General features: G+C 35.7%; 7 protein-coding genes and 1 long non-coding RNA gene across 8 annotated transcripts; 6 read left to right on the top strand and 2 right to left on the bottom strand.

Annotated features, from left to right (window-relative positions):
- The first annotated feature begins 9,571 nt into the window (after positions 1-9,571).
- Positions 9,572-12,043, top strand: LOC127834441 (uncharacterized). The gene is made up of 2 exons (XR_008027942.1): positions 9,572-9,768; positions 11,853-12,043. It is a non-coding gene; the product is annotated as an uncharacterized LOC127834441 (long non-coding RNA).
- A 365-nt stretch (positions 12,044-12,408) lies between these two features.
- Positions 12,409-19,060, top strand: LOC127834272 (uncharacterized). The gene is made up of 2 exons (XM_052359988.1): positions 12,409-15,451; positions 16,764-19,060. Exon 1 carries the CDS (start codon positions 13,418-13,420, stop codon positions 15,446-15,448), a length of 2,031 nt encoding a protein of 676 aa, XP_052215948.1. The 5' UTR covers positions 12,409-13,417; the 3' UTR covers positions 15,449-15,451; positions 16,764-19,060.
- Positions 19,061-43,956: 24,896 nt separating this feature from the next.
- Positions 43,957-52,050, top strand: LOC127834380 (DNA repair protein RAD51 homolog 4-like). Its single transcript, XM_052360181.1, has 8 exons — positions 43,957-44,332; positions 44,483-44,601; positions 46,188-46,269; positions 47,234-47,353; positions 50,506-50,701; positions 50,974-51,044; positions 51,428-51,580; positions 51,926-52,050. The coding sequence occupies exons 1-8, from the start codon at positions 44,036-44,038 to the stop codon at positions 51,977-51,979; spliced, it is 1,092 nt and encodes a 363-aa protein (XP_052216141.1). The 5' UTR covers positions 43,957-44,035; the 3' UTR covers positions 51,980-52,050.
- Positions 52,051-58,091: 6,041 nt separating this feature from the next.
- Positions 58,092-76,890, top strand: LOC127834368 (RUS family member 1-like). Its single transcript, XM_052360153.1, has 14 exons — positions 58,092-58,368; positions 59,898-59,975; positions 61,914-62,028; positions 64,885-64,930; positions 65,388-65,420; positions 65,777-65,882; positions 66,593-66,694; positions 67,889-67,959; positions 69,585-69,769; positions 71,283-71,340; positions 73,438-73,508; positions 74,678-74,781; positions 75,387-75,432; positions 76,415-76,890. The coding sequence occupies exons 1-14, from the start codon at positions 58,234-58,236 to the stop codon at positions 76,585-76,587; spliced, it is 1,323 nt and encodes a 440-aa protein (XP_052216113.1). The 5' UTR covers positions 58,092-58,233; the 3' UTR covers positions 76,588-76,890.
- Positions 76,891-77,021: 131 nt separating this feature from the next.
- Positions 77,022-132,877, bottom strand: LOC127880678 (kinase suppressor of Ras 2-like). Its single transcript, XM_052428049.1, has 21 exons — positions 132,559-132,877; positions 115,587-115,718; positions 114,117-114,267; positions 113,670-113,689; positions 111,208-111,455; positions 109,946-110,319; positions 107,487-107,535; positions 107,072-107,155; positions 104,522-104,619; positions 101,945-102,175; positions 100,663-100,732; positions 100,156-100,207; positions 94,072-94,161; positions 89,852-89,943; positions 89,395-89,485; positions 88,549-88,637; positions 88,110-88,206; positions 86,456-86,589; positions 84,985-85,122; positions 84,590-84,719; positions 77,022-83,561 (listed from the first exon to the last, which is right to left on the bottom strand). Exons 1-21 carry the CDS (start codon positions 132,709-132,711, stop codon positions 83,400-83,402), a joined length of 2,685 nt encoding a protein of 894 aa, XP_052284009.1. The 5' UTR covers positions 132,712-132,877; the 3' UTR covers positions 77,022-83,399.
- On the bottom strand, positions 117,273-131,417 carry LOC127834395 (uncharacterized). The gene is made up of 5 exons (XM_052360225.1): positions 130,733-131,417; positions 124,806-124,960; positions 123,238-123,447; positions 121,359-121,549; positions 117,273-121,047 (listed from the first exon to the last, which is right to left on the bottom strand). The coding sequence occupies exons 1-5, from the start codon at positions 130,896-130,898 to the stop codon at positions 121,038-121,040; spliced, it is 732 nt and encodes a 243-aa protein (XP_052216185.1). The 5' UTR covers positions 130,899-131,417; the 3' UTR covers positions 117,273-121,037.
- Position 132,878: 1 nt separating the features above from the next.
- LOC127834383 (replication factor C subunit 5-like) lies at positions 132,879-189,775 on the top strand. Its single transcript, XM_052360197.1, has 11 exons — positions 132,879-133,013; positions 149,864-149,928; positions 150,979-151,115; positions 154,234-154,313; positions 154,810-154,883; positions 177,775-177,934; positions 179,158-179,239; positions 182,134-182,263; positions 183,672-183,749; positions 187,899-187,953; positions 189,121-189,775. Exons 1-11 carry the CDS (start codon positions 132,973-132,975, stop codon positions 189,218-189,220), a joined length of 1,002 nt encoding a protein of 333 aa, XP_052216157.1. The 5' UTR covers positions 132,879-132,972; the 3' UTR covers positions 189,221-189,775.
- Positions 189,776-214,027: 24,252 nt separating this feature from the next.
- LOC127834384 (uncharacterized) lies at positions 214,028-216,697 on the top strand. Its single transcript, XM_052360198.1, has one exon. It carries the CDS (start codon positions 214,483-214,485, stop codon positions 215,470-215,472), a length of 990 nt encoding a protein of 329 aa, XP_052216158.1. The 5' UTR covers positions 214,028-214,482; the 3' UTR covers positions 215,473-216,697.
- The last annotated feature ends 71,661 nt before the right edge of the window (positions 216,698-288,358 follow it).

The raw sequence follows: 288,358 nt of genomic DNA, 5'->3' as shown, positions 1-288,358 counted from the left end.
AATCCAGCGACACTGCATTAAATACCATTCGCGTATATGTTCAAGTAAACGCAAAGCAAACATAAAATGAGAAAATGGGTACGCTTATCAGAAAAATAAAGATACCTTAACAGGACGCCAAATTACTGAAATGGTGAGACATAAATAACCTTCAACGAGCATTTAATTAATTACGTATGTGCATATAAAATGATTTTATTAACATGCATCAAACTCAAACTATTTTTTTCTGAATAAAAGCATATGCGTCGCTGTTATGTTGTCATTAATGATTCCCAGCTACCCATGTATATCATAAGAATTACTCTGTGACTAGGGGAATAACTACTAGTTTTGACATGACTTTATATTGTTTATTTTCCACCATTTAAATGTTAAAAGCAAGTGTTCATTTTGATTGTACAAATTACAATACCACATTATTCTATTGAAAATCAAGCGGTATAACACAAACATTTGCCCAGTCTTGGAGGCACATCAAATAATAAAAAACAGTCATCTGAACCAGGAGTATACATTGTTTATGTATTTACTAGTGTTGGCTAGAATCTTTATTGTAAGTTTTATTGCTGAAATAAAAGTTTTTGTTGTTGTTGAACAATATGCATTTTTTTCAAGTTGTCCTTATCGCTTATATCCTGAATGCGTTGATGTTCTTATTATCGTTTGCAAACATCAATTAGCGGTTCGTTACCTTATTTAATTCATCTCACTTTGAAGCGGGTAAGAAGTAGTTCAGTAATGCACATGTTTGAAGTCTCATTGGTCTCATTGTTCGATCGCCGGTTTATAAACATTTTATTCGCTCTTAAACACATATTCTCAACCCACTTGTACAAAAGCTGCATACTTGTACACGTATTGGATTGAATTCACAAAATGACTTTCGATATACACTCTTACTCATCAGATTCTGTGACCGGACTACTTTCACTCGTGACAAGCTTTATGTGTTCGAGTCGGTCTTTGTAAAGGCGAAACATGCTTTAACGAAAATTTCAAAAGCTGCTTGTAAAAATAGTGCGAGCTTACAAAGAAACATATTATATTTTGTTTAAAAACAGATAGTTTTTCGCCTTAGAGAATTGAAATAAAAACTAGGCAATTCATATAGAGAAATCAAAACCTATCACCCCGTTTCGCATTTCTTCTGGATTTGATTATCTGTTGAAAGTGAGACCAGTTCAGTGATCACAAGTAATTATATGGACACATCATTAGTGTACTGGAACATAACGCCTTACTTTGATTTTAACATATCTAACATAGCGCCAATTTACGATGTCGACAAATTCTATCCACCAATAGTTTTGTTCGATACGCATTTTCGACAGAGATCAATATTCATTAAAACAAACAATGATATGGCTTATGGACGATACACTGACTATGTCATGACTCTTCAAAACTCCTGGTTTTCAACGGTCGACCCTCAAGAATGTCGGTGCAGCAATAATGTTTACAAGAGTTCTTTTCTATTTCATCACACCTTTAGGTGTACCGATTTTAGACACTGTACCATGGGCTTGCGTGAGTATTCACTCTCTTGTCTTTTGCGTTATGAACGTATAAAGTTTGCAGATTAAAGCGACTTAGTGGTTTTAATCATTGTCTCTTATTTATACATTTAAGCAAAACATTTTCATTCCAGATTTTCTTCCGAAGGCCCGGACGGTGACCTCCTAACAGCATGTCCTGGTGCACCCTCTTCATAGATAGTGGTGCCTGGTAACGCTTCCAAACCAATGTGCTTTTGTCGTTTGATGGTCGCAAGGCGGGTTTCTTAAGGGCCAACACGTGCTGATGTAATGCCCCAAATCTAATCGTTGATCTTGTGCTCTATGCTCTTGTGCACCTCCTCGATGCATATCAGTCTTCGTATACATATATGTTCAAAAGCATGCATCCTGCGTTCTGTGTCCGCGTAAAACGCCCAGGTCTCGCAGCCGTACAATAGGGTGCAGCCTCCGAGGGAATTGTAAAGCCTGTACTTGGTGTGGAGCTGCTTACTCAAAATATGTTCAGTCTGGCCATAGCTGTGATCACCACAGGATTGCTCTTAGGTACTTGATCATCTCTTGATCATTTTTGTTCAAGCCTCTTGCCTTCCATAGTGACGCCTGCACTGGTATTATTCGTGATATTTACCGTGCTCTTCGACTTCTACGTGCTAACCTCCATCCCGTTTGATCCTGCTCTTTCATAGAGTATGTTTGCGAGATGTTGGAGCTGGTCAATGTCATCGGCGAATATCAAGTAAGAGAATGGTCTGCCTTCGATGGAGATGTGGTTGAGGTGTCTTTGGAGGGTTTCTTACAATCTTTTTTGTATCTTCTAAATTCAAATGTTAAACAGGATGGGCGAAAGCAGACGTTTCTGACGGAAGCCTCTTGACTTCTTGAAGAGGCCAACCAGCTGTCTGGCGTTTCCGTAGGGTTCTTGGATTACTTGCACCAGCGCTTCGCCGCCAATCTTGAAATCTCTCAGAACCTACCATAGGCCGTCATGTCAAACGCGGTCGAAAGTTTTCTTAAAGAACTAGTACACGAAGTTGTGGAAGAGCTCACGTTGTTGTTGCAGAAATTGTGCAATTATGACTGTGCGGTTGAAGATCTGTTCCAATGTGCTCCATCCAGCTCTAAAACCAGCCCGGTCTTCCGCTTTTAAATAAATTCCGATCAGATATGAATATTAACTAAATTCCTCAAGTCGTATTAACAAATGCATTTTGTTTTTACACACCTCGAATTTATGCTATTAGACAACACTGTCTGTGCTGCATCTTTTGTAATACCGGGTATGCTATTAGACAACACTGTCTGTGCTGCATCTTTTGTAATACCGGGTATGCAATTAGACAACACTGTCTGTGCTGCATCTTTTGTAATACCGGGTATGCTATTAGACAACACTGTCTGTGCTGCATCTTTTGTAATACCGGGTATGCTATTAGACAACACTGTCTGTGCTGCATCTTTTGTAATACCGGGTATGCTATTAGACAACACTGTCTGTGCTGCATCTTTTGTAATACCGGGTATGCTATTAGACAACACTGTCTGTGCTGCATCTTTTGTAATACCGGGTATGCTATTAGACAACACTGTCTGTGCTGCATCTTTTGTAATACCGGGTATGCTATTAGACAACACTGTCTGTGCTGCATCTTTTGTAATACCGGGTATGCAATTAGACAACACTGTCTGTGCTGCATCTTTTGTAATACCGGGTATGCAATTGATATGCAGAACTAGTCCAATCCGAGTGTGTGTTTTTATTTGCCGGTGTAAAACACTTATCAACCCAAACGTGGTCTAGACCAGTACAGGACGTCCGCCAAAAATGATTGATTCTGCATGAACAATGTGAGAAAGGTGAGATAAAAGACATAGCAGTAAAATCAGGTGTCTCCTTTTCCAGACAGTAATTTGCTTACCAGAGCATTGAAATATACATCTTAATTGTATTGCCATCAATTCCATTAAAGTGGAAACGTAAGGAACGGGAGAATGATCCAAATTGTCCTGGCCATACCTTTGAAATTCTTGATGGGATTATGTGCTAGATATAAAGTGCTTTGTAAAATGTTGTGCAATCTGCTGTCAGCCATTGAAGTATACTGAACAAAATAAAAAACGCACCACCAGTGTTTATTCATTTACGGACATTACATGGTAATTATAATGATTACTACAAAAGCTATAAACAATAACATTTTTAATATGGTTTAAAAACTTATCTACAGCACTGTGTACATATATTACACATTTTTGATAGTTTTTGGAATTACAATTTTGATTTCATGAACACTATCAATATTTGTTATATAGTGGCAAACTGAGTGAAAATATACGTCTGTTTCTTGGGAAAACACATAAACAACACAAATAGGACACCATTAGGTCAACAGTATCTAATAACATCGTTTACACAAAGTTAGCCTCTTTTTACGCATGCACATCCCGCTTCCCCTTGACATAATGAAGACGGGTTTCACATATTGGCCTGTCTGATCGATGGGATTTATGTGTATATTAAAACCGGTAATATGTGTTATGGTTAGATGAAATACACAACTGAATATTTCTCTCAAGCGTTGATACAACTATTGTATGGTCCATCACCCTGATTGAGCGATATTAGCATATCCACCCAAGGCGAGTTCAGTCGAGCGTGTAATAAACATCGCTGACGTTTAGCACAATAGTGTGTTCACCGATGGATAGAACTATCGTTTTTTAACAGTTTTACTTAGTACGCCGTTATTGTTATAATATTTTGGTGTTATTTATACTAAGACATATTTTTGCCGGAAATTATATCAGGACTTACATTTAAAAACGTACTGTTATAGTATTCGAACTAACCAGATGTTGAAAACACTTGAAGCGGTTGTCGTGTACTGGTCGAAGTGGATTGTACTGTGAAACTTTGTCAAGTGGATTATACGCGCCTATTGCATTAGCAAAGCGGGGCTTTCTACACGATGGTGCTTATCACTGAAGGTATGTACGAAGCGCGGGTGTTGTACATTGGTACCGCGCCTCCTATCGAAACGCTGAAAGGGACAGAAGCTTTGCAGGCTCCTCTTACCAAGCTATACCCATCAAATCTTGATGAAGTCCAGGGTATCGACGCCAATATCCGGGTACTCCCGACCGTCTTAGAGATAACCTATATGACCTCCGGTCAAACGATCCATTATCCCCTAGATAGATTAGCAATCTGCGCAGCCATGCGGGCAGTGAATATGATCGATGGAACCTCCGGCGCGGCGACGAGAAGTTTTATGCCCGTAGATCAACTGAACCATGATTCCATCCATCCTGCTATCTTCGCGGCCATAATCCGGCGAACCAAAGGACGCCAGATCGCAGAATGCCATGCATTTATTTGCAATTCAACAAATGATGCCCGGCAGCTGGTGACGGCGACTGCAAGTGCCAACCTGGCGTTAAGGAGGGCCAGGGGCCGAGCGACGCTCAACGATGACTACGACGACAACGGAGTGGCCGTCATTCGCACTTCTGTTGTGTCGGACTACAATGCAACTGGGATAGGAAATGGTGGTCATGAAACCTACGCACGAGTGAACAAAACGCATCATGTCACTTCTTCTGATCATCTTGATGCTCAGCACTATCAGATTCAGCAGACGACGGTACAATCGACCCCCTCTAAGACCATCTACATTACCTTCGATAAATCGAACCTAAGACCAGCGGGCGACGACACATTAGAAGTTGTTTCGAGTGCAAGAGAGCGTTCGGTGCCTATAATTGCTCCTCAGGATCCTCGCCCGTTGTTTGTTCAAACTCGCTTCGCAGGACCACCGCCAATGATATACGGAAGAACACTGCCACGGCCACCACCACATGCTTTCATTCGCCCACCACCTCGCGCAATGTTCGTGCGCCCAGTGCCCCAAAGAATTCCCGTATACACACGCCGTATTTTGTCGCCCCCTCCCATGGTTCGATACCCCGTACCACAGCCTGTGTATGTGCGTAACAGAGCCCGTTCTGCATCCCCCTTCCGATACGCTGCTTCTGAAATTCACCCGACGCCTCGCCAACAAACAGGCGCTTGGGTTGACCGAGCCGCGAGTGAGAGCGGACTGCACATGTCTCGCCGGGACCAGTTTGAAAGGTATGGTCCGCCTCCCCCCAACGCATTCCTCAACGAAAGAGCGTTCGCCCAGCGCTTGCACAACGATCGCCGTATAGCGCTGGAGCCGCACCATTACCCGACAGCATATGATTTCCAGGACATTCGGCTTTACGACAGGCCGACGACGAAATCGAACCCGCGCTATAGTAGCTCCGACAGCGACTCTGACCGCGGTATCAGCCGACAGAAGAAGAGGTCAGGTCGGCATTGAGACGAATGTGTTATAGTCAGCATTGGTGAGAATATTAGACATTTTTTTACATCTTTAGTGCTTCTAGATACGTATTCGAATATATTTGCGATGCGTATGGACATGCTATGATAAAATACGCTTGGAAGGGATAAACAAACACTTGTGTGACTTGTGAGTCTTGAGACTTGCTACCAATTATGACTTTTTAAGGAGTACATTAGCTTTGAGAAAAATACTTGTTCATGTTTTCATATATATTGTGTACTGATTGTCGCTGGATGTGATATTTACGTTCATTATGTGAACTCACTCTTGAGTGGATTTGTTTTGTTAAACGCTCTTTATATAAAAAATATACACCTTGGGATAGTGAATGATAGTATTAAAATCGGTACTTATCGATATAGCAAATGTGTTTCGTTTGAAATGAGTACTGTAGCTAGTTCAAGTTAGGTGTGAGGTAAAATATTACTGCAGCTGAATATGTAACAGTACGCTTGGTTGTGAGGCGAGCATATTTGCCAGATATAATCGTAAGATCAAGTCGTCTTGCTTCAACAAGTCATGTGAAAAACGCCCTGATGATAGTGCATTATTAATGTATAATGATTTACTGAAAAACACGGATGAATGAAATATAGTAATGTACAGTGTATACCGGTATATAGTAATGTACAGTGTATATATAGTAATGTACAGTGTATATATGGTTACGATTTCCATACTGAAAAACGTTTACGTGTATGATGTAAAATAACATACTATGTGAAATATAATAAAACATTATGTATAAGGTAATAAAGTCTGTACTGTATTCATCTTCGTAACATATCAGATAGTCATTTACAAAAGTATAATCGTTTTTGATTAAATATTCGAGTATACAAATAAAACAAAACTTTTTTAGTACATCGTGTATATTTATATGTGGATATATATTACTTTTTTTTGTATTAATTTCAATTTGAATGCCAGATTGGAAGCGTCTACACGCACATGGCATTTGATGGCAGGGGTTTTGTGAGATAAACGATGATATTATATTATTGCTTTAATATTTGTAAATCTTGAAACCTGTTGTTTGCCTGAACTGGGGAACATTGCCAAATACCCTTTATTGAAGAATTTAAAGTTTAGAGCGTACCAATTTTCTATTCTATAACTAAACTCGATGTAAAAACTATAATTACGCAGTTTAAAGTTAATTCTTTTTCATAATATCAAAACGTAATGCATGTATTTACCTGTGAATCATATGTTTATGTGCTGAATTGAGGAAATTTAAAATTAAGAGCGCAATCATTTTCTCTTCCATAAATGAAATCGATGTCAACACTTTAATTACTCAGTTTAAAGTTAATACTTTTTCATAATAGGAAAATATAATGCATGCACCTGTGAATCATATGTTTATGATTATGTTTATGTGTTCAACTTATTGCAATCAAACCGCATTTTCTTTTCAATGCATATGTTAATTTCAGAATTGTTTAATCATGTATACATATATTTTGTTATTTTCCGCTTATGAGAGCATTTAACTACATGCAATGGTATATAGGGAATGCTGGTGCATATTTAAATTACAACCGTTCTATGTATAAATAAAACTATTTGTACAACCAATATTTTAAGACTTTGTGTTATTTTGTGTGTGCCACACGAAGAAAGAACCAACAATAACTAAGTGTGTTGCATTAACTTTAACCTTTTTTAACGTTTTCTTACATTTTTTTTATATACAGTTATTTACTTAAATGCATTATGACTTTCGACCGACCTTACTTTATGTTGACGAGACAGTCTCGAGCAAACAGCGCCAATATGAGGTCCCTTGTTTATAGAGAAGATATAAACGTTGAACCGTCTTAAACATTTTGGTTACGCGAAAAAAAAAACACAAATCGCAGTTCGTGTAAAGATACCCGCTAAAGTTTAACAGCCACTACTTTGTACGAAACTGCAATTAATTCAAATTGTGGCCATGCGTAAAGAATGTGAATTCCTCCCAGCCATTGGTGTTTGGTTACTCATTATTGTATTTTTCTGAAAATGAAGGAGTGTAGAAAAAAGAAATGATTTTGACAGAGTCATGAAACCGTTAAAGTTATAGTTCGGTTTAATACAAACCCATTTCCTATAAACAGCTTGACGGATGTACACTGTCTGATTAAAAAGTAGAAAATGTTATCTGGCGCCACCCTTTACCGTGTCAATACAGCCAGCCGTTTATGCGCATTTTAGAACTTCGTTAGTGAGCCTCGCTCTAAAACAACGGGGCTTAAAGCATGTTCGTATAGTGTCGTCCCTGATTAGCCTGTGCAATCAACACAGACTAATCAGGGAAGAACATTTCCGACCTCTACTGGATTTCACATTAGAAGAGACTTCATTTAAACGAAAAATACAATACAAGCAGACACTTTACCAAACTGCTTTAAACCCCGTTTTCCCAGAGCGAGGTTCAAGACATGAACCGTCCGCGCTAAAGGTGCATCATATAAGGAGCCTGCTCCACTACCTTATTTAACCCATTTATGCCGAGTGGACTCTCCCATCCTTCTAAATTGGATCAATTTATTTCCAAAATCTAGTATACTTATTTCTATATTTAGAATATTTCTTACAGAAATTCCTTTAAGCAAACAGCGCAGACCCCGATAAGACGCCGCATCATGCGGCGTCTCATCCGGGTCTACGCTGTTTGCCAAGGCCTTTTTTCTAGACGCTAGGCATAATTGGGTTAAATGAGCCAACACATGTTATAATGGGTTGAAGTTTCGAATTACTAGAGCGTCCAGCTTTTTATGTTTACTGCTTTTTTCAATTGCAATGTACTTTGGGTTGGAGTACCCAGAGAAAACCCCGCATATTCTGTATGGTGGCCACCAAACTCAGCTTAATTGTATTCTAAATAAATTTTCACAGTGCAGCATTATTTAATGAAATTTGTATTATAAAAAAAATGCACGCAATGGTGTCCAAAATGTTGATAGAATCGCGATGATACACAATCCTTAAAATATCTACTTGCAACTAAGTTGAATATCCTCGTCTTACGGCTTCTGCAACTCTCTTAGTGCATTTCTTGGAAAGATATATATATCGCAAAATTATGATGTAGATATGCTTGTATATCATCGTAGCTATCTATTAAGAATATATGCTGTATAAGCTCTTGTTATATATTCCACCCATGTGGCTTCCGGTTTCAAAACAAAACGGCGAATGAATAATGCGTCAAGAGCACATGTATTCATGCAAGGAGCGCTTGGTTAATTACATTTCTAAGAATATTTAGCCAAGTTCACATATCCTTTATATAAAATTAAATTTTGATTGCAACAAAAGTGAGCTAAAGGAATCATAAGTCATTCTTTGAACGTTCCAAATCCTTCACAGACCAAAGCTTTTGGATGTCATTTGAAATCGATTTTCTTTGTGAACACCAAGTTTTAAAACCGATGTCAAAAATTGAAAATCAATGTCATTTGGCATTGAAATCGATTTAAATTTGCTTTTTGAATACGGGGCCTGGTATTCTCATTTTCGGCCAACCCGGTATTGTCGTATAATATTAGCCAACCCTTACAGTGTATATGTGCATTCTATGGGCTTAATACTATATTTTCCATACAATTTATCGTCCATCGATAACCAGCGAGTCAAATACTGTCACACAGGGTTCCGGCGTCTACAGGTTGCAAATAGGTGCGAAGATAAACGCGGTTCAGCTTTCTGAAAGAACAAGTGGATCCGATATGGGATACACCTGGACTTATATTCCACATGGAACTCATACGGACCCATCAAAGCCATCGTGTTCGAACAAAATTCAGGAAAGCAGGAATGTATACAGGGTGTCTTTTGATGTACGAGGATTGGATTCCCAGATTACAAACGAGGTACTTACTGGTCCCATAAAAATGATTTACTAAAAGTATTACCGGGTACTTCTCATAATGACTTCAAACAAGCTAGGTGTCTATTTTCAATAATGTGTGCATGTTTCGGCTCGTCTGAGCACGAAGTTTTCTTGGTAAGTTATTGTGGTCAACCTTTGTCCGCCGTGCGCTATGCGTCGTATTTTGTTTACTCGTTATCGCATTAGATGATTCATTTTTCATCCACTCTTAATAAAATGTGCTCAGAATGTTTATCTTTAAAATAGCTTGAACAAGTTCGAATCCGGATTACGTTCGCCCAAAACAAGAGCACCAGGTCAAACTATAGAACAAAAATGTTATTCATCTAGAGGCTACAAGAATGACTCAATCTTAATGAAACTTGTTCAGAACGTTATTATTGACAATATCTAAAAGCCCGGTCGAACAGCGCATAATAGCTTATTTACGTACACAAAGTTTTGAAAATCTGGTGGAAGTGGTCGTAATTGATAATGTCCGGTCAATGTTGGCTTGGATTTGCGCCGGGCGTGCTTTGTACCTGGTCTGGCCGTCGGCGGCGGTTTCGCCGCTGAAACAATGCCCAAGCACGGCTCACCACCTCTAGCCACGTGTAAGGTTAGAAATAGGTTCGCGCGCGTTTAAAAGTGAGAAAAGTGGGCTTAATTCATGTGCTGAAAGTGTCATCCCGGATTAGCACGTGCAGTCCGCACAGGCTAATCAGGGACGACACTATCCGCCTAAACTTGATTTTCGGTAAGGAGGGACTTCCTTGAAACTAAAAGTACCATACAAGCGGAAAGTGTCGTCGCTGATTAGCCTGTGCGGACTGCACAGGCTAATCTGGGACGACACTTTACGCACATGATGTAAGCCCGTTTTTCAGAACGCGGCTCTAATGATCGTGGCTACCCGGTTGAAAGACATGGGTTGCTCGTTTTCTTCATTTTCACTCGTACACAGCTATTAACAAAGCCAGCTAGTTTAAGTTGTAGTCTCACTTTATGGATAGGTATTCATTCTAAACACAGATGTTCCCGTAAAGGACTATCTCATCTGTATGCTTACGTGCATGGTTGTTGTTATCCCGGATTTTGTAAAAACGTTATTGCGCATTCACGAGACATTTGCAGAAAAGAATAGGGACACTATATTCTCAACTAGTACATATATCAAGGAATGGCAGAATAATTGAAAAACAAAATACTGAAATGTTCTCATGGTAGACCCGTTAACGTTATATTTAAACTTTCTGTTTATGAAAGTTCTGAATCTCACACTTTTTGATCAGTCGTATTTGTATACCAGTGAAACATTCTTGAACGTGTAAGGTCCTCGTATTCATAGCTAAAAAAACTTAAAAATCCATGCTATTCAAAAGCTTACTAGTTATATGGTATCATAAAAGAACATGTACAGCCGACTCCTCACGCTTTTATTAAAAAATGTTATCAATGTGTACATCTAAACAAAATTAATATATTTTGAGAAAAGCCAGAAAAACAAGATTTGTTTGTGAAACACTATGTCCCCATATATTTGACCTTTGGCTTTGAAGGATGACCTTGACCTTGAACTTTCACCACTCAAAATGTGCAGCTCCATGAGATACACATGCATGCCAAATATGAAGTTTGCTATCTTCAATATTGCAAAAGTTATGGCAAATGTTAAAGTTGGCGCAAACAAACAGAGCAACAAACCAAAAAACCAACATACAGGCAAAAAACAATATGTCCCCCACTATAGTGGTGGGGGACATAAAATGATAGTTTTGAGACAAATTTGATATTAGCTATTATTTTCTGTAGTCCAGAGTATTTGTAAACAAAAATTACAAATGTAAATCGTACAAAATGATGTGTAAAAACATATTTGTTTATTAATTACTAGTATTTTTTTTTCCTTTTCTCAATAATACAATTGTGTTTCATTTCTTTGTATTCTAGAAAAAATAAATTGTTCTTCAATATTATGTATTGAAAAAATCAAACTAGTAAATTTGTTATTTTAAAATTGTCTATCAAGTTTTTTTGCTTTCTTCACCTGCAAAAATGATCAAATGCTATGGTTTCTTATTTCAGTACGATCTTAACCATCATAACCCCCGATCTACCAGTACCACTGAGAAGAGTGTTGTTTTCAACTCAAACAACTGAATTGTAATCCGGATCTCCGCATCTTTGGAAAAAGTCTACCAATACGCCACTTTGCACAAAATGCTGATAAATTGTATGTACCAATCGCATGCTCAATACAATAAAAATGGTTGATACGGTGTGTTATTGATAAAATGATTTTAATTGGTTAAGCCGTGTGTGCGTACCCTAAGATTGGTTGGTTTTCTCCAAAAAAAACATCAGCATTCGGGAGTAATATGTTAAAGGCACGTAACTATATAATACAATATGATTTAAAACAGCTAGAGTACTTCCCCTTTGGCAAAGGAATGTCCAGTACCTGGCATTCAATCAGTAAAGTTATGCATTCATGTGACATACCAGTTAAAACAAGCTTTATTTGTAAATGAAACATATCGCAATATTAAATAGCGAAAGCGACCACACAATTTATGAATGAAATATATTTTACAGTGTGATTTTATAATCGCCTAGACCTCCATTTTGCGACATACAAAGTAATTCACTCACTATTAGTCGTATTGTTTATGACGTCGGACATTATTTATTCAAAAATACGAGAACAATGATGAATTGTCGCGTCTTTTTTAAGATAAATAAAATATACCAAAAGTGATATTTGAGGATTTCGCATATGGGGCAAAGAATGACATTAATGGGGCAAAACACAGGTAATATATGTCCCGTTAATGCCTGCGTCAGGTGCATTAATCAATAACGTCTGTAAACAATCGGAGATCGATAACAAATATACGAAGGCCGATGAGTAATCTTTGTGAAGGAAATAAACATTTGATCTTGTCAGAAATACGCTTGGTTGTGTGTTTTCGCAAAATTATCGGGATTTCAACGAAGTTTAAATACAATCTACAGAGCCTCACCCCGTCGACGGCCTCGGGCGTTGCGGTATAATGATAGTTATTTTTGAAATACAATACTCGAAACCGGTTTGAATACACCGCTGTTCGCTTCGTTGATCGGGATCTTGAAATACGGACTACTTACATATAAAGTTGCCATAATCGAAGCGTATACATACAGCTTAATTATGCACCTGATGTCGTCGATTAAATTTAAATAAAAGATACGGTTCAGTAAATTGGAGAAATACATTTCGTCTGAGGTGTTACATGAATGAAAGTATGTCATCAAAGTTACAAACGTTATTGAAAGTACCTCTATAAACTTTAGTCAGACACTCGCTTCAGCGATTGCGTGAAATTCGGCCGAGTGAAGTGTAGAATTTCGGAACGTCTTCAAAAATTCTATCGTCTGACACCGTTAATGTGATTGATATTGTTCTGGTCGGAGTATGTATGTTATTAAATGTAAACTAACGATATCGAAGGAGGATCTGTTAAATTGTTAATAAGAATTTCTTGACAGCCTGTTAGCAAGTGTTGGAAAATTGGAAAAATGAACAAAATGCAACGGAATAAAACTTCCTGATTCGTTAGTGTAATTGTTAACTCTGTGAACACGTGAATACACAAACAGTGCTTACTAAAATGGGGACTTTAAACGGCGCTACCCCGATGATAAAAGCCCGGGTGCTGTATATCGGAAGTGCGGTGCCAATTGAGACTACGGAAGGCCTAGAGGCGATCCAGACGCCGCTACGGAACCGGTATCCGGTGAACGACGACTCAACTCTTGAAGGTATAGACGCCATGTTGTCCATATCGAACAGCTGCCTTCAGCTTCAGTACCTGAGCGACTCCGGTGACATAGTCCAGTTTCCGATTGGTTCCCTTACCTTGTGCGCTGCGGTGCGCTGCGTATCGACGATGAACGGCTCGACCGGCGAGGCGCAGGCCCGGTTCGTGTCTCTTCTGGATCCCGCGGCCGGGGGGCAGAATGCGCACAGGCCGGCAATCTTCACTGCAATCACGAGACGCACACAGGGAAGGAAAGTGTTAGATTGCCATGGCTTCGTTTGCCAGAATCCCAGGGACGCTTTGAATCTGGTTAGGGTCGCTAGGATTGCTGGTATGAATTTCAAGAAGAATGGTTCCGTTATGGGTACAACTGGTTCAGTTATGGGTACGACGAGTCGAGTGGAGCCGGTAAGGACGAACGGTACCAATGGGTTGGTGGCTGTGAACGGTGGAACAAATGGAATCAATACAACCAATGTCGACTATTCGTTTGAAGAACGAACCACAGCGGCAAAGACTGATGGTCCAACCATACGCCTCCTACCAGGCGAGACTATCAGTCAAAAAGTGACGGCCGGACCAGAGTTCTTCGAGCCCGTACCAACGCAGGGCTACTTCTACAGTACAAACAATGTAGAGGTAAAGAAATACAATATTCTAAAAGAGGGAACAATAAATGCCAAATCGAATTCCCATTCTCCAAACTCTACACCGGGGCACACTGATGGCGCTCTCCCCACGTTTCCGGTGAATGGAACGGAACAAACTACATTTGCGAGCGAAATGCCTTCAAAGATAGTGCCACCACCGATTTACGTGCGCCTGCCGACTCGCCACATGGCGCCACCTATGGGGTTCCGGCCACCTATGTATTATATGCCTCCGCCCCATCAGTTTATAATGCGACCAAGGTTCTTTTCGCCACCGCCGCCTCGTTTTAGACCTTTCCCGTTTGGTATGCCCCCGGAAGGCCCACAACCTATGTACGGGCCGCCAATATTTGAACGTCGACCGAGGGCGGATTCGAGAGGAAGCAGCGGTTCAAAGTCGCGCTCTTCCTCTGGGTCACGTGGCTCACATCATTCACAAGAGTCTAGATCAAAAACTATCACCGGTCAAGTGAACGGTCAAGAGGAAACGGAGCCAAAACGAAATATTCCTAACGCCGATGATTCGACGGACGATTCTATACACGAGCGGCCATCCACACCTCCCACGGATTATAACCCGCGCCAGAAAGGCGAGAGAAAGAGCCGTCGTGATGAATACGAGGTCCGTTACGGAGTCGAAAGACCGCCGCCGTTTATGATGAGACCACCGCCTCCTAGTGCTTACATGGACCCATATGGCAGAGTTCCCTATGATTACCTCGCGTATCCACCGACTCATCCGCCACCCTTCGGGCCGTTTCCTATGACTATACCGCATGGTAGGTCGAGGTCATTACCCCCAGACGAACGTCGATCCAGATCGCGAAAGCGCAAGGGCAAGAAAAAGAACAAGAAGCATAAGAAGAACAAGCATAGGTATGAAAAAGAGCGAATGGCCTACACAGGCAGGGAACCTCCACGACGTCTGATTTACGGCGGATATTACCCCGCCCACAGCAACGTGTCACGTGACAGCTTCGCTGGGTACCAATCCGACATGCCAGCGAGACGCCAGCGTCCGGAGCTGAGCGGGTATGAGTTTTACCCACCACGTGACTTTAGGAGGGACGAAAACCAGTTTATGAACGAGCGAAATTTCTCGAAAAGCATAGCCCAGGAGACCGGTCGATCACGTGACTCTAAGAGCTATCCAACGGCGTACGAGCTGAACGAAGCGCTCGACAGGACGGCCCCTAAACGGGACGATGACGCGGACTTCAATCTGTATTGATCTGTAAGTAATAAAGTATATACATGTATACAGAAATTCGGATCAAATGTATGGCCTGCGCACCTTTATTTGTGTTTGGAATGGCTTTGATATGATCGCAAGTGACGTTTTCCTTAATCTTGTTACTGGTTGGGCATTGATCAGGTACGCTCAATTGGTCCTTGCTGGCTCAGGCACCACTTAATAGTACCCCGGATCTACGTAATAAAACCTCAATATACCCCGAGTACCGAAATAGAGGCACACGACAATACTCTGGGGTACTTTTTAGTGTATTATTCGTACACCGGTTACTTTATAGAAAAGATTTTGTACCCCGGGGGTGTTAATATATCTTTTTTGGTGGAAATAAATCCGGTGTAAGAAGTGTCAGTTATTATTTTATACATTATTTTAATGAAGTCATTAATCTTTTTTTAACGAGAACGGATTGTTTTATTATATGTTCTTTATAATAGTGTCATAATATTCTTCTCTAACCATTTCCTTCTCATTAAAATTCACCGGTGTGGTGTCTTTGTGGTTGTTTGCTTAATAATACATCACCTTTCGCGCAATAAAACAGATGTAGCATGTGTAATTTAATTCAGGAATGCCATAGCGCGCTGGTAAATGTATACCAGAAAATGAGCCATGCGCTGGCGAAAGTGGCTTGTATCATATGCGCAAATTATCGTCCGAAGTTAGCCTGCGCAGTCCGCCCAGGCTTATCAGGGTCGACCCAAATGTGATTTTACTCAGGAGAGACTACCTTGAAACGAAAAATACATTTAAAGCTGAAAGTGTCGTCCCTGAATAGCACGTCCCGACTGCACAGGCTCCTATCGGCCGAACATGACTTAAGTCCCATTTTCCCAAAAAGCAGCTGAAATATCTAAACTATTCGCTAAACTTGCTGCGTGTATCCATCATTCGTCATCATATTAAACGAAACCGGAACGGTTAAATGCGGCCCTACACAGTTGACAGATTTCTTGTTTTCACATACTTGTTATCCATAAGAAAAAAAAACACGATTATAATGTATAAGGGCTTAAGGTGAGATATGCATTTTGAATGCATTTTTCCGATTGTAAAAATAAAGAAAAAATGTTTAATTCATTTTGAAAGCTTGTTTGATAATAGAAACAAATGAACATGATGTCAATATTTATAATTGAACTATAAACGCAAGCAGCGTTGAGGCGATTTAATGGCTAAAAGTTGTTATAGCCTTATGAACTATACAATACCCTTAAGAATTTGAGATAACGGCATTGTGTTCCTTATGCAATGTCCATGTTCCTCCTATAAATTTGATTCATGTTTGTTTCAGAGAACCATACCGATCGCGATATAACTGCGTCTGGAAACCTAGCTGTACATCTAGTGCTACCTAGCAATTGCAAATTGGAGCTGCTATAATGACGTGGAGTACACGAACTGATGACGTCGTTGAACTTTTACCTGAGGCCATATTCAAACGTGTTTTGATCGTCTACATGTTCACATGTGCGTTAGTTGAACATTATCATCTCATATAGATCAAGTAACATTTCGTCACATTGATGACATGCAATTTGTGAGAAAATACGCGGGAAAACCAGGTTAATACACGCGCGTACAAAGCCGTGCTAGATCTAGATCAGCGTGCACTGGCTGCACAGTCCAATCAATTACCACGTAGTGTACTCTCGCGAACATTTTTTTTAAAGAACCTTTATCACAAATCAACTGCAAACATATTTTGGTATTTGTAAAATATAGGCTCAGTTTCCAGGCTGATGCATACTGCACTTTTCGTGAGTGCATTAAGCCCTTGTTTTCCACGACATGTCTCGTAAAAAATGACGTCATTTCACAGTAAAACTGAAAATTATTGATAATTTTTACTGTTATTGTTCACTGTTTGAAACAGTGAGTAAGCAGTTTTAATTCACTTATATTTCACTATAAAAACATGAAAGCCTGGTTTTATAAACATTACCATACAGCGTTTGTTTATAGGTTAATTATTTGCATAAAATATGTAGATATATACATAAAATGGTATATTATATCAGATTAATATTACACAAAACTATGTGTTACAATTCATGGAAACTTACCACATACTATTAACGTACTGTATGGACATTTAGTTGACCATGTCCAATTTAGCACCGTGCCACTTAACATGATGTGGAACTCGCTTTCGCAAATATAAATGTAGTTTCACTTTGATCTTGTATTGTTACATGGAAATATTTTTTAATGTATCTAGGAGGTAAGATATCGTTTGTGTATATGATTGTTCTATGTGAGCTTATCCATGAATAAAACATATATGTGATGCAGTACTCAATTTCCATCATGATCAGATTGTAAGATTATTATTTTTTTTAATGGATATGCATGTTCCTTTTTTCTACATAACTATACAAGCGGTGCGACTTTCTGGTATAAGCTTTATGGAGGGTTGGGTGCGAAACGTCTTTTAAACACATTTTGTTTGCTCACTGTCAAGTGTAAGTTTTGATTATAGGATTTTCATAAGTTGAATTTTATATGTGTGAAATGTCAATTGTACCAAAATGTCACATCTTGAAATCTTAGCCGTTTTTTGGCATGGTTGCGTTGCTAGAAACTGATATAGATATTGGCTTATAATAAATGCTAAATTAAGACGAGCGTTGAAATTGTGTAAGACTTGATGGACTTAAACCAACGTTTTACCGAATGGATTTGTTTGCGCACGTCGCTTAATTGATATAGTGCTCTATCTCCATTTTTTTTTCAAAAATGAATTTTTTTATATCGCAGTGTTCGTGAGAACGAGATCTTTAATATGACGTAATCGGGTGAATGCTGTACTGCACCATCTACGGGACTTAGAGCAAAATAGAATTCTCGCTCAGAATAGCCTATCAATTGCCAGAATTTACACCACGTGACTGAGTTTCATTTCAGAACTGTAATGGTCCATCTTCATGACGTTCAATAAATAAATGCCCAGATCCGTAACCGATAAAATGCTCTATGTCCCGATAGAACAGTTCAGCATTAACGATTTTTTAAATATATTTTACCAGAATGCTCTATCACCATACATAAAATTGCACATAACATTAACATATAATATACTAAAGTTAATATTTCTCCGTTTGCTGATAAACACTCCGGTATATTTATTTCCACATACGTGCATAAATAAGTGAGAAAATAAAGGTTAAACCTTGACATGCGTTTTTCTCCAAATAAATGAAAATGGTAGTTAGAGCACTATAGCAATCAAGCGACGAACAGTTCGTCTTATTTTACAGCATTGTGTAAAACCTTTATCGAAACACACAGGAGAAAAGCAATAAAAAATATAAATACCATGTAATAAGTTAGTACCAGCATATTAAGTGCGAATCAGTATGTATAATATATAATGTTCATACATCTCTGTTTGTTCATAAGTATTTTATAAAACTGTAGTTGCCAGTGAAATGTTATTTTTAAATTCCTAATACCTTATTTCGATAACATGTTCACAATGCTACATTTTGTTCGTGGTATTATTGGGAAAAGTTTATTAAATTATCGTTATTGTAATTATAGTATGTTTGTTATATACGGTATAAGATGTTTATAAAGTGTATATATATGTATATTTGTACTTCATTAATGAATGTATTGTCTACTTATATTCCTGGTCTGCCTTTATTTTGTTATTTCACCATCAGGCGGCGCGTGTGCGTTCATGAAATTTTGCATATAATGTAATTTACGGATAAATTAATAAAACCCGATTTTAACCCATTTATGCCTAGTAGACTCTCCCATCCTTCTAAATTGGATCATTTAATTTCCAAAATTAGGTATGTCTAGTATATTTATTTCTATATTTAGAATATTTCTTACAGACATTCCTTTAAGCAAACAGCGCATATTCTGATGAGACGCCGCATCAGGCGGCGTCTCATCGATCAGTGTCTACGCTGTTTGCAAAGTCCTTTTTTTCTAGACACTAGGTAAAGCTGGGTTAATAAAACCAGATTTGAACGGCAGTGAGATGTGAGCTACAAAATGCCACCTTTTATTTAACAGCCTTCGGAAAAAATCTCGAGTACATTAAATGAAAAGGCTGCTACGATTTGGTACATTTTATTTTATGAATTGCTCGCTTTTTATTATGATTATTATTTATTGTCCATATCTTTCAAATCTCTTATTTCCAGTACGGACTATCATGTGTCCGCGAGTTTAGTGCGCGTTTTTTTCCAAAAGGGGATGGGGCGCATAAAGTGGAGATCTGATAACGCATTGAAATGGAACTAGCTGGCGGTATGGTGTATCTGTCAATTAAATGCAAAACTTGTAATAATGTTCATGCTCAAGTTATTTTAATTACTTAAATTATTGTTAGCAACGTACGCTGACATATACTGGAATTACAATTTATTTGCATTTTGGTAAAGCGTCACCAAATGTTTGCTTACTTCTTTGAATAATAGTATGCAGTTACATTGAATGTCGTGTGTTGACTCGTGTTTTAGCTCACCTCAGAACGAAGTGGGGTCTTGCTTAGTCCGGCGTCCGCCGTTGTGAGTCGTGCGGTGTCAACTTAATCTCGTTACCAATGTAGATGCATCCATTTTCATCTTGTGTAACTTGGTCAGAATATTCATCTTGACAATATCTAGGCCGGGTTTGAATCTAGGTGGTGCATCGTGTTTAATAATTATAGACATAATTAACCATGGGCTTGTAAATCGGCCGAAACGCATCTAGTTTTAAGAAGCCTTAATGCTCTGCACCAACATCATCCTTTAATTCGTTTTTTGTTTCCATTCTCTTGATTTTTCCTTTGTTTCATAGCATATATTAATCACGCTATTTTTGAGACTACACCATTAAGTTGTAAATTACAACATTTTCTAAGAAAAAGAAAGGGGACTAATGAAGATAGCTGGTTGTGGTCATCGAGTTTTGACCAAAATGTACGCAAGCGTATTATGCTTGCATGCATTGGTCAATATTTTTAAATTATCCGGCAAATGCAAACATAAAAAATATACAATGGAAAAGTTGTGATTTCAAAATACAAAGGCGGTTTGACGTGGCATATACATGTGAACTATGGGATGGTATTGCTTGCATTTTAAGCCTTTAAAGTTTTCTGTTATTTCGTTCTATATATGTCTTAATTATCACGTACTGAACGGCAAAAAAATTCTTAAGATCCGCGACTTGACATTCGCTGTTCATTCAGGCGTTACCTTACCAAGTATATTGATAATTGTAACGGTCGTCCGGTCAAGGAATAGGGACACGATGGGGGAGAACTCGCGATCCTGTCGTGGAATGTAAATGGACTGTCCCAATGCAAGATTGACGATCCTTTATTTGTTGATATTTTGTTAAAGTATGATATTTGTTTTTTGTTTGAAACTTGGACCAATTCTTCAAGTAACATTTCTTTAAATGGGTATATCTCTCATAATTTTTATAGGAAATTCCAGAACAAGAACGCACGTAGATTTAGTGGTGGGGTAGCTTTATATTTTAAAGAATATTTAAAAGATGGTATTGAGATTATAAAAAATCACCATGATTCAATTATCTGGTTAAAATTAGACCAACATTTTTTGGTTTGAATGAAGATATTTATCTTTGCGGATGTTATGTTTGGTGTGAAAATTCACCTGCATACAATGTTATAAGTGTAGATTTTTTCGAATTACTCGAAAATGACATTTCTATATATGAAAATAAAGGACGCGTATTACTTTGTGGTGACTTTAATAGTAGGATTGGGTCCAAACCTGATTTTGTAATCCATGATGTTCTAAATAGTTTTATAGATGATATTGATTATGACCCAGATACGTACTCTGGTAGGGCCTCTGTTGATAGATCTCACAATAATCACGGTATTAAACTGCTTGATCTATGTAAATCCTCTAATTATCGTGTTGTCAATGGCAGAATAGGTAATACGAGTCAGTCTACATACTTTTCTCATAACGGTCTATCTACAATTGATTATTTGGTTTGCCATGAACGAAATTTCGCACTTATCAAAGAATTTGTAGTACACTTTTTTAATGAATTCAGTGACCACACACCGTTATCGTTTACATTGTATTGTAACAATAAAACGGTTGAACAATTGTCATACGCTGAAACGAAGTTTAAATGGAACGATTCATTGCGTAACCAATTTAGATCGGGTATTATTAGCAACTTACCTATGTTTAACACAATTGTAGAGGATTTAGATTGTACAAGCTGTGACTCTATAAATAGTGCGTTAAATAAATTCACTGATGTTATACGTAATGTTGCTGATCCTTTATTTTGCAAAGATTATGTAATAACCAATACATCAAAATTTGAACAGTGTAGCGCTGTAAGGCATGCTGATTGGTTCGATGTGGAATGTAAAATTGCACACGGTCACTATGTTTCCCTGTTAAAACAATTTAACTGTAATAAGTCGGAAGACAATAGACTTCAATTGTTGCAATGTAAAAAGGAGTACAAACAAATTATCAATAGAAAGAAAAAATGCTATTTGAGAAATAAGGCCAATGAGATAGAACGTTTAAAAAATCGTAGACCAAAAGAATTTTGGAAATACTTTAAATCAAATAATCAAACTAAAAATCACAATATCCCTTTGGAAGACTTTCAACATTTTTTCTCTGATATTAGTCATGGTTTGTTTGATTGTGTTAATGATGAGGCTGAACATTTTTGTAGTACTCATAATTTCAATTTGCCAAATTCACGTTTCCCCGAACTAGATCAGCCATTTACCGTTGATGAGATTAAATTGTCTGTAAAACGATTGAAACGCAAAAAAGCATATGGAAGTGACTATATTTTAAACGAATATTTGATTGAATGTATTGATATTTTAGCGTTGCATATATGTGATTTGTTTAATGCTGTGTTGAACTCTGGTCATTTCCCCGAGAAATGGACGGAAGGTATTATAATCCCTCTACATAAAAAAGGTGATAAATCTGATGTGAACAATTATAGAGGGATTACTCTTCTAAGTTGTTTATCTAAGCTATTTACCTCAGTTGTTAACAATAGATTAGAAACTTTTTGTAGTGACTTTAATATAATTTCGGACGCCCAATTCGGATTCAGAAAAGGGCGCTCAACTATTGACGCTATATACATTCTCATGTCCCTGGTTCAAAAATATATAAATGAAAATAAAAGACTTTATGTAATATACGTTGACATGATGAAATGTTTTGATTCTGATTACCGTAATGCATTATGGCTGAAAATATACAAGGCCGGCATAGAAGGTAAATTGCTTAGAATAATAAAAAGTATGTATGAAAATGTTAAATCATGTGTTAAGCATTGTTCATCATACTCAGACTATTTTAACTACGCTGTAGGATTACGGCAAGGTGAAGTTATGTCCCCTTTGTTGTTTTCCTTATTTGTAGAAGACTTAGAATTGTTTTTACAGAATGACGTCTCTTCCGGCCTAAGTATTGATGACATTGTATTGATTTTGTTACTTTTCGCAGATGATATGGCTATAATTGGTAAATCGCCCGCGGAAGTGCAGAAACACTTGGATCTTGTTTCAAATTATTGTAAATGCTGGGGAATAAAGGTTAATACCGATAAAACTAAAATAATGGTGTTTCGCAAACGGGGTAGATTATTGCCATCTGAAACATGGACATTTGAAGGTCAGCAAATAGAAGTAGTAAATGATTTTAATTATTTGGGAACTGTTTTTAATTGCACTGGAAATTTTAATTTAAATCAGGAATATCTATGTGGAAAAGCACTTAAAGCTATGAATATTTTATTTAACAAATGTAAAGAGTTTGACTTAAAACCAAAAACACAATTCCAGCTATTCGATGCCTTTGTTGGATCCATACTGAATTACGCATGTGAGATATGGGGTAAAGCAAAATCCATGGAATTGGAGAGGATACACTTAAAGTTTTGTAAAAGATTGTTAAACGTTAAGCAAACTGTATGTAATGCTGTAGTGTATGGCGAGTTAGGAAGATACCCACTATTTATCCATAGATATGTTAAAATGGTTAAATATTGGTTTAAACTTATTGAAACTGATAACATAATTTTAAAATCGATTTATATACAAGCATTAAATGATTGTCAAAATGGTCGTTCTAATTGGGTATCTAATGTTAAACTATTGTTAGACACTTACGGTTTTTCATACGTGTTTAATAATCCAAGCTCCGTCGATGTTAAAATAGTTATACCACAGTTTAAAACTGTTGTCATTGATACTTATAAACAAGGGTGGTTTCGATCCATTGAAAATAGCTCTGTTTTAGATATGTACCGTGTGTTTAAGTCAACATTTGTATACGAAAATTATTTAGATTTATTACCTAAATCACTAAGACACTATGTCGCAAAGCTTCGATCTTCCAGCCTACCACTGAGAATTCAAACTGGAAGATATGCTGGTCAAAATATACCACGAAATGAACGTTTTTGCCTTTGTTGTAACGAATTAGATATTGAAGATGAGTACCATTTTGTCTGTAAATGTCCATTATACGTTGATATTAGAAAAAACTATTTAAAGAAATGTTATTACAATAGGCCTTCTGTTTACAAATTCCACCAGTTGCTGAATACAACGAATAAATTTGAACTTATTAAGTTAGCCAAATTTGTAAAAGAAGCTCTGATTTTAAGAAATAATATTACTAATGCTGTTAATTAATTTATATAGCAATCCTCCATATATTACCTTGCCTTTTCGTAACCGTATACGATGCTGATTATGTTATTGTTACTACTATGTTTATCTCTGTTATTTTTCCTAAACGTATACGATGCTCCTTATGTTTATATTATTACTATGTTTATCTCTGTGACATAATTGTATGTGAAATATCTAGTGTTTAGACGATGTACACTGTGCAAGTCTGAATAAATATTTGTCTTGTCTTGTCTTGTCTTGATAATTATTGACTTTGCATTTAAACGGAATTATGTATACACCTCTCACGTAATTCAATCCGTTCTACGAAATCAATGCATGATTGATAGACTTTATGACTGGCACGCCGTATTTGGATGTTTATACGGAAGATCATTTGCAAATGTATTTAGTGAGCAGTTGAAAGCGGTAAGCCAACATATTTGCAGTTTACGGAAACTATTGCAATCGAATGATTCTGAGGAATACATACAAATAATATTATTTTCAAAATGCCGATCGTCAAATAATTTACATTAAATAATCTATAAGACAAGTGTTGTGTTTTGAAAACACAATACATTTTTACACTCACTGTTTTAAACAAGCTCATTTAAGACAAACTGAAAGTTTTTGAAGAGAAATAAGAGAAAAAAATGAATTTACTATAAAACAAATATATAAGTTACCTAAAACACACAATGAAGGTTTGCCTAATGTGAGGCGAATTTGTTTCATGTTTTACTTGAATTTGCTAAATTAACATTTTGTGAAAACACTTTAAATGTTAAAACTAAAATGGAAGATAACCTACATTAAAATATAATTGTTTATATATGTATGCATCACGCTATCAGATTGATGTATCCGTAGTACATATAAATATATGTACAATAGTCAGAACACATCATGTAAACATGTTGTGGAAACAAGATATACAGCACAGGTTGTAAGCAATGAAAAATACAACACAAACTGATTTTTAACAAAAAGTGGTCTTGGGTGAATGTTTATCCATTAATGCCTAGTGTCTAGAAAAAAAGGCATTGGCAAACAGCGTAGACCCAGATGAGACGCCGCATTATGCGGCGTCTCATCAGGGTCTGCGCTGTTTGCTTAGAGGAATTTCTGTAAGAAATATTCTAAATATAGAAATAAATATACTACACATCCCTAATTTTGGAAATAAATTGATCCAATTTAGAAGGATGGGAGAGTCCACTAGGCATAAATGGGTTTAACAAAACTAGCAACGTTTCAATACATAGGTTGTGTTCAAGGTCAAGACTTTACCCGCATGGAAGAGTAGGTTACAAAACACAATCATATTATTGTATACTACACTATATGGAGACCAAGATATGTTTACCCGCATGGAAGAGTAGTTTACAAAACACAATCGTATTATTGTATACTACACTATATGGAGACCAAGATATGTTTTCGTTTTCAATTGTGTCGTGTTCTGTGAAAACTGGGCATAATGCATGTGCGTAAAGTATCGTCCCAAATAAGCCTGTGCAGTCCGCACAGGCTAATCAGGGACGTCACTTTCTGCCTAAATTGGATTTTTGTTAAGTGGAAATTTCATTTTAACGAAGTTAGTCATAATGGCGGAAAGTGTCGTCCCTGATTAGCCTGTGCGGACTGCTAAGGCTAATCTAGGACGACACTTTATGCACAAGCATTATGCCCAGTTTTCTCAGAACGCGACTCAATTATATATATTGTAAATCGGCATACATGTATCAATGTTAAATGGTGACGACATTTGGACACGCTATACAACTTACGTTGTGCGGTGATAACACAAATACTGTGAACCCCCCCCCCCCTTTCTCTGAAAAAGGTCAGAGCAATTTTCAGTTCATAAGGTGCAAAAGAAAACAGCATTCATCACATTTGTATTTACACTCAAAGTACATTCTGGCTTTTAGATATATAATATATGTAAATACTTTCTAATAATAAAAGTCATGTATATAATGGAAAAAATAATCCTTGCATATCATTCAATGCTATTTTTAAACGTTAATTTGTAATAAACTCTTCCAGAATCACGAAGCGACTATGAATCTAGAATGACTATTTTGTGTTTCAATATACTGTTGCTAATTTTAACTCGGCCATTGTATTTAATGAATAGGTTTATGGCTTTATGGAAAAAACATTCGATGGCGGTTAATAACAAAATATTCCAAATTAAAAATTGTGTTATTAAATGAAGTTCACTAACCAATTCATAAGAAAGAAATGCTGATAGCACTATTTTAAAATGTAATGTATTGTTTTGCGGTCTTATCTGTAATTAGGGGGCATAGTTGAATTAATGTACCGCAGCCTTTCTGTCTGTCTGTCTGTCTGTCTGTCTGGCCTACCTGCCTGCCTGCCTGCCTGCCTGCTGTCTGTGTGTCTGTCTGTTTGTCTGTCTGTCTGTTTGTCTGTGTGTATGTCTGTCTGTCTGTCTGGCCTCCCTGCATGCCTGCCTGCCTGTCTGCCTGTCTGTCTGCCTGCCTGCCTGTCTGCCTGCCTGCTGTCTGTGTGTCTGTGTGTCTGTTTGTCTGTCTGTCTGTCTGTTTGCCTGTGTGTATGTCCGTCCGTCCGCACGTACGTCCGAACGTCTGTCTGTCTGTCCGCACGTCACCCCGTAGAAACAAATTTTGGGGAGTTCTTCAAATTTTTTCAACGTCAAACAATCTAATTGTGTAGTGCCGGTATTGTGCATTCGCTTATATCTTGTGATTGTGATCACAATAAGTTTAAAATTACACAATTACGGCACTTTTTCAACTAAGGCAGCCTGAAGCATTATTATTGTTAGCATTTAAGGTCTTAGACGTGTAATCAACTTTGTGTATTGTTGCTTCATATCGTAAAATATCGTTGCTCCGAACGTTTTCCAAGTATGGGCGCATAACTAAGAAACTTCGTTCAAATGATATAAGTTAGAGTCTAGTACACGAGGTCTCATGTTCCCATCCTTCGTGGCATAACGACAAAGGGTAATTTTAACAACAATTCTTCCAGGTTTCATTTAAAGATACGTTTTTATTCATCTTTTGTGTTGTTATCGTAATCATTTTTAGACTATTTCGAATAAAAAGTGTTGTTAGAGAATATTTGAAAAGACAATTGGGGAAAAAATCAATTGTATACAAACGTATATTTATTTCTCCAGTAAAAGTATTGTCTTTCTTCCGCAGACTATATCCTAGCATATGGAAAAGCGGAAATAGTGCTTTCCTATCCGTATACAGATGATAGAAACGTAGTGACGTCACGGGATGTGAACAGTGGCACAGTGTTTTCTCGGTTGCAATCAGTTCTCAGGTAATACTGGAATACTGGTTAATATTTCGACCTGCGTATATTTGCAGAGACAACTATGAATTATTTTTTTTTAATCAAGACATTTTTTTTCTAGCGATGAAAGACAAATATGTTCATGATTTGAAGTAATCAGAAAGGCCGAGTCATGATGGTAAATACACTATCTAACAAGATACGTTTAAAGTCCATGTAAAGTTGTGTCACCGCTTTCCGCTGATTTCATGGATTTATAGACAAATGGACAGCTGAACGTTAGAGTGATACGTTGGTATTTTAATGAAGTGCGTTAAGATCACCATCGCACGACATGTTCTAGCACAAAATGTACCAAAGATAGTAATCATTTCAGCCCCCGGGCATGCGCCGGTATTTACGCAAGTAAAGATAGCCTACTGTTGCAGTGAGATAGGCTGTTCAATCTGATCGAAGCATGCAACAGCTTGAAAGTTTATGACCTTAAGTGCAGTATCATACATATTATAACATATATAATAAAAACAAATCATATTAAACGATACAAATATGTCAATATTATAACCATTCTCTATTGTCATTAAATACATGTAAATAGTATCGACGTCCACATTAGCATCACGTCAGACATACTGTAATCCACGAGTACAAAGAGTTTACCTTTAGTGGTCACATCTACTCCATAGCAAGATAGAATGACAATATGTGATATACAAAACAGTGTAAACGTTTCGAATATACATGTAATAAAATACAAAAACTAAATCGTGATGTTCTTCAAGGTCCTACCCATGTTCACTTAATATGGACGCTTAATGGGTTACACGACGTTCTTTCTTAACATTAAATCGATATATAGCTAATACGTTGAAACTTTTCGAGAAATTATGGACATTCTCATGGTTAGATATGTAAGTCAACATGTATATGAGTCGCGGACAACGCAAGCCAATCTGGGACGGCACTTAACGTACTTGCATTAGACCTCGCTACGCAGGCTAATTTGGGACGACACTTAACGTACATCCATTAGACATCGATTAACAAGAGCGCGGATCATATTGGCCGTGCTCTGTGAAAAGGGGGTTTAATGGCTGTGCGTTAAGTGTTGTCCCAGATTAGCCTGTGCAGTCCGCAGAGGTTAATCAGGGACGACACTTTCCGCTTTTATGATATTTTCTGTTTAAAGAAAGTCTCTTCTTAGATAAAATCCAGTTTAGGCGGACAGTGTCGTCCCTGATAAGCCTGTGTGGATTGCACTGGCTAATCTGTGACGACACTTTACGCACATGCATTAAATCCCCTTTTCACAGAACACGGGTTATATGTATTTGAATCATCAACGATATGTCTCTTTAATAATATTTGGAGTAGAAAACACCCAATCGCTAAATATAGTTTGTTGATTCATTCGTGATTTAATGCCAAATGTTATACTCAAAGATTTTTATTGGCATTTTTCCTTAGTAGATTATAATTAAGTGAACTGAGTATTTAAAAGTCCCATTAAAATATAATAATCTAGTAGTAATGAAAAAAAAATTGTTGCTTTAAATCGTTCGAATGCAAATAACGTCTGCCTGAATGAGATCACAATTATAAAATCAGAAAACCATTATAAGGCGTCAGGTACTTAATATGAGAGCCTTATCATTACATGTTAGAATGGAGAGCCTTATCATTACATGTTAGAATGGAGAGCCTTATCATTACATGTTAGAATGGAGAGCCTTATCATTACATGTTAGAATGTGTTAGAGCCTTATCATTACATGTTAGAATGTGTTTGTAATGTTATTGAAATGTTGCTTAGTTTAAACCTATTTATTTTATGTTATAAATGTATATAAATGTTGCTTGATATGGTACATGCACAAACAATGTCTTCGACGCAAAATTTATGTGACAGTTATTAAACATTAAGCGTCAAATGTGACAACTAAATTAATTACTTCAACATAAGCTCGAAATAATTTAAAATGAAATGCCCGTAATTCTCAGCGGAAACATTTTTTTCAGGGATTTTTCATATTTCTGCATGTTAATTCACGTTGTTTATGTTTATCGATGCGCAGCTGAAATGGGTGCGAGTATTTAAACAAGGTTGTTCTGAAATTGTGACATTTAATAATGTAAACACGTGACATGACACTAGAATGAAATGTGCTGTTCATGACTATATATATATATATATATATATATATATATATATATATATATATATATATATATATATATAATCATAATACGATATGTTACAAGTGTTTATATTTAGATATACAACAAAGGTCCCTGTAAATTCGATGTAGATGTCGAATTGTCAATTTACAAATACATTTTGTAATATTATACCACGCTGAATTATCGTATATAGGGGTCACTCGGTCGGTCCATCTGTCTCTCCGTCGATTTGTCCGCTTAAAAAAATCAATACGTTTATAACTTGATAATGAGATCCACGTTCTTCTCGCCACCGCCGCCTCATTGCAAGCCTTTACCATTTAGAATGCCCATTGGAGGCCCGCAACCAGTACTGGCCGCTAATATTTAACCCATTTATGCCTAGTGGATTCTCCGATCCTTCTAAATTGGATCAATTTATTTCCAAAGTAAGGGATATCTAGTATATTTATTTCTATATTTAGAATATTTCTAAAAGAAATTATTTTAAGCAAACAGCGCAGACCCTGATGAGACGCCGCATCATTCGACGTCTCATCTGGGTCTACGCTGTTTGCCAAGGCATTTTTCTAGACGCTAGGCATAAATGGGTTAACGACGACCGAGGGCGAACTTGAAACGAAGCTTGAAGTCAAGGTCGCACTCCTCATGAGAGTCAAGAGCCTACTGTAACATCATTTGATCGAGTTTAGATCGAAAATTTACACAAGCCAAATAAACAGCGAGGCAGATACAAAGACGAACTGAAACTTCAACCAAAGGACGAGAGGAAGGTCCGTCGTGATAAATGCGAAGTCCGATGCGGGGATGAGAGGCAACCGCCGTGTAGTTCTTACATAATATACTCAAACATTTTACCTCCGGCGGAAATTACCCCTCCCAGAGCGACTCGTTAGGTGACAGCTACGCCTGTTGTAACAAGAGATGCCAGCAGGACACCAGCGTCCGGAACTTAAACGTTATCAGTTCCAGCCGCCTCGCGACTTAATATTGGCGAAACGCAGGTTATGAACGAGTGACATTTCTCGTAACGCATTTTGCTAGAGGCCGATCGATTACGTGACCCAAAGAGTTACTCCACGACGTTCTCAAAAGAACGGCCATTACACTTATTTGTTAGTATGTATACAGTCCGATCAATCTCCTACGCAGTGGTCTCCCTTATACTAGAAGAGACCGGGCGAATGCCCAAGGGAAGTAACTGCTGTGAGGAGTTTGAGTATGTATACAGTCCGATTCCCGGCCCGATTAACTAACATGTATCGGCTTTAGTCATGGAAAGCTTGAGCTACTGTTTACAGGAAAATGAAAATAAATGTACAACAAGAAGTAACGTACTGATTGTACTGGACAATAAGTAATTATACGTGGGAAACATATCATATTGACACACTATTAACTCATGGTTTTTCAAATTTTTATTTAATGCTTTCCGGTGGTTTATATAGAAATATCAGTGAATTAAAACTGATAATTTCACTGTTTCAAACAATGAAAATTATCAGTGAAAACTATTTATAATTTTCACTGTTTTACTGTGAAATGACGTAATTTTTTACGAAATGACATCATTATCCCAGCGAAATTCTTTAGTTAAACTCTTTAACAATGTATATAAACTGTGGAAAAAAAAGCATAACATAAAAAGAAAATTTGTTGGATTCGGTAGAATATCGAATTTAATGCACTCGTGATCATAGAAAATTTATATTTTCACTCATTGCTGCGCCACTCGTGAAAATATCATTTTCTATGATCACTCGTGAATAAAAATCGATACTCCACTGAATCCAACAAATATCCTCTATGTATTTGATGGGCATTGTTTTGTAAATTAAATAAGATTAAGAGTCATTCATCTGTAATTTAGAGAAACAAGATACATAGACAATCTTTTACTAAGGAATACGTTTAAAACTAGGTCCATACATTTGTCAATTTTGAAGGGAAATTCAGTTCATGAAGTGTCCGGTCACAGACGCGGTGTTTACAAAAATGTTCATATGATTATATCTGCCCACATAACCATGTCATTTAAAATTGGGTTTATTGGTATACATGTATTCATGTGTTTTGCCAAATGCATGAATGTATCTATTCGCTTGCTGTACTACTCATGGAATATCTAAAGTGTTTTTACTTGCTTATTAAAACATGTTTCGTATTAGGACTGTTAAAAGACGTATATTTAACAGAACTTTTATTTGTGATAAAAATTATTCATTCACCATAAGTTGCCTGGATACAAAATTACAAAATTCCAACCGTATAGCAAAATGAGCTGCTTATTTCAAAATAATGGATTGTTTTGTTGTTTTTTTTTTTGGGGGGGGGGGATATTTTGCTTACAGTATATCACCGTTCGTGCAATAAAACTGATGCAACTTAATGCTGAAATGTCACAAAGTTGATACCACAAACTGCTTCATGACTGTGTGTATCCATCTTACATTGCCGAGTCGAACCAGGGCCTTTAAAAGGTACTCGTTCAAATTTGAAAAGTAAAAAAAAAATAGGCGTATTCCACAGGGTGTATTCCACATAGGATAACTAAATTAAAGCAATGACACACATGCCAAGTTAAATAAAATATTTTATGGTCGGGGTATTTTACGGGTTGGCCGGGCAGACTAAAAAATACGTCAACAGGTGTATTCTTAAAATTCCTAAAATGTCAGTATAACCGTTAAAATTATACGTGGCGTATAAAACAAAATATCACTCCCTAATATTTGTTCAAAGGTCAGTATTCCAGTTCGATGGTTTGCATCGCATTACAAATCTTCATTGTCGACACCGTCGGCGTTTTATGGGAAGCATTCAATTATGTTTATCAAAGGTGTGTGTTTCATGAGTATCGTCTTGCTGTGTGGTGTCAATTACCCACGTTTTATTTGCTTACTGCAATGTTGAATGTTACCCACGTTTTATTTGCTTACTGCAATGTTAAATGTAATAACGAATACGGTGTGCGAACATGAACATTTGTGTAAAGTATACAACAAAAAACTAAACAAATATTTTATTCACTTTAGCATTTTACAGGTCATCGCGATGAATATGAAACATTCATGCATGCTTGAAAAAAACAAGTGATGTAAATTATACATAAATAACAAGAACAGAATCTTCATATGGTTGTATGTTTTGCTTTAGCTCAGATATGGGTATAATTGGACTTAAAGTAATTTAAAACTCAAATGTTACATTTATTTACAAACTAGACATGCATTCAAAAACCAAAAGACTAAAACATTTATGTTAAATAAGCATGTCGTAAATGAACATGTTTTTTGTTTTATCCCATCATCAGACGTGCATTGTCGAAATAAACCACTGTGGAATAAATTTACCTCTATTTCAGCAGTGCTTAAATAAAGCTGTCACGCGCGGCGAAGAATGTTCATATTACTCGGAATCAACTAAAAAGTAATCATTTTTAGTAAAATCGAATCAGATTCAACAAAACAAACAATTTGATACCAAGATGTAAATATTTTTAACACAAAGTGCAACTCAAAAAGCAAATAAACATTATTTACAAATATTAAGTGCGCGTAATCGTGACGTCATTATTAACACGTCATACGACACAATGCAAGTTGTTTCACGCTAAAGATGCAGTTGTTTAGTGTCTTTTTTTTCAATATTTCTTAAAAATCGGGGACGAAGAGGTATGATAAACAGAAAAACAGGTTAGTTACTGATCTTTTTGTAATGTATGAGGCTCGACACGATTTAAATTATGAAACAATGTTTGCTTAAAATATCTTTGGGATTTTCCGTCTAGTTCGATTTTCCTATTCTATTTTTAAAGAAATAATTTACGACTAAGAAAATTGATGGGATAAATCGAATACTAGGTCGGTGCCGAATAAAGCAAAGTTTATCTTGCTCGGCACGAAAATCTGAACCACTCGCCGAGGCTCGTGGTTCAGATTTTCTAAGCCTCGCAAAATAAACTTTGCTTTATTCGGCACCGACATAGTATTCTCTATTTACATATCTATAGTTTAAGCATTTTTTTCTTCAGAAACGCTGTATTCGTGGTTTTACTTTTATCAGTCAGCTTTAAAACACTTAAAATACACATCTAAATCTGTGTATAGATCATTCCAATCAGAATAAACATTTATTTATTGAATGCCTGAATAATTAAACATAAATATGCTGGTACAGAATAAATGAATGCAGTGAATGTTAATTAAAGATGGTATTATAACAATATAATAAGTTGTGATTTTTTAATCACACGGCACCACGAAAGTGCCAGTCATTGACTTTCAAATACTTAACATGAATAACTGTAATGCACGACATGTAGACAGGTCGTTGTTATGTTGCAGGCTTGGCTCGAGACTGCTATATTTTTTTTAAGGAATGTGGTGAATAAAGAGGTCCGTTTTCACAATGAAAAGCATATAACGGCGGCGATATTAAGTAACAGCCAATTGACTGAAAACGAATATTCATTTCAATGAACACGGCTTTTAAAATACTACTACTTTTGATTGCATACATGTCATTAAAACTATTTTGGCAGAGCCTTAATAAATTTAACATGTGTTTTACTAACACTTTAATGAGTATTTAAGTTTTATTGACCGTCATCTGTTGATTAGATTTTCGTAAATATTTAGCCTCGTTCTCAAAAAAAATCGGCTTAATGCATGTGCATAAATTTGTCTTCCCAGATTAGACTATGCAGTCCGAACGTTTGATAAGGGACAACTCTCTCCTCTTGCATGATTGTATTTTTTGTTTGTTTAAACGAAGTCTCTTAGAAGCGAAAATACAACTTAGGCGGAAAGTGTCGTCAGATCTTGGACGACACCTTACGTACATGCTTTAGGTCCAGTTTTTATGCTATAACGTCGCTAATTTAATTAGTGAAAATGTGATTTATGAAAGTCAATTAATGTACGAGTTCATCTTTTTCGAAAGAAATCAAGTTCCAAGTCTGCATCACGAACAGACCTACCAAACATATCGGTGACAAGGATGAATTAGGCGGTCTTCTGTAGAGCCTCCCGAGTGTTGTACAGCTTCTTCGGCAGGTTCAGATGTTTCTTAGGGACTTTTAGTCCTGGAGGATGTGTTCAGCTGTTTGGTCGGCTTCACCACGCCGGTTCATAGAAGACGACACGATATGAACACACCTGTGTGCAGGCGTAGCGACAGTATTCGGCGCCCAGGTACAATGTATAAATTGTGCGCCCCGCCGCCCCCCCCCCCCCCCCCTTACCCGTGAAAAATTGTAGTGCAGTATTCGTTGCTATCAAAAGAGCAAAGAAGTCGATACTCATTATTACATGTATATAAAAGCACTATCACCAAAGCAGGCAAATATTGACGACGCACGACTTACAAAAGGCGAGCACAAAAGCTCACCATGAGCACGGTGAGCTAAAAAGACACCAATTTGGAGAAAATTAAATGTAAATTCTACAACGACAAAAGAAACGATATTAACGGCAATTCTACATCAACAGCCAACTCATGCGCCAATTCCAAAAATGCATCATACTAAATACTAAATTGATTTTTCTTGTCATCATGTCCGCAAATTTGTCAATGATAGCATTACATTCTTTATTCTGTTTCCTTCTCTATACTGAGAAGTGCAAGATCGTGGCGACGATCTTGTGCCATCGATGCCATAGGGTACATGTATGAGAGAATGGGCATCAAATTGCTGAAGGAACGCTCGCAACTGGTTATTGCTACTGGATTTGCTAAAATAATTTGCAGAGCAATAGGCAATTTGCCAAATCGGGTAAGATATCACCATACGACACAATTAAAGAAATAAGTTCCAAAGGTGTCAATGGTGAGGCATCACCTCTCGGTGTAAGTAACAGTTTACATTCTCGAATCTCGTTGGACTGTTCTTCGCATGATATTTATTGTCATAGAAATTTGCCAAATCGAAGCAGTTTTTGCGAAGCGTATAAAAATCCTCGCCTTTAACAAGATTGTGAACATCCAGTAAAAATGCAGATGCTGCATCCTTGAAATTCGTGGTAGGATCCTGAAGAAGTTGTTTAAACCAACACATTCTTCTGAGAATGTCGTTCCAGAAATAGATTGACACGAGAAACTTGAATTCCAGAACATCAATGTCTCTGCATCATTTGACTGATTCGTATTTCAGTTTCTCAAGCAGTTCCACCGGTTCCCTTAATCCATCAAACCTTGCTTTAACATCTTCAAATCTCACTCTCTATTTGGTTTTAGATTCCCGCTTAACAGTGATCCTAATATCTTAGTTACACGAAATGCTTGAGAATTGTATGCTTATTTGTGGCTAGAATTTGTTAACTTAACATAAACAATGAAATTCGGCAATGCTTTTCGGATCAATTGAGCCTTCCTCACAACTATTCTACTTACGCGTGGGTACAACGAATTTCTCACAATCTTCAAAGAAAACTAAGAAAAAGATCCTCTATAAAAAGCAAGTCCTTCTCTGTTATTGCTTAGTCTCAGAATTGTTCATCCGTTCGCTCTATCGTACTAAACTGGTGTCTGGCACTAAACATTCTAGTCCAACACGAATACAATGAATCTTTTTCGGGCGCCCCCTTATGTTGGCGCCCGGGGCATATTGCCCTCCCTGCCCCACCCTCGCTACGCCTCTGCTGGCACATGTGGTGGTTTGTCTCTTGTGCCGTGGTCGAAATGGGTATATTTTTATTATCTCACGTTCTAGTCTGGACAGACAATCGTAGTTGTTCTGTTGCTGTGATACTAGTATTCTGGACAGGCGCTTGATGATGGTGTGTTCATTTTTTAGCGGACTATGTTCTCCATTTTATCATATCCACTTCCAACGTTGCCATTCAATCTGCTGCGTCATTTTCGTGTAGTTCGCAGTGAGAGGGATCCACTGAAGTGTAATCCTGCTTCAAAGACCTTAAATGCATCTGTAAGTCTTAGTCTACTGCTGCTGTTTTGCAGCAGGGATCAAAGGTTTGTTTAGGGCTTTCTTGCTCGTGTCGCTGTGCTTTGGTTTTGTAGATGGGGTAATGAGGTATAAATGCTAATGTTTCCCTGTGTATTTTCCTATTGTGGGGTGGGGGAAAATCGTCCGTGCGGATTAGGCACTGCTGGCAGCTGATCCTGATTCATCATCGCCGTTGCTTTGATTTTCAGCTCTTTTCAGTTTTCCTACTTCGAAGCTGTTAACTCTGCCGTGCATCGGATGGTCCTCTGAGAACCCCGTCCCATTGATCTGCTTTATGACTTTTCATTGTTGTAAAGTTGACATGCCCTTGATTTGTTTTATTTATTTCATTTGCGTGGATCTCACTGAATTTGTTGCGGCGGAAAGACGGGTCCATGTATAGGACTTGGGGCCGTTTTCCAGCTGCTCAATGTGCGCTTACTGTGTGTGTTACTGCGTCTTGAGAGTCTTTTTCTCCCCCCACCAATTCCCCACCACTTGCGTTGCTGCAAGCTTTCATATGATGTTGAGCTTCCTTCTGACTTCTGCGCTCTGTTTTTATTTGTGAGCGTTAGCTCACAAATAATGAAGAGGCAATTTTGCAAATCAGTATGGGCTTAACTACGCTAGGAACCGTAACCCGTGACTGCTTGTGTGGATAACTGCAGTTAAGTAAAAATAGCAGACGACGAATGCTAGGCTAGAAGCGTCTGCTCTAACCACCGCATCTGCTGTTTATAAATAGTTCCCACTGGTACACTACATAGAGTGTATTATTCAAAAGTATTTAACAGCTTGTAAGGCAACGTTGGCCAGTCTACTGTTAGTCACTCAAATCTGTACATATTGGCTGCTTTCAGGGAAAACGGGGCTTAATGCATGTCAAATAAGATTAGCCTGTATCAATGATTTGGAAAAAAAACAACATCACATCTCGACCTCGCTTTAAGACACACTCTTTATAAATTTGAATTGGTTGTGGTCATTTCAAACTTGCGATATAAAAAGCTATAACATAACTTTGAAAACTGAGTTGCGTCTAAGATTATACAACAGCGAACAAATTCAGTGCCTTCAGCGCTTTGATTATTTGTGAACGTTAGCTCACAAATAATGTTAAGGCAATTTTGCAAGATAGTCTGCGTTAAGAACGCTATGAACCGTAACCCGTGACTGCCTGTGTGGATAACTGCAGTAAAATTAAGCAGACGACGAATGCTAGAAGCGTGCTCTTACCACCGCATCTGCCTGTTTATAGTTCCCACTGGCACTGGTACACTACATAGTGTGTATGTATTCAAAAGTATTTAACAGCTTGTAAGACAACGTTGGCCAGTCTAGTGTTTATCATTGAAATCTGTACATATTGGCTGCTTTCAAGGAAAACGTGTCTTAATGCATGTCAAATAAAACATAAGCCTGTGGACACTGATTAGCTGTATCAATGATATGGAAAAAAACACAACACATCTCTACCTGTGCTTTAAGACACACTCTTTATAAATTTGAATGGGTTGTCGTCATTTCAAACTTGCGATATAAGAAGCTATAACATTATTTTGAGTATAAGAGTATACAACAGCGAACAAATTATGTGCCTTCAGCGCTTTGATTGTTACGTGGGATAGTAACACGGTGAGTTTCGTTCTTGGTTTTATCAGCTTAAAAGCCAAAACCATAATTCGAACTAATAATATCGTCATCATATTAAGTTGAACAGATGCCTCTTAAATACGTTTTTTTTTTATTCCGGTGTTTATTTAACAGGTAAATTAATGTATATTGATTTTTCCGAAACTCGCACAATGAGCTTCTTTGAACGAAATCTATGCGTGATTACGTTTATACTTAATAACTTCATGGTTTTCCCTATTTGCATGTTTACAGGGAAATTGTGTGCAAATTACACAGTTTTCCTCTATACACTTAAATCCGTGTGGGAGGCGATTTAGAACCCTCTTGAAACACTGTATTTATTTGATCGCACTAATTGAAAACATATTGAAACTCGTTTAAATAATTGAGCACATTGGAATAAAACTGTTCATTCGTTCGCGTAACTATATCTTGTCGCGCAGCTGATATTTTCCTCCTAGACTGGATTTTTGTTAACCTATTTATGCCTAGCGTCTAGAAAAAGGCCTTGGCAAACAGCGTAGACCCAGATGAGACGTTGCATGATGCGGCGTCTCATCAGGGTCTGCGCTGTTTGCTTAAAGGAATTTCTGTAAGAAATATTCTAAATATAGAAATAAATATATTAGACATCCCTAATTTTGAAAATAAATTGATCCAATTTAGAAGGATGGGGGAGAGTCCACTAGGCATAAATGGATTAAGAAGACTTACTTTGAACAAAACAATCAATACTGTAAGCGGACCGTGTCCCTGATCAGTCTGTATGGACTGCGCATGCTTATCTGGGACGATGTGTAAGCACATGCATTTAGCCCGGTTTCGAAGGGTGTGGTCTAATTGTAAATTGTGCAACAAAACGCATTTGGTATAATTAGGGACGCGTAAGTTTTATCGCTTCTGAAAATCCATTGAATGTTATGTATACACGCATGATTTGCATTTACCATACCGTACAATAGGTTCATATATATATGAGCCGCGTTCTGAGAAAACTGGCCTTGATGCATGTGCGTAAAGTGTCGTCCCATATTAGCCTGTGCGGACTGCACATGCTTATCTGGGATGACACTTTACGCACATGCATTAAGCCCAGTTTTCTCAGAACAAGACTCATATAAAACAACAACAAATGCGTTATATGCAATTTACTTTCCATTGAGACATGTTTTGCTGTCATGCATTGAACGGCAATTGTTCCGGTCGGTATATGCCAGTTTATTGACATTTTTATCAAATACTTATCATAATGCTTTTTAAGTATTAAACGTAATGCAAACGTACTTCATTATAAATTACATACTTGAGTTTTCATTATACCTATAGTAACCGCCATAAAAATCGGTTAGCTTCTGTTCTTTTTAAATTTCAACATCTCTAATCGGTTAGCAGCAAGGGGTGGTATGTGAGTTGAAAATGAGGCACAAGAGCATGTCAAATGTCAAGTCATAATATTAACGATGTCATTCAAAGCGTTCTTCAACTCTTGTTAAATGTTGCTAAACATGTTATGGATTTGCATTGAGCAGAATAATGCACAAGTATATTTATCCTAAAATAGAATGTAATATTCCTAAATTGTCATTTTCTAATTATTACAGACTATTCCAAAATCAAATATTTGTTAGTAAATAAATTTATTTAAAGTTTGACAGGTTTTCAAAGACAAAAAAAATCTCTAAAATAATTGTATTCGATATTGTATCAAGCTGACTGGCTATTTAATTAAACATAAAATTGTCTACTTCGAGTTTTCTTTTTAATAGCACATTTTAAATTGATATTTCAAAAATTTGGATTGTTTATTAATAATGCTGACATGGAGACTTTTGTCAAGATTGAAGATGCCTTTCCAACTTTTCCGGTGAGGGCCAATGCTCCATTTGGACATATTTTAGTACATGTAAACTTCATTAACATTAAAGGACCTATTATCATACTCATGACAAGTACTAACTGAACACTATTCTGATTGAATTTGTCACACGGGTAGTTATGTATCCGAAACATCGGTACAAACGAGCAAAAAGTGTGTGTTGCATTTATAGATGACGAAGTTTACCATTGTAATTTCGTGATGGCTAAGTCTGAAACAGGAGTCAAGCAAACGCTTGATATGGCCCCTCGACCGTTCATCTGTATTCACATGCAGGGGGCATGGTGTAGATGCATATCGGTCGCCTTTCTGGCAAAATTCTGCCTATCGGTTCATTCTTCGCTGCCTCTTTGTCATAAACAAAAACAATGGATTATCTGAATTCACTAAACAGGTTAGAAAATCCAAAATTTTCTACACCGTGGAGAAACTCGACATAAAATTTCGCTTCACGTCATTTACGTATCTCAATAGTGTTAAAATAGGCTATCGACTGCAGCGCGCTTTATAGGTAATTCAAAAACAAAATTTTTCAAAAAAAGTTATACTTAGTCCAATATAACAAAGGTGAAATAAAGTCGAAATGTAAATCAGCTGTCGTACACCAAAACACTCTATATACAAGTTTTCTGATCATATTGAATGTTTAACGGATTTGTGTAGGCGTCAGTTGTTGAGACTACATGCAAATCAAACTCAGTTTTATTGTGTTTTTTTCTCAACGATCCAGCGATATGTATGTATTAATTATTCGAAAAAACAACAACAAGGAAGTGTTGTTTTAATTAAATGATGCGTCTCTATACTTTATGACATCAATGTGTTCCTTTATTCCGTTAATGTGTGTTGTTATAAATAAGTATATAATTTGACGCCCAGTGTCATGTTCAAAGTTTTTTTACATGTTTTGTTAGTAAGTGATGAGTGCAGTGAACTCATTATCTATACGCCTCATTTGCATTTATTAAGCAATAAATAATGATAATTGATTGTTGTTGCCCGTTTAGTCGTCGGAATGCAATATGTTCACATAATTGTCAGCGCTCTTGATAGAATATATGACATTTTTCATAAATCTCAGTGGTGAAATTTAGGCAGTGTTGAATTTTTCACTTAAAATTGTCTTTACGTATTTTACAACTTGTTATTCAATGTAAATTATGTATTTGTTAAAGGGGCCTTTTCACAGATTTTGGCATTTTTTTAACTTATTCATTAAATGCTTTATATTGATAAATGTAAACATTGGATCGTAAAAGCTCCAGTAAAAAATCAAGAATAAAATTAAAAAAAGGAAAAGAACATTGCCCGGAGCAGGTTTCGAACCAGTGACCCCTGGTGTCCTGCCAGAGTCCTGAAGTAAAAACGCTTTAGCCTACTGAGCTATTCCGCCGAGTACACATATTTGACGTATTTTATACCTTATATAAGCAATCTTCGTAGTTTCACAGAATTTAACGACAAAAACAGAACTCTCCAAATTATTCAATCGTTTCGCGTTGCAACGCTTTATAATTTTTAGGTTTTAAAATCGTCAAAAGATGCATATAATGGCTATATTAGACCATGGTAAATGTTCAGTATTACTGTTTCCTCACAAATATCATAACTAAAACGAAAATTTGCGAATCTGAAACAACTTTTTTCAATTTTGTCAATTTACCAAAGCGTGAAAAGATCCCTTTAACGTTGATAACGCACTGAAATGGTGACAACTGATATCTCGAAAAAACATGAGGTAACAGAAGAATAAAAGATAGCTGAACGTTAATGAACTTATTGTTACAATTTATTAACAATTCCCATTGTAGGACATCACTTGTTGTATCGCATTTTGAAGAACTTGGTTTATTGAACGTTGAACAAAGATGCAAGCAACTTCGGCTTAACCACATCCATAAGATTTTCTACAATAAATGTCCAAGCTATATGAAAGACAATTTTGTCAAATGTACAGATGTCCATCAGTATGGGAATAGATCCCGATTTAATTTTTATGTACCTCAAGTTGATGGCTTTACTAGTTCTTCATTTTACTACAATGGTATTACGGATTGGAATGCATTACCCGATAATATAAAGTCCATCGAACCGAAATTTACTTTTAAGAAACTTGTTAAGACACATCTATTAAATGATATGAAGGTAGACGAGAATTCCATGTATTTTTACTTTTAGATTTGTTTTATTTTTATGTAATTCATTATTTTTATGTTTTTTATTCGTGTCAGTGTATTATCATATCAACTTTTGAAAGATTCACTTAATTCGTAGAAGAAATCATGTGTAGGATCATGTCGATTATATATTAAGAACTGAAAAAACAATATATTTATAGTCACGTATAAGATCTGTTCGACTAAATCCAGGGACCCCGTTGGAAATAAGCTTTTTCATGTTTACATGTCTAAGCTTTACGGGTTATCCTGTGTATACATCATGTCGTAATCTTATTTGGATCTGTGATAAATGGCACCATTCATGTAATGCATGTTTCTGAATATGATAATAATGCAATCTATACGTTACTTATTGCCTTGATTGCATTGAATTGTAAATTGCTTGACATGTATGCACAAATAAAACAAACAAACAAATACAGTGCAGTGATTAAGATATATCATATGATATAAAGTCATAATTATTATAAACTTGTTTTCCTTTCATATTAAAAACTCGTTACTTGAGGTTTTGAAGTCATTGCGACATATAATTTGATTTTAAATACATGTAGATATAGCATATAATTAATTCATTTTTTACTGCTGGCCTTGCGAGTCGACGCTTCCAAAATTAACACACACACACACACACACACATATATATATATATATATATATATATATATATATATATATATATATATATATATATGTATATAAGTGATATAAGTGTACGTTCCATTTAAAACAAATTCTAGTTAAATGATAAATGCATCCACTTTCAGACCAAGTCATTTACAATTGATTCGCGTCATGTGAAAACGGGTCTTGTGCCTTATAGGGATATTCCATTACGACCCGATTCTCCACGATTTGTCCTGATTTCCAAAATTTTTGAGGTCGGGGACATTCGTAGCTCAATCGGCGAAGGTCCTAACTCATTCGTAGCTAGTCGTGGGCCGGTCGTAAGTGATTCCTGCAACTCGTGAGCTCCCGAAAAATCGTGGCCAGATTTTAAACGTGTTTAAAATTTGGCCAGGACCTCCAAGACTCAATTTAATTGCAGCTGACTCGTAACAGCGTCGTGGTGCGTTCTTGGGCGTCGTAATGGAATCGTAGGTAATTCGTGACTAAATCGGGACATCGGTGATCACGTGATCTGTCTACGAATCAGCTACGACTTTGTCAAGACTCTCACGAGTTCACCCCGAGTGAGTGCGAGCCCGCAAATATTATTATATCAATATTGTGACTGTACTACGAACGATGCAGATCGGTCACGAGTCAGCTAGGACCTCACCGAACGCACCCATGAATTAGGCGCCAATATCAATTGATATTGATCTAAATCGATATGGCGACGATGCGATAGTGCGATAATACGATGACGATAGTGCGACAATACGATGGTGACAGTGTGCTATAGTACGGTGGCGAAAATGCAACAGTACGATGACGACAATGCGACAATACGATGGCGACACTGCGTTAGTACGATGGCGATTATTTACGATGACGACAGTACGATGACTATCGCATTGTCGCCGTCGTAATATCGCGTTGTCGCAATCGTACTATCGCATTGTCGCCATCATACTATCGCATTGTCGCCATCGTACTATCGCATTGTCGCCATCGTACTATCGCATTGTCGCCATCGTACTATCGCATTGTAGCCATAATACTATCGCACTATCGCATTGTCGCCCTCTGGATTTTAACGGTATTTCGTAATATATACGTATGTTCTTCAAATTATAGCACCTAGTATGCAAACAAACTTTTTTATTACGTATTTAATGTCATGTTTTCTCAGTTCTTCGTAGCTCGTCGCAAAATGCAGTTTGGGGCGAGGAATAATGTACAACAGTTAAGGAATGATATACAAAAGTTTGAAATATTTTTAAGTTCAGTTACTTCCCCTCTTTATCAATTCCCGCCAAATTTGACAGGTACGATGTCGATTTTGCAAATAGGATTATGTGCTTCTCTGGATGAAGTCAATTTAGATCGTTTGAAAACGAAGAACATTTACAAAACCACAGATTTTGTTAGCAAGGATCCAGAAGAAATAAGCCACTCAACCGGTGTTCCGTATAAGGTAAGACTTGTTACGATATAGTTGTATATTTTCGAATGTGTAATAGAAGTTGGGATAGTTCGATGACACACTCTTACTTATATTACGAGTAACTTTAACGTGGATGCTATATATTTTTATGTAAGATTCAACTCAGTGTGTACATTGCAGGACGCTGTTGCTATAAGGAAGTTTATATTAGCCCAGAAGTCTGCCTTACCTGTGAAAGGAAACATTTTCTACAAGAATGCTGTGGAATCTACAACGATCATATCTACTGGTTTGAATAGGTATTCTTTATAAATGAAATTAAAAAATACAGCATATGGATGAATTTTGACTTGTTCATTTATTTAACATTAAGCAAAACCTCATACCTAGTATACCTGCATCAAAGAATGTAAAGACTTTGGTTGTTCTTGTATAGCTCTAAAGTGAGTATCAGTTAATACCTGTACATAATTTGAATGAAAATTACTGATTAAATAAATGCTTATTGCGAGCTATTGTGTGCATTTTGTCTGGCCTCTGTCAAGTGATAACCAATCTGAATGAAACTTTGTCAGAATGTTTTATCTTGACAATGTTCAGGCCTTGTTTAAATGTAGTTTACATGTATAAAAAATTAGGTCACCAGGTCAAATCCTAGAGACACCTTGTTATTACTATTGGGACTACATTTATGACTCATTCATATTTCATAATGAAACTTTTTCAGAAAGTTCAAATGTGGGTCACGTGCGCTTTAAAATAGGTCACTAGTTTAATTGGTCAAATCTTAGTAAATCCTTGCATAAAACTTGTAACATGCACACACAAATTAGGTCACTGGGTCACATCTAAATCAATCCTTGTAAAAGCTTTAGTCGCCACATCAATTACTCAATCTCATATAATCTTGGTCAGAATATTTATTTTAACAATGTCTAGCACGAGTCAGAATCTAGTCGCAAAGTCAAACCTTAGAAAACCTGCTACCACTCTTAATGCCTAATTTATGACTAGATCATGATGAATCGCAGTCAAAATGATTTAACTGACAATGCCTATGCAGACTTCTAATCTAAGTTAACTGGGGGAAAGTCACCATAAGGCATTGTAAATCTTCGAAAATTTACCTTACAATCAGGTAAGTGCTTAATAGGAATCATGGCCCTCTTATTGGAGGTTTAGTTTCGTCATTTCTTACAATATTTGTCATAATGTGTTCACTTACTTATATCACAAGCTATGATCTAATTTCTTTGTAATGTCAGCAGTTTAATTGGCAGACAGAGGACAGTGGATCATAGGAATTAATGTGTAAGTAGGGCTTGATTGGTTATTGCCGGCATGTGTTGTACTTATACTTAAATGTACCCTGGTACACTTAAGTATACTTAAATGCACCCCAGTTACGGATAACATACTGAAACGTACCTGGGCTTCTAACTCTGAATTGGTTGATCTTATATTTATGCCATTATTCTGTATAATGGCATCTATAGTATTGAAACTGCAACTGAAAAAAGCCTGTTGAGACAGGTTTTGTTTAAAGAGCATTTTGTTTTGTATTCCTTTTTGGCTTTTACAAAATTGGATTTCTAGCAGGAATAAAACTCAGGTACAGTCTAAACTGGCCAGGTACGTGTTAGTATATGTGACCAATCGAGTGTAAGTAAGTCATTATCAGTTAGGTTATTTACCACAAGACGTGACTAAATGATTATTGTATTTCTAAAATAAAATTCATTTATTGTAAAATGTGATTGCGCTCCTTACTACTCTATCCAGTCTTGAAAGTTTAATAAGCACTCATTAATTTTTGCATTATTGTATGATAAAAGGATGTACATTCAGTGATACTAGATACTGTATTAAATTTTGTCTGTTTAAGTGTTGACAAGCTCCTTGATGGGGGTCTTTATACAGGAGAAGTTACTGAAATATGCGGAGGAATCGCAGCTGGTAAAACTCAGGTAAGCCAAGCAACAGAAAGACATTGTAATAGCAATATCTGTCATAATTTGTACACGTTTTAAGGTAGTTATGTGTACATATTATGCAACTAGCAACTAAGCATAGATTATCATTAATGTTCATGTATTTATGTTCATGTATAAATACTTCATAAATAAACATACCCTATATACACTGATAAATATTGTAGTGCTTCATTACATACAATATATATTATATTATATAATTAAGTTTATACAAAAAATAGATCTCAGACATGTATAAGGCATTAATACTGTAGTCTAAAAAAACTAGTTTAAAGTCTTTGTGGCGTCATGATGGGTGTATTCCATTCATTGTAACGGTCTAACATAAAAATGATTTTCATTGTCTAAAGTTTTTCCTCAGATTTTAAGTGCATGCATGTGTATTTTGAAATGTAATAGGTCCTTACTTGTCCAGCAGTATGGCAGGTTATCCATCACTCTTACCTTCTACACCCTTAAGACTCACAATATTGTGATATGTTATGAATTATGGCTGGACTTTTAAATTAATATGTTTTTATTTAAATAGATTAAATATCAGTGTGTTCATTTGCTTTGTATGTGTGTAGGACCAGAAGCGTTAAAGTAACGTTTAAAACAACATGTGAAATAAGCCTCTTTAAAACAACATGTGAAATAAGCCTCTTTAAAACAACATGTGAAATAAGCCTCTTGTAAACAACATGTGAAATAAGCCTCTTTAAAACAACATGTGAAATAAGCCTCTGTAAAACAACATGTGAAATAAGCCTCTTTAAAACAACATGTGAAATAAGCCTCTGTAAAACAACATGTGAAATAAGCCTCTTTAAAACAACATGTGAAATAAGCCTCTTTAAAAAAATGTGAATAAGCCTCTTTAAAAAAATGTGAATAAGCCTCTTTAAAAACAACGTGTGAAATAAGCCTATGTGCAAGTTAGGATGATATTTTCCAGCTCTGTTTAAACGTGAGTGCATCAGTTATCAAGCAGGACTGCCAGACTGCAGTATTCATAGACACTGGCACATCGTTCTCCGCCAGACGACTTGCACAAATGTTGCCATCTACAAGCAAGGTTAGTTTTCTCACCTATGCACTCTGGTGCAGCGTATAACAACAATTACGAAAACTGATAGCAATACGTTGGCAATGGTTACAAACATTCCTGTATTAATTTAGGCCTACCGTAAACGTGATTATTTGTCAGTCAAGAAATGTTATACTTAACTTAAACTACAGAGTTCTGGAGGATCAAATAAAGTGCATGAGTCTCTCTTGGAAACCAAAGCTTTATGCATGTGCGTTAAGTGTAGTCCCAGATTAGCTGTCCTCACTTGCTTATTATACACGACACTTTCTGCCGATATTTTTTTTATGTTTAAAGGAAAGTATCATCCCTCATTAGCCTGCTTGGATTGCACCTACTATTCTGGTATGGCACTTTACTCACATTCAGTATGCCCAGTTCTCCCCTACTATTCTGGTATGGCACTTAACTCACATTCAGTATGCCCAGTTCTCCCCTACTGTTCTGGAATGGCACTTTACTCACATTCAGTATGCCCAGTTCTCCCCTACTATTCTGGTATGGCACTTTACTCACATTCAGTATGCCCAGTTCTCACCTACTATTCTGGTATGGCACTTTACTCACATTCAGTATGCCCAGTTCTCACCTACTATTCTGGTATGGCACTTTACTCACATTCAGTATGCCCAGTTCTCCCCTACTATTCTGGTATGGCACTTTACTCACATTCAGTATGCCCAGTTCTCCCCTACTATTCTGGTATGGCACTATACTCACATTCAGTATGCCCAGTTCTCACCTACTATTCTGGTATGGCACTTTACTCACATTCAGTATGCCCAGTTCTCCCCTACTATTCTGGTATGGCACTTTACTCACATTCAGTATGCCCAGTTCTCACCTACTATTCTGGTATGGCACTTTACTCACATTCAGTATGCCCAGTTCTCCCCTACTATTCTGGTATGGCACTTTACTCACATTCAGTATGCCCAGTTCTCCCCTACTATTCTGGTATGGCACTATACTCACATTCAGTATGCCCAGTTCTCACCTACTATTCTGGTATGGCACTTTACTCACATTCAGTATGCCCAGTTCTCACCTACTATTCTGGTATGGCACTTTACTCACATTCAGTATGCCCAGTTCTCCCCTACTATTCTGGTATGGCACTTTACTCACATTCAGTATGCCCAGTTCTCACCTACTATTCTGGTATGGCACTATACTCACATTCAGTATGCCCAGTTCTCACCTACTATTCTGGTATGGCACTTTACTCACATTCAGTATGCCCAGTTCTCCCCTACTATTCTGGTATGGCACTTTACTCACATTCAGTATGCCCAGTTCTCACCTACTATTCTGGTATGGCACTTTACTCACATTCAGTATGCCCAGTTCTCCCCTACTATTCTGGTATGGCACTTTACTCACATTCAGTATGCCCAGTTCTCCCCTACTATTCTGGTATGGCACTTTACTCACATTCAGTATGCCCAGTTCTCCCCTACTATTCTGGTATGGCACTTTACTCACATTTAGTATGCCCAGTTCTCCCCTACTATTCTGGAATGGCACTTTACTCACATTCAGTATGCCCAGTTCTCCCCTACTATTCTGGTATGGCACTTTACTCACATTCAGTATGCCCAGTTCTCCCCTACTATTCTGGTATGGCACTTTACTCACATTCAGTATGCCCAGTTCTCCCCTACTATTCTGGTATGGCACTTTACTCACATTCAGTATGCCCAGTTCTCCCCTACTATTCTGGTATGGCACTTTACTCACATTCAGTATGCCCAGTTCTCCCCTACTATTCTGGTATGGCACTTTACTCACATTCAGTATGCCCAGTTCTCCCCTACTATTCTGGTATGGCACTTTACTCACATTCAGTATGCCCAGTTCTCACCTTCTATTCTGGTATGGCACTTTACTCACATTCAGTATGCCCAGTTCTCACCTACTATTCTGGTATGGCACTTTACTCACATTCAGTATGCCCAGTTCTCCCCTACTATTCTGGTATGGCACTTTACTCACATTCAGTATGCCCAGTTCTCCCCTACTATTCTGGTATGGCACTTTACTCACATTCAGTATGCCCAGTTCTCCCCTACTATTCTGGTATGGCACTTTACTCACATTCAGTATGCCCAGTTCTCCCCTACTATTCTGGTATGGCACTTTACTCACATTCAGTATGCCCAGTTCTCACCTACTATTCTGGTATGGCACTTTACTCACATTCAGTATGCCCAGTTCTCCCCTTCTATTCTGGAATGGCACTTTACTCACATTCAGTATGCCCAGTTCTCCCCTACTATTCTGGTATGGCACTTTACTCACATTCAGTATGCCCAGTTCTCCCCTACTATTCTGGTATGGCACTTTACTCACATTCAGTATGCCCAGTTCTCCCCTACTATTCTGGTATGGCACTTTACTCACATTCAGTATGCCCAGTTCTCCCCTACTATTCTGGTATGGCACTTTACTCACATTCAGTATGCCCAGTTCTCCCCTACTATTCTGGTATGGCACTTTACTCACATTCAGTATGCCCAGTTCTCCCCTACTATTCTGGTATGGCACTTTACTCACATTCAGTATGCCCAGTTCTCACCTTCTATTCTGGTATGGCACTTTACTCACATTCAGTATGCCCAGTTCTCACCTACTATTCTGGTATGGCACTTTACTCACATTCAGTATGCCCAGTTCTCCCCTACTATTCTGGTATGGCACTTTACTCACATTCAGTATGCCCAGTTCTCCCCTACTATTCTGGTATGGCACTTTACTCACATTCAGTATGCCCAGTTCTCCCCTACTATTCTGGTATGGCACTTTACTCACATTCAGTATGCCCAGTTCTCCCCTACTATTCTGGTATGGCACTTTACTCACATTCAGTATGCCCAGTTCTCACCTACTATTCTGGTATGGCACTTTACTCACATTCAGTATGCCCAGTTCTCCCCTTCTATTCTGGTATGGCACTTTACTCACATTCAGTATGCCCAGTTCTCCCCTACTATTCTGGTATGACACTTTACTCACATTAAGTATGCCCAGTTCTCCCCTACTATTCTGGTATGGCACTTTACTCACATTCAGTATGCCCAGTTCTCCCAGATTGAGACTTATATATAGTATATTCCAGTAATAAAGCTACATGCTTTCAGCTTGAAGAGACTCTGGCACGGATACATTTGTACACTGCATACGATATCTACGACGTCTTCAACATCCTGGAGTCAGTGCGCGTTCACCTGAAGACCCCCAGTGACAAAGATTTCTACTCCAGACTTCGACTTCTCGTGCTTGATAATGTTGCATCAGTAGTGTACCCATTCCTTGGCGGAGGAGCTTTTGCTGAAAGTATGATTTCTCTGTGCAAATTGTTGACTCTAAACAGGAACACGGTTTTATTGCTTGCTTTAATTTTTATGTTAAAAGTAAATTTGCAACAATCAGAGGTATTTTAATTGCATTTAAATAACTAATTGAGCATGTAAGTTTCTTATTGCAGAGAATAGCTTCAATAGATACATTCAAAATTACTTCTCTTATTCATAGTTGCAATTATTTCGTGAAACTCTGGGTGTAAAGCATTACAAAATCTTATGTTATAACATCTCTGCGTGTTGTAGATCAAGGCCTGCTTTGCTCACTGGGACACATGCTCAAATCGCTGGCCGTGGACTTTTCTATTGCAGTATTGGTGAGCTTTACTACGCATGCACATTCCTTAATTGCCTGTTTTAATGCACATGGTAATGTTTATGTATGCATATAATTATCTTTTGTCTCAGCAAGTTCTTTTCATCTCTTTTCATTTCAACTATTAAAATTTTTCGCTTCGGCTGGCATGGGAATTTTTATTATTGCTTAAGAAAAAGAAGACTGTGAAATAAATCAAGTTTACTATTTCTAATTGTGTAACAGGAATACTGCTTGTGTAAAAAGAATTCCAATAGATGCAGAGACTTACATATTAGTTTAACATTTATTTACATGGTGAAACCCAAGTACGCCAATATTAATTGTTTATGCCATGTTTATCGTTTTTGCCAATCAAGTTTCACAGTTTTGTTTTTATCTCAGATCACGAACAACACAGTAGGTGGCGAGAGAGGGATGCCGGCTGCCTCGCTGGGACGCTTCTGGTCATCTGTACATCATGTGCGTCTGCTGCTTGGTGACAAAGATGGAACTGAGGCGGAACGGACCGTTACTGTCTTGAAAAACTGCAGAGGAGTAATTAAATTTCTTTTTTAAAATGTTATTATTAATTAAGCTTTTTTTAGTTTAAACTTAATTATTGTTACGCGATTGCATAGAAAACCTCAGGCTTATTAAAACGCTCTCTAGCCCATTTCCTGGGAGTATAACAAGTACTTGATGTCTTTAGGGGGGAGGTTTAAAGGAACGCTCCCAGTGGGGTTTGAACCAGTGACATCCCATTTGCTAGGCAGACACCATATCCATTGAGCTATGGCAACCTTAACTGTGTTCATGTAGCAATGACTTAACTTGTCGCAGTCATATAGAACTGTATGTATGTTATATTTGCTTGATAATCAATTTGTGCTTTGGTTTCAGGAAACCAGATGCTCGATGGATGTCTGTATTTTGACCGATGGTCCATTGCAATGATAGGCGCTATGGTCATTTTTAGATTGTGTTGTTCATTATACAATGGTGAATAAATATTGTATTTAGTTGAACCGAGTATATATGCGCCTGTGTGTGTGTGTGTTGAGAGCGTAAGCTATGTCTTTCCACTGCAGTCAGTTTATTATTTTTATGCCCCCCTTCGAAAAAAAGGGGGTATATTGTTTTGCACATATCAGTCAGTCCGTCGGTCCGTTCGTCCACCAGATGGTTTCTGAATGATAACTCAAGAAAGCTTAGGCCTAGAATCATGAAACTTCATAGGTACATTGATCATGACTGGCAGATGACCCCTATTGATTTTCAGGTCACTAAGTCAAAGGTCAAGGTCACAGTGACTCGAAATAGTAAAATGGTTTCCGGATGATAACTTTAGAATGCTTAGGCCTAGGGTCATGAAACTTTATAGATACATTGATCATGACTGGCAGATGACCCCTATTGATTTTCAGGTCACTAGGTCAAAGGTCAAGGTCACAGTGACTCGAAATAGTAAAATGGTTTCCGGATGATAGCTCAACAATACTTATGCCTAGGATCATGAAACTTCATAGGTACATTGATCATGACTGGCAGATGACCCCTATTGATTTTCAGGTCACTATGTCAAAGGTCAAGGTCACAATGACTCGAAACAGTAAAATGGTTTCCGGATGATAACTTACAAATGCTTACGCCTAGGATCATGAAACTTCATAGGTACATTGATCATGACTGGCAGATGACCCCTATTGATTTTCAGGTCACTGGGTCAAAGGTCAAGGTGACAGTGACTCGAAACAGTAAAATGGTTTCAGGATGATAACTCAAGAATGCTTACGCCTAGGATCATGAAAATTCATAGGAAAATTGATCATGACTGGCAGATGACCTCTATTGATTTTCAGGTCACTATGTCAAAGGTCAAGGTCACAAAGACTCAAAATAGTAAAATGGTTTTCCGGATGATAACTCAAGAACGCTTATGCCTAGGATCATGAAACTTCATAGGTACATTGATCATGACTGGCAGATGACCCCTATTAATTTTCAGGTCACGATGTCAAAGGTCAAGGTCACAGTGACAAAAAACGTATTCACACAATGGCTGCCACTACAACTGACAGCCCTGGTTAAACTGGAATCTATTCCTTTGAAGTAGATATAGATCATGGCCCATACGCAGGCCAAGTACCCTGGGGCCCGGACCCCCCCCCCCCCCCCTACCAGCTAGCTGTCAAGTTAGGATTTTTTTAATATTGGGCCTACTGCAATTATTCTCTCATGTATTGGCCCACAGTACACTTTCACTCAATACAAAAGAGGATATGTATTGTCCTGATAAAGAAGGTGATTAGCGCTATTTTACTCACCATTGGAGATGTTTCCTAGGCGATATTTTCTTATCGCCTTGAATACACATCCCTTATCAGTCAATTGCTCTTTGCGATCCTTAATGCTTCATCTATCGATGATTAATGTAACACGTCTTTTGATTGGCCAAGGAAAGAGAAGCAGCGGATGGAAGCAAATGATACAGGAGATCGAATGTCTGAAAATTGTTGACGTTAATAATTTGGGAAAAAACAAGTAATGTTGGAAGCAATTAGCAAGGTTATATGGATAATTGGCATTAATATCAACTTGAAAGTTTCTTTGTTTAAGTCCAAGACCTATTATTTCGCAAAAGATCAATGGACCGGAACGAAAGTCATACTTCATCCGTAAGTCATGTAGGTAAACTCACACACCAAATATAAGGTCAATATCTAAAAGCGTTTCGAAAAAAGATTGGAAAATGAAATGCCGGACGGACGATGCCATATGCCAACCGTCCGGGGGCATAATAATTGGCTCAATTTCTGGAAGAGTTAAAAAAACCGTCACGAAAACGTTTTTATAAAGAAAAAATTAAGTGTGTTGGTGATGGGGAAAGTAAAACTTTGTAATAGATTATAAACATTTTATGTGGAATTTACTTTCAAACTTTAGAGGAGGTTTGAATTCAAAGAGAAAATAGTATAATGGTTATATGTCAGTCATACTTTGTTATACATTTCTTAAGAAAAATGTGCTTTCTTTCTTCATCAAACATCATACATTTCTGAAATTTAATGCTTTAAACATTGGTGTGAAGTTCACACAAATGTTTAAACCTTTAGACTTCAGAGAGGTGCTGATTAATCGTTTTATTCCATAAATTGATATTATAAAATAAGTTTTTAAGCATTAAAATTCACAATGAATAGTGCACAATTAAAAAATAAATGTGGTGGAGAGGTTGCCCCCCCCCCCCCCCCCTGTCAAAAATTCCTGTCTACGGCCCTGTAGAAACCCTATTTGTTTTATCGGATTATCTGTTAAAAAAGTTGGAAAACTACATGTGTAAAATTCTAATCAGAGTAATAAGTGGGAACGTTACTGTTTAAAGTGCAGATTGATCTTATCAATTTGGCCATATTCAACCGATTTTTATATTAGTTGACGAAAATGTCAGAGCAGTATTAAAATTCATAAACTGGCCTTCAAATAATACTTTTGAGGCAAAATAGGCATAGGGACGCCATCATTGGCTACGAGTGATTAAAAATACTAAGGATTGATAAAACTCGTGAACATCGCAACAATTAATGAATATTGTTTCCCGATCATTCTTGGATATAAGGCTCGATTGGTCATTGTCGGCTCGGGTACTACTTACATGTACCCCTTACATGTACCCGGGTACGGTAAATATACTTAAAAGTACCCGGGAATTTTAACGCCAAATCGGTCGTTGTCGGCTACTTTTTAATATTAATTATATCACATTTATATCAATTTTCTGTTAAATGGCCTATCTATTATCGAAACCCATACTCAAAAAGCATGTTGATGCATTTTTTAAAGAGAAGTTTGTTTAAGATAAACAATACCGTCTTAAATCGGATTTTAGGGGAAACAATACGGGTACAGCCTAATATCGACCGGGTACGTTTATATATATTTACCGTAACCGGGGTACATGTAAGTATACTTAAAAAGAGAATCCGGGGTACATGTGAGTAGTACCAGAGCCGACAATGACCAATCGAGCTATATTAAGCCTATAATGTATGATAAAAAAACGATTGTAAATATCACATATTAATACACAAAAACGAAATACCAAACTTGCCAAGCGAAAATTGAATAGACTTCAGTAATGAGGGGATATCACAGGACAGCCTACGTGCAAGAGTATTTAAAACACCCAAATTCACGCAATCAATGGCTCCAAGCAAGACTGACTCACAATAAACAAGCTACAAATACCGGGTTATGTGTTACAAAAAACCATATGACTCGGACAAATGTATTTTCTGTAAAAAAGAAAAAGGAACCAATCTTCCTTTTTAGAGTGGAAATGTTAAACAATTGTTTTCATATCACTTCACCTCTGCCATTAAAACAATTGATTACAATTTCACTGTTATATTAGGATCAGTTGGGAAACGATCAGAAAAGTATAATAGTTTATGTCTTAAATTAAAAAAGCTTTATTTATAATTGAACACGTACGATGGTAACACCTACAATTCGTGGTATTCCAAGGAGATGCATATTAGCCTCTGTAGTCATAAAAACAACATTTATCACACATTAAATAAGTTCGTGGAAGTTGGCGAAGTATCTTTGTAATACTAATCGACCTTAATAACGATACGTGTTGTTTGCATTATATCGCTATAGCTTTGACATGCATTTTTGCAGGGACCTATGCAAACAAATTCGTTTGTATAGGGCCCTGATTTTTTAACCATGCCTGCTTGAAATATTTTGTTTATGTATTCCAGCAATATGTGTTATGTAAATGTTTATTGCAAATTGGCAAATAAAGTATTACAAAATTCCCCAAACATCGCAATTTTAATTAATCTCGGTAATAATAACTTGATACTTGAAGGCAACAAATCGAGTCCTATATGAAGGACGCAATTCGTAAATATTTTTTTTTAATGTACCTTTGCACAGAACACACGTATAACACACACAATGTTTGTCATGAGGTGGAACCCGTTATGTTTGTTAATTTTTAAGTTAATGTTTGAATGATGTTACATTCTATAAAAGCTATATAGCGTGCACATATTGATCTTCTTTAAACGAACTCAAAAGTTTAGCGAGGAATGCAAACCTTTCACGAAAAGTGTCGTTACCGATCGGCGAACACTTGTTACTAAAATTGTAAGTTGGATGACTAAATGTGACCTTAACCTTTCACGTAGGGACACAGGTGTTTAAAGTACGTGACACGCTGTCTCCACATACGTACGTTATTTCAAAATTGACGAATAACTCAGTTACAAACGGCATAATATGTACTTGTTAAAAATTTATACCTTTGACCTATAACAACGGCATTGAAGCCAGGGTCACAAGTTTGTATGCGATATTCTGTCTCCACGTGCAGGTATTAGTGGTATAATATAACTTTACTTAAAATTGCACTATACGTGATAAACTTTGCAGTCCAGACATTTGAAGCTGTATATTATCCAAATTTTACATTCGACCAACACACGGGCGTTATTGTCTGGTAGAACGAGGACTAAGTCATGTTAAAATTACATGAACAATGCCTAAGGTAGATGCCCTTGCGAGAAACCTTGTTGCAGACCAGCAGTCGAATCTTTTTCTTCTGGATTTAAGCAAGGCTTTTGATAAAGTCAGCCATTCTTAACTCCTCTATAAACTTCATGAACATGGTATCAGAGGCTGTACCCTTGACTGAATCCGTTCTTTCTTAATAGGTCGAACTCAAGTTGTCGTTCTGGAGGGCGAGAAATCTGATGAACTTCCAGTGACATCTGGTGTGCCCCAAGGCTCTGTCCTGGGCCTTCTCTTATTTCTTCTGTATATAAACATCCTACCAGAACATGTAAGATCCGAAGTCCGTCTCTTCGGCGATGACATTGCTGTCTACCTCACGATCAACAACCTAAATGATTGCAATCAATGACAGCATGATCGTAATACCTTGGAACAATGGGGAACCACATGGGAAATGCGTTTTAACCCCAGTAAATGCCAAGTCCTTAACATAACTCGAAACAAACATAAAATCAAACACAATTATATATTACATGGCCATATCTCCTTGAAACCGTACCAAGTGCAAAATATTTAGAAGTAGACTTATCCGAAGACCTTTCTTTCACACTCATATTAACATAATATGTACAACAGCAAATAGAACAATTGGTTTCCGTAACATTCAAACTAAAACCAAAAGGAAAATAAATTGCCTATGAAACTCTTGTCATGCCTCAAATAGAATACGCGTCTCCAGTCTGGACGCCATACATTAAACAAAACATCAATAAAATCGAAATGGTTTAGAGAAGAGCAATCAGATGGATAAATAACAGCTATTCCACTTATGATAGTGTCTCAGGCATGCAACAGTCACTCGGTATAAGAACCCTAGAGAACAGACGGGCTGATGCTAAATTAGTATTATTCTACAAAATTTGCTATTCATTAGTAGCTGTCCCCGTCCCCACATATTTTGACCCAGGACATCGACTCGCCATAAACATCCGTTAGCTTATAGGCAGATTCATACAGTTGCTAACTATTATAAAAAAATTATTTTGCCATCACCACTGTCATACTATGGAACGACCTCCGATCAGAAATTGGCCTCCTGTCAACGCTTGAATCCTTCAAGCTGGCAGTGGGCCAAGTTTCATAATTAGTTGCAGCAGAGTGTGTTTTTAACCAGATTTTAACTCTTGTCAATACATAAACTAACTTTTTCAAACGTTGTTTCAGTCTTACTTTCTTCTTTTGACGTCTCACTGTCAATACTTTTATTGTACAATATTGTATAAATCTTGTTCTTGCACTGACATCGCGACAGTCCCAACAAGCTCAAACGGAAGATGGTACGTACTCACGAACGTACACTTGAACATTTAGACAACTATATCGAGCTTTCCGCAAATATATCAAGCTTCTCGTTTGCGGGTTTGACAAAAAAGAAGAGTTACCAAAACTTGCATACACTTGAAGGCACTGTATTACATTAAATTCAGTAATAACCGCTTATGCTTTTCTTTTTGTTTTTATAATCGTTGGGTTAAAAAGTTGACAGAATGGGGAGATAACTGCGGTAAAATTATTTTGTTTACACGTTGATTTACAATTTTAGTGATATTTTTTTCTGATGCAAAGACTGTCATCAGATTTTAGCAGCTGATTTATGCAAACTTGCTGAGGATTCATTTGTTACGATGGAAGAATCTTACGGGACATCATCTTTTAAAAGGAATTATGTTAAAAACTCCAGCGGCAACATTTGCCTTGCAAAAGGAAAATCCCACTCCACAAGAAATAGGAGTATCATATCTATCAGCCATTTCTTTAGGGTAAGTCGAGTCGAGAAGTTTTCCTATAAGTAAACTTCGTACGTTTTTACGATACATTCTCGCTTTTTTGGTTGTAGGCTGGACTTATCATAAAGCAACCTTAAAAACAAATTTTGAAGCCATGATAGAATGTAGAACGAAACATGTGTCTATGTGCCATATACCTGTAGGATACATGTAGGATGGTTTTCAGGCTTGTATGGAAGGACATTGTCCTTTTTTAGCTCTCGATCATCAGTTCAAGTTAAATGAAAGTGCATATCTTGGTTGTTAAAGTTTCAAGTGTCTCCTTTTGATGAAATAGAAGTATTAAAAAAAATCAACAGGGAAATTGTCAAGACCCTTCACCACCAATGTATGAATCATATCCCATCAAAGGCTTTTGTTTGCTAGTGTTTGTAGTTAAAGTTCTTTTAGTCTTGTCTGGTATGGCAGATCCCTTAAGATTTGAAGAAGTTTATTGCCCACATTTGGACCCGTTCAATGCTTTCAATATCCTTAAAGTCAGAGGTATCACTATGGGTGTCAAACTACCTTGTAAAGCAAATTCCAGGTGTGTCCTCACCAATGCAGTGTCAAGTCTCATGAAGGAGTAATTATCAAGATCTGATATCCAAAAGACCCTTTTATAAGTGATAGTAAACTGTTGGCTCGATTTATCTTCTTGTTTACAGATTGACTTTGAAACCTTCACCAGAGATGCGTTGTTGTAAAGAGTTTTGTTTCATCGGCGAATATCCATTTGTTTTCTTTTAGTAATAATCAACTCTATACAAAGTAGTTTGAATTTCCCAATAGTTTTGATGTCTTTTGTACACAAATGAGCTTTTGATTTTACAAAAGAACATTATTGTATATCAGGGAAAGAAATAAGTAGTTGCTTGGGGCCAGTAGATTTATGCCAGTTGAAATTAATGAAAAGAGTTGGTAGTCTGGCAATGAATATAGCCTTCAGAAAAGCCTATAACTGTTTCCCACAGTTTATCAGTTTGTTTGATTTTAAAGCACAACATTTCAGGCTGATAAAAGGGTATAAATTTGTTGAGCCATGTAAGCAATGTTATATTGTTTTTAGTCCAACTTGTTGACGCTCTCAAATATTAAGCTACTTTTTATATTGTTAATATTTGGAGCTCAAAGAATTTAGCCCATATAAAGAGTATCTATAAATTCTTTGCGCGTCTTATAAATAAGACTATATTGTTATAAACATGTATGTCTTATCTTTGTTTAAAGTAAGTTTAAGATAAGTATGACATATACTTCTTAGCTCCTTACTCAGTTTGGAAGGGCTTCTTAAGTACTAAAGAAACATACATGTCTGGGCAACCTGCCCTAGAATGGTGCTTTATATCCCTGTAAAGTGCTCTTTTTACTAAGATTTTCTGGTACCACTTTTTCAAAACTTGTAAAGTATTTTTTTTATCAACATTTTTTTTGGTTAAAAAAATATTACTACCACCATGTTTACTTGCTCTAATAGTGAAGCTATTTTGTCTTTTTTAAATAGATTGTTGTTGTTTTTTCAGACAGTATTTCTTCCTCAAGGTTATCCTGAGAGTGTGAGTGAAGATTATTTAACATACCAAATATGGGACACTGTACAGGTATCAACAATTGTATTTTATTATGCCCCTCTTCAAAGCAGAGGGGGTATATTGTTTTGCACATGTCGGTCCGTTGGTCGGTCCGTCCGTCAACCAGATGGTTTCCAGATGATAACTCAAGAACGCTTAGGCCTAGGATCATGAAACTTCATAGGTACATTGGTCATGACTGGCAGATGACCCCTATTGATTTTCAGGTCACTAGGTCAAAGGTCAAGGTCACAGTGACTTGAAACAGTAAAATGGTTTCCGGATGATAACTCAAGAATGCTTACGCCTAGGATCATGAAACTTCATAGGAACATTGATCATGACTGGCAGATGACCCCTATTGATTTTTAGGTCACTAGGTAAAAGGTCAAGGTCACAGTGACTCGAAACAGTAAAATGGTTTCCGGATGATAACTCAAGAATGCTTACGCCTAGGATCGTGAAACTTCATAGGTACATAATATACTACATTGATAATGACTGGCAGATGACCCCTATTGATTTTCAGATCACTAGGTTGAAGGTCAAGGTCACAGTGACTGGAAATAGTAAAATGGTTTCCGGATGATAACTCAAGAATGCTTACGCCTAGGATGATTAAACTTCATAGGTACATAGTCATTGATCATGACTGGCAGATGACTGCTATTAATTGTCAGGTCACTAGGTCAAAGGTCGAGTTCACAGTGACTCGAAACAGTAAAATGGTATCCTGATGATAACTCCAGGGCCCTCAATCTATTAAATCTGCCGCCGAAATTCGGCGGCAGTCCCCCACCTGAAAAGTATACTTTTTTTTCCCTTTTGGGGTGAAAAATTCCCCCTAAAAAAATATATATATTTTTTTTTTTAATAGAAAGATGTGTCTCATGATTATTATATCTCAATTCTATTTCAATTTCATCATTGCAAACATACTTAATTATGAAAAATGCAATGAATATATTGCAAACATGTACAAATGTAATAATGAGAGATTAAGTAAAAAAAAAAAACCCCAAAAAGGGAAACGCCGCGAAAATTCCCCCTCCTAAGGGCTGCGGACCCCTTCCCCCAAAGTAGTGTGAGAGCGCTGAACTCAAGAATAATAAGGCCTAGGATCATTAAAAACTTCATAGGTACATTGATCATGAATTGACTGGCAGATGACCCCTATTGATTTTCAGGTCACTAGGTCAAAGGTCAAGGTCACAGTGACAAAAAACGTATTCACACAATGGCTGCCACTACAACTGACAGCCCATATGAGGGGCATGCATATTTTACAGACAGCCCTTGTTATAATTATTATGTTTGGTGTAAATTTTGACTTTTATTAGTAGGGACACATGACTTGCCAAAAATTGAAAATACAGCTGACCATCATGAGTCACCTTGGAGTATTTAAAACCAATGATTTTCTATAATGGAAAGAGTAAGGAGCATACAGTTTGCATGGAAAGTAACTATTTACCCTTGTTATGATATCTGATATATACAAAACTATACTATGTGAGTGACTATATCTGCCAGAAAGCATGCAGGTTTTTATTAGTGTAGTCACTTACTCACTTTTATTGGACTTATATCGAGACCAATGATTCCTGCTACACTGTACAGTTCAGCTTCACATTACTTGTGCTAGTAGCTGTATGTACAGCACAACAATTATTAAACCTCCTCATATGCAGCGAATCAGATAAACCGGGGTTAATTGATTTGCTGTAAGTCCTATGGTACGCTGTTATCTGGCTTTATAGTTGTATTTTGGTAAGTTCATCTGTTGTATGACTGGGTCTATTTAAATTATATTTAAAAATAAATATTCATTATGTAGATCTATCTGAACACTTTGAGGAATTAAGAACATAAATATACAGTGACACAAAGAGTCATACATCTGGGAGTTGGAACATTGCAAGTAATTAATGCTATCGCATAAAAAAGTTTATATGTTCTTATTTATAGGCCTTTGCAAGCAGCATTACAGGTACTCTTGCAGCCCAGGCTGTGTTGAAAGGATATGGTGTCGGTGATGAATCTGCAACTGTCTTGGCTGCCACTCTCACCTGGTTACTGAAAGGTCTGTTTAAAGCAAAAAAAGTACCCTACAGGTATTTAAACTTGTTTTTAGCTCACCTGAGCACAACGTGCTCATGGTGAGCTTTTGTGATCGCTTTTTGTCCGTCGGGCATCGTGCGTTGTCCATCGTCAACATTTTGCCTTGTGAACACTCAAGAGGCCACATTTATTGTCTGATCTTCATGAAATTTGGTCAGAACATTTGTCCCATTGATACCTCGACTGAGTTCGAATCTGGGTCATGCTGGGTCAAAAACTATGTCACTAGGTCAAAAAAAAGTAAAACCTTGTGAACACTGTAGAAGTCACATTTGATGCCCAATCTTCATGTTACTTTGTCAAAATTTTTGTCTCTGTTGGTTGAGTTCAAAATTGGTTCCAGTCCGTTGAAAAACATGGCCACCAGGGGGCGGGGCAGTATTCCTTATATGGCTATAGACAAACCTTGTGAACACTCTAGAAGTCACAATTTTTGCCCAATCATCATGAAACTGGGTCAAAACATTGGTTTCATTGATATTCAGACAAGTTCGAAAATGGTCATGGTCTAGCTCGGTGAAAAAACATGGCTGCCGGGGGCGGGGCAGTTTTCCTTATATGGCTATAGTAAAACCTTGTTAACACTCTAGAGGCCACAATTATTGTCCAATCTTTATAAAATTTGGTCGGAAGATTGTTCTCAATGATATCTTGGATGAGTTCGAAAATGGTTACGTTTGCTTGAAAAACATGGCTGCCAAGGGTCGGGGCATTTTTCCTTATATGGCTATAGTTAAACCTTGTGAACACTCTAGAGGCCACATTTATTGTCCAATCGTCATGAAATGTGTCAGAAGATTGGTCTCAATGATATCTTGGATGAGTTCGAAAATGGTTACGTTTGCTTAAAAAAAAAATCTGCCAAGGGGCGGGGCGTTTTTCCTTATATGGCTAAATATGGCTATAGTAAAATCTTGTTAACACTGTAGAGGCAACATTTATTGTCCGATCTTCATGAAATTTGGTCACAAGATTCACCCCAATAATATCTTGAACGAGTTCAAAAATGATGCTGGTTGGTTGACAAACATGGCTGCCAGGGGGGCGGGCATTTTTCCTTATATGGCTATGGTAAAACCTTGTTAACACTCTAGAGGCCACATTCATTTTCCGATCTTCATGAAACTTGGTCAGAAAATTTGTCCTAGTGATATCTTGGATGAGTTCGAAAATGGTTTCGGTTGCTTAAAAAAACATGGCCACCAGGGGGCGGGGCATTTTTCCTAATATGGCTATATCATGCTTTATTAAAACCTTGTTAACACTCTAGAGGCCACATTTATTGTCTGATCATCATGAAACTTGGTCAGATGATTTGTCCCAATGATATCTTGGATTTGTTTGAAAATGGTTCCGGTTGGTGGAAAGACATGGCCGCCAAGGGGGCGTGTCATTTTTCCTTTTATAGCTATAGTTTAACCTTGTTAACACTCTAGAAGCCATATTTATTGTACGATCATCATGAAATTTGTCAGAAGATTTTTCCCAATGATACTTTGGACAAGTTCGAAAGTGGTTCCAGTTGCTTGAAAAACATGGCCACCAGTGGGCGGGGCATTTTTCCATATATGGACTTATTAATCTTCATGAAACTTTGTCAGTTTAAATGATATCTTGGATGTGTATGAAAATGGTTCTGGTCTGTTGAAAAACGTGGCTGCCAGGGTGTTCACTAGTCATGAAAGTTGGTAAGAACATATTGTTCTAATGACATCTTGGGCTGCACAAAACAGGTCAGTTCCTTTGAATCTCAGGTGAGTGACTTTGGGCCTTTCAGGCCCTCTTGTCTTAGGTTTATAAGGCTATTGCCTTGACCTCTTTCCATCCAAGCTTTTATTGGTTCTTCATTCGTGTTATACTTTCCATATGGTGTCACAAAATTTAATGAAAACAACAGTTCACATGAGTCGATTTTTTTGCTTTGCCAATGTTTTACGATTTTATTCATTTTTATGCCCCCCTTCGAAGAAGAGGGGGTATATTGTTTTGCACATGTCGGTCGGTCCGTCAGTCCGTCGGTCCATCCGTAGGTCGGTCCCTCCACCAAATGGTTTCCGGATGATAACTCAAAAATGCTTATGCCTAGGATCATGAATCTTCATAGGCACATTGATCATGCCTCGCAGATGACCCCTATTGATTTTCAGGTCACTAGGTCAAAGGTCAAAGTCACAGTGATTCGAACCAGTAAAATGGTTTCCGGATGATAACTCGAGTAGGCTTATGCCTAGGATCATGAAACTTCATAGGCACATTGATCATGACAGGTTGATGACCCCTATTGATTTTCAGGTCACTAGGTCAAAGGTCAAGGTCACGGTGACTCGACACAGTAAAATGGTTTCCGGATGATAACTCAAGAAAGCTTACGCCTAGGATCATGAAACTTCATAGGTACATTGATCATGACTCGCAGATGATCCCTATTGATTTTCAGGTCACTAGGTAAAAGGTCAAGGTCACAGTGTCAAAAAACGTATTCACACAATGGCTGCCACTACAACTGACAGCCCATATGGGGGGCATGCATGTTTTACAAACAGTCCTTGTAAATGATAATAAGTCTTTAATGATACTGTTTTTGTAGTATGTGTAGACCTTGGTTCTTAGTGTAATTTTGCTTCCTTATATATACAGTGTTCTTTTATGTTTAAAATCTGTTTGAAAAAGGATGAATAATTTTGTCAATTTCTGTGTAAGTCCCTTTAAATATATTATTCATAAATGTCTTTTGTGAAAAGCAAAACTTTGATTTTTTAGAAGCTGCAAATGTTTCTTTTCAGATTCATATGTCTTACTGCTTTGTCTTTGCTTTTAGATGGAACTGGTATGTTAGGACGTATCATGTTTGCCTGGTTTCAGGGGTGAGAGCATTACTTTGATTGTTAATTATTAAATGGAGCCACACCGTGCAAAACTTGGATACTTTCCGCCAAGACTGGATTTTTTGTAAAATCAACTTCCTTTACCCAAACTTTCATAAAAGATGAATTTGTCATCCCAGATTAGCCTGTGTGGACTGCAGGGCTCATGTGGGAGTACACTTTATGCACATACATGAAGACCAGTTTTCCGCGAGAATGGCTGAATTTTACTACCATAAACCAAAAGAACAATTAATTAAGACATCTAGTTATAACTGTGTAAACATTTTCACTCGAGTATGTGACAATATATGGGACATAATGAGTGGTGTTAATTATAACAAATTCACCATATTACATGTATATATCTGGTGTAAACCTTAATGTTGTGACTCAACTCTACTGATGAACTTGGTTCACTGCAAGTACCAGCCTATAATATGATGATAATTTTCAGGACTAATCTGGACTGTGATGCAAAACGGTGGAGGTAGGTTTTTCATTACTCATTTAATAAAAATTTACATAATTTGTTTAAAGTTTTTGATTCACTTTATTATCTTTATGCGCCATATGGCAGCAAAAAACTTACTGAGATTCCAGAGAGGTCAGATGATCAATCTCGATCTGTGTACCTTAAAAAATATTGCCACACACTTGCATGGAATCAATCTGCATTAATCATCTCTGTGAGCTCTGTAAGTGTTTAATTGCAGGTTTCATTTGCCACACTGCACAGAATTGCAGGAATATTTAAGTACCTTTTTTAATAAATCTAAAAATTTGAAATGTGCAGTAACACATGAAATATTTATATGTATTTATGAAATCATGTATTTCTTTCAGGTTATTTGCTGATATCATCAATGATATGGCAATATTTCTGGAAATTATGGCACCAAATTTTCCCATGGTGTTTACATTCATTTTATGTACATCTGGAGTACTAAAGGTAAGTTAATGTGGGTGTTTCAATTATTAAATTGACCAGTTCACAGGTTGTAGCACTGAAAAAATTCAATTTTTTTTGTCTCAGATTATAAATATAAAAGAACACTATACAGCAGGGATTCAAATAAGGCTAATGACGTTGACTTATACCAAAAATGTTGTCGTTTTCAGTCATGAGTACTCATTATTTGAAATTGAATAAATAATTGAGAATTATAAATGTGAAATGATTCAATATTTTGTAGTGTTTTGGTAATATTTGTTAAATTGTGCTACAACTCGTGGACTGGCTAGATACATGTAAGGTATTGATTGCACAGATCCATAAATCAGTCAGGATGGCTAAGTGGTTAAGGTAAAATGGCCTTTTAAACTTAAGAAGATTTGCTTGGTAGCTTAGGTTCTTTTTCTGTCTTTCTTGAAGTCTATTCCTGTTATTATACTCTTGCTGCTAAGTCCCAATGCTTAAATCTATCAATTTAATGCATTTATTGAAAAACATGACAAGTGCCTCTTCCATTAATATGTGTATTTGCAGATTGGTTTTGGCAGAGACTGGTTTCTGTACAACATTAAAATGCCTGGACATTTTTGAGTTGAGAAATTAGGAGATTCTTTGTAGAGATCATCTCAATGTATTAAATAATAATACACCTAATCCTTACACAAATTTCAATGCAGACCCTATTTTTGAAACCATATGTGTTGCAGTCGATAGTAGGTGTATCAGGGGGAGCAACCAGGGCAGCCTTGACCCAGCACCAGGCCAGGAGAAACAACATGGCAGATGTCTCCGCTAAAGATGGAAGTCAGGTAGGAGTTGGATATGTTTGGATGTTCATGATTATCTCAATGTACAAATGTGTTTTGTGGTGTTGGTGTATTCAGTGTTGCTGTACACATTTCAACGTTAACATTTGTGCAGTGCTCTCGTTAAATACATCTGCATAGGCTAATAAGAGACAACACATACACCTAAACTTGATTATTGCTGAGAAGAGACTTTCTTGAAACGAAAAATATCACAGCGGAAAATGTTGTTCCTGATTAGCACATGCATTAAACCCCTTTTTCCTAGAGCACGGTCTATTTATATTTTGTTTAAAAACTAAATAAAAATGGAAGTTTATGGGACTGCATCTTTTTCAGGTATAAGCTTGTCTCTAAAATTGATTCTTGTTTGCTTTTATGAAATATCTCCTAGTTGCATGTTTGTTCTGTATTGGCTGTCTGGCTGTCTGTCTGTTGAAAGTAGTGATCTCTTGTATCATTTTTATAACCAAAGTGGATTTATTGCTCTTCTTTATGTCTTCCATTTAGTGTCAACATGGTTCCACAAGAAAATAAATAAATGTTTTTTTTTATCCCTCACCATAGGCGGAGGGATATTGTTTTGGCGTTGTCCATCCGTCCATCTTTCCGTCCTTTTGTCCGTCTTTCAGGCACTTTTGTGTACGGAGCCATTTCTTGGAAGTGCTTTGGCGGATTTAATTGAAACTTGGTATGAGTATATATGTGGATAAGAAGATGATGCATGCCAAATGGCATTGTACACCATCTGTTAATATAGGAGTTATGACCCTTTGTATCTTGAAAAAATGTTTTTTTGTGTCCGGAGCCATATCTTGGAATTGCTTTGGCGGATTTCATTGAAACTTGATATGATAATGAGTTTATATATGAATAAAAGGATAATGCATGCCAAATGGCATTGTAAATGGACTTATGGCCCTTTGTATCTTGAAAAAATGCTTTTTTGTGTGTACGGAACCATATCTTGGAAGTGCTTTGATGGCTTTCATTAAAACTTGGTATTATTATATATATGGGTAAGAGAATGATGCACGTTGGCGTTGTCCATCCGTCCAGAAAACTTTTGTGTCCAGAAGTATATTGGCGGGGGATATCATTTCAACAAATTTGCTTGTTTGGATATAAATATGTATATGTTTGTTTAAAAGGACTAAATGAAACACTGCTATGGGCTTACAATGTTTTACATTTCAGGAGACACTTGTCAACTTGGCAGCACTGCTATGTAGTTTGCTCTTGGTGCCCATTGTAACTGGGAGACATATGTAAGTTGAGATTGCATTACGTAGTTCATTCACAGTGCCTATTGTAAAATGGGAGAAATGTGTTAGTGGAGATTACAGTATTTTTATTAGCAAGTTCATAAACATATGAGCAATGCTCTATGAATAGGGGTTTTAATGCATGTGTGTAAAGTGTCGTTCCAGATTAGCCTGTTCAGTCTGCACTGGCTAATCAAGGATGACACTTTATGTCTAAACTGGATTTTTGCTAAGAAGAGACTTTCTGTAGATGAAAAATACAATAATGGAAAGTGTTGTCCTTTATTAGCCTGTGGGGACTGCACAGGATAATCCTGGACAACACTTTAGGCACATGCATTTAACCCCCATTTCAAAGAGCACGGCTCATATATAGAGAATAATAGAATGAACCTGATAAGATCCTCCGACGAGCCAGATAACCATTCTCCATCCACGTCACCATTCTATTATTCTATTTATCCTGTCACATTTACAACATTCGTTGAAATGTTTCTAAAATATATAGTTTTCCAGTATTTAGTTTTTAAATATTTAATATGGGAAAAAACACGCCGCAGCAAAAACATTGTGACATCACGTCATGCAAAACGCTTAGGCTAGCTTCCGTCTTGTTAAAAAACACGGAAATCGAGTCAATCGTTATTAACTCAATACACAAAGACGAAAATTATGCTGTTAAAATAATAATTTTCAAACAATCAGTACTTTACGTGTATGTTGTAATTTTTTTAATTGAAAACAAGTTTATTTTATAAATAGAAAATAGTACAGGCGTGGGCATGTGCGGACAGCAACTGACGGATGTTCGAGGTTACGTGGTCATCTAGCCTAATATCTTTTGGGATATTAGGTTACCTGGTTATCGGGCTGAATTAAAGGCATGTGACAGGATAAATAAATTATCAGTTTACAGTCATACTCTCAGTTTCATGTAAGCTGGGACACATGTGCACTGGATTAGATGGCAAAATGTGACATGTACATATTAATGACAATATGAAGGTATTGCACAGGCTTTATTTCAGAGGGATTTTCACCGGTAGGGCAAAAGTGTGCTGCTTGCTTGAGTTTAAAGCCTTGCACCTAATAGTATTATTATTTTATGAAATTTATTAACATAATAAATCAAGCTTATATACAACAGTTTTTAGGTTAATATATGACATGAAATATTCCATCCTATGTCAGCTATAGTTTCCACCTTAGATGCAAATTAATCCCATGTGCTTATTGTCCCCTACCGGTGAAACCGGAGGGGACTTATAGTTTGCGCTCTGTGTGTCTGTCAGTCAGTCAGTCTGTCTGTCACACTTTTCTGGATCCTGCGATAACTTTAAAAGTTATTAATATTTTTTCATGAAACTTGAAACATGGATAGATAGCAATATGGAGATTATGCACATCAATTTTTTTTTTCCTACATCAAAAATTCTGTTGCTATGGCAACAAATATATAAAAAATAAAATAAATAAATTCTGACAATGGTGGAGTTTCACCGGTAGGGGACCATATTGCTTGACAATAGCCTTGTTTGAATTTGTAAAGTGCTTTGTCAAGAATATCAAAACCCAACTCATTTCATTTGAGATTAGATAAATAGTAGTTGCAAATGCTTGTGTTTCAGGTTAATATGGACACTGTACATTGTATTCACATGCCTTCACCTGTTTGCCAACTTCACAGCTGTAAAGGGAGTCATCATGGAGACGTTGAACCAGGCCAGGCTGCACATTCTACTGCAAGAGTATTTCTCGACTGGCATTGTTTTGCCTCCAAATGTGGTCAATAGGCGAGAGCCAGTGTTGTGGAGTAAGGCAAAGAGAATTATATTTAGACTTCTTGTAGTGCTTTGAGTATATTTATGCCCCCAGATCGAAAGATCGGGGGTTTATTGTTTTTGGCCTGTCTGTCATTGTATGTGTGTGTGTGTGCGTGTCCCAAAACTTTAACCTTCTTCATAACTTTTGCAATATTGAATGTAGCAACTTGATATTTGGCATATGTATCTCATGGAGTTGCACATTTTGAGTGGTGAAAGGTCAAGGTCATCCTTCAAGGTCAAAGGTAAAAAAAAATCAAAGCGGCGCATTAGTGGGCATTGTGTTTCTGACAAACACATCTCTTGTTTTTTTTTGATAATTACATACATGTATTTGTGTTGTCTCCCAATTTCAAAAAAATGCAGATACGTGCAAATATATCAGAATCTAAACATGTGCTTCTCTGATCTCATAAAGTGCGTTATGGTTATCAATGCAATTGTGCTACTTTAATGCTAACATGGAAAGGTGAAAACAAATATGGTAGTATTTTATTTTATTCGTGCAGAGCAAAAAAACAATTACAACACAATCTAAGTCATGGAGTGTAAAATCAATAAAAATATCCATTTAAGTGAAGAGCAATTTACTTCCAGTTTTAATTTTGCATCTTAATGAAAATAATCATTTTTTCAGAAAAACAAGAACATTTGTCCCCAAAAGCATAAATCCTACAGTATTCTACAGTATTATATCTCGTTTTTTACTTTTCCTATAGATGTATACATATGTGTCTTGTTTTGTGAAAGCTGGTCATAATGCATGTGCGTAAAGTGTCGTCCCAGATTAGCCTGTGCAGTCCGCATAGGCTAATCAGGGACGACACTTTCCGCCTAAAATTGATTTTCGGTATGGAGGGACTTCCTTGAAACTTAAAATTAACATTAAAGCGGAAAGTGTCGTCCCTGATTAGCCTGTGCGGACTGCACAGGCTTATCTGGGACGACACTTTACACACATGAATTAAGATCAGTTTTCTCAGAACAAGACACATATGATGTTTTACAGGCATGTCTGAGTTAGCCCATTGCTGGCAACAAGTCTACACAAATATGTCCAATATAAGGCATGTCTGATATCCACAGCACAAGTCTTATGGTCACTAAAATTAACTTTGAAAATAAAAGAACTTTGAAACACAACCAATCCCTATTGCCACATGCTAGGACTTAACAACACAGCCCGCATATAAGTGGCAAAACAAATAAACTGACATTCACAGAACATAACAATATTACCCTCACCAAATATGAACAACATTCATCTGACCACCCTAGACCATGAATGAAGTATTTCGCCAACAATCAACAAACAAACCAACATTCTGACAGATGCCGTGTCAGTTGTATGACACGAACTATGGGTATTCTGTTATCAAAACAATAAATGAAATCATACTCATAATCTTACATAAAAAATGATAGTAAATTTAATTTCAATAATTGTTTCTAGATAATGTGGAGTGTTACTAATGTTTTGTTTTTGATACATTTCTGTTGCAGGTACCAGACGAAAACTGAAGATTCATTTAGGTGTTTCGCTTGTTAAAATGTCCGCACAGTAAGTTAGAATGCATCCAATGTAGAACATTGTCCAGGAAGTTCAGATCACTTTATATACACCCGTTTACAAAAAAAAGGGACGTATAATAGTTTCACCTTGGCGGCGACAGCGTCCACAGCAGTGTCCGCTCTCTAATTCAAATAGTTTTCATCCGATCTTCACCAAACTTGGTCAGAAGTTTAATCTAGACAATATCTAGGTCTTGTTCGAATATGGGTTATACAGGGTCAAAAACTAGGTCACAGCGTCACTTAGTGCATTGCAAGCATTTAGCATGGTGTCGCTCTCTAATTGAAGTAGTTTTTATCCGATCTTCACCAAACTTGGTCAGAAGTTGTATCTGGAAAATATCTAGGTCAAGTTCGAATATGGGTCATGTCGGGTAAAAAACTAGGTCACGGGTCACTTAGTGCATTTCAAGCATTTAGCATGGTGTCCCCTCTGTAATAGAAGTAGTTTTCATCCAATAATCACCATACTTGGTCAGAAGTTGTATCTTGACAACATCTAGGTCAAGTTCAAATATGGGTCATGCAGGATCAAAATCTAGGTCACAGGGTCACTTAGTGCATTTCAAGCATTAAGCATGGTGTCCGCTCTCTAATTGAAGTAGTTTTCATCCGAACTTCACCAAATTTGGTCAGAAGTTGTGTCTAGACAATATCCAGGTCAAGTTCAAATATGGGTCATGCCGGGTCAAAAACTAGATCACGAGGTCACTTATTGCATTTCAAGCATTTAGCATGGTGTCCGCTCTCTAATTCAAGTAGTTTTCATCTGATCTTCACCAAATTTGGTCAGAAGTTGTGTTTAGATGATATATAGGTCAAGTTCAAATATGGGTCATGGTAATGTTATCAAGTTGTCCAAAACCTTCAAATGGGCGTATCTTGTGACAGTTTGGTACTCTTGATGTTATATATTGTACATGTTAAAACAATAATAATTATAATGACCTAGTTTCATGATAATTAACATTCTCAGTTGATGTATTCAAGTATAAATCTGGAATTTTAAACCAATTAAAATTGAATTTCAAATGCAGTCTGCGACAAAATTGTGAAGTACGGTACATGCATGAGCCATACAAATTCCAATCATACCATAAATTATTGCTCTTGTCATGGTCCTCATAGGCTATGAAAACCACAAGACTTCTGTGCTCAGAAGCGCAACTTATCAGTTGATTCATACTCAACTGTTGTTGCAAATGAAATGTCAGCCTGGCAGATCTAAGACATAGGAGCTAGGTGTACACAAATAATAAAATTTAAAGGTTTTTTGTAATTCCCTGCCAAAGGTGGAGGTATATAGAATTGGCGTTGGTCGTCCATTTGTCTGTCGGGGAGTTCGTTTGTCTGCCTGTCACAAAAGTAATTTTTGGTGGGGGATATCAATTCAAACATTTGCTTGTTTATATAGGAGTTTCTGTTAATGAGTGACATTTTTACAGTCAATTGTGTTTTTGAGAATTATTGAAGATTACAAGTGCAGCTGGTCAACTTTTGCCAATGCATGAAAACTGTTGAAATATCTGTATTTTATCATTACAAATTGTAGCATTGGCATTGCGGAGAAAATTAATACTTGTATGAAGTAATTTGTTGTGTCAACAAAAACTGGTTTTGATGTGTTTTTTTATTCCCCTACCTGTGAAACTGGAGTTGACTTATGGTTTGTGCTCTGTGTGTCTGTGAGTCTGTCACACTTTTCTGGAATTTGAAACTTAAAATGTAACATTTAATGAATTATTGTACTTGTTTTAAACAGTATTACTTTAGTTACTAATTATCACATGCTAGCAATAGAATACAAACTCACATAGTACTTTTGTCAAAATATGTCAAACAGGTTGATGTTGTTGTATTGCTGAACTGTAAGAATGCAATGTACAATTTGACAAATTGAGGTAAGGCACAAATCTGATGCTATGTCTCTTTACTGCCTGAAGAGCCACTGATATGCTGTACATTTCTGAAGAATCTAAGATATTGTTGCGTCTTCAAATTACAAATTATTATTTAAAGAAGTGTAAAAAATATTGTAATAAAACACAGTCATGAATATTACATGCGTGATGTTTGTTTATTGCAGATCATTCAATATGGAGGCTGTCATAGATATTCTGAAAGTGAAGAAATATGTTTTGTGGTTTGATAGAAAAGGTGAGATATTATTGGACTCTTGCCGAATATTTTTTGCTGTACACTTTAATATACCCCTGGAACCCATGATTGTAGAGGACTCACTGTCAGACTCCACATGATTGTAGAGGACTCACTGTCAGACTCCACATGATTGTAGAGGACTCACTGTCAGACTCCACATGATTGTAGAGGACTCACTGTCAGACTCCACATGATTGTAGAGGACTCACTGTCAGACTCCACATGATTGTAGAGGACTCACTGTCAGACTCCACATGCTGGAACCCAGGATTGTAGAGGACTCACTGTCAGACTCCACATGATTGTAGAGGACTCGCTGTCAGACTCCACATGATTGTAGCGGACTCACTGTCAGACTCCACATGCTGGAACCCAGGATTGTAGAGGACTCACTGTCAGACTCCACATGATTGTAGAGGACTCGCTGTCAGACTCCACATGCTGGAACCCAGGATTGTAGAGGACTCACTGTCAGACTCCACATGATAGTAGAGGACTCACTGTCAGACTCCACATGATTGTAGAGGACTCACTGTCAGACTCCACATGATTGTAGAGGACTCACTGTCAGACTCCACATGATTGTAGAGGACTCACTGTCAGACTCCACATGATTGTAGAGGACTCACTGTCAGACTCCACATGATTGTAGAGGACTCACTGTCAGACTCCACATGATTGTAGAGGACTCACTGTCAGACTCCACATGATTGTAGAGGACTCACTGTCAGACTCCACATGATTGTAGAGGACTCACTGTCAGACTCCACATGATTGTAGAGGACTCACTGTCAGACTCCACATGATTGTAGAGGACTCATTGTCAGACTCCACATGCTGGAACCCAGGATTGTAGAGGACTCACTGTCAGACTCCACATGTGTTAAGCCCTGATTTCCCAGAACGTGACTCATTTGTAGACTTTGACTATTTTTAATCCACCTCTATCAATCAATAACTTTTAGACCTTGACTATTTTGAAGTATTCAAGCTTTTCATAATTAAAATCTGTATTGTTGGGGGTCATTTAATATATGAAAAAAGAACTTGACCTTCAGATCAATTGGCAGATGCAACATCAATTACAACTCTGCAACCTGGTCATTCATTGTAAGTCGACATTTGCTTGTAAACAAGTACATGAGTTTGTGTTGCTTATGTTTCAGATTCTATAAACATATCTCTTTCGGTGACCTCTGACTTTATGGACCAGTTAAGGAGCTGCTATCATGCGGAGTTATTGAACTATATGGCAGAGGGAAAAACTGTGGTATGCCCACCTGCAAAACATTTGCTTATATGACCACCTGCATAAAATTGTCCTATATTACTACCTGCCAAATATTGGCAAATATGACCACATGAAAACCATTTGCTTTTATGACCACCTACCAAGCATTTGCTTAAATGCTGTTTTGGGGTTTACTTACGGTTTTAAATAGTTTTCTTATTAGCAAAGACACACTGAAAATGTTTTTATGCCCCCGGATTGAATGATCGGGGGTATATTGTTTTTTTCCTGTCTGTCTGTCGTTCTGTCCCAAAACTTTAATCTTGGTTTAAGTTTTGCTATAACTTTTGCAATATTGAAGATAGCAACTTGATATTTGGCATGCATGTCTATCTCATGGAGCTGCACATTTTGAGTGGTGAAAGGTCAAGGTCATCCTTCAAGGTCAAAGATATGGCTTCAAAGCGGCGCAATAGGGGGCATTGGGTTTCTGACAAACACATCTCTTGTTTTTTTATAAATCAATGTTCCGCTTATATGCTTGAAAGAATATATTTTGAATTGTTTATCAAAGAAGGAAATTTATATGCATTTATGTTTTCTAACTGATTACCATTATTGCATTGTTTTTATATACATTGTAGATGTTACCAAAGAATATTTATTATGGGAGTGATGCATCCTATCAAGGTAAACAGGATGAAAAATATTGAAGTTGATGGCCTCAGCCAACCATAGTTTTAATATACATGTTACTTCTGTACTTATTTATTGTGTAGATATATCTTAATAGCTACAGATTTGAATGGTTTGAAACTATTTATCTAAAGCATCCAAAGATTGGTGCTGCATAGCTTATCAAACATAAATTATTTTTTTGTTAGAATTTGTTGCCATTTTCAATACAATTATAATTCAGACTTATCTTTGGCTGTCAGTAGTTATCGTAGGTTAGCTTGTTTATCTATGGCAGTTTTAGTGTATATACAATTTACCTGTACTTGTGCCAGTTAGTTGCAAGTATCTGACAACGGTACTTCTTGAATCAGGTATAGTTTATAAATGATTTCATGACAAAACCTCACACAAATTCTTACCAGGTCAGAAATTAAACCTGTGATCCCCTCATTTGTAGCCCAGCTTCGTACCAACTGAGCTAAAGGACCTCGTTAGATATGATTATGATAGATAGGCAGACACGGATAATAGATATAGTAGGTTGAATCATTTGAATCAGGTATACAATGTAGGGCCATCAGGGACTTTGTGTTTTGTTACTTTTTCTTTTTTAAGTAATTTGAAATATACATGTTTGTGTTTTGAAATATACAACAGGGTTTTCAGAGAACACTTAAGGATAGAAATCAATAGTTTCCTCCACGTTGCATATTTGGATCTTCAGTTTGATTGGTCAGGGAATTGATAGAAATGTTATTATAATGGATTTTAGATCCTGTTAGTTCAGTTCCACTCCTCCCATTTATATTCTTATACATATAGACTCAAAGAAGTGATTTACAAAATTGTTCGTCGCTCAAGGAATTAGAATTAGACCTTTCTTTTTTATCTTTCCCCCCTCCCAAGAGTTAGCCCCACACTGACAGTTGCAACATTAACTTTCAATACTTTCTGTAGCAAATCCATGCAACAATGTATGTTTTTTGTCTTCTAGAAATTCTCACAGGTGAGGAAGGGTCGTGCAGTTTTGTTGAGGACACTTTTAGTCAGTTCATACAAGACCTACATTCTCACGGCTGGCAGACAGATGTGTGCCTTCTTGGATCCGACGAGTGGAGGACTAACATACATCCCCATACTGACACATTGCACACTAAGAACCTATGAGTGGTACACTTCTTCATCGCATAGAATTACTTTTATTGAATGCTGAATATTCTCGTTTTGATGAGAAAAGTCTTGGATCAGATGGTGTTTTGTCCACCTTGATGTTAGGCATGCAGTAGATCCAATGCACAGTTTGAACTGGTTTCCAACATGGGGCTTTGTGAACATTTTGTGTCATTATGTACATTATGTATGGATGTATCTAGTTTGAATATTCACTCACAATGTTAAAAATAAATTGGTGCAAAATATTGGTACTGTAAAATGGATGACTTTTGATGTAAATTACTCACAAGATGGACATTTGGGAGTTGAGTTCATTTGTTTTATGAGGATGAATTTTTCTTCAGTTTAAGACTAAAGGAACACATAGCCAAACATGTTTGATGGATTGTTTTCTTGGTACCAAAACTTCTTCAGCAGAACAAACACCATTTCCTTTGGAATTTTATTCTTTAAATAATATTATGTACATTATTTAAATATTGCACAAACAAATGTAGTAAAAGACTGAAAAATCAACAAACACATTCATAAACTCATACTAGCAGCTACCCATTAGCAAAGTATGGTATGAATACATTTACTTGTTTGGTTTTCTAGTTAAATGTTTGAGAAAAAAATCTAGGATACGTAATAAAAGCATTAATTTTATCCAACTTAATTTCTACACAGTTACTTCGATAAGTTATTTTAAAGAAAAAGTAGTGACAAGTTGTGATATCATTCCTCTGTATTTGCTTGTCAACTACTCTCCATCCTGTTCTCTTGTTATACCTACCTAATGTATTCTTACATCATTAAACATACATCTAAAAACAATATTAAGACAACTTTTGTTTGTAAATGTCTTTAGATTTTTACCATGTTCAACAGTATTTGAGTGATGTAACGGAAGTCGGTTTACCTAATCCCACTTCTACTGGGTCAGCTGATTAACCAATACTAAGTGCTCGTATGACATTAAGTGACAACTAGCCTACTTGATTCAGAGGTAGAGGTAGAATAGCCATAGAATTAATTTCATAACCAATTATCACAAAAATTATGTGGCTGGGCCGCTAACAAAGCCTGCAATCCATCCATAACCACTGCTCAACCAACCGAGCTTGCCGGCCCAGCCACTCGGCTCACTTGAGTTAAATAAGAGGATTGTTTTGCTATGAAAAGTTTGTGTCCTAAATATCACCAATATCATGACATTTGCGTGCTTCACAAACATTCGTTATTACAAAAACAATAATTTCTTTTTTTGTGTAACTTGATTACACAAAACAAATTCAGAAAGTATAAACAAAATGTTATTTTTGTATGAAACACAATTTTTAGAAAAAAACATGCTAACAATTTTTTTCCAACAATTCTTAAGGTTAAGTATTAAATATGGAGAATCGTATCTTGTCTTTTAGATAATTTATGCACAAAATTAAATATTTTCGTTTTTTAACCACTTCAAGAAAGACATTTAGATTGAATTTACCATGAACATGAAAATAGCATAACAGAATAACTTTAAATGCAGATTAATTTCTTAATTAAATAAACACAAACTTTTCACTTGGTATGGCACTTTATGAATTTTAAAGATTCAATTGTCAGGTTGAATTTTTTTTTTTATCAAAAAGAAATAAAATATACCTGTATATACTTTTAATCACTTTCTTTAAAATTCTAAAAAGTTTTTGAAACAATCCTAATTAATATGCACCTAAGATTGTAAAAGATAAAACATGTATATTAAACAATTCACACTTCACATAAAAAAGATAAACATACAATATAAATATTCTAGTCAACCACAAACATAAATAAAAGTTTATAAAACTTTGTATGCATAATGTACAGACAACAGATAAAACACAAAATTAACAAAATATACTCTCACAAAATGATATAAATCAAAACACATTCAAAACAATTTAATGTCCCACGGACAGAATTGATAACACATAAAAGCCACCATGGGCCAATATTCACAAGGCCCCAATAATCACTTCAGATCAGTTCACATTTTTATATTGTAATGTAAATGATTGTTTCCACAGCGAGTGGTTTCATTAACATGTATCACTTAAATAAACTGATATTGTTTTTAACTAACCAACACCTTAAATTGTCCAAAAACCACAGTCAACTTCACTGGTAAAAAATTGTGTTTTAAGTGTTCAAAATTGTAAACAAATATTAACTAAATATGTTCTTTTGATTTTAACTGACACATGGTTTCATTTGATTTCCCATCTAACAAGTGAGCCCTTTTTTGTATTGATTAAAATACTTGAAAGCATTCTGAATTAGAGTTGAGGAATATTAGGTCGAAAAGGATAAAATGATATGACAACATACTTTGTTGTATAGCTGGGAATGCTTTTAGGGGCTCCCAATTACCAATAAAGTAATAATGGCTGTCAAAATGTAACATAGTGAGATAGGTGGACTCAACATTTCATCACTGAAAGCCATTAGCTGACACCTGGTCTACAGCTTATTGCTACTCATTTATTTATTGCGGAGTAACATTGGTTCCAATGTTGACACAAACAAAAAATAATATGCTATATAAAAAGCAAAAATTATGTCCATATTACAATGCATTGAAGGTATTTTCATCTAGGATTGATTAAATAACATTTCTTGCGAATGATATCAGTATATGAATAATACAGAAAATTATGCCTAATATGCATTAATGGTTAGGTTTGAATTAGGCGGAGTTATTTAAGACAGTTTATACACAGATGAAATGAAGAAAAATACTATTTTAACACTCAAGGCCACAACAGACCATGCTGGCATTTGAATCACCATTTGAGTTTCAGCTTTCATTGCCATGGAATGACATAGTTTACATTCATGCAAAACTTTGACATGTTTTCCCTATTGACCAATTAAAAATGACATCAAATAGAATCGCTTTATTAATGAGGTCATCAAAAAAGTAAAATAGTCATATTGTCGGTCATCAAAAAGTAAAATAGTCATATTATTGTTTTAATTTCCATATCTAGTGGTTTGTATGGAAATAAAAATAGGCCACATTGTGTATAATTTTATCAAACTGATGTATTTCCAGGAAAATGAAAATAGCAAAAATAACCATTGTTTAATGAACAATATTTCACATATGGAGTCTCAGTTATGTTTGACATAATTGTGATACAATGTAAACAAATTTCTATAACCGCTTATTATTCCTGCTTACACAATTCTCGGATTACTGTAATAAAACAAGAAACCGTCGGAGACGGGTGATGCTCCCCAAAGGTTTTTTTTGTCACAATATTGCACTTTATATTCAGATAAAAGGAAGTCTAGTAGTTGGGGGGACACGAATTGTACTATATGTACAGTTTAAAGAAAATTTCAAAGAGCCATAACTCTGTGAAAAATCATCCGACCAGAACCGGCTGATTATATGCACATGTCCTCTTGGTAGTGAAGCTTCCCATAAAGTTTAATTGAATTCCGGTCATTAATTGCTGAGAAATAGCCCAGACAAATATTGTGCACAGACAGACGGACACACACACACGGACAGACGAAGCGGCGACTATATGCTCCCTCCAAAAATTTTGGGGGAGCATAAAAAAGGATAAGGCTAAACGAGCTCTTCAAAGTTATTTGCGACAAAATGGCGCATGGTTCTTAAGGTAAAATGAACAATTGCTGATGCGTATTAATCAACAAACATTCTTGTCTTTAGCATGTCTTTTTCTTAAATAATAAAGCAACAAATGTTGCTTATTTGAAGCACAATATTACATAAAATACAACTCATTTAATAACTAACCATTTTGTATGGAAATGCTATATTATCAAAATGGACAACATTGCAGTATAACAAGAGCTTGTCACAGTAGTGCCAAATCCCCGCCGAAATATGTTTGCTTGTATGACAACATTTGTTTCAGAGAGTAGAATAATATTTGTAAAAACAAATAAAGAGAAATTCATGAAGCTCCGGACAAAAATTTACTTTGAAATTAAAAAAAGGGATATAATTCAAACACTAAGGTAGATAGAGTTATGTTTCTTAGTCACAGCACTTCTCCTACTTGCAATCTGTTTAAGTTTCAAGTAAATCCCTTCAGTAGATTTAGAGTTATGCTCCGGACAAAAATTTACTTTAAAATTATATAAAAGGGGAGATAATTCAAAAACTAAGGTAGATAGAATTATGGTTCTTAGTCACTGCACTTTTCCTACTTGCCATCTGTTTATATTTCAAGTTTCAAGTAAATCCCTTCAGTAGATTTAGAGATATGCTCCGGACAATTTACTTTAAAATTATATAAAAGGGGAGATAATTCAAAAACTAAGGTAGATAGAGTTGTGGTTCTTGGTCACTGCACTTCTCCTAGTTGCCATCTGTTTATATTTCAAGTTTCAAGTAAATCCCTTTAGTATATTAAGAGTTATGCTCCGGACAAAAATTTACTTTAAAGTTATATAAAAGGGGAGATAATTCAAAAACTAAGGTAGATAGAGTTATGGTTCTTGGTCACTGCACTTCTCCTAGTTGCAATCTGTTTATATTCTAAGTTTAAAGTAAATCCATTGAATAGATTTGGAGTTATGCTCCGGACAAAGTTTCAGCCGGACGGACAGGACCAATTACTATATCCCCTCCGAATATTTTTCGGCTGGGATAATAATAGACATGGATTTGTTTTGACATTGTTTGAACCTCTCCTTTGAAAATGACACAGTTATAACATTCTTTATTTATGGTTTGTTGAATGAACAAAACCACCCTTGTTTAGTTAACGAATATGGCAATATTAAAGGGATCTTTTCACGTTTTGGTTCATTGACAAAATAAAATATTTGTTTCAGATTCTTAAATGTTTGTTTTAGTTATGATATTTGCGAGGAAATAATAATACTGAACATTTACCATGCTCTCAAATATCTATTACATGCATCTTTTGACGATTTTAAAAACCTGAAAATTATAAAAGGTCGCAATGAGAAACGATTTAATAATTTGGAAAGTTTTGTTGTTATCGTTAAATTGTGTGACACTAAGAGGATTGATTATATAAAGTATGAAATTCAACAATCATGGCATGAGCACGGATGGTCGAGTGGTCGAAGCATTAGACTTTTACTCCAGGGGTCAGACGTTCGAGCACAGGTGAGGATTTCTTTTTCTTTTTTAAATTTGATTCTTGTTTTTAACTAGAGCTTTTTAGATCTGATGTTTACTTTTATCAATATAAAGCATTTAATGACAAATTTCATGCCAAAATCTATGAAAAGGCCCCTTTAAAACCAAAGTGTGCTCAGTTGGCTAATTACTTTATTGAAATACTTATAGCCCTGAACTTAAGTATCAATTTCTAACACAAGAAGTGATGGCAATTCTTCACAAATATGTAAAGGGTCTATGTGACGTCAAATGAAGGAAGAACATGAATGTATATTTCATATGGAAGCAAAACGATTGCAACATTTTAACCCTTTGCATGCTGGGAAATTTGTCGTCTGCTAAAATGTCGTCTGCTAAATTTCTAAAATTAGCATTTTCTTCGATTTTTTTTCAAAGAATACTATCAGAATAGCAAACAGTTTGGATCCAGATGAGACGCCACGTTTTGTGGCGTCTCATCTGGATCCAAACTGTTTGCAAAGGCCTTCACAACTCGGTTCCCGCACTGTAAGGGTTAAAAGGAATGATACGCTTGCAGTTCTAGCTCATGAAATGTATTTCATATCTACCTGTATGTTGATTACAACTCATGATTATATAATAAAGCCTCTAAAGCCTTTCCTGTAAACAAGATCAATACAGCACTAAATTATATTGTAGCCCTACCAATATATGCTTTTATTTTATGGTTTCCTGTAGTTTATTGGGAATTAACAGTTTTCACAACCGGCAAACATTATTCCCATGCAACTATTTAATATTGGTTACCAAATACATAATGTTATCGGAACAGTTTAGGGACTCTACCTTTTGTTAAATGGAAATGCCACGAGGCTCATAACGTTAGTATTCTTGGACCATTCTCCACTAGAAATTCATTTAAATGTTAACATTTGGCGTAAAAAAACATAAAATTAAAAAACAAAAATTTGTAGGTTTCTGTAGATAATTGAGGTTTTGAATCCGATGAGTAATGTTCTGAGAAAACTGGGCGTAATGCATGTGCGTAAAGTGTCGTCCCAGATAAGCATGTGCAATCCGCTTAGACTAATCTGTGACGACACATTACGCACATGAATTTAGACCAATTTTCTCAGAACGCGACTCCACTGGTGATCATAGACAACAATTACCAGTACTTCAAATGAACTAATAGGTGTTAAGGTAAATTGCATTGTGCATATGAATTATTTGGAACGCACTTTTACAAAAAAGATACATATATCAAGATTTTAGACTTATATCAGCGTATTATATTATCATGGCAATCTAGTTGTGTAAGTCGTTCAACACTGTACACTTCTGAACAACAAGAGGTGATGAATAAATAAATAATAAAAAAAACAACCATTACTATATCATTGTGAATATTGCAAATCTAAAATCACAATTACGGGATCAACTGATCCTCTTCATGCAAAAACGGGTCTTATGCCACATGGCACCCTCATAGCTCCAAACCAGCCTGTGCATGTCCAGTCAGGTCTGGAGCTACCGGGTCACATTATTACCTATCCTCATAAGCAGACAGGGCAATTTAAGACCAGTCTGTGGTTATGCGAAATTCGCGCAATGAGGTGTTAATGCTCCCAACGTCTGGCATAATACCCATGTTGGCACAACATTGCTCAATACATTCAAATGCAACATCAGGCAGGTATCAGGAGGTAAGAAGCGAGTCTGCGCTACGCGAGAGAAGGTGTATGGGATGGGAAGGGCTTCTCGTGAAAGGTTTTCGTGGTAAACGTTCCATGATTTTGAGCAAGTTGCCAAAACTGGGTCTGTCTTCACATTTGTAGTTCCAACACAACAAGAGCATGTCCTGAAAAGATGAAAAGATGTGTTTGTACTTTCATATCAGTAAGGAAAGATATACTTTTATCACAAGCTATATCCTGCTTTCCGTGTTATATAACCATTGCGAATATTTTTATCTTACACGTGTGTAATATACTTTTTAAGCGTTTTGAGTGGCTTAGTTTTTGTTGATTGACCAAGGGCATTTTGTTATTTTGCTGAAATGACGTTGCAACGTCAAATGACGTCACGAAATGTAAACAACATACGGGATAAATCATTATGTTTGCGTAAATATTTATTTAATTTGCTTATTTAAAAGCATGTGATAAAAAAGATCTGACACTCATTGTCATATTATACTATATTTTATTAAACTCGTCCAAGAAATTCGTACGTAAGCTCGCCAAAGGCTCGCCTACTAACAAAATTCCTGAACTTGTTTAATAAAATATGGTATGATATGACAACTTGTGCCAGATCCTATATTTATTCCAATTTATATTTATAAAATTAAGTCTTTCTTTGTAGGTTTTTAACACGACTTGGGCTAATATGGTCACACTTTGTCCAATATCTATAGTCGTGTTTGTTGAGGTTGTCAACTTTTATCTTGTTTCTACTCTACATGAATTTGTAATCCAATTTTGTTGATTTCAAAATATTTATAATGAAAATTTCTAGGCAATTTTAGCATCTGGATGACGTGCGTCAAAAAACTAGGTAACCAGGTTAATTTAATTCATTATAAACTTGTATTAACAAACGCATAAATTGACTAACAAGACACAATCTGACAAAATAAGAAACCTTTAAAAACAATTAGCAAATAAAAAAGATTCTGTCATAAAGATTTGATTTTTAAAACAGCTTTAAAATTTAAAGATTTTAATGCACAGACAGGAAAGAATCAATGAGCAGACTTATCTTTTGTTTGTTTGTTTATTTGTTTTTCCCCATTTTCAATTATTTTTCATTCATTTGACAACAGACTGTTATTTCAACATGGTTTAAGTGCCACATTGGGCTTGATATATGATACTTTGCCCTAACCTTCACATCCTTGGATCCTCGTATAAGGCCAAATGAAGGTTTGATCCCATGACCGACCTGCCATATAATGCTCTCTGCGGGCTGATCCTCAAATGGCCAGTGACCATTCAGCAACTCATACCATACAGTTCTGAAAGACACACACAATGAGACAAGTTTTTAGAAAATAAGTGTCATTCTACATGCATAAAGCGTCATTGAAAAATACATGTTTATATGTTCAAGGTCTTTAAAATTAAGCATAAATGCATAGGTTTTCATTTCCCTGAAAAAAAACAGTGTCTTAATATATATATATTGTATTAGAGCATTGTATCAATACTATTTATATCATCATCACCAAGGAAGTAGATGCAGAAGAACAAAATAATCTACAACTACGTATCTCTCCATACCCAAATGCATAAACATCTGACATTGTACTGAAGGGCAAGTCATTGTTTGCGTAGGCTGCCCCAGCCTGCAGAGCCTTGATGATCTCTGGGGAGAGATAGCACAGCCAACCTGGAGGGATCTGCAGGCGATCTGCGTGCCTGAAAGGTAAATATTGGTCCATAGTCTGAGTTAGCAAGAGTCTAATGATAGTAGAACTTACACTAACAAGAGGGCAAAGATGGCCCTTGTTCGCTCAACTTTTTTACAAGGCCTTGTTCATTGCTTAGTTGAAAATTCAGTACTCTAGAGCATATTAGATTGGTTCTCTTCTGTTTACTTTTGCAGTGTGAGCATATGATTAATTCTGATTGAGAACTGTCTATTTGCATGGTTTTTTTTGCATGCAAACATTTGCAAGTAATGCTAATTCTACATGTGTTAACAAGGTTTTTGTAAGATTTGGACCTCCTGACTAAGATTTTGACCACACATGACCCAATGTAAAACTTTGCATAGATATCATCAAGAAAAGTATCCTGGTCAAGTATCATCATTATTGGACCAAAACTATGGCCTCTAGTGTGTTTACAAGGTATCATTGGGACAAATCTTATGACCAAGTTTCATGCAGATTGGACAAGAAATGTGCCCTCTAGAGTGTTTACAAGGTTTCTCTATAGCAAAATAAGGAAAACTGCCCCGACCACTGGCGACCATGTTTTTCAACGGACCGGAACCACTTTTGAACTCAACCAAGATATCATTAAGACAACCATTTTGACAAAGTTACATGAAGATTGGGAAAGAAATGTTACTTCTACAGTGTTTACAAGGTTTTTCTTTTTTTGGACCCAGTGACCTAGTTTTTGACCCAGCATGACCCAGTTTCGAACTGGATCGGGGTAGCATTGGGACAAATCTTCTGACTAAGTTTCATGAAGATCGGACAAGACATGTGGCCTCTATAGAGTGTTTACAAGGTTTCTCAATAGCCAAATAAGGAAAACTGCCCCGCCCACTGGCAGCCATGTTTTTCAACAGACCGGAACCACTTTTGAACTCAACCAAGATATCATTAAGACAAACATTTTGACAAAGTTACATGAAGATTGGGCATGAAATATGGCCTCTAGAGTGTTTACGAACAAATGTGGACAGAAGACAGACAAAGAACGATCACAAAAGCTCACCTGAGCAATCAGGTGAGCTAAAAAGGCACAAGGTGCTGCTAAAACAGTGCAGGGGGGGGGGGGTACTAATTTGATGAAACTTTTTGATCATTCAATAAGTTTCAAAGAGTGTTCGCAAAAAAGCCATAAGGTAAACGTTCCAATAAGAAAAATAAAATAAAAATTAAGCCCTAAATTTGGCATGCATGTTTTTGGGAAAACATTTATAATGAATAGTTTCAAGAGGAATATTTAGTAAATATCAACAACAACAGGTAGACAACAATTACTACCAGTAAACGTTAATTATCGTTCTATTTACCTGCTGGCATGGCACAACTTGGTAACATTGAACAGTCCAAAGTCCGTTATGACAACCTTATCTTTGTCAAAGAAGATGTTTTTGGTTTTCAAGTCCTTGTGCACAATGCCTTTTGCATGTAGATAGCCCATTCCCTAAAATAGACAACTGTTAATATGTATTTAATTGTAAATAGATCACATTTTTTTACAATGACATCTCATCTGTTTGTGAAAACAAAATGTCACCAAAATAAACGATGTAAAAAGCAGCTCAAGATAGACCATCAATGTACAATACAACTCAATATAGACCACCAATCTATAATACAGCTCAACAGAGACCACAAATGTACAATACAGGTCAAAAGAGACCATCAATGTACAATACAGCTCAAAAGAGACCATCAATGTACAATACAACTCAATATAGACCACCAATGTACAATACAGGTCAAAAGAGACCATCAATGTACAATACAGCTCAAAAGAGACCATCAATGTACAATACAACTCAATATAGACCACCAATGTACAATACAACTCAATATAGACCACCAATGTAAAATACAGCTCAATAAAGACCACCATGTACAATACAGCTCAATAGAGACCACCAATCTATAATACAGCTCAACAGAGACCACAAATGTACAATACAGGTCAAAAGAGACCATCAATGTACAATACAGCTAACTAGAGACCACCAATGTACAATACAGCTCAACAGAGACCACCAATGAACAATACAGCTAACTTTAGACCACCAATCTACAATACAGCTCAACAGAGACCACCAATGTACGATACAGCTCAATAGAGACCATCACTGTACATAACAGCTCAAAAGAGACCAACAATGTAAAATACAGCTCAATAAAGACCACCAATGTACAATACAGCTCAATAGAGACCACCAATGTAAAATACAGCTCAATAGAGACCACCAATCTACAATACAGCTCAATATAGACCACCAATGTACAATACAGCTCAATAGAGACCACCAATCTACAATACAGCTCAATAAAGACCACCAATGTACAATACAGCTCAATAGAGACCACCAATCTACAATACAGCTCAACAGAGACCACAAATGTACAATACAGGTCAAAAGACATCATCAATGTACAATACAGCTCAATTGAGACAACCATGTACAATACAGCTCAAAAAAGAACATCAATGTACAATACAGCTCAATACAGACCATAAATGTACAAAACAGCTCAAAAGAGACCATCATGGACAATACAGCTTTATACAGATCATCAATGTACAATTAAGCTCAAAAGAGACCATCAATGTAAAAAACAGCTTAACAGAGACCAAGAATGTACAATACAGCTCAATAGAGACCACCAATGTACAACACAGCTCAAAAGAGACCATCAATTTACAATACAGCTCAGTTAAGACCACAAATGTACAATACAGCTCAATACAGACCACCAATGTAGAATACAGCTCAAATGAGACCACCAATGTACAATACAGCTCAATATAGACCACCAATGTACAATGCAGCTCAATAGAGACCACCAATGAACAATACAGCTCAGTTAAGACCACAATAGAGACCACCAATGAACAATACAGCTCAATGTAGACCACCATGTACAATACAGCTCTAGTACAATAACCAATCCAGTGACAACTATGTTTATGCTCACCTGTGACACCTGCTGGGCTATGATGATGGCCTTGCTCATGTTGAACTTCTCCTTTCTTACATGCAGCAGGGTGAACAATGAGCTCCCTCGACACAAACTGCAATACAATATTGTGTATTAAAAATGTGTCATCAATAAACTGTATCACGTTAAAGGTCATAAAAGAGAAGTCATTCAACATCCTTGTATTTTAGCCCTAACTTAGCCCTATACATATGCCAACAAATATCCTACTACAATCTGTGTAAATGGAGAGTGACTGTAGACACTATTTCAAAACCAATCTTCACTCATCTGAAGCATCAAAATGAACCAGTATGAATCACTCACATTGTGCAAAGCAAATAACCAACATGTAGAAACAACCCTACAAGAACTGACAAAGGGTGATTTACATTGTAATGCTAGACTGTTGAATATGGTGATAGAAATCAATTACCTGGTGACAATTGCTAAATGTGGCGGTTTCATACAGGCCCCCATGAACAACACAAGGTTTTCATGCCGAGTCTTCCTCAGGTTTGCAACCTATTACAAGATAGTTAACAAACATATTTGTCAAATTTTGTTTGACAATATTCATAATTATAATCATTGATTTTCCAACAATAAGTCTTATCTTAATTATCTTGTATGCACTAATGCAACGTAACATAAATTAATTTTTAAAAATGTAATTTTATTTACAATGTAATGACATTTCACAAACCATACTTTGTGATCTTAAAGGCATTTATAAACAAGAGATGTGTTTGTCAGAAACACAATGCCCCCTATTGTGCCGCTTTGAAATAAAATTTCAATATATTACTTGTCAAGTTTAAAAACTATTTCCCTTTTAAAGCTTATTACTTCCCTTGGATTGTATTTTTTGACCTTGAAGGATGACCTTGACCTTTCACCACTCAAAATGTGCAGCTTCATGAGTAGACATGTATGCCAAATATCAAGTTGCTATCTTCAATATTCAAAAAGTTATGACCAAACTTTAACGAAGGTTAAAGTTTTGGTTAAAGTTCTGGGACGCACACATACAATGACAGACAGACAGACAGACAGACAGACAGGCCAAAATAATATACCCCCGATCTTTCGATCCAGGGGCATAAAAAACTGATACTTGTTCAACCGTAAAACATACTTATACATTATATAAGATGTACATCCTACCGGGTATTCTGTCATTTTCAAAGAACACACATAAGTAAGGTTCAGCCTACTTTTTACCTTGCCCCTTTTAGTGTTTTCTCCACCAGCAAATCAAAGCCCATGGTGGGTAACTCACCTCAACTTTGAAGGCAGATAACTGTGCAGCATTGTCCGTGTTTGGGTCCATATTCAACATTTTAATGGCTACATCACCATGCCATTGGCCCCTGGAGACAAAAAGTGTTAAAACTTACAAATAAATAAAGTCTAACAAGAATACCCACTTAAAAATATAAGCATACAAGAGTAAAAATCAACTGACAAATTTAAGACATGTGTACGCACTAACTGACAAATGTAAGATTACAAGTGTACAAGCTAACAAAAACATATCAGCTTTCAAGTGTACAAATAAACAAGAATAATGTAAAGCTTACAAATATTAACCATGACAAAAATTAGCTTACATGTGAAAGAATATACAAAAGTAAGTTATTAAGTGTACAAACTTACTATTTTATTTTTATTTTTCAATGCCCCATATCAATGTAATACTAGAGTTGTATAACCAATCAAATTTATGTACTACTTACTTGTATACTTTTCCAAATCTGCCTGTACCTATATAATCTTCTCTAATTAGTTCTTCAAATGGAATGTCCCATTCTTTTAATGCTACTGAAATCTGAAACACATAAAGAAAACAATACAATAAATAAACAGTATGAACTGGCATTGGCTAATATCCATATAAAAGAGGCATGTGTCAATAGGGAAAGGATGCCTCCAAATTCCACTCTTATATCAACACTCCCATTATGTCAAAAAACTGGTAAATTTAAGTCAAATTTGACATTTGATAATTGAGTGTGACCTTGACATTTGTTGTAATGAGACTGGGGATATCCCGTCACTCATAATCATCATGGAAGTCATTTCTGGTAAGTTATATTCATATCCATAAGTGTCTTGTTCTGAGAAAACTGGCCATAATGCATGTGCGCAAAGTGTCGTCCCAGATTAGCCTGTGCACAGGCTAATCTGGGACAACACTTTACGCACATGCATTTTGCCAAATTTTCACAGAACAAGACACATAATTAAATGACTATGTAACAGCCTGACAAGCTGCTTAAAAGCCTAATTTGACATATGCCCTTGATGTGTGACTCTGACATCTAATGTACAAAGACAGCTTTTACAAACCAAATGCCATCTCCTCATTGAAGTCATCAGTTGTGAGTAATTTTACAACTGTATGATGAATGTCAGAGTTACAGCTCAGACAAGCTATAGCCACGTTTGACTTGCACTGTATAGTGCAGGGGTTTTTTTTACTAAGAAAGTGACGCCAATATTCGGCGTCTTCCCCTACCAGAATGTTTCCCCTAAAAATACCATTTCCCCTCCAAAAATATAATTTTTCACCAAAATATAATATTTTACCCTCAAAGAAATGTTTTTTTTCTTTTGGGAAGTCGACACTTATCCAGTTTGTACCATGTACAACGATCTCGCTCTCTCTCTCTCTCTCTCTCTCTCCCGACGAACACTCAAATCTGGGAATCCCAGTGATTCTATATATAGCTCTTAAATTACGTAATGGAAACCGGGCAACTAATCGTATTAATCATGTGACTATTTTACTGGATTCCGGTCTTGCGCGAGAAGGGTGTTTCGTCAATTAATTACCGGAAACCAGTCGAATTTTCATCCGGGTTATGTGAAAGCCAAGATATAAACGTTAAAACAGAAAAAAGTCTCACAATTGGCGTTCATACACGAACAAAATAAAACGTTCGGACTCGGAAAATATTAATTGCGTTGACGCATTTTTTAAGAATGAATTATCAAAAACGGTTGAAACCCAGCAGGATTCGGAGGTACATGTAATCAACATCGATTAATACTGTCGGATTATTGTGAAAGTGAAAGTAGACAATCGGCAGCTGCCGCACCTTTCCCTTCCAATACTGTAGCAGATCGTCAACCCATTCATCATGAAAATGAAATCATAATATTGACATCGTTCCCCGGCCCCAGTTGAAAACATTTCCCATTATTAGATCTACACCTGCAACTTTATTTAGGACTTTGACTTTAATATCATACTTGTTCATGTGTTTAAGAACAAAAAGGTCAGAGACGTGCCTCTTTTTCTAAAAAAAACCCTGAAGTCTATAGGTGAGTTATAGACATTGAAATGAACAGTTTTTATTTTTTCCCCAAAAATGTCTCTTTCGCGCTCGATTTTCCCCTTTTACCCAGCGTCTTCCCCTTTTTCTAAAAAAAACCCCTGCGGCTGAGTGTGACCTTCAGCTTTGAGGTAAGGATAATACTGACCACTCAACTGGTTGTCTTATGATAATAGAAGTATGTGCCAGTTTATTTGGAAATGAAGCAATATATGGCAAAGTTAAGGACATTTTGCACAGATATTCAGACCAACAGTGTGACTCCTACATGTATAAGCCACCTTCTTCAAAGTTTGCATAAAATAAAACACTTTAAATGACCATAAAGTACTAGAATTAAAATTTAATCTAAGAAAAAACACGTTTTAAATACTAAATGCTACAACACCAACACCAGACTATTGCCAAGCAATATATGCCCCCTTCCGGTGAAACTCTATTTGTTGTCATAGCAACCAGAATTCTTGAATTAGGAACAAAATGAAATGGCGTGCATAATCTCCATATTGCCATCTATCCAGGTTTCAAGTTTCATGAAAAAATATGAAAAACTTTTAAAGATATCGCAGGAAACAGAAAAGTGAGACGAACAGACAGAGGGGTAGGGGACAATAAACATATTTCATTTTACGAGTGCTATGTGAAACTTGACACATTATAACAAGAGGGCAATGATGGCCCTGAATCGCTCACCTGACTAATCTTGCTACATCAACTTAAATTCTATCAGACCCATGTACAATCTCAAGAAAGATTTCATAAATTAAAACATTCTGACAAAATGTCATTAAGACGTGATGAAAACTGTGACCTCTTTCATCTACACAAGGTTTTACTATAATTGGCCCGGTAACCTAATTTTTGACCCCAGATGACCCATATACGATCCAAAATCAGATATTATCAAGATAAACATTCTGACCATACTTCATTAAGATCTGATGAAAACTATGACCACTATTATCTACACAAGGTTTTTCTATGTTTTGACCTAGTGACCTAGTTTTTGACCCCAGATGACCCAATAGAATCCCAACCCAGATTTCATCAAGATTAACATTCTGGCCAAATTTAATTAAGTTTGGATGAAAACTGTGACCTCTACTGTCTACAAAAGTTGTTTTTATGCATCCCCAAATTTTTGAGGGGAGCATATAGTCGCCGCTTCATCTATTGCGTGCGTGCGTCCGTCCGTGCACAATTTTTGTCCGGGCTATTTCTCAGCAACTAATGACCAGAATTCAATGAAACTTTATGGGAAGCTTTACTACCAAGAGGAGATGTGCATATTATCAGCGAGTTCTGGTCGGATGATTTTTAACAGAGTTATGGCCCTTTGAAATTTTCTATAAAAAATTTATTGCCCCCCAACTACTGTGCCCTCAAGACGTTTCCTTTTATCTGAATATATAGTGCAAAATTTTGACAAAAAAATCCTTTGGGGAGCATCACCCGTTTCCGACAGTTTCTTGTTTTAATTTGACCTAGTGTTTGACCTTAGATGACCCAAATTCAATCCCAACAAAGATTTTAACAATACAAACATTGTGACAATATTTCATTAAGATCTGATAAAAACTGTGACCTCTATTGTCTATACAAGGGTTTTCTATGATTTGACCTAGTAACCTAGTTTTTGACCCCAGATTACCCAATACAATCCCAACCCAGATTTTATCAAGATAGACATTCAGACTAAATTTCATAAAGATTGGATGAAAACTGTGACCTGTATTTTCTACACAAGGTTTTTCTTTTATTTGACCTAGTGACCTAGATTTTAACCCCAGATGACCTAAATACAATCCAAACCCAGATTTTATCAAGATAAACATTCTGACCAAATTTCATAAAGATTGGATGAAAACTGTGACCTCTATTGTCTTCACAAGGTTTTTCTAATATTTGACCAATTGAACTAGTTTTTGACCCCAGGTGACCCAAATACAATCCCAACCCAGATTTCATCAAGATAAACATTCTGATGAAATTTTATACAGATTGGATGAAAACTGTGACCTCTATTGACTACACAAGGTTTTTCTATTATTTGACCTAGTGACCTAGTTTTTGACCCCAGATGACCCAAATACAATCCCAACCCAGATTTCATCAAGATAAACATTCGGACCAAATTTCATTAAGATTGGATGAAAACTGTGACCTCTATTGTCTACACAAGGTTTATCTATGATTTGACCTAGTGACCTAGTTTTTGACCCCAGGTGACCAAAACACAATCCCAACCCAGATTTCATCAAGATAAACATTCTGACCAAATTTCATTAAGATTGGATAAAAACTGTGACCTCTATTGTCTACACAAGTTTTTCTATTATTTGACCTAGTGACCTAGTTTTTGACCCCAGATGACCCAAATACAATCCCAACCCAGATTTCATCAAGATGTGACCTCTACTGTCTACACAAACAAATTGTTGACGGACACACGTACGCACGCACGCACACATGCACAACGGACGCCAGACATCACAAGGTCACATAAGCTCACCATGTCACTTCTTGACAGGTGAGCTAAAAAGTTATTTCAATAATATTTCCAAATTTAGAATCCATTTGTTCACACAAATTTGAATGCTGTTAGAGAGGTGACTTACACTGCCCACCCTGCCCAGCATGTGACCTTCATCATCCTGGCTGTCCACCGAGTCCTCACGGTCAAGCAAGGTCACCTCGGACATCGTACTCTGAAATATACAGAGGTAGGGACAGTCATGAGTCAATATCAAATCCAGAGCTTTTAACACTTGTGTCAACTCCCCCTCAATACTCCATGTTGTAATATGTTAATAGTGCAATAATTATATTATAGCAATCAATATATTTATTTAACAAACACACAATCATCTTTAAACTAAATCTTCATAAAACAAGGGCTGTTTGTAAAACATGCCTGCCTCCCATATGGGCTGTCCGTTGTAGTGGCAGCCATTGTGTGAATACGATTTTTGTCACTGTGACCTTGACCTTTGACCTAGTGACCTGAAAATCAATAGGGGTCATCTGCGGGTCACAATCAATGTACCTATGAAGTGTCATGATCCTAGGCAAAAGCGTTCTTGAGTTATCATCCGAAAATCATCTTACTATTTCGGGTCACCGTGACCTTGACCTTTGACCTTGTGACCTCAAAATCAATAGGGGTCATCTGCAAGTCATGATCAATCTACCTATGAAGTTTCATGATCCTAGGTGTATGCGTTCTTGAGTTATCATCCGAAAACCATTTTATTATTTCGGGTCACCGTGACCTTTGACCTAGTGACTTCAAAATCAATAGGGGTCATCTGCAAGTCATTGTCAATCTACCCATGAAGTTTCATGATCCTAGGCGTATGCGTTCTTGAGTTATCATCCGGAAACCATTTTACTATTTCGGGTCACCGTGACCTTGACCTTTGACCTAGTGACCTCAAAATCAATAGGGGTCATCTGCAAGTCATGATCAATCTACCCATGAAGTTTCATGATCCTAGGCGTATGCGTTCTTGAGTTATCATTCAAAAACCATTTTACTATTTCTGGTCACCGTGACCTTGACCTTTGACCTAGTGACCTCAAAATCAATAGGGGTCATCTGCGAGTCATGATCAATGTTCCTATGAAGTTTCATGATCCTAGGCCCAAGCATTCTTGAGTTATCGTCTGACAACCACTTGTGGACGGACCGACAGACAGACCGACATGAGCAAAGCAATATACCCCCTCTTCTTCGAAGGGGGGCATAACAATCATTCTGCCATATTGGTTTCAACCAAATGTCCTGCATTACAATCGTCAACACATTAAAGTCATAAGCTTTACAGTTTTGAAAATATCCTTCCTTTTGATTTAGAGGAGACGAGTGCACAACATTAAAGTGCTGATGTAGGTAATAATTAAAAAATAAAACAAGGGCCATTATTCTGCCAAAATTATTTGCTGCCAGAATTCCCTCTCCAATAACAATCTTAAAATTAAAGCAAATTCAGCTGATACGGTTATGACATATCTACACATGTACCTTGCAATTTAAGAGTTGAGTGCACACAATTTTGGGGCTTAAATATTTGGAAGTGAAAATGCTGACAAAAGAGCCATATTTCTGCAACATTTTGTCCCTGGCAAAATTCCTTCCCTAACGATCCTCTACATATTCATTCAGGAACTTAAGTTTCAGCAAAATCCATCCACCATTTGGAGATGAGATATTAATGAAAGCTTCAGGACTGGGACATAAGTACGGAAAAGGGAAATTCTTAACCCAGACCATTTGGTAAAAGCATGAAATTCTCATTAAAAAGAACTTTTTTGTCAGAATAATCAAGAAAATTCATTACCAAACAATACCTGTACAGCAACCTCCCATTTGAAATTGGGCAAACATTTTTTTTTCTCAAAAGTCTTTCTAATTCAATTCACATATTGCAGAAAAATGTCTGATATTTGTTTATACTTCCTATCCTGTAAAAAGCTAATAATGGTCTACCTACAGTAAATGCACTGTTCTACTGCAGAAGTATTGATTGATGCCTTTAAAAATATAAACGTGATAATTGTGTATCACGCATACAGCTTAAACTCTCTAGAAATTGGCAACTACCATCTCAGAATTCACATCAAATACATTTCGATGTCAGGCCAACACCATTGATAAGCCTAGATAACAGCTTGGCGATTTTTAAGGCATAGGTTCAGTGATGCACTCACACACTATTATTCCGTGACATTTGTGTGATAATTAAAGACTTGTATTTTTAAAAGGTTCTATTGTTGTTTCAATACAAATATAATGGCAAATTAATAATAATCTTTGGTCAAAAGAGCTGTGTTCGTGAAACAATGCCCCCTACTGCGCCGCTTTGAAGCCATATATTTGACCTTTGACCTTGAAGTATGACATTGACCTTTCACCACTCAAAATGTGCAGCTCCACCAGATACACATGCATGCCAAACATCAAGTTGCTATCTTCAATATTGCAAGTTATGACCAAGGTTAAAGTTTTGGGACAGACCCACACATACAGACAGGCCAATAACAATATACCCACAATTATTTGATCCGGGAGCATACCAACTAGAGATACGGTATTTAAGTATGAAATTTTTAATATAAAAATATATCCCCCCCAAAAAAAAATTACAAGAGGTGTGTTCGTCAGAAACACAATGCCCCCTATTGCGGCGCTTTGATTTTTTTTTATATATATTTTTTTGACCTTTGACTTTGAAGGATGACCTTGACCTTCCACCACTCAAAATGTGCAGCTTCATGAGAATGCCGCTTTGATTTTTTTTTATTTACCTTTGACCTTGAAGGATGACCTTGACATTGAACTTCCACCACTCAAAATGTGCAGCTTCATGAGATACACATGCATGCCAAATATTAAGTTGCTATCTTTAATATTAATAAAAAAGTTATGGCCCACGTTTAAGTTTTCAGACGCCATATATTTGACATTTGACCTTGAAGGATGAATTTGACCTTCACCTTTCACCACTCAAAATGTTCAACTCCATGAGATACACATGCATGCCTAATATCAAGTTGCTATCTTCAATAGTGACAAAAGTTATGGCCAACATTAAAGTGTTTTTTTCAGACGGACGGACGGACAGACTGACATACACACATACCGACATACTGACTGACGGACAGTTCAACTGCTATATGCCACCCTACCGGGGGCATAACAAGAGCTGTCAGAGGACAGCGCGCTCGACTATTCAAGTGCTTGACAGTATAACGTAAGCCATCATGGGGAAATTGTTCATATTCAATAATTTATTAGTCTACAGTCGATCGGGTAGTTCCTGATCTCGGGTAATTCCGAATCAACTCTATGATTTAATTAAAATATTAGTCTTAAAGATATTGCCATATCAATATAACTGTGATTTTTGGAAAATGTGATCAATTTCAAGCAATAACACAGTTTTGCTTCTTATTTCAACGGTGTTTTCATTGAAAATCACACTTTGGTAACTATCACAGTCGTGTCATTTTACCGTTGCACGGTCTATCTATAACACGCGTCAACAATTAAAAGACGATTTAGAAGCACATTTCCTTAGTAAATGCTTGTACATTTGGTATGAATCTGTTTATTTATTAATTTTTTTTAAATTCCTGTGTGTGATTTTAGTATATGTTTATGATTTAGGGAAATAAAAGCATGGAAATTGCACCTCGTGTACATGTCAGTTGCGGATCAGCTGATTGGGGAAAATCTCAAAACAGTTTATAATTGTTTAAATACTGTGTTAGTAATATTTTAAAGCTCTAGCTACCACAAAAGATTTTGTATATATATATATATATATGAAAGGAAAAGTGCCTAGTTTCTCAAAATAATTGTTGTCAGTCAAAATAAGTTTTGAGATGATCCCTGACCTACATCTTCCCAATAGTCTGAGTGATCCGAAATCACCGCACTCGATTCAGAACTAGCCGTCTGTATGCAAGTGAATAAGTTCAAATTTGCATCAGAAATGTATTGGTAAGTAATAATAAATTAATATGGCCTGAAAGATGAAATATTTTGCCTCAACAATCCAAGTGTTTTGAAAGCAATTGCTTTCTTTTAAAAATATTAACACCATTATTTACGCTAGTGATCCGGAACTACCCGTCCGACTGTATCTTTCAAAAAAAGAAAAAGGGGGGGGGGGTTGAGAGGGGGTATAATGTGTGTTGGGGGGGGGGGGGGGTCATTTATTAGACAATCTTTAAAAAAAAAACCGAATAAAAAAATAATTGGGGGGGGGGAGGTATGGGGGGGAGAGGGGGGTATAATGTGGGGTGGGATAATTTATAAGATGATGTTAAAAAAAATGGAGGGGGGGGGGTATAATGTGTGGTGGGGTAATTTATCAGATGATGTTAAACAAAAAAAAATGGGGGGGGGGGGGGTTATGGGGGGTGAGGGGGGGTATAATGTGGGGTGTGGTAATTTATTAGTTGATGTTTAAAAAAAATAAAATAATTGGGGGGTGGGGGAGGTTGGGGGGGGGGGGGAGTGATTCTGGGTAGGGGCGTGGGGTATTGTTTGGGTGGAATCCATTGTGGTATTCAGGTAAGTGTTGTTTTGTCAAAGTAATAATAAAATGTGATCATAAATAAAGAAGTTATGGCAATTTAAGCAAAATGTTCAATTATCTAAGTGTAAAAGGGGCCATAATTATGTCAAAATGCTTGATACAGTGGTCTGCTCTTGTTTATAGGTTGGGGTCATGTTGGTAAACAAGTATGCAAAATATAAAAGCAATATGTCAAAGGATATAGGAAATATTTGGGGTAGTACGCAAAGTTTAACATAGATTTATCAATAATATGCATATTCTAAGTATAAAAGGGGCAAAAATTCTGTCAAAATGCTTGATACAGTTGTATGCCCTTGTTTATAGGTTGGGGTCATAATGGTAAACAAGTATGCAAAATATAAAAGCAATATGTCAAGGGACATTGAAAATAGATGGGGTAGTACGCAAACTTTAACATTTGCTGCATATTCTAAGTGGAAAAGGGGCCATAATTATGACAAAATGCTTGATACAGTTGTCTGCTCTTGTTTATAGGTTGGGGTCATGTTGGTAAACAAGTGTGCATAATATAAAAGCACTTTGTCAAAGGATATAGAAAATATTTGGGGTAGTACGCAAAGTTTTACATAGATTTATCAATAATATGCATATTCTAAGTATAAAAGGGGCAATAATTCTGTCAAAATGCTTGAAACAGTTGTATGCTCTTGTTTATAGGTTGGGGTCATGATGGTAAACAAGTATGCAAAATATGAAAGCAATATGTCAAGGGACATTGAAAATATTTGGGGTAGAACGCAAACATTTGCTGCATATTCTACGTGGAAAAGGGGCCATAATTATGACAAAATGCTTGATAGAGTTGTCTGCTCTTGTTTATAGGTTGGGGTCATGTTGGTTAACAAGTATGCAAAATATGAGGTACAAAACTTTAACATTTGCACGGAAACGGCACGGAAACGCCGACATGAGTAGCATAGCTCCACTATATATATTTCATATATAATAGTCGAGTTAAAAATAAACAAGAGATAAGTAAAGAAACTGATGGATGCTCCCCGATGATAGGCTTTGTCAATTTTTGCGTTGTGAAACCACCTAAAAAAAATCTATTTTTAGCCTCGGTGACCTTCACCTTGACCCCAGTGACCTCAAACCTCATCAAAAGGTAGAGGTTCATGCAAGGTACCTACATGCCAAATATGTTAGAGATCGGTAAAATACTGAAGGCGCTCTGAGAAACTGTAACAAAAGTGTGGCAGAAAAATCTATTATTAGGAAAAACTGGCAACTATATTCTCCCAGAAATTTTCGGGGAGCATAAAAATGTGTGCCTGGGTTGGGTAAGTGTGTGGAATGTAAATATATTAAGCATTTTCATGCACATATGAATTTGTAAAGTGCTCTTAAATGTTTTTTTTAATTGATGATAATTTCAATTATAAATTAAGATAATTAAATGCACAGAATTCTTAATTTTCATTTTGTATTCACAACTTTCAAATGGTAAAAAAAAGCAACTCATTACAAGATAAACTTCACATAACCAAAAAAATGAATTGATTTATCCTGATGCCCAGGCAAGAGAGAAGTGACTTCTCCCTAATGTCTGACCAAAGGCTGAAACTTGAGTATTTTAAGTAATGTACTTACATCTATTATTGTTTTATCACTGTCATTGGAAGTATTGGTACTAACTACATCTCTGAAAAAGAAAATTGCAAATTGTTATTTAATAAATTTAGCAATCATGCAATCGCATTGTTGATGCAACAAAAGCAACAGAATTCTCTAGTTTCATATAAGGTCGGAAAACGATTACAAAATGAACCATTTCTTCATGAAAACCATAAATGTTGTTTTTATGTATGTCCCCTTAATGCAGTAATGTGTCAATATGAGCATTAACAATAGCAATTTTAATATTGCAAATACCTTTGACTATAAATATATACAAGTATTTTGTTGATATCGTCCAAAAACTAAAAATCTACAGACAACCATCCAAGATAATGATAATTTGTGCCAATGTATTTCATGTTCCTGTCATGTTTGATAAAGTTATGAGACAAGTTATAAGCCCAACATGAACGTTTCCCCACATGCAGACACAAACACACATACATGGCACGAACTATATATCACAGAAAATGTACTTACAAATCTCTATCCCAGCCAGAGGAAATTACTGGCTCAGTCTGGGTGACATCCATAGAGCTTTCAGATATGTCTGCAAATGTAAAACATTCTCAAATCACAATGTAGAATAATTATACAAATATTAATTTCCTGATGTAATTACTGTACTTATTGTGTCCAACAAATTAGGAATTACAACAGGATAACATCCTTGATATTGAAGTGATTTTTGAATCATTACTTAATTTCCCTAATTATATCTATGCTTAGCAGCTGGTTTCTTATTAACATCAAACTACTCTTTGTCATATCAGCCCATGGCTAGTGTATTAAGCTTTCATCAAACATTTAAATTGGCTACAACAGTTTCTTTTTAAACCAACAAGAGATGTGTTTGTCAGACACACAATGCCCCCTAACGTGCGCTTTTTTGTGTTGACTTTTGACCTTGAAGGATGACCTTGACCTTTCACCACTCAAAATGTGCAGCTCCATGAGATACTTGAATATGTTCAATATTTTAAAGTTATTGCAAAACTTTACTGTAAGGTTAAAGTTTTGGGACAGAATGACAGACAGACAGACAAGTCAAAAACAATATATCCCCTCTTTTTCGAAGAAGGGGGCATAGATAGCTTAATTATTTTTTCATTTCAGTTTTAAGGCAAAACAAAATATGTTTTGACTAAAAAAATCTGACGAGGGTAGTAATAACAGTTTTATGTGTTAACTACTTGAAAAAACATTATTTTGCCAAATTTAAACATAGAGAATATATAACCACTTGCAAATAAAATGCACATGCAACCAGATGTGTTTGTGAAACACTATTTCCCCCTAAAATATTTGAACTTTGACTTTGAAGGATGACCTTGACCTTTCACCACTCAAAATGTGCAGCTCCATGAGATGCACATGCATGCCAAATATCAAGTTGCGATCTTCATTATTGCAAAAGTGTACATTAAATGATTGATTTCGACCCATATATTTGACATTTGACCTTGAAGGATGACCTTGACCTTTCACGAATCAAAATGTGCAGCTCCATGAGATACACATGCAGGCCAAATATGAAGTTGCTATCTTCAATATTGCAAAAGTTATGGCAAATGTTTAAGTTTGACGCAAACCAACAAACAAACCAACAGACAGGGCAAAAACAATATGTCCCCCACTATAGTGGTGGAGGACATAAACATTTAGTCACAGATCTTGTGAAATATTGATTTTGCATACAAATAATTACATTTCAATGTCACAAAATACAACACATACCCACAAACATAAATGCAGTTCCTACCTGGGAAGCGGAAAGACCGTTGAATGTTTGGGGAAGCATATGGAGATGGGGAGGTAATGGTGCCTGATGACAACCCAGTAGGCAGGGGGGAGGAATGTGTCGAAGAGTTCGAGGAAGAGGCAGAGCTCGAGTCTGGGACCTGGAATGCAGGCACGGAGCGTGTGGGCCGCAGTAGCTCCGGTGTGCCCTGGGGCAGGAGGTGGGGCGTGGGGGTCTGACGTGGGTTGGCACCTGAACAGTTATAGGCATGATAGTGGCATGGTGAATGTCCTTAGTATAAAATAGAACTTAAAAAAATAAACTTCTAATTTAAAATTATGGTTTAACTGTTGTTGGTTCTGCAAAACATTATGTAAAATTTATATTATTGTCTTTTTAAAATTTCTTTAACTTTCAGATTAAACAAGACTAGTGTCAAGCAATATAAGTCCCCTACCGGCTCCACCATTGTCAGAAATTCCACCATTTTCAGATTATTTTTTTTATATATATTTGTTGCTATAGCAACCATAATTTTTGACGTAGGAACAAAACAAAATGATGTGCATAATGTCCATATTGCCATCTATCCATGTTTCAAGTTTCATGAAAAAATATTAAGAAGTTTTAAAGTTATCGCAGGATCCAGAAAAGTGTGACAGACAGACTGACTGACAGACGGAGCGTAAACCATAAGTCCCCTCCGGTGAAACCAGTAGGGGACTAAAAAGCTAATTCTGCATGATTAACATAGGCATACCTATCAATTTAAACTCTTTATCTATTTGTTATATAATGTTATGTGGCTAATCGGATTGAAATGACAGAAAATAATGTGCATAATATAGAATGAAGACAATGTTCTGTAATATAATTCTGAATAAACCGTCTATTTATCGGTCTGTCCGTCTATCCGTCTGTCCTACATTGCTATATCAATCAGTTTTACATTACTATACCTGTCTGCTTCAACATTCCTATTTCTAGCAGATTGAAGTTGTAATATATTTATTTATATGTACATTTGAACTAACTATCTGTTTAACATAGATAAATCTATCAGATTTACATTTATATATCACACTTGCATTTATTAACTAACTCCCCCTATTAAACAAAAATGTGCTTCTAATTTGTGTTACACAACACACATAAACTAGCGCAGTAATATCACTTTGTTAATTTTCATGATGTTGCAAATTAAAAAAAATAATTTTACCTTTTTTTAAATGCCAACCAATTTCTTATGTTTATTTTCAAAATTTAAGCAGAAAGTAAGAAAATTGTATAATACCAAACATAGTGTATTGATCATGGCACAAGCAATTATCAACCATAATATATAAGTGCTTATTGCACCAATTTCTTTCCTCTTGAATGCTTATGAAATGTCTGATTAACCTATAGTTAAAGTCAAGGAGCAATGCATACCACATACCACAATCTAATAACCAGGATTTTCAACTTTGTCGAAAACCTGGTTTAAAGCAAATGCTGACACAAAAAAACTTCCATCACCACACAAACAGAAATTTCCAACCCAGTACACAATATTCATTAAATCTGTATAAATGTCAAAAACTGATTTACCGTATGTATTAACTACACATCTTTGAATGATTATTGTATGCGATGACAGTTGCAACCGCCGGTGTTCCTGTAAATTGCTTGGTGCAAATAATTACGTGATTTTTTTCGCCTGAAAGATGACCTTATCCTGTTCCAGAAGGAATGAGAGGGCCTGGCAGGTCCAGCTTACCGATAAATCATAATATATGACATACAACATTATGTCCATAATTACTGTCAGTGCCATAAACATATAGATATGTCCTATTTTTTAACATAAGTGATAAACACACTAAGGCACTGTTTGGTATAATTTTGTATTAGTTTTGGAAAATGCCCACAAACTGTAATTACTCCAAGTTATAATTTTTTTAAGTCAGATATTTAAGATACAATTTTTAAAATATATTTTGTATTGGTATTTTATTTAAAGAAACTTGTCCCCCCCCCCCCAATATATCTGACCTTTGACCATGAAGGATGACCTTGACCTTTGACCACTCAAAATGTGCAGCTCCATGAGATACACATGCATGCCAAATATCAATTTGCTATCTTCAATATTGCAAAATTTGACCATTTACCTTGACCTATGACCTTTCACCACTCAAAATGTGCAGCTCCATGAGATACACATGCATGCCAAATATCAAGTTGCTATCTTCAAGATTGCAAAAGTTATGGGCCAATGTTAAAGTTTGGGGCAAACAAAGCAACAAAGTAACAAAGCAACACACCAACAGACAGGGCAACAACAATATGTCCCCCAGTATAGACTGGGGGACATAAAAATCAAGACCTTTAATTTTAAACATTTCTGGGCAGACTAGGAGATCATTTGTTTACTTGGCCAGACCTATGTTTTGGTTGTCACCAAAAGTCGTTCACTTAAACAAAAATAGAGTACATTGTAGACACCTAATCAAGGATACCTCAATGTCATGCTTATCATCATACCATAAAGTTATTTCTGTGTAATTGTAGACAACATCTATGATGCACATATTGACTTCATCAATCAGTACTTACCATCAACAAAAATATTTTTCATAACTACATCTACGAGTTCCTTTGACAGTCCACAACTCGGTGACTCTTTATTGGCACAGTCTCTGTGGCACTTAAACCTGCAATACAACAAAACAATACAAATGGGGTTGCACTGGGAAGAATGGCCTCTCAAGTTTCACCTGTATGTCATATACAGTAGTAAGCTTTATTTTGATTACATTGGGTCAAAGTAGGTGCTTAAGAAATTGTACAAGATGCACCTGCGCAGTCTCTTCTACACAAGAATCCAGTTAACCCTTTGCATGCTGGGAAATTTGTCATCAGCTAAAATATCGTCTGCTGAATTCTAAAATTAGCATTTTCTTCGATTTTTTCAAAGAATACTATAAGAATAGCAAACAGTTTGGATCTTGATGAGACGCCACGTTCCGTGGCGTCTAATCTGGATCCAAACTGTTTGCAAAGGCCTTCAAAATTCGGTTCCAGCACTGAAAGAGAAAATGGGCAGTGTTGTATGGCAGACTGCACAGGCTAATCTTGGACGACCCTTTACACACATTCATCAAAGCCATTTTTCTAAAAACAAGGGACAAAATTGTCACAAAACCAGGTTTTCATTGTGAAAAAAAAATCTGATAAAGGGAGAAAACTCAAACTGAACTTTTGAAATGAACAAACAAAGTTAACCCCCTTTGTAAGTTTGTTTTAAAAAAAAATCTATTTTTAGTCATGGCGACCTTGACATTGGAGATATTGACGTGGTTCTTTCGTGCGACACACCGTCCCATGATGGTGAACAAATGTGCCAAATGATTTTAAAATCTCACAATGAATGACATAGTTATGGCCAGGACAAGCTCATTTATGGCCATTTTTGACCTTTGAACTCAAAGTGTGACCTTGACCTTGGAGACATCGACGTAATTATTTCGCGCGACACACCGTCCAATGATGGTGAACAAATGTGCCAAATGATTTTAAAATCTGACAATGAACGACATAGTTATGGCCCGGACAAGCTTGTTCCGCCCGCCCGCCAGCCAGCCAGCCCGCCCGCATTCTCCAATCTAATAACCACTTTTTCCTTCGGAAAACCTGGTTAACAAGGCTCAATTAAATAGCAAGCAGTCGCTGAAAAGGGCAATCATAGCACAAGTGCTTAAGTATTGACATCTCTGTTAATGGAATTTTACCACATATTGCAAACATGAATTGAGGAACAGGAAGATAGCACAGTATGTTAATGTGATATTTCAGAACGATCTGATTCAGCTATTCAGTGTGATGATTACCCAGATTTTAAATCAATAACCAACATAGCAAATTTAAACCTTTTGTTAAAAGAAGATCATCTATTACTATAACTTCTTAAACAAGAAACCGTAGGAGACGGGTGATGCTCCCCAAAGGTTTTTTTGGTTACAATATTGCACTATATATTCAGATAAAAGGAAACGTCTAGTTGTTGGGGGGACAAGAATTGCACTATATGTACAGTTAATGGAAAATTTCAAAGGGCCATAACTATGTGAAAAATCATCCAATCAGAACCCACTGATAATATGCACATCTCCTCTTGGTAGTGAAGTTTCATTGAATTCCAGTCATTAGTTGCCGCGAAATAGCCCGGACTAAAATTGTGCACGGACAGACGGACACACGGACGGACAGACGAAGTGGCCACTATAGAAACCGTCGGAGACGGGTGATGCTCCCCAAAGGTTTTTTTGTCACAATATTGCACTATATATTCAGATAAAAGGAAACGTCTAGTAGTTGGGGGGACAAGAATTGCACTATATGTACAGTTAATGGAAAATTTGAAAGGGCCATAACTATGTGAAAAATCATCCGACCAGAACCCGCTGATAATATGCACATCTCCTCTTGGTAGTTAAGTTTCATTGAATTCCAGTCATTAGTTGCCGAGAAATAGCCCGGACTAAAATTGTGCACGGAAGGACGAACACACAGACGGACAGAAGAAGTGGCGACTATATGCTCCCCCCAAAAAATTTTGGGGGAGCATTATAAATGGAAAAATCTTTAAAACGGCTAAGATTTCGATTTGAAAATATACATAAGAGCAGGTGTCTGGGCAAACCAGGCCTTGGGAATGTGTTAAGTTTTGTCCCAAATTGGCTTTGGGGTCCAAAGGCTGTTTTTTATAAGTCATATTTTTGTTAATAACTGAGTTTGCTTACATGAAAAACAAGCAAAATCATCGAATTAATATCCCCCGCCAATATGCTTCTGGACACAAAAGTGTTATATTTGACACTCAAAAAAGCTTTTTTTCAAGATACAAAGGGCTATAACTCCGTTATTAACAGATGGTGTACAATGCCATTTGTCGTGCATCATCCTCTTATCCATATATATACTCATACCAAGTTAAAATGAAATCCGCAAAGGCACATTCAAGATATGGCTCCAGACACAAAAGTGCCGGACGGACGGAAAGACGGACGGACACCGCCAAAACAATATCCCTCCGCCTATGGCGGGGGATAATTACATAAATGTTTCTCATATATCCTGAGTTATGCCATCATAATAATTACTTACTTGCAATGTTTACAATATTTTCCACGGAATATACTCTTATAACAGACATCACAGGTGCTTCCTATTAATAACTTGTTAATGTATCTGAAATGAATCATCAAATACATGTGAACATTAAAACATGTGGATAAATTTTTTAACTACATTTATAGGAATAAAATAAACCAATTTTACAGTTGAACTTGAATATTGTAAATAAACCATGTCAAAATGTTAAACAATATGTAATCAGCATTGAACAAGTCCCTTTGGAAAGTTGTTGGAACTGACCAGAACTTGGATACAAGTGATAAACAGGTAAACATTATTAAGCTTACTTTTATATTAAAGTGCCGTTGAGGTCAATTAAACCGCTATTTGCTATGAAATAATTATAAACAAAACAAACATAACATGAACATCACTCTACAGATACCTATGATTAATATGATGCTTCATCATTGCATGAGGACCTCCTAATGTTCCTGAAAATAACAAAAATCATGTTACCCCTAATCTTGAAAAACTGAATGTCTCTCAAAATCATAGATAAATTTGAAATGAATCCCATGTCCTTAGTCCACATTGAACAGGAGAATTTCTAAGACAGCACGCTTGACTATTCTTTCACTTTGATAGTGAAATGTAATGGGATTTATCAGTCAACTGATATAATGTCAGTTGCGAAGATATATTTGATTATAAATCCTGAAGTAGCTGCATAATAGTTAAATAAAACAAGAGGGCCTGAAAGGCGCAAAGTCGCTAACCTGAGATAACAAGATATTATTGGCACAAATCTTCTGACCAAGTTTCATGAAGATCAGAAAATTAATGTTGCCTCTAGAGTGTTAACAAGGTTTTACTATAGCCATATAAGGAAAAATGCCCGCCCCCTGACACCCATGTTTTTCAACCAACCGGCATCATTTTTGAACTCATCCAAGATATTATCAGGATGAATCTTCTGACCAAGTTTCATGAAGATCAATAGGTAAATGTGGCCTCTAGAGACAGTGTTAACAAGATTTTACTATAGCCATATAAGGAAAAAGGCCCCGCCCCTTGGAAGCCATGTTTTTCAAGCAAACATAATTTTTTTCGAAATCATCCAAGATATCATTGAGAACAATCTTCTGCCCAAATTTCATGAAGATTGGACAATGAATGTGGCCTCTAGAGTGTTAACAGGGTTTTACTATAGCCATATATAGCCTTATAAGGAAAAATGCCCCGCCCCCTGATGGCCATGTTTTTAAAGAAACCAAAACAATTTTCGAACTCATCCAAGATATCATTGGGACAAATCTTTAGACCAAGTTTCATGAAGATCGGAAAATAAATGTGGCCTTTAGAGTGTTAACAAGGTTTTACTATAGCCATATAAGGAAAAATGCCCCGCCCCCTGGCGGCCATGTTTTTCAACCAACCGGCATCATTTTCGAACTCGTCCAAGATATTATTGGGATGAATTTTCTGACCAAACTTCATGAAGATCAGACAATAAATGAGGCCTCTAGAGTGTTAACAAGATTTTACAATAGTTATATATAGCCATATAAGGAAAAATGCCCCGCCCCTTGGCAACCATGTTTTTCAAGCAAACGTAACCATTTTCAAACTCATCCAAGATATCATTGAGACCAATCTTCTGACCAAATTTCATGAAGATTGGACAATAAATATGGCCTCTAGAGAGTTACAAGGCAAATGTTGACGCCGCACAACGCACAACACACAACGGACAACGGGACAAAAGGCGATCACAAAAGCTCACCATGAGTGAGCACAACAGTGAGATAAAATTATAGTTTTTAAAAATGAAAATTAAGATTAAATGTAACATACCACAAAACTTCATTTTATTGTTTATAAAACTTATTTATTTAAAACAAGAGATGTGTTTGTCAGAAACACAATGCCCCCTACTGTGCCCCTTTTATTTATTTATTTTTGTTTTTGATTATATCCCTTTAAAAATAGAAATAATCTCCCTTTAAAGCTTGTTACTTCCCTTGGATTTTTTTTTTACCTTTGACCTTTAAGAATGACCTTGACCTTTCACCACTCAAAATGTGATACAAATGCCTGCCAAATATCAAGCTGCTATCTTCAATATTGCAAAAGTTATGTCCAGTGTTAAAGTTTTTGGATGGACGGACAGATGGACAGACAGTTCAAATGCTATATGCCACACTACCGGGGCATAAAAACAACACAAAATAAGCTCTGCATATCAGCTAAATGATTACAAATTTCAATGTAAATCCTCCATTAAAATTCTTATGGAAGAGCAGAAACTTCAATCCCATTTTACTTACAGTGATCTTAACCTTAATCCAACGGTGCCCAAAAGCAATCACAGGCTAGGCCTACATTTATTAAACCTTTACACATAATGACACCAAAAAATACAACATCAATACTACAGCTATTGAAAGGAATTTGTTTTCATATATTTTGTGGCAACTGTTTTTAATACAAATAGTGACTGGTAAATAAGGGCAGCCTATCCAGGCGTTCAGGAACGATTTCCAGACAGGCTGACAGAGTAAGGCAAACATTTGTGGTTGGATAATTAAACGATTTTCCTCTTATTAAATTATGCAATAGCAAACGACTTCAGTGCCTTCAGCGCTTTGATTTATGTACAGAAATACAATATGCTCATTGTAATGAAATAAGAAACATGACTATTCTAGTGCTGTATTGCATTTTTTTGTCTTTTACTTTGAGTCACCATTATGTTTCTCTATGTACAGTGTACCAAGTATGGTAATCTATCCAGATCAGATTTAAAGCCGGGCGTTCACTGTTGCTTCACAACAATAGTGCAGTAAATACATAATTATAATGTTAAATGGGAATTTTTGTTGAAATTCTTCAATAGCTTACCATCTGCTAATGCCCCTGTAAAGTGTGGTGAATGAATGGGTGAGGTGATGATTGGCGATGCAGGCCCAGAGGGACCTCGACTGCTGGCATCCTGCTCGTTAGAGTGGCGCCGGAAATTCAAAATATCATGACTGCCACCAAGGTTCACGTAAGTGTTACTTCCAAGATTCAAGTCTTTCACTTGCTTCTTTTTGCCAGATCTGACAGGATCAATGTCATGCACTCTGTGAGCCAGCTGGGACTCCTGTGACTTGCTGCGGCTGATGGTGGGGTACTCGGGAAACAGGAGGTTCTTTTTCTTTGGTGGAGGTGTGATTGGATATTTAGTCTTTGGTGTTCGTACCAGTGGCGGTGTGGGCGGTGGCGTGTAGCTACTTATAAAAATGGGTTTGTTTGATGAGTGATTGTAATAGACAAAATACATGGGTAATGACTAATCGTATGTTTTGCACTACCTATAATGGCTATATATGGCAACTTTACTGATAATCGTCAATTTATTCTCATAACAAGTGCACAAAATAATACATGTACTGGCATTGTATCTCATTATTTACACAAATAAATTTTTTGCAACAAATTGTGGAATTCGGAATTTATCATGATTTTTGAAGATTTAATGGTATAAGCCATTTATCTACAGATAAAAACAATTAATCTGTTTTTCTATAATGAACAAGAAAAATCAGAAGAAGAGAAAGAAGAGGAAACAGTTTTTTGGAATGCGGCATTCAGAAATGAAAGAATTTTCCTATTCAAGACATTCTAAGAACTGCCAGCTTGTCAAATGCCGAGACGTTTACAATGTTTTTAAACAAGCTGATTCAGACCCACGATGGCTTTGCAGTCCCTGTACTCAGTCAGCAACAGGTTATCAAATCCTTCTGTGAGCTTTTAAATCTAGGGTAATGTCCATTATTGTTATAATTAATGAGTAACATGTTATAATTAATGAGTAACAAAATGTTTGAAAATTAAATGAAACTTACAAAAAGTGTAAGTTTAATTGTAAATAGCCATTCCCCCACCCAGCTTTAACTACACCCTAACTGTACTATGAAAATTGCGCATTAAAGGATTCGTCAAAAAAGATAAGATAACTCTTTGAATATTGATGCCCATACGTTACAATTAAACAATCTCAGCTACATTGTAACTCTCCTTATATTAAACTAACAAAAGTACAACTAATCTTCAACTTCACAGCAAGTTTGATTTAACTTTTAAATTATTAGCAATAAAAGTCTCAAGTTCAAACCTACCCGACTGATCTCATTCGCTCGTTATGTGTATGATGGTGGTGGGGCACAGGGGAGGGGGGCGTGCTCTGGGTCTGGGCGGGGGCGCTTGTCGTTGTGGAGTTGTCGGACGATGACAGCGAGGAAGTGGAAGGCCTAGGGCTGCGTCTCACTGGGAAGTCCCCGTAGGCCACCGTGGCATCAGGGTTGGTCCAATGTAGCTCCACGTCACTGTCTCCAGAAGTGCTGCTTCCCTCCTTGTAACTCTCGCTCTGCAAGCAATAAATGTTCTATTACATGATTATTTAATATTTTCATATTTGGATTCACAACAAAATTCTTGGGATTGATAACAGCCCACGAATTAATTTCATTTATTGATGGGTGCAGAACTAGAAGAAAAGGTTATTTCAAGGGATGTCTGTCCCTTAACTCACATATTTGTACCTGTGATGCATTTTCATAAACATGCAAATGAATGAACAGGGTAATAACTGTACAAATATGAAAGTGCATGGTTACTGTTTTTATGAATTACAAATACATTCTTATAATTGATATCCATGCACCTGTGAATGTTGAAATCTTGTATAGTAAACTGCAACTCCAATATATGCCTATTGGTGGGGTGCAAAGATTTCGACCTCAATATATCCTAATTGGTGGGGTCCAAAGATTGCGACCTCAAAATATCCTAATTGGTGGGGTCCAAAGATTGCGACCTCAATATATCCTAATTGGTGGGGTCCAGAAATTGCAACTCCAATATATCCTAATTGGTGGGATCCAAAGATTGCGACCTCAATATATCCTAATTGGTGGGGTCCAAAGATTGCAACCTCAATATATCCTAATTGGTGGGGTCCAAAGATTGCGACCTCAATATATCCTAATTGGTGGGGTCCAAAGATTGCGACCTCAATATATCCTAATTGGTGGGGTCCAAAGATTGCGACCTCAATATATCCTAATTGGTGGGGTCCAAAGATTGCGACCTTAATATATCCTAATTGGTGGGGTCCAAAGATTGCAACTCCAATATATCCTAATTGGTGGGGTCCAAAGATTGCGACCTCAATATATCCTAATTGGTGGGGTCCAAAGATTGCGACCTCAATATATCCTAATTGGTGGGGTCCAAAGATTGCGACCTCAATATATCCTAATTGGTGGGGTCCAAAGATTGCGACCTCAATATATCCTAATTGGTGGGGTCCAAAGATTGCAACTCCAATATATCCTAATTGGTGGGGTCCAAAGATTGCGACCTCAATATATCCTAATTGGTGGGGTCCAAAGATTGCGACCTCAATATATCCTAATTGGTGGGGTCCAAAGATTGCGACCTCAATATATCCTAATTGGTGGGGTCCAAAGATTGCGACCTCAATATATCCTAATTGCTGGGGTCCAAAGATTGCGACCTCAATATATCCTAATTGGTGGGGTCCAAAGATTGCAACTCCAATATATCCTAATTGGTGGGGTCCAAAGATTGCGACCTCAATATATCCTAATTGGTGGGGTCCAAAGATTGCGACTCCAATATATCCTAATTGGTGGGGTCCAAAGATTGCGACCTCAATATATCCTAATTGGTGGGGTCCAAAGATTGCTACTCCAATATATCCTAATTGGTGGGGTCCAAAGATTGCGAACTCCAATATATCCTAATTGGTGGGGTCCAAAGATTGCGACCTCAATATATCCGGCACATGATATAACTGGTCAAGTCATGCATGTATATGTATGCATGGGCATAGTTAAGCAATCTCAAAACAAGCTATTTGCCTAACTTATTGAATTATGTGTTATATCCATATGTTATACATGGGTATAACACAAAACATTATTTCATGTAAGTATTTTCAAATATGTATAATTAGATTTGTAAAATCGAAAAGCATTGCCAAGTTTTATTGTTCAAGAATGCGTGCAAAAATTAGATCCCATGTACAATACCACGTCATTATTCCTCATGAAAAGCACGGGCTTTAATATTTTTGCTGAATAAAAACTTTTAGCCCATCATCAGTCGCATGGGAGACAACTCACTCTTTAATTTTTGATTTAAAAATGCATGGGAGACAACTCACTTTACTTTTGGATAAAAAATTGGTAGTGCCTTTTGATTGGCCATCATTTGACATAAGTTTTAAACAAAATCGAGATTTCATAGGGACAAATGTTTTGAGCAGGTTTCAATGATGATTGGGCATAACCAGTGTTCTCCATAAACATTTGAGTAAGCCAGATATATTTTCAAAGTAGCCAGTGACAAAAAAATTAAACAAACGTTTCTTGCACTTTAATCAATTGATATTCTGAGGAAAAGTAGCCAACGCAAATATTGTTAGCAGCTGGTAAAATCGCTAGCTGCCGGTGCTTGCGGAATACACTGATAACATGCGACTTCAAGAGTATTTACATGTACAAGCTTTTCCTTTAAGTTGACCTTACAACCTTGTTGTTTACTCAACATGAACCAGTTTCAAACTCAGCTGAGCTGTAATAAGGACAAATGTTCTGACCAACTTTCATTAAGATTTGGTGATAAATGTGGCCTCTAGAGTTTTCAAATTTAAATGTTGACCATCAACAACAGACAAAAGTTGATCACAACAAGATATGTGTTTGTCAGAAACACTATGTCCCCTATTGTGCTGCTTTGAAGCTATATATTTGGCCTTTGACCTTGAAGGATGACCTTGACCTTTCACCACTCAAAATGTGCAGCTCCATGAGATACACATGCATGCCAAATATTAAGTTGCTATCTTCAATATTGCAAAAGTTATTGCAATTATTAAAGTTGGGGCACACAAACAAACATACCCACAAACAAAGCAGCAGACAGGGCAAAAACAATATGTCCCCCACTATAGTGGTGGGGGACATTTCAAAAGAAGAACATATATTTCCAAAATATCAACCTGTAGCAATTTTCAAATTGCAAAGCGCAAGATTAAGTCTGCGAGCATCTTCACTTGTAGCCTTATACTTGTGAAGCAGTGTATTAATGTCCGACTCTGACAGCTCCAGCAAGGAGTATATAGTCAGGTTCTCATCCTCCTGCATCAGGGCCTGAAATCAATCAGACAGCATATAGGGTTATTGCAGAAATTTGAGATCAATTGAGCCTTGTTCTGAGAAAAAAGGCTTAATGCGAGTGCATAAAGTGTCATCCCAGATTAGCCTGTGCAGTCCGCACAGGCTAATAGGGACGACACTTTCCACCTCAACGTGATTTTTGGTAAGGAGGGACTTCCTTGAAACTAAAAATACCATAAAAGCAGAAAGTGTCGTCCCAAATTAGCCTGTGCATACTGCACAGGCTAATCTGGGACAACACTTTATGCACATGCATTAAGCCCAGTTTTCTCAGAACCTGGTTCATTTGTTTGACTACACTTGTAGACATATTTTAATTACAGTTTGTTACAAAACAGGTGTAGTAAATGATTAGCACCAACAATCTACATTTGAAGACTTTACTTCAGTAATGTTACATGTATTCTAGCAACAAAAAAGGAATCAACAAGCAAATTCGTTGAAATAGTATCCCATGCCAAATAATTGTTATTATTCATTGCATTTCTCCTTATTGATATCTATACGCCCATGCAGTTTCATATTGAAATATTGTAGCGTATCTGAACTTTTGCTCTAAAAAGTAACGCAATACAAAACAAGAGCACCTCGTAACAGGTGCCATCGCTCGGCTGAGGGTGCAGTTTTGAATAAATGAAAGTTTGTCAGAATTTTTTGTTTTTTAGGTCACAGTAACCTTGACCTTTGACCAAGTGACCCAAAAATGGATGTGGCGTGTAGAACTCATCAAGGTGCATCTACATATAAAGTTTCAAAGTTGTAGGAGGAAGCACTTTGATTTTAGAGGCAAATGTCAAGGTTTTAACATGACACAGATGGAGGACAGCGAGCTGGCTATGACAATACCTCCGGTTTTCTCTGAAAAAAAAAACGAGTTATAATCTTATCTCATTTACATAATCATGTATTTATACACCTAACTAAATGCTGCCTACAGGCTGATCATCGTAATGTAAAAGTATGCAGAATGCGCTGGACGTAATTGCCATAAGTGAGTGGTTCTTGGGTTGTTTTTTGGCTACGTTATACCTACCAAAATAATCGGACTAAACAGTGTACACCTCCACGATGAAATCCCCATCCTTATCTGAAAAATCACCCCTATTTTTGAAAATGATGTGGGAATTTCCCCAATACTTTTGATTTCTAGATAAGACACTGCTACCAACGGTCACTTTGCCCATTTCTATTGTTCTCAGTTTTGACGGAAAACAAAGCACAAAAGCTCAACAGGATCATGTTGAACTCTGCTGAGTTAAACACAAAAAAACTTACTTGGATCTGGCTCTTACCTTAATGGTCGTTTGTGGCAGTCCTACACAGGCCAACCATTGCTGTGTATTTGGAAAGTCATGCACATTGTCTTCAGTCGTGAACTTGTTTTTTATTATGATCTGCTTGCTTACATATAACACCAATTTACCCTGAAGAAAATAAAGATTACTGTATCAAATCTAAACAATTGAGCCTTCCTCTGGGATATCAGGGCTTAATGCATGTGTGTAAGGTGTTGGTCCAGATATCAATGCTTAATGCATGTGTGTGAGGTGTTGGTCCAGATATCAGTGCTTAATGCATGTGTGTGAGGTGTTGGTCCAGATATCAGTGCTTAATGCATGTGTGTAAGGTGTTGGTCCAGATATCAGGGCTTAATGCATGTGTGTAAGGTGTTGGTACAGATATCAGTGCTTAATGCATGTGTGTAAGGTGTTGGTCCAGATATCAGGGCTTAATGCATGTGTGTAAGGTGTTGGTCCAATTAGCCTGAGCAGTCAGCACAGGGTAATCAGGGAGGCAAAAATTCCAAACAAAAATCCAGTTTAAAAACAAAAGTGTTTTTCCTGACCATCTTGTTCTGATTCAGGTTCATAAATTGGCAAAATGTATGAATAACAACAGCGATTTCATACAATTGATTATTTTTCACATAAAATTGTTTCTTTTTTTTTGTATATAAACTACCTACATACACAGGTCCTTTATTTTGAATAGTGTCTGGAAAAGATGCGCGCGCATCTAGTCAGCGGGCGCTATAAGTATAGTGCCTGCTGACTAGATGCGCGCGCATCTATTAGTGCTCGCTTAAATGTTAGTTATTATTCCTTTGTTTACAAAAATGTTGTATTATTATATACATATTATTTATAGTAACTGATAAATATTGATAGAAATTATAATGTGTCATTTATTTTTATTTCTATCGACATTCATCTGCACAAAAATGTCCGGTTTAATATAAGAAATAGAAAACAGTTACTGAAAACCTCACTTCAGGCCCAATGGCAGAATAGTGACCAGCCAGGCAGCCTTCGGCTTCGGTCCATATACTATTTGGGGCTGCCTGGCTGGCCAGTGAGGTTTTCTATTTCTTAATTAGAAGCAAGTATAAGATACGTGTAATCATAACTGTACTAAATTCTGAACTTTTTACTCTGGTCTAGTGAAGTACAAGAAATAGTTGCATCTGCACAAAACTACTGTAAAAAGTAAGTTTCTATATCAGTTTGGTGACAAGACATGAGATGACTCAGACTAATAATGTGAATTTCATAAAAGAACAATGCCGTCTCCATAGAATGATATATGGCCGTGAAAAACGCTTTGATAGAAGTTATAAGCATTTTTAAAAACCAAAATGCAGATTATGAAACCAAAACGCGGACCCTAAGTTCAAGGTCACAGGGGTAAATTTTTTTGTGTGTATGGAAAGGCCTTGTCCATGTACACATGCATACCAAATATAAAGGTTACATCTGAAGCGACATAAAAGTTATGAGCATTTTTCAAAACCTGAACGCAAAGTGTGACGGACAGACGGACAGACAGACGGACGGACAGTGCAATCACTATATTCCCTCCATCTGGGGCATAAAAAGGAAAAATCATAAAGATAAATACACTAAGTTTTGTTGTATAATATTTTGTCATTAAATAAGATATTTTTTAATACATGTAAAACGAAAAATAAAATCAACCTGCAAAAAGAGCCCCTCAATTCTGCACTCGTCTCAAAGCCAACTAGCCCCAAGATTTATACTCGCCTAAAAAATATGGTAAACTCTCCCCAGATCTATTAGACAACTTGCCCTAACCCTAAGACAACTCACCCAAATTTATTTTTTGTAAAGTGAGCGAGGAGTAGTTGTATTTTAATAAGTGTGCATTGATTTTTGTTTTATTTTAATAAATCAAATACAGGTCGCCTGATATGTAGTGTTCATAATACTGTAAGTACAATTATTTTGTAAATGAAACATTTGGTAAGTGTGATGTATTATAATCTTGATTGATTTTTGTTTAAAAAAAAAAACGTTTTATGTTTTTAAACAGATATGTTTATAGTTATTGTAACGTTAACTTAAAGAGAATATAATTTTTTTTTGTTACAAAAAAACTTTAAAATGAATTACTGTTAAACCATTTATTTTCGTCAGCAGGAACATTCGTCCTTTTTAAAAAAAATGACTATTTCCTCAGCACTTAAATTCATCCATTTCTGGTTTTGAAAAAAAAGCGTCCGATTTGTTTGTAATGTTTGTAATACATGTAATACGCGGTTGCGAAAAAAATCGTGCTGGGGAAAGAGGGGTGACACTTGGTAGTCACTTTCAGGAGGTGGGCCTTGTTTGGCATATGCCAATTAACAAGTCTGTTATTTCAGGTGATAGTAACTGTCCCTTATTATTTTATGTCAATGACATGTTCTTTGTTATGATTAGCGGATAAGTGGGACTGAATAACCGTTAACGAGTGTTTTAAACAACGAAGCCAATTGCCATTTAGTCTTTTTCCATTACAATCACGGACAACCAAACACAAATCAATATGTTCTTTATTAATTTGTAATAAAAGCGCAGAATATATTTCAGTCAGGTGTTGATCACACATCGTCATATTTTAATTGCGTTTAATAGTATTGTCTTTAATCCGGATTCGCCGCGTGTTGGCTGTATAATCTGCAACACCCCTGAAAAACACAATACACACAATGGGTAATAAAGTTGTTAACAATTAGCGCTAATCAACACTATTATACCTAAACGAAGTTGACGCATTTGATACAGCCTTATTGCATTCGCGTTTTACAGGAAATGTCAGTTGTCAGTACACTGTATATTGTACACCACTTTGTGCCAAAACCGGATTTAACTTGAGTGTGAATAGTCGACTATTTCATGTTCTTTGTATCAATACCATCCGGGTATCTGTACTATAAGTATACCAGTCTACAAACAAGGTGCGCTATTCTGCACATGGGTATTCGGACGTTCAAAACGGTTTAGCGTTCACGCCGTCGAACGCATTTAGCAATACAACTCTTTTTTTTTCACTATTTCTTAACTTGCAAAAAATACTAGTGGCTTATAACTTACCTTGCAATCTTTTCTTGCATTTTGCGAGTGTGCAAGTGTTAATATCGAGCCCTGTGTATATGTGTGGATTAGGCTGGATTTAAATGCCTCATGCCTACGGTAATTCAGTCTTATTTGTTATTTGGGACATGATTGTTCGTTAGGATCTTGAATTCGCCATCAGTCGAAGGACGAAAAAGACGAAAATTAATGTCTGACGAATAATAATGGTTTCACAGTAGTTGTTCACAAACTTATTTGCTTGCTTTAATTATAAATTGTTATTGGCTTTCATATTTGCTTGTTTAATTTCATTAACACAGAGGCCTTCATCTTTTGAAAACATTTTAGTTGTGATACAGCATTTTTTGCTGGCATGCTTTGATTGTATTAAATATATACACATGTATATTAATGAGACATATTGTATAAGAAAAACATTTGTTTTACCATACTAACATTTTGAAACATGTGATTTGTCTAACTTTAAATAGCCTGTCATGCTTTTGTTTTCTGTTCACAGATTTATTTAAGACATGTAGCATGATAGTTTGGTGGGATTAAATAATCACTTCAAGTTAAACGAGCTTAATCAGACAACCATAATGTATGCAAAGTCATTAAGACGGCCATGATGACATTTGAATCAGTCAAATGAATATGTTGGCGTCAGATATTACTATTTGTAATTTGGAATAAGTTTGTTAGTTACAAGAGTGTATTTCTTGATTACCTGCCATGACAGAGAAGTGCATGAAAAACACATTCATTTGTTTTATATAAATAGTCTAATGTGTGTGCGTTTTTGTGTGTGACTTTACATGTATGTAAGTTTGCTAGTTTTGTGGATGTTGCTTAAATCTACCATGGCAGAAAAGTGACTTTCAGGCAACAAATTTGTCCCAATAACTAATTATTCTAAATAATCGGACACATTTTATCAGAAAACTTAATTTATTTACATTGATAATTTATTTGGTAACACCTCAAAAATGTATTTTACAACCTGATAACGGTCATAAAACCTGTCAGGTAAATGTGCAAAGTCACTGGACCATTACATTTGCCTAACTCGGGAAATGTATATTGGTAATACAGAGACAACCCTAGGGGCGACTAAAGCGATAGTTTTGCTCTAACACCCGTGATTTCACCCTACAAGCCAAGAAAAGCAAGTCTCCTGATTTTTTTAGTAAGCAAGACCGGAAAAGCAAAAATCAAGCAGCCCAATTTTTGTTGCTAAGGCTTGCTTCCGCTTGCAGGTGCTTAGCAAGGTTATTGTTTGTTGTTTATCTAACCATTACCCACTTTACCCTACACACAGATTGCTAATTGACCGTGACAAAGCAGTTGCTTAATATTGGTTGCTATAACAACACACTAGTGCCTCTTCGCGCGTGCCATATTATGTTTAATGATTACATAATAATTGATTGACCATCCCAGTGATTCATTTTGAAATCAATGAGTCCCTGGGACTCGCATGTTTTGAAACAATGAGTCCAAACTGAAAACAATGGGTCCCAGATTGTGTCTTTGTAAATTCGTTACAAATAATATACTTCACATGATACACCTTAGCCAGGGGCTCTTTATGCAATTTACAGCTAAAAACAGAAATAGGACATAGCAAGTAAAATCTTTATTTGTTTTACTTGTAATATCAAACGATGAAACATATAACATCTTAAACAGAGAACTTTTAACATCTTTAACACTTTCTGACTCATCTTTAACACTTTCTGACTAGAGTACACCTTCAATACAGATAACGAGATTTAGTGTAACAACACTCATACAGTAAGGTCTTGACCAAATTCAGGAACAGTTAACTGTATCATACTGTATCTAAGGTGTATAGCCTTCTTGCCTTGTTTTTTCTCCAAACCGGGAGAGCTTTTCCACAAATTCATTTCGGGAAAAATTGCATAACTTCACTCTCATGAGTTTGTCTTGTTTCCTGACAGTCAACCAGTTCCTGAATTCGGTCAAGACCTTATTCTGTACAGAAAACCTCCTCTCACATCCTGCAGTATGAACAGCAGATGTCAGGGCAAGCCTAGCCAGAACTAGCATGTTTGGAAACTCAGGTGTATGGTACATAGAAATCATGTTCCACAATTTCCACAAACTGTCTCTTGGGTACTGCTCTGCTTTTACAACTTGCTTTAAAAGTTGCCATTCTTGTTTTGTTTGATCTTCATTCACTATTGGCCCAGAAGACTTCTCATAGACTTCCTTGTCATCATCCTTCCAATTTACAGTTTGGGTATGTCCATAATATTTACAAAGTTTTTCAATTTCTCTTTCACCATATTCCTCCAGTACCTGGTTTGACAGAAGTGTTATTGGCCACATTCCCCAATCACTGAAAGCTGTGAGGAGATCAGTTTAAGGAAACCTGCAAATACATGGTCGGTGTAACAATATCAGTAACAAATTTGCAGAATCTCAAACCATACCCATTTATGTTGTTTACCGGTATTAAAATGAACCACTGAGTAGTACTGTAAAAAAAAATTCAGAATGTGAGTCAAGACTGATTCAAAATAATTGTGGAATGCTGAAATAAATGTACAATGGTTTGTACCATTATTTTGAAATGAAGATCTGCTGTCACATTATTAAAACAGATGCAGAAAAAAACTAATTTGTTATTTATATAATTTGCTGATGATTTTTATTAATAGCCAATTTGAACAGTTTTGATACCTTGTCAGAATGTTGTCAATGAGAGCATCAATAAATGTTGCTGTCAGATTCTTTAAGTTGAAGTTTATGGATGTAATATCATGCTGGCCCTTAAATTTCGAGGGTTGAAGATGTTCCTGGAGCAGTTTACAGTGGGGAGATTTCATGGCTTTCACTTTCATCAGGTCGGCTACACAGAGATCTAACTTGACCTACCAAAAATGGCATGTTCATTAGTTTCCTTATATATTTTATGTTGATTGACAGCAATAATTTGCATGAAAAGTTAAATCTTTTAAGACATTCAACTTTTATAAAATTGAATACAAAGGATTCTGTTCATTGTTTTTTACATGTGGTGCCTGAATACGTATTTTCGCATCTCAAAGGAGACAAAACTTGACTACCTTGCACTTTTTTTGCCTTTTGTGACAATGTTTTAAAAGGCTTATATTGAACAAAGCAGGAGATCTACATTCCTGTCTTCAATTTAATAGAGCTGATTATAAGTCGCCTGCTGAAAATTATTTTAGGGACGAATGAGTTAATAATATTAGCTTCACAAGTGCAACATCAACATTTTCTGTTTGAAAAAACTGTGACAATATTGTTACTGGAGCCATTGCATCCATGAGCATGTATGTTGTTTCTATAAAATTGTTGGTGGCCATCTGAAATATAAATATAGAAATACTTACAAGTCTACCTTTTACAGAGTTATAGACTGAGTACAGTCTTTTAAGTGTAAAAAAGTAAAGTAGATTAAGAAATGACAAACTCAGTAAATAAGGCACATTAGTCATCATGATGTGATTGCTCACAAACAGATTAGGGACAGTGGCCCAGGGGAAAAGCGTTGGTTTTTGGATACGAAGGTTGTGGGCTCAAATCGTTAACCTTTGCGATTTTCACATTCAACATTTTGGCATGAGTACTCAGGGTTCGACATTAACTTTTTTTACAGCAAGACTGTCGGACCAGCTCCTCTTAAAATGTACTAGCCCGAACCTGATGTCTACTAGACCATTAATGACATGGCAAATGAACACAATTGTGTCATGTAACTGTTTAATCAGGATTTATCAGTAAATAATCAGTGACCACCAGATTTTTTTATGCATAGAGTAAAGCAATAAAATAACCCTTTTTTTGCTTTTCTTCGTCAAATTCAAGCCATGGGAACTGACTCGATTTTCCATCTAGGATAAAATTAACGTTTTGGTGTTTCTTCATATTTACGTTTCGTGTCAGTTAAGCGTCTGATTCTTTTTTATTAACTGATTTGTTGGACAAAAATCCGAACTTGAACAAAGCCATTCTTTAAGTTACATTATCTTGTCTGCTACGCAAAAGTGTTGACGATACCGATTTTCGATAGAAGTCGTAAAATCATGCTCTACAGTTATACGACACTGCAGAAAATCATTAATATTCATGACAACTTGACCAATTAAAACAAGCAATTTCTGCAGGAAGCTCTCCTTTGCATCTAAAAATAGCGATGAATCATGTGAGTGCTCTGCGTTTATATAAATTTACTAGTTTTGTTTTAATGTAAATAACGGATACAAGAGTAATTTTACACATTAAAAGTAAAGGTTTTTACAGCAATTATTTATAGTTATATGGATCAGTATAGATTTTTTAAATTTATGTACGACCAGTCGGACAAGCTAGCCCGCAGTTTTACTAGCCCGACCACCAATCTTACTAGACAATGTCTGTCGGACGTGCCTTAGTGTCGAACCCTGGTACTGGTTATGTATCCAGGAAGCAGAATCGAGAGTGATTAACCTAAGTTGTAAGAACTTAATTCACAATCGCTGTAAAATGAATAAGTATAAACTTATAAGGTTTTGACAGTGATATTTTTGGATATTTTATATAACTACTGGTATACCTTTTTCTTCAAACCACTAGCTATGGGATCTTTGCCTGTTGAATGGAGCTCAGCAAGGTAGGTGAGGACACTATCCAGGGTTCGGAACACAGTTGTGAGAGCGTTGAAATATGACAACCCTCTTACTGAATGGATTTCCTTGATTGTGAGGCATGGGTCATCCAAAATGTCCTGAATATGTTTAAGTCTCATTTCACGCTTACTGCTTCCCTGATAAAATATTGAAATAGAAAACTAACTAATTGTTTTAATAAGATCACATACCAGGCAGACAAGATTCTGAAGAATTAACCTTTGAATCATTATTTGTTATGTGATTTTTGTGTTGTTGTTTTTTAACGTGAAAAGGTACTTTATATCAATTTGATGTTTTAAATTAAAGTTGTTTGAATGAATGTTCTACCCATAAATACACATTTTAACTAGGGATGGCATCGAATACCAATATCGGTATTCGAATGTTCGCAAATTCATTCAATCGAATATTCGAATATTCGCATAAAACGGCTCGATAGATTTTACCTTGTTATGTGTTAATTTCCATTGGTTTGTAAGTTATATCCGTTTGCTAAATTCGAGGCTGTTTATTAACGTTGCTATCTAAAAATTGTACGCTGTCGACTAATACTATGACCGATACTGTGACCGGGCACAAATAGAATGAAAAACATCGTGTCATAGAATTTTATTTTTTATTGATTCCACAGATTTGTAGCAGACCGCGCATATGTAAAACTAAGTTTTACACACATTACACGTTGCGGTCTTCTTATCAACAGACCGTGTAAAGTATTCCATACTGCAGAAGGGGCTGGTGGCATTTTCAGATTTGAATTATGATTCCTTGATGATTGTTTAGTTTATATCACCTGTTCCTTTTGAGTAATTCACATATTTAAATGTCTGTGCAAACTGTGATCACAAAAACTAAATTATTATTCGCAAGTAAATTGAAGCCCTTAATTGGTACCTAATTGACAAACAACAGTTCGGGCCCTTTCTTATAGTAAGTATATTGCATTGCGCGATTGAGTAATTCACACATTTTAATGGCTGTACATACTGTGATCACAAAACTTAATTATTATTCGCCAGTCAATTGAAACAGTTAATTGGCACCCCATTGGCAAAAACAGTCGGGGCCTTTCTTAGAGCGTGTATATTGCATTGCGCAATCAACACTGATACGGGCCGCGTTATCAGTTTGACACGAAGAACGTCACATCAAACATGTTACTCCCAGGTGATTTCGTTTGCTTTTTAGTAAGCGGTTCACAGGTCATTAAAAATTGGTGAAATTACGTTTGGATAAAAATGCGAATATACGAATATCATTTTTATTATTCGAATGCTGACCATTCAATCGAATATTTGAATAAATTTGCCATCCCTAATTTTAACATATCTGCAGACAGCGTAAAGAAGCTTCATGACAAAATGGGAATTTTCTTATTTTGTCTGTTGTCTGCCTTATCTCAAATTTGAACTGCTGTTGTCCTTACCTATTGCTGTTGTTTGCAGATGCTTTCAGTTTGAAATGGACCACAATGATATGTGTCATCACTAACCTTGAAATAGTAGAATAGATATGTCAGTATCTGTTGGTGTTTCTGCATATATGGAATTTTAGCAGCAGCTTGAGAGGTACATAGAGCAAGCCTATGGGCAACACAGTGCACATTAACCATGTGGGGATTTTCATGCTGTATTATAGCAGCCACTCCTGAAATATATAATGATCATTGTTTCAAAAACAGTTTTCAACTAAGTTTTTACATAAAGTCCATTAATGATGTTGATGTATAAACATGTATTACATTCATTTATTAACAAACTATTTCATTGTTATTTATTGAAATAATTAAACAAGAGGGCCAAGATGGCCCTAGTTCGCTCACCTGAGAGGAGTCGGTTCATTAAATCTTTACCTAATGTCAAACATGACCTACATGTAGATATTGACCAGACAAACATCCTGGTCAAGTTTCATCATTATTGGACCAAAACTCTGGCGTAGGGAGTGTTTTTGTTTTTGTTAGATTTGAAATTGTGACCTATATATTGAGTTGACCCCCAAAACAGTACGTCTGTACATAGGAAGCATGGTGATTTCAAGGATGGACATCACAAGTTGATCTCCCAAACACATCTGAACTGCACTCATTACAAAAGATTCATAATGAATGGAAATTCTGCAAATATCTAAAGAAGAATCGTGTAAGCCTGCATTTTACATTTTATTTATTTTACTTGCAAAATGAAAAAGTAGGGATAATAGGGCTATTGTTGAAAATAGTAGGGAAAAGTGATGGCCCTGAATCCCAACCCAGATTTCATCAAGATAAAAATTCTGACCAAATTTCATAAAGATTGGATGAAAACTGTGACCTCTATTGTCTACACAAGGTTTTTCTAATATTTGACCTATTGACCAAGTCTTTGACCCTAGGTGACCCAAATACATGTACAATCCCAACCCAGATTTCATAAAGATAAACATTCTGATAAAATTGCATAGAGATTGGATGAAAACTGACCTCTATTGTCTAAACAAGGTTTTTCTATTATTTGACCTATTGACCTAGTTTTTGACCCCAGATCACCCAAATACAATCCCAACCCAGATTTCATCAAGATAAGCATTCTGACCAAATTTCATAAAGATTGGATGAAAACTGTGACCTCTACTGTCTACACAAATTGTTGACGGTTTTTCTATTTTTTGACCTAGAGACCCAGTTTTCGACCCCAGATGACCCAAATACAATCCCAACACAGATTTCATCAAGATAAACATTCTGACCAAATTTCATAAAGATTGGATGAAAACTGTTACCTCTATTGTCTACACATGGTTTATCTATTATTTGACCTAGTTTTTGATCTAGTGACCTAGTTTTTTGACCCCAGATGACCCAAATACAATCCCAACCCAGATTTAATCAAGATAAACATTCTGACCAAATTTCATAAAGATTGGATGAAAACTGCGACCTCTATTGTCTTCACAAGGTTTTTCTATTATTTGACCTAGTGACCTAGTTTTTGAACCCCATATGACCCAAATACAATCCCAATCCAGATTTCATCAAGATAAATATTCTGACCAAATTTCATAAAGATTGGATGAAAACTGTGACCTCTACTGTCTACACAAACAAATTGTTGAAGGTTTTTCTATTATTTGACCTAGTGACTTAGTTTTTAATCTCAGATGACCCAAATACAATCCCAACCCAGATTTCATCAAGATTAACATTCTGACCAAATTTCATAAAGATTGGATGAAAACTGCGACCTCTATTGTCTACACAAGGTTTTTCTATTATTTGACCTAGTGACCTAGTTTTTGACCCCAGATGACCCAAATACAATCCCAACCCAGATTTCATCAATATACACATTCTGACCAAATTTCATAAAGATTGGATGAAAACTGTGACCTCTACTGTCTACACAAACAAATTGTTGACGGATGCAGGCACACACACACGCCGGACATCACACAGTCACATAAGCTCACCATGTCTTTTCGTGACAAGTGAGCTTAAAATGTCATTGAAATGTTTTAATTATTGTTGTTAAATAATCTCCCTGTTTAAGAATAACTTTACTAAAGAAATTAATATGGATTAAGTAGTAAGTACCCCATTTCCCTAAGGCAGAAAACGTTTGATGAGTTTGCAGCAGATGAGTTTTGCAAACATTGTGACTAGAGGAAAACAAGAGCACTGCCTTGCGGTTGCAGACCGCTCATCTATTTTTTTTTTAAAGGTGTAGGGACCTATCTCAATTTCAATCACAAAGGAGGGAGGGGTGGAGTGGAGAGGGGTGTATAGTGTGGGGGTGTGGTCATTTATTACATTATCTTCCAAAAATGCAAAAAATGGGGGGGTTCTTGGGTGGGATGGTTGGACGGTATTTCAAAAATAAAATAATAAAAATAATTATTTGTGTTTTTTAACCTTGTTTGAAAAAAAAACAGGAGATGTGTTTGTCAGAAACACAATGCCCCCTATTGCGCCGCTTTGAATTTTTTAAATTCTTTTTTTACCTTTGACCTTGAAGGATGACCTTGACCTTCCACCACTCAAAATGTGCAGCTTTATGAGAACACCGCTTTGAAATTATTTTTTTTACCTTTGACCTTGAAGGTGACCTTGACCTTGAAGGATGACCTTGAAGGATGACCTTGAACTTGAACTTCCACCACTCAAAATGTGCAGCTTCATGATAACGCCGCTTTGAAATATGTTTTTTTTACCTTTGACCTTGAAGGATGACCTTGGCCTTGAAGAATGACTTTGACCTTGAACTTACACCACTCAAAATGTGCAGCTTCATGAGAACGCCACTTTGAAATTTTTATTTAAAAAAATTGACCTTTGACCTAAAAGGATGACCTTGACCTTGAAGGATGACCTTTACCATGAACTTCCACCACTCAATATGTGCAACTTCATGAGAACGCTGCTTTGAAAAAAAAAAATTTTAACTTGAAGGATGACCTTGACCTTCCACCACTCAAAATGTGCAGCTTCATGATAACGCCGCTTTGAATTTTTAAATATTTTTTTTTTACCATTGACCTTGAAGGATGACCTTGACCTTTAAGGATGACACTGACCTTAAACTTACACCACTCAAAATGTGCAGCTTCATGATAATGCTGCTTTGAATTTTTTGTATACCTTTGACCTTGAAGGATGACCTTTACCTTGAAGAATGACCTTGACCTTGAACTTCCACAACTCATAATGTGCAGCTTCATGAGGACGCCGCTTTAAATTTTATTTTTTTACCTTTGACCTTGAAGGATGACATTGACATTGAAGGATGACCTTGACCTTACACAACTCAAAATGTGCAGCTTCATGAGAACGCCGCTTTGAAATTTATTTATTTTTGACCTTGAAGGATGACCTTGACCTTTCACCACTCAAAATGTGCAGCTCCATGAGATGCACATGCATGCCAAATATCAAGTTGCTATCTTCAATATTGCAAAAGCATTTATAAAATAAGCGATTTGGGCCACATATATTTGACCTCTGACCTTGACGGATGACCTTGACCTTTCACCACTCAAAATGTGCAGCTCCATGAGATACACATGCATGCCAAATATGAAGTTGCTATCTTCAATATAGCAAAAGTTATTGCAAAATGTTAAAGTTGGCGCAAACAGACCAACAGACAGACCAACAGTCAGGGCAAAAACAATATGTCCCCCAATACTATAGTGGGGGACATAAAAAATAATGGGGAGGGGGCATGGGGAGTTTGAGGGGGGATTCGGGAGGAGGGAGGCATGGGGGATGGTTTTGGTGCAGTCTATTGTGGTATGTCAGGTAAGAGTTGTTTTGTCAAAGTATCAATTGAATCTAATCATAAATAAAGAAGTTATGGCAATTTTAGCAAAATTTAATAATTTGGTCATTCACAGGTCAAAGCAATAGCCTTGATACTGTAGGAATAAAGTGGACCTAAACACAAAACTTAACCAAATTTTCAATTTTCTAAGTATAAAAAGGGCACATAATTCAGTCAAAATGCACGCCAGAGTTATCTAACTTTGCCTGCCCAGTCCCCTCATGATAGTAAGTAAGTGTACCAAGTTTGAATGCAATAGCATTGATACTTTCTGAGAAAAGAGGACCTAAACGCAAAACTTATACCACAGATATACATACAGTACAGCCAAAGCGGAACAAACGTATTTCGCGATCCACGGCGGCAAGGCGAAACGAGTCGATGCCGCGTCAGTCGTTGAAGCCGCGTCAGTATGCGGCGGCAATTCGCATTTCGCCGCGAAACTTTGCATCTGTCTGCACAGGCATTCCGCGATCCGCGACATGATGCCAAGCTTAAATTAAGCTGAGAAATTTAGCAGTTTGAAGCCACATCAATTATCAAGACGGTGACAACGTATTTGTTGTTTTGTTAATTATCAGCTTATTATAACTTTTGTTTGAATATGCGCATATAAACACGTTTTATTTTGTTCATATTATGCAGTTAATATCGCTACTAATTACCCGATAATCCCGTATATTCCAGTTATAAAGCAAATGCTGGTAAATATTTACAATACACAAACATTCTCGATATTTCCTTAAGTATCAAATACATTTTGGCATTTGTTACTATTTATAGAGATGATGAAATAACTTCTAATCGGGGCGTTTTTTTCCCCACTGAACACGTGATTTACGCCTCACGTGATGTTCATGTATTTATACAACACAAAATACACCCAAACTTTCCAAACACCGTTCTACATGTCTGCATAATTTTTGCGCGATTTTTATGAAACAAGGGATATTTAAGCACTGTTTATTTGATGCTAGAATTTGCCGAAGGTCTGGTTAGCATTAAAATTCGGAAGTGTGTTTGTGATTTCAAATTTAATAATGATAATCAAACGAAACATTAACAGTTGCGGGTAATTAATTCTACGCTACACATACATGTATGTCAGGCTTTTTCCGCTCCATTTTGGGAAAACGCCACACTGGAATTTTGGGAATTTCGCGTCGTGAAAACCCCCATTTTGGGAAAAAAATTAATCGCAAAATTGGCTCAATTGGGAAAAATTATCGCATGTAAATTATTTAAAACAGTGTTTCTTATATTTCAAAGAAGCCGTTAACTGGTAAATAACGACTATTTTGATAACTTATTATTAAAATTTTACAAAATATTATGAACATGTGTGATTAGTGCAGGTTTTTTAATCTGAATTTGGGGAAAAGGCTTGGCCTTTTTGAGGTGAAAAAGATCGCGGGAAGCGCCGGATTTTGAGGAAAAAAAGGAAAGTCTTAAATAATCATTAACATATTTTACAGTTCTTAAAACAAATTCAAGGCAACAGATAATTTAATTATGCAATACTTTCTATTTTCTACACCAGATCAGGTCAACTTATATATTTAAAGGGTAAAAAAAAAAAAAAAAAAAAAAAAAAAAATTTTTTTTTTTTTTTTAATTGGGAATTTTTTTTTCAATTGGGAAAAAAACAACCAGATTTGCATTGGGAATGGGGCCGAATTTCGGACCCGTGGCATAGGGCGGAAAAAGCCTGTATGTACATCTAGGTGGATATCTTTTCACTCGATCCGCCGCGTACGTATGTGGCGGATTTACTCCGCGAAAGTACGCGTGGTTAATACAGACTCGGCGTCGTTGCGCGGATCGATGCAGAGTGCCACGGCGATACGCCGCGTGAACACAAGCGTCGGCCGCCGCGTACTAATAATCTGGCCGTGGCGCAGCCGCGGATTATGTCTGTGCCGCGTTGGCTGTACTGTATACCTTTAATATTTGAACTTAGTCATGATGTTTTCAAAGTCATCTGCTGCAAATTTCAGAAAGAGTTAATTTAGCCTATTTATACATAATATGCGTTCAAGTCCTATTAGTTAATTTAATTCTGTATACTTTGTTGTTAACCTGTTACCTCATGTTAATACATAGTTTTTATCGTGGGTAATACCATTGTGCTTTCCGGTCATAATCAAGGCGCCATCTGACCCCATTGACATTCTTTTCTCTGCCAGAACTCCTCTGTGAGCGAACTCTTCCAAGAGTGCTGCAGCTATTCCTTTTCCTGAAGCATCGTTGCATTCCATGTTGTTAACATACAGGGTCAATGGCTGCATATCCTGGCTTATTACTTGTGCCTAAATTACTAGTCTCTTGGTGTTGAAATATCGGTGCTTTCATCCAAAAGTACAGTTACAACCGGTGACTTTGACAATTTATCATTCAAATCATCCTCGGCGACCTGTGCAAGGCTGTCTTACATTTCACTAGCCGTGAATTCAGAGTCATTATTCATTGAATTTTGCTTCAGTATTGATATATCAGGAACTTCAAGGTCATGCAGCAGATTTATCAGAGACTTGAATTTTGATAATGGTAAATTCTCTGATGAGATCCAGTGGATGCATTAAAGGAACACCTTCATGGCTTTATCTTCCCTTGATTCATTTTTAAGTTGACACTGAGCCATGTTTTCTCTATGTAATGGGGCTTCAATGCACATCTTATGTTCTGACAAACTGACATGTCTTGAAAGAGTTGAGTGCTGAAAGTTTTGACATTTGGCTAATTTCGACATACCATTAACCTTGTTGTGGTCCGTACACACAGAACAAAACATGTAATCTTCCACGTTATTTTCACTGGGAACAGCAAAGAGTAGAGCCCGAGCCACTTTGTCTGAAATTTTTGATCTTTTTTCTTTTTCGAAATTTCTTTAGAAACATCATTGTCATTGTAGTCTACGCTGGGAGTGTCAGTTTGGGGTTCTTTGGCCAAGGAACTGGTGTTTTTTAAGAAAGATGTTAATTTAAATTGTTGAGGATCAATTTTTAGAACCTTTTTGGGTGGCATTTTCTTTGTTTACCATCCGGGACATTCAAGTAACCGTCCAACGAACTTTTAATAAAACGCCGTACCTGATTGGATAATTGATATATTCAATCAATCAAAATACACGTTTTACATTCCGAATGTAGTAATTGACTTCCGTTGTACAAGTCAAAACGGTGTTGACATGTGTTTCGGTTATCTCCACGAATCGAAATCGATATGTAAAACTTTGAAGATGTTTAACAATGCTTCCCAAAAACGCACATGTTTGAGAATTATGCGTCCCCAGAAAAAAACGTGCGTCTGGGACGTGGGACCCATGGCAAAATGAATCACTGCCATCCAATAATTGCTGGTTTTTGACAGAAGGCACGGTTAAAGAAAGTCGGAACGCCGTTACGAATTTTAAACTCGATAGACAATGCGTGTGAGTAATCAATCTAAAAAATCAATTCACAGTCTACTTGATGTGTCATCATAAATTCCCACAATGCAATTCACACGTGGAAGCGCTGAAACATCACCCACATTTTCTTGTCGCTAAGAATCACCGCGATATGTCAGGTTGCAACGATCGCTGTGATTAGAGAATCGGGGCAAAAATCAAGGGTAGTGTAGGGCATATGTCATTTAAAATGCAATCATTGATGTTTTGTATGTTTTCAAAAATATTTGAATCCAATAGTTAATAATAAATTAACAGTTTCTTTGTTGTCCTGTATTGTTTTGGTCCATTAAGCATTTCTGTTAAATTAACAGTTGTTACATGACTATGAAACATATTGGGCCAGTTTACCATGCTTTGCGGCGAGTCGTCTTTGGGCTAGTGGTCCTTGGGCCAGTAAACTGGCCACAATTACCTGGGAAAGAACTGCGCATTTAGTAAACAAAAAGTGAAAAGATTATCATAACGATTTAATGCAAACTATTGAACAGAAAAAATACCTCTGTTACTCTAATTTCCTTTTGAGTAAATTCATCGTTTGGGGCACACTGAGTTCGTAAACCTTTTAAATGTTGTTCAATATTGTCAATCATGGACTGAAGTGTCTTCAGTTCTACCAAAGCTTTCTCAAGCTCCGAGTCGGATTCTTGCATCTTTACGGATTTAACTAATTATCTGACGATCATGCATTATCAAAATTGTCACTGGATTTAATTATAACGTAAGTCCATTTAGTATTTTCAACCAAATTCGAGTTGAACTCATTTTTGCTAGTTTTAGGTCGCCATTTTGGTCTTCATTAGTCACGCGTCACGCGAGATTTTCGTTTCGCGAGATAAATGGATCCCGGTTTGACAAGAATCAGTACTTATGGGTACCAATAATTCCCGCGATATTGTGCTTTGATAAACTTTATGATGGACGAAAAAGCAAAGACTACCCCCAATTTGCCCTGGTAATATATATTTTTAAATATATACCGACAAGTATATCCTGATGTACTGTGTAATATAGTCAATCGACATTATAAGGCGCTTGATATCGTAACAAACTGTGTGTCCCTAAACATGTTTCGCCCTGAGACATTTCATCCACTACAGCGATTAGCGGTTAGATAAAAATTTAGTTCTTCTTGAATCTTTTAGCGTGTATGAGTTGATACGAAGGGTGATGGAGGTTTCGTCACAATGCAGTTTCGTCACACTGATATTATGAAGGAGGGCATTGGAGGTTTCGTCACACTGATATATTGTATAGATAAGAATAAAATGATATTGCAATTGAATATGATGTTGTTAATAAATATATTGGGATATATGCTTCTGTATGTTATTTTTTAGCGTTATTGCGTGCATATTATCCTTTATTCTACCATAATATCAACTTTTTGTGTGCGCGTAATACATGAATAAAACACATATTTGTAGAGCTCATGAAAACACGTCCACACCCTATCGACTACCAATCTACGATTATGAGATATTTCAATTATTGATTACTTGATAGTGCAAACATATTAATTAGCGCATTACAAACAAATAATTAGCGACACACCCTTTTAATTGGCAATTAAAGAAGTTGACTCAGGAAAACCATCAGAGAAAACTGCTAGAGTTATGATGTACCATTCATCTATGGAAGGCTCTGATGGGAATGTACGATGTTGTATTATTTAGGTTTACAAAAATACAGTGATATGAAAATCAATCATAGTGTAAAATTGCATTATTTTGTTTTTCTAGATTGCCCAATTTACATATTTGAATTATGTAGTTTCAGTAAATATAACACTAGTTTAATTGTTACTTGTTAGAAACTATTTAGTTAGGTTGATGTTTTATAATGAATGGATCCAAGAGTGAACGTGAAAGGCTTCGTGTTCCACTGGAATTGACGTGTGTACAGGAAAATGGTGAATGAGGGTCTTGCAACAGCTTATGCGGCAAAGGGCGACAAGTTCCTCTTCTTGAGGAAACTCATGTCCTTGCCGTATCTGCCGAGCGAGCACATCACTCCTGCCTTCAAACAGATGATGCTACAGGCTGAAGAGGTACTAATATTTTTATAACTTACCTCATTATTATTTACTTAACACATGTGGTATTTACATGTATTATTCGCTTAATTACTTCAATTGTCTTCTATTGTTAATAACTTAATATATTATAAAAATACAATAATTAAACTGTAATCTACGCATATGTCATAAATTTTGCTTATTCCAGGTTGGCAGTCCTCTTCTGAATGTCGTCAATTACATTGAGCGCACGTGGATCCGGGGATCAATGTGAAAGCCGGAGAACTGGAGCGTCTATAGACAAACAATTAGGATTAACAAGGATGTTGTAGGTATGCTTTTATTCAAAGAACAATTTATGTTATTCTTTATTTTTATGTCCCCCACTATAGTAGTGGGGGACATATTGTTTTTGCCCTGTCTGTTGGTCTGTTTGCGCCAACTTTAACATTTTGTAATAACTTTTGCTATATTGAAGATAGCAATTTCATATTTGGCATGCATGTGTATCTCATGAAGCTGCACATTTTGAGTGGTGAAAGTTCAAGGTCAAGGTCATCCTTCAAGGTCAGAGGTCAAATATATGTGGCCAAAATCGCTCATTTTATGAATACTTTTGCAATATTAAAGATAGCAACTTGATATTTGGCATTCATGTGTATCTCATGGAGCTGCACATTTTGAGTGGTGAAAGGTGAAGGTCATCCTTCAAGGTCAGAGGTCAAATATATGTGGCCCAAATAACTTATTTTATAAATACTTTTGCAATATTGAAGATAGCAACTTGATATTTGGCATGCATGTGCATCTCATGGAGCTGCACATTTTGAGTGGTGAAAGGTCAAGGTCAAGGTCATCCTTCAAGGTCAGAGGTCAAATATATGTGGCCCAAATCACTTATTTTATGAATACTTTTGCAATATTGAAGATAGCAACTTGATATTTGGCATGAATGTGTATCTCATGGAGCTGCACATTTTCAGTGGTGAAAGGTAAAGGTCATCCTTTACAAGGTCAAGGTCATCTTTCAAGGTCAAACGTCATATAGGGGGACATTGTGTTTCACAAACACATCTTGTTTCATTTTACGTAACGTAATAAACAACATCGTTTACAGCATTTTTATTTCGCCTAACATAATAAACAACAGTGTTCACAAACTTTGCTCAATAAATAAACATTATTTCAGGGTGGCATCGAAGAATCAATACGCGAGCCGGGCGTGCTGACCTTGGATTCTACATGCTTGTCCCCCTTTCCCTTTTATATGTAAATATTTATGTTTGGTGTAATATTGTTTGCAAATAAATTTGTGTTGCGTAAAAGTAAGTACAGTCCAACCTGTCAATAAAGACCACTCAAGGGATTCTGTCGTTGTGGTCTTTGTTCAGAGGTGGTCTTTATTCGCAGGGTCTATCGAAACTTTGCAAAATATGCTAGTAGTTTTTTAACAGGAACCTTATCTATGTATGTGCTCTGTTGTTTAAGTGTTTGAATACTTATGCATGTATAATGAAATAAAGGATTGAAAACACAGTTTTGTCTTACATTTGTAGATTTATTACATGTTACAACACTTTCTACACTTATGCACAAAGTCATTCACTGACGCGAATTCCGACTCACGCTTAGGGCGTTTACTTTCACAGTTTACATTCTCCTCGAATTCGTCCATAATCTCATGTTTACGCTTTAAAATGCTCTGAATTTGAGTTTTTCCTACACCAAGATCACTAGCCACTCGTCTACAACTGTGTCGTTAACCTAACAAACTAATGACCTTAACGCGTTCTTCCAACGTCAAGAACTTACACTTGGAAGCCATGATGGTTAACTTGAACTGACAATTTACTTTTCTATAATCTATTAATGTCTTATTACGGAGAAATTTAAGAAGAGAATGACTATCAAAATATTTGTCTTTAAATGGCATCGTAAATGATATGAAACCGTTAATTTCCTTAATGAGTTTATGAAAGCCCCAAATTTGTCTTTGATATTTTCGGCAATTAGTACATTAATCGCGAGTCACTTAAATACAAAAGCAAATTTTTACACTTTTGACAAACTGTCAAATGCATAAAAGAAGCAGGCAACTACCAATTAGCAATGCATGTTAAATAAACAAACAACTGCTATCGAGTGCAATAAACTGTCACTTGCCAATATCTCCATAGTGACCGACGAGTCCACTGATAAGATGTGTATCACGTGACTACGCAGCGTCCTGGCGGCCATTTTGTTTTTTGAAAGTTGCGAAATTGTTGATTTTTATGATTGCAGTGGTCGTTGTAAGCTATCAAAATGGAGATTTGGGAATGTAAAAGGGTGGTTGTTGGTCTTTGTTCACAGGTGGGCTTTATTCGCAGGTTCAATATATAGTGAAATCGTTCGGGAGGAAATCGGTGTGGTCGTTATTGACTGTTGGTCGCTATTAACAGGCGGTCGCTCGGGCAGGTTGGACTGTATATTGTTGTACCGTTTATTGAGTAGAGTTGTATTTGATTATATCTTTATGTTTTATATGTAAATATTTATGTTTGGTGTAATATTGTTTGCAAATAAATTTGTGTTGTGTAAAGGTAAGGATATTATTATACCGTTTATTGAGTAGAGTTGTATGTTAATGTATTGTGTAATATTGTGTTGTATGTGAATTAATGGATTTTTTGTGAATCATTAACAACATTGTGTTATGTAATTTAATTGCAACATTTTAAATACTTCAATTTATCTAAAATAATAATAAAATGTATTTAATTTAACAACAAAAAACATGTTGTTTTAACTGAAAAGAAAGGTGTCAATCAAAGGTGCTAAAGATTATGTTGGTTAAGTTTTGTGTTTAGGTCCACTTTATTCCTTCAGTATCAAAGCTACTGCTTTCATACTTGCAACACTTATTAACTATCATAAGGGGACTGTGCAGGCAAAGTTATGTAACTCTGACTGGCATTTGGACGGAATAATGGGCCCTTTATACTTAGAAAATTGAAAATTTTGTGTTTTGGTCCACTTTACCCCTAAACTATCATAAGTATGAAAGCAATATCATATTGCTTTCATACTTGGAACACTCACAAACTATCATAAGGGTACAGTAAAAGGACAAGTTGCATAACTCTGGTTGTCATTTTTACGGAATTATGGCCCTTTTTTGACTTAGTAACTTTGAATATATGGTTAAATTTTGTGTTTCGATCCACTTTACTTCTAAAGTATCAAGGCTATTGCTTTCAAACTTCAAATACTTTCATGCTATCATGAGGTTACTGTTCCTGGCAAGTTGAATTTTACCTTGACCTTTGAATGACCTTGACTCTCAAGGTCAAATTATTAAATTTTGCTAAAAATGCCATAACTTCATTATTTATGATTAGATTGATACTTTGACAAAACTACTCTTACCTGACATACCACAATAGACTCCACCCAAACCATCCCCCGTGCCCCCCCCCCCCTAACTTTTTTTTTTTTTTTTAAGATCATCTCACAAATGACCACCACACCCTCACACTATACTATACCCCCCCACCCCACCCCCCAATTTTTTTTTTTTGAAACGGTTAAAAAACACAAATATTTATTTTTATTATGCCCCCCTTCGAAGAAGAGGGGGTATATTGCTTTGCTTATGTCGGTCTGTCGGTCGGTCTGTCGGTCGGTCTGTCCACCAGGTTGTTGTCAGACGATAACTTAAGAACGCTTGGGCCTAGGATCATGAAACTTCATAGGTACATTGATCATGACTCGCAGATGACCCCTATTGATTTTGAGGTCACTAGGTCAAAGGTCAAGGTCACGGTGACCAGAAATAGTAAAATGGTTTTTGAATGATAACTCAAGAACGCATACGCCTAGGATCATGAAACTTCATGGGTAGATTGATCATGACTTGCAGATGACCCCTTTGAGGTCACTAGGTCAAAGGTCAAGGTCACGGTGACCCGAAAAAGTAAAATGGTTTCCGGATGATAACTCAAGAACGCATACGCCTAGGATCATGAAACTTCATGGGTAGATTGATCATGACTCGCAGATGACCCCTATTGATTTTGAGGTCACTAGGTCAAAGGTCAAGGTTACGGTGACCCGAAATAGTAAAATGGTTTTCGGATGATAACTCAAGAACGCATACGCCTAGGATCATGAAACTTCATAGGTAGATTGATCATGACTTGCAGATTACCCCTATTGATTTTGAGGTCACAAGGTCAAAGGTCAAGGTCACGGTGACCTGAAATAGTAAAATGATTTTCTGATGATAACTCAAGAACGCTTTTGCTTAGGATCATGACACTTCATAGGTACATTGATCGTGACCCGCAGATGACCCCTATTGATTTTCAGGGCACTAGGTCAAAGGTCAAGGTCACAGTGACAAAAATCGTATTCACACAATGGCTGCCACTACAACGGACAGCCCATATGGGGGGCATGCATGTTTTACAAACAGCCCTTGTTATTTTATGTTTGAAATACCGTCCAACCATCGCACCCAAGAATACCCCCCATCCCCTCTCCCCCCCCCCCCGAATTCCCCCCCCCCCCTCCCTAAATTTTTATGCCCCCCTTCGAAGAAGAGGGGGTATATTGCTTTGCTCATGTCGGTCTGTCGGTCTGTCTGTCGGTCGGTCGGTCTGTCCACCAGGTGGTTGTCAGACGATAACTCAAGAACACTTTGGCCTAGGATCATGAAACTTCATAGGTACATTGATCATGACTCGCAGATGACCCCTATTGATTTAAGGTCACTAGGTCAAAGGTCAAGGTCACGGTGACCCGAAATAGTAAAATGGTTTCCGGATGATAACTCAAGAACGCTTAGGCCCAGGATCATGAAACTTGATAGGTAGATTGATCATGACCCGCAGATGACCCCTATTGATTTTGAGGTCACTAGGTCAAAGGTCAAGGTCACAGTGACCCGAAATAGTTAAATGGTTTCCGGATGATAACTCAAGAACGCTTAGGCCTAGGATCATGAAACTTGATAGGTAGATTGATCAGGACTCGCAGATGACCCCATTGATTTCGAGGTCACTAGGTCAAAGGTCAAGGTCACAGTGACCCGAAATAGTAAAATGGTTTCCGGTTGATAACTCAAGAATGCTTAGGCCTAGGATCATGAAACTTGATAGGTAGATTGATCATGACTCGCAGATGACCCATATTGATTTTCAGGTCACTAGGTCAAAGGTCAAGGTGACCCGAAATAGTTAAATGGTTTCCGGATGATAACTGAAGAACGCTTATTCCTAGGATCATGAAACTTGATAGGTAGAATGATCATGACTCACAGATGACCCCTATTGATTTTCAGGTCACTAGGTCAAGGTCACGGTGACCCGAAATAGTAAAATGGTGTCCGGATGATAACTCAAGAATGCTTATGGCTAGGATCATGAAACTTCATAGGTACATTGATCATGACTGGCAGATGACCCCTATTTTCAAGTCACTAGGTCAAAGGTCAAGGTCACAGTGACAAAAAACATATTCACACAATGGCTCTCACTACAACGGAGAGCCCATATGGGGGGCATGCATGTTTTACAAACAGCCCTTGTTTTTTTTTTAAGATCATCTCACAAATGACCACCACTTCCTCACACTATACTTTACCTCCCCCCCCACCCCCACCAATTAATTTTTTTTGCAACGGTTAAAAAACACAAATATTTATTTTTATTATTTTATGTTTGAAATACCGTCCAACCATCGCACCCAACAATCCCCCCCCCCCCTCCGAATATTTTTTTTCGCATTTTTTTTCCCGCATTTTTTGAAGATAATGTAATAAATGTCCATGCCCCCACACTATACACCCCTCTTTGCTCCGTCCCTCCCTCCTTTGTGATTGAACATGAGAGTCCCTTCCCCTTTAAAAAGAAAATAGATGAGCGGTCTGCACCCGCAAGGCGGTGCTGTTGTTACGATTTGTATTTAACAGAAAACGAATTGAAATTTAAAATTAATTGTACAGAAAACGATTATGAAAATGGAAAACGAATTGAGATCGATTCTTCGTCGTTTTATTTGTTCCGTTTTCCGCTGTACCGCGTTTAATAAGTATTAGTGTATCGTAACCTTTAGTGCGGCCGTAATATTTTCAGTTAGTTCATATAAACACCGTTTTGGGCCGGTGTCAATGTAAAAAGTTACTTCCGCCAAAATAAGTTCAGGAAAAGGTTCTCTGTTTAACGCGGTCGGGTTAGGAAACTTTCATAAACGGCGTGCGCGCCCAATATTTTACAATTCGTTACGAGAACCAAACCGTCGGGGAAAAGACATTGTGAAGAGTATACTATCACATTTAATAGCGCAGGTGACATATTCTGAAATATTCGGCTATAAAACACCACTGCGATTCTGTGTCTCAAAAACTAACACTGGCTTGCCATCGATTGAGAGGGTTGGACAATGTGAGTATGATCTGAGACTGCAAGGCAGGAGTGTTGAAACTGGTTTAAACAAAATGACTCAATCATCCATTTGTCAATATACAATTAGTACTAATATTTACAAACAACCATTGTCTGTGTGAATATATAATGACTTAATTTGAATAAGAAATGCTGAGAATTATCAATATCCAAAAATGAAGCGCTAATCCGATCCAGAAATATATATACGTTTTGATCAAATTGTAAAAGACTTATTGACAAATAGTTTTGAGGAGAAAAAAACTAATTGTTACAAAAAGCTTGCAGTGAAAACTAATTGACCCAAAATATAATCTGTTTCCCTGATGTAAAAAACTGATCACTTTAAAAACTCATTTTTCCTAAGTCCATATAACTGTACTCACAGAGCCTTTGATAATTTTTGCTATGACCGTTCTGGGAATCATATGCACCCCTTCATAAACACAACCGTAGTTGGGCACAGCGCTTCGTTGTATTTTTATGTTCAAATTTGGAACATTGTGAATATTAGACATATGTTCAAAATTGTTATACACATACCTAGGCTACATTAATACATGCCAGAACATTTCAGGTCCAAATCAGGACATTCCATTACAAATATTAGGACATTTGACCAAATATCTGGACACCTAAAGCCATATATCATGCCACCTTTAATGCAGTTAGTAATCAATATATTACTTATAAAACCTCATTGTGTCTGACAATAAAGGTGTTCAAGAATATCATGAACACAGATGTTCTCCATTTTCCAGAAGTAAACACACATGTGCACTATGAGGATAAATCCATAATGTGAAATCTGGGGCATGACTCTTTTTAAGGTCAATGTGGGACAGAGGCATGCGTAATCGTTTAACATGATGTGCGCGCATTGAGTACTGTGTAACGTGAGGCTGGCCAACTTCCTGAGGCTACCTCTGAGCGCTATGTGCGCTGCCTTACAATTCCGAATTGGAAAATTAAAAAGTAATCAAGCGTTGCCTTCAATAAAGTTTTAGCTATTTGTCACCCCAAGGCCCTAGGTGAAATGTCCACCACTGAGTACGACTTCCTATACACCAACCCTCTGAAGACCCTCTAAACTTGCATCTGGAACTCTGCAACCCAGGCAGCACCGTTTGAAGTCAACGTTATAACTAACCTAAATGCTCTGGACAGAGAAATGTTCTTTAGAGTACCGCACCCTTTCTTCAGATGTTGAGTTCTACTGCTCGCATCCGCAGGAGAAGTGACTCACTTGCCTATTTCAAGCATGTATTAACTGGGGAACAGAGCGCCACTTAGCCGCTGGAAAGACACGATCTGGAAACCACACATGTTACTGAACTTCCTTCACTTCTGACGAAGCTAACCGATTTCCCTCCAAACTCAACGGAGATTGCATACTATCAATTCTCAACTGCATCGGAAACAAGCCGAATATATATGTGTAAACGCACCGGGGAAATCTATGCCCTTGTTATTAATGGCACAACATAACTCGCTTTCTGTGTTTACTCTTTTATTCATTTATAGTTCACATAATTTTCAACAAATTCCATCTTCCTATATTGCATTCTTAAGCATTCCTTCTTAACTCTAATAAATTCTTATCAGATCTTATTTAATAAATTCCATCCTCCTATTTCCAACTGTCTCTCTAACTTGTAACTGACTTTCTAACTTTTCTCTTACTGACCTCTACTTCCTTCCTTCATAAACTAACTTTTCACTTTATTGAAACCCTTTCATCCCTAGAACCAAGTCACACCCACACATCTCACTGACCAATCCTATCTCTTATTCATCCATCGATCATACAGATCCTTAATGCCAAGCCACACCCACACATCTCACTGACCAATCATATCTATCTCTCATCCAACATACAGTACCTTACTTCCTTACTTCTATAAGACTGAAATTAATTAGCACCTAGTCTAGAATCTTTAGTCACAGTCATTATTTATAGCTAGAGCTGATAAGCATACAGTCAGCATACAGTCTGCATATTGAGTGTGAATTTAACATGAGAAGACTTCCAAGACTGTAACTAACACAATGTAATCAATATCAAGTTAAACATGTGGTTCTAAGTAACCTTCTACTGCAATTCAGTAGACAAAAAATCATATTCAAACATATTCACAGAAATCAATTCAATATCTTTAAAACTGTAACTATTGTATTGTATGAATTTATAATGTACTAATCAAAAATCAAATAATAATATTTGTAACTCTGTGACATATGCAGGATTTTATTTACACACATTTCTAAAATATCAAATGCTCTAGACATTCTTAATAAATAATTTCCAATACAAAAACAGAACTTACTGTGTTCAGGTTTTTTTTCCCCTTTTTGGGAAGATAGCCCATGGCTTTGGAATTGGGAATTTTATCGGCATTTTCGTGAAATTGGGAAAATTAATTAATTAGCCTTTTTTCCACACGAAAAGTCCACTGATTAGGGAAGTACTAAATTTGACATAACTCTTTATAATCATTCAAATTATAAAAACCAAATCATATAATACTTTGTTAGATGTAATTGATTAAAATTGAGATAAAATACGCATAAGACACTTCTTAAAAAAAAAATAAAAAAAATAATATTTTTTTTCCTGGAAATTGGGAATTTTTTGCCACATTTTGGGAAAAAAAGTATACTTTTTGGGATTGGGAACATAGCCGAATCTCGGCTATAAAATCGGGCCAAAAAAACCCCTGGTGTTATTTAAATTAACATCTCCATATTGTTTACTTGGCAAATGTAAAACTAAAGGAGCTAATTATAGAAACATGAATCATCTAATTCGAACCCTTAACCTTTTATGGTACAACTGTTTTTATTAAACCATTCTTTAATTAACTCAAAATTAAGCAACATGTACGAATTATCAATGTGTATCGGTTAGCGCTCAATTTTTAGCTCACCTGAGCACAACATACTCATGTTGAGCTTTTGTTATCACTTTTTGTCCATTGTGCGTTGTGCTGCGTCAACATATGCCTTGTTAACTCTCTAGAGGCCACATTTATTGTCCAATCCTCATGAAATTTGGTGAGAACATTGGTTTCAATGATATCTTCGATGAGTTCGAAAATGGTTAGGTTTGCTTGAAAAACATGGCTGCCAATGGGCGGGGCCTTTTTCCTTAAATGGCTATATATGGCTATAGTAAAATCTTGTTAACACTCTAGAGGCCACATTGATTGTCTGATCTTCATAAAACTTGTTCAGAAGATTCATCCCAATAATATCTTGGACGAGTTCGAAAATGATGCCGGTTGGTTGAAAAACATGGCTATAGTAAAACCTTGTTAACACTCTAGAGGCCACATTTATTTTCCGACCTTCATGAAACTTGCTCAGAAGATTTGTTCCACTGATATCTTAGATGAGTTAAAAAATGGTAACCTTTGCTTGAAAAACATGGCTGCCAAAGGGCGGGGCATTTTTCCTTATATGGCTATATCAGGGATCATATTTTCCCGCAACATGAATCGGTCTGGATTTAAATGGGGAAAAAGTGTCTGATAGTATATCCGAAATTATGACAAACAGGGCCGTACCCAGGATTTTTTTACTGGGGGGGCCCAACCGGGGAGGGTTTCGGAGGGGTCCCCCCCTCCCTATATATATACTTTTTTTAATTTGGCACTTTGCAAGGTGATTTTAATGCTTATAAAAAACGTATTTTGTGATATGAATTAATGGAATATAACAAGTAAATCAGCACATTTTGGAAGTCTTAAACTTAAAACATTGGTGTGAATTCACAACAATATTAAAAGCTTTAGATTTCCGAAACTTACACGTTTAAACTGACAATTATCCACATCAACTCTCGTATTGCTTCCACCATTTTTTTCACAAATCAATAACGTCACAGGTTTTTTTTAATCTGATTTTTTGGGAAAGACCTTGTCATTTTTTGAGGAAAAAAATGCGCGAAACGTCTAATATTTGGGGGAAATAATGAAAGTCTTTATTAATGAATTTAACATATTTGACTGTTTTCAAACAAATTCAAGGAAAGAGATGATTTAATTATACAATATTTTTAACCAGGTTTTCCGAAGGAAAAAACTGGTTATTAGATTGGCAAATGGGGGCGGGCTGGCTGGCTGGCTGGCTGGCGGGCGGGCGGAACAAGCTTGTCCGGGCCATAACTATGTCGTTCATGGTCAGATTTTAAAATCATTTGGCACATTTGTTCACCATCATTGGACGGTGTGTCGCGCGAAATAATTACGTCGATATCTCCAAGGTCAAGGTCACACTTTGAGTTCAAAGGTCAAAAATGGCCATAAATGAGCTTGTCCGAGCCATAACTATGTCGTTCATTGTCAGATTTTAAAATCATTTGGCACATTTGTTCACCATCATTGGACGGTGTGTCGCGCGAAATAATTACGTTGATATCTCCAAGGTCAAGGTCACACTTTGAGTTCAAAGGTCAAAAATGGCCATAAATGTCCCTTGAGATATAACCTTCATATTTGGTATGCATGTGTATATGGACAAGGCCTTTCCATACGCACAACAATTTTGACCCCTGTGACCTTGACCTTGAAGTAGGGGTCTGCGTTTAGGTTTCAAAATCTGCGTTTAGGTTTCGAAAAATGCTCTTAACTTCTATGTCCCTTGAGATATAACCTTCATATTTGGTATGCATGTGTATATGGACAACGCCTTTCCATACGCACACAAATTTTGACCGTCCGTCCGTGTGTCCGTCCGAAAACTTTAACGTTGCTCATAACTTGTGCAATATTGAAGATAGCAACTTGATATTTGCCATGCATGTGTATCTTATGAAGCTGCACATTTTTAGTGGTGAAAGGTCAAGGTCATCCTTCATGGTCAAAGGTCAAAAAAAATAAATTCATGTGCATATCTCCAATGTCAAGGTCGCCACGACTAAAAATAGATTTATTTTAAAACAAACTTACAAAGGGGGTTAATTTTCTTTGTTCATTTCAAAAGTTCAGTTTGAGTTGTCTCCCTTTATCAGATTTTTTTTCACAATGAAAACCTGGTTTTGTGACAATTTTGTCCCTTGTTCTACACTGGATCAGGTTAACTTATATAATAAGATCAATTTGTTGTTTCAATTTTCATTTTTTTACCAATGAGCCATTAATAGGTTGATATTACTCAATTCTCGGTACTCGAATTATTTTAAATACTGAATTCTGCCAAATTCTTATCTGTTGCTCGGCAAATTAATGAATCTGTTTTTCTTTTAAACAAACATGTTAACTATATTATTGTAGTCTTTTTCAGTGATTTCCTTTCAAAAATTATAAATACTCAGTTTTAATACCTTTGTCAGTGTTTTTGTTCCGGTTCAAATTCAGGGCCCTATTCTCAATGCAAAAAGTATATATTGGGACCTAAAAATTCCCAATAAAAGGTTTAAAAAAAAAAAACATTTAGAAGGGAAAAATACCTCTAGGGCCTTCTCAAAGAAGAAAAAAACTTGCGACAGCAATTATCAGACCATAGTCTACGAACTCCTGTAGCAGTTGCTTCCATTCGCTGCACGTATCAAAATACATGTTACATCAACCATCGATAGATGAAGCTTTCATGATCACAATGGGGGACTGATCGGGGATGTGTGTACAAGGTGATAAGAAAACATTGCCTAGAGGCTTATCTCGATTGGCGAGCGTTAATCCCCTTGTTTATCAGGGACAATAAAACATAGCTGCTCTTTTGTTTTGAGGGAAAGTATACTGTGGGCCCTTGCACGAGAGAAAAAATTGCAGTAGGCCGATTATAAAAAAAAAAATCATAGTTCGACAGCCAGCTGGGGGGGCCCGGGCCCCTGGGCCCATGGCCTGGGTACGGGCCTGACAAATTACGTAAAAATATATACCATTGATTTTGCTATTCATGAAGATGGTATAGAAATGTACAAGTTAAATTCCCTTAGGCATTATTTTTAAACGGAACATACGAGTTTTCTCATTTTGTTTTATCATTTGCTATTTCATTGACATTGGTTGTTTCGTGTGCTGTTTTATCTGACTATTTTTCATGGTTGTCAATATTATAAGTCTGTGTAAATCTATACCGATGTTTTAAATAGTTGTCAACTCCATAATAGCTTACAAACATGCATTGAACCAAACAAATGTCTGTGCATAGGTTTGTTACTGACAATAACAAAACCAAATAGTTAAGAAATAATTCCTGTACGTTATAGTTTGTAGTCGAATAACCCATGACCAATAGTTAAGATGCCTAGGAATTAAATGATTTGAAACCACCCATCTAAACTTTCGGTCGTGGGTTATTCAATAACAAACAATAAAGAACACAAATTATTTCGATTCTAACACGATTTTTACTGAAGATTTATACACTAACACGATTTTTACTGAAGATTTATACAATGTATATTATTAGTTTTGTGTACTATTTTATGTGAAGTTCTGCCCATAAAAATAACTTTCGGCTGTTCTGTCGATCAGATCCGCGACTTTTATTTATTTATTGCCGAATTATTATGCTGGTGGAAAATGTATCAGCATGTTTTGTTTAATTACAGCGCGTGCTTTCAATGTATAAGGTCTGCCCACAATTATTGCAGAATATCCGATTTTCTTCTTTGTTTATATGACAGTTTACTGTATCATGCATGAAATGCACAATTTCCACGAGGATAACATCGAGGTTTGTATCTCCGAATTAACTGTCAACGATTTTATTGTGGACGAGTACACCTTACGGACCAATTGTGCTAGGTATAAGCCAGTGAAATTATAGATTGATATTGACACGGGGTTATTCACGTGTGACTAATACACAGCCGCGCGAATCTTCGCTGCTTGCGGCCATACTTTGATACTAGTCGGCTGACGTCAATAATCTGGTCCTGACCGGTTTAGAGACTGCAGCGAATGGTTTATCACACCTAATCGAGATAAGAATGTAATTAGGGTGTGCACTGTGTAATCGATTTCATGACATGGGAATTTTAGCAAACAGAATCAGACCGACTGTTTGGGATTTTCAATCGTTCTTCATGACCTCAATCGGTCTAGGACCGACAAAACCGACAAAAATATGATCCCTGGGCTATATATGGCTATAGTAAAATCTTGTAAACACTCTGGGGGCCACATTTATTGTCAAATTTTTATGAAACTTGGTCAGAAGATTCATCTCAATAATATCTTGGACGAGTTTGAAAATGATGCTGGTTGTTTGAAAAACATGGCCGCAAGGGGGCAAGGCATTTTTTCTTATATGGCTATAGTTAAACCTTGTTAACACTCTAGAGGCCACATTTATTGTCCAAATTTGATGAAATATGGTCAGAAGATTTGTCTTAATGATATCTTGGATGAGTTCCAAAATGGTTACGTTTGCTTGAAAAACATGGCTGCCAAGGGGCGGGGCATTTTTCCTTATATGGCTATATAAGGCTATAGTAAAATCTTGTTAACACTCTATAGGCCACATTTATTGTCTGATCTTCATGAAACTGGGTCAGAAGATTCATCCCAATAATATCTTGAAAGTTCAAAAATGATGCCGGTTGGTTGAAAAACATTGCCACCACGGGGGCGGGGCTATTTTCCTTATATGGCTATTGTAAAACCTTGTTAACACTCTAGAGGTCACATTTATTTTCCGATCATCATGAAACTTGGTCAGAAGATTTGTCTCAATGATATCTTGGATGAGTTCGAAAATGGTTTTGGTAGCTTTAAAAACAAGGCCACCAGGGGCGGGGCATTTTTCCTTATATGGCTATGTATGGCTTTAGTAAAACCTTGTTAACACTCTAGATGCCACATTTATAGTCCAATCTTCATGAAATTTGGTTAGAAGATTGATCTAAATGGTATTTTGGATGATTTTGAAAATAATTATGTTTGCTTGAAAAAAATGGCTTCCAAGGGGCGGGGCATTTTCCTTATATGGCTATATAAGGCTATAGTAAAATCTTGTTAACACTCTATAGGCCACATTTATTGTCCGATCTTCATGAAACTGGGTCAGAAGATTCATCCCAATAATATCTTGGACGAGTTCAAAAATGATGCCGGTTGGTTGAAAAACATTGCCACCACGGGGGCGGGGCTATTTTCCTTATCTGGCTATAGTAAAACCTTGTTAACACTCTAGAGGTCACATTTATTTTCCGATCATCATGAAACTTGGTCAGAAGATTTGTCTCAATGATATCTTGGATGAGTTCGAAAATGGTTTTGGTTGCTTTAAAAACAAGGCCACCAGGGGCGGGGCATTTTTCCTTATATGTCTATGTATGGCTATAGTAAAACCTTGTTAACACTCAAGAGGCCACATTTATAGTCCAATCTTCATGAAATTTGGTCAGAAGATTAGTCTCAATGGTATTTTGTATGAGTTCGAAAATAATTATGTTTGCTTGAAAAAATGGCTTCCAAGGGGCGGGGCATTTTTCCATATATGGCTATAGTAAAATCTTGTTAACACTCTTAGAGGCCACATTTACTGTCCGATCTTCATGAAACTGGGTCAGAAGATTCATCCCGAGAATATCTTGGACAAGTTAAAAAATGATGCAGGTTGGTTGAAAAACATGGCTGCCAGCTGGCGGGGCATTTTTCCTTATATGGCTATAGTAAAACCTTGTTAACACTCTAGAGGCCACATTTTTTTTCCGTGCTATGTGAAACTTGGTCAGAAGATTTGTCTCGATAATATCTTGTTATCTCAGGTGAGCGACTTTGGGCCTTTCAGGCACTCTTGTTTTGATATACCAAACTGGTGTCAGGCCTTTTTTTGCCTATCTCAAGGGTCCGATAGTCGTACCCATTCCCAATGCCAAATATGCATATTTTTTCCCAATTGACCGTAGCTGAAAAATGAGTTTCCTGCTACTGTGTTTTAAATGACCGTGTGCCATGTTTTAGCGTGCCAATGGGAATACCCCGTAAAACATCATCGTATCGAGTGTTCCATAATGCAATTTTTGCTGCCTTGACACTTTGACAAATGGCGGCCGGTTGTGTTTATGCAATTCTTAAGACACATTTTTGGTCAGAATTTGCTTTTAAATATTGAAGTGCTGGATTATTCAAAATTATCAGGTGATGTACCCGGTATACAACAAAATTAAGCATGCTTCCTGTGGATGCACTTATTCTAAAACTGTGCATCTACGCCATTTGTTTTGCGTCTAGGACACAGAACGCAGGCGTAAACAAATCACTGGTTACTGAATTTGTATTGAAACTGGTAATAAAAATAAATTAAGAATGTATATAAATGCTGTTTAATATAATTATGTGCAAGTTATATAATCTTTTAAAAGAATCATGTCCCTATTTCCTTCTTTATGCGATTCAATTTTTTTTGCAGGGTGGAGAAATACCGGCCCAAACAGCTGGACGACCTTATTTCACATCAAGACATCATATCCACAAGTAATATTTTTTATTTAACACTTTGCATGCTGGGAAATTTGTCGTCTGCTAAAATGTCGTCTGCTGGATTTCTAAAATTAGCATTTTCTTCGATTTTGTTCAAAGAATACTATCAGAATAGCAAACAGTTTGGATCCTGATGAAAGGCCACGTTCTGTGGTGTCTCATCTGGATCCAAACTGTTTGCAAAGGCCTTCAAAATTCGGTTCCAGCACTGAAAGAGTTTAGATTTAATTGAAGATGTTTCTCATGGCTCTGATAGTAGGGAAAAGGCACATAAACATGTTTGAAAATCTTTGGCCTCGTGTCAGAATGTTTTTATTAGTGGAAAGACACAAATACATGTAGCAACAAAAGTCAGCAATCCATCACTTGCAATTCATTTCAATCAGGGATTTAATTGTGTAATCGAGCCTATCGTGGGGTATTGTGCCATATGTTACCAGCGTAGCTCCAGACCATCCTGTGCATTTGGTCTGTCTGTCGTGGAGCTCCCTGTCTGCTATACATCAACCGAAGGTTCTGTGGTGTCATTATTGGACATGATGACACATCAGTGTATATGGATGCTTAGGTATATCTGGAACTCCACTGGATATGAGCTGCATCATGCGAGAATGGGTTTGATTTTACTAGGCATTATACATGTACTTGACATTTGGACAAGTGAAACAGAAAAACCAATAAGTCAAGTTTATCAAGCCTAAGTGAATGTAAAAAGTTTTGTATTTCCTTTAATCACACCGATTGTTCTAAAGCAATTAATACCCTTTTTGGTCATTATTGTTGTAAACTGCGCTAATTCGGGTGTTGTTACTAGTTAACTGTTTATGGCTTCAGAGCTTAGACAGTCTTGAAATATATCAACTTGGCTCTTAAGTATGAAGTGGCTCAAGTGTTTCTAACAGTATACAAAGCAAAATTAGAACTGTCAGTGAAATTTGTTCCTAATTGGGAAAGTGCCATTTTCTGCAACTTTATATAGAAAGGAAAAACATTGCTGAACTTTTAGCCACTATATTTTCTTTGTGTTATTACAACTCATTTCAGTCAACAAGTTTGTATCCCAGAATCGGTTGCCCCACCTTCTGTTCTATGGACCACCGGGTACTGGTAAAACCAGTACAATCCTTGCAGTCGCTAAACAGATGTACACCCCACAGGAATTTCATTCCATGGTCTTAGAGGTAAACAAGGGTTTCACTGGCTCAACAAAACATGTTTTGCCACTACTTACCCCATTTTGTAATGTTTAGCGCGCCATTTGAGTCCATAGTAATAATAATAATAATAATTATATGTATGAGTCTAAATAAACATAATAATTATAATTATAAATGATAGGAGGTATTAATTATACAACACACATATACTGATACAAATGTTTTCATGTTTGATGACAGTTTTGTATGGTTGAGAACATATGTAACAATATTTAAATGACACTTCTTGCAAATTGCTACATGCATATCCTCTTCCAACGAGATCTGTATTTTTAAATAACAACAGTCGGCTTATTCATGTTAGAATTTATCCTGATCAAGGGCAGACGGTACGCAAATCAAATCCTGACACAGACACATTTTCACATGCTATTTCGGCCTTGTCTTGAAACGAAACCAAACCACATTTTCACATAAAAGATGATGCATGTTTTACTATTCCAATTGTTTTTTTAATGAAAAATAATTTTAAGGGAGATTATACGATTTTTATTTGTGTTAAATCATAATATATTGATAAAAATATGTTACAGTAACAGAAAATAGGCAAGAAATAATACACATTTAATACGAATTTCATAAAATGCAGCAAAGACAAATCCGCGTCCCGAGCCGATTGTGACGAAGATATTTTGTACATACTGTCCTACAATAACCGAAGCATTCGTCTTTTCATTAGGATCAGAATTAGTGTTCGTGTGTCATATGAATAGATATCGTTGCAGGAAATTAAAATGATCTGTAACACTAAATTAAGATTCACATCGTACATGCATGATATACATGCTGGAGACTTTGCCTGTACCGACTTTTTTGATTTCAGAGTTAAATATCTGGCTTATTTCCCATTTTTCGACGCATGTTCTTAACTTTTATTTTAACTTATATTGAAATATAATTATAATAAGTTTTTTACACATTTTATGTATATTCATAAATATTTGACAAAATCGTATAATCTCCCTTTAATTGCAAATAAAATTATTTTCAAATTATAAGTAGTCTGATTATTTAAAAAATCATAAGCTCTGAATTGGATTTAATTTCACATTTGGCTGTCTCGCATCATTTTGTGAAGTTGTGAATTGAGTATGAATTTCTTCTCAAAGAAAACATATTTTTTATGCTCCCCCAAAAATTTTTGGGGGGAGCATAGTCGCCGCTTCGTCTGTCTGTCCGTCCGTCCATCTGTGTGTCCGTCCATGCACAATTTTTGTCCGGGCTATTTCTCAGCAACTAATGACCGGAATTCAATGAAACTTTATGGGAAGCTTCACTACCAAGAGGAGATGTGCATAATATCAGCAGGTTCTGGTCAGATGAATTTTAACAGAGTTATGGCCCTTTGAAATTTTCCATTAACTGTTCATATAGTGCAATTCTTGTCCCGGCTATTTCTCAGCAACTAATGACCGGAATTCAATGAAACTTTATGGGAAGCTTCACTACCAAGAGGAGATGTGCATAATATTAGCGGGTTCTGGTCGGATGATTTTTCACAGAGTCATGGCCCTTTGAAATTTTCCATTAACTGTACATATAGTGCAATTTTTGTCCGGGCTATTTCTCAGCAACTAATGACCGGAATTCAATGAAACTTTATGGGAAGCATCACTACCAAGAGGAGATGTGCATAATATCAATGGGTTCTGGTCGGATGATTTTTCACAGAGTTATGGCCCTTTGAAACTTTATATAAAAGAATTCTTGTCCCCCCCATCTGCTGTGCCCTCAAGACGTTTCCTTTTATCTGAATATATAGTGCAATATTGTGACAAAAAATTCTTTTGGCAGCATCACCTGTGTCCGACGGTTTCTTGTTGTAGAGGAAAGTGAATGGATGTGATGTTACCATTTTTGTTTTCCTAGAATTATTTTCTCGATCACTTAAAATCTAAAATTCAAACAATAACTGTGGAATTATTAGACTGGATTTGGGATAAAAAAGTACGCTATGCTGCTGGGCATATGTCCCTATGAGGCTATAGAATCGGCCATAAAAGCCAGGTTTACTTGAAATGAAGTATGATGATCCCTTAACTGTAAATTCTTATTTGTTTTGCAGCTTGTCCTTTTGTTAGTGAGTCCATGAGCAGCTTAGCAAGAAACTATTTTTTATTAACTCATTCAGTGCTGGAACTGAATTTTGAAGGCATTTGAAAACAGTTTGGATCCAGATGACACACTACAGAACATGGCGTCTCATCAGGATCCAAACTGTTTGCTATTCTGATAGTATTCTTTGAAAAAAATCTAAGAAAATGCTAATTTAAGAAATTCAGCAGTTGACATTTTAGCAGACGACAAATTTCCCAGCATGCAAAGGGTTAAGTGTGCAGGAAAGAAGCCAACACAGTAAGACAACAGTCAATAAATAACTTTACCTAGCACATGTAGTACAACACAGCATTGCAGTAAACAGGACCTATATTATAGACTATGCTATACCTGTTTTTATAGCCCCATGCAATAAATGAGCTAAAAAAACAAATATAACGCTGTCCGTTTATAACGTGGTCGCATGGCTTGGACCCCGTCATCTGCGTCATATTGGAATTGCAGTGTAGAAGAACAAATCTGACATATTTGCATCATCTTGTACATGTATTCTTAATTAGAAGTTTTTATAAAATTGGCTGTTCTTTCATTTGAACATCCTCAAAGAAAAAGGTTAACACTTTAAATTTGTTTCATAAAACAAAATGACATGTTCGGTAGGTAACAACATGTTGTTTTTTTGTTAGGTCTCAACTGATTTATTTAAGATCAAGAGTGTCAAAAAGCTAATGTAAACACTTTCTCATTTGTGTCAAGAGAAAAAACAGTATATGTGAATGGCAATATCTTAACCCTTTTAGCGCTGTAACCGGATTTTAAAGGCCTTTGCAAAAAGTTTGGATCCAGATGAGACGCCACAAAACGTGGCGTCTCATCAGGATCCAAACTGTTTGCTATTCTGATAGTATTCTTTTAAAAAAATCGAAAGAAAATGCTAATTTTACAAATTCAGCAGACGACATTTTAGCAGATGACAAATTTCCCAGCATGCAAAGGGTTAAGAACGGTTGTTTTCTGTTTGCAGCTGAATGCCTCAGATGACCGAGGTATTGGCATTGTTCGAGGGCAGATTCTAAGTTTTGCCAGCACAAGGACAATATTCAAGTATGAACACAAAATGGCAGGCAGAGGAGTATGCAACTATTTGTAATAAAAAATGGTGGACTGCCAGTAAATTGACATGTGTATCCAATATCCACAGGGAGTGAGTGTAGTTTTAAGGATTGTGTCAGTCTGTCTGCATACATTTTGATCACATTTCTCAACCAATTAAATTGGAACTTTTAGTATGGCATCACCATAAAGTGCAGATGTACAAGATGTGTCCATGCCCTATCATTTGCTTGTTCCTGAGTTATGTACCTTTTTCTATGGACAGAGGAAAATCGTTGAACTACTGCTACCATTCTTAAAGGATAAACTTAAATGTCCAATACTGTCATCAACATCAAGTGCAGATTTGTCAGACGTCCACAGTGACCCACACATTCCTGAGTTATTTACCCTTGAACAAAGCTGGCAAGTGGTGCCTGTTGTTAGTCAGGTTTAGAACAAATCCCTTCTTTATGTTTGCCATGATGATACATGTTTCCCATTACAGGAAAGGCTTCAAGCTGGTGATCCTGGATGAGGCTGATGCAATGACCCGGGATGCTCAGAACTCTCTCAGAAGAGGTAAGTAACATGATTGGCCTTCTTCAAAGTTCAAAATTTGCAACCCTCGTCAATCCAAAATGGATCTTTTGCCATAAGCTTGTACTGTAGCTCCAAACCAGTTTTTGCAGCAGTCTGTTGTTGTTTTTTTGGGAGGGTGGTAGAATTTTGTGCCTAATTGGCCCCATTCCCAATCTCAAATTGTAAATATTTTTCCAAAACGAATTCCTAAAATTGAAAGTGAAGAAAATTATAGATTAAAAAAAATATATATTGAACATAGATTTTATTTGTCTCCAGCTCTGTGAGTTTAACCCTAGTAAATTATAAAGATAGTATTTTTCTTCTCAATTTGAAAGTTTTTATGCTCCCCGAAAATTTTCGGGGAGCATATAGTTGCCAGTTTGTCCTTGCTTCCTTACTTCCGTCACACTTTTGTTACAGTTTCTCATAGCACCTTCAATACTTGACCGAGCTCTTTCATATTTTGCATGTAGGTACCTAGCATGGACCTCTACCTTTTGATGAGGTTTGAGGTCACTGGGTCAAGGTCACCGAGGCTAATAATAATATACTTTTTCCGTCACACTTTCGTTACCGTTCTCATAGCACCTTCAATACTTTACCGATCTCTTTCATATTTTGCATGTAGGTACCTAGCATGGACCTCTACCTTTTGATGAGGTTTGATGTCACTGGGGTCAAGGTCACCAAGGCTAATACCGTAAAACCTTGTGTATAACGTGCATTTATGTATAATGCGCATCTACTTTTTGAAGCAAACAAATCGGGAAATAGGTTTTTGAAGGAAAAAAAATATTGATGGAAAATTTCCTTACTGTAGTCTCACTGAAAATCGTTATATTTACATTGTCGATCTCACGTGTTATTTTATTGTTGCAATAATTAATTATCTTAAAGACGATAACAATAAAGGATAAAACTTGTTTGTGTGTTTTAATTATATTACACATAAATGTTTCGATTCAAATGAATTACTGGTATGCATGAAATGCACAATTTCTACGAGGATACCATCGAGATTTTTATCATAAGTCTCAGAAGTAACTGTCCACGATTTTATCGTGGAGGAGTGCACATTACGGACCGATTAATGTGCTCGGTATAACTAAGACACTGAAATTTTTTATTGGTATTGGTACGGGGTTATTCACGCATGACTAATTCACAACCGCGCATTTTAATTATATTTCCCATCTCGCGCGTTCTTTTCGAGCGCCTGTAATTGACAGGAGACTTTAACGACTCAAACTTCTCAACACCATTACTGACACTACCGGTGTTAAACAAACAATGGAGGTGTGAAGTTGTTTGCCGGTTCGCATGTTTTGATAATAGCCCAGCTACACAAAACTTGACAGCTGACGCAAATTGCTCAATTATCACAACCCCAATCTTGACAAGATGTATGAACACGTGTTAACAAACGCAACATCAATTTTATTAACACATTTGAAAAGCAAGAAAAATAAAAGTACAGTCAATCTTGTATTAAGAGACCACTTAAGGGAGTAATCAAAAGTGGTCTCTTAATAAAATGGTCTTTAAATAAAACAGGCCATTCTGGAAGAATGCTTACCCTCAATTTTAATCTGTATGAAGGATAATCTCTTTTGTCAACAATGAATTTAATTTTTATAATAAAATAAATATAAACACAAAACATAAACAATATTTTAATTATAATGTGTTTTATTTTTTCACTTATTATAAATTATCATTTATTATAAATGAATTGTGTGTACATATTTATTTGCAAAAACAACATATACAAGGAAATATTTTTCGCGTTTTTTTTCACCTGGCACATTATTTTCCACGTCTTCAAGCACCTCGGCTTTACGCTTAAGAATGTTCTGAATTTGAGTTTTACCGACTCCAAACTCATCTGCGATTTTACGCCCTAAACCCGAATTTTCTCGTTCAACGTTAACGTTAACACTTCTCGTTTCGACATTTTAATTTCTGCATGTACGCTTAACGCATGTACGCTTACAGATTTCGACAGATGTTGCCGATTAATAGTTTATTTTCCGCACTTCTCAGGAAATGTTTGTCGCGTACAGTGCATTGTTTCTGCACCTGTTATCTATACTCGAGAAATATCGGTGTTGTCTCTTAACGTTCCACATAGTAAACTATTTAAGCTGTAGACTGTTCATTGTACGTTCCTCTTTTATTCAACTCAATAAATTGATACGCAGTCTACAACAATACCGGTCAGAACCGGTCAACGAGACAAAGCATAATCGTAATGGTTGGTGTGAAAACAAAGCAGAGGTGTAAAAGTACATCTTATCGGCTTAGATAAACAATTAACACGGATTTGTCCCTAAAAGATCAATAGATTCTCCACTTTTACCTCATAGTGGTCCCTTATTTCAAGATTCGGACATCAAAATACACAAAAATCAGCGGTCGCTGGTCGCGTAAGACAAAAGTCGCTTAATACAATATCATTATATAGCGAAAAAGCTCCGTGGGATTTCAAAATGGTCGCATAAGACAAAGGTCGCTTAATACAAGTGGTCGCAACCACAACATTGACTGTAAATATATCGGGAAAGACCTTGCCGACATACTATTGTAAATCGACAAGTGCCCCCAAATAAATTGTGTAACCCTAGTACAGTAGGGTATAATATTGTGGGAAAAAACAATAAAGTTTAAATAAAAATGCTTTCCTTGTTATTCATTTTCTTCTTCAAATTTATTTGATTTCAATGCTCTTTACGTACCTGAAAAAGATAGAAAATATTAATGTTAACTTTATAACGTTTGTCCATCTATATTCAGATCATAAATATAACACAATTATTTACATAGTTACAGTTAAAGCAACGGGAACAGAATGATGCGAGATACTATAACTTGGTAACTGACAGGGAAAAAATGTCTTGGCATGGCTGTAGGTGTGCATAACGCGCATCAATTTTTATGCCCCCCTTCGAAGAAGAGGGGGTATATTGCTTTGCTCATGTCGGTCTGTCGGTCGGTCTGTCTGTCGGTCGGTCGGTCCACCAGGTGGTTGTCAGACGATAACTCAAGAACGCTTGGGACTAGGATCATGAAACTTCATAGGTACATTGATCATGACTTGCAGATGACCCCTATTGATTTTGAGGTCACTAGGTCAAAGGTCAAGGTCACGGTGACCAGAAATAGTAAAATGGTTTTTGAATGATAACTCAAGAACGCATACGCCTAGGATCATGAAACTTCATAGGTAGATTGATCATGACTTGCAGATTACCCCTATTGATTTTGAGGTCACAAGGTCAAAGGTCAAGGTGACCCGAAATAGTAAAATGATTTTCGGATGATAACTCAAGAATGCTTTTGCCTAGGATCATGACACTTCATAGGTACATTGATCGTGACCCGCAGATGACCCCTATTGATTTTCAGGTCACTAGTTTAAAATAAATTTGGGGGTAAAAATGTGCGCCTTATACACAACATTTTACAGTAATAGATTTTTCCGTCACACTTTTGTTACAGTTTCTCATGACACTTTCAATACTTTACCGATCTCTTTCATAATTGGCATGTAGGTACCTTGCATGGACCTCTACCTTTTGATGAGGTTTGAGGTCACTGGGGTCAAGGTCAAGGTCATCAAGGCTAATAATAGATTTTTCCGTCACACTTTTGTTACAGTTTCTCAAACCACTTTAAATGCTTTACCGATCTCTTTCATATTTGGCGTGTAGGTACCTTGCATGTACCTCTACCTTTTTTATGAGGTTTGAGATCACTGGGGTCAAGGTCACCAAGGCTAATAATAGGTTTTTCCGTCACACTTTTGTTACAGTCTCCATAGCACCTTCAATACTTTACCGATCTCTTTCATATTTGGCATGTAGGTACCTTGAAAGGACCTCTACCTTTTGATGAGGTTTGAAGTCACTGGGGTCAAGGTCACCAAGGCTAATAATAGATTTTTTTCGTCACACTTTTGTTACAGTTACTCATAGCACCTTCAATACTTTACTGATCTCTCATATTTGGCATGTAGGTACCTTGCTTGGACCTCTACCTTTTGATGAGGTTTGAGGTCACTGGGGTCAAGGTCACGAGGCTTACAATAGAATTTTCCGTCACACTTTTGTTACAGTTTCTCATAGCACCTTCAATACTTTACCGATCTCTTTCATATTTAGCATGTAGGCATCTTGCATGGACCTCTACCCTTTGATGAGGTTTGAGTCCACTGAGGTCAACGTCACTGAGGCTTATAATAGATTTTTCCGTCATGCTTTTGTTACAGTTTCTCATAGCACCTTCAATACTTTACCGATCTCTTTCATATTTGGCATATAGGTACCTTGCATGGACCTCTACCTTTTGTTGAGGTTTGAGGTCACTGGGGTCAAGGTCACTGAGGCTAATAATAGATTTCCGTCATGCTTTTGTTACTTTACTGATCCTTTTCATATTTGGCATGTAGGTACCTTCCATGGACCTCTACCTTTTGATGAAGCTTGAGGTCACTGGGCTCAAGGTCACCAAGGCTGATAGTAGATTTTCCGTCACGCTTTTCTTATAGTTTCTCATAGGACATTCAATACTTTAGCGATCTCTTACATATTTGCCATGTAGGTACCTTGCATGGACCTCTACCTTTTGATGAGGTTTGAGGTCACTGGGCTCAAGGTCACCGAGGCTATTAATATATTTTCCGTCCTGCTTTTGTAACAGTTTCTCATAGCACCTTCAATACTTTACCGATCTCTTTCATATTTGGCATGTAGGTACAATGCATGGGCCTCTACCTTTTGATGAGGTTTGAGGTCACTGGGGTTAAGGTCACCGAGGCTAATAAAAGATTTTTTTAGGTGGTTATTAACACATAGATTGACAAAGCCCATCATCGGGGAGCATCCATCAGTTTCACTGATATTCTTGTTGTTAGACAATTTTTGTTTACATCATCTAACTCTGCAACGATGTTTGTAAAAATAAGTAACAATGTCTTATTATATAATGTCAATTTATGTCATAATTTACAATGTTAATGAAGAAAATCCATATAGATATATATCATGTGTTGTATGGATATATATCAAGTATTGATAAATAAACAATACCCATTGACCATTTTAACCCATTTATGCCTAGCATCTAGAAAAAAGTTCTTGGCAAACATCGTAGGCCCAGATGAGAAACCGCATGATGGGGTGTCTCAGCAGGGTCTGCACTGTTTGCTTAAAGGAATTTCTGTAAGAAATATTTTAAATATAGAAATAAATATTCTAGACATCCCTTATTTTGGAAATAAATTGATATAATTTTGCAGGATGGGAGAGTCCACTAGGCATAAATGGGTTAATATCAGATGCAAGAGTTCAAGTTTTATCGTAAAGCCTTGTACCAAGCTTCTTGTTATAACAGACTTTTTTGTTGTACAACATAACAACAATGAAATTATATAGACTGGTTATAGGCGTCAAGGTTACTATTTTAGAGAAACATGCCCTAAATTTATACATGTCCATTTATATTTGAATGTTACCCTGCAAACAAAGATGAAGGGATATATAGGAGTCAAATGCTGTCTGTTGGTTTGTTTGTTGTTCTGTTGCCATAAAATGTGTGGAGCAAATTGAAACTGAATTTCTTCAGCGATTTTTAGCAAGTCGAATAATTTTAAAGCCTCCGAAGGAGGGCATATAGTGATCGGACTGTACGTCCGTCTGTCCTTCACACTTTGCGTTTAGGTTTTGAAAAATGCTCATAACTTCTATGTCGCTTCTGCAGATAGCAATTTCATATTTGGCATGCATGTGTATATGGACAAGGCCTTTCCATATGCACACAAATTTTGACCCCTGTGACCAGGACCTTGAACTAAGGGTTTGCGTTTAGGTTTCAAAATCCGCGTTTAGTTTTCGAAAAAAGCTCATAACTTCTATCAAGCGTTTATAGGGGGCATAAGTCATCCTTTGGTGACAGCTCTCGTTTCACCATAAAGTGTAGATATGCATGACACTTCATGCCTAGTAATCAACTTTATTGACCCATAAACTAAGCCATTTTTATGCCCCTGGTAGTTTGTCTGTCTGGCATTTGTTTTCTTATTTTTTTGGCTCAACTGAGCACAATGTCCCAATGATATCTTGGATGAGTTCGAAAATGTTTCCGTTTGGTTGAAAAACCAAACCACCCCACCACGGGGTGGGGCATTTTCCTTATATTGCTAAAGTAAAACCTTAACACTGTAGAGGCCAAATTCATAGTCTGATCATCATGACACTTGGTCACAAGATTTGTCCCAATGATATCTTGGGCAAATTTGAAAATGGTTTCGGTTGTTTGAAAAACATAGCCACCAGGGGGTGGGGATCGTATTTTTCCTTATATGGCTTTAGGAAAAACTTGTTAACACTCTTAAAGTCACATTTAAATTCCAATCTTCATGAAACTTGGTGAGAACATTTGTTTTAATGATATATTGGATGTGTTCGAAAATGGTTCCCCTCTGTTAAAAAACGTGGCCGAGGAGCAGGGAATTTATCTTTCTATGAGTAGTTAAACCTTGCTGGTACTGTAAAATTTACATTAATTTATTGTTCACTCTTCATGAAAATTTGTCAGAACATTTGTTCTAATTACATCTTGTTCTGCACAAAACAGGTCAGTTCCTTTGTATCTCTGTTGAGCGACTTATTAAGGACCTTTCAAGACCTCTTGTTTCATTTATACGCTTTCAGATATTTACTTGATATTTGCTGACTGTGTGTGTGAGTCCACCTGCATTACTTGCAGATCAAGTTCCAGTTTTGTTCCAGTCCATTGAGGCCAAGTTATTAGCATTTGACCTCTTTATTATAGAATAAAAGTTTGCTAGACTTCATAAATGCTTGCAGATATTGGCCTAATTCTTTGGTGTAAGTAACTATTTGACTCAACAGATCAAGTTCAAGTTTTGGACCATGAATTTTAAGCGCATCTTTTTTTTGAAAAAAAAAATCTGAGCTATTGTCATCACGTGGGCGTCTGTGTCGGCGTCGGCATCCGGTTAAGTTTTGTGTTTTGGTCCACTTTTCTCATAAAGTATCAAAGCCATTGCATTCAAACTTGATTCACTTACTTACTATCATGAGGGGACTGGGCAGGCAAAGTTAGATACCTCTGGCGTGCATTTTGACAGAATTATGTGCCCTTTTTATACTTAGAAAATTGAAAATTTGGTTAAGTTTTGTGTTTAGGTTCATTTTAATAGCTCGGCTGTTTTCGGAGAAAAACCCAAGGTATTGTCAAAGCCAGCTCGTCGTCAGCCGTAGGCGTCGTGCTAAAACCTTAACATTGGCTCTAAAATCAAAGTGCTTCCACCTACAACTTTGAAACTTCATATGTAGATGCACCTTGATGAGGTCTACACGCCACACCCATTGTTTGGTCAATAGGTCAAAGGTCAAGGTCACTGTGACCTCTAATATAAAACTTTAACATAGGCTCGAAAGTCAAAGTGCTTCCACCTACAACTTTGAAACTTCATATGTAGATGCACCTTGATGAGTTCTACACGCTAAACCCATTTTTGGGTCAATAGGTCAAAGGTCAAGGTCACTGTGACCTCTAATATAAAACTTTAACATAGGCTCTAAAATCAAAGTGCTTCCACCTACAACTTTGAAACTTCATATGTAGATGCACCTTGATGAGTTCTACACGCCACACCCATTTTTGGGTCACTAGGTCAAAGGTCAAGGTCACTGTGACCTCTAAAAAAAAAATTCTGACTAGCTTTCGCAGCAGAGCTTGTCAACCGTTATGCGGTGCTCTTGTTCCTTAAGTATCAAAGCTATTGCTTTCATACCGTATTTTACCATGCATAGCGCGCAGTTTTTTACCTTCAAATTTCAAAATAAAAATTCAGTGCGCGTAATACATTGACACAACGCTTTCCTGGTTGCTAAATTGCAAAAAATCCATTTTGTAATTGTAAATCTTCACAATTGCCGCCATTTTTGTTATTGCAAAAAAACTACACCCTATAATGTTTTAGACTGAAGGGGCCGTTGTCGAAACAACAAATAGCGGGAAAGGTTAGGAATGAACGGGGTAGTAATAGTTTTGACAAAAATTAAAAGATGAAAAAAATGTCTTTGTTGGTGTTTTCACACTTCTTCATTGATTGTTCATTAAAAAAAATCGAGGTATATCGATCCCTGTGCGTCGCGGTATTGTTTGTTAAAGTTTTTGTTGTCATGAAAACTCGTTGATTTACAACGCAAAACGTCTTATTTGAACTGAGGCTAATTATTTCAATAATATTTCTCAACTTCGCTTTTGCTTTATTTTGATAATTTAATCCAAAGTTTAATGTTAGCATTTCGGAAAATTTGCACTCTATGTGAATTGACAGTTTGACGTCATCAAAGGAAAGCCGCTTCCTGTCTGAAGCAATAAAGCGACAAGTTTATCGCCGACAAAATTGGCTTCCTTTGTCTAGCAATCAACATGCCGAACCAATCGTGTGTTTGTTCCTCAATGGCAATCGTCCAATTAAATAATAGCACGTGCAAAGCTCCGCCTTCGAACCTTTTGCAGAGAACGGAGGTGGAGTTCAACGGTTAATTGAGCAAGTGTTTTACGTAAGTTGAGTTCCGATTTGCCGAAATTACTAGGCCCTAAGCATTGAAACGACAAATACATTTATCAATGATTTTCCGATCTCTGCATAAATATGCTACTGTGCGAGTATACTACGTAGGTTACAAACCAACAATAGAGATATAGACTCGTTTTATTTTCTTTCAATAGAGACAAACAAATAATATTTGTCAAATGGCTTTACGCCGATAACGCCAACTGTATGGAATTGAGCGTTCGGGTGTATTGTTTGTCTTACTATAAATACTTATCAACTAGACGCAGTGAAGGAGCGAAATACCGGGTCAAACTGGATTTATTGGGGAGCATCTCTTAATGGGGAAATATTTAAGTCGATGAAAAATAAAATGGGATCCACGGACGATTTGCGTAAAATTGGACATTGAGATGTTGCGGGTCTGCAGAAGAAGATGTCATACGATGTTGTGAGCGGCAGGTAATGAAAATGTTACACTGTTCAAATGTGAGGAATAGGTAATAGTGGTTCGAATTTAACGCGCAGGGGTCTTGAAAAAACATGCGCAGCGGCAATAAGGACATAACGGTGTTTTCGAGAGAATAATCTTAAAAATTGTCGAAAATATAGTGCTATGCAACCTATGCTCCTGATCGTATAAACGCTCCCTACTTTAAAACAAAAAATTAAGCGCCCGAAAAACTCAGATTAAATGATAGCGCAATATAAGAATGGCGGCCATTTTCGGCCAAATTTTCAGGTTTTTGGTCTTAAATTCTTTTTTTTCTCCATTTTGGCTTTAAAAAATCGCATGCGCGTTATACATGGTAGCGCGCTATACATGGTAAAATACGGAACTTGCAACACTTACTAACTACCATAAGGGGACTGTGCAGGCAAAGTTATGTAACTCTGACTGGCATTTTGACAGAATTATGTGCCCTTTTTATACTTAGAAAATTGAAAATTTGGTTAAGTTTTGTGTTTAGGTCAACTTTATTCCTAAAGTATCAAAGCTATTGCTTTCATACTTGCAACACTTACAAACTATCATAAGGGGACTGTGCAGGCAAAGTTATGTAACTCTGACTGGCATTTTGACAGAATTATGGGCCCTTTATACTTTGAAAATTGAAAATTTGGCTAAGTTTTGTGTTTAAGTCCACTTTACTCTTAAAGTGTCATAGATATTGCTTTCATACTTGGAATACTTGCAAACTATCATAAGGGGACAGTACAGGACAAGTTGCATAACTCTGGTTGTCATTTTGACGGAATTATGGCCATTTTTTTACTAAGTAACTTTGAATATATGGTTAAATTTTGGGTTTGATCCATTTTACTTCTAAAGTATCAAGGCTTTTGCTTTCAAACTTCAAATACTTTCATGCTATCATGAGGGTACTGTACCTGACAAGTTGAATTTTACCTTGACCTTTGAATGACCTTGGCTCTCAAGGTCAAATTATTCAATTTTGCTAAAATTGCCATAACTTCTTTACTTATGATCACATTTTATTATTACTTTGACAAAACAACACTTACCTGAATACCACAATCGATTCCACCCAAACAATATCCCACGCCCCTACCCAGAATCCCTTCCCACCCCACCCCCCACCCCCCCATTTTTTTTATTTTGTTTAAACTTTATCTAATAAATTACCCCACCCCACATTATACCCCATCTCAACCCCCTACCTCCCAATTTTTTAGCTCACCTGAGCGATAGCTCGGGGTGAGCTATTGTGATCACTCACCGTCCGGCGTCCGTCTGGCCATCCGTCTGTCTGTCTGTCTGTCTGTAAACAATTTGTAAACATCTTCTTCTACTAAACCATTGAGCCAATTTCAACTAAATTTCATGTGGAGCATCCCTAGGTCATGGGACAAAAGAATTGTTAAAAAAAATTTGATCACATAACCAAGATGGCCGCCATGACCATATATGGTAAAAACCTTAAAAAATCTTTTTGTCAGAAACCGCTCATCAGATTTTCAAAAAATTTCACAGGGATGACCTTTGAAGGCTCCCCTGAAAAATTTGTTCAAAGAAATTTGATTCGTCAAAAAACATGGCCGCAGGAGCTAGTTGAAATTTGCATGTTTATTCGTTTTTGCCTATTTTGTGAAAACTTTAAAAAATCTTCCACATTTTTTGTCCGATCCTTTCCAAATTTGCACAGTGTCTTTATATCAATGAGGACACAAACCTCAAAAAAAAAATGAGCATTATTGGTCCATGAAGTACAGAATTACCTCCCCTTGAATTGAGAAAATGGAGTCCAAATTTTTCATCCAATTCTTTCCAAACTTGTTTATATATCAGATTAAAGAGAATAAAATTTTCTTTATTATGGTTTTTCTTTCATGAAAATCCATAAAGGATAAGTGTTATTAATCGTTGCTTAATTAATGAACAATGCGAATTATCGGTATTGATTTTTTTCCTGACATGCCGTCCCAGATATTAACCGCTTTCAGCTGTAGACTGTGCATCAAACATCGCCGTGTTATTGACCTGAAAAATTCATACGCAGTCGGCATTAACACCGGTCATTGAGACAAATTACTGATGTGAAAACAACTCGTACATCGTAGAGGATTAAATAAACAATTACATCTGATTAAAGATTAAAGATTGCTGCCGATTTAAATCAATTTGAGTACTTTTTGCGTATATTTGATGCCGAATGGGAAGCTGTGTTTAGACTTAAGTTGAGAAAAATGGCAACGAGATACTTGCCTGTTCGTAGCTAAAGAAACTTCAGCGTTCAGTTTATAATGGGTGGCCATTCCCCGCTGTAGTCTACGGGCGGGTAGTGAACTGGTTGAGAAAAGTGGAAGCTTGTGGAAAAGCGGTTTGAGAAGTTTGTAAGAAAACCCTGAATAATCAGTCTTGTGGGAAGAAGGCATTGCGTCTCCACGCAGAGGGCCCTTATCACATAAAGAATATAAGAACCATCAAGACCAACCAGGTAGGGTTTTTATTTTTTTAAACTAACACCCCGAATTTGGTCGTATTTTCTGTTGCTAAACTTTACTGTTTAGGTTGTTTTGCATCAAAAATCGGCAAGATAGATCTAGCAAATTTGCCAATTTTTTTTTATAAATAACGTATGATTCATTGATTGTGAGCTTTTAAAACATTTTGACCTTTGAAGAATTTTAACAGTAATTGAAAATACGATCAAATACGCCATTTTTGCTGACTGGGACAGGTCTTTTTTAGTTAAATAAAATGTTTTATTGTCCCCAACATATGAGCCCAGCAGCAAGAAATGTTGTTTTTTGTTACTTTTTGTAAAACAAATATGGGCAACCTACCGTAATCCAAATGTAACATAACAATATATAAACTTAAGTACATATAGATTTAATAATAGGGAAATATTTTAATAATATGTTTGAGTTTTTAACGTTGCTGTATGTTGCGGGTATTTAGGAATTAACATTACAGATGTCAGTCCGGAAGGGACATGTAATGAAGTTTGAAAAATTGATTCTGGAAGTATGGTTTCATTTCTCCAATGTAGTTCAATCATCGGGAACATTCGGCTCGTACATAACAAGCCCCAATTCAGATATATGGTATATAATGAAATTTAAATAATTGAAATATCCAATTTCCCAATGTACATAACAAATGTAAGTTCGGATTGAGTGTGTATCTTATGGGTATCGGGGGTTTACGTAATCGATTTTTTAGGAGTGTTAGGTTTCACACTACTAATGTGGTTTGTCCATAGAGAGCATCTGTTTGTATGATCAAGTATGCAAATGAAATGAGGTCTCCTGTTCCCAAAGTGATAATTGTATATTGCACTCTTCTGCTGTGACATGTGGTTGGTGTATAAGAGATCCATTCAATGAACAAGGGTTATTCGAAGGGGTGGGTTTAGAAAATCGGGGTAAGAGACCAGTTAACCAACCAAGAATTAGATAGGAAATATCTAAATTTTATGTTCATGTACCTTAGAATAAAATGCTGTGCTTTGTTGTAAGAAACAATTCTAGAGTCCTAGTTTGACAATCGAGTAGAGCAGTCAGGCTTTCTTGACGTGGCGGCCAATTGGCCGCCGTGCTGTAAAATTGTACTTCATGAACATCAGAAGCGTTGTGTTAGAAATTATTTAACAGAAATAAATCTCGATGAAAACAGAAATGAACTTTGTTTGTTACTGTGTGTTATATACGGACGATACATAATTACGTGACACAAATTCGCCGACACCTTAATTCGACGATGTTCTATTTTTATCGATTAAATGGATGATTATTGTCTTGGAATCATTTCAAAGTAATACAGCCGAGTTTAAAATTATTATTTTGTGCTATTAAACATTCATTATTTCTTAAATTATTTGCTAAATATTGCTTCATGTAACCGTTACATCGTCAAATTTGGGTCACACCAGGATACAATTATTTAGCATTCAAACAACGATTGGGATAAAAACTAGGGGAACCCATGCTGAAATTTTCAATTTTAACTGTTTAGCAGAAGCCACCATACCCAATTTTCTTAGGTGTATGTGGAGGCTTCTGGCAGCATGATTCTGTGAATATAAATGGTGACATTTGATTCTGCATTAATTAAACATGTATTATTGACTTTTTTAAAGTATGTGTGAAAAATATAATTTGTAACCACTGTTACAGGTTTTATCTGGTTCTTCAAAAGCAACACCTGCAGTCGAGTCCATGCCAGACAGAGGGTGCATGTGAATGAATTGCCTTTTGACTAACTTTGTGTTCTTTATCAAATACATGAAGATTTTTAAATATATGTGTATGTTGTTTTTTTAAGAAAATAGAATCACCAGAACAGGTACAGGCACCCTTTAAATGTGTCGAATCCAGGAGCTTCTGGGGGCCTCTGGCCCCCTTGTCCCCTGGACCAGCCGAGGGCCCTGCGGCCCCCTGGCCCCCAGCTTTAAGTTCAGGATTTTCAAAATATCCAACTTTGACCCCTGCAAATGCTTTGCTAAAACTTTGGCTACAGTTTCTAAAATTTGGCTACACAAAATTCCATTTGGCTAAAATGTTGGCCACAGAAATTTTTGGGCAAGAGGAGCCCTGTTTGGATTGTATTTGGGTCATCTGGGGTCAGCAACTAGGCACTAGGTCAAATAATAGAAAAACCTTGTGTAGACTATAGAGGTCACAGTTTTCATCAGATTTTATTGAAATATAGTCAGAATGTTTGTCTTGTTAAAATCTGGATTGGGATTGACTTTGGGTCATCTAGGGTCAAAAACTAGGTCAGATTAAAAAAACAAACTTTTGTAGACAGTAGAGGTCACAGTTTTCATTAAATCTTTATGAAATTTGGCCAGAATATTAATCTTGATGAAATCTGGGTTGGGATTGTATTAGGGTCATCTGGGGTCAAAAACTAGGTCAAATCATAGAAAAACTTTGTGAAGACAATAGAGGTCATAGTTTTCATATGATCTTAATGAAAAATGGTCAGAATGTTTATCTTGATAATATCTGATTTTGGATCGTATATGGGTCATCTGGGGTCAAAAATTAGGTCACCGGGCAAATTCTAGTAAAACCTTGTGTAGATGAAAGAGGTCACAGTTTTCATCACGTCTTAATGAAATTTTGTCAGAATGTATTAATTAATGAAATTTGGCTTGGGATTGTATATGGGTCTAATAAAATTTAAGTTCATGAAGCAAGGTTAGTCAGGTGAGCGATTCAGGGCCATCATGGCCCTCTTGTTTTTAAACATCATCTAATAAATAACCACATCCCACATTATACCCCCTCTCACCCCCCTACCCCCCCCCAAATTTAGTTTTTCTCCTTTTTTTATTTTTGAAAGATAGTCTAATAAATGACCCCCCACATTATACCCCCTCTCACCCCCCCCCCCCCAAAAAAAAAAAATTAAAAAAATTTGTTTTTCCTTTTTTATGTCCCCCACTATAGTAGTGGGGGACATATTGTTTTTGCCCTGTCTGTTGGTTGGTCTATTGGTTGGTTGGTTGGTCTGTTGGTTGGTTTGGGCCAACTTTAACATTTTGCAATAACTTTTGCTATATTGAAGATAGCAACTTCATATTTGGCATGCATGCGTATCTCATGAAGCTGCACATTTTGAGTGGTGAAAGGTCAAGGTCAAGGTCATCCTTCAAGGTCAGAGGTCAAATATATGTGGCCAAAATCGCTCATTTTATGAATTCTTTTGCAATATTGAAGATAGCAACTTCACATTTGGCATGCATGTGTATCCTTTTCTTACTTCTTAAGCTAGAGCACTTGTTTTTGTGATCATTAATATGCTCTACTTATTATTAGTTTGAATCCATACATTTCTTTTTTTTTGCATTTTATCAGTACTTACGCTGATACCATATACTATGCACATAAATATTGCTATCCCTGCTAACATAACCCTTGATTTTTCTTGATTTTAGAAAAAAAATCTGTATGAGTGTGTTATATATACAGTATGTTTGTCCTTGCTGTGTGCATATAGTCCAACATGTATATATTCCTCATGTATGGATAATGGAATCCATACTTTTTTTTGTGCATTTTATCAGTACTTACGCTGATACCATATACTATGCACATAAATATTGCTATCACTGCTAGCATAACCCTTGATTTATCTTGATTTTAGAAAAAAAATCTGTACTAGTGTGTTATATATACAGGTTTTTTTCCTTTCTGTGTGCATATAGTCCAACATGTATATAGTCCTCATGTATGATAGTGTTAGAATTGTATTTTGATACTCCATATTATGCATGTAACAAGAATCCAATGAAACTATTTAATTTAGACTAAAACATATTTAATAATAATAACATTCATATGATTATGTAACTAAGCATGACTCCCTTTTTTTATGTGTTCAGGACACGCTTCAAAATATAAATACATCTGCTATTGTCATATTTTAACTCAATACCCAGTTATTCAGTGTTACAAATTACTAGATAATTTATGCACTTTAATACCTTCAATTCAATAATTTTCATTTAAGAGGTTAATTTGAAATGTATAGTTGTTTAAGGTATTAAAAGTGGAAGACTTAAATCATCCTTTTATTTTTTCATTTAACACTTTATAAATAGCAGTCCTTATTAATATACTAACAAAAATCTTACTTCATTTTCGCTTTCATATGAAGTTTTTTTTAAGAGTTGAGTGAAATTTGGATGTTAAATGTAATTACACTGTCTTATTCAATATCTCTCTTGTACCTTAGCTATGTTTATGTTATATTTTTATGTTTTAAGTTTTAAAAAACACCTTTTAAAGCATGTGTACTTAAATTACATATATTAATCCTAAATAGAAGCTGCAATCATTTTTGTTAAGGGATTGATCCAAGTGTTTGAAACTTATGTGTAATTCAATTACATATATTAATCCTAAACATACGTTTTCATTAATGTGATAGTGCTTTTATCCATGGGTACGAATCGTATTTGTTTTTATACGCCCGTATAAAATACGGGACGTATTATGTGAAACCCCTTGGCGGGCGGGCGGCGGGCGGGCGGCGGGCGGAAGGCATCACTTTGTCCGGACTCTAATTCAAATTGTATTCATCCGATCTTCACCAAACTTGGTCAGCAGTTGCATCTTGTTGATATCTAGGCCAAGTTCGAATATGGGTCATGCCGGGTCAAAAACTAGGTCATAGGGTCAATAAGTGCATTTTCAAAGGGGCCACTTTGTCCGGACTCTATTTCAAATTGTATTCATCCGATCTTCACCAAACTTGGTCAGCAGTTGCATCTAGTTGATATATAGGCTAAGTTCGAATATGGGTCATGCCGGGTCAAAAACTAGGTCATAGGGTCAATTAGTGCATTTTCAACGGCGCCACTTTGTCCGGACTCTAATTCAAATTGTATTCATCCAATCTTCACCAAACTTGGTCAGTAGTTGCATCTAGTTGATATCTAGGTCAAGTCCGAATATGGGTCATGCTGGGTCAAAAACTAGGTCAAAGGGTCAATTAGTGCATTTTACTTTGTCCGGACTCTAATTCAAATTGTATAAATCTTATCTTCACCAAACTTGGTCAGTAGTTGCATCTAGTTGATATCTAGGCCAAGTTCGAATATGGGTCATGCCAGGTAAAAAACTAGGTCATAGGGTCAATTAGTCCATTTTCAACAGCGCCACTTTGTCCGGACTCTTATTCAAATTGTATTCATCCGATCTTTACCAAACTTGGTCAGTAGTTGCATCTAGTTGATATCTAGGTCAAGTTCGAATATGGGTCATGTCGGGTCAAGAACTAGGTCATAGGGTCAATTAGTGCATTTTCAACGGCGCCACTTTGTCCGGACTCTAATTCAAATTGTATTCATCCGAAACTTTTAAACAACTTTTTATCCTGCGTCAAAGTGGTATGGGGGTCTAAACAATTATGATTTAAATATTGTGTTTTAGAGAACAAATGAGACTAAGTGTACACTTATTGATATCAATGCATATATATGAATATATCAGTTATATAAGTTGTTGTTGTTTTTTTTGCTTATTTCCAAAACAAATACATCAATCATCAGTGTATCATCTCCAATGGCACACGAATCGGGCGTATATTGCTCCGTCATGCGGCGCTCTTGTTTCTTCTATGTTTATCTAAAAACATTTGGAAAAAAAAAATTGTATTAATTTGCCAAATCTTTGATCCACGTGTATAAAACTTAGTTGTTTTTTTTTTCTTCCCATTAATCTGAAAATCTTTGAAAAAATAATCCTATTTGTTACCGCCTCAGATTGACATCCGTTGTTGCAAACTTCATTGTGCAAAGTTTTAACCAACAATCTCATAACCAGCACGTAATAGATCTTTTATTTAATTCTACTATTACATGTATAAATTTGTAAATACTCTATGTCAAGCAAACGTTATTGTTATGCAGTTATGACCACATGAAAATAACAATAACCTTCCATAAGAATTTTAAACGAAGTACATTTAGTGATTTCTTATATAAATAAAAAAAAAAGCTATTCATTTCTTAATAACATTGTATAAGCTTATATCTGCATTTAAAAAAAGGGAATGAGACAACAAAAAATCTTATACATATTGTTTATTAAAAATTAAATCAACTAAATAATTTTAATAACATTATAGTGATCGATATCTGCTCTTAAAAAGACTACGAAAGATACTTTATTTGAACATAACTTTTCGAAAAATAATTCTGAAATTAACTATTTAATGATTGCATATGTCTGTTTATTTTGTAATGTTCAGCCAAGCTGCCGTTACACGTATTGTCTTTATTACTTTTATGTTTTTCTTGGTTTATTGTGTGTTTTTTAGCTTCCATCCACTATACGTAGATGATGCTAATGCTTTTTTTTCTATGTCTCCATTGGGGACCAGTCGTTTTTTGTGGTTTCTTTTCACCTTTGTGATTACTTCTTTTTACTTCTTTATTTCTATGGAATATTCATCCTCTTGTATCCATAATTTTTGTTTCCATGTATGGAGATTTTATGTCTCATAATAGAAAGCAACTGGACATGTTTTAAAATTGAAACTAACTGGACAAGCACACACAAATTATCATTAACAACACCCTTCACCATTTTAAATGATTAAAATATGTACTTTGAATGTAAAAGGGCTAAGCAATAAAGAAAAACGCATAAAAATCTTCAAATGGTTAGACGAAAAAAACAACAGTATATGCCTATTACAAGAAAGTCACTTGACACATACTTTAGCACAAACATTAAAAGATGAATGGGACGGAGACATCTATCTCAGTGGACAACATACTAATAAACAAGGCATCGCCTTTCTAATAAAAAATAATATAGGGATCACAGTCGATAACTTTAACGAAATAATAATTGGCAGACAAGCAAGTATAGATATTAAAATACACGAAACACAATTAACATTAATCAACGTTTACGGCCCTAACATAGATGATTCCACTTTTTACGAAACATTACAATCCTTTATAAATGATAACCAAGATAAAAACATTATAGTCGGTGGTGATTTCAATACTGTTCTTAACCCATTATTAGATAAAAAGAAGGGAAACCTTTATACTCATCCTAAAAATAGAAACACTTTAAATAACATAATGGAAAACTACAATATGATAGACATCTGGCGTACAATATATCCAAACGAAAGCAAATTCACCTGGCACTCAAACACAAAACCAACAGTATTTTGTAGATTAGACTATTTTTTAATATCCGAGTCTCTTTGCAACATTATTGACACATGTAACATAAAACCAGGATTTATGACTGACCACTCTCTAGTTGAACTTAAACTGCACAATATACAACCTGAAAGAGGCCCAGGATATTTTAAAATTAACAAATGCATCTTATTAGATACACAATATCAAACACAAATAAAACAGGAAATATTAAATACAGTTCAAAATAACAAAGATGCAAACCCAAACACCTTATGGGAAGTAATTAAAGGAAATATACGTAACGCAACAATTAGATACACATCATTTAAACAAAAAGAAACACACAAACTTGAAACTGAAACCATCAAAACCATTGAAACACTTGAAAAACAATTGCATCAAACAAACACAAATGATACCACCGACATTGATAATGAAATAACATTAAAAAAACAAATATTAGATGGAATCTATCATACACATCTCAATGGAATAATACTAAGAGCGCGTGCACAGCATGTTGAACACAATGAAAAAAATACAAAATACTTAGCAAACATCGAAAAACGTAGAAGTGAACAAAAAACTGTACACAAATTAGTAGTCAATGGCGAAGATATAACAAACAGAACTCAAATACTAGAAGAACAACGTTTATTTTTCGAAACCCTCTATAAACGAAAACATGTTGAAAATAACACCCTTTTTAAAAATACACATCACACTTTAAATCAAGAAGAAAAACTATTGTGTGACGGATTACTAAATGAATATGAATGTGGATTAGCACTAAAAGAAATGCAAAATAACAAAAGTCCAGGATCTGATGGCATCACCATTGAGTTTTATAAAATATTTTGGAATGATATCAAAACGCATTTAATTAATTCACTAAACCATTCATATAATTATAAAAACCTAACTACGCTTCAAAAACAAGGTATAATATCACTCATTCCAAAACCTGGAAAAAACATAGAATCCTTATCAAACTGGCGCCCAATTAGCTTACTAAACAATGTTATAAAATTGCAACAAAAAGTATAGCAAACAGAATAAAAAAAATATTACCATCAATCATTTCAAAATCTCAATCTGGTTTCATAAAAGGACGTTACATTGGTGAAAACGTTCGTCTTATCCAAGAATGCATAAACTATTTCAACAATTCAAACAATCCTGGTCTAATATTCTTTGCAGACTTTGAAAAGGCATTCGATTCACTTGATCATTCATTTATGTTCTCTTGCTTAGAAAATATGAACTTTGGTGAAAGTCTCATTCAATGGGTCAAACTATTCTATACCGATATTAACAGTATAATCATTAACAATGGCTTCTTTTCAAACAGTTTTAATATCGAACGAGGGGTGCGACAAGGATGTCCACTCTCATCATCGCTATTTATTATTTGTATCGAGTACCTATCACATCACATCCAATCAAATAAACACATAAAAGGCATATCACTAGAACCTGATGAAGATATCAAACAGTCCCTATTTGCTGACGATGCAACTTACATCTTAAACGACAATTACGATTCTTTCCATAACCTTATAGAGTCACTAACCATTTACGGATAACATCGGGTCTTAAACTAAACAAAAGTAAATGTACTGTGCTACGAGTAGGTAAATTAAAACAAAGTAATGTCCTATATAAAAAAGAAATGAAATTTAATTGGACATCCGATGAAGCCACAACGTTAGGAATTACTTTCACAAATAATGAAAAGGATACAGTTCTTAAAAACATATTACCTAAATTACAGAATTTTAAAAACTGCTTAAAATCATGGCATCACCGTAAACTTACACTGATCGGAAAAAACACAGTATTGAAAACGTTTGCACTTCCTAAATTAATTTATGTATTAACAGTTCTCCCAAATCCACCAAATGATATTATTAACGATATAAAATCAGCAATATTTAATTTCATATGGGATGGTAAGCCTGATAAAATAAAACGAACTCAGTTAATTCAATCTGTAGAAAATGGAGGAATCCAATTAACGAACATTGACTCATTCTTGAATGCAATCAAATGCAGCTGGGCTAAAAGATACCTAGATAAAACCAATACGAGTAAATGGAAATTATTCTACCAGAAAATCCTAAAAAAATATGGTGACTCCTTACTCTTTGAATGTAACATCAGCAATACTATCTTACATGTAATTGCAAAGGAAAACATATTTTTATCTGATGTTCTATCAGCATGGAGTGATGTCACTCATAACCTAGAAACCAAAACTAACAGTAAAACAATTTTATGGAATAATAAAGACATAACTTCAAACAATAAGATGTTTTTCTATAAAGATTGGTTTGAAAGAAGCATTAAATATGTCGACCAATTATATGACTATAGAATTAAGGATTTCTACTCTTTTGATGAAATATGCTACATATACGGAATACCTTCAAATAATTTTCTGAAGTACTACACACTAATTCAAAGCATACCCATACATATTAAATCTGAAATAAATACAAATAATACACCATGTACGCAAACAACATTTGTAGAAAACATACTTGTAAGAAAAAACAAAACGAATAAAATATTTTACACACTACAAATTAAAAACCCTACAGAAAAATCCAAAATCCAAAATAAATGGCAAATCCTTTTTGGAGAACATAAACTTAATTGGAAACACATATTTACCATGCCATATAAAGCAACTATTGAAAGCACACTGAGAAATTTTCAATATAAATACATCCATAGAATTATAGCTACAAATAAATATCTCTTTAAATGTAAATTATCTAACTCAAATCTGTGTGACTTCTGCAGTGAAAACATTGAAACTATAGAACATCTTTTTTGGGAGTGCAAACACATCCAGCCTATTTGGAATCAATTAATATCTTTTCTTGAACAACAGCAACTAAACGTTAAACTATCTTTCTTAAATGTAAGTTTCGGAATTAACTCATTGAAATCAATAGACTGTAATAATATTGTGAATTTTATTGTTATATTGATGAAATATTTTATCTTTAACATGAAGTACAAAAAACAAGTACCAAATTTAATTGTTTTGTCCATAGTCTTAAACTAAAAATCCAGATTGAGAATGAAATAGCCCTCAGTAATGACACATTACAAATCTTTGAACAAAAATGGAATCGGATTAAATTCTCATAATGTTTTGTCCTCTTATATACATTTCACTCTAATGTCAGTTTATCTTTCTAAAATAGTTTTTTTTTATTTTTTTTATTTTTATTTTTCAATCTGACAAGATCATTGTGAATATACAATAAAACACACAAGTCCAGTATGCTTTCTTTCGACTTTATACAACTCATCTTCATAACTTTAGTTTTTCATAACTATTCCTCTGTTGTTCTTTTCTTTTCTCTCTAAAAAAATATATTTTAGCATATCTTGTATAACATGTCTGAACTTTATTGCTTTGTACAATCACTATGTTGTATGATCATATACATGTTTACATTGTATGTATGATATTGAATAAAAAAAAAAAATGTGTATCTCATGGAGCTGCACATTTTGAGTGGTGAAAGGTCAAGGTCATCCTTCAAGGTCAGAGGTCAAATATATTTGGCCCAAATCGCTTATTTTATGAATACTTTTGCAATATTGAAGATAGCAACTTGATATTTGGCATGCATGTGTATCTCATGGAGCTGCACATTTTGAGTGGTGAAAGGTCAAGGTCAAGGTCATCCTTCAAGGTCAAATATATGGGTCAAATTGCTCATGTAATGTCACTTCTGCAATATTGAAGCTAGCAATTTTATATTTGAAATGCGTGTGTATCTATTACTTTGCCATTTATTCATGGATTTTGGAATAACTTGTTTTTGACATTGGTGGAGTTTTGAGACGAAAGTGGAATGCTGGAGCATCTGTGCCCTATGAACTTGTTATGTCAGAAGCGCAACAGTGTTTAAGTTTGTGGAGTGAACTTCTATTTTCAAGCAGTTGAATACACACTTAAAATATGTCATCACCATGAAGTGTAGATGTCAAAACAACTTTATCAGGACCAGTGATCCACATGTTCTTAACTTATGTGCCCTTTAACTTTCACATTGGCATGGTTACTATGTATGTGACGGGCGTATTTTTAGTCACTCCTTAGAAAGCATTTTTGTTATATTAACAGTGATAGAGAAGTTCACGGACAATGTTCGGTTCTGCATAATCTGTAACTACCTGTCCAAGATTATCCCGGCCCTGCAGTCTAGATGTACAAGGTTCAGATTTGCCCCCCTGTCCACTGAACAGATGATTCCACGCTTGGAACATGTCATCAGGGAAGAAAGGTAACCAATAGATGCCTTGTTCTATCGTCGATATTGTACAGAGAATTAAGGAGATTTGGAAAAAGAAATAAAGGTTGAAATGAGGGCCATCAACTGTTGGACCCCTGCAAATGTCTACCCTTGACTTACACCATAATTAGAGTTCTCAATTGCTCATTGATAAAATTGTGACTTGCAATAAGTTCATTGAATTGCCCCTTAGATTCTTTGTCAGATTGCTCTAATGAAGATAAAAAAGGTTTATTTTTCCCCTACCCATTTTACTGGAGGGGACTTATGGTTTTTGCTCTGTGCTTCCTCTGTCTGCCACACTTTTCTGGAACCTTCGATAACTTAAGTTCTTCATATTTTTTCATGAAACTTGAAACATGGATAGATGGCAATATGGACATTATGCAGGCAGTTTATTTCATTTTGTTTCTAGGTCAATAATTTTGGTTGCTATGGCAACAAGTAGACAAGAAATATTGCTGCAAATGGTGAAAATGGCTAAAATTTTCTGGATCCTGCAATAACTTTAAACTTTCTTCATATTTTTTCATGAAACTTGAAACATGGAAAGATGGCGATATGGACCTTATGCACGTCATTTCAGTTTGTTCCTACATCAAAAATTCTGGTTGCTATGGCAACAAATAGACTAGAAATATTGCTTAAAATGGTGAAAATGGCTAAAATTTTCTGGATCCTGCGATAACTTTAAAAGTTCATCATATTTTTAAATGAAACTTGAAACAAGGATAGATGGCAATATGGACATTATGCATGTCATTTCATTTTGTTCCTACATCATAACTTCTGGTTTCTATGGCAACCAAAAAACAACAACAACAAAAATTCTGACAATGGTGGAGCCGTAGGGGACATATATTGCTTGGCCATAGTCTTGTTTCTTTTGATTTTGGGAACGTGTACTGTGTACAAGGAGGGATGAGGTTATGTAGACTATGTAGCTCCTGACACGGCTTATGGATTTGTGTCCACTGGTCCGGAGCTTCACTGGCTGCATGTGTCATAAGTTCCATTTTCAAATTACCGGTCATCTGCTGTATTATGCATGATGGTATTTTGGATTGAAATTTGAAGTGGTACAAATGATAATAAGTTCTTACCTATGACGTATGTTGCTCTCTTAAAGGTCACAGTGGACACTAGACTCGTGACTAATTGTGGTATTTTATTTTCATAGCTAAGTCATATTTTCGTCATGTTTTGGCTTGTAGTGTCACCATTACTCCAGACGGAATGAACGCAGTTGTGACCCTTGCCAATGGAGACATGAGAAAGTCACTCAACATTTTACAGGTAACTAAGAAGCGTGCGAGTTATGGAAATATAACTTTGCACACAGCAAAAGCAATTAAACATCTCTAACAATTGTTTTGTACTGTTTTACAAAGAATTTCAGCGTTGTCATAGTTAAGGCAAAAGTTGAATTCTTCAGAACTTTTGGCAGTATTGATACAGAGAGAGAGGGGTGAAATTGGAGTCACTCTGCATTTTGGTTTGTTGGTCTGCATAAAATGTTACCCTTTTTAGCTCACCTGAGCACAACGTTCTCATGGTGAGCTTTTGTGATCGCCTTTTGTCCGTCGTCCATTGTCCGTTGTGCGACGTCAACATTTGCCTTGTTCACTCTCTAGAGGCCACATTTATTGTCCAATCTTCATGAAATTTGGTCAAAAGATTGGTTTCAATGATATCTTGGATGAGTTTGAAAATGGTTACGTTTGCTTGAAAAACATGGCTGCCAAGGGGTGGGGCATTTTTCCTTATATGGCTAAATATGGCTATAGTAATATCTTGTTAACACTCTAGAGGCCACATTTATTGTCTGATCTTCATGAAACTTGGTCAGAAGATGCATCCCAATAATATCTTGGATGAGTTCGAAAATGATGCCGGTTGGTTGAAAAACATGGCCGCCAGGAAGCGGGGCATTTTTCCTTATATGGCTTTAGTAAAACCTTGTTAAGTTTCTAGAGGCCACATTTATTTTCCGATCTTCATGAAACTTGCTCAGAAGATTTGTCCTACTGATATCTTTGATGTGTTCAAAAATGGTAACCTTTGCTTGAAAAACATGGCTGCCAAGGGGGCGGGGCATTTTTCCTTATATGGCTATAGTAAAATCTTGTTAACACTCTAGAGGCCACATTTATTGTCCAATCTTAATGAAACTTGGTCAGAAGATTCCTCCCAATATTATCTTGGACCAGTTCGAAAATAATGCCGGTTGGTTGAAAAACATGGCCGCCAGGGGGCGGGGCATATTTCCTTATATGGTTAAAGTAAAACCTTGTTAACACTCTAGAGGCCACATTTATTGTCCAATCTTGATGAAATATGGTCAGAAGATTTGTCTTAATGATATCTTGGATGAGTTCGAAAATGGCTACGTTTGCTTGAATAACATGGCCGCCAAGGGGCGGGGCATTTTTCCTTATATGGCTATATAAGGCTATTGTAAAATCTTGTTAACACTCTAGAGGCCACATTTATAGTCCGATCTTCATGAAACTCGGTCAGAAGATTCATACCAATAATATCTTGGACGAGTTAAAAAATGATGCCAGTTGGTTGAAAAACATGGCCACCACAGGGGCGGGGCTATTTTCCTTATATGGCTATAGTAAAACCTTGTTAACACTCTAGAGGTCACATTTATTTTCCGATCATCATGAAACTTGGTCAGAAGATTTGTCCCAATGATATCTTGGATGAGTTCGAAAATGGTTTTGGTTGCTTTAAAAACATGGCCACCAGGGGCGGGGCATTTTTCCTTATATGGCTATATAAGGCTATTGTAAAATCTTGTTAACACTCTAGAGGCCACATTTATAGTCCGATCTTCATGAAACTCTGTCAGAAGATTCATACCAATAATATCTTGGACGAGTTAAAAAATGATGCCGGTTGGTTGAAAAACATGGCCACCACAGGGGCGGGGCTATTTTCCTTATATGGCTATAGTAAAACCTTGTTAACACTCTAGAGGTCACATTTATTTTCCGATCATCATGAAACTTGGTCAGAAGATTTGTCCCAATGATATCTTGGATGAGTTCGAAAATGGTTTTGGTTGCTTTAAAAACATGGCCACCAGGGGCGGGGCATTTTTCCTTATATGGCTATATTTGGCTAGAGTAAAACCTTGTTAACACTCTAGAGGCCACATTTATTTCTAATCTTCAAGAAATTTGGTCAGAAGATTGGTCTCAATGATATCTTGGATGAGTTCGAAAATAATTATGTTTGCTTGAAAAAAAATGGCTTCCGAGGGGCGGGGCATTTTTCCTTATATGGCTATAGTAAAATCTTGTTAACACGTTAGAGGCCACATTTACTGTCGGATCTTCATGAAACTTGGTCAGAAGATTCATCCCGATAATATCTTGGATGAGTTAAAAAAATGATGCCGGTTGGTTGAAAAACATGGCTGCCAGGGGGCGGGTCATTTTTCCTTATATGGCTATAGTAAAACCTTGATAACACTCTAGAGGCCACATTTATTTTCCGATCTTCGTGAAACTTCGTCAGAAGATTTGTCCCAATAATATCTTGTTATCTCAGGTGAGCGACTTTGGGCCTTTCAGGCCCTCTTGTTTAGTGTTTTCCACATTCATGAAGCCATCAATTTTAACTGTAGGGTTTCATCACAATGAAGCTCTTCCATTCAGGATGTTTTTTTTTGTCCGGAGTGATCCTCACATCCATAGATATTTACCCTTGAATTAGTGATTTTGAAAGTGCTAATTGGGAATTCAGTTTGACACCTTCTCCTGCAAAAAAAGTTTGACACCATTTTCCTTCAAAAAAATAATTTGTTTTCTGTTGTCCCATAAAATTGCTTGCATTTATTGGGTGAACAGATTTAAATTTCAAAAACTAAATGAGAAGCATTTTTGTAGGTTATCCCCACAATTTTGATTTAAAATGTTTCAGCCAAACATATTAGGCATTTGCAGAAGAACGTTGAATTATTAATTCATCATTTATTACTTAATAGTATAAACTATTTGTAATGCAACACTTTCACTCTTAAAACATTAAAAAAGGAATAATTGCAAGCATTATTTTCTTGCTCATCTGAATATCATTAAATAATAATCCACAATTGAACACCAAAAGTTCTGATAATATTAAAGATATTTTTTTATAAGATTGCCCTTGTTAAAATGTTGATCCTTCACCTGTAGAGCTGTTCAATGGCGTATGATGAGATAGGGGAGGACAATGTGTACACCTGCGTGGGACACCCTCTACGTAAGGACATTGAGAACATTGTCTACTGGATACTCAACGAGAACTTCACCACAGCATTCAACAGTATCCTTAAAGCTTGAACGTAATCAAACAAACACACCTGGGATTTTACAAATCCATTTTCTGTACGATTCAGGTAATAATCAATTGATTTATAAAATAATATTACCATTTATTCTCTTGTGTTAGACTATATGACGCACCTTCAAATGCAGCAACTAATATTTTTTGTAAAGAAACATGTATTAAAATTAGGGATGTCAACGAATATCTGAATATTCGGTCCCGCACAGAATATTCGAATAGTATTTTCCGAATCATATATTTGGAAGAAAAAAATAAAATATAGAGTATTTGCAAAGACTTTGTATTCGTGAAATTTGCTTCAAACATTGTTAAAAAAGTTGTCCTTCATCTCATGGTGTTTATTCCGGTAGTCACGATAATGCGTCGCTATGGTGATGACAGTACACATGTCGTAAATCCCGCTTATTGCCAACCTTTAGGAAACTTTAAATGACCAAAGACAGTCACTTTGTGTCAAAATTATGATAGGTGCAAATCACATCGGCAATTAAAACGCCGGCCCGCACTTGATATAATGACTTGAATTACATTTTAAATGATCAAAGATTAAATGAGTAATGGAAAAAACGACTTGGTGTAATAAACAAATAAGAACTTATGCAAAAAAATTTGATTGACGTAAATCACGTTCTCCAATCAAAAATGTTTTTTTTTTGCTCTAATTAAATTGAGTAAATGCGTATCGTGGTTACAATCACGTTGTCCAATCAAAAAAAGCTTTTAGAAATAATTTTCTCAACCTCTAATGAGTATTAGCGTATCGTAAGGTCCAAACTTTAATTAACCACTCAAAATTCAATTAGGTACATTACGTAAAGAAATGTTTTTGGTATTTCGCCCAATATGTACAATTTTAAATGTTTAAAAACAGTTTTTATCATTCAATTTTAACAATTACATCTTTTTGACGTTGTCAACATTGAAAGCTAGACGTGGCTGTTACCATTAAATTTCCGCAAGAATAAACCCACCTTCCTTCCAATTCCCCGATTCCCCTACCCATCTCCCTTTCAATGAAGAAAAAGTCCGATTCCTTTGTTCGATCAAGCTTTCAAACAAATATTCACAAATTTTTTATCAAAATCTAATAAAAAATAATCAACAAAATCAACTTCGAATAAGAGACGGCAACGCTGTGTCAATATTTAGTCACTTCCGGTGAACTTTTGGTAAAAACAAAAGTAGAATTCATAGAGTAATGGTACGGTAAATTGTTGATTCTTTTCAAAAGATGTTGACCGAATATTCGTTCGGAATGATGACCGAATATTCGAATACCAAAATCAGTATTCGTTGCCATCTATAATTAAAATGATATACATTTAATGCGTATAGATGGAGGGGCTTAATTACAAAAACGTGTTTCACCTTAACAATTGTGCAGACATAATGAATTTGAAGACAGCAAAAGGTTTAGCTCTGCAAGATATACTTACAGAGGTTCACCAATATGTTCACAAAGGTAGCTCAAGTTTGTACTCGGAAGTTTCACAGATTTTAAATCGCAAGTCATACTTTAGTTTACAGTTTAAAAATACCTGCCAATATTTTGTTACATTGCCAGCTACCGTATTGGACATTCTGAAATTTTACATCTATTAAAGATGATTTTTAGCTCACCTGATTGCTCAGGTGAGCTTTTGTGACCGGTCTTTGTCCATCGTATGTCCGTCCGTCCGTTAACATTTGCTCGTAAACACTCTAGAGGCAACATTTCTTGTCCCATCTTCATGAAACTTGATCAGAAGCTTTGTCCCAATTAAATCTCGGCCGAGTTCGAAACTGGGTTGTGCCGGTTCAAAAACTAGGTCACTAGGTCAAAAAAAAGAAAAACCTTGTAAACACTGTAGAAGTCACATGTCATGCCCGATCTTCATGAAACTTTGTAAAATGTTTGTCTTAATGATATCTTGGTTGACTTCAAAAGTGGTTCCAATCCGTCGAAAAACATGGCCGCCAGTGGGGGGGGGGCAGTTTTCCTTATTTGGCTATAGAGAAACCTTGTTAACACTCTAGCAGTCACAATTTTTGCTCAATCATCATGAAAGTTGGTCAAAACATTGGTTCAATTGATGTCTCAGACGAGTTCGAAAATGGTCCAGATCAGTGAAAAAAACATGGCCGCTAGTGGGCGGGGCATTTTTCTCTATATGTTTATAGTGGCAGTTTTCCCGATTTGGTTATAGAGAAACCTTGTAAACACTCTAGAAGTCACAATTTTTGCCAAATCATCATGAAAGTTGGTCAATACATGGGTTTTATTGATATCTCAGACGAGTTTGAAAATGGTCGGGATCGGTGAAAAAACATGGCCGCCAGTGGGCGGGGCATTTTTCTCTATATGTAAATAGTGAAAACATGTGAACACAGTAGAAGTCATATTTTTGGCCCAATTTTCATGAAATTTGCTCAGAACATTTGTTTCCTTGATACGAGAGTTGAGTTCAAAAATGGTTCCGGTCAGTTGAATAACATGGCTGCTGGGAGGGGGGCAGTTTTCTCATTATGCCCCCCCCCCCCTTTCAAAGAAGAGGGGGTATATTGTTTTGCTCATGTCGGTCCGTCCGTCCACCAGTCCGGATGATAACTCAAGAACGCTTATGCCAAGGATCATGAAACTTCATAGGTACATTGATCATGACTCGCAGATGACCCCTATTGATTTTCAGGTCACTAGGTAAAAGGTCAAGGTCATGATGACCCGAAATAGTAAAATGGTTTACAGATGATAACTCAAGAACACTTATGACTAGGATCATGAAACTTCATAGATACATTGATCATGACTTGCAGATGACCCCTATTGATTTTCAGGTCACTAGGTCAAAGGTCAAGGTCACGGTGACCCAAATCAGTAAAATGGTTTCCGGATGATAACTCACGAACGCTTATGCCTAGGATCATAAAACTTCATAGATACACTGATCATGACTCGCAGATAACCCATATTGATTTTCAGGTCACTAGGTCAAAGGTCAAGGTCACGTTGACCCGAAATAGTAAAATGGTTTCCGGATGATAACTCAAGAACGGTTAGGCCTAGGATCATAAAACTTCATAGGTACATTGATCATAACTCGTTGATGACCCCTATTGATTTTCAGGTCACTAGTCAAAGGTCAAGGTCACGATGACCCAAAATAGTAAAATGATTTCCGGATGATAACTCAAGAACGCTTCGGCCTAGGATCATGAAACTTCATAGGTACATTGATCATGACTCGCAGATGACCCCTATTGATTTTCAGGTCACTAGGTCAAAGGTCAAGGTCATGGTGACCTGAAATAGTAAAATGGTTTCCAGATGATAACTCACGAACGCTTATGCCTAGGATCATAAAACTTCTTAGGTACATTGATCATGACTCGAAGATGACCCCTATTAATTTTCAGGTCACTAGGTCAAAGGTCAAAGTCATGGTGACCTGAAGTAGTAAAATGGTTTCTGGATGATAACTCAAGAACGCTTATGCCAAGGATCATGAAACTTCATAGGTACAACGATCATGACTCGCAGATGACCCCTATTGATTTTCAGGTCACTAGGTCAAAGGTCAAGGTCACGTACACCTGGATAGTAAAATGGTTTATGGATGATAACTCAAGAACGCTTATGCCTAGGTTCATGAAACTTCATAGGTATGTTGATCATGATTCGCAGATGACCCCTATTGATTATCAGGTCACTAGGTCAAAGGTCAAAGTCACAGTGCCAAAAAACGTATTCACACAATGGCTGTCAAGGTCATGGTGACTCATTTTAGAAAAATGGTTTCCGGATGATAACTCAAGAATTCTAACGCCTAGGATCATGAAACTTCATAGGTACATAGATCATGACTCGCAGATGAAATAATGATGAAACTTGACCAGGATGTTTGTCTGGACAATATCTAGGTCAAGTTTGAAATTTGGTAAAGATTGAATGAACCGACTCCTCTCAGGTGAGCGAACTAGGGCCATCTTGGCCCTCTTGTTCAAGAACTGTTTGCACTGTAATGACCTGCTTTATTCCAAAATGGGTCAAATGCCATATGCAGCCAGTGTTGCACCGGCCAAGCCTGCCCATCTGCTAATGAGACTTTAAACCTTGTGTGACATCCAAGTGGATATGTTTGCTCCTGACCAGAATGCGCGATTGCACAGGCTACGCTGGCAAACTATAGCATAAGACCCATTTTTGCTTGATTTCAGTATATAATTAAAAACCTTTTGAGCTGTCGCCCTTTACTGTTAAATGTTTCTTGTGACTGGTAATTTATTTACTTGCTCCATCAGAGCTTAAGATCAGGTGAAAGTTTTGGGGTGAATACACCTGTATAAATGTTACTGGTAATCGTATTATATATTGCCAGAAGCCAGCTTTGCACAATTGTGACTTATTAAAAGTTTCTGGGTCCTAAAAATAAAATGAAGGTAGAAAGGAAGAAAGATATAGTTTTGTTGCAGTCTGACACAAACTTTTCAAGGCTATATTTCAGAAACTGTAAGATTCAACATAAATCTTAATGGGTGAAGAGACATCATGGAGGAAAATTTCCACACACAAAAATTGAACCCTTCACTTAAATAAAATATATAAATAGATTAGAGTTATTGCTCTTTGAAATTTTTGTATGATATAATAGTGCATGTCTAAATTTCAGATACTATACAATATTTAACATGGATGTATAGATATCAATGCATAGAAGTGTCATGCACAAGGACCATAACCCTACACTTTCTTAAACTAGAGTTATATTTGTATATTGCCCTTTGAAGTTTTTGCCTGCTGTTATCTTTCAGGGCTATATTAAGATATTTTGAACAGTATATTATGTAAAGTTGGAATAAGACATTAATTCTAGAATGGACTGTTTCAGTACCGTATGGGCAAGCCCCCTTTGCTCATACACCGCATGGGCAAACCCCCTTTGCTCATGCACTGCAAGTGTATGAGCAAAGGGGGTTTTCCCATGCGGTGCATTAGCAAAGGGGGTTTGCCCATGCGGTGCATGAGCAAAGGGGGTTTGCCCATGCGTTGTATGAGCAAATGGGGTTTGCCCACACGGTGCATGATCAAAGGTCCATCTAATTTTAATTGATAACTCTATAATTTATGGCTTTAATCTTTGTTTTTATGACCACTGACATTTGCATGGTCAAAACCAAGCAAATGAAGCTGAAACAGTCCATTCTGGAATTAATGTCGTATTCCAAGTTTACATAATTGATTGTTTTTACAAGATTTAAACATACATGGCAAAAATACAAAAATAATCATTTATAAGCATAAAATAAAACAAAAATTTGTTTGATTAGGTGGAATATCAATTTTAATTTACTCGTGATCATAGAAAAAATATATTTTCACTTGTGCCACAATCATTTCTATGATCACTCGTTAATTAAAATCAATATTCTAGCAATTCCAACAAATAATGTCTATTTATTCTTCTGTGTATAATTATCAATTCAATGCAATAACTCTATAAGTACTTAAGCTAGGTTAATAGATATCCTTACTCTGACTTCAACAACATTAATTGGGTATGGAACTGCAGTTGTGTCTGTGACAAAGCTCTTGTTTTATTTGATACTTGGCCTGATTAGTTTGTTATATTTTCAGTTGATTTGCCAATGCATGTCCGTCTGCATCTGCTTGAAAAAATGGCCGAAGTAGAGTAAGTTGTTATTTAGCTTTACCACAAATGTCACTCATATAAGCAAAGAAGTAAGCTGTTATTATGCAGGTTTTTAACGCAATTGATAATCCATTTGTTTGATTGGGGAATGGCGGTTTTTAGACTATAACTTTTGTTTGGATCTTGATGAAAGTTTGGCTGCAGCATGCTCACATGGAGTTGTAGGTTTGGATTGTAATTGGGGCTGTTCAGGTGAAGGCCACTTTTGCTAAACATGGAAAAACGGTTTTGCTTTAAACCTTACAGCGCTGAAACCGAATTTTAAAGGCCTTTGCAAACAGTTTGGATCCAGATGAGACGCCACAAAACGTGGCGTCTCATCAGGATCCAAACTGTTTGCTATTCTGATAGTATCCTTTGAAAAAAATCGAAGAAAAAGCTAATTTTAGAAATTAAGCAGACGACATTTTAGCTGACAACAAATTTCCCAGCATGCAAAGGGTTAAACTTCAGTTTGGATATAATTAGCTGCATGTAAAACTTACATTTGCCGTGATCTCTGATAATGACTTATGGTTTCTATTTTTTAGACAACAACATGATTTAGAAATAATGTTTGTATGCGTTATTTTCATCAATATCAAGATTCAATGATCTTTCAAAAACAGATTTTAGTTTTTAGCTCGGCTGTTTTCGGAAAAAACCCGAGGTATTGTCATAGCCACCTCGCTGTCTGCCCATGCGTGCTAATACCTTTACATTGGCTCTAAAATCAAAGTGCTTCCACCTACAACTTTGAAACTTCATATGTAGATGCACATTGATGAGTTCTACACGCTACACCCATTTTGGGGTCACTAGGTCGAAGGTCAAGGTCACTGTGTCTGACAAGCTTTCATTTATTCAAAACTGCACCCGCAGCCGAGCGTTGGCACCCGTTATGCAGTGCTCTTGTTATATGAAATAATTGAGCTAGATTATGCAGGATATGCAGAAAATACATTTATGGAGAACCAAGAGGACCTATTAAATTTGTGGTTAGCCCCATAGATGTTTGTAGACATACATTGGTCCATGTTTCAATAATTACTTTTAAATTTTACAAGGCAATAATTTGGAAATCTGTGTACTGTGACACATCTAGTTAAATGACAACTGTATTGGTTCACACATATAGCAAGTAACTAAATCCATTTTCTTCCACAGGTATAGGTTGGTCTCAGGGACCAATGAGAAGATACAGTTAAGCTCCTTGATAGCAGCCTTCCAGGTGACAAGAGATATGATTGTTGCTGAAGCCAAGTGAATGGGCAGCATACTTGTGGATGCTTAAGTAATTGTGCAAAAGAGTCATGATTGCATAAATTATTGTACAATAGACTCATGTTTGATATGAACAGATATTTGCATATTGTTCAGTGTGTACTAAAACAACAGATAATTAAGGGCCTGTTAAAATTGTCATGTCAAAATACACAGACGTTCTGGTTATTACAACATAATTTCGATGGTTTTGTGGAGATACTTTTAGTGAAGAAGAACTGGTAAAAAACTGTGAATCAGATTTGCCTGACTCGTTGTAGTACTGTTACCATAAGAACAATATTCCACACACCTGAAGATCTTGGATTTTAATGCTGTCCAAGTGTTTTAGAATTATATCTAAAGAATGCAATCCACCGGCTGTAAAACTGTATACATTGATATTGCTTGTGTTCTTATTTCCTCATCTTTCTGTATTAAGAGTGAGAGGGTACACTATTTTTAATTCTGTATGCAAAGTTCATCAAGCAATCTAGGCTTTTTCTTTGAAGTCCATAAAATGTATTTAAATCAATAATGTATTAAATTTTACTTCATCTATCTTTGTTTGTTGTCTTTCATATATATATATATGTTGATACCTTATACACTGTATGTGAAACTTGTAAGGCAAAATACATTCTACTTAGATTCAACATACTTGATTTTGATAAACAAAAGTAGGAAAAAATGTGTTTACACAAAGAAGTAAGCAAAATGTTAATCAGTTCACAAAAAAGTAAGCAAAAGGTTCATCAGTTGATAAACAGCCTATGGTATTTCATTTTATGTGAGCATATTAAAAGACTAGAACCCAACACCATAATGTTTAATTCTTATATCAGAACATGAAATAACACTTTACTGGCCATAAACCTGGTAAACCCTAAACAATATTCTTCATTCAAACATACTGTACAAACTTAAAAACCCTTCAACATGTTAAATTTAATGTGTTTAGACTGGGCAACTGACTAACTATTAGACAGGGAAAATGACCATTAGACTGGGCAACTGATAAACCATTAGATTCATCAACTGACTGACCATTAGATTCATCAACTGACTGACCATTAGACTCATCAACTGACTGACCATTAGACTTGGAAACTGATTGACCATTAGACAGGGAAACTGACTGACCATTAGAAATATCAACTGATTGACCATTAAACGGGGAAACTGACTGACCATAAGACTGGGCAACTTGACAATTAGACAGGGAAACTGATTGACCTTAGACAGGACAACTGACTGACCATTAGACCCATCAACTGACTGACCATTAGACTGTGCAATTGATTGACCATTAGACTCATCAACTGACTGACCATTAGACTCAACAACTGACTGACCATTAGACTTGGAAACTGACTGACCATTAGACTCATCAACTGACTGACCATTAGACTCATCAACTGACTGACCATTAAACAGGAAAACTGACTGACCATTAGACAGGAAAACTGACTGACCTTAGACAGGAAAACTGACTGACCTTAGACAGGGAAACTGACTGACCATTAGACCCATCAACTGACTGACCATTAGACCAATCAACTGACTGACCATTAGACCCATCAACTGACTGACCTTAGACCCATCAACTGACTGACCATTAGACCCATCAACTGACTGACCTTAGACCAATCAACTGACTGACCATTAGACCCATCAACTGACTGACCATTAGACCCATCAACTGACTGACCTTAGACCCATCAACTGACTGACCATTAGACCCATCAACTGACCAACCATTAGACCCATCAACTGACTGACCATTAGACCCATCAACTGACTGACCTTAGGCCCATCAACTGTCTGACCATTAGACCCATCAACTGACTGACCTTAGACCCATCAACTGACTGACCATTAGACCCATCAACTGACTGACCATTAGACCCATCAACTGACTGACCATTAGACCCATCAACTGACTGACCTTAGACCCATCAACTGACTGATCATTAGACCCATCAACTGACCAACCATTAGACCCATCAACTGACTGACCATTAGACCCATCAACTGACTGACCTTAGGCCCATCAACTGACTGACCATAAGACCCATCATCTGACTGACCTTAGACCCATCAACTGACTGACTATTAGACCCATCAACTGACTGACCATTAGACCCATCAACTGACTGACCATTAGATCCATCAACTGACTGACCATTAGACCCATCAACTGACTGACCATTAGACCAGGCAACTGACTGACCATTGGATAGGGCAACTCACTGAACGTTAAACTGGTACCTTAATGGCGATTTGAATGAAGAACTGACTGAGTCAAACCAAAGCAAGTAAATTTGTATACAATTTCATCAAACAAAACTAGGATATTTATTTTTTTGAATTAAAAAATTGCAAATGTTTTATTTAAATCATGGAGCATATGTTGATGTCATCTAAGAGTCCGTGATTTAAATAGAACATCCTAAAAATCGTTTCTGTTTAAAAGGGTTATGGATTTTATGATAGTTGGTTCATGTACATTCCTTTTGGAAGGCCTGCTTGTGTTTTTAACTTTTTCTCTTTTACAACGCGATCAATACTGAAGAAGCGGAATACTGGATATTATTCTAATGACATTGCAATTGATAGCCATTTGGAAAGACAGGGGTTAAGTTTTACACGTTGGCTTATTAAGTAACAATGTCAGTTTTACGATTTATGTCGTTACCACATCGTAGTAGCTGTTGTCCACGACTTAAGAAACAAATTTTTGCGAAATAGAAACTAAGGCTTACAAATTAGTTGGTCTTGAGAACAACTTAGTCACTCGTTGGAACATCATGGCAGCCGTTAACTCTTAGTAACGACATACTGAAGCCACAAATAAAAAACAATGTTAAACGCATGATTCAATATGGCCGATACACGGATGGGTGACGTAATTCAGGACAACATAAATCGGATAGATACGTGCTATAAAATCCATTTCAACCGCAATGTTTTCTGTTTATTATGTCGTAAAAAGGAGGTTGTTATCTCGCTTCTATTGATTGGTCATTGTCGGCTCGGATACTACTTACATGTACCCCAGGTACTCTTAAGAATACTTACATGTACCCCAGGATACAGTAAATATACTAAAACGTACCCGAAACTTTTAACGCTAAATTGGTCGTTGTGGGCTATTTTTAGGTCACCTGAGCACAACGTGCTCATGGTGAGCTTTTGTGATAGCCTTTTGTCCATTGTGCGTTGTGCGGCGTCAACATTTGCCTTGTTAACTCTCTAGAGGCCACATTTATTGACCAATCTTCATGATATTTGGTCAGAGGATTGGTCTCAATGATGTCTTAGATGAGTTCGAAAATGGTTACGTTTGCTTGAAAAACATGGCTGCCAAGGGGTGGGGCATTTTTCCTAATGTGACTATATATGGCTATAGTAAAATCTTGTTAACACTCAAGAGGCCACATTTATTATCTGATCTTAATGAATTTTGGTCAGAAGATTTATCCTAATAATATCTTGGACGACTTCGAAAATGATGCTGGTTGGTTGAAAAACATGGCCGCCAGGGGGCGGGGCATTTTTTCCTTATATGGCTATAGTAAAACCTTGTTAACTCTCTAGAGACCACATTTTTTGCCTGATCTTTATGAATCTTGGTCAGAATATTCATCCCAGTAATATCTTGGACGAGTTCAAAAATGATGCCAGTTGGTTGACAAACATGGCCGGCAGGGGGCGGGGCATTTTTCCTTATATGGCTATTGTAAAATCTTGTTAACACTCTAGAGGTCACATTTATTTTCTGATCTTCATGAAACTTGCTCAGATGAATTGTCCCAATTATATCTTGGATGAGTTCGAAAATGATGCCCGTTGGTTTAAAAACATGGCCGCCAGGGGGCGGGGCATTTTTCCTTAAATGGCTATATATAGTAAAACCTTGTTAACACTCTAGAGGCCACTTTTATTTTCCAATCTTGATGAAATATGGTCAGAAGATTTGTCTTAATGATATCTTGGATGAGTTCGAAAATGGTTACTGTTGCTTGATAAACATGGCCGCCATGGGGTGGGGCATTTTTCCTTATATGGCTTTATAAGGCTATAGTAAAATCTTTATAACACTCTAAGGGCCACATTTATAGTCCGATCTTCATGAAACTCGGTCAGAAGATTCATCCCAATAATATCTTGGACGAGTTCAAAAATGATGCTGGTTGGTTGAAAAACATGGCCACCACGGGGGCGGGGCTTTTTTCCTTATATGGCTATAGTAAAACCTTGTTAACACTCTAGAGGTCACATTTATTTTCCGATCATCATGAAACTTGGTCAGAAGATTTGTCCAAATGATATCTTGGATGAGTTCAAAAATGGTTTTGGTTGCTTAAAAAACATGGCCACAAGGGGCGGGGCTATATGTGGCTGTAGTAAAACCTTGTTAACACTCTAGAGGCCACATTTTTTGTCAAATCTTCATGAAATTTGGTCAGAAGATTGGTCTCAATGATATCTTGGATGAGTTTGAAAATAATTATGTTTGCTTGAAAAAAATGGCTTCCAAGGGGCGGGGCATTTTTCCTTATATGGCTATTGTAAAATCTTGTTAACACTCTAGAGGCCACATTTACTGTCCGATCTTCATGAAACTTGGTCAGAAGATTCATCCCGATAATATCTTGGACGAGTTAAAAAATGATGCCGGTTGGTTGAAAAACATGGCTGCCAGGGGGCGGGTCATTTTTCCTTATATGGCTATAGTAAAACCTTGTTAACACTCTAGAGGCCACATTTATTTTCTGATCTTCGTTAAACTTGGTCAAAAGATTTGTCCCAATAATATCTTGTTATCTCAGGTGAGCGACTTTGGGCCTTTCAGGCCCTCTTGTTTAAAATTAATTATGTTCATATTTATGTCAATTTTCTGTTAAACGGCTATCATATGATCAGAACTCGTACTCAAAAACTTGTTGATGCCGTTTATAAAAGAGAAGTTTGTTTAAGATAAACAATATTGTTTTATGTTAATAGGTAGCGAGTTTTACGACATCGGATTTTGGGCGGGAATACATCTCGGGTACACTCAAATATCGACAGGTATGATTAAGTTTATTTACCGTACTCTGGGTACGGTACATGTAAGTATACTTATGAGTACCTCGGGTACATGTAAGTGTATGTACATGTAGTACTTCAGCCGACAATTACAAATATAGTGTTAATATTACATTCATACAAGTTTGCTTTGCCGGTACCACAAGTTACTAAGTTCTTCCAATGTACTTGATATTTGAGCACTATTATTAACAAAGTCGCTCACGAGACCTATTCTCCAGAGTAAGTGATATCGTTTCGATGTCTTATTTCAAAGTTACTAAAGCTCGAGTAGTCATTGTCGGCTCGTGTGCTACTTAGATGTACCTCGGATACGGTAAATACACTAAAACGTACCCGGGAAATTTAAGGCTAAATCGGTCTCTGTCTGCTATTTTTTTTTTTAAATTAATTATATTCACATTTATGTCAATTTTTAGCTCGACTTTTCAAAGAAAAATGAGAGCTATACTACTTGCCCCAGCAACGGCGTTTTTTAAGTTTTTTATAAAGTCAAATAACTTGAACACTATAGAAGATAATAAAATCAAACTTGGAATACTTCTTTATGGCAACAAGACAATTGTGTAGGTAAAGGTGCATAACTCTGTCAGCATTATTTTCAATGTTATGCCCCTTTTTATAGTTATAGTTGGAAAATTAAAAATTTGGTTAAGTTTTGTGTTTAGGTCCACTTTATTATGCCCCCTTTGAAGAGGAGGGGGTATATTTTTGTGCATATGTCGGTGACCCAAAATAATAAAATGGTTTCTGGATGATAACTCAAGAACGCTTATGCCTAGGATCATGAAACTTCATAGGTACATTGATCATGACTCGCAGATGACCCCTATTGATTTTCAGGTTACTAGGTCAAAGGTCACGGTGACTTGACACAGTAAAATGGTTTCTGGATGATAACTCAAGAACGCTTACGCCTAGGATCATGAAACTTCATAGGTAAATTGATCTTGACTCGCAGATGACCCCTATTGATTTTCAGGTCACTAGGTCAAAGGTCAAGGTCACAGTGCCAAAAAACGTATTCACACAATGGCTGCCACTACAATTGACAGCCCATATGGGGGTCATGCATGTTTTACAAACAGCCCTTGTTCCTAAAGTATCAAAGCTATTGCTTTCATACTTGGAACACTTACTAAACTATCATAAGGGGAATGTGCATGCAAAGTTATGTAACTCTGACTGGCATTTTGACAGAATGATGGCCCCTTTTATACTTAGAAAATTTAAAATTTGGTTTTGTGTTTTGGTCCATTTTACTCCTAATGTATAATAGCTTTTGCTTTCAGACTTGAAACACTCGCTAACACTCATAAGGGGGCTGTGCAGACTAGTTGCATAATTCTGGTAGTCTTTTTGACGGAATAATGGCCTGTTTGTAACTTAGTAACTTTGTTTTATGTCTTTACAAATGTCTGATAGATTGTGGAAAATATACCTGAACTCAGAATCCTCTACAATGTACCACTTCTTTAAATCATCAGCAAACAATATGTTTCAATTATGGTCCTCTTCCAGTCAGAAAATGACTATATTACCTTGACCTTATTGAATATGAACAATTTCCACATGATGGCTTACGTAATACTGTCAAGCACTCGAAAATTCGAGCGCGCTGTCTTCTGACAGCTCTTGTTTGTAAAATAGCCTCTATGTAATCGAAACTCATACTCAAAAAGCATGTTGATGCAGTTTTTTTAGCTCACCTGAGCACAACGTGCTCACGGTAAGCTTTTGTGTCGCCTTTTGTCCGTCGTGCGTCGTATGTCATCAACATTTTGCCTTGTGAACACTCTAGAGGCCACATTTATTGTCCGATCTTCATGAAACTTGGTCAGAACATTTGTCCCATTGATACCTCGACTGAGTTTGAAACTGGGTCATGCTGGGTCAAAAACAAGGTCACTAGGTCAAAAAAAATAAAAAAAATTGTGAACACTATGGAAGTCACATTTGATGCCAAATCTTTTGTAACTTTGTCAAAATGTTTGTCTAAATGATACATTGGTTGAGTTCAAAAATGGTTCCGGTCCGTTGAAAAACATGGCAACCAGGGGGCGGGGCAGTATTCTTTATATGGCTATAGAGAAACCTTGTGAACACTCTAGAAGTCACAATTTTTGCCCAATCATCATGAAACTTGGTGGAAACATTGGTCTAATTGATATCTCGGACGAGTTAAAAAATGGTCCAGATCGGTGAAAAAACATGGCCGCCAGGGGGCGGGGCAGTTTTCTCAATATGTATATAGTGAAAACATGTGAACACCGTAGAAGTCACATTTTTGGTCCAATCTTTATGAAATTTGGCTAGAACATGTCTTTTCTGGATATGACGGTTGAGTTCCAAAATGGTTATGTTTGCTTGAAAAACATGGCTGCCAAGGGGCAGGGCATTTTTCCTTAAATGGCTATAGTAAAATCTTGTTAACACTCTAGATACCACATCTATTGTCTGATCTTCATGAAACTAAATGCTCAGAAGATTCATCCCAATAATATCTTGGACTAGTTTGAAAATGATGGCGGTTGGTTGAAAAACATGGCTGCCAGGGAGTAGGGCATTTTTCCTTATATGGCTATAGTAAAACCTTGTTAACACTCTATAGAGTCAACATTTATTTTCCGAGCTTCATGAAACTTGCTCAGAAGATTTTTTCCAATGATATCTTGGATGAGTTCAAAAATGGTTACCTTTGCTTGAAAAACATGGCTGCCAAGGGGCGGGGCATTTTTCCTTATATGGCTATATATGGCTATAGTAAAATCTTGTTAGCACACTAGAGGCCACATTTATTGTCCAATCTTCATGAAACTTGGTCAGAAGATTCATCTCAATAATATCTTGGAAGAGTTCGAAAATGATGCAGGTTGGTTGAAAAACATGGCCACCAGGGGGCAGGGCATTTTTCCTTATATGGCTTTAGTAAAACCTTGTTAACACTCTAGAGGCCACATTTGTTTTTTCGATCTACATGAAATTTGGTCAGAAGATTTGTCCGACTATATATTGGATGAGTTTGAAAATGGTAACATTTGCTTGAAAAACATGGCTGTCGAGGGGCGGGGAATTTTTCCTTATATGGCTATAGTAAAACCTTGTTAACACTCTAGAGGCCACATTTATTGTCCAATCTTTATGAAACTTGGTCAGAAGATTAATCCCAATAATATCTTAGAAGAGTTCAACAATGATGCCCTTTGGTTGAAAAACATGGCCACCAGGGGGCGGGGCATTTTTCCTTATATGGCTTAAGTAAAACCTTGTTAACACTCTAGAGGCCACATTTATTGTCCAATCTTCATGAAATTTGATCAGAAGATTGGTCTCAATGATATCTTGGATGAGTTCAAAAAATAATTATGTTTGCTTGAAAAACATGGCTTTCAAGGGGCGGTCTTCATGAAACTTGGTCAGAATGAGGAATTAATGAGGACTCGAACCCTATTGAAAATGGGTTACAACAGAGTAAAAAGTTCAGAATTATCTCCCCTTGAATTTGAGAAAATTGTGAAATAAAGCTTGTTTACGCAATAAAGTCCACAGTTTTAATCCAATCATTTCCCAACGTGCACAGTGTCTTTATCTGAATGATGAGTCAAACCCTATTGATAATGAGCAATATCGGAGTTATAAGTCCAGAATTATCTCCCCTTGAATTTGAGAAAAAATGAAAATCTTTAACATTTTGCCATAACTTTTGCAATATTGAAGATAGCAACTTCATATTTGGCATGCATGTGTGTCTCATGGAGCTGCACATTTTGAGTGGTGAAAGGTCAAGGTCATCCTTCAAGGTCAAAGGTCAAAAAAATAAATCAAAGCGGCGCAGAAGGGGACATAGTGTGTCCGTCATATTTGGCATGCATGTGTATCTCATGGAGCTGTGCATTTTGAGTGGTGAAAGGTCAAGGTCATCCTTCAAGGTCAAAGGTAAAAATTAAAATCATTCCGGCGCAGAAGGGGACATAGTGTGTCCATTCGTGCGTGCATTAGAATTGTTCTTGTTTACGCGATTAAGTCCACAGTTTTCATCCGATTCTTTTCAAACTTGTTCAGTGAGTGTCTTTATATTAATGAAGACTCGAACCCTATTGAAAATGGGTTACATCAGAGTAAAAAGTCCAGAATTATCTCCCCTTGAATTTGAGAAAAGTGTAAAATAAGGCTTGTTTACGCAATAAAGTCCACAGTTTTCATCCAATCATTTCCCAACTGGCACAGTGTCTTTATCTGAATGATGAGTCAAACCCTATTGAAAATGAGCGATATCGGAGTTATAAGTCCAGAATTATCTCCCCTTGAATTTGAGAAAAAAATGAAAATCTTTAACATTTTGCCATAACTTTTGCAATATGGAAGATAGCAACTTTATATTTGGCATGCATGTCTATCTCATGGAGCTGCATATTTTGAGCGGTGAAAGGTAAAGGTAAAAAAAAAATCAAAGCGGCACAGAAGGGGACATAGTGTTTCCAACAAACACATTTCTAGTTTGTTTACATATAAAGTTCTATCCTTTTGAAACTTCAACGTATATTTTATATCATCAAGGGCCAGAACCCCATTGAGAGTGAAGAAAATTTGTCCAACTTATTGTTGAAAAGGAGCCATTTGAAGTTGAAATTTTACGTTTCTTCTTGTTTATTCGATGAATTGCCCATTCTGGGTCTGTTTGTTTAAAACTTACTCAGATTGTTCATACTATCAAGGGCTTGAGCCCTATTGATTCCAGCCAGTAGAGCGATTCAGGCCCTCATGGGCCTCTTGTTACCATACCCGGGATACATGTAAATAGACTTAAGAGTGCCATGGGTACATGAAAGTAGTACCCGATCCGACAATGACCAATAGAGCGTAACTAAGTCGTGTGAAGGTAAAATGTGTACACCGTAATTCTACCGTTTGAACATCGCCCGAACATTTTTAGCTCGACTATTATATATGAAATATTTATAGTGGAGCTATCCTACTCACCCTGGTGAGAGCGTTCAAATGTTAAAGTTTGTGTACCACCACAAATATTTCCTATGTCCCTTGACATATTGCTTTAATATTTTGCATACTTCTTAACCATCATGACCCCAACTAATAAACAAGAGCAGACAACTGTATCAAGCATTTTGTAAGAATTATGGCCCTTTTTTCACTTAGAATATGCATATTATTGATAAATCTATGTTAAAGTTTGTGACCACCTCAAATATTTTCAATGTCCCTCAACATATTGCTTTCATATTTTGCAAACTTTTTTGCCAACATGACCCCAATCTATAAACAAGAGCAGACAACTGTATCAAGCATTTTGTAAGCATTATGGCCCTTTTTTCATTTAGAATATGCATATTATTGATAAATCTATGTTAAAGTTTGCGTACCATTACAAATACTTTCAATGTCCCTTGAAATATTGCTTTCATATTTTGCAAACTTCTTAACCAACATGACCCCAATCTATAAACAAGAGCAGACAACTGTATCAAGCATTTCGTAAGAATTATGTCTCTTTGTTGTCTTAGTAACTGAATATTTTGTTTAATTTTGTGTTTAGATCCACTTGACTTCTAAAGTATCAAAGCTTTTGCTTTCAAACTTCATATATTTTCTTACTATCATGAGCCAGAGGGTACTGTTCCTGGCAAGTTTAATTTGACCTTGACCTTTCAATGACCTTGACTCAAGGTCAAAAGAATAAATTTTAGTTAAATTGCCATAACTTCTTTATTTATGATCAGATTTTATTAATACATTGACAAAACAACACTTACCTGAATACCACAATGGATTCCACCCAAACAATACCTCACGCTCCAACCCAGAATCCCTCCCCCCCCCCCAATTTTTTTTTATACCCCCACATTATACCCCCTTTTACCCCCCTACGCAACCCAAAAAGAATATTTTTTCTTTTAAACATGGTTAAAAAAACAATCAAATATTTATTTACTTTATTTTTGAAGGACCGTCCAAACTTCCCACCCAAGCTATTGCTATTAAACTTAAAATAAAATCTTATTAGTTTTTTTTATGTCTTTACAAATGTTCAATAGATTGTGGAAAATATACCTGAACTATTACCTTGACCTTATTGAATAATTTGAACAATTTCACCATGATGGCTTACATTATACTGTCAAGCACTCGAATAGTCGAGCGCGCTGTCCTCTGACAGCTCTTGTTTGTTGAGTTATGAGGGGTAGTAGACAAGGAGACGTCGTGTTCCAGAGACGAGATTACCCAGGTTATTTTAAGTGACCGCGGTTTAGCACCATGTTCAGGAGACCACTGTTTATAATGTCTTATTAACCTGAGTTTTAATGTAATTGTTGAGCTGGGAATAGAACATGCATCCCAAGTTATGGCGCAAGAGTATTACAACTACAAAAATAACGAATTCTTGGCCAGACTAGAATGTTTTGAGATATATGAGATGGGGACTTCTTTTGCTATAAAAAGTACGCTAGTGCCGCCTCAGACGACCAGTCACATTTCCATGGAGTTTCTATGAAAGCCTACGTCTGCTCATCGACGCCAATATTGTTAAAGTAAAGTCTTATTTACGAAAGACATCATGTCAATTCTTATAGTATTTTTACGCATTGATATAATTGTATTACATATTTTTAATAGTATTGCTCTCATTTGAGGAAAACTAAGGCATTTTATTCGTATGACTTACATATCCCATTAAATCCACGCGTTGTAATGAGTACGGAAAGCGAATATGATCAAACTCGTGATAATCGCAAAGTGATATTTGGAAACATAAGGAAACATAAACCATTGATAAATTGAACAAAAACTATAATAACTGACCCAGATTCAGTAAAAGTTAATAGTTGAACGTTTGTTTCGTAAGCAATTTCCATTAGGCGTATTTACTTAAATTTATGAATGATGAATGACTACCAGCTTATCGATTCGCACTCAGGCATACAGCAGTTTGCTTAAACATATACAATATATGATTAGAGGCATTTCGATTTCAAACAATATTTAAAACTTTTCTGTAATATATTTCGCCAGAATAGGCTTTTAAAAAATAATAATATTAATTAAGTACAACAATTAAAAAAAACACTACCGGTCAATACATTTTTAATCTGCTCATAATTGCTCTAATCCTTACTATTATTGTAGATATTACATGTTATTAACGATTTACTTAAAAATGTAAATGTTAGTTGCGTTTCCTATTCTTTACGTTAGTTTCAAATAATGAAATTGCTTTTGGTCAAATGCTACATTCTTTATTGTCTGTAAGGGGGCCCCGACACGCATCCGAAATCATTGTATCTCAAAACATGAACCAGGATGTAACAATTCCTCAAACAAATCGCCCAAGAACAACAATATTTTTGGGGATTAGGATATCACAAAAACATTTATTGCCAGTAACCATAACGTGTTATTTTTTATAAGTTGACCCAGCATTTGTAGAAATATAACAAGATATATAAATTTCTAGACAGGAAATTCATTTTTGCGTTTAATAAGACCGAGATCGTGAAAATCGCTGCACAATTGATGAAGTTATGGCTGTTCAAAGCGATACACACCTTTTTCGGGTGATTTTGAGTTGGATACCTTGTTATATATATATTTGATAGTGAAATTATTTTTTTTCGGAAAAGTAGATTTTTCGTTATAATATGATTATTTATCATTCAAAATGATAATTTCACTAATTAATATCATAGCCACACGCTAACCACCTGTGCATTTGCCATGATAGTAGATGACCCCTATTGAAATTCATTGGGATTACTATATAGTTCAAAGGTCAAGTCACTGTGACAGTAAGCGTTAGTGGTTTTCGTTCGATATGCCATCAAATGATTGAGTGATGGGCCTCATACTTAGCAGATGTATTGACCTTGAACGGTATATCATCCCTATTGAAATTAAATTCAATTATCAAAGTCACTATGACATTTTAAATGTGAAAATCATGTCCGATTGATAACTCGTTAGCGGATTGATCGATCGGCCGGAGTTTTGCAGATGCATTGGCCTCGCAAAATTTCCATTGGTACATCAACAACGACTTCACCATGGCGCGTTATACATAGCCGACTGAGTTTATGCCAATTTCAGTATTTTAATGATAACCTTCTAAATCAGCGACATCGATTTTCCGGAACGAGAATCGATTATCACTGACTTCCTCATCCAACAAAGATTAATCGATTTTATTCGATCATCATAATATAACTAGTTAAATAACTATAATATTTCCAACCCGTTTACTATGACGATGATTTAACAGAAATGCATAATTCTGTGTCAACTCAAAAAATATTAAAGTGGCTAAGTCAATGCCGATTATAGCAGTTCATATATGTACGCTTTATGTACAGATAAACTGTATTTTAAGGTACGTCTGTGAACCCGGACATAGGTCGGACTGAAGGGTAACGATTAATTCGTCGATTTGCACTTGAAATCAACATCACGATTTGCATTGCACAACGTCAATCGATTGCTGCACCACAATTGGGTTCCAGTTGTAGAAGAAACTGTCTGTAGACGTGCCGACGTAAGCCGAAATTAAGATCGTTCGGTATTAGATGCGTTTATTTTGAATTTGCTAACGGTCAATATCTAGACCGTGATATAAACTTACTTTTGCTCGTGACCACTTCATTATACGTCATTTGATACAATAGGTATATGCCATAGGCGCTCGATGGCAATGTTTTATTTATTTATTATTTTTTGTTTTAATTACCCGTTGTTTATTATAATGCATAAACAAACTAAATCAATAAAAATCTTCCGACAAAACGTCTTCTTAAAAAAAGATAGTTCGACTATGTACATAGATAATAAAAGATAATAAAACATTGCCATCGAACGCCTATGGTATATGCGGGAATACACTGGTACTGAAGTAACCACATTACCGAACAAGACATCTAATACAGAACCGCACAGCATGTAATACCGAACATTTTCCGGATTAAAAAAATAAAAAAATCGAACTTGTATTTATATACGTTAACATGACAGGCGTGGCATTTATTATGGTAATGTGCATGTACATGTGCACTCAAACTCGTAATAGCATTCGCGTTGCATTTAATAAGATTATACAATAACAAAATGAGCAGTATTTGCACTCGCACGGAAGTTAATATTAAACATTTGTGACATACGATAAAGTGGCGAAAATTATACATAGCAATTAGTTGTATTACCACATCGTCCGTTGTCTACAAAGAACAATACCGAATAAATCGAGCCGCTTACACATGTACCCATTTAAAGATAATCCGTGTCGACAGATGCAGGTGTTTATATTCGGGATTTTCGTAATTAAGAAGTTGTCTCCCGGGAGACGGAAAACTACAACGGGCGAGGCATGGTATGGTATTGCGCAAGGGGGGGGGGGGGGGTTAGAGGGTTAGGGTTAGGGTTAGGGTTAGTGTTTGGGGTCGGGTTAGGGTTTGGGTTAGCCTAAACCCAATCCTAACCAGACCCCTAACCCTAACCCTTACCCTAACCCTTTTTTGGGGTTATCACCCCTGACCATGCCTCGCCCGTTGTAGTTTTCCGTCTCCCGTTGTCTCCCATTCGGGAAGGTATCACGAGTATCCCGAGTAAAAAGCGGTCCGTCAAAAATGCGTATATGACTCATATCCGCGGATATGACCGAAAAGTGCGGATATGGACGAATATAAGCAATATCGACACGTTTTCTGCAATGTTCATTTCAATGTTCAATGAATAATACACAATATGTATAAAATATGCAAGGAAAAATATCTTATTTTTGTTTGTTACTATATATTATAGTTTATTGGTACGTAAAAATATGCACGTTATTGTATTTATTCAAATGAACAAAGGATATCGTAGTGCTACATTTAGTTTCAAGAATGATTATAACCATTTTATAAGCGCTGTTATTGAAAAGCAATGCATGTCCCGCAATTTTTTTTAGATTTTTCCTTAATATTTTAACAGTTCTTATCCAATATCCCGAAAAGTTAAAATACGAAGCCTATATGTTTAAGATTAATATTACAGCTGTTACATTCACTTATAAAACATAATATTAACGAAAAATATAATATTTTAGCGGGACATGCATTGCTTTTCAATAACAGTGCAACTATAATGGTTATATGAACATGATGTGGACAATTTGGATTATGACTACTAAACATGCTACCTGTCTGGTACTTACGAATGGAAATGTAGGGCAGAGGTGACAGAGATATTTTCCGGAAGTTGCTGTCTTAATATACACTGCTTTTTTTCATGTTTTGTTACTACTTTGCGCTGAGGAAAATTTTCAGTAGGAATTTTGTTTCGGTCAACAGAGTTTGGACCGATTCCGTCTCGAAAGTGGTCGGAACAGACTTGAGGATACGCCGTTGGAAACCAAGTTTTCCGGCTAATTACTGTCATCCAAGATTTTCTTGTAATGGGTCTTTAGGCAATTTATGTAATGTTACTTTTGTTGAAAATGTACCTATTATACCGCTACAATTAAGGCATTTGACGATTGACCAGTAGTTTTTCCCCATTGTTTTCCTTAACACCGGTAGTAGTTATACCTACCCGCACGAACGACAACTCTGTCAAGACGGAATTACGAAAATCGGGACATATTGTTTAAGAGCTTAACTAAAGATTTTCGGTGGGGTAATGACGTCATTTCGTAAAAAAAAATGTGTCATTTCACAGTAAAAAATGAAAATTATCGATATTTTTCACTGTTAATTTTCACTGTTTGAAACATTGAAATTATCAGTTTCCACTCACTTATATTTCTCAATAAACCACCGGAAAGCATAAAATAAATAGTAACAATCAAATATAAGATAATTTTACCTTGCATAAAGTTATTATAGCATTACAAATATAGATCCTTTATTGGATAAACCACATTCGTCGATTTTATATTATTCGCGCATTTAAAATCATCATTTATTTTCAAATGAAAAATGCCACTTGAAACAGTGACATTTCAGACAATATTTACTGCATTCATAACATTCAGTATATAAACAGTTTTATATCAAATAAAAATATAACCAGGGAAAAGTAACATCATTAATTACTTGTGGTCTGGCGATATTCGGCCCAAAACTATTTTAATATTTTCTAAAGCATATTGTATATCTAAATAATAAAGTTTTGAGACGACATCAAGAATAATAATACATTCAGTATATTATATAAACATTATGTAAACTTATACAACAAAACATATGTGGTATCGGCATGGTTATATTGGTTGTGGTGTGTAGCCCTAAAACAATCTTCTGGCACTTCGTCATGTTCGCGGATATGAATTAAGAGTTGGAAAAATGATTATGTCTATTAAATTGTTATATTGTGAGACAATACTAACATATTTGACCCATATTGTGTTTTTTATTATACATTACAGACAAAGTGTCGATATTGACATGACGCCTTATCAGTGATCGCGCCGCCCACTTAATCACGTGGCTCAGCGGGAAGAAAACCTAGACAAGCTAACACCAAAATGGCTTCTTTGCCTATTGACTGCATATAGATTTACGCGATATTCCGGATGATTTTATGGACATGTTTAACACCATATTTCACTTGTAAAGGGGTTGATGCCATTTAGTTATTCTGCAAATGCAAAAAATATACGATTAAAGAAAACATCAGCTATTTATAACGGGTAAATCGGTACATTTAACACGCTCTCAAACGCTTTCGCGCTTACCGAAATCGAACCCGTTATTACGTGTAATGGTGGTATTTGCAATAAATTAACACTTCATCGGTATTTACCCGTGTTATTAACAAAATTATTACCGAAACATTCCCCCCTACCCGTGTATTTGACAAGAAATAGCGCTTCATAACTGGGAATTCGGTGAAGTTTTACGCGATCTGACGCCGGGTGGGTACTTCAATCCCACATGTTATTGCGTATAAGTGATATTAATCATATTAAACATTGCTTATGGGACATTTATCAATCACTATAATTTAAAGTGCAAAAACAACACAGTTAAGTTTGGACATTGTCTGATATAAAATTAGCGTTGTACGAAATGGAATACGATCAGGCTATTATAAATTAATAAGGCTACCAATATCAGACGCTCGCGCAGGTACCGACTTCCCGCATTTATTGGTTAACTAATATCAGTAATAATAACTCTTTTCCAATAGCATTTATCGATACGTCTTTATTAAAATAATAACAAAATGGTTTTCACTTGTTTCTGACACACACAGAAACGCGATTTTTAACGGGGATTTCGTAAAGTTACACGAATTGGGTACCAAAATTCTCAATTATTTTACATGCACACGTGACAATACATACTTAATAATGATTAGTTATTGCTTATATGACATTTCAAGTTTGTGAAATAAATTAATATTCTATAAAGGGGATCTCGGTAATACTTGAAGCTTCCACTCGCTCTTGTCAAGACCGCATTGTCGCGTTTAAAATGGTATAAATTTAATTCATCTGACTTATCTTTCTGGATACCGAATGTCAGAGTTGCATTAACCCTTTTTACACCGTTTTTGAAATATTTCATTTCCGTTTTTTAATCCGAACAAAATAAACGAAACTCGTTTAAAAAATGAGATCTAGGCATTCGAGCTCTCACATGTCACCTTCAATAACATGTATGCTGTCAATTAAGTGCATTACTATCAGAGTAATAAAACACAGCATGAATTAGGCTTCACGCTGGGTTTTATTTATCTTTAAGTAATGCAGATAAACCTCGCTTCTGACCTAGTAACTGATACAACTATTAAAAAAAAAGTGAAATATTATGTGATATTCAGATTGATCACATAAACTATTTAAATCTGCTAGTATATCCGATAAAATGTATTATAATTGTCTTTGACAGTGTTGACGTTCAGTTGTTCGTGGTGACGACCGCTTGCATTTATACATCTCTTACACTTCTCAAGACCTCTTTTCGGGTTTGGAAACGATATAAATTAAATGTCACCAACTAATCTTTCAGGATATCGAATGTCCGAGTTACATAATCCCCATTGACACCGTTTAACCATTTTTAATCGTGTTTTAAAGAGGAAAACAAAAGAAACTCGTTGGAATAAAAGTGAACCTAAACATGTAGCTTGTCTAGAAAATGGCGGACAGGTCGTTGATAACGAGTGCGCCCGATTAATCGATCGCTGATTGGTGGATCAATTCTAGTGGGCGGAGCGATCATAGATAAGGCGTCATGTCAATTGCCTGTATTCGTCCATATCCGCACTTTTCGGTCAATCCGCGGATATGAGTCATATTCGCATGTTAGACGGACCGCGTTTTACACGAGATACTCGTGATACCTTCCCGAATGGGAGACAACTTCTTAATAACGAAAAGACCTTATGCCACCAATTATCGCTTCTCGGCCTTTTGGCTAAGATCAAAGTGTTAAGTGTAGTGTTGGCATCCTCATTTGTCTGTTGTTCTTCAGAGTTTATTTACAGGACCAGACGAGCCCCTTCCCTTTAAGGCTGGACCTGTCCCTGTGACCTTTCAGGGAAAAAAGTTTAATTTAGAGCCAAAGTAGGTCAAATTTACCCCGGCTTCCCGGGTATTCGCCAAAGATATAATTTTAGATCCAAATAGACCAGTGCACGGTGGCCAATGAGACCATAAGGCCAGCATTTTTGTTTGGGTTTGTTTTACGGGAAATAAAAAAAAAATTGAGTCGGGGGGGGGGGGATAAATAAAAATAAAAATAAAATCATGAAAAGTGAGCAATCTACCAAAAAAATAAAAATAAAACTGTCTAAACTGATTTTTTTTTTTTGAAAATTTAAAATTAAGCCAATTTAACCTTATGTATACTTGCATTTACCTTTAAGTGCTTTATAGATGTTATTACACTGTTGTAGAAGCTTATATAATAATAGTAAACATATTTTTATATATATTTATATGTAAAAGCACCTTTCGCATGTATTATACTATATTGCTTCAATAGAGACCATTAACCACGCCAGGTGTGTAGTGTATTATAGTGATCGTTAAACTTTTGCTGAGTGTTAATCATATGTATGTTTATAACAAATATAGCATGCATTTGACTTAAATAAAAAAGAATTGAAAACTTTTTAAATTGTTTAATAGCTTTAAATAACAACTTTGTAACTTCCATGGGTGGAATATGCACACTAAAAATACTATTTAATATACAACAGACTTGCTTTATATCATGATAATTTGTATCGATCATGAGAAAAAATGATTCACATAACAGGAAATTGGACCTTAGGGCGATTGCGACCATTTTGGCTCCAAAAGAGCTGTCTGATCAGGATCCAAACTGTTCAACATAATTGTCATTCAGTCAGTACTTTTAAACATGTTGAGCGAACACTTTGGATCCTGATCAGACTGCGCTTGAATTGATCTTGATCCCAACTGTGTGTAGTGAATGTTCTAGTACAGTAAATGTGAATATTTTATTTAAGAAACCGTGAGTTATAGACTTATAAAAACATGTGCTGCATTTCATTTTATATTCAGAGAGAGTTATAGTGTTTATATATGTAAAGTGAAGACAAGAGGCATGACTGCAATATTTAATGTGTAACATCGTTATGAGGTTCTCTTTGAAGTTTGTTCAAATCATGCAGAAAATTTGCCCTCCCTACGGGTTACTGTTTTGCTTATAAATATAAGTAATATAATCATTCTTTGAAACCGCAAGGCCCTTTGGTTTGTTGCGTTGCATGCCAACCATATAGTTGTTCTTTGCTAAATTTCCTCAAAGCATGTCTCCGTGGTCAAAACTGTTTTACTGTATATAACTTACTCGCAAGATTAATTATATATAGAACACAACTTTTGAACTACGTAATTGTATATTTTAAAATAGTATTTTATATTTAAAAATTTCGTAAAAGACTCACAGTATTGTCAAAATAAAATGGTGTAAACTTTTGCACATATTATTTTGTTCCTCTCTTATTCTCAGTTTAAGTTCAAATGAAAATTTCTATGGAATGTGTTGTCTGTATTATTTTAAGGAGAAACAGCTATAACATGTTTTGGATATATAATAAACAGAGAGAGCTATATAAATGTGAAGATAATAATAACCCTTGGAACAAATTCATTGAGCACCAGGGCCCTTGCTACACTTTGGGGGATTGGGGCCGGGGCCCTTAGAGGGGGGAATTTCACGTCGTTTTCGGCGAAAAGAGGAATTTTACAAGATCTTTTCACCAATCATTCAACACTTAATATTGTTCTATATTAATGTAATTTACATAAATATATATTTAATCAAAGGTTTATAGCAAGATACCAGCTGGCAACTTAGGTATACAAGTATTTTTTTTTGTTTTTTTTTTTTGTTTTGGAGGGGGGAATTTTTAGGTGAAATAGGGGAAAAAGTATACTATTTTAAGGTGGGAATGGGGCCAAACGAGGGCCCTGAGCACATTTATCAACAGAGCCTGAGGTGTGATAAATTTATTTGCATTCCTTGCAGTACAAATCTTTCAGTAAGAAAACATTTTTTACAGTTGATAGAACATCATATTTCGGCTAAATAATAACTCATTTTTGAAAAATAATGTCAAGAAAAATAAATAAAACTTTCTTGTGACTTGACGGACATACGAACATCGGGACCCAATGTTATTTTCTTCAGAAGCTGTGTTGCATACTTTTTTTTCTAAATAAAGAATATATATGGGTGGGTGGGGAATGGGATTATTGATGCAAGTACCTGCGGTTCAGTACTCATGTTCATTATAAAGAAATGTAAAGTTGTACTTCTTGGACATTTTCGGGATGTTGATTTTTATCTATAAAAATATTACAGGATATGCATTTTAATATACGCATATATTTTAAACCTACCCAAAACTTTTTAACACACCGAAAGTTATCGATGATGACGCCTCTGCATCATCTGCAAAAACTCATTATTATTTTGAATTTCGTATCACATAATATGGGCATGATGTCAACAATGGTGTTCTGAAGATTATCTTTTCTAATTGAAATTGTTTCTGCTCCGTTTTTAATTAATTTGATTTTAAAATATGCTACATTTGTCTCGTTGATGTTAATGTCCGCTATTTCTGAAAAGCAATATGAAAATCATTTGTTAAATACTCACCGATTGGCTAATAGCGAGTGGTATTGGCTGCAGTAGCCAATGAAAATCGCTGACGCTTTACAAGTCGAATTGGCACAACGAAACAAACCGTATTATAAACAAATTTTGAACAACACTTCCGGCAATCTGCGCAATTTGTTTTCTAGTTTTGGATAAAATACTAGGTCGGCGGGTGAAATGTAAATAAAAAAAAAAACGAAAGTGAATTTTATTTTTATTTGTATTTGTCGAAAAATAGGTTCGGTCGTTCCCGTAAAACAGATAATAAAAAAATGCTGGCCTAATGTGCACTGGTCCTCATTTGTTTTTATTGCGACACGCCTAAAATAGTTATCCGATATTAATGATATGCACAACGGTTCTGCTGCAAACTACTTCTGACCAATCAAAAATAATTACTCGATCGTTTCGATCGTTTGACCCTTAACCAATCGTTATTGTTCAACTTCACACGATATATTTTTTTATTGGATGAAGGTGTGGTTTCGTCGACTTAATCACAACTGTCCCACAATTAACAGTACAATTACTGTTTCAATAATTATTAAACTTAAAGACCGTTACTATAGAGATACGGCGTGTTTGATTTGAAATTAATTTTGAGGAAATATCAAATTATTCGCGATATAATTGTGTTAAAAAATACTAACTTTTAACCGAAATCAACATAATTTAATGTTCTCTGCGCTAAAAAGTTTGTATAAAAAAATCAATACACCCACGCTTTCCATGCGTATACCTTGACCTTGTACATTGCCGCATAATTTTCGCGCTCTTTTGTCGGGAAATGTACATGATGACTATATTGGAAGCATTTGTAAACGTCGTGTTAACATTTAACAAATCGGCAGTGTGTTTCGGATTACAAATTATTATTCTCATTTGTGAATTAAACGGAACATTTATAGTATATTTATAATTTCATTTATTTATCTAGATATATAATATCTATCTTTGTGTGTAAAGTCATAGATTCTACATCTACGTCTAGTTGCTGAAATTAAGAATCAAATTGTTCGGAAATAGAGTTTCCGACCGATACATGTGAACATATTACCGAACACCTCAATAACTTTGTAATGCATGAATCTTTGTTAATATGGAGTGATGTCCCTTATTTTCACGTCTGTTAACATGTGAAAAATGAATAAACACGAATGCAAAGTCCGTATATGCTTATGAACTCAGTTCTTCAGAGCTACTGTTTCGGCAAGACACGCCTCGTAAAAAGATGTGTAAAATAAAATGATTAGAAATTTAAAATCTATATTGTAAAGTCGTCACAACCGATGACATTTATAGTAACACCGGCTGTAAAATCAACGGTTTTTATTTTCTTGTCTTTTTTTCACAAAAAAAAAGATACGAAATCATTAAGCAATTTTCTTTAACCTTTGAATTTACTAAACATCAGAAAGTAAAAACAAAGTTACTGTGCGAGTTAAATATAAACGAGATCGAAAATAATTATTCGTTTAAACCCTTAGAATATATGAAATGCAGTTAAATATGCATCATTGAATACAATATCAGGGCAATAGACCCTTTCAGTTATTGCCGGTTTTTAAATATCGCCCTTGTGTGACGTCATGTGATGATAAGCGAGTGTATCGATTGTAAACGAGAACAGAGATCTTGTTTGAAATTGTTTTTTTTTCAACGATGTAAATGGACTGAACATATGCACGAAAAAGTTTATACTTACTTAGTTGTTAATAATGTATTATTTTCTAATGAAATTTTGATATTCGGTTTATACTGCTGGTAAAGCAGCGGTATTGTTTATCATGAACGTGATCGGAAGACTAAATACTCAAAGTCCCACAAAACAAAACAGCTAAATAACCAAAAATTTTGAAGAAATCAATGTGTATAGTAAAGCGCGACATATTGGAAATCTATTCATAACTTTATTACAAACACATGTGAAATATAACCAAGGGCCATGTTCGTTTTCAAAAATCGCATTCCAATATATATATATATATATATATATATATATATATATATATATATATATATATATATATATATATATATATATATATATATATATATATATATATATATATAAAATTAACATTATAATTTCATTTTGATATAAGATCTGAATGCCTAGATCTGAAGAAATATATTTCAAATGACGACCGGAAATAATAGTCTACATAAAGTATTTATTTGTTCAGTGGTAACTTGAAATTTAGAGATATGGAAATACCAGAGATCATGTGGATCAACACGATCGTGTTTAATTTTACTTAAAGCAGGGCTAAAGATAACGAGAGAGAAATGACACAAACATATGTGTTCCTTATAGAATCTTTTGTCGTTGTTCATTAGAATCGCATCATCAAGGCGATTCTAATGAGTAGCCACAAAAGTAGAAATAGTAAGCAAATGGAAAAATTCATTTAATTAGATATTTGCTCCTAAGGATTATTTTTCTTAAATGGATCTTTTCACGGTTTGGTAAATTGACAAAATTGAAAAAAGTTGTTTCAGATTCGCAAATTTTCGTTTTAGTTATGATATTTGTGAGGAAACAGTATTACTGAACATTTACCATAGTCCAATATAGCCATTATATGTATCTTTTGACGATTTGAAAACTTAAAAAAATATAAAGCATTGCAACGCGAAACGATTGTCATGAATAATTTGGAGAGTTCTGTTGTTGTCGTTTAAATTTACGAAACTACGAAGATTGCTTATATAAGGTATAAAATACTAAAATTGTGGACACACGGCGGAATAGCCGAGAGGACTAATGCGTTTTTACTTCAGACTTACTCCAGGACTCCGGGGGTCACTGGTTCGAGCCCTGGTACCGGCTACTTTTTTTCCCTTTTTTAAATTTTATTCTTGATTTTTTACTGGAGCTTTTAATATCCAATGTTTACATTTATCAATATAAAGCATTTAATGACAAACTTCAAAAAATGCCAAAATCTGTGAAAAGGCCCCTTTAATGCAACGATAAAGTTTGCTCGAAGTGCGATTCACCTGACCCTTAATCACATTCTTTGTTTAATACAAAGAAACACGAGTAAGACATATGAATTAAATATAAAAAACTGATGCTCAGCAGTGTTTTTTGGGGCCGGAATTCGGCCTCATTCCCCTCCTTAAAACATATATAAGAATTTAACATATACTTATCTGCTGAAATTTTCCGAGTGGTAACCGAAATTACCAATTGTAAGTTTCCGAAAAAGAAAACGGTGGTTGCGTCCAAAGTTGTTGGTGTTATTAACTATAACTGGTTAATAAATGTATGATTTTGATTCTCATTGGATACATTGATGATTTCAAGGCTGATAAAATTGAAATACGAAAGCTATTCTGTCTTGGCATATGTCTGTCTATGCATTTAGACGATCGGTAATTTCCATAACCGATCGCAAAATCGTAGAACACACACGTTTTTATCATTTTTTCCACAAATATTCTACCACTTTCTAGTTGACTATCAGTATATCAATGATTAAAAAGTATTTTTTTTATTTAGTTCAGCCAGGAACACTGCCTATAGCCGCAAAGAATCAATACTTTTTGGTTTACGATTTTTGTTTTCTTAATAGCCCGCATGCAGCATGGCATACTCTGGATCAGCAGACGATGTATTGCTTAAATCTGCGGAGGATTCCGGATATAGTCAATGTATCACCATTGCAACACGATGTTGAATGTTCTGACAGACTCGTGTCTCAATTTTTTTATTGGATGATTTAGGACTGTTTAATCCAACCAGAAAAACGTTTTTAAACGGTATTTAGACCAATGTAAGCGAGATAATAACATGTGTCTTTTTGTTTATCGCGCATTCGTGACCTCACGAGTTGCCTCCCTTGTTGGTTCATGCTACCTGAAGTTGTAAGCTGTTATAACTGTTTTAACTGCCATATCGAAACTTGATATAACATACGCATGCGTGTCGATTGATCGTGTACATATATACTTTTGACGACAAATTCACCAGGGTCTGTTTGCAATCGTTGCTGTGACGCTATAACTGTAATTCGATAATTTGTCGGTGCAAAAGAAAATCATGCAATTGAGAGTAAATATAACACGAAACAAATGGATGAGAGGACTTTTACTGTTATTACTTATACTATGCGTATGGTTTGGTGCTGAAGATATTCACGAAGCCGTAAATATTCTAATGTACTCTAAATCTAATTCTGTGGGCAGCCTCGACACACGTCAAATGTCAGATGCGTCAAATTTTCGAGTGTTTGACACATCCGTGGACTATTCCAATGCGGAACAAATTTACAAATGCGTTAATCTAACAATAGAAAAGCTGGCCAGCACTCCAATTTGCGTTTACGATCCAGCAATTGATATCTGGGTTTCAGGTTATATCATAAGCAAGGGCAACTTTGAAGGTGATCTTATTCTAGAATTGGTGAAAATACTCCAGGACAATCCCAGTCTAACATTCTTGGATATAGGATGTAACGTAGGTGTCTACACCCTGGCTGTTGCCAAGTTTGGGCGGCAGGTGACCGCTGTGGACGCTAACCGAAAGAATCTAGAGATGGTTGCTACCTCCTTGGTGAAAGGAAACCTGACGGAAAAGGTGAAGCTGATATGGAATGCGATCTCGGACAAAGAAGAAACAGTTGGATTGAACCATTGGAAAGGGAATGTCGGTGGTTTACAAATGATCAGTGGAATAGGTCCCATAAATGATAGCAGTGGATATGAAAGCTCCAAAGCAATCGTTCTTGACAATTTGGTACCAATTTTCAGGAAAAAATCACTGGTTATCAAAATGGACATAGAAAAATTTGAACTGAAAGCCATGTTAGGTGGGAAGAAGTTCTTTGAAGAGGTCGATGTTCGATTTCTCTTAATGGAATGGGTTCACCATGCTTGGACGGATGTAGGGGGCAAAATTATACAGTTCATGATGGAGAGAGAATATATTCCGGTTATGCCGTTACAGAGGCTAGTTCGATTGCAAGCTGAAAACCGGACGACATGGCCTAACGACATAATGTGGATAAAGAATTCCAACAAAGTCCCATAATGATTTAAGTGGACGGACGAAAGACATATGGGTTCTTTTATTTTATCTTATCATTTATATTTCAAGGTATTTTTTTTTCAGACAATTTACTATAACAATTTATTATAAAACCATCAATACATTGAGTTCTTAGAGATAGGTTTAAGCGCACAGTTGTTTAGCTCAGCTGAGCATTTGTGATCGCCTTCGTCCGTCGTCCGTCGTGCGTCAACAGTTGCCTTGTTAACACTCTAGAGGCCACATTTATTGTCCAATCTTTATGAAATTTAGTCAGTAGATTGGTCTCAATGATATCTTGGATGATTGTGAAAATGATTACGTTTGCTTGAAAAACATGGCTGCCAAGGGATATATGGCTATACATTCCTTTAGTAAAACCTTGTTAACACTCTAGAGGCCACATTTATTATGCAATCTTGCTTGGAAAACATGGCCGCATGGGCATTTTTCCTTAAATGGCTATAGTACAACCTTGTTAATACTCTAGGGGCCACAGTTATTATCTGATCATCATGAAACTTGGTCTGAAGATTTGTCCCAAAAATATTTTGGACAAGTTCGAAAATGGTTCCGGTTGCTTAAAAACATGGTCACCAAGGGGTGGGGCATTTTTCTTATATGGCTATATATGACTTTAGTAAAACCTTGTTAACACTGTAGAGCCCACCTTTATTGTCCGATCTTCATGAAACTTTATCAGAAGATTTGTCACAATAGTATCTTGGAGTTTGAAAGTTTGAAAATGGTTTCGGTTGCTTGAAAGCATAAAAGTTGGTTAGAACATTTGCTCTAATGACATTTTGAGCACAGAACAGATCAGTTCCTTTGAATCGCAGGTGAGCGACTTTGGGCCTTTCATGCCCTCTTGTAAAATCTTACTTTGTTAACGTTCGTTTACTTAGTTTGCTAATTATTTGTTGTATGTAGTTTTAAGTGTTTGAGTATTTGGCTTAATAAATCTTTTTTTTCGTTTCTATGTTTCGTCACAGAATTTGCAATAACAATCAACCAATGGTATGCATGTTATTTGTACAATGTGATACCATTCAATTTAATTTCGGTATTTACGTTTTCAAACTACCTACATTGTGTAATGTTAAACTTAAATTGTTGATTTTTTATGCAAACATAAATTAAGTAGTTAACATGAAAAAGTTAACGTTGCACAAATGGCAATACAATAAGACTTGCAAATATATGATTTCATTTATTTGTAAGATTGTATTTGTATGTATGATCTGTACAGAAATTATTAAGAATATTTTTTGACACATGTTTATGATTCGCCAAAACAATACAGTTATTTATGTATGCGCCCATGATGATTTATTGTTTACACTTCTTTTATGTAAAGTCTCTAATTATTAAATTTGTATTGGCTATAATAAACCATATATGATTTTAGAAAAAGACAATTTTCAGATTTCAAGGTATCATAATTCGCTATGAAATGGAAAAAAACCGACTTTATACAATACCATAAAATTGTCAAAAGCCTACCCGTTGAATGGAAACAACAACAATAACATTTATACCACACCGCAATACATGATTACCAAAGTAACACAACATACAAAAGCTAGCAGACTAGCTCATAAATAACTTATAATAAACCGAAACCTGAATAGTTCAAACAAAACGAAATGAAATCTCGTTTCGTCATAATTGTGTGATTTTTGTTATATGCACTCAAACACGAATACTCTGAGATTGTTTTTTTCAGTCTCAAGTTTTAGTCGGATATCAAAAACTTCATGAAATAAGAAAGGTACGAAAACATTGAACTAAATTTTGCAATTATATCATTCTGCAATTTGACCAGAGCTGGTTCCAACCATGTACACGTTAGTAATATTTCATTGATTGCTGAATTATTATTTTTTACTTAAATGCAAACAGGAAAAAGCAACGCCATATATGTGGGGTTTTGTGCCCTTTTTAAATTACAGAAGTAAACTCGGGGAATTAATCGAAAAAACAACAACAAAATATATTAAAGGTACTCTATACGCGCTGGGCGCTTTTTATGCTAAACTAGTACGGCTAGCCCAACACAACCACTATAAATATATTTTGAAACATAAAAACAGCTACCTTAAAGCATAAACACTTTTTACCTGTCTTTTCTTGTTTTTACCCGTATCTTTATGTACTCGTGTAATGCAATTCCATTTAAGTAAACCATTACATAAATGTTTGAAAAAAATGGACTCTGTTTTAACATATTTTATTCACAGCAATCATAATCTTTATAGATGCTATGTACCATACATTATATCCGACACATGTGAAACAAATACATCATTTTGTCTGTATCAAATACCACAGGTTATATGCAAAAGTTAATATGTTTACGATGGGATAAAAAAGAAATATTTATTAACAAGCGTGGCTACCAAGATGACTACTATAAAATGGTAAAAATACCCGCACATAACGAGTTATGGAATAATCACATTTCGATAATGGTACAACTAACGCGTTGCTTGTTTAATGTGTCAGTTAATCATTTTCGAAATGTGAATTTAACAGGCCTAAAGTTATCGATAAAAAATTGTCTTTTCCGGTCTTGGGTAATAAATGTATTTATGCTTTGTTTTTGAAATTTCGTGAGGTTATTGGTTTCTAAAGAACAGTTAAGAGAGCTTACAATATATTGCGTAATATCTGTCCAAAATATTTTGTAAAATTCTGAGGTGATACCATCTGATTCTGGACTTGTAATGTTTTTCATGTCTAACAGTGATAAAGCGCATTTATGCTCCAATATATATTTGTGTTCATTTTGCGATTGAACTGGACTTCCAAATGATCCAAATGTTTGTTTGGAAACTAGTAGAATTGTTTATATCTATGCTTTTGTCTTGTTTATACAGATGTTTTCATTATAAAAGTGTGTAGTTCTATTAAGTCAGTCTTTGTTACATTGTATTACGCTATTATGAATACGTTTTAGTTGATGTATACTCTTTGCTTCTTCTCACTTTTTCCAGATTTGCAAAATAGTTTGTGTTTTATCATTAGATAATCATGCATTATATTAAAATGAAATAACGGGGTTATGTTATGTGTTTTCTGTAAACCATAGTTTGGCAAATTAATGTGGTACATGATGAACAGAAAGCAAGTAATGTCATTATCATTGAGTCCTCTGCGAGTGACTGCTTTATTCAGGCTGTTTTAAGAAAAGATATTGCCGAGAACGATTTTGGCACGTTTGTTTAAAACAGTATTTAATTTTTCAGAAATGTTAATGAAATTTTAGTAAATTTTATCTAGTCAGTAAATATATCATTAAGCCACAACAGTTTTATTAAATATTCGTCGGATTTGAAGCACTTATAGCACACAAAGCGTTATAACAAACTATGTCGTAAAAAAGAAATACGTAGGTTAAATTAAACTAAATCATTTAATGAATAGGTGCGCAACCAAATTGTTGCTGCGTGCGCAAAATAAACATAAACATATTTTTATTTCGTTTTCATATAATAAGCATGGATTATATTCACATAAAATTATATATCATTGTATTCCTAAGTCTATTTATGGTTTATATATGCAGCTGACATGTTAATTTCACCCAAAAAGCTTTCAGGTAATACTTGAAAATGTCCTACGCAAAAACAACCATTTTGTGTACCAATTTAACGTGTATTTAATCATGTTTTCATATACTATATTCATGTAATATATTTCATCAAAAACAGTTAATTGTTGTATTTTTTTAAATAATATGTTATACATTTATTAAATTGAAAAGCTAACGAAAACGGTCGAAATTATATGTTGTTTCCGAAATTCGTGCAAACACAGTATTTTATAGGTTTATGGTCATAATACACTAAATAGTTTCCCTATGTAATTCAATGTAAAAGCGACAACTTTGAGCGAAAATAAATGCAACATTTTGCACATAGAGACCCCCATAACCATACCTTTTCTTAAAGGCCATTCTAAGCGAAATCGATTTATGCAATAAAAAAGATATGTCATGTACAATGCAAGAAAGAACTTGACACAAATCAAAATCGACTGTTTTTGCAACTTTTTTTTTCGGCAGTTTCTTAGTGGAATGTAACCTTTTCTAGTGCAATGGTTTACTATAGTCTTCACGTGTATCATATTTCAGGGATTCAGTAGTGAACACCTATTCATGCCCTACCATTATCTCCGCAAGATAACACCCGAATAATGGTAAAAAGTGTAAAACATGCCTTCCTGTCAACTATGATATTTTTTTAGAGAGTACAGCCCTTCATGAAGCGATCATTTAGTGTATTGTAACCTATAAGACAACGTTTACTGTTAACATCGCGAAAAATAAGCACTTCTCGATACTTATAAACCTATTTTCTATGTGCATGCCAATTTTCAGACCGATCTTTCACGTTGAAATGCTTGAAAATGCATTTTATTATAACGCCTGATAAGCCATGTGGCTTTTGCGTTCGGAGCTTTGATTTATAACGGGCGTTCAGGCGTTAAACGATTACCCTAAATAATTACAATCGGTCAAAATACTGGAATATTGTTACAAGCTATGTAGAAAAAGAAGTAAACAACTATATTAAAACGTGTTCATGAGCTCTTTCAGCACAAATTGTTGCGATTTGAGATGCTCAAGACGAGTTTTTGTACGGTTTTTTCTTATTTTTCTCTGAAAACGTATTTTCTTCTTAAAAACTCACGATGATCCTTATATTCGTGAAACAAACGCATTTATTCCGTGAAATTTGCCAAAACGCGTCATATCCCACTAAAAAAAATGATGATTTTCTGTAAATACAGCTCCTTTGTGACTAGGCCTGGTTTTGCGTTTAGGTCATAATACACTAAATAGTTTCCCTATGTAATTCAATGTAAAAGCGACAACTTTGAGCGAAAACAAATGCAACATTTTGCACATAGAGACCCCCATAACCATACCTTTTCTTAAAGGCCATTCTAAGCGAAATCGATTTATGCAATAAAAAAGATATGTCATGTACAATGCAAGAAAGAACTTGACACAAATCAAAATCGACTGTTTTTGCAACTTTTTTTTTCGGCAGTTTCTTAGTGGAATGTAACCTTTTCTAGTGCAATGGTTTACTATAGTCTTCACGTGTATCATATTTCAGGGATTCAGTAGTGAACACCTATTCATGCCCTACCATTATCTCCGCAAGATAACACCCGAATAATGGTAAAAAGTGTAAAACATGCCTTCCTGTCAACTATGATATTTTTTAGAGAGTACAGCCCTTCATGAAGCGATCATTTAGTGTATTGTAACCTTATGTTTATGGGTAGCCATCTTGGAAGCCATCTTGGCTTTAGAAACCATGTGATCAATAAGTTTCGTGGGTACAAAAATAATGTCTTACCCCAAAAATGTAGATTATCATCAGCATTTTCAAATAAAATCTTAGAATCAGTCAGCGTGAGCCACTGATACTACTAGAGCTCATTGTGAGAGATTTTATACCCATTGTTGATAAATGACTTTTATCTTTATTGTCCCCTACCGGTGAAACTTTACGTCTGTCAGTCTGTCAGTCTGTCTGTCTGTCTGTCACACTTTTCTGGATCCTGCGCTAACTTTTAAAGTTCTTCATATTTTTTCATGAAACTTGAAACATAGATAGATGGCAATATGGAGATTATGCACGTCATATCATTTTGTTCCTTCGTTAATAATTATGGTTGCTATGGCAACAAATATATATATAAAACTTCTGACAATGGTGAAGTTTCACCGGTAGGGGACAATAGTGCTTGGTAATCTCTTGTTTTTACAATTATAATTAAGAGAACATGAAATTTATATTTAAAAACAAGAAATGTGTTTGTCAGAAACACACTGCCCCTACTGCGCCGCTTTAAAAAAATAAATTATTATATCGCTTTAAAAAATATTACTTCCCTTGTGAAAATGATCTGTACTTGCCAAATGATAAATATAAATTATCTCCCTTTAAAGCTTGTTACTTTCAATGTTTTTTTTACCTTTAACTCTTGAAGGATGACCTTGACTATCCACCACTCAAAATGTGCAGCTCCATGAGATACATATGCATGCCAAAAATCAAGTTGCTATCTTCAAAATTGCAAAATTTATGACCAATGTTATGTTTTCGGACGAACGGACAGACAGACGGACGGACGGACTGCCGGCCAGTTCAACTGTAATGTGCCACTCTACCGTGGCATAACAATGTGTATACACTTAAAAGTATCAAAAAGATCAAAATGCATAAACTTTACAAGTTAACGAGCCTCGTATATCTCAAAATACATCAATTTGTACATTAGGCATTTTTTCGTTATATTTGTCATTTACCCCACCCACTTTTCTTGTCTTACAAATCACATTTATATTATAATATTCACATGAAATATGATATATTTATATTCCATAGTCCCATAGTCCCATAGGTGTGTATAAATGTAGTTAGTTTAATAATCATATCTAAACTGTTTTTAGATACAAATTAAAACATGTTATAAGAATAAAAACACATGTTATTTTACCTTTTTTTCCATTGATATAGTCATTTTTTTCAAATAATGTTTAATTTTTCAAAAAAAAAAACTTATTTGCTTATTTGTTTAATAAGAACAATATGTTCTCAATGGCTTAAATTAAAAGCTTACCAAAATCATGGAAAATATATGTTATTTGTGTCATTAAAAAAAAAAAACGGCATTCCAAAGGTTCCAATAATGCACCGTGGACCTCCGTTCCTACTAGACTATAGAACCTACCATTGTCCAGCAAGAAATATTTCTGCTGAGTGAGGACACTGTCAACTATGATGTGTATTTTGTTTAAACTCAAGCCGACTGTGATGATGTCCAGAACGTCATACTTCTGCGTACCATTTGCACTGTTCACCATGATGTGTGTATTTTGTTTGAACTAGAGTCTATCATGATTTGGCCAAAAAGGTCACCTTTTTTACTGACCTACGACACTTTCCACCACGACGTGTTTGTTCTGTTTTAACTCGAGCATACCGTGGCGTGGTCAAGCTGGTTATACATTTCAGTTTTGCTGACCGAGGACACTCCGCTATGATGTGTGTTCTGTTTAAACAAAAGCCTTCCATGATGTGGTCGAGTAGGTCATATTTCTACTGACCCAGGACATTGTCCACTATGATGTGTGTGTTCTGTTCGAACAAGAGCTACCATGGTGTGGTCAAGCAGGTAATACTACTGCTGACCCTGGAAACTGTCCACTATGATGTGTGTATTCTGTTTGAACAATAGCTAACATGGTGTGATCCTGCAGGTTATACTTCTGCTGACCCTGGAATCTGTTCACTATGATGTGTGTATTCTGTTTAAAAAAGAGCTAACATGATGTGGTCCAGCAGGTAATTATTTTGCTGACCTTGGATAATGTCCGCTATGATGAATGTATTCTGTTTCAACAAGAGCTAACATGATGTGGTTCTGCAGATTATACTTCTGCTGACCCTGGAAACTATCCACTATGATGTGTGCATTCTGTTTGAACAAGAGCTAATATTGTGCGGTCCAGCAGGTAATAATTCTGCTGACCCTGGGAACCGTCCGCTATGATGTGTGTGTTCTGTTTGAACAAGGGCTATCATGGTGTGGTCCAGAAGGTCATACTTAGGCTGACCATGGAAACTGCCCATAATGATGTGTGTGTGTGTTCTGTTTGAACTAGACCTAACATGTTGTGGTCCAGCAAGTAATATTTCTACTGACCCTGGAAACTGTCAACTATGATGTTCGTGCTTTGTTTAAACAAGAGCTAACATGGTGTGGTCCAGCAGGTAATTCTTCTCTGACCCAGGACGCTGTCCACTATGATGTGTGTGTTCTGTTTGAACAAGAGCTCACATGGTGTGGTCCAGGAGGTACTTCTTCTGCTTACCCTGGAGGCTGTCCACAATAATGTGTGTGTTCTATGTAAACACTAGCTTACATAGTGTGGTTCAGCAGGTTGTACTTCTGCTCACCCAGGATACTGTCCACTTTAATGTGTTTGTTCTGTTTAGCATGGTGTAGTCCAGAAGGTAATACTTGTGCTGACCCTTAAAATTGTCCACTATGATGTGCGTGTTCTGTTTGAACAAGAGCTAACATGATATGGTCAAGCAGGTATTACTTCTGCTGACCCTGGAAACTGTCCAATTTTTTGAGTGTATTCTGTTTGAACAAGAGCTAGCATGGTACGGTCCAGCAGATAATACTTCTTTTGACCCTGGAAGTTTTCCGCTATGAAGTGTGTATTATGTTCGAACAAGAGCTTGTTGTTTTTTTGCTTCTTCTGACCCAGGACACTGTCCACTATGATTTGTGTGTTCGGTTTAAACAAGAGCTACCATAGTGTGGTCCAGCAGGTATAACTTCTGCTGACCCTTGAAAATGTCGACTATAATGTGTGTTTTCTGTTTGAACAGGAGCTACATGGTGTGGTCAAGCAGATTATACTTTTGGTGACCCTGGAAGCTTTCCGCTATACTGTGTGAATTCTGTTTGAACAAAAGCTAACATTGTTTGGTCAAACAGGTCATATTTCTGCTGACCACGGAAACTGTCACCTCAAATGTGTGGGTTCTGTTTGAACAAGAGCTTACATTGTGTCGTCCAGCAGGTTATACTTCTTCTTACCCTGGAAGCTGTCCGCTATGATGTTCATGTTCTGTTTGAACAAGAGCTAACATGGTGCGGTCCAGAAGTTAATACTTCTGCTGACCCTGGAAGCTGTCCGCTATGATGCGCGTGTTCTGTTTGAACAAGAGCTTACATGTTGTGGTCCAGCAGGTAATACTTCTGCTGACCCTGCAAACTGTCCACTATGATGCGCATGTTCTGTTTGAACAAGAGCTCACATGTCTTGGTCCAGCAGGTAATACTTCTGCTTACCCTGGAAGCTGTCCGCTATGATGCGCGTGTTTTGTTTGAACAAGAGCTTATATGGTGTGGTCCAGCAGATTTTACTTTTGTTGACCCTGGAAACTGTCCGCTATAATATGTGAATTCTGTTTGAACAAGAGCTAACATTGTTTGGACCTGCAGGTAATACTTCTTCTGACCCTAAAAGCTGTCCGCTATGATGTATGTGTTGTTTTGTAGCAAGAGCTACTATGGTGTGATCCAGCAAGAACTACTTCTGACCCTGGAAACTGTCTACTATGATGTGCGTATTATGTTTGAACAAGAGCTTACATGGTGTGATTTAGCTGATTATACTTCTGCTAAAGCTGGAAGCTGTCCGCTATGATGTGTTTGTTATGTTTAAACACGAGCTAACATGGTATGATTCAGCACTTTATGCTTCTGCTGACCCTGGAAACAATCCACTATGATGTTTGTGTTCTTTTTTAACAAGAGCTAACAAAATGTGCTGAAGCTGGCAACGCTTCTGCTTATCTGGAAACTGTCCGCTCTAAAGTGTGTTTTATGTTAAAACAAGAGCAGGTACTACTTGTGCTGACCCTGGAAATTGTTCACTATGATTATTGTGTTCTATTTGAACATGAGTTAATATGGTTTGATTTAGCAGGCTATACATCTGCTGACCCTGGAAACCGTCCACTATGATGTGTGTGTTCTTTTTTAACAAGAGCTAACAAGGTGTGGTCCAGCAGGTAATACTACATCAGCTGACCCTAGAAACTGTCCACTAAAATGTTTGTATTCTTTGTAAACAACAGCTTACATGGTATTGTCCAGCAGGTTCTATTTCTGACCCGGGAATCTGCCCACAATGAAGTGTGCAGTCTGTTTGAACAAAAGCCACCATTGTTTGTTCCAAGAGGTCATACTTCTGACCATGGAAACTGTCCACTAAAATGTGTGGGTTCTGTTTGAACAAGAGCTAACATCCTGTGTCACAGTAGGCCATATTTCTGCTTATCATGGAAGTTGTCCACTATGATGTGTGTGTTCTGTTTGAACATGAACTAACATGAAGTGGTAAAGTAGGTCATAGTGCTGCTGACCCTGGAAACTGTCCCCTATGATGTGTGTATTATGTTTAAGCAAAAACTCACATGGTATGATCCAGTTTGTAATACTTCTGCTGATTCCGGAAACTATCCGCTATGATGTATGTATTCCGTTTGAAAAAGAGCTTACATGGTGTGGTCCAGCCGGTAATACTTCTGACCCTGGAAACTGTCAACTATGATGTGTGTATTCTGTTTAAACAAGAACTCACGTGGTGGGGTCCAGCAAGCAGGTAATTCTACTGCTTACCCTGTAATCTGTCAACTATAACGTGTGTATGATGTTTGAACAAGAGCTAACACGGTGTGTTCCAGCAGTTATACTGCTTCTTCTGACCCTGAATATTGTCCTCTATGATGTGTGTGTTCTGTTTGAACAAGTGCTAACATGGTGAAGTCAAGCAGGTCATACTTTTGCAGACCCTGAAACCTGTTTGTTATGATATGCGTGTTCTGTATGATCAAGAGTTAACGTGGTGTGATCGAGAAGGTCACACTAATGATTGCCCTGGAAACTGTCCACTATGATGTGCGTGTTCTGTTTGAACAAGAGCAAACATGGTGTAGTGCAGCAGGTAATAATTCTGCTGACCCTGGTTTGAACAAAAAGCTTACATGGTGTGGACCAACAGCTAATACTTCTGCTGTCCCTGGAAGCTACCCACTATGTTGTGTGTGTTAATTCTACGGCTTTCCCAATATTATGTGTGTATTCTGTTTGAACAAGAGCTAACAAGGAGTGGTTTAGCAGGTATACTTCTTCTTCTGACCCTGAAAACTGTCCACTATATTGTGTGTGTTCCATTTAATAGCTTACATGGTGTGATTCAGCAGTTAATACGTCTGCTGACCCTGGAAACTGTCTACTATGATATGCGTCTTCTGTTTTAACAAGAGCTAACTTGGTGTGATCCAGCAGGTTATACTTCTGCTGACCCTCGAAATTATCCACAATGATGTGTGTGTTCTGTTTGAACAAGAGCTATTATTTTGTGGTCCAGCAGGTTATACTTATGACCCTCGACTGTCTAATATGATATGTGTGTTCTGTTTGAACAAGAGCTAACAGTGTGTGGTCCAGCATATAAAACTTCTGCTGACCCCGGAACTCTTCGCTATGATGTGCGCGCTCTGTTTGAACAAGAGCTAACATGTTGAGATCCAAGAGGTACACCATCTGACCCTGGAATCTGTCCGCTATAATGTTTGTGTTCTGTTTGAACAAGAGCTAACATTGTGTGACCCAGCATGTAATACTTCTCCTGATCTTAAAAGCTGTCAATTAAGATGTGCGTGTTCTGTTTGAATAAGAGCTTATATTGTGCGGTCCAGTAGGTAATGCTTCTGCTGACCCTGTAAGCTGTTCGCTATGATATGTGTGTTCTTTTTTAGCATCGTGTGATCTAGTAGGCAATACTTCTGTTGAACCTGGAAACTGTCCACTATGATGTGTGTGTTCTGTTTGAACAAGAGCTAACATGTTGTGGCCCAGCAGTTAATACTTCTGTTGACCCTAAAAATTGTCCACTATGATGTGTGTATTCTGTTTGAACAAGAGCTCATCCTGATGTTGTCCAGCAGGTCATGCTTATTGGACCCTGTACGCTACCCACTATGGTGTGTGTACTTTGTTTGAACAATTGCGAACATGGCTTGGCCCAGCAGGTCATACTACTGCTAACACTGAAAGCTGCCCACTATGGTGTGTGTGCCTATCATGATTTGGTCCAATAGTTCATTCTGCTGCTGACTAGGACACTTTTCACTATGATGTTTGTGTCATGTTTGAACATAAGCATACCAGGTTGTGGTCCAGTAGGTCCTACTTCTGCTGACCCATTGTGTGTTCGGTTGGAAATAGAGCCTATTATGATGTGGTCGAATCGGCCATATTTCTGCTGACTAGGACATTTTTAACTATAATATGTGTGTATTCTGTTTGAACTAGAGCCAATAGTGATATGGTAAAGCATGTGATACTTCTTCAGACAAATGACACTTTTAACTATGATGGATGTGAACTATTTAATTTAGAGCCTACCGTGTTATGATCAAACAGGTCATAATAATTCTAACCCATGCCACTTCCCACTGTAGTTTATGTGTAATTAAATATTGTTTTCAATTTTATTATATATAGTGCAATACTGTATTTTATTATGAAATACTAATCGGCTACTCATATTAATCATTAATAACAGATTACAAGTACTGCTGTTTTATCCGCCGAGTTGTACGTCCGACCGTCTGTCAAAAAATGTTGCGCGATATTTCTCAGTAAATATATAACATTTGAAAATGAAACTTCGCACGAGTGAAGATATCAATGATAAAACGTTTCATGCAAAACAACTATGTCCCTACGCTTTCTTAAATATAAATAATACCGCTAGTTGTTTTATAATTATACTCTCTGTCCCAAAATGTGTTATGGATTCAACATATATACTTTATACGATTTCAACAAGAAATTCATGTGTGCATATATATCAATAAAAAATTGCCAAGAACATGAACAATAAACCTACGTTTTCTTGCGTAAGAGTGAGTGCACTTTTTTTGTACATTTGTCACAATTTGTTCAGGCTTAATCTCAGAAACTAAACAATATTTTAACATGAATATTCGAGGGTGTATAGCTAGCAGTCAGTACAAGTGTCGTACACAAATCCTGAGCCACACTTCTTAAATAAGAGTTGTTTTCCTTTGTAACCTGTGTATGATGTCCGTCTGTCACACACTTGTCATGGCAAAATCTCATTAACTATGTATGGAAGATGAACCGTGCAATTCATAAGAAGAACAACCCAGTACTTTTGTAATAAGAGGGATTGTTTTTTGTTTTATGTTAAATGTAATTGTTCAGGGCTATATGTTTTCAAGATTTAAAAATCAAGCTTCATGTCGGAATATATGGGCCGTTCTCTGTGAAAAGGGGGTTTAATTCATTTGCGTAAACTTCCGTCCCAGATTAGCCTGTTCAGTCCGCACAGGCTTTTCAGGGCCGAAACATTCAGCTTTTATTATTCTATTTCGTTTCAAGAAAGTTTCTTCTTAGCAAAGTTAAGTTTTGCCTATTAGCCTTTGCACACTGCACAGGCTAATCATGGACGACACTTTACGCACATGCATTAAACCCCCTTTTCACAGAGCAAGGCTCATCTACATCAATTACGAGATGTGTTGGGTAAAAGAAACATACACTTACACTTTATCTAATAAGTTTAGGCCCTTTGATGTTTTTTCGAATGTATTATTACCACATCTCATGTATTAGGACCACATCTCATGCATTATAAGCATTTTCAACATAAAACGGTCGCCGTGGATTAGTGGATATGGTTCCTACATAGCGATCGAGACGTCACGGGCAATTGGATATTAAGATTTTCCCTAATGACACCAAGTACTGATTTAAGTCTCAGGAACATAAGCCTTAGGCTTTTGATGTCATCGAGCTTGAATAAATATAGGTTTAGACATGAAACTTCATGGATGTTTATATCTCAATGTAAAGAATTGCAATACTTAAGAGCAAAAATCCTACACTTAGTTATTTTACAGTTATTGCCCTTTTTTGATCTGCAACCATTAATAAACGAAATGTATTCGGCGGGATATATCAATTTAAAGAAGTTGATGTTCCTGCCGAATCATGACACTGCAGACACCTTAAAATATGTAAATATCAGATACCTCACAGAAAATGTTCTTTATTTCAAGAATTACCATTCGTCGAGTCGGTGTATCAGATCTTTTGAAAATCCCTGATGACTAACAGCATTAAGGGCCACCCAGATATTGATGACATTAAGCTGGATGGCTTTTGAAATGGACATCTGTAGCATCATCCGTTACCAAACTAAGAAGCCAAGACTTAAAGGGCAGTGATTTATATTATAAACCATTATGCGACGCTGATCTATTGACAATATAAATATAATGGCTGTATTTTCATTAGTAATGCATTATATTACTAGATTATGCAATGTATATGTTTAGTATATTATTAGTAAGATGTTACTATTTCATTCACGAATGAAATTAACAATACGGTTATTTGGCTTCACTCTTCTTGTCGGTCATTTAGTTACTACGTCTCCATTATATGGTGTACGGTTGTGGATGGAATTCTATGTGAAAAAGCCCTACTATTCTTATCGTTTATGTTTATATAATCATGTTTAATACAAATGATATAAACGTGACTTCACCAATATAAGATAACACCCATACGAGTAAATGGAAATTATTCTACCAGAAAATCCTTAAAACATATGGTGACTCCTTACTTTGTGAATGTAATATCGACAGCAATATCTTAGACGAAATTTCAACCAAAAACATATTTCTATCGAATGTGCTATAGGCATGGCGAAAATTTACTCATAATTTAGAAACCAAAATAAACAGTAAAATCATTCTATGGAACAATTAAGACATTACTACTAATAATAAAACGTTTTTCTATAAAAATGGGTTCGAACTAAACATAAAATATGTAGATCAATTGTACGGCTACAGAATAAATGACTTCTATTCCTTTGATAACTTATGCTACATATTCTGAATACCTACAAGTTATTTCCCGATGTACTACACATTGATCAAAAGTATACCTATATATATTAAAGCAGTTACCAATACAAATAACACACCATGTACTCAAAAAAACTTTCGTAGAAAACTTAATTGCAAAGCAAAACAAAACAAACAAAATATTTTACACACTTCAAATTAAAAACCCTGCCGAAATCTCTTAAGCTCAAACTAAATGGCACAACCTTCTTGGAGAAAACGAATTTAATTGGAAACAAATATTTGTCATGCCATATAAATTCAACTACTGATAGAATACTGAGCAATGTTCAATATAAATACATCCAGAGAATTATAGCTACACATAAATATATTTTCAAATGCAACCTATCCAACACAAATCTATGTGATATGTGTAGTGAACACATTGAACCAATAGAACACCTTTTCTGGGAGTGTAAACATATTCAACCTCTATGAAATCAACTGACAACCTGTCTAGAGAAACAAAAATTAAATGTTAAACTATCTCTCTTAGACATCAGTTTAGGGGTAAATACATTCAAAATACAAGAGGTTCATAACGCTGTGAATTACATAATTATATTGATGAAATATTTTATATTCAGCATGAAATACAGAAAACAAGCACCAACAATGAACTGTTTTATCAATTATTTAAACCTGAAATTTCAAATTGAAAAGGAAATAGCCCTAAACAATGATACACTTTATATATTTGAACAAAAATGGAAACAGATTGAATTTTCATAAACAAGTCCAGTGTGCATTCTACCCACTTGATGCAACTCATCCTTAGTCATAACTATTCTGTTGCTTTTCATTGTTTTTGTTTTTTTTAAACACATTTCACAAACACCTATAGAAAAACTACATATTTTGTTGAATCAAAAGGAAACCACAAGTTCAAAAAATAATATATTTTAGCATATCTTGTATAACATATTTGAACATTATTGCTGCTACACGGTATCACTTTGTTTTTTGTTTTATGATCATATACATGTATACATTGTATGTCATATATTGGATATAAAAAAAACGTGACTTCATCTGTTTAGCGTGCAGTATTTGAAATCCTTAATATTACATAAGGTTCGCTTATATGTATTCAAGGCAGTTTAACTTTTTATTTAACAAATGATTTAAGTAAACCGCACACACGAGCTTCTTTAAAATGTAATTCTGTCAGGAAACCTTCCTACACAGCTTAAAAAGCACGTTAATAAGAGGCACAATTTTCGAAGGACTAAATAACAACTGGAATACAAGAGCGGTTTTTCTTTGTATTGCAAGTCGTAGCAGGAAAAATTAATTTTGATAACAGTCTTCGAAAAGCCGTCCCACAGAATTTCCGCTGTCAACATTGCAGTGGTTTCTTCGTGCTTCTCTGCATGAGTGATTGTCTCGTTGGGAGGAGGTCAAGGCGGCTCTGACATCCATCTTTGGTCGGTATATCATATTGATTCTATAAGAAGGTATGAAGAGGTGTGTTTGTAAAATGCACATGAATAATAGTCTACCGATTAATTTGTTATACAATTCTTAACTTTATAGTCAATAAATAGGCAGTTAAATAATACTCAAGAATACATGCTGTTTACAAACGCATAGCATGTTTTACATTTTAGTTTATAATATTTCTCCATTGCATTAAGTATTTAAGGCAATTAAATTTATTCAAAATATAAAACATGTATGTACGGAAATCCGGCTAAATTGCATTTGGTCACTCAATCAATCAAAACTTGAGTTGTTATCATCTTAAACATTCCAAGAATAGATTGGTAAGGCCACGACAAATTCAAGATTTGTTTTACGGAATTTTACCCCCCTTCCCCCCAAAATAAATAAATAAATAAATGGAGCGACCGAACGAAATAAACATAAATTAATTGTATTCATGTTTAAAAAAAACACAGGCGAGCTAAAGGAGAAAACCAAAAAAATACATAAATTGGCTTTGTAAACTGATATATTTTGCCAAATAAATTCACACTCTCTGCAAAATACCAGTACAAGATCATTTAGTAGTAATAACTTTGTTGTTTTAGCTCTTATCCAATTCTAGCAAAAATAAATAAAAATTCTCTAAAACTGTTCTGCTTACTCACACCAGGTAGTGACTACTTAAATTAAACATGGTACACTGTAGTTGTCATTATAAAAGTTATATTAGAAGCTTAGTTTTTTATCAATGATGGTTACATAACAAGAAACTATAAATAATACTATAAACATCAAGCATAAGCAGTGATTTTTCTTCGCGTTATATTTTCCAGCCTATGATTATTATGATTATAAATAACAGTATGCCAATTGTTAATAAGTGAATGTTTAAATTTGTATTATAAAGTGCTAGGAATTTAAACTGCTGTATGATAAACTCAATAAACCAATTGAGTTTACTGAAAAAGTTATCTTCTTTTGAAATTTTTTGCCAGATTTTTTGAAAAAATGTTACTTTTTGCCATTGGGAAACAATGTTTGCAAATTTGTAAGAGGGTATAATTTTGGACAAAAAACAACAACACTGATAAAAAATATATATTAAATGTGTATTATTGCTAAATATCAAAGGTTATTATTGTATAGTATTGTACAATACTCGATGAATTACTTGTGTTAGTTTAGCACCGTTAAAATTAGAAAGGAGAAGTTTAAGTTGTGTAAAGTAACAAAAAAAATAAGTTCCTAATGAAAGAACAATAAGAAATGGGTAGTTACAGTTTTGTATTTTAATATAAAAAAGTCAGTCAAATCCCAGTAAAGTTGTTGAGGTCCAGAAAGTTTCTTCAATTTCGCACTTATGTTAACTTTATGTTTTTTTAGCGTAATATACACCTTGGACTTAGTCCTCAACAGTTTGAACAGGTAGATGGGAGGCGTGTACAACAGTTTGAACAGGTAGATGGGAGGCGTGTACAACAGTTTGAACAGGTAGATGGGAGGCGTGTACAACAGTTTGAACAGGTAGATGGGAGGCGTGTACAACAGTTTGAACAGGTAGATGGGAGGCGTGTACAACAGTTTGAACAGGTAGATGGGAGGCGTGTACAACAGTTTGAACAGGTAGATGGGAGGCGTGTACAACAGTTTGAACAGGTAGATGGGAGGCGTGTACAACAGTTTGAACAGGTAGATGGGAGGCGTGTACAACAGTTTGAACAGGTAGATGGGAGGCGTGTACAACAGTTTGAACAGGTAGATGGGAGGCGTGTACAACAGTTTGAACAGGTAGATGGGAGGCGTGTACAACAGTTTGAACAGGTAGATGGGAGGCGTGTACAACAGTTTGAACAGGTAGATGGGAGGCGTGTACAATTTATATTATACTCCACAACTGTTTTGCCGAGTTCAAAGGCGACACTCAGTTCTCGTTAATGTTTTATATTTTAACTTAATCAATACCAACAACAATCCCAACAAGTTTATTGCAGGTTTTTACCAAACGTACGCATACAGGCGACATTTCACATCCTTTGTAGATGCGGCTGAGATAAATAACTTACTAAAATCATCTTTGATGTCATGGCTCATTTCCCCTAGGGAAAATTAACATTTCCATGTGTGTCTTTGACCGACACGACAAGACAGACGAACGCCGCCAGTTTGTTTTTTTACCATAAACCAATATAATAACGCAACGCGTTTAAACAGTCTATGTTGTAAAGCCCATATGCTAAATTTAACTTAATCATTAAAGGAAAAGGTTCGCAGCAAAATTGTTGCTGCGCGCGCAAACTAAATATACAAACATTTTTATTTCGTTTTAAGATTGTTTGATGCGCCAAATCCGACGAGCATTAAATCTATTTGTTGTGGCCTGATGGAAATTTAGGTCTGAACCATGAATCACCAATTGTGTTTAATGTGTCATACAAAATATTCCGTTGTTCTTAAAATGCAAACGCGCATAGGGATATTACCAAACGGAAAATTTTCTGAGTATTTTATCAATAAAAAATACAAATTATAACCCACATTTGAAAACAGTTTAATAAATTAAACGCGAATATATTTAAATATACTTTTACAAGCAGTAACATACTTTGTCTAATGACACGCATTCGATAAATTATTCATAAAAGTTAATAATTATTTTATTTAATACTATATTATATTATGTTTTGACTAAATATTTGTTTAAATGCTTGTTTCGTGTGTTCTTTTTTTTACACCATAAAACAGATCTAGACTACCCAATCTCTTTTGAATGGTTAACATGAAAACTGAAATAAACAATGTTATTAAAAAATATGTATAAGCGCTTGTTGGCAAACGTATAAGGTCACGTGTTTTCAATAAAAGTCATTCTGTTTGAATGGAAAATTGTCAAGGTGACCTGAATATTGTCAACGTGACCCATACATACACGATTGTCTACATCATTATTGGTTTTATCGATAAAATTTGAGAGGCATGTAGATTTTCCTTGCAAAATTTACTCACGTTGTCAATTACGACAAAATAATATATAATGTTTTTAACTTTGTATTTGGCTAATGATGAAACGTTTTCAAAGCATCATCAGAAACTTCGTTTTTCATAATGCAATATACTTACTAGGGATTACTGTGGAAACCCAGCATTCATAATGCTATATACTTACAAGGGATTACTGTGGAAAGCCAGTATTAATAAGCCTAACACAAACTTGGGTTTATTATTAAATAATTGAGAATTAATAGTCTTAAATACCTCCTTATATCATTTAAATAACAGTTATTTATTCGTTTGATTCGTTTTGTGGAATTGCTTTAAATTAAAAATCATACAATGACTTAAGTAAATTAAATTATTTAAAAAATAAAGATCGTTTGTCGCCATACAAATGTTATTAGGGATTGCGCGAACTATAATTTTAAGTAACCACATTCCCGAAGTGGTGTGAACATAACTTAGCATGTTTCTACTTCTTTAACCTTAAAGCCACACACCTTGAAATGAAAGTAAATTTAAGTATAAATAAGAAACATATTTTATCTATGCCAATTAGAATATATCTGGTGGTTAAAAGGTAGAATTCCGTCGTTTTGCGCTTTAAAACTTTAATCGCGTTTGTCGAAATGGACGTATACGTCTAGAAAATCTACTTTTGGTTTATAAAAGCGGTATAGTTTTAAAAATAATAAAGTACTTGCTAAATAGGCTATAGATTTAATTTTATCTATGCTAATTAGAATATATCTGGTGGTTTCAAGGTAGAAATCCGTCTATTTTGCGCTTTAAACTTTAAAAAATCGCGTTTGTCGAAATTGACGTATACCGTATAGAAATCCTACTTTCGGTTTTAAAATTAAAAAAGATAATGAATAACTTGCTAACTAAGCTATATATCCGTCTTTTTGCAATTTAAAACGTAAAAATAATTGCGTTTGTCGAAATGGACGTACAAGTATAGAAATCCTACTTTCGGTTTTAAAATAATTTTTTTTTAAATTAATTGCTAACTAGGCTATAGATTTAATGACAATTTTGCGCACTTTCAAATTGCATCTATATGTATTGATAAACATGTATTTCAATTAAAGGTGTGTGGCTTTAAATATGACTTCTATTGGAACATTGTAAATGTTTATCTTTAACATGCTTATACCAGTGGACTTGTTTGACATAACCCATCGCTAACCTAGGACCATTATTGGAAAAGCTATCTGTTTCAGCAAATCAATACATCTAGTTTTCAAATTGTTGAGTAGAAACCTTTTTTCCAGTATGAGTTTTAGTGACTCTAACCTTGATTACATTCAGATCGTATTCAAATATAAAAAATGTGGTATTACAATGAGAATTGTTGTATTTAGGTTCCCCATTATGTACTATTTCGTGCCATTATTTAGAGATTCATGAAAACAAACATAATGGACTTCCGCTTTGGGGTGACCATTATACCCAAAAGTTATATAAGGTAATCGCGCTTTTTTCTCCGATATTTGGTGCTATTTATCGACCTGTCCTAACAATACTGACATATTTCTGGTATCCAAAACAAAAAAATAAGAGAGCCACATTCGCCGGATAGTGTCCAGCCCTTTGACACGCTATCTATTTCAATATCGTTGGTATATATTATATCGGAAAGACGACTCTTACGAACAATCTACTTGATAACGCAAGAGTTGCGTCCATTTCTCTTACTTCGGAACATATTTGTCATAATTTGAAAATAAAACTTTTATTACACCAACAATAAGTTAAACATACGAGCTATTCAATCAAATTATTATTTAGACAAGGGACAAAATTGTCACAAAACCAGGTTTTCATTGTGAAAAAAAAATCTAATAAAGGGAGAAAACTCAAACTGAACTTTTGAAATGAACAAAAAAATTACCCCGCCAGCCAGCCCGCCAGCCCGCCAGCCAGCCAGCCAGCCAGCCAGCCAGCCAGCCAGCCAGCCAGCCAGCCAGCCAGCCAGCCAGCCAGCCAGCCAGCCAGCCAGCCAGCCAGCCAGCCAGCCAGCCAGCCAGCCAGCCAGCCAGCCAGCCAGCCCGCCCGCATTCGCCAATCTAATAACCAGTTTTTTCCTTCGGAAAACCTGGTTAAAAATATACAGTACCATAGTTCGCCCTCGTCAGCATGCACTCAAACCAGCGTCGTGTTAAACGTGTTACCCCCTCTGATCATTTGACGATTAAAAACCTGAAAATTATAAAGCGTTGCAACTCGAAACGATTGAATAATTTGGAGAGTTCTTTTGTCGTTATATTTTGCGATACTACGAGGATTGCTTATATAAAGTATATATGTATGAGCACGGATGGTCGAGTGGTCTAAGCTATAGACTTTTACTCCAGTGGTCAGTGGTTCGAGCCCAGTTGAAGTTACTTTGTTTGTTTCTTTAATTTTTTTCTTGAGCATAGATCCAATGTTAACATTTATCAATATTAAGCATTTAATGACACATTTCAATACATGCCAATATCTGTTAAACGGTCCCTATAAACTTGTTACACTTCACTAGTGACTAATAACCACTCAGACTGTGGAATGTATCGGTAAACTCAGCATATAAGCGACAAACGTTTAAAGTTGACGATTGCCGAGAAAAAATTACCAATAATTTATACATCAAAGCAATATTTCATATGATAAATGTCCTTAAACAACATTACACGTCAAATGTTTTTATTATTATAAACATAAAACATTTGGTACAAAGATAGATCTTTGGTTTGTAAGCTTTCATTGATGTTGCTCTTTTGTAAGATGTATGCCAAAAAATCATGAATGTGTCAGTCTATAAACCTTTTTTGGTATCAAGATCTATTGATAGATATGTGGCTGCTTGGCTTTAAATTGTATTAATTTTTAGTAATATATATATTTCACTTTTTGAAGTCATTAATGTACCAGTCTGTGAAACTGTCCCTTAAAAAGACGCATATGCAAATAAATGTAATAATTTAATTAGTTCTAGTTTTAATTTCACTATATGCATAAAAGCACGTAACTAATTTTAATATGGTTTCAAAATGTAAAAATAAATATAATATGTTCAAATGTACAATCGATTATGTCTTTCTTTATATGTATTTATAAACTGTTTCTGGTGTACTTAATAAACTGCACGTATGGTTTATAAGTGTTTATACATTCATAATAAATATGTTATCAGGCAACTTGATAGTGCGCGTGCATGTGGTTAGCGCTAGCAATAAATATACTTAGTAAACTGAGGAGGCTTGCATGTATATACTAACATAGTGGCACTGGGTATGACATATGCATTCAATTTAAAGCCTATCCTGTTACATCCTTTCTTTTTTACAAAAGATAGACATGGTCTTTAATGTACTAGTAATTTATAAAAGTCATTATTATTTGCTTAAGCATATAAATGATCTTAAGTTGACTTCATGAATTATTTCAAATGATAAATAAAATACAAGTAACGCATGTGTAATGTCAAAAGTCTGTACCTTATTACAGCACACTATTTACAAATAGTATTAAGTCTTTGAGTCGCTCAGGTGGCTTAACTTGTCGACCTGATCTAGTTTTTGTTTCTCTGGGCCCTTATCATTCGGAAGTTCAATGGGAGGTTATTCTGGTGCATCAAAGCATTGTTCATTTTCTCGCTTTTCCTCCCTTGGAGTGTAGAATTCTGGTTTCTTTCTCAGATGTTTGCGATTTCTATTGATGACGCCGCCAGATTCTGTTCGTACATGTACATCATAAAAACGATTTTTTTTGAGGGGGGGGGGGGGAGGGGGAGGGGGGTGCCTCAATTGTTCCGCTTTCCCAGGTTGTGTTCCATTCCGTTGGTTGTATGGGAACGGTGTCACTGACATGTAATGGCTTTATGTCGCGTGCATTGAGGTTGTAGTAATGCGCTTGACGTTCTTTACTTTCCGTGAGCTTTCGGTGTATGTCATTGGGTACTGCAGGCTGAAGCTTCGACGACTTGATGGGTAACAGTGTTCTTGTTGCTCGATTGAACAACTGTTGCGCTGGGCTATAACGAGTAGATTGTTGCGGAGTATTCCGGAAATTAAGCAATTCTATCAAGGGATCAGTGTTCGAGTGTTACGCATTTTTCACAATGTTCATAGCCAGTTTTACAGCATTCTCGGCTTTTCCGTTACTCTGGGTAAATCGACTAGTATGAGTGAGTAATATCCCAATCATTTTCAAAATCTTTAAACTGCTCTTACTTGAACACTGTAGCTTAATCTGACACAAGCGTTTCCGGTATTCCGTGTCTTGCAAATTGTTGCTTAAGCTTTCTGATGATAATTTTAAACGAGGCTTGTTCCAAGTAATCGATTACAAAGAAATTGCTGAAGTAGTCCACTGTCAGTAAGTACTCTTTGTTGTTAAATGTGAACGCGTCCGATGCTACTTTAGCCCATGGACGATCTTGTACGGCGTGGCTCGCTTTCACTGCTTCCTACCGAACGACTGGCATGTTTCACACTTTCTGACGTAATCCTTTATTTCGGACGTCATGTTCGGACAATTAACATTGTTGCGTGCCCTTGCTAGACATCTTTCAACACCAGTGTGAGAATGAATATGTTCGGAATATAATTCCATTTTCGCATGTGAGTTCATCGCGCACTGATACATATGGCTTTGCTTCTCGTGGCGTATTTGACCATCCGTTGCCTATTTGATAAATCACGATTCAAAGGTCGGGTCTGCAAGCGTTTGCTTGCGTAGATTGTCTTGTTTTGCTTGAGGAAGCACAAGATAGCCCGTCATTATTGTACTTTCAATATTTTTTTCGTACTCCGAGAGTAGAACGCGTCGAGTTTCGTTGAACCATTGAACCATAATTTTAATATGCCATCGCAATTTCCATCATCTGAAAGGTCACATCGTTTCACATGGCTTTTTTGTTTTGATTTTCTGGCTGAGCGACATTCTGACGCATAATGATTAAGCTTTCCACATTTTCGGCACTTCACTCCAAAGTCCGGGCACTTGTTTGGCATGCAATTTGTTTAACAATAAGGACATTTCTTGACGGCTGACTTTGGTCCTCTGTGATTGCTTTGCTTTTTTGCAGCTTTGATATTGTTTTGACAATAGCACATCGAAAAGACCAACGAGTTCGTTCGGAACATGACTGCCACACTTGATGGTCCATTAGAGCCCCTACCGGCGACCCTCAAACGACGAAAGCTTGCTTGGTTTAGACACGTCACCAGGGACGACTCTCTGTGCAAGCCCGTTCCCCAGGGCAAGCTAGGGTTGGGGTTCACGTCGAGGCCGGTAGAAGAAAAGCAGATTGGACAATAAAAAGTGTGGACATCCCTTCTGATGGATGAACTACTCTCAGCAGCACACAACAGACCTTACTGGAGGAGGATTTCTGTATCGTTGTCCCTCATTTTTCCCCAACGGAAAAACCGGTTCACGAATTGAAGATGATGTGGAGGAGAAGACGGAATATAATATCATATTACACTTTTATGCCTTGTAAGTCTAAGGTTATTTTTTTAATTTAAAAACTCAATGTTAATATTTTTTAGAATTATTTTCCCCATTTGCTTTATTTATCCATCGGAAGCGATTTTCTCATTTAATTCGTAATTTTGTTGAAGAGTTGGTCATGAAAACGTGTACAGTTTTCTTAACTCTTTTTACAGTTTACAATTGTCTGTTTAGTTTGACAGGCACTTTTTGCGCTGTGAAAAATAGAAACTACGGAAGCGTTAATTGTTATAAAATGTTTTCATTTTGAATGAAAATTTCAGCATAGATTTTGAAAAGCAAATTTCAGAATTGATTTGTTGCAACGCCATGCTATTGAGTTTGAACACCAAAAATTATGCTATTATCAAGAACCTCAACTAAAACAGCCGCGACTGCAATATGATAGAGTGAAAAACATTTATGAATGGCAGAACCGTAAATAGTCCTCAGCTGTTAAGCACAAGGATATCACTAAAACAGCAAAGCCAAAATCCAAATGATGTTTGACTCCATTTAAAATCACGGGCAACGTAATGCACAAAAACATGTTCAGCATCTTACAGCTGCAGCGAACAAATCTGCAACATCACAAAATCCTGACAATAAAGCAAAGGACACATCTGGACCCATCCAACAAAATGTTAGTTCTGAGGATGCCGACAGTGATGACGACATTAAGACTGAATCTGAAACGTGTTGTGCAAGCAATAGGTTTGATCCTTTCGACATTGACAAGTTCCATTATATCACAATGGTGGAAGGTGATAGTGTGACAAAAGTCCACATACGAATTTAGACCCATTTGAAATCGTGCTCAAATGTCAGAGTTATCCGACGAGACACTGAATTTCTGCGTCCACACTGTAGATGAACATGTTCACAGTAATACGATTGAAATCACAGGTCAATTATCGAGGTTAAAATATATAATGAAAATATAATGAATAATATTCTTTTTTAATAACATTTTATTTTAAATTCTTTATATTGATAAAATACAATATAATGACCACTATTAAAATTTTGAATGGCAATATTTGCCCACCATACTTTAACATATAACCGTTTGTAAAATAGCGCGATACAATGGAATGACCTCGATTTTATTACGTTTTGACAGGTCATAAACTTTCTGATTATACGTTTTTAATTTACTCCTCAAAATGAAATACATGCGATTGTATTGTGAAATAATGATTTTTTGAGGGATTGAAACTAAACTGTTGGTAATAACTTGGCCTTTTTGCAAAATTAGTTATTGATTTTCGACAAGTATCGCGATACAGTAAGGTCCCATGATGTATCACGTGTCAATGTGCTGCCTTTTTCACTTGAATACTGACGGTCTAAAAAACGTGAAATTATCCGTTTTTGTTTCCATTTTGGTGATATTCATACTAACGTTGTTTATATTGTTTGTGGCACTCTTAATTTTTAAATTGTTACATGTCATAGGATGGTGATGTCATTATTCTTATTGCAAATGAAATCAATTATGGTATCAAATGAAAAAAATCTTAAAGCACTCATACCTGACCCAACAAATAATATCCCACCTGATGAAACACGCTACGCATTGCCTCACATCTATCAGGTGTTCATGATTTATTTTACACAAATGCTTACGCTTATGTAAAGAGACATTTCTAATGTCTAAAGGTTGCTTATACTATGATTTATGTACTTTTCTTACAATGAAGGTTATATTTATATAAATGTGTTTACTTATTGACTTGAAGGTTTGAATGAAAGGATGGAGATGTTTCAAAATCTTAAATTGAGATTGTTAGAAAATACCATCTGGATAGGGACGACATCGATCAATCTAATCAGCAGTATGGTGAACGATACAGAGATTTTGTAGCCGAACATATTTTAATTAAGGTACCAAAAACAAATAGGATTTACTATTTTATCATTTAAATAAAGACATACGAGTAAACATCTGTATACACAACAGAGTTAAGAGCACATGCACATTGTTTACAAACATCTTAAGGTACATGATTTCTTTGATTTTAAATTCTCAAAAAAAATAAACAGTTAACATATAAATCATAAACGTAGTAACTAATTTTATCAATACAATATAATAATTGAACTCTAAAAGCATGAACCTTTCTATAATAAAGAAATACATTTTATTGTGATGTGTAGTGTTAAGTAAAATATACAATTGATACTCAAGCCAAAGTCCATATAATTTTAAGAAAGGTGACGCTAAATAAAGCCCTTTTATAACTGTATGAGTTTGAACGTGTTTTCAACCATAATCAATACTTACGTATTTTATGATTACAAAATAAATTTCAGTATACAAACTGTATTAAGTTTTCATTAAAACAAATGCTTTATAAAAAAGTAAACTACTTTATTTTATGGGCTTTTCATAACAAAATAAAAGCTAACATTTAATATGATCCAATGAATATTTATGATTAACTGTAGCTTTTTAGATAATAATGTAATTTCAAGAATGATCTGAAGGTCTTCGTAAGACATTCCCTTGAGATTAGCATTATTGTGACAGCCGCAGTGGAATCTGACAAAGAGAGCTCATGCTTCATACTTTTACATATATATACAAGACTGAACTATAAAAGATGTTCAGGTATTATAGTCAATTTTAGTATCAACATACAGAAAGATGAAAATTATTAATTATGCTATTGTATATATTTATACTGCTATTATTGTAATAAAAACACACTGAGGGAAATAAACATAATGAAAACATATGCAGTTCCAACAACCATATTTTTATATATTTTACTTTAAGGTTTTTAAGTTTTCATATTTCTACATGTAAACTTTTAAAAAAGGGTTAATTTATTGGATAACCTTTATTGTCTGCAAATATTTTGTACAAAGTTTGTTTTCATTTTTTTCCCGCTATTTTATAAATTGTAGATATACTGAATGCACAGTATTTGAACACATAATGTTCCATATTGTTTTCCGATAACATAAAAAAGAATATTGCAATTTATGTTTTTGTTTGATTTAAATTTTGTTAGTTAATTAGAATTTAATATATATAATTCACATGTTGAGAAGCATAATCAAGAACTGTTTGATTTCTAATGAAAATTAATATTCAACAAAAATGTGATGATATTATGTATTGATATGTTTTTGTTGGATTTTTTTTGTGAGAATAGTTTTCTTTAAAGACCATAAACACTCAAAATCAACGCATATTTCGAAAAAAAAGTTGACACATCAAAACTCAATCTTCCTTAAAGCAATAGCCAAAATTTCAACGTAAGATGTGGTCTGGTATCATAGATTAAACAAGATATAATGTGTTTTGTTGTGTGTTCAACAATATATTCAACACATCTTTAATGTACAATATTAGTGTTCGTGTGTCGCATGAATAGATATCGTTGTTGGAATTTTAAATGAAATATATTGTGCCACAAAAAATAAAAACTAGCATTTTTATCTCGTTAGATCTATGTTACCATACTACATCTAGCATTGAATGTCTGGGGGCCGTTTCATAAACAATCGTACGCCAATTTTAACTTACGAGAGAATGTTGTAATCTTAAAGGGGCCTTTTCACAGATTTTGGCATTTTTTAACTTATTCATTAAATGTTTTATATCGATAAATGTAAACATTGGATCGTAAAAATTCCAGTAAAAAATCAAGAATAAAATTAAAAAAAGGAAAAGAACATTGCCCGGACCAGGTTTCGAACCAGTGACCCCTGGAGTCCTGCCAGAGTCCTGAAGTAAAAACTGCATTAGCCTACTGAGCTATTCCGCCGAGTACACATATACGACGTATTTTATACATTATATAAGCAATCTTCGTAGTTTCGCATAATTTAACGACAAAAACAGAACTCTCCAAATTATTCAATCGTTTCGCGTTGCAACGCTTTATAATTTTTAGGTTTTAAAATCGTCAAAAGATGCATATAATGGCTATATTAGACCATGGTAAATGTTCAGTATTACTGTTTCCTCACAAATATCATAACTAAAACGAAAATTTGCGAATCTGAAACAACTTTTTTCAATTTTGTCAATTTACCAAAGCGTGAAAAGATCCCTTTAATAAGTAGACGAACAAGCTCGCCGTGCTCGTCAAATATAAACGGTGCTTGAGATGCCAATGTAATTATTAAGTACTAAAAATTTATAATCATATGATATAGACTTTAGCAATTATGTATCTTCGAAAAATTACGAAAATATCGTAAATGTGTATTACGATGTTTATTGAAACGGTCCTCTGGTTATTGCAATAGGAACTTTGATGTTTTATTGTTTATCTTTATTTAACCTTTTTATGCAAAATATTCGTTGATTTGGCACCTCAAGCAATTCCAAGAATTGGGCACTGGTAGATTTTTCTTTTAAAATATTTTTTATGAATCGTATGTTTAAGTAAAAGAGAGTATGCACGATTTTTATATGTGTTAAACTGTAATATATTGATACAAATATGTAACAATAACAAATCAATGGGCAAGAACAATTATATATTGAAGACGATTTTCATAAAATGCAGCAAAGACAAATAAGCGCCCCGAGCCGATTGTGACGAAGATATTTCGTACATATTTTCTTACAATAAACGAAGCGTTCGTCTTTTTATTAGGATCGGAGTTTGTGTTCGTGTGTCGTATGAATAGATATCGTTGCAGGAAATTAAAATGATCCGTAAAACTAAATTTAGATTCACATCGTACATGCATGATATACATGCTGGCGAATTCGACTGTACCGACATTTTCGATTTCAGCATTACATATCTGGCTTATTTTGCATTTTTCGACACATGTTCTTCTTAACTTTTATTTTAATTTATATCGAAATATATGTATAATAAGTTTTTTAACACATTTTATATAAATTCATAAATATTTGACAAATCGTGCAAACTCTCTTGAACAAATGTTAATACTCGTTCTTCAAATCAATTAAGCATTAAGCATTTTAGATAATTCTCAGTTATACATCATTGTATGGTTTTTAATGCATTTGTTGTCTCATGATGTTTTCAAGCAAATTAATAAATGCAATTGAACTTATGTTATGATTGTGTTTTCTGCAAGTTTTCTTGAATAATACATTAAAGGGATCTTTTCACGCTTTGGTAAATTGACAAAATTGAAAAAAGTTGTTTCAGATTCGCAAATTTTCGTTTTAGTTATGATATTTGTGAGGAAACAGTAATACTAAACATTTACCATGGTCTAATATAGCCATTATATGCATCTTTTGACGATTTTAAAACCTAAAAATTATAAAGCGTTGCAACGCGAAATGATTGAATAATTTGGAGAGTTCTGTTTTTGTCGTTAAATTTTGTGAAACTACGAAGATTGCTTATATAAGGTATAAATACGTATAATGTATGTACTCGGCGGAATAGCTCAGTAGACTTAAGCGTTTTTACTTCAGGACTCTGGCAGGACTCCAGGGGTCACTGGTTCGAAACCTGGCCCGGGCAATGTTCTTTTCCTTTTTTTAATTTTATTCTTGATTTTTTACTGGAGCTTTTGCGATCCAATGTTTACATTTATCGATATAAAGCATTTAATGAATAAGTTAAAAAATGCCAAAATCTGTGAAAAGGCCCCTTTAACAAGTATGATCATTTAAATACCAATCATGATATAAATAAAACTCGTTCAATTGATATTCCCCGCCAAATAAATCGGGTTTATGAATGGATTCAAGTCCCTCGATATATGGTATCATCCTAAAAAATATTAAATGTAGGATAATTGTTTTTATGAATTGCCATTCTCCTCATTGATATATAAACGTCCCTGATTTTTAATGTTAAAATCTTATTTGAGATTAAGCCTTCAAAAGTTACATAATACAAAAAAAAAAAAAAGGAAAATAACTCTTAGTTAAGAAAGTGCAGGGCTTTGGTTCTTGTGCATGGTACTTCTTCCCATTGATTTATACACACCCATGAAGTTTCATGTTGAAATAGAGTATCGTATCTAAGATAAAGCCCTGAAAAATTACATCCTACAAAAAAACAAAGGGCAACGACTCTTATTTAAGAAAGTACATGGTTATGGCTTTTTTGCATAGTACTTCTCCTGATTGATATCTATTCACCCATGAAGTTTCATGTAGAGATCTTATTTAGTTTCTGATATATAGTTCTAAAAAGTTTTGCGAAAAGCGGACTAAATGACAGACGGACAACGTCAATTTTATATCCCTCCGCCTTTCGCGGTAGAAACAAACAAAAATAGTAGGATACTGTTTATATGCTTTTTACTTTAAAGATGATAAATTAGTGTCATACACTGCTGTAACGACTGCACTAAACTGAAGATGGTGTCCAGAGCCAATGTTGCATCCCCCGCTATTGCAGGCGACTCGGTGCCTATGAAATTCATGACAGCCTCTGTGAAAATATCAATACTTTCATTGGAACAACATCCTCCTTAAATAAACAATTTTACAACTGATTTTTTAAATCATGCGGTCACTGGTGTATTGTTACATTATTATCAACATAATATTACTTGACATGAAAATTAAACAATGGCTTAAAGTAACATAATTTAACATGACTTACTTAATGCTGCGTTTACACTACGTTCCCGTCGACCACGGCAATCGCGTTTCGGGCCACCGTGGAGGAAACGGGATGAACGTGAGGCAACGTAGGGGCACGGGATAGCCAAACGTGACACAGCAGGGTTGCCGTGGTTGCCGTACCAAAATTTTAAACCGTCAAAAAATTTGCCAAGGCAGCCATGGCGAAATGCGAAACGTGATAGAACTTTTTAAACGCAACAAAAATTGACAGAACGTAGCAAGCCGTAACAGAACCCCAAAAGAGTCCGTACTCTGACGGGAATCCTATTCATTTCCCGACATGTTAAGTTGCAATCAAGTTTTGTTACGTTAAGTTACGTTTGTCCTGATTACCACGACAAGCTAGTATAATTGACAGCCGTTTTGCTACGTGTTTATTCCGACCCATTACGGTGTGTTGCGTTTTGAGGCAGATGCGTTACGGCCAGTTGAGTTGTTGTACGGTCTGACACGTTTCGCGCGGTCTGAAGATGAGTATATAAAAGCCGTGCTATTCAGGAAACTTACATTTCAGTCTGAACACTCGATCAGTATAATGCCACCAAGAAAGCGCCGAACAGAGGCTCCCCGCGCTGCATAGTTGAGGAGCAATCAGAAAGGTCATGCCTACCATCGCACGTTCGAAAAGAACCCACTGCTCCTGTTGAACCGCCCCTTAAAAATGAGGAAGAAGAAGCAGAAGGAGGTGCATGTGCTAGGATGAGAACAACCCTGGGGTCATATGGTTAAAACTTGATCGTATATGTTTTGGTACTGATGAGGATATATATGTGTGTGGCTGTTACATTTGGTGTGAAGATTCACCTGCTTATAACATTGTTAATGTGGATTTCTTTGATATCTTAGAAAATGATATTGCATCATATATTTATCGAGGTAAAGTGTTAATATTCGGTGATTTTAATAGTAGAACTAGTAATAAATGCGATTTTATTATACATGACACATTAAATATAGTAACCGATGATATTGATTATAATCCCGATGTGCACTTGGTCAGGGCCTCAGTAGATAAGTCCCACAATAATCACGGGATTAAACTTCTTGATTTATGTAAATCCTCGAGTTTTCGTATTGTGAACGGTAGGATTGGTGATAGTTGTAAGCACACATATTTTTCACGTAACGGGCTATCTACAGTTGATTACTTGCTTTGTCAAGAACGATATTTTTCGTTGATTAAGGATTTTACTGTGAACGATTTTAAAGAATTCAGCGATCATTCGTTTTTGTCAATTTCGCTTTATTGTAACAAATTTTCAGGAGATAATCCCTCGTATGAGGAAATCAAATTTAAATGGGACGAATCGTTACGCAATGAATTCCGCTCGGGAATAATAGTCAAATTACCGGATTTTAATAGAATTGTGAACGATATAAATTGCTATTGCAATGAATCGATTAACAATGAGTCGAATAGTTTTACTGACGTTTTTCGCAGAGTAGCAGATCCGTTATTTTCGAAAACTATTGTTATTTCTAATAAATCCGAATTTGAAGAAAGTGGTAGCTTTAAGCATAAAGATTGGTTTGATACCGACTGTAAAATTGCACATTTAAACTATAAAAGAATGTTGAAGAATAAAAAACCCAAAGATTTTTGGAAATACTTTAAATCTAAAAGAAAAAACAAAAGTGAAACTATATCATCAGATAATTTTCGTTCATTTTTGTCAAGTTTTAGCAGTGGTATTTATGAATGCGAGAATCATTTTGTTCCAATAATAATTTTGATTTGCCGAATGCTCAATTTCCGGAACTTGATCAACCATTTACTATTAATGAAATAATTAAAGGTATTCATTCTTTGAAACGAAATAAAGCTTGTGGAAGTGATTGCCTTTTGAATGAATATCTGTTTGAATGTAAAGATATTATTTCATCTCATATATGTGACCTATTAAATGCAATTTTAAACTCTGGTGTTAATCCAGAAAAGTGGACTGAGGGTATAATAATCCCTATACACAAAAAAGGAAATACTTCAGATATTAATAATTATAGGGGAATAACACTTCTTAGTTGCTTATCTAAACTGTTTACCTCTGTTTAAAATGTACGCATTGAAACCTTTTGTAACAACTTTAATATTATTTCGGACGCACAGTTCGGATTTAGAAAAGGGCGGTCCACTGTTGATGCTATTTTTATTTTAATGTCTTTGGTACAAAAATATGTTAATGAAAATAAAAGGTTATATGTTATATACGTTGATATGTTAAATTGTTTTGATACTATTTATAGAACTGGTTTATGGCTAAAATTATACAAATGTGGTATTGAAGGCAAACTGCTCAGAATTATTAAAAATATGTATCATACTGTCAAATCTTGTGTAAGGCATTGTTCATTCTATTCAGAATATTTTAGTTATGCTGTCGGACTACGTCAAGGGGAAGTAATGTCACCATAGCTCTACTTCCGGTTTGCTTATTGATGATATTATACTTATATTGTTTCTTTTTGCTGACGATATGGCAATAATACGTAAATCGCATGAAGAAGTACAATCTCATTTGGACCGTTTACTTGAATACTGCAAAACCTGGGGACTAAAGGTAAATATTACTAAAACAAAAATTATGGTTTTCCGGAAACGTGTTCGTCTTTTACCATCAGAGCATTGGACATATAATGGTCAACCAATAGAGGTTGTCAATGATTTAAATTATTTGGGTACAGTTTTTAATTATACAGGTAACTTCTCTTTGAACCAAGAATATCTAGCTGGTAAAGCACTAAAAGCACTAAATATTTTATTCATTAAATGTAAAGAATTTGATTTAAAACCTAAAACGGTATGTCAGTTGTTTGATGCTTTTGTTGGTTCAATTCTTAACTATGCATGCGAAGTTTGGGGCAACACAAAGTCAAATGAAATTGAACGAATACATTTAAAATTTTGCAAAATATTGCTGACTGTTAAACAGAACACTTGTAATGCAGCAGTATATGGGAAGTTGGGTTGGAATCCTTTATTTATTAATCGTTTAATTAGAATTGTTAAATACTGGTTTAAAATTTCAAAATCTGATAATATCATTATAAAAAGTGTATATTTACAACCCCTGCAAGATAGCAATAAGGGACATATAAATTGGGTTACTAATGTTAAAAGGCTGTTAGACACATATGGATTTTCACATGCTTTTGATGATGTGAATTTGGTCGATGTTAATCTATTTTTACATCAATTTAAATGTAGAGTTATTGATATGTATATCCAGGACTGGCAAAGGATTGTCGACAACAGCCCGGTTCTGGACATGTATTGTGTATTTAAACGAGTTTTTGTATATGAACATTACCTTGATCATATTCCTAAACCCCTGAGGGCGTACATTACTAAATTACGATTGTCAGTTCTTTCACTTAGAATACAGACTGGTAGATATGCTACCACCCCTCATAACACCCCGAGAAACGAACGGTATTGCCTATTATGTAACGAATCAGATTTAGAAGATGAGTGCCACTTTGTATGTAAATGTACTCAATATATCACTATCAGAAAGAAGTATATAAAACCATTTTACTACAATAAACCATCTGTGTATAAATTCCACCAATTACTAAATGGTAATAACACAAACGAGCTATTAATGTTGGCAAAGTATGTTAAATATGCGTTTAAAGCAAGAAATACATTTTTTAAGAATACTTTGTAGTATACATAGGGTTTTCCCCCTAAACACTAATACTGTACTAATACTTTTTATATCTGATCTTGTTAGACATTTAATTAAATGTTATAACTTGTCATTAAGTAATGTATAAATATATAATATAATTATGTAGTTTTTTATGTATTGTAAACCCATATCTAAACATAACACAATGTTAAACAAAATGTTAAAAACGTTACATCATGTTTGTATTTGTTATTGATGTATTTAGACGATGTACTCTGTACAAGTCTCAATAAAGTGTCTTGTCTTGGTCATAACACATTTTACAGAAGAAGAAAAAGAGCTCATAATTGACTTCCTCCTGCAAAATCAAATTATCTACTCAAAGAGGCTGACAGGTTACAAAGACGCCGCGACCAAAGACAGGCTTCGGGTGGAGCAGGCAACAAAGATTAAACGCAGACCTAGTGAATTGAAGATGTGTTATGAGAGCATGCGCACTAAACTTGGTAAACATCTACTAATGCAAGGAGAGGGATACAGTTAAATCCCTTATAGTTGTGGTACAGTGAACCTGTGTTCTGTGGCTTGCTGATAGCAACATGCTTCCCGTCTAGTGCCTCAACTGCATGTGGCAATTTCCACTTGTCTTCAAATTCCTGGGAGATAGACTTCCACTCATCGGGTGTCACACGAACGGTGAACGCTTAGTCTTTGTAGGGGAGCACAATCATGCCCGAAACCTCTCGGATGTCCACGTTTGATCCGCACGGTACATTAACAGAACGTGACAAATGAATGACAAAAGTGTACAACGTATCAGACCTGCATGACAAACGCAAACAACGTGCGGGAACTTAACAGAACGCATCGTACCTTGAAGCAACATGTATACATCCATGGCAGACCGTGGATGAAAACTTAGCGAAGGGCCGCGTTTTCGCTTCGACGGCACGTCACGGATACCTTGATAAACCGTGAGGATACTTATCACAACCTAACAAACCTTGGATTAAAGGCAGTTCTTCTTGAATGCTCTGAGCTTTTATGATAACAAACGTACAGCTCAGAGTTCTTCTTTGTATCCCATTTTTTAATGTAAAAAAATATGTCTCACGTATGTCTATAAAATCGAGTTCAATCAACCTAATACATTGTAACAACCACAATACCTGTTGCAATCGACACCAATTTGCGTGTATTTTGTTGAGAAATGCTCAAAACATAAACTTGATAACAAATCGTTTATGGCGGAAGTTGTGAATTGTCGATTTGTGCAAAGCAAAAGAAAAGGTTACACTGCACAAATTGTTTTCACTGTAGTATCTGATGATGTCTTGTGGTAGCAGTTGAAATTGTATTGCGCATAGCAGTGTTGTTTGAATTAGGACACATTCTTATTACTGTATTCTCGCTGTGACCGGATAAGTGGCAGAGTCCGTGCTTTTAGATACGGCATTGTATAAACAGTTATTGCGCTGTATACTAATTGAACTGAAAATCCGGAAAAAATCTGGATGAAGTGTCGGGTGTTCTTTCATGCTTAGCAAGTCTACCGATCTGTTATGTACTCTGCGGTGCATTGACAAAGGGATTAACACGTGCGAATGTCTTTGATAAGGCAATAGACCATTTCAGAGCTTATGAGGGAGGGTACTGATTATCGAGGGGTAGATAAAGCTTTTACTGAAAGGGATTGCCTTGAGATAAGGCTGTAGTATGGAATACTTAATAAATATTTTTTTTTTCATGCTATACAATTTAGTACTTAATTAATTAACGGAATGAAATAAATATTAGCATAAACGTATATAGATGTATGTCTACTTATGTACATATTGTAAAGCTTGATACTGTGTGTGATTATGAAATAAAACATTAAAATAAAAGTGTATAGATGTATGTCTCCTAGTGTACATACTGTAAAGCTTTGATAATGTGTGTGAATATTGAAATACATATTAAAATAAAAGCATATAGAACCCGTCCCTTGCAGTTGTTTATCCGTATGGTCGTTCGTTAGTGGGAGACAGTTGACTGAGAGAGACGTTTAAGAGTGTTGAGTGCTTAAGGCTGTCTGTATTAAAGACTTTGTTGACAAAAGAGATGGGTGAAAGTGTGTTATGCGTTAGGGAAGGTTGCGTTTTAAAGAATTGTTCTGTATGTGAGTGTGATCTTTGTCAGTGTTGTTCGAGGTGCTGTGCAAAATGCGGATGTGTGGGTGTAATAGGTGTTTGGGAGAGATTTTTCATTTGATTGTTGTCACTGATTAAAATGTTATGATAAACAGACAAGAATAACAAGCGAATAATATATATTTATACTGGCATTTCCCCAGGAATTTCGTCAGGCACTGCGGCAGGCGGTTGGTGTCGAATTCTTTATAAACTTTCTAAATGTTATATATCAAAATCCACACTACTTTGGAGCTACCAAATCACAACATTTTTTTTAATATTCATGTATTTGTCCTCAGTTCATTTCATTCAAGTAATATATTATAATATTAAATAACAACCAAAATATACAGAAAGCAAAAAAAAAAATTGAAAAACATTATGCGACCCATGGGAAATCTTGCTTCCAACTACTGGTCGTTTATTAGATTGTATTCTGTCATGCACAAAGACTAAAGAAAAATGTGTTGCAGGTATATAGCGAATTTCGTAAATATGAAAGAAACTATATATCTATTGGATCTGAATATATTAAATATTGGTACTGTTAAGCTATAGTCGTCGTTAAGAAAAAAATGTGAACGCATTTTAAAGTCTCTATAACGCTCACAATCAACGAAAATTTCGTTAAGTATTTCGTAAAATAAAGTTAACACCTTAACAATCAGTGTTCCTTAGAGCAATATCCAAAATTTCAACGCTAGATGTGATATGCTTACAAAGATTTTTGTAGATACAAAATGCTCGTGTTTATTTATTTGTGGTCGCAATTAATTCCCGCGAATATATCTATTCATACGACCCACGAACACCATTTTAGTGTCCATGTGTCGTATGAATAGATTTGCAAAACAATAATGAAAAGGAGCATTTTGTATCTACAAACATCTATTTTACCGGTCCACATCTGGCGTTTCGGCAATTGCCATAAATAACACTGATTTTTAATTGGTTAAGTTTATTTTACGAACAATTGAATGAAATGTTTTATGATTTTGAGTAGTAATGTTACTGTAAATGGTCGAGAGCAATCAAATAAGACGTTTGATTCCAATTAATTGTATTTATACCTTAAATTACGCACAACCGCAACACACATCAGTTACGGTTTGTTTTTGAAGCAAGTTCTTTATACTTTTTATTTTCTGCAATAGTCGTAAACATTTAAAATATTTAAAAGATCGCTGTGGCGTAGTGGATATGGTGTCCGCCTAGAGATCGGGAAATCACGGGTTCGAACCCACTAGGAGCGTTCCTTTGATCTCCCCCAAAAGACACCAAGTACTGATTGTAGTGCTGGACTAAAATCGCCTGGGGAAATCATTATTCTTATAATCCATGCATTCCACTTTTGTTATTTTCTATTTTGTATATGGCTAAAAGCATTTGTATGCTTTAGAGCTAATACATGTTGCTGCTGTAGATGTTGTATTATAATTCTCTTACGGCAGATCTGACCGCTATTTATATACAATTAACATAAGTATTAATACACGTCTGAACAGTTCCGAAGAGCGCATGCGCAAACTAAACAGTCTTGCAAGAGTTGTCGATCTTGAAACACGAGTAAGATTATCAGCTGACGAGAAAAACAAATCGAACAATGGCATAGACTTGCGCTGTTATTAACTGCTCTAATTCAGCGTACTGGTTGAATAAATGGAAAAAACAACTTTGTACACAATGTTGCTGCCTTCATAAAGAGATGGATTGCAAATGTGATCCACCGTTCAGGTAAATTATAAAATATTAACATTTGTTTACAGCGAGTGGGTGGGGTAACTCGGCAAATTTTGCTGGTTGAGTAATACTATTACTAACAAGGTCAATGGGTAATGAGATGAGATAATCAGAACTGTTAAGAGGTGTATTAAAATGTTAACAAATTATATATACAATTTCTGTCCATTTAAAACAAATATTTAATATTTGAAAATAACCTTTCTTAAAAACAAAAATTATGTTCGGAGAAAAGCATAGGTAAACCGTTTATTGGTACATGTTGTTGTAAACACACCGCGTGCGTTCCTTTAATTTTTCTTTTGGTTAATAAAAACTGTTCCATATGCAAACAAGTTGACATTTACATTTACGGTTGAAATGTTTGAAACTTTGATTAAAATCTTTCTTCTGCGAGCACACCATATCATGTAAGTTATCTTAATTTGCTCATTATAGATATATTGACGATCTATTTGTGTTAATTCATGTCAGAAAATAGTTTATGTTGCTAATTTTACCAATAATTGAGCGCCGGGATTTTAGGCGGTGATTTTGCTATGGTAAATCGCGAAACCAGTTGCAACTCCCAGGGCCCGGAGGTTCAATAGCTGGGAGTTGGATTATTGCAACTAGGATTAAAGGTAAACAATTGCAACAGTCACACGGCGCGATACGTTTCGGCCATGGCTGCCGGGAACATAATGTAAACGCAGCATTATAACATTCTCAATTTTGTTTGTCCTTAACATGTAGAGGACTCGCATTTATTATTAAAATGGTCCCATTGTGCAATTAATTGTTAACTGCCAGTCAGTGCACAGTGCTTTAATTAATCTGTATACATCAAGTGGTGCTTGGCGACCATGTTCATTTTTTTAAAGATTTTTATCTGATGTTTTTTTTGGATGCTTTCTTAATAAATTCATCCTGGCTCACATCTTTTTTGTATGACTTGAAAAACAAGTTATTAAATACATTTATTTTATTATTCAAACAATTAAATACAATTAAATATAATTGACTGTTGTCCACGGCCTATATATCTAGAAAATACATACGGAATATTACGCTAGTCAATTGTTCCAAGAGTTTGTATCACTCGAGTGGCTTGTGTGATGACGTATCACACTAGAGGCGGAGCCTCTCGTGTGATGCGAAATAGCACAAGCCACGAGAGTGATACAAACTCTTGGAACAATTGACTAGCGTAATATTCCTTTTATTATATACAACAAGTAACAAAAACAGTTAACAATTGTATTTTTTACTTTAACAAAACTGACAAAACAATGACAAAAACGGTACGCCATAGTTTAGTTAATACGCGTATATTCATACGCGTATTAACTAAACTATGGTGTACCGTTTTTGTCATTGTTTTGTCAGTTTTGTTAAAGTAAAAAATACAATTGTTTATGTAAATTAACGTGTAAACATCGAACCGGGAAAACACAGGTTTCCGACACGCTTACCTTAATGCCATCGTTAATCCAATGTTTATAACAATTAAATTGACAACTTTAATCCGATGTTTATAACAAAAACATTGAAACAATATGCACTTCCACTTCTATCTGCCATGTCTTTATCGAAACTTAGTTTAAACCACTCTATTTTATTGTATTCCTATCGAAATATACATTTATGCATGATAAACACACACTCCAAAATACGTTTTGAATTCGTTCGATGTGTTAAACAAAAAGTTTACTGTTAAAAAAACACCACGTCCGACAGGTCCTTAAATTCTATAGGTTTTAGATAAAACTATTGTGTTTCGTCACAGAAATGACGTCACACGATGTACTACGTAATATATTTCGTAATATAAAATATTTCCTTTTTCGGTGCGCGTAACGTGACGTCATTAAATGGGTCGAAGTAGTCCGGCTCGTATGGTAATACGGAATTGGAAACAGCGAGTAGCGTAATACGGGATTTTTTATTTCAACGATTGATACAACCTGTATGTTGTTAAAAGCATTAAACAGGTATATAATAAAAGAGATTATTTTCATTTACAAGTAATTTTGATGAGATAATCATTCACTGTAAAATGGTGTGTTCATATTGGGAGATTAAAGCGAATGCGTCGTTTTGGACAAAGTTTCTCTTGCCATCAATGCACTTTTATTCAGATATTTTAGTAAAGGTGAAATATTGTTATATAGTTACTTGTTTATTAATGTACATAAAAAAACAGTATGTTCAATAGTGTAGTTGCAAAATTATCAGACGTAACACACTATTTACTATCATTTGTGTTACCTGCGGTAAATCTGTGGCGCGTGAGGTCATGGTTGCTTAACCCACGCAAACAGGCTGAACAACAATCCTACCCTATCAAATTCAAAAAGGTCAAACAGTCGTCTGGCAAAAAAGTTTGTTCTTTCCTTTTTAGTTGCCGCCATTTTTTGCTAGTTGTCGTCTGTTTATTTTTCCAAGTTGAATATTATATTTTTTGAAACGGGAATTCCAAATCGCGACGACGGTGAGCGGTAATAAAATGACATTACTATGAAATAAATGCATAAAATTACATTACTCCACACATATCGTTATGCCACCATCCGTTTTCTTTTTCGACGTGTTACATTAACTGTTGTCTTGAATATTTTACAGGCACAACACTCGTCCAGAATTTGCGCTGAATTCGATTCACATCACAACTGTTACTCAACTCGTGACGTTTGAGCGATTTAGGTATAATTGGCTTTTTCGAATTAACAAGGATTCCGTGCAATATACAGTTAAAACAAGGTGCCTCAAGTTTTAAATCACATTTCAATCGCGTATTTGCACAAAACACATTGTTTGTCAAAGAAGCAGCCATTTTGAATCCGTACAACACTCGCTTTTGCCAATTACAGAATTGTTTGAAAAAAAAAGAAATTCTTTTTATTTTCTAAGAACGTTTATTTCCCTAAAAATGTTATCAAAAAAAGCTAAAAATCGTCTTTGACAAATTTTTGAAAGAAAATCTAAGAAAATAGTTTTCAAGTGAAAAATGTCAGAAATAGAAAATCAAATCTTAACTACCTTTTCTTTTTCGTCTGCCCAAATTCTACTACAGCCGGGCATTTTTAACGCATTTTTTTAAAATTAACCAACGTCGCGTGTTTTTGATTTGCGGTAAGTAAAACCTTTTTGCTATCACAAATAGTATAATAAAATAAAAATATTGTGAGTCAGTATTTAGCCCATATGAATGGAATGTCAAGTGCAAGAAATTTTTTATAGGAATGATTAACAGAGTTGTGAAAATAATGTGTGCTAATAGGTAGAACTAGATAAACAATATCTTAAAAGGCATTCAGATTCTCAGTCTAAATAATGTGTATAAAACTTATTAGAAATTAAATGTGTCTTCTTTAGTCGATATATATAAGTATTTAATTGATATAGAAAAAACAAACCATTTTACACCATACATTTAATTTTGATACAATCATCTACAGTTTTAAAAAAATCAGATCGCTAGTAATTTGGTAAAAATAAGTTAAATCATGAAAAAAGCATAACTCATGGCTAAAATTGTAATAATAAGTAAGCACAGTGGTAAAACTGAAAAACTGCATAAAATAAAATAAAATGTATAATAATGTTGAATTAAATTGACCACTGATGGGAAAAACGACTGGTTCCAAAAAGTGCGCATTTCCGTACGCTGCAAATATACATACATTCAACATATCTTACATAGGAGAGACAAGTAAAACAAGTGTGAATGGAAATAATTGAACGAATGCTTGTTATTAATGTGAAAATTCATATACTTAAACAGGTCAACTATTTTGTTTCGTATTTGCCATATACTATATGTATATAGTTTCCTGGCAAATATGAAGCAATTTAGTTAACCTGTTCAAGTATATGAATATTCACGTGTAATAACAAAAATTTGTTTAATATATAAATAAAACACTAATAACCATATATTAAACAAGTTCCTCATATTCGACTGTAAAAAAGACGGAAGAGGAAAAAAGCATTAAGTTTATACATTTAAGTTCTAATAAAGCATAATATTATGGACTTTTTTATTTCGAGTCGTCATAAGTAATGAGCATTATATGCATTTTAAAGGTTTTAAACGCTTCCTTTGAAAATAAAAAAGGAAGCAGTATCCAACAGTTTCATTAGTGTTAGTAATCATACTAAAACAGCATAGTGATGTACTCTTTTGAGCCGTTCAATTCCTGTTCCTTATTTTAAGAATAAAAACAACAGCAATTTACTATCTATACATTTGAGCCGCGCTCTGTGAAAAGGAGGTTCAATGCATGTGCGTAAAGTGTCGTCCCAGATTAGCTTGTCCGCATAGGCTAATATGGGACGACACTCTCCGCCATTAGGATATTTTTCGTAGTCAAAATCCAGTTCGGGCGGAAAGTGTCCTCCCTGTTTTTAATAGCCTGTGCGGACTGCACAAGTTTATCTGGGACGACACTTTACCCGCGAGCATTAAACCCCCTTTTCACAGAGCATGACCAATATGTATAAATCAAACTAAACTTCAAATTGAGAGGCAACTCGGTACATGTTACAGAAACAAATTAGCATAACGGGACTGTCATTATTTGCATGTGTACACATCCAGGTATGAAATATTGTTACAATAATTGAACACAAATTAAAAGAAATAACAACAAAAAGAGGGTATATATTGGTGAGCAGTTACACGATACGTATTAGACAGGCTTAAACTTTGCATTCAAATATGTAACACTGCAAAATATAATTTCTTTCGAATACATTTACAAATTTAATAAACAACCGAGAATTCTTAAATATAATACATATATTTAAGTTAACTACATAAATCCCAAGCCCCCCCCCCCCAAAAAAAAATATATACCGTTTACGAATTTGCTTGTCATACAATTTTGCATTCGCCTTCTTGCGAGTATGTGTGCGTGTGTGTGTGTGTGTGTGTGCGTGCGTGCGTGCGTGCGTGCGTGTGTGTGTGTGTGCAAGTGTGCAAGCGCGCGGATATTATTTAATATTGGAATATAACATCACTAACTATCAATAGTATATGTTATTAAATACATCTATGTGTAATTACGTCAATTTTAAATGGAGCAAGTTAATTACAAAAATATATCAAATATATTGTATTGTGTACATACCAGATCTTGATATGAACACTTGTAATAATAGCAATACTTAGCACGTACCCGAAGTAACGAAATAAGTTACATGACGCACATGCTTGTGATAATAGTACATGAAGTAGTATAAAACAATACTAAGTTATTGTAGAGGCCAAGAACTAAACCCAAACTGCCACCTAGCATTACATGGGCAAGCCTATATGAAAACTCCGATGAATAACCCTTTTCACACAGTAAATATAAACTCAACTAAATTTTTACTTTTTATTAAAGGACCTTATAACATAAAAACATAAAAAATGGTTCTGGCATATAATGTCTCGACTCCAAGCAGCAAGGGCCACCTGCGAACATGGCAAGCCCAAACTAACTGCAAATAACTAACTGCACAAATAAATTGTATATGAGTGCTGACTCCGGGTGACGGCCATCAGCACTCCCAACAAAATCATATATATTTTCCCCAAAAAATGTGCCAGGTAAAAAGCGTCCATCCGGCACTGATTGCCAAGGAACTGTTAACTTCAAGCGACTGTCGACAAACCCGAGGTGTCCGAACTGCCCCATCGGAAGTGGAGTCGTGACCGACCTGTATCCGACGTTTGGTACTCTGCGTCTACACGGCAAACTGAAAAACGCAACTCAAACCAGCAGAATATGTAATATACTAAAACCAAATCTAGTACGGAAAACAATCAGTTTCCCCTTATGTTATTAAAATTAATGTGGACAGGCAAATAAAACTTAAAATAAATCTATATTTACCCTAAGCCTGACCAAATTTTTAAATATATAACGGACGCAGTAAAGTGTGACAGAACAACACTGTGTAAAAACAAACTACATGGGTTGGGTGGGAGGGGAGAAAATTTACAACCTTTTGTTTGTGTAGATAACAATGAGAAAGAAATTTTAAATCTGTAAAATTAGCTACTTCGGTTAAAAAACACCAACAATAAGAAAACTGAAAAACCAGCCCAGCAGTGGCCCAACAATAAACAGGTCTATTATTTAGTAATAGACCATATTATTGTAGAGGCCAAGAACTAAACCCAAACTGCCACCTAGCATTACATGGGCAAGCCTATATGAAAACTCCGATGAATAACCCTTTTCACACAGTAAATATAAACTCAACTAAATTTTTACTTTTTATTAAAGGACCTTATAACATAAAAACATAAAAAATGGTTCTGGCATATAATGTCTCGACTCCAAGCAGCAAGGGCCACCTGCGAACATGGCAAGCCCAAACTAACTGCAAATAACTAACTGCACAAATAAATTGTATATGAGTGCTGACTCCGGGTGACGGCCATCAGCACTCCCAACAAAATCATATATATTTTCCCCAAAAAATGTGCCAGGTAAAAAGCGTCCATCCGGCACTGATTGCCATATGGCCACCCAACAACGCTGACCCAGCGGCCCAAATGCCCCAACCTCGAAACCAGCTGGGCCAGAGATGACGGGTGGCCACTGCCAAAGAACTTTGGCTGCAGGGCGGATGGACGCATGCTTGGAGTCGGAAGCAGTAAACTGTAAACACAAGGCAAAGATATGAATAAAAACTAGCAGCAAAAATGCATAAAACCCAGCAGAAAAAAAAAAAAATGCATAAAAACTAGCAGCAAAAAATTGCATAAAAATTAGCAGCAAAAAACTTTCTTTTTTCTTTTTTCATACATATGAGTAAGAAAAATATGCATACAAACTAACTGCAAATATCTATTTTTGGACTCAATAGCAACACCAACATACATAATGTGTGGGATTTAAAATTGTAAGAATGGCTGGAATGCTGGTGTAGTTTGACCGACGGACGGCGCCTTTTCCGGTTTCGCGTTTCCATGTGTGCAATAAAATAAACAATAAAGATAATAAGTAAATACCGAAAAAAGCCATATTTGGCTTATAGCTAACCCACTATAATAATTAACAAACCTTTTAGAGATTTATTGCATATGAACTAAAACGTGACTCAACAAACTGTCTTGGTAATTATAAATAAATGCGCCATAAGACCACCTCTTAACTGCAGTAAGTACCGACTATTGCCGCATTGCCACAATTAAGTTCCTTTTACTATTGCTACATAAAAACCAACATTCATTTAAAGTGTTTATGATAAACCTGAACATAGTGCCCGCCCTAATTGAATCTGAAGCAACCCACTCTCCAGAAATTGAATAATAACGCTAAATATATTTTGACATTTTTGTGCTGACCAAAAGTAATATGTTTGTTTAACACGCCACGGGAATTCCTTTATTTCGATTGAAATTTACCCTCTTACTGCCAGTGAGATATTAGCCTATTTTCAGAAAATAAGTATAACATGGTTATTTCACTGAATACACGAATGCATATCAACTACGTTTTCTCATAAAGCTTGAAATTGATTTTGCTCTTACTACAATTGCTTAGATCAGACGCCATGTGACCGATCCACTTTTTCCCCACCACTGTACAGAAATCCGTAAACTACAGCCCGTAAACTCAGCATCCATCATAAATATCACAAGAATTGCTAAGAAACACCTTTTAACTACCGGCTTCTAACTTTATTTTACATATTTAATAAACTTTTACTAGAATAGATTAGAAATAATTAAAGGAGAAAATTTACAACCTTTTGTTTGTGTAGATAACAATGAGAAAGAAATTTTAAATCTGTAAAATTAGCTACTTCGGTTAAAAAACACCAACAATAAGAAAACTGAAAAACCAGCCCAGCAGTGGCCCAACAATAAACAGGTCTATTATTTAGTAATAGACCATATTATACTTAGTTAAGTTATCTTACAGATAGCTTTACCAAAACACATGCTCACTATTGCTCATGGATGTAAAAATACATAAGCATTAGTCATTGATTCATATTTCAGATCAGTTTGTACCACGCATTCAAAACGATGCATTTTCGTTCCTGTGGGGGCATACGCGTACGTTTGTGGAAGTAGTATATCTCTATTTAAGTCTCATCAATATACATACATGGCGATTACAATACAAATAATAAAAAAATGTCAAATGTATATTGCCATTCCATATTTGATTTATAAAAGACTATTGCAGTTAAAATCCCCCTTAATATATACACATTACATACATTACGACTTTTATCAATTCAACAATTTTGCACAAATAAATAAAATAGAAAGTTACAAAGTTTAAACTGAAGAAACTTTGCTAATCACATTAATTAAGAACTGCCTTAAAACAATGGTAAGACACTGAAAGAAAGAAAATAAGCACTATCGCGCATTAGTTGAAAAATGGATGTAAGAAATAATATACCACGTTGATCAGATCACCGTGAACCGGATTAGCAAAATTGTTTCAGACGCAATAAAAAAGGAGGAAAACTAAAACAACAAGAGATTGCCAAGCAATATGGTCCCCTACCGGTGAAACTCCACCATTGTCAGATTTTTTTCTATATTTGTGGCCATAGCAACCATAATTATGGACGTAGGAACAAAATTAAATGACGTGCATAATCTCAAAATTGCCATCTATCCATATTTTAAGTTTCATGACAAAATATTAAGAACTTTTAAAGTTATCACAGGATCCAGAAAAGTGTGACGGACAGGGGACAATTATCACATTATATACAAAAATAAAAAGATTTCTTACAAATTAAAAATACTCGCCTCTGTAGCATGAGATAGCAGGTCTAGGCACAGGCTCGTATTATTTTAGAATTGGAAAACAGATAGTTACATTTGTCAACATCATTTAGTGTTAAAAACAACACATTTGTCTCGGAGGCACGATTAAACAAAGTTTCTCTTATATCACAGTACACTGGGCAATGGAACAATAGATGGTACTCATCTTAAACAATATTACAACATGTACAATTACTTTCCTAAATTGGTAAACCTTCATACCTGCCGGTTTCGATTCTTATGGGAGCTAACCCACACCGGAACTTACAAAACGCAGATCTATGTCTAGGTGGCATAGTTAATTTACAGTAATGTTCAGTAACATATTCAGATTGAGCACAGTTATACAGACGCAATTAATTCCTCCTCTTCTAGAACGACCAGTGTTAATATTCTATTTATTATGTCATACCACTTGGATATGTACTTTTTTTAACACTATCTATGACTTCAACGACAAAAGATGACGATATTGGTTGCAAAATACTACTATTCATACTAAAGTTATAAACATCTTGAAACTGTTTTAAAGCAAATACTCAATTTTTACATAAACGATTAGACTTAGATGCTACCCAGTAGGCTATTCGCTTATTGGACCTCGTTGCGTTTATATATGATAAACGTGACCATTAAAGCGTGACTGATTTTCACTGCCGTACTTCCGGTGGTATCCAACCCATATCACCCGATATGCCATCGTTTGGTATATATTTAACTACTCTTAGAAAAAAACGTTGCGCCTTGTTTTGCACCGCATCAGTGCATGAATAAGTACGAGAGCGCCCCATAAAGGAGCGCTATAATAGTTGATTACAGGTCAAACAACAGAATCGTATAATTTGGAAAAAAATCTTATATGGAAAGCCACCCAAGCTTTTACATTTTGCGATTACGAGACCCAAAGCACGACTGGCACTCTGAGCAACAGCTTTAACGGTAATATCATAATCAAGATGCTCATGTAAAATAACACCTTAGTAAGTATATCTATCTACTTTTTGTAATACATTTTCACCACATTTAAATCTTTATTCGTACGTTGAAAAACATTTGGGCGAAAGTGAATAATATTACTCTTGGACGGATTTACAGTCATATCATTTAATGAACACTAATCATTTAAAGCATTTAACAATATTTGTAGCTCATCAACATTGTCGGCTAGAATGACAATGTCATCAACGTATAACAAGATACACAGCTTTTCGTTATCAAGATGAATACCTAAGCCAAAGGATTTAAGGTATACAGTGAAATCATTGATGAACAAATTAGAAAGCAAGGGTGATAATATATACCATTGACGTTAACCACACTGGTCGTCAAACCACTCAGTTTTAAAAGAATTAACTCTAACACATGACATAACAGATGAGTATAAAGATTTAACAGCAGATAACATCTTGACACATACACTAATATCATACATTTTTTTCCAAAGTATATGTCTCTAATGGTATCGTAAGCTTTCTTAAAATCGATAAGAACGTATAACCCAGAATAAGTTATATGAACTATAGTCTGAACATCATTATAACAATGAACAGCAACCAACTAAAATATATGAATGTGGTCTAGTCACGATTTTATGTCAATGCTTATTTGCACACATATACCATACGAATGTACATATACTATTGATTACATGGTATGTAAAAGACAGGTCAGAAATTCATGAAAAGTATTATTGCATGGGCGTCAATGTGTGGTAGCAAATGCCCTGCTTGCCTACGAATGTGAAGCGGTTTTTTCGGCCATGGTTTATTGAGCCACATTTGAAACTATTAATATTGAATTCTCATTGAGCGGTCTTTGCCTCTAAAGCGTGCATAAAGCTTTCACTAAAGAAACAACGCGCGCCTAACCATCTTTAAGGTACCGTCAACCACAAACGACGAAAAAATAAAAGTTTTAAAATACCGTTTTCTTTATAATAATTAGTTTACATTGATTAAAATATCACGACTGGTATATTAAATTACTTGAAAAAAGTTCATATTTTCAGTATATTCGGTAATAAAATTTCGCGATGTGAAATCGAAAGTACATCGCGAAAAAATGTGAAATAACGATATACAAACAATAAATAACGCAAGTAGATTGATCATTTTATATATAAAATATATACAATTCACTATGCATGCAGAATTTGCACTCCTGGGTTTACCACGTGACGATGATGATAAATCTACTTGCGTTATTTAAAGTTAACTTGTAGTTACCTGGTAGACATACCCAGTAAAATTTAATACCGAATATACTGAAAATATGAAAACTTAACAACTTTTTCCCGTAATGTAATATACCCGTCGTGATATTTTAATCAAAATAAACTAATAATTGTAAAAAATAGGGTATTTTAGAACTTTTTTTTCGTTGTTTGTGGATGACGGTCCCTTTAAGGTCATTCAGCCTTACAGATACTAAGACTTCTGCGTTCAATTTGGTAAGATTCATATTTGAAATGTTAAGTTATGTTAGAATTTAAGATACGTAGGGCAGTATCGAATAACCAAATGTTAAAGTCAGCAAAACGCTATCAATGGGAAATCTAACAATACAAGACCTAAATCAGAAAACCGTCAAGATTGCATAAATAAACCTTTCATGGTAGATATAGAAAGTTATATTTGTTTTGGTTTTCACATGGATAACATAACAGAACTTAATTTATTGATAACATGTTAACACCATCTGTAACGTATTTCATCAAATAAAATGGGTCGACATTTGCGACGAATACTTTAAATGTAAGACAGGTTTGCGTAACAAAATTGAACCTAAAAAATTGCTATATAACATACTTGAAATGCAAGACAGTTTTGCATACAAAGATTGAACCCCATGGTCGGAATCTGAAAGATCATACATACATAACATCGGTCAAAGTACTAGATGTAACAATCAAAATCAAATAATGTCGAAAAACCAAACAAAGTCTACCCATTGCATAACAAATTTCCATTTCCACAATCAACATGATGTTGTAGCTACACATCCATAGGCAACTATTTAGTATCAAAGAGTTAAGCTCGAGTTCAAATAGAATATACTTCAGCATCATTTTAATTGTGAATCCCGGGGCAGGCTCGAGAGTCTGGTCGCCCGCCGTATTTTAAATTATTTTACTTCAATATTTTACGATCTCGAAAGTTACTGAATGTATCTTATTAATAAGAATATTTTGTGGACTTAATAATTAGCAGAATGAAGTCTCAATGAACGCATCAACGGGCTTGTGGTTTCATTATCATCCTATCAAATTATGAAACAAAAAAATGCAATTACATTTGAGCGGTTTTGCGTTTCGCACTTTATCTAACTGTTTGGCGCCTGACAAAGTTCACTATTACTGGTGTTCTCTTATCTCGGCCATTTTTCTCTAACCTGTTAGCGACATCTATGTATTATTTTTCTACCCACCAACCAAATGTGTCACTAAAGAGAGACGAAACCTGTTAAGTAACCGCTACGGGGGACTTGAACTCTGTGGAGACCCGCTATGCGCCATTTGTTTCTGCGGCTTTAGTGCTCGAATTTGTTTAATTTTTCTGCATTGTGCTTATTCGATTAGTAAAGCTTTGTTTTCAGATCTTGCATTTCTTTGTTACTAATATTGATTTGACTGTGCAAAGAATCAATTTCTTTTGTCTGGTCGAAGACGTACTCTTCGATAATTTCTTTTTTTTTTGACGACGGAGCTCTGATCATTGTTCGGATTACGGAAGTGTCGTCCTTCATGAGCACTGTAGACAGCTTTAGACTTATGTTATCAAGTCGCATTTCTATGAAGAATTCTTGAAGATTAATTCATAATATCTGCGTGTTGCTAACAAGGCATTTTTGTTTTAATATTCTGTTCTTATTTTGTCGTCTTGAATCTTTTAAAGACTTCTGCCGTTTAAAGTTTCAAACACATATGAGTCTTATAAGCTCGCTCACAATTGATGCATTCTGGCGTTTGTACATGGTTCACCACAATAACGGATTACACGGGGCTGCATTGAGAATGCATCATATCACATATCCTTCGCTTGTTTATATAGCTACATATTCACAGTCACAGAGCTGTTATGACGTAAGTGTGACGTACGCGTTTTATAATTAGACGTGGTATTTAAAATTTCTTGGCCTTTTCTACGGCCCATCCGTCAATGGGAAACACAAAGCATGAGCACAAATTATTTTCCAAGTCACAAACCTCAGATTACATTAATCATAACTTGTTGGAAAATGCACATTTAACCACCCCATGCAACATGAAGCCGTAATAATTTAACTGCATGCATACGATATTAAGTTATGTAAAATTATGGCGTGTTCAGTATATCATGTAAGCTATTAAGAACATAAACGTGATTTGATAGTTAGCTTGTTTTGCATTGTTAACCGAAGATTTTTTTAAATCTGGGAATATTTTGTCATCCAAACACACTTTTACTGTAACTTTCCCAGCGATGTCGATTGACGTCACGAATTCCATGTCGCCAAAATGCGTGGTGTATTCGGGGATGTATAACACATGTCCATCGTAAGTTATATTTACTTCTTCTTGAGCAAACTCAACCAAAGAACAGAAAAATATTTTACCTAAAAGCACTATGCCCTTCAAAATAGTTGACTTAAACGACGGTCCAACATTATCAATAATTACTAAGTTATACGATCGTTCCAGAAATTCGAGATCGTGTGTATGAAAATACGACAAACTTTGCAAACTATGCGACATAAATACTTGATTACATTCTACCGATGTATTATGAAATCGGGCGGTCCAGTTTAAATTTAGAATCTGGTTTATTTGATTTAAAACTACGGATGGATTCATAACGTTCAAATTACGAAATACGATAGCAAAATAGTCTATGATCACACAGTCTGACTCCGTGATGTAGTTGGCATACTCAGTAACAATGTCAATGCTCATCGATGTATCAATGTGAAATTCAATGCCCTTGAAAAAAAGTTGAATATCTGTCTTGGTAGTTCCATTCGGGAAACGAATCGGTTCAGGTATTAACAGTTTTACGAATACACCAATCCCACGTGTGGGCCATTTTGAAAGTGCATAAATGCATTCACCCTCGGGATTGCTGTATTGTCCGACAGGACAATGAATTACCCTGTTATTTATTTTGTTCTGAAAAAGAAATGTCAAGGTCAATCAAATATGCAAGAAGGAGTGTAAAAAGGTAAACAAAACAGGTAAACACAGTAGTGTGTATTTGCTCAATACACACTTTATTCAACTTGCCAGGTGCAAGAACGTATTATGAGCTGAACTTAAACGAATAACAAACACAATGGGGGGAGGGGGTGCAATGGTTCGTGTATTCAACGTGTTTTGTTTTTCTTAACAATTCTGGTAGTTTACAATGGCAGGTCTGCCATAATGATATCTTATTTTGTTGCGACCATAAGAAACTTGTTAACATATATCATGTTATTTAGGACTGAATTACATACCTTTAATCCATTAGCTGTAAATGGCAAGTCATCGACATAAGCAACGTCTAGATTCCATGCGACTAACACGACAAGTTTTGTATTATAATAAGTTGCGAAAGGATATACTAACTTGTACGAACACTTAGTTTCTGGTATCATGTTCTCGTTGCAGATAAAGCAGAACACGTTTTTGAAATATGTGTTAATATTTGTCTCGGTATTGACATAAACAGAATGAAATGAGCTCGAACATAATTTGGCGATACTGTTTGGATCTAAATTCAACTGATGAAGGTATTGCAAAATGTTTGCTCCCAATGCAGTTTTCTCCGGACATGAATCTATCGGTTGTGCTTTTTTAAAGCATTGTAATTTTTTCAACGCGTAAATATCATCGTGAGGGTATATGAAATGCGCATGACAGTGCGTTGTAAATGTTCTAAATCTGATGGCGGAGAGGATAGTGTCAACAGCAGATGGACTAAGATTGTTGAATTCTACGTAAGAATCCCACGCTTTGCCGTCCTTTACCCCATTACACGTTGCGCATACATTATTCATGTATATTTTTTGACGACTGGGCGAAAACACAGGCAAGAGAGGTCCCCATGGATTTTTCTGAAGGTCATAGCAGGTAATTGTTTTGTTGCAACTGGTCACCATGTGAAACGCTACGTTGTTATTTGTCATTTTACTTTTTTGATCTGACAATGGATATAGGCACTCTTCATCCTCATGTCGTTCTATAAATTTCACGGTCTTGAAACAGCAGTCATCGTAGAACTCACAATCATCGTCGCAATAACAATCTATAAAATAATTACATTGTTTATATTAAGGAACCAATTTTAAACGAACTTCCGGTTCAAACCTTATGGACTAAAGCAAACGTAGTACTACAATCAAGGAAGTAAATGTTTATGTAAACCCCTGCCAATACTTTTAATATAAACTTCGGTTTAAATTTAACATATTGATGTGCGTATTGTGTTTTTGTCATTTACATTAATATATAAAATAAAATGAGGAAATAAATAGAAAGCGTATGTTTATTTGGTCGTTATACAATTTAGATAAATTTTCAAATTACCATTTCGCAATTTAATATGAAATGTTATTGAACATATAACTACGTGAACGTATTTTTTGTAATTTATAGGAAAAAAAACAACGAACCGTCACAGCAAGTTGTCCATCCTGAATTTTCAAAAGACCTGGTTTGAGTCGATCTATTGTGGCCACATACATCAGTTCGAGCGCAAAGGTTTTCTCCATGAGAGCGAAACAAAGACACAATGTTTTCTTCGGTCATGTTTCTCCCGTTCATAAGATTGCTGTCAACCGCAATAAGTTGAGTAATTGCCTTAACGATAAAGGCAAACAAAACGTTGTCGAATAATTTCATTTTGTAATCGTCTATAATGTCGTCTTTTGTCTTTATCCTTATTCCACTGTCTTCAATCACTGAAATGGAAACAAATCGATCAAATCAGAACAAAATAATTTGCAAATCGAGGCAAGCATTGCGTGATGTACTTTAGGCAAAAAGAACCACACACAATATTTAACCAGGCGAAGCCAAATTTTACTCATTGAAGACACTTGGTATAGGACCGCAAAACAATGCTAGTAGATAGCATATATTAAACCTGCGGGAATGCGATTTCAAAAGAGTTTGTTATTAGTGAGTGTTTTTTAAATCTGCATATGAGGACAGTAACTCAATCCCAAGTCGCCGCCCAGTTTGACCTCAGGGACGTGAGCTATACGAATTTGGTAGAGAACTATTATACGATTTCACATTACACATATCAAACCTCTTTGGCTTTTTGTTTCAGACGACAATTATTTAAGGTGTTCACAGCGTTTATGTAGGGTTAACAAGTTGCTCCAGGGTAGGGCATATTTTGGACCCCAGGGGGATGTAAAATACAAAATTGAAGCGGACATCAATACAGTGTTAAAACCTAATATTAAACTTGTGTGCCACGCGGTTTTAGAGAATAGTTTTGTAAAGCTTTCCTTTTCAAATCCAGTTTTTGACACCGTGACCTTCTTAATTAACGAACCGAAACCATATAAACATAAACGATATTAATAGAGGACTACACAAGAACTATTTCGGTAAAATTTTCTGTTAGGAACAAAAGATGTTGTTTGAAGAAAACGTTTGACGACGTCACGCACACAAACACACGGACGGACGATGATCACCATGAGATAAGATTATTGATTTTAAGTGAAGTAACAAAACAATCCAAGCCAATGTTTTCCCTGTGTAATAATGATTAAATATTGTGCATTATATCAGGCATTTTCCGTCGATTTGCAAATAACAATGAGTTACACTTCCGAATGGATCATTTTTAAAATCTATAAATTGAACAAAAGACAGTCTTAAAATGGTGTTTGAATCAATATATTCGCGTTAATATACATGTTAACTTTTATTCCATCAATTACTTTTGTCAATTTTAATACTATTAACATTTGTATATATTATTGACGGACATTATAACATGACGTTTTGTTCTGTTTGAATTAATCAAAGTCTGGTATTGTAATTGTTTTCCTTGCGTTCAAAGTATTAATATTTTTTTACATATATCATACAAGAAATACAATTATGGCGTGTCATATACATTGTCAATAAGCTCATCAAATATTCACATTTTATTTATTGATACTAAATTTATGATATTGTTATTTTAACCGTCCGAAACCACTCAGTGATCAGATGTACAGTGTTCACAAGTGGCGAACCTTTTCGCCATGTGTCTACATTTGACAACATTTCACGACCGGAACAGATTTTTTTACATAAAAATAAGTGAAGGGTTATTGTCGTGAAAAGTTTAACAAATCTCGGGAAATATTGTGCACTTCTCATGTCATTACACTGTTTAGACGAATACACTCGTGTTTCAAAACTCGAGAGCCTTTGTAAGTTGTGACATGGTCGAATTTGAAACACATCATGTTGTTTTTTCTCGCTTAGTATTTGCAAAATATAGTTGTAGATCGAAAGAATTAAACATAATTAATGCAGGTCTGTGGGGAGGATCGGTTTTATTTATGCTTTTTTTCTTTTCTTCAAATTATGTTTATCAGCAAAAGAAGAGTAGTTCTCGTGAAAAGTTGCGTTACTATCGGTAAATGTCCAATTCTTTGGAGATGTGGAGCAGTTTTTTTTTAAATATAGGTGCTATTCTAATTCCATAGTCTGTACAGAAAAATACAATCGCATATCAAAACTTGAGGGACTTTGTTAGCTGTGACATGGTCGAATTTAAAATAATTAATCTTATATGAACCTTTTTTTATAAGCAAAATGTAGTTATGTTAACATGAAAGCATAGATTATAAGGTTTTCTTTCTAATAAAATCTGCGAACAGTTATATTAGCATAATATAGAAATATGTATGTACACTGGAAAGTAAAGGGTAAGTACCTTTTTATAGACATTAACCTTGACGATCATTCAGACAATCATAATATGCAATTGTTATAGGATAAATATTAAGTCGAAGTATCCAGTGAACACAATTAAGTTTGTTTTACTTATTATAGTTATAGTGTCAACGTTGCAAACATGTTTAATATGATTATAGGTATTGTCTCATTTAAGGACATTTTTTTATACCCTTGTTACACGCCGGGTATGCGGATACTTTGATAACAGATGGCACTTCGATACAAGATAACAACAAAAGCCACGCGCGAGAGTTGAGTTCTTCAGCTTTTTTGCATTTATGTTCTGTTCATTTGCTTTTCAAACACGTAACATTGTTTGGTCGATTAATAGTATAGTACTTTGTATTGCGGAGCAAGAAAGTCGTGAACATAAACAGTGGATTATAAAAAAGAGATACAATTTTATCGATAATCGTCGTGAATTCGATGATCAGTACGTATTTCGACAAAATAAAATACTTGGAAATAAATCAAGAACGTGCCAACTAATCGAAATAAAAGATCAATATGTCCATAAATGTTACAACATGTTGAATTTTAGTTGAATAACGTATTTGAGGAAATTCAAATGTTTTAAGAGTCGGATGTCAAATTTTCATAGACACTTCTTTTACCGATCATCTCAAAGACAATGGCACTTCGATTCCAGATAACTCGACACTTTTTACCAGATATAACACACTCTATTTAGTGAATCAGAAATGCAGAATTGGCTGTGGAATACTGCTATAGTAAGCAGGCAATACATGAAAATGTATGTACTGGCGTAAATTAAAAACGAATTACCGAAACATGTTCTTATTCCTTTGGAATATGATAATAAAAGGGAAAGGGAAGTGTAAAGGGAAGTACTTCTTATAAGTAGAGCTCAATATAAAGGGAGTTTTCCAATCTCTTTTAAATTTTGTGGCTACGCATTAGTATCGTCTTCGTGATGCGATTCTAATAAGCACCAATGACACAGGATTTTATTAGGTATATTGGCCGCTTTAAGACCCCTTGCTCCCCTTATCTAGAGTCCTGCTATAAGTTCAATTGAACACAGTCGTGTTGATCCACATGATCCGTTGTATTTTCAATTCTTTTAATCTCAATTTACCACTTAAAAACAAGTTTATTATTTAGACAATTATTTTCGGTCGTCACTTGAAATATATCACTTCAGAAATAAGCATATGAATCTTATTTAAAATTTGCACTTATAATATTAATTATATAAATTAATAGTATTAAGATTTTTGAAAACGAACAACGCCATTGGTTATATTTTACATGTATATGTAATTACGTTATGCATAGATTCCCAATGTGTCTGGCTTGAGAATGCAAATTGATTCGTACTTCAAAATGTTTGGTAAGAATAGCCATAATATATCAATGCATTTCAGATAGAAGATAAAACTCGGTTATCAGAGTGCCCAATTGTTGAAAGTCTCTGTTATCCGAAGTGCCCTATATCGGGAATCAAAGTATCCGCAACTTCATGAATACCACCTATTAAAACATGCTCTTTCTTCGTTTATATTTCATTGAACACTATCTAAATTTCAGTATTTGAAGCACAGTGATTACTCTTCATGCTGGAATATCAAACAATTTCTTGCAATATTTCTAAGTAGTTTTATTTTGTTGAAATGTTTACTGTTCATCCAGTTTATGCTGTTTTCCGACCGAATTTTCTATTTATTTAGGTAAAAATCTACCATTTTTCCGTGATGTTTTTCTTTGCAATAGAAAAGGATACACGATTTATAAACTCGACCATGCGCCTTTTCTAAAAAAACTATTCTTTATGATATAACTTAAAAAAAACCCTGATGAACTTACCTCTCGCGCATGGCTTTTGTTGTTATCTGGTATCGAAGTGCCATCTGTTATCAAAACTATCCGCATACCTAGCGTGTGTTAGGTATTAGGTAATGTTGAACAATTCAACTGAATGTTTTTAAATTTATTTAAAATATTTTACATCTAAAGTTATTTTGAGTGAAAGACGTTAAATTTATATTTTGATTATTAAATGGAATTTATTTGTAAAAGTTGTTTTAAACCGTAAGTAAACAATTATGTGGTGGCTGTAGTGTAATGGCAAGCAACAAGAGGGATTTCTACCCAGATAAAAATGACTATACAATGTTGAAATAAAGACAGGTTGAAGATATAGATTTAAGCAAAAACTGATGTATTAATGCGATCAATTCATTTTTTAAATATTGCTGGGTTGAACTTCTATAGTCTTTTTTTTTAATTTTGTAAGTGTTATTTGTTGTGTTAGCAAAATGATTATTCTTTTGATAAGATTGAATTACATTATGCCTTGTGTAAAATTATTGTGTTAACAATTGAGCCTTGTTCTGAGAAAACTGGGCTTAATGCCTGTGAATAATGTGTCATCCCCGTTTAGCCTGTGCAGTCCGCACAGACTAATCAGGGACGACACTTTCCGCCTAAACTTGATTTTCTGTAAGGAGGGACTTCCTTGAAAATAAAGATACCATAAAAGCGGAAAGTGTCGTCCCTAATTAGCCTGTGCAAACTGCACAGGCTATTCTGGGACGACACTTTACGCACATGCATTATGCCCAGTTTTCTCAGAACACGACTCAATTTATGTCCGTAATTATCATCTTAATCATTTGATAATGAATGATATATTTAGCTTTATTTAATTAAGTGTATAAAAAGGACGATACAATTTATAGTATTGTCGTGTTATCTGTAATAGGTACGAAATGGAATGTATGCGTACTTTATTGCTGAGGATTGAAATTATGTATTCGCAAGTATATTTTTTCATTTTTTTTTTAATTTTCAATTAAAGTTTTTGCTCAGTGTATGCTTGTCGTATGTAAACAGTATATCGTAATTCTAAATTAAAATGTTAAGCATTCATGGTTTTCATAATTATTAAAAATATATAGACATACCCGTTTTTATTCCATCTGTTCTTGTTTATATCACTGCATGTACTATATGATTGCTAGCGGTGAAATACATACATACAATTATAAGGCGTAGAGTACATTGGCCACGCCTACAGGAAAGACACACCCTTGTATTATTATCTCGATGATTGGAGGCAGGCAGTAGTATATACTCTATGATCACAGACGTGAATTCATCAATGTTATTTTTAATGGTGTAAAGTGTTGATGTTGTCCCTTAAATGAAAATTAGAAATATAAAACTAATAGTTATTGTATGAAATCTGCATTGTCGCAACAAATCCTCTTGATAACCTTGCTGGTCTTTCAAAACAACTTTACCATGCAACCAGGATTTATGAACGGAAACAATGGTATCCAATTTCATATTTTGGTGTTTTTACTGTTGTGTTTATTAATATTAATTCAAATTCGATCGGTATTTTCAAAAAAACATAATCATTAAAATGTTATTTTTGAAAAGAAACGAAATAAGTCAGTTTATTTGTATGAGGATCAACGGCGTTGTTTTAAATGACCTAAAACATATTGCATTCAATGACATATTTTACAATATGTTAAATGCGATTTGACAAAGTCATATTCGACGAATGTAATTATATCATGAATCAAAACGCAAGTACCATTGAAATACTATTGACATGAAGAAACTCAATTCATTTTTTTAATGAAATGACTTTAATGTCTTTTAAACTAGTTGTCTTTTCTAAATGATAATCTGAAAATGTGTAGAACGAACCCTAACCTAACCATAACCCATGGTTATCTCCCCTATACCATGCCTCGCTCGCTGTAATTGTCCTCTTCCTATAGTTCTTTATACGGAATGTACTTTTTGGAGCTCTATAAAACCGGTTTTACCACCCAATGATTTCACAATTTAAGTTCCTCGGTAGACGGCTGTTGTTGTATTGTTTTTTTTTTACCGTGTTTTGCTTTTGTGCTGTGTTAGGCTATTTGGTAATTGGAAAAGAACCCTGCATGCGGAAATCGGTAGTGTACCTCATGTACAATGTATTGCAATTATTAAAGTACATCTCAAGTTTGGCCATTGTGAAAGTACCATATTAAATTAATACATGTACCTCCTATACGTCAATAGGTCGAGTATGCCATAAAAATGATAATTGGTAAAGTACCACGAATATTGTGCTTGGTAAAGTACCTCATATATGGTGATTGGCAAAGTACCTTATATATGACTATTGGTAAAGTACTTTATATGTTACAAATGGATTAGTACCTCAAATATGACAATATGTAACATGTCTCATAAATTGCTAATAGTGAAGTACTCATATATGACAATTGGTTAAGAACTTCTTGTATGGCAACTACTATACGTCATGTATCATGTTCTGCATATTTCAAATATGACAACTATACGCCGCTCCCTAGTGTTATGACAACGATGTTTGTTCATATTTCATGACATCTTTGAATAGACATACTAGAGTAATGTGTAATATATAGTATATCATATAATTAATTAGTATATACGATAACACTATAATTAATAAGTAAGTAAGAGAACGCTATATTAAATAGAAGACACCTCATGCGTGCAATGTGTCGTTGGTTCTTGTTTTTCAGTCCATTATTGATATTGGAGTATCAAGAAAGTTCGCGAAAATGTCAAATGGGTGTGGTAAATGTTCGGTATTGTATTTCGTATGTAACGACGTAGTTAGCATGAATTATCGGGCCGTAGACTCATACTAGCATGCAGTATAGCTCATCCAGTATGTTTGTTAATTTGTGTGAGTTACAAGAGATGCAGTCGAAAAGAAGATTTGAAAGTAGAGACAGCATATAAATACTATTTCGAATATTTAGGTAACTGGAGGAACAATGTTCTCGACAACAATAATACAGATGTTACACTCTACTCGTATACCAGATGTGTCAGACAAGTACGCGTGTAAATATTATTTCATCCGATGATAAAATGGTTGCCAATATTATTATGCACAGTGGCGGCTTTAAATACGCTTCGGCTCTCACATGATAATATAATATTATACAAATAACATTGATTTATTCCATATTGAATTGGATTCTATTAACGACTTAGCATAACACCGAAAACATTGCGGCTCAATAAGTCATGGCGGCTTTTAAATCGTATTTTTATATAATAATAATATGTACTATCGGTTGGATATTAATCCGCGGTTTAGCTCAACGATTGTTTTTCTTGAACGCACTCTGACACTGTTTGAAGCATGTTGGTAACACTCTGCGTGACTTGAAATTACTTTGCTGAATTTATATGGGCCAAATATTGACCCCCCGTCCTTTTTAACTGATATCTTTGAAATTATTTAAAGACTTCATAATGATTCTTAAATCATGTATGGTGATTTTATCTTTGTTATTGATCCTGCAGTCGATTATTATAATTACAAAAATTTAATAACGCTTAGGCTCGCATTAAAGTATTACATTCAAGAAAATGTTACAATATTGTAGATCCCTTCCGATATCATAATCAGTAAAAAAAAAGATTTACCTGGCGTAGAACAAATTCAATACAACATGCTAGGCTGGGTCTACTTGTTATCATATCTGATATTTTGCAACACTTCAAAGCCACTAAAATTGATTCAAGTTTTAATCGGATCACTCAATAATAACTTTGAACATAACCTTTAGCAATGTTTCTCATAATTTTTGTCTTTGGAAACATAATAATTCTGTCAGGCATTATGTATGAATAAACAATAAACAAACAAAATTATTATATAAAACTTCAATAGGGGCTACCCATGTACAATTATAAAAATATTAATAAAGCTCATGTCAGCAAATTACTTTTTACTATAAGTGATTTTTCTAGAAAGTCGGCTGATGGAACTAAAAGACAATGTATTTCTTAAAAAAGGTCACAACACTTATAGAAAGCATTTTTTTAGCTAGAAGTAAAGCATTGGAAGAAAGCTTTTTCAATGTGAATATTGACGAACTAAAAAGTTTGAAACCTGAAACAAAAGCGTCAGGGTCGGCAAGAAATTCTCCTCCCAAAACGAGGCCTTTACACAGTCTTGCATGCAACAAAACTGACCATAAGAGTTTATTTTATCATATAAGTGTGATTTATTAATAATAATAATTAATATTAATAATAATGTAATGATAATAATAATCATAATAAAGTAATTTTTTAACAAATTTAACACATCAACGAGTTCCTTAATCAAGCAATATCACTTACATCAGTTCAGTCGGTACCACATATATACATGAATAGATAACTAAATGTAACACAGATGGGAAAATACAAAAAATACAAGAACAATGATTATATATATATATATATATATATATATATATATATATATATATATATATATATATATATATATATATATATATGGAGAAAGTTATGCGTGAACAACCAGATACACAAATACACAAACATACATACTTATTGCTATTGGAGACTACGGCGTGTGCGCCTAGCTACGATTGATAATTAAGCAGACATACTGTGAAATGCTATGGCATTTCTGTTGCACGCGACGCATTTCAGTCATGTAATGACCAAGGCAAATACATCTGGCAATATATCAGGCGCCATGGTCGAATCGAAGGTACCCATGAAAATTGTGCGAGGCAAATGTATCTGCAAAAAATCAGGCCGATCGGAATATTCGCTCACGAGTTACCAATCAAACATGAATTTTACATTCAAAGGCACAGTGACTTTGACCTAAATTTCAATAGGGAATATCTACTGTTCAAGGTCAATTCATCTGCAAAGTATGAGGCTAATCATTCAAACCTTTGATGACATATCGATCGGAAACCAATTTAACACTTAATGCAACAGTGACCTTGAACTTTAAACTAGTAATCTCAATTTCAGGTGGAATCGCCTACTGTCAATGACTAATGCACATGTGAAGTATCAAGCCAATCGGTAAATTCGTTGACGAGTATTTGATCGGAAATGATTTCACAATTATTATAACCATGACCTTGAACTTTGACCTTGTGACCCATTTTCTAACTAATAGGTGTTATCTCATGTCCAAGGCCAATTAACATTGGAAGTATCAAGCCAATCGGTGAATCAGTTGATGAGTTATTGATCCAAAACGGGTTTTACACTACGTTAGACAATGACCTTGACTTTTAAACTAGTGACCCAATGTCAATAGGGGCCATCTACTGTACTACGCTAATGCAAATGGGAAGTATCAAAACAATTGGTCCCTCCGTCCACAAGTTATTGATCGGAAACAATTGTAACTCTTAGTGCGACAGTGACTTTGACCTAGTTACCCCCAATTTCAATAGGGTTCATTTTCTGGCAAAGGTCAATGCACATGGAAAGTATAAAGCCAATTGGTCAATCCGTTCACAATGTAAAAAAGACAATGCAATAACAAAAACCACGCAAAAACAATATATAAACTAAAAAATGAAGATGCTATTGAAATATTTGATAAAACACGTTGAGTAGATACAAGAGCATCTTATTATCAGTCTCTATATAAGCAAACACATGCATGTTATAGTGAAGACTTTTATAACTATGTAAAAGGATTCAATTGTCAAAAATTTAACCAGGCTGAGGCGTACATTTCAAGTGAAGGTATCACAGCTTTAGATGAAGCTTCAACAGTTTTAAAACATATGTCAAATAATAAATGCTCTGGAAGTTCTGGCTTCAAAGCAGATTATTATAGAATATTCTGGAAAAAAGTGTTACGTTTGTTGTAAAATTTTTATATGAAGCTTTCAAGTGTAGAGATTTAGCAATAAAACAAACTCAAGGCATAATAATTTTTATTCCAAAGACTGATAAATATTGGCTTTTATACAAAATTGGCGCCTTATTACTCTTCTAAATGTTTGTAAAATTGCATCTGGAGTAATAGCTCACATATTTAAATTATTTATGGACAAGTGAATTCATAACCACCATAAAGGTCTCAGTAGGGGAGATGAATAGGGGAAAATACAAAGGTAATTTGTGGCATTATGCACTATACTGAAGAAAACAAGATTCCGGATTAACCTCTTGTAATAGACTTTGAAAAAGTATTCGATTCATGGTCGTGGTCATTTGTACAAAATACACTTGTTTGGTCAATATTGGTCAAGACATAAATCGTTGGTTTAAGATTTTATATAGGGATTCTAAGTCGGCTGTTTCTCAGTGTGGATACTTGTCTAATATTTACCTATTGAAGAGGGCTGCAGAAAAGCAGTTCCCTGTCATGTTCATCGTCGGACACCCCTGGTCTATTCACTTCGTTACTCTCCATTCCTAGATGAGCAGCAGCCGGTGGTATCCGACGATGTGTCATGTTATATCTTTATTCTCTGTGCTGAAGTTTTGTCACTTGTAATTGGAGATAGCAAGAATATAGAAGGTATAACAAAACGTTGAATTGAACATAAATCGACCCAGTTTGCGGACGATAATATTTTAGCAGACGGTACCGAACAATTGTTAGATGAAAAACTGTTATACAAGATTTGTCAAATATTTCAGATTTTCATGTTAATTTTGATAATAACAAAGGGTGTATGGATTGGCAAGCAAAAATGTACTTCTTACACCATAAAAACAAAATGGAAATTAAACTGGATGCAACACAGCTTTAAACTGCTTGGAATAAATTTCTATGTTGACCTGTGAAAAATATTTTAAATAAATTACACTGAAAAAAATGTTAAAATGGAAAATATTATGAAATTTGAAAGCAAAACGTGAATACCAATCGGAAAGTGTGTAATTGTGAAGACGTATTTTGTCATTTTTCAATCATGTGTTCAAATAAGTGCCTAACCCACCAAATACTATATTTGATTCAATGAAATCTTCCTTTCTGACTTTAATTATGGTCAGACATAGAAAAATAAAGTGTACAGCAATAGTAAAATAATATAGTGATGGAGGTTTAAAAAGGATTAATTTGATTGCATTTATTCTAGAATTGAAACTAAACCTGGTTGAAAAAATCAATCCTTTGTATAATTGTAGGAAATTGTATATATAACACAACTGAACGTTGATACGTGTACTTATAAACTTTTTATTTGCGGTTAGCATTATGCTTTAAATATATATAACAGAATTTCAAACCCCTTTTGGGGTAGATGTTTTATATGCTTTTCACTTTATTGTAGTAAATTAAAAGTCACAGAATACAATTGTTGTATTTACCACTTGTATGTGATCCAAATATATTGATAGGAAATAAAGTTTTTTTCTTAAAGTCATGGTTTGACACTGGTGATATATGCAAAAATGGAACCTTTATTTTTATTGTTGAATAAAATATGAAAAGTACAATTTTTAAATAAATTTCATTTATCATATGTGGGTGACAGAATTAAAAAAGTGAAAAACTATTGTTTGACTTGTCCAACCGAACACGTGATTCTACACTTTTTGCCAAGCCGTTATTACAACTAATATTAAAAGAGGAATCTGGTGCTAAAATACTATACCATTTTGTACATAAAAACAACGAACAACATTCACTTTAATCAAAATTAGATAAACAAATCAATTAAATAATTAATGATAATGAATGGAATTGCATTTTTGAACTACCCTTTTAAATACCAAATGATGTAAAGGTACATTGGTTCCAAATAATTCATAGAATACAGGGAACAAATAGTCCTTTGAAGAAATCGAAACAACTGATGATCCATTTTGTTCTTGTACAAACAAAGTAAGGACAATTAATGAAATTTATGTTATGCTTTCCGATGGTTTATAGAGAAATATAGTGAATTAAAACTGACATTTCACTGTCTCGAACAGTGAAAAATTACAGTGAAAAATTCGATTATTTTCATTGTTTCACCGGCATTATTTTAGATATATTTGATTACTCCAGTGTGAGCCCCAATTAAAGGCAAGTTTAACAAGAGTGAGTACTCTGCCTTGATGTTTACGGATGAGCTTCCTATTAAAATACATGGGGGGATGTGCCCAACGGGGAATTTTATTTTCCGAAATGGCAAAAATAATCATTTGTAAGCATAAAATAAAACGAAAATTTGTTGGATATGCTGAAATATCGATTTTAATTTACTCAGGTTCATAGAAAAAAAATTTAACTCGTGGCTGAGCCTCTCGTGATAATATCATTTTCTATGATCACTCGTGGTTTAAAATCGATATTTCACCATATCCAAGAAAATAATGTCCTCTATTTATTCAGGGAATGTCAGATGTCTAAGCATTAACTAATGACATACTACCAGAACAATTGTTTCCTTTCATGAGTAAGAAAAAAATTCTCCGTAGGTATTTAACAAAGTCAAATAGAGCCATTAATAATTTTAGTTTGTTTATTAATTTATACTTTCGCACGTGTTAAATGAATAAATTCATGACAAACATTACAGGAGCCAAAAAATGAATATCATAACTTCAGAAAAATTTCAATTTAACAAAATATTTCAGAATCGTTTGACAGTGAATGGGAATTTTGTACGACAATTAAAAAACGAACTGAATATTTAAATGAAATGATACTTGTAGTTCTGTATTGGTCATAAACAACAATAACATATAACTATTTTGGTTATTCTATGCCTGTTTTATTTGAATTTGCAAATATTATTTGCTTATTAGAATTTATAAATATCTTAAATATGTATACATCCTGAAAAATGTATTTTTACATGTACCTAAAATTATTTTTCGATGCCTTAATATCGTTTGAATATGCATATTCTATTGGCTTATTCCAATTCATTCATACTTTAATTATTTATACTTTCTGGAAAATGTCTTTTATCTACTTTTGTTCTTTATAAATACTTTTGTAATTTTTTCCAACAAAAAAAAAATATTTATAAAACTATCATATTTACAGACTTCTTTCAGCTTGCACTAAGTTTGTAAACTTTAAAGGTCTTTTGTCTTTTCCTTTCAGTGATGTGTTATGCAATCTCTAACAAAGACATTATACTGCCTGTGATCTTGTGTATCAACAAAAGTAATATTTACACCCTTAATAGTATAATTCATGGAGGAAATGGGTATGTTTTGTAGAATATTTAAATAAATAATGTGCTAAGACATAAAGAATTAGCTTTAAATTCTGTGAATTATGTTGAAGTCTGTCTTTCCTATATGGTTAAGGTATAGTAGATTTATTTCACTTTACTATGATAATTTCTTTGTGTTTCACTGTATATAATTATTTAGATAATGTACGACTTTAGATGTGTTGCATATGTTATTATATATGTATTTCTTACCAATCTTGTGATAGAATGTTATGATAATGATAATCGATCGTCCATTTACCGTTAAGCAGAGAGTTTTTGATGCAATCGAATAAAATTTAAAACAGTTTGGACTCGCCCGGGATTAGATTCGGGACCTGTCCCAAAATCCACTGAGCCACTTTGTATACGGAAATTGTTGGTTGAAACATAAAGGACAAATTCTGTTGGCTGAAATTTTATGTCTGCAACAAACAATGTGTTGGCGATATAACAATGACGTTTAACAAACGAATAAACTTGTTTAGGTCTGATAGTAAAATTCAATAGACAAATTCAACAGATCCCCCGTGAATGTTTTGGCTTACCTGACCAAATGTTTGATAACATCTTCCTGTGCTGCATTGAAGCCAATGAACATGGTTAGACTAGACATGAAAAATTCGAGAAACATACAGGATAATGCGCCTCAGCACTTTTCAGCCACATGGAATAAATTAAAACGTAACAAATATTTATAACAAAATTAGACGCATAAAGTTCTAGGCAATTTTAGTGTTCAATCGTTGCATCAATTTTAAAAACATGTAGGGCACCGTTTTATTCAGCAATAACGAAACGTCAAAACATAATAGCGAACATATTCATGTAACTATACTGAATGCTAAATTCGAATATTCATATCTGTATTTATCCCTTTAGAAAACGTATAATCAAAAGCATATGAGAATTAGATATGTACATTGTTTGAAAATTTCTGTGTCATATATATGTACGTATATCAGCCAGAATAATGTTAAAGTTCTGAGTAAAATACATGTATTAAGAATCTAACATTCGTAAGTAATTAAGGCTTTTAAAACCTGCCTGTTTTGCGCCCAAATTATAAACGTTTTAACATTTTGGATGTTTTATTCGGGATGTTTGCACAAAATCGGCGACCTTTTAAACATGTTCAATACACGTCGCTAATGTATCGGAAACTTCGGAAAGGCTTTTGCAAAAGCTTTTAAATGTTTTGTTTTTCATCCTAAGCGGATCCTTCAAGCAGCTGTATGACAACAGAAAGCTCTAGGAATCTGACAAGTGGAAGAGTTCTGGTCCGTTCAGGTTGAATAAATCATTGAACGGGACTGAAGAAAGCTTTCCAAAGATATCGTCTTACTTTCGACGGCTTCTGGTGCATACCTGAGACAGATCTGATCCATATAACATCTTTGGCGAACTTTCTGCTTAACCAATCATTCATGATATGCTCTGGTGAATCAATAAGCAGTAGGGATTCTAAAAACAAACTAAAACATAGTTTTGATGCAGAAAATTCCAAATGGCTGTCCATTAACTCGTACAATCCGAAACATTGCAAACTTAAACGTTGTGGTACATATTGTTAAACGGTCAACTTTCAATTTTCAATAAACTATTCCGATTAGCCAATGAAGGTTCCACATGTTTAAGATCAAACACGAAATATTTCAGAATCATCGCAAATAAACTCCTTTACATCCTTTTTTGGCGAATACGCTTAGGGCGCGAAATCCGAATACAATCATGACAATTTATGTATTGTCCTCGGTGGTAATGAAAAGGTCATAGACCGGACGGACTCGTATGACTTGAAGGAAAGAACAAACACAATATTGTTGATTGAAAACGGGCATTTATTATAAAATGCCATAACAAAGATAAAAATAGAACAGATTCTTTCCAGAAAGGCATAATGGGTGGTAAAAACACGCCACGCGTATATACACATACAAAAACATGAATTTGAATGTGATGACGGCGGGAAAAACACGCCCAAAATAAGTATAAAAGAAAAATATTTGATGCGTATAACAGTAAAATAAGAAACAAATGTGTTTTACACACAGGTAAAAACATACATAGTACGGGAGTCAAAACCTTATGGCGGAGAAGGGGTGGAGGTGGGTTGTTAATTTCGACCATATTGGATTCCTCGTTAGTCTAAAAGGATACAAAGGGCCACAATGGCCAACACTGAATTTGATTGGTCAAAAGAGCCCATGTGACCCCACACTGAGGTTATACACAAGTAATTAAATATAAGGCTTGAACCAACATACCACCTATTATGCCTTTCTGGAAAGAATCTGTTCTATTTTTATCTTTTTTATGGCATTTTATAATAAATGCCCGTTTTCAATCAACAATATTGTGTTTGTTCTTTCCTTCAAGTCATACGAGTCCGTCCGGTCTATGACCTTTTCATTACCACCGAGGACAATACATAAATAATATTTTATGCACACATAAAAGATTTTATTTCATTGTACGATTTCTTAATTGTTGAACATTATATTGGTTCAAGCCTTATATTTAATTACTTGTGTATAACCTCAGTGTGGGGTCACATGGGCTCTTTTGACCAATCAAATTCAGTGTTGGCCATTGTGGCCCTTTGTATCCTTTTAGACTAACGAGGAATCCAATATGGTCGAAATTAACAACCCACCTCCACCCCTTCTCCGCCATAAGGTTTTGACTCCCGTACTATGTATGTTTTTACCTGTGTGTAAAACACATTTGTTTCTTATTTTACTGTTATACGCATCAAATATTTTTCTTTTATACTTATTTTGGGCGTGTTTTTCCCGCCGTCATCACATTCAAATTCATGTTTTTGTATGTGTATATACGCGTGGCGTGTTTTTACCACCCATTATGCCTTTCTGGAAAGAATCTGTTCTATTTTTATCTTTTTTATGGCATTTTATAATAAATGTTACCACCCATTATGCCTTTCTGGAAAGAATCTGTTCTATTTTTATCTTTTTTATGGCATTTTATAATAAATGCCCTGTTTGTTCTTTCCTTCAAGTCATACGAGTCCGTCCGGTCTATGACCTTTTCATTACCACCGAGGACAATACATAAATAATATTTTATGCACACATAAAAGATTTTATGTCATTGTACGATTTCTTAATTGTTGAACATTATATTGGTTCAAGCCTTATATTTAATTACTTGTGTATAACCTCAGTGTGGGGTCACATGGGCTCTTTTGACCAATCAAATTCAGTGTTGGCCATTGTGGCCCTTTGTATCCTTTTAGACTAACGAGGAATCCAATATGGTCGAAATTAACAATATTAAGTGTCTTCAGAAATATTGCAGTAGATCTCGAAAATGATACGTATGTAAATGCCTGAAAAAAAAACACGCTTTTAGAATGTTACAACTTGATCCGTTGTCCCTTTTGTGGCCTAATGGGTAAACATCTATTACAAAATTTAGCAAAGTCACGATTGGATTTGTTTCGTTTTCGATAAAAATAAATGATTTAAGAAGCCGACAGTTTTTATACAATAGCAAATTAATTATTACGAACTTGACCGATTTTGATTTGACCGACTGCCAAATTCATGCACTATTCGGGTCCAATAATCAATTATTCGGGCATGGCGGCCTAACCCTCACGAGCCTGGCCGGCAATTTACAAGTAAATGAATCCGATGTTTATCGTTCTCTTAATGTAGCCTTACTGCATTATACTAAACATAACTCTCTTTTACACTTACATTTTCAAAATGGCTGTCATTGGTTTGATCTCAAACACCATGTCGGTCGATTTCACTTAAAAATATTATTGTATACAAACTGGCGTATGATTACTTGCAGTCCAAACTTATAGATTTAATAGATGTTTGTATTTCATAATACTTTCAAAATGATATGATTACATGCGTCTTTGTTCCACCGAATACCGAACCATTAACCATATATACACGAATTTATAACTATCTTGCTTGTCATGATTACATAATTTGCTTTGTATGATATACAATGTATGCATATTATTTTTAAATGCATTCGACATACCCACGACGATTTATTAACTTGATTAATACTATGTGTTTCATGTGTAGTAGTAAAATATTTATCCACATTTCTTTAAAATAGATGTGCATATCACGAATGTTCCTGAATGTGTATAATAATAAGGCAGTTCAACACTCGCACAATGCGTTCAACATCAATTATCAAAACATAAAAGTTGAATGGTACGTTAATAGTCCATATTTTATTATGACTAGATGGCCGTTGAATCCTTACTGTTGATAAAATAAGAATTTAGAAAACCGCCAAAGAGTAGTGGCATCATGACTCGGTTGTGTTTTGGTTTAAATTGTTAATGGTGAAAAAATGGCGGCACTAAGCTTTTGTGCCGTGTTCACACGGAAATTAAGTTCGACATTTCGAAAGACAGTTCTTAATTCAAATATAACATGCTTAAACTTTGTCAAATGTAACATGTAACATTGCAGTTACTATACGTGCAAGAAGCTGGTATATTGAATCATAAAACGTTACCTTATTTTTTTCATTTTTTATTTCTATCTAGTTACAATATTGTTATATTTATAGTACAAATACATTTAATAATAACAACAATGTATACATTACGACTAATTGTCTTGCTTGTAACTTTCTTAAAGTAATGATTTTTGCCATAACGTCATAGTGCTTTAAATATGTTATTTTAAGAATTCCGTTTTACACAAGGTATACACTTTAGATTTGTTCTAGGAATACTAAATGTAGGGGTGGTATGATTACAAAATCTGGAGTAAAATCTGCTCGTTAAAATTGAAGCGACTTGTTTAAAGAAATCGTTTACGTTTTCACGTATCGATTTGCATGATTTGGCGAATGTATGTATTAACAATATATTTTTAGGCTTATAAAAACTAATCACATACAGATTATATGGCCATTAAACCAGTTTAAAGACTGGGCGGTCAGCGTAAGATGTGTACTGTCCCTGGTCCGCGATTCGGTTCGTTTATCAGACATGAATTATAAAAAAAGTAAATCTTAGCTGCACCACCAGGAGAGGACCCTTATTTTACAAGGCACACTTTTATTTATGGCCGGGATAATCATGTTGGCTGGTAGATGTATCATCATCAATTTTATTTATGGCCGGGATAATCATGTTGGCTGGAAGATGTATCACTTTTATTTATGGCCGGGATAATCATGTTGGCTGGTAGATGTATCATCATCAATTTTATTTATGGCCGGGATAATCATGTTGGCTGGAAGATGTATCACTTTTATTTATGGCCGGGATAATCATGTTGGCTGGTAGATGTATCATCATACAATGCACACTTTTATTTATGGCCGGGATAATCATGTTGGCTGGTAGATGTATCATCATTGAATGGATATTTCTACTTTTGTCATGAACTATCATAAATTATAAAACAGTGAAAATGTTTTTGTATTTTACACATTAAGATGCTTTTCACAATTAATCCATGTATGCCTACTGGAGTCTCCCATCCTTCTAAGTTAGATCAATCTATTTCCAAAATTAGGGATGTATTGTATATTTATTTCTTTATTTAGAATATTTTTTACAGAAATTCCTTTAAGCAAACAGCGCAGACCCTGTTGAGACG

The sequence above is a fragment of the Dreissena polymorpha genome, chromosome 1 (assembly GCF_020536995.1).
Source record: "Dreissena polymorpha isolate Duluth1 chromosome 1, UMN_Dpol_1.0, whole genome shotgun sequence".
Classification (NCBI taxonomy): Eukaryota; Metazoa; Mollusca; class Bivalvia; order Myida; family Dreissenidae; genus Dreissena; species Dreissena polymorpha.
The sequence above is the reverse complement of the archived record's forward strand: the minus strand, read 5'-3'. Positions and strand labels throughout refer to the sequence as shown.

Coding starts and splice junctions, on each gene's coding strand:
- LOC127834383 (XM_052360197.1), top strand. CDS start 132,973: ATGATGGACGAAAAAGCAAAGACTACCCCCAATTTGCCCTG. Junction 154,314..154,809: donor AGCACAAGGACAATATTCAA/GTATGAACACAA, acceptor TTCCCATTACAG/GAAAGGCTTCAAGCTGGTGA. Junction 179,240..182,133: donor AGTCACTCAACATTTTACAG/GTAACTAAGAAG, acceptor CTTCACCTGTAG/AGCTGTTCAATGGCGTATGA.
- LOC127880678 (XM_052428049.1), bottom strand. CDS start 132,711: ATGCAAGAATCCGACTCGGAGCTTGAGAAAGCTTTGGTAGAACTGAAG. Junction 113,690..114,116: donor CAATTTGAAAATTGCTACAG/GTTGATATTTTG, acceptor TCCTTATTACAG/CTCAGCTGAGTTTGAAACTG. Junction 89,486..89,851: donor AGATTTGGAAAAGTATACAA/GTAAGTAGTACA, acceptor TTTTGTCTCCAG/GGGCCAATGGCATGGTGATG.
- LOC127834380 (XM_052360181.1), top strand. CDS start 44,036: ATGTTTTCTCAGTTCTTCGTAGCTCGTCGCAAAATGCAGTTTGGGGCG. Junction 44,602..46,187: donor ATATCTACTGGTTTGAATAG/GTATTCTTTATA, acceptor TGTCTGTTTAAG/TGTTGACAAGCTCCTTGATG. Junction 51,581..51,925: donor TCTTGAAAAACTGCAGAGGA/GTAATTAAATTT, acceptor CTTTGGTTTCAG/GAAACCAGATGCTCGATGGA.
- LOC127834272 (XM_052359988.1), top strand. CDS start 13,418: ATGGGGACTTTAAACGGCGCTACCCCGATGATAAAAGCCCGGGTGCTG.
- LOC127834384 (XM_052360198.1), top strand. CDS start 214,483: ATGCAATTGAGAGTAAATATAACACGAAACAAATGGATGAGAGGACTT.
- LOC127834368 (XM_052360153.1), top strand. CDS start 58,234: ATGGAAGAATCTTACGGGACATCATCTTTTAAAAGGAATTATGTTAAA. Junction 65,883..66,592: donor GTACATCTGGAGTACTAAAG/GTAAGTTAATGT, acceptor TATGTGTTGCAG/TCGATAGTAGGTGTATCAGG. Junction 73,509..74,677: donor TTTGTGGTTTGATAGAAAAG/GTGAGATATTAT, acceptor CTTATGTTTCAG/ATTCTATAAACATATCTCTT.
- LOC127834395 (XM_052360225.1), bottom strand. CDS start 130,898: ATGCAGCCATTGACCCTGTATGTTAACAACATGGAATGCAACGATGCT. Junction 124,961..130,732: donor TATGACCGGAAAGCACAATG/GTATTACCCACG, acceptor TATATATTTCAG/GAGTGGCTGCTATAATACAG. Junction 121,550..123,237: donor CTAGTGGTTTGAAGAAAAAG/GTATACCAGTAG, acceptor CATTTTTGGTAG/GTCAAGTTAGATCTCTGTGT.